The 288,358-nt window shown below is 39.8% G+C and overlaps 6 protein-coding genes across 11 annotated transcripts; 2 read left to right on the top strand and 4 right to left on the bottom strand.

Annotated features, from left to right (window-relative positions):
• The first annotated feature begins 6,084 nt into the window (after window positions 1–6,084).
• On the top strand, window positions 6,085–6,787 carry LOC124269264. The gene is made up of 2 exons (XM_046704273.1): window positions 6,085–6,300; window positions 6,365–6,787. Exons 1-2 carry the CDS (start codon window positions 6,085–6,087, stop codon window positions 6,785–6,787), a joined length of 639 nt encoding a protein of 212 aa, XP_046560229.1.
• A 43,658-nt stretch (window positions 6,788–50,445) lies between these two features.
• Window positions 50,446–65,667, bottom strand: LOC124269235. Its single transcript, XM_046704253.1, has 5 exons — window positions 65,540–65,667; window positions 58,161–58,305; window positions 53,794–53,942; window positions 52,555–52,687; window positions 50,446–51,695 (listed from the first exon to the last, which is right to left on the bottom strand). Exons 1-5 carry the CDS (start codon window positions 65,589–65,591, stop codon window positions 51,464–51,466), a joined length of 711 nt encoding a protein of 236 aa, XP_046560209.1. The 5' UTR covers window positions 65,592–65,667; the 3' UTR covers window positions 50,446–51,463.
• Window positions 65,668–76,727: 11,060 nt separating this feature from the next.
• LOC124269231 (myogenesis-regulating glycosidase-like) lies at window positions 76,728–198,568 on the top strand. Of its 3 annotated transcripts, XM_046704247.1 has the most exons (6): window positions 76,728–76,833; window positions 161,736–162,179; window positions 162,812–163,144; window positions 167,239–167,265; window positions 189,515–191,585; window positions 198,558–198,568. In XM_046704247.1, exons 2-5 carry the CDS (start codon window positions 161,751–161,753, stop codon window positions 191,534–191,536), a joined length of 2,811 nt encoding a protein of 936 aa, XP_046560203.1. In that variant the 5' UTR covers window positions 76,728–76,833; window positions 161,736–161,750; the 3' UTR covers window positions 191,537–191,585; window positions 198,558–198,568. The 3 variants fall into 3 exon arrangements, with proteins under 3 accessions (XP_046560203.1, XP_046560202.1, XP_046560204.1); XM_046704246.1 differs by lacking the exon at window positions 198,558–198,568 and having other exon boundaries at window positions 189,515–192,024; XM_046704248.1 differs by lacking the exons at window positions 167,239–167,265; window positions 198,558–198,568 and having other exon boundaries at window positions 189,515–192,024.
• Window positions 88,781–118,994, bottom strand: LOC124269233. 4 transcript variants are annotated; one of them, XR_006896465.1, is made up of 4 exons: window positions 99,025–99,614; window positions 93,247–93,342; window positions 92,175–92,915; window positions 88,781–90,271 (listed from the first exon to the last, which is right to left on the bottom strand). XR_006896465.1 is itself a non-coding variant. In XM_046704251.1 (3 exons), exons 1-3 carry the CDS (start codon window positions 118,548–118,550, stop codon window positions 92,737–92,739), a joined length of 315 nt encoding a protein of 104 aa, XP_046560207.1. In that variant the 5' UTR covers window positions 118,551–118,994; the 3' UTR covers window positions 88,781–92,736. The 4 variants fall into 4 exon arrangements, 3 of the variants coding, with proteins under 3 accessions (XP_046560207.1, XP_046560206.1, XP_046560208.1); XM_046704251.1 differs by lacking the exon at window positions 99,025–99,614 and adding an exon at window positions 118,511–118,994 and having other exon boundaries at window positions 88,781–92,915; XM_046704250.1 differs by having other exon boundaries at window positions 88,781–92,915.
• LOC124269232 lies at window positions 127,354–146,065 on the bottom strand. Its single transcript, XM_046704249.1, has 3 exons — window positions 145,600–146,065; window positions 130,290–130,376; window positions 127,354–130,001 (listed from the first exon to the last, which is right to left on the bottom strand). Exons 1-3 carry the CDS (start codon window positions 145,694–145,696, stop codon window positions 129,802–129,804), a joined length of 384 nt encoding a protein of 127 aa, XP_046560205.1. The 5' UTR covers window positions 145,697–146,065; the 3' UTR covers window positions 127,354–129,801.
• Window positions 198,569–200,664: 2,096 nt separating the features above from the next.
• LOC124269262 lies at window positions 200,665–209,439 on the bottom strand. The gene is made up of 4 exons (XM_046704272.1): window positions 209,381–209,439; window positions 208,427–208,575; window positions 202,723–202,858; window positions 200,665–201,496 (listed from the first exon to the last, which is right to left on the bottom strand). The coding sequence occupies exons 1-4, from the start codon at window positions 209,437–209,439 to the stop codon at window positions 201,295–201,297; spliced, it is 546 nt and encodes a 181-aa protein (XP_046560228.1). The 3' UTR covers window positions 200,665–201,294.
• Window positions 209,440–288,358: the final 78,919 nt, after the last annotated feature.

Genomic DNA, 288,358 nt, shown 5'->3' with positions numbered 1-288,358 from the left:
GGGACTGTATGACAGACTATGAATCTTTATGCACAGATCTTAATGTGGCGCAGATAACTGATTCTGTATCAAACAATTCTTTGGAAGAGTCGTACCTTGAAATATGCCTTGTGAAAAGTTGTGAAAGGTAAGCTGCATTTGTATTGCTCGAGAGCTTGGAGAGCTTTAAGGTGTTTCATTGCATCATCCTCATTCCTTGTGTTTTCGTTGAGGATTTTTCTGTTATATTTGTTCAGGTGAAAAATTAGCTTTCTTCGTCAGTTTGTGACGACTGTCGTGTAACCTTTTATACACCTTCTATAATTACATTCTCAGTGATTCATCAACACATACATGATATAGTCGGAATCATAGTGAGATACTAGATCGTTCGTCATCCAAAACTTTGGATGCTATCTGATGTAAGGAGTTATTGATGGCTGAAATACTTCTTTGACATTCTGAACTGGAGACACTGACGTGTCTCGTGTAAAGTGATATGAGTTTTATTGTCAACGGTTTTAGTAGTCATGTAACTGTTTTGCCGGTATTAATGTCTCATGTGGAACTTTCCCTGTGTAGTCGTTAACCTGTTAAATAAGGGAACTTCTCATCTGTCACAGATTCATGTCATGGCCGGTTGTTCCCAAGATTTCATTCTTCTTCAGTACTTGACGGCCTTCGTATACAGAACAGCACAGTACAGACGGAACGATAATTATACAAACTTGTGTCTTTCTTTATAAGCAAATGCACGTGCATTAATGAAGCACCACCCTATTTTGAAAAAGATGTATGAAGATACAGAAAAGTTAGGGTATAGCCATCAATTTAATCAACCTATAGTTAAAGAAGCTCTATCCATTGACAGTTTTACAAATTCTATAACCTTTTCTATTCTTTATGAAAGAATATGTTGATGAAATTGTGATGGGACTGAATTTTTACTCAAAATAACTATTCCTTTCCTGCTCAAAGTGCAAAATTAAATTAAAGGTCACATGCAACGTAAAACACAACTTTGCAGATTCTGATACCTTTCGGTATGGACTTACCGAAACAAATCATCAAAAATGCAAATTCAACTTATAAAGTTGAAAAATAACGCGATGAAAAAAACCACGCGAAATCGGAGTTCAAACGATTCACTAATTTTCCCCGACTTTCGGGGAAAACTGGTTTCAACAGCTGGGCTGCGCTCATAGCACGTGCGCAGTGAAATAGGTTCGCGCAACCGTGGAAGCGGGCTGTCCGGTGAATACTCGGTGAAGGCTTTGGTGTGAGCTATTTTCATAATGTTTTGTTGATATCTCACAGGCGCGAGCTTTTATATGTTATGACAGTAAATAAACTGTTTATATAATTTCATTTGTCTATTTCACGACACGTTTTTCTTACGGAGTCACTTTCTCAGTTCGATTCTTAAAAGCAATGTCATTATTTAGCGTTGACACAATTTCTAACTGTGATATAGATATGTCGTTGTTACAGACAAAACTCAATGTCTTGTTTGATTGACACCTGTGTGTCTGCCTGCCTGTCTGCTAATGACAATATTCAATACACAACTGCGATCACTGACCACATGCAATTTGAACTTAACACCTATCAGGCTATACACCATAAACAAAACGCATTGATTTATGGCCCGAGTTCGGTCTCTGTCACATTATGTAATTACACAGACAGGCAGGTGTGATACTTGAACACATGACATGTTATGATGTCTGTTGATTGCAAAATGTCATACACAAAAAATAGCATGTATTTACAAAACCCAACATCTCTATATATACACACACAATCAGCCGTGAGGGCATCTGCAAATGAACCAGCCGTTACACTTGAGTGCACACCCACCCGCTCTGACTGGGTTCGGTATCCCGGCTGCTTCGTTTCTTGGGAAGTAAACCCAAGTACACAATATTGCACTTTTGATTTGCGATTGTACGCTTATAATTTTGTTTATATGTTTTTTCATAACCAGCAATGTATATTATATGTCATGAATAAGTGATAATTGTGTTTTAATTATGTTTGATTTTTTGGTTGCATGTGACCTTTAAGTTTTGACTAAAAATAGCAATTCTGTTATATACCAACACCAAGTAAGCTTTAATTAATTAACATGTCACAATTTAATTCTGGACTCACAAAAGTCCAGAAACTCTCCGCACTGTGGGCACTTTCTGACAATTGATTTGACCAAATTAAACATGCAGTTGTTATGAATATATGCTAAGGATGAAAAAATGATTTTTGTTTTCGAAAACTCAAAATTTAAACTCGCTAAATGTTTAGTTACATGTTTTGGAGGTTATAAATGAATGAGTGTATGTTTTCAAGCACCATGACTAATTTAGAGTGATGCTAAAAATCTCTCGCCCATGGGCGAGAATATTTACTTTACTCAGAATACATGCTTTTCACGTTTTGAAGGTTGTAAATGAATGAATGTATATTTATGAGTACCATTACACAAAAATTCAACTCATTTTGACTTAATTTGGCTAATTTAGAGCGATATTAAAAATCTCGCCTATTGGGGAAAAACATTTTGGCCCATGGGCGAGAATATTTACTTTAACTCAAAATACATGTTTTCCATGTTTTGAAGGATGTACATGAATGAATGTATATTTATGAGTACCATGACACAAAATTCAACTCATTTTGATTTAATTCGGCTAATTTAGAGTGATGTTAAAAATCTCGCCCCAGGGTGAAAAACATTTTGGCGTCAGCTAACCTTTGAGCGACCTATAACCGTCCAATCAAACGCGAGACGGCCGAACGGATTTAACCAATCAGACAACGACTACTTGTTAGGGTTCGGCGGGACTTACAAACGGTTTTTGGATTTTCTCTTCCCTGGTCGCTGACACTGATCTATCAACAAACGAAAATTCGCATAAAACACAGATATTTGACCTGCAGTATATACGCTTATTGGTTTCTAATGACATGGTTACTATATGCTTATATTTTCGCAAGGTGACATCCTTGAATATTGACAAAAACGCTACTTTCAGCGACTGTTTACTCATTGCGTGTATCACTCGGAAGCGATCGTGCGGAAAATAGCATTCGGAATCGTTCGAGTTTTTTAGGTAAAGGTTCAAATGGTATGTGCGAATGTTAACTTTCGCGATTTGGTAAGCTGTGTTCTGATTGTTCAGTCCAAAAGGTTAGCTGACGCGACCTTCTACTAGGTTTTGTTAGACTCAGTATAGCAGTGTAGCGAACAATACTGAGCCTAAGTTTACTCAGACTGGAGTTCTATCATCTTTATGTGATATGGCTTCATAGAACAACACACAGATACTACCTTGTGTTGGAAACTGTGTATCTGACATACTGCTTCAATGATACATTGATTCATGAAACAGAACAGAAATCACAGCAAGATAAGCCTCAGCACAGGAGCTTATTTATTAATTTGTTAAAATACAACATGCGAAATAACTCAGTGCAATTGTAAATGCGGCTCGGCAATGGTATGCGTGTACTTACAGACAATATCAAAAGATACCCGTCGGAACAGTCAAAATTAAGAAATTGTTGAATATGAAATATTTCTTTTCATTTGTAATTCCAGGGATAATCTACAGCAAGGATAGGTCACTCGCTTGCTTTCTTTACCATATATGTACTAATTAGTGTGTGCCTCGTCATGCTTTAACGCACGCAGTGACTTGGTTCCTATCTAGCGCAACTTCGGTTGCGTTTAACAGTACTTCAGCCAGTTTATTATATCAGTTGGAAACTATCGGCACTTTTTGCAAGCATAAGCTATACTGTCAATATGATCATGCACGTTTCCTTAAATATTTACACAGATGTGTACAGTGCTATTATGATATATGTTTGAATTGATCTGTTACGCAATTAAAATGTCTCACTGTGTTTCAATGGTTTTCTGTTTAAAAAATAAGAATAATTATAGGCATAATCAGGAAGAACCTGAATGTCAAAGATTCAGACCTTTTTCCAACAATTCAAATTGCTAATGGACAAAAACTGGAAAATAAGATAATAAGATTTTGGAATAAATCTTTTATGATTTTGAGTTTATTATACTGAATATACTGTTCTACTTGCCGAATACTGGTGTTGAGCTTCTTGTCATCTCTCTGGACCAGGACATCTAGGAAGGGAAGCTGGTTGTCTGTTGTCTGCATGCGGGGGTGTTGGGAGTTCAGGTGTTGGAGAAGGAAGTTGGGGTCGTCAGATGGAGGAAGGATGACAAAAGTATCATCTACTTTACGGAACCAGCAGGTGGGTTGGTTTAAACATATTTTTATTCCGTCAATGCGGAAACCTGGATAGGCGAACAAGCCTAGTGGCTTATATAAACGCCACTCCAGTACACGGTTCCAATATAGCTGGATACATATTTGAAATAGACGGACAAGAAAAGAATAATATTGAGACAAAATTACACTCAGAAAAAATGATTGAATAATAAATATTTGGTTATGGTGTTGATTGTGCCTAGTAACGAAAAGAGCTGCCGCAGAAAATCAAGTTATATAAATCTTGTCTTGCATTGAATATACATGTATATGTAGAGATGATAATCACTGGAAGCGCTTACTTTTAGAAATGAACTGGTGTAATGAGTTGAGAATGTCACAATTTGTTGAGTTATCCAATGCGCCGTTACCGTATAAGGTAGTTTTCACATCGTATCCTTGAATATAAAAATACACCGTTGTTCTTAAATTTTGATAGTTCCGACATGTAAAAAGGTAGTGAATGACGTCTTCGTTATAATGACCACATGAACACTTAGCTGTTTCTGATATATGTCGATTATATCTGTCTGCGTTCAGATCACTACAGCCGAGCTTGAGGCGACAATGGATGATTTGACAAAATCTAGTCCCAAAATTTAAATCAAAGTAGTTGTCAGTTTCTGTTGGATTTATCATGGTTTTAAACTGCCTCACGGAAATAGCGTTAACAGCTCCATCGGGCAATGAATTCCACGACATAATCGCGCTCGGTAAGAATGATTGAGAATATCTTTGTGTTCTACAGTTAATAGTTTGAATGGAAGTACTATCTCTAAGATTATAGTTGCTTTGTTGAAATACTCTACCTGGTACAAGATCATTCAGATGATCAGGAGTCAGACGATGATACATTTTATAGAAAGTTATAAGTTTAGAGCGATATCGTCTTTGTTTCAGTGTGCTATAATTGGTTTCCTTGTATATTTTATCATGACTGGTGCCACGAACCGCACCGCATATAGTTCTTAATGCGTCTAAGTGTAAATTTTCCAGTAAAATCGCCTGTTCAATCGTACAATTATCCCATATATGACAGCAATAATCAAAAAGTGGTAAGATAAAGGAGTTATATAAAGTATTTAGCGTTTTCCGAGATAAACGATATTTCAAACTTCTCAGACAATTGATCATTGGACTAATTTTCTTTACCATGTCACCTATATGAACTTTCCAAGAACAATCGCTTTGAAGTGTTATACCTAAGTGTTTATGGTTATCAACTTCTTTAATAGTTTCGCCATTCATTAGTAAGTTCGGCCTGGCATTATTTTTCCTTTTACGAGTGAATGTTATACTCTCAGTCTTAGTAGGATTAAAACTTACCTGCCACTTTCTGGCCCAGTCTGAAATTTTGCCAAATCATTGTTTATAATTGCGGCTGCTGTAATATGATCATCTATTATAGCATATATTGATGTATCATCAGCAAAAGGCGAATGTTACTGTCTATACCATCTACAATGTCATTAATATAAATGAGGAACAGAAGTCTTAATACGGAACCCTGGGGGTACACCAGCTTCCACAGATTTGATACCTGAACTATATCCATTTATTACCACTTTCTGCATTCTACTATCTAAATAACTTTCAAACCACTCCAAAAGCAGGTGGGTTGGATTGGGGACGTTTCAAGAGCGGTTTCTTCTAGGTGGATCATGTAGATCTTGGTGATGAGGGGGGGATAGTGGGGAACCCATAGGGCGGCCATGGTTCTGTTGCACTATTTTATCTCTCCATGTGAAGTAGGTGGAACTGATGCATCCGTTGATGAGTTCTATGATGCTGTCAGGGGATGCACTTTACCATGGAATTAGAGACAGACAACCAGCTTCCCTTCCTAGATGTCCCAGTCCAAAGAGATGGCAATAGGCTCAACACCAGCGTCTACCGCAAACCAACACATAAGGACCAGTACCTCCATTTCCCCCAGTCACCCTTTCCAAGTCAAGAGAGGGATAATTTCAACCCTGACCAGACGAGCCAAGAACATCTGCTCCACAACCGCATCACTAGACACCGAGTTGGACCACCTGAGAGACGTCTTCATCAACTACAACAAATAGCCTGCATCGTTTGTTGACCAGACCATCAACAACACCCTCAACCCTGACACTAAACCTCCCCGACAGCAAGCAGCCCCCTTCACCATCAGCCTCCCTTTCATTGGACCAACTAGCCATCACATCCGACGACTCCTCAAACAGCAAGCCACCATTGATGTCATCTTCCAAAGAGGCAACACTACACAGAACCTCCTGCAGGCCACAGGCAGACCCACCCCGGCAAAGATGCCAGATCCCGCAGGTGTCGACTACCAGATAGATTGCGACTGCGGCGAATCCTATATTGATGAAACATCAAGAGCAGTCACCATTAGGATCAAAGAACACCAGGCCACAGTAAGAAACAAAGACTCTAAATCCGCGATAACCGACCACCTTAAAGCCAACCCAAACCACAACATTAGTTGGAACACCACCAAAGTCATCGAGAGGGAACCAGCCTGATTTCAAAACCCGAAAACTACTTGAAGCTGTCCACATAAAGACGATTTGCCGAGCCATCAACAGAGATGAAGGATATTTCATCCCCAAGGCCTATCACCACTTGCTCAATTAATTTCATGTAACCCTACTCAACCATTGTACATTATCCATTGTGTAACACTGTACATTATCCATTGTGTAAACATCACTTCAACACTGGCTTCCCAACATTCTCTTTATCACCTATGTAAACAACCTATGTACATCATTCCCTACTGACCGCCCATCAACATCCTTAATCTCTTATGTATATAATCATGTACATGTTCTTTACTGGCTTCCTATCAACCTACTTAATCCTGTGTTATCAACCTCTTCTATTATATAAACAACTCAGTTTCGCCTCATCCCTCATCTATTGCACAAACATCTCATGTATATATATAACCAAAATTACTTCCCATGTACCACTTGCTTGACAACGATATCAGAATCTATGTCGAAACGTCGCCTATATAGAATAAAGAAGTTGTATATCCATGAAAATAGTCCTCATTCTTCATCTACCCAACTTCTAGAATGCCAATCAAAGAAGTCAACTGATGTATATTAGTGTGTTTGTCGATGACATAAACATATTAAACTTGTGAATGTGTGGGTTAATATTATACTTTTGTGTTAATATATTTTTCTCTTATCTGAATAAAGCTGGAGATACAAGAAAATGATAATTTGTTTTAACAAATCTTAATGTATAAAGTTTCAAATTCTCAGATGTTTTGACCCGTTACAATACATTTGCAATTTTGACAATCGAATAGAAAACGAGAAAGGGTAGTTCTTCAATGAGCTGACGTTACGATTTACAGGTAATATTGACATTAAATCAATGTTTTGCTTTGCAAAGTTTACACTTGCGGTTAATTCACTTTGCCAGAGAAATGTTTAAAACAAATCCAAGATGGGTCCAAAATGTACTGTCACAAGATAAACTCATAAGTTGTGCTGGAATTGCCTCTAAACACTTGTTGAAATTTAAATAATATAGTTTTGGTTTCGTACATTTGAAATGAAGTCTCCAAATCCTAATCCACAAAGGCAGGTCCTGAATTTTGTAACCGAATTAAAACATCCCTGTTCATCATACAAACATGTCCTTGCCAATATTTCTTGGTCATCTTCAACATTTTCAACCACTATTTTGCAAACTTTTTACGAGACATAAAGAGCGATGCTTTTCACATGCTTGGGTCTTTACAATAGTCTTTTCCATGTGCAAGATGGGAGCTGTTGGCTCTACGTTTTTTTAGATCCACAAGATTCATTGTATAAGATAGAACGTTAACCAGACTGGATTACCCACCTAAACAAATTGCATTGGCGTAAAATACACAGCGATGAAAATTGAATGAATAGATCACTGAAAGTCGGTGCTGACACCAGGTATTTAAGAAAAGGTTCTCTGTGCGGTTGACGATTCACTGCGCCAGTAAAGTTGACACAGATAACGTATCGAACCACGAACGTTAGAGGGTGAGATACATGTAAGGAATAGTCTATACTCAAAGGCAGATGTTATTGTAACACACATACAACAAACAGAATCAGTGATGTGTTACTACATGACAGACAAATATTTCAAGGTAACAATCAGCAGTCCATAAGAACGGCGCACATGGCAATGAGCCACAATGCTATGGGGTGTTCACAAGCTAGCTCACAAGTGTGTCCACCTTGTGCATTGATGCATGCCTGGCACATTCGCCTCAATGAGGCCATGAAACTTCAATCAAAATTCTGGGAATGATTATTCCATATCCATATAACTTTGGCGGAGTTCATGTAGCGTTGTTAGAGAATTCGGATAACGTTGTAAACATTGCTATATTTCATCCCAGACCTGTTCAATGGATGACCAAATCATGGGATCCTGTTGGCCAGGGTAACACACTGACATTGTACTGATACTGCTGTACAACTCCAACAACGTATGGTCACGTGATACCGTGTTGGAAAATCGCTCCAGATGCAGACGCCGCATGTAAAAAGAGTTTAAGTTTAAGACAATATCACAAACATCTTTCAGTCTGGTGTTTATCACTGAAATGTGCAAGAACACACTGATACGTTTCACAGCAAATTTTACCCCTACTATGTTCACGTGCACATCATGACAAACACTTGTACAAACTTGCTGATTTTGCACGAAATATATCACACGTTATGAGTGCAATGATCATGTTCTAAATCCATATGCGATCATACAACTTGGTTTCAAATACTATGACCTCCACATGGAATATCCCTACTTTTCAAACAGTATATATTGACAAGCCGTTATGTGAGCACAGTCTGAGTATATCCTATAACAATGCGTTTTGGCCTCGACTTGGATTTGTTCCAAACAGTACAGTTTACTTATTTAAAGACTTGGAAACTATTACTTAGGAAAACGGTGGTGCACTTACCTCACCACTATTAGTACCAAATAGCGGAAGGTGTCTCGCCGACAGTCCAGCAGATTGCAGCGAAGGTGATCATTGACACGAGGTGTGGGTAATTGTCTGCATGGTAGTAAGACCACTGCCAAAACACAAGGTTCACTTGGAGCAATGTCTGTTGTCAGTGTCGTGCTGACTAAACCGCTGACCCATCAGCAATATATTCACCGCACATTAAAAGCCCTGTCATGTTCAGGAACCATATGTGACGAGAGAATGTATTATAACATTATGTGAGAAAGAGGTTATAACACACATATTAGACCTCGACAGTTGGAATCCATCGACGACTAATCTTTTTCAAATGAGTTAAACTCCTTCTACTCCCGATTTGTTACTGGAATTTTTTCAGAAGAAAGGAAACTTGCATAATTGGAATCGTTTCCACCTTGTCAAATGTTAAATATATCGACAGATGATGTGATTACTTCATTCGCTAAGATAATTCCACATAAATGTTGTGGGCCTGATAACTTGCTTGGGATTGTTCTTAAGGAATGTAGAGTGCAACTGGCTGTTATTTTTCAAAGCTATTTCAGATATCAATTAATTCTCATAATGTTCCCATTCTTTGGAAAACCTCTAAAATGGTTCCATTGCCAAAAAGAAAAACCCTCTGCTAATAATGACTTCAGACCAGTGGCCCTAGCCTCTATTGCCATGAGATGTTTAGAACGCATTGTTAAGACCTTATTGTTGAATAATGCCATGTTCTTGACCCGTTACAATTTGCATACAGAGCAAGGCGTGGGATAGAAGGTGCAACAATCACTCTGTTATGCAATATCTATAAGCATTTAGAAAACTATGGTACTTATGTGAGAATAATGTTTGTTGATTTTTCATCTGCCTTTAATACTATTCAACCTCATTTGTTAATTGATAAACGTTTCAGAATGAATGTTAGTTCTAACATCATCAAATGGATTAATTCCTTTTTAGTTAACAGACAACAATTTGTACAGGTTAATAATGTGAAATCATCAATTGTAAACACATGAACTGGCGCTCCACAAGGTTGCGTTATTTCACCAGTTTGGTTTATATTGTACACCAATGACTGTGTATCCAACGCAGAAACATGTTTTACAGTTAAATTCGCTGATGCTGCTGCATTGGTAGGCTTTGTTAGGGAATCAGAACTTAGTTACAGAGCTGAAATTTCAAAATTTGTAAAATGGTATAAATCAACCTTTTTATTTTCGAATGTGCAAAAAAACAAGGAAATGATCATAGATTTTTAGAAAAGTCAACAATAAATGCTGTTAGTATTGAAGATAATGAAATAGAAAGAGTAACTGAATACAAATATTTGGGTACTGTCTTAGATTCAAAACTCTCCTGGAACGAGAAAATATATAAGAAAGGTCAACAACGCTTGCATTTTTGTGGAAGTTGAAACATTTTATAATCGACCAAACTATCATGATATATATTTTACAAAACCTTTATTCAAAATGTCATAACCTCTAATTTCTTGAGTTGGTTCGGGAACCTGTCTGTCCAGAATAAAATCAAACTCTCAAAATCGTAAACACTGCGTCTAAAATTGTTGGGCTTCCTATCGAGAGTATCGGCAGTATTTATGAGCAGCAAATTTCAAAAAGGCAAACTAAAATTTTAAGTGATCCTACTCACATACTTTTTCGGAATATTCATCATTACCTTCTGGACGCAGGCTGTGTATGCCGACTTTTAGAACAAACAAGGTTCCCACTCATTTGTTCCAACTAGTATTAGATGTAATAACAACAAACTCGATGAATAACTTGTCTTCCAACTGTCCAAATTCTAGTCAATATCAATGTTTGTGTACTAAATTGATGTAGTTATATCCTGATTATTTTAAACAATAGTTTTATGATTATCACTTGCAATGTTATATATGGCTGCTTTATGAAAGAAAAACTGGAGAACTGCATATGATGCAAAACAAATTTCCCTTGGGGATAATAAAGAAATTATCTTATCTTATCTTATGAGTTAGAAGATGATGGGGTCCTGCAGTAGAAATATACACTTAATACAATGTCTATTCATAATACTTGCACTCCGATATCATGTAACCTAAGTATATGATGCGGAAATGTTTTAGGACACATCTGGCAAAATCTTGATTAATCCAGCTTTCTCTGTACCTCTCAAGTAGGATCCCTGTACACATGCTGATGGGTTACTTTATCGACTATTAATGAAACAAAATATCATTATTGGAAACAAACGATACAAGATCGGTTAATCTGTTACATTAACTGTAGATCCTCTATCAGAAATTATGATGGAGCTACGCGAGTACATACATGTATTTAAAAATATTAATATTGTTGTCAAGAATGTCTATGGAATACATGTGTTGCTATAAAGATGCTCCTTTATACAAGCATGCATGTTTTACACTCTAGAACATCTTAGAGGAAGATAGAATTCCTGATAAAAACATCCCTACGTTCTGTGCCGCCCAGATCACCCATCTGAACCTTCACCAAGTCGATGTTCAGAAAGCCAATCACGTGAATTGTTGATCTTTAGTTGCTGCCGCCGAAGAGAAGGGTTATTGTTGACTACAGAGGTAAAACAAACAAACAAACAAACAAACAAACAAACAAAAGTATTTTATTCCACTGTGAAGTCAGTGTGGTTTTCAATGAAATGAGGACATCGCGCTGCACCAAATACACTTTATTATATAGTCATGATCACACTTTCATATTCTTAGTCGGAGAGCGCCGTTCCAACATATACAAAATAAGCGTGGGAAGCTTGACCGACGCAAAACATGAATTGTACAAATATTATCATACACAAATACTTATGGCTATGTTACTGAAACATTGAACAGTAATTAAAATCCGTTAAACCCTTCACTGTCATCGTCTCGCGATAATAAATGTCAAAACAGGAATTTAGAGTTACTTCCCTTTAAACTCAGCCCGCTTATTTGAAATTAATATAATAAGAAATCAAATTGCATATACAAAATGCATTCTCACAACATAATACCGTGAAATCTAGCTTGGTAGTGATCACACGAGCGCGCGTCAAAAATAAACCATATGCTTACCTCATGAAAGAAGTTGTATGTCCGAAATTTATCTCCCTTGTTAAAGGAAAATTATTGTAAATGCCCCTAGTGAGTGCTTTCCTAGTATCACACAGGGCAAATGCTTTGGGATTGCTGTTTAAATGTTTATTCTAGATAAGAAAAAGACATGTACATGTGGTTTTGACGTGATTGGTTTGCGGATGTCCCTGATGTTCATGTTTAACTGTTCAAAACATATTGATGTAGTTTAGATTTGATGGCATTTTGAAGCTGATGTTTTACAAAATTTCATTTCAGTTGCTATGCTTAAGTTATAAAATGTTCGTCTTTAGTGCTCTGTCAAATGTCATGTGCCATATTCAGTTTCAAAAGTTTGAATTCAGCCTTAGAAAACAACTCTTTTTAGATATCGTATCCATGTTTTATGTATCACGCAATCAGTTCTGTATTACTCTGCGATAGTGGACGCCCGCAGATTGAACTATTAGTAACATTTATAACAACGACATAGCTTATGTTTCCTGTGATAAGTACCATTGGTTGCTTTATCTTTAAGCTATAAAACAGCTATTGGAACACGTATCTCTTTCGAAAATTGAGTATGTTGGTTTATTCAAATTACAATAATTATTCATTTTCCATGCCTTTGGGTTCTTAAAGACTAAAAGTAAGCATAAAATCGTCGGATGTCTTTATGTTTCTGTTTTCGAATTCGAAAGAAATGGTTGCCTCAGGAAACTTAAAACATTTATAGTGTATTAAGAGAACTAATTTCTTTCAGTTCCAACAAATAACTCTTGCGAAAGTTTGATTATTCTGTTGACGCCAAAAACAAAACAAAAGTAGAAAAGCTTTATTCTTTATCACGATAACCCGTATAATCTCAAATATTAGCATATACTTACTCTGTTTGAATTTTCAAACTTACACTTAGCATATGGTTACTACGAGCTTAACAGGTTTGAGCCTAACACCCGGTGACTTCGCTGTTTGAACGTGACTCAAAAGCACATGCTTAAATGATATACTTGAGTCGTTACATGCATTTCCAATCAGCACACATTTCTAAGCACATTTTCTAACTATGTATTAAACATTACATGTACCATGTTCACCTTAGTGGCTTTAACTGGAATCTAATTTGAATTCCTATAGCGATGTAACTTTACAGCAAATGATTTAACGTGCTATAATGTGTGAGAAACCCTATTTCCTTGACTCAGAAATAATACTGTGTCTTGCAGGCCTGATCTCTTCAGTGTGGAGATAAAGACTGATAAAGATCATGAGATACTACTTGAGAAGAGATTTATTTGCTTAACGTTGTTTCATCTCACCACAGAAACACTATAAGATCAAAGCAATTATATATGCCTGCATGTTTTTCCCAATAACTGAAGGAGTGGTGGTTAAGTTGCGGTCTCTAATCCGCATTAGGCCTATCTAGAGATGACATGTGAAGAAATATATTTACTTGTGGCTTATGTACATGGTATACTGGACGAGACACACTGAGGGAATCCCACGGAACACCATTAAGCTTTGATGTGTTAATTCCAAGTCGCAATGAAAGGCTTTTATCCAGATCAGATGAGATGATTTCTTCTGCAGAACACCGTAGATTGCATCACAGGAAAGTGATTGAATATTCTTGTGATTGTGTTATATTCTACATCATAACAAATATGCCTCAACGCATCTTAACATTAAAGATCAGTCGGTGCAAGGAGCACACACAGTACGACCAGTAAATAATATGTATACAGGCATATTTTCAGTGGTCATTGAGAGATGGAAACCCTCTGTAGCTTGTTGTAGGAGGCGAGTACCGAGACAGGGGATCAGGTCGATGCTGATGATTCAGTCACTGGATTGTTTGGCCCAAACACAATCATTTACATACCATCGCCACAAAGGCGGAATATGGGTGAGTGTTAAACGGGATATAAACAAAATATTCACGTTTAGGATTCGGGTTGGAATTCGTGTTCAAGGCACTTTTATAATAGTGATTACGTGTTACAATTTGTATACAGGGCACATTCACATTAGTGATTCTGGGTTACACTATTTACACAGGGCACATTCACATTAGTGATTCCGGTTACGCTATTTATACAGGGTACATTCACATTAGTGATTCCGGGTTACAATCTTTACCCAGGGCACATTCACATTAGTGATTCCGGGTTACAATCTTTACCTAGGGCACATTCACATTAGTGATTCCGGGTTACAATTTTACCCAGGGCACATTCACATTAGTGATACCGGGCTACAATCTTGGTGTTTCCCAGAGCACCCAGGGCACATTCACATTGGTGATTCCGGGTTACAATCTTTACCCAGAGCACATTCACATTGGTGATTCCGGGTTACAATCTTTACCCAGAGCACATTCACATTGGTGATTCCGGGTTACAATCTTTACCGAGGGCACATTCACATTGGTGATTCCGGGTTACAATCTTTACCGAGGGCACATTCACATTGGTGATTCCGGGTTACAATCTTTACCCAGGGCACATTCACATTGGTGATTCCGTATTTACATCTACCTTTACCTCTGCATCTAAAACATCCAACTGTCTCAAGCAGATTTCTTTGACGACTTTCCCTGTAAACTCACAAAAACACATCATTTTCATTGGGGATTTTAATTTTCATTCAAGCTAACAAGACCGCAGTATAGAAAGTAATCACTATTAGGTTTGCATTCCATGAAACAACTTGTTGCTGTATCTATCCATATGTCTGGACATATCCTGGACTGGGTCCAGGGAAGACGACCTTGTTAGGAGGTATCTGTATAAGATAGGATTATGTGAGATTATTCCATATTTTAATGACGTTAGATTTCCGAAGACTACCTAAAAAATCAGCACCGAACCTTGTCGCAACATTAAAGGAATTGCCAAGAAAAAGTTCAGGGCTGACATCGCTACCTCTAATCTCCTCTAAGAACTCGCTTCTGACAAATCGAAATAATGACACTCTCCGAAATATGGACATTCATGATCCAATTAAGGTGAGGACTTTCATTCAAAAGCCTGCATGTCCGTGGTCTAATGAGGCTGTACATCAGGCAACGAGACAAGACGTCGCGCTGAATGGAAATAGATGACATCTAAACTGGACGTTGATCGTCAGATATCTAAATTTTTTAGGGATATATGCAGTAAAGTCATTCGGGAGTCAAAACGTACATAATGCGGACGACAGATCGTGGAATTTCGGGACAGACTTCATTAGCTACATTAATCTATGAGGACAGAGGTAGTTCTCCCTTACTCAGACCGTGCCTCTGATTTGGCGGATCAATTCAACATATTCTTTGAATCTGAAATCAATGACATCAGGAACTGTTTCCAATGCTATCAGCGGATCACTCCCTCTGAGGAGCCTTGTTTCATGGGACCAGGTCTACTTGAATTTCAACCCATTGCTCATTCTGACGTCAATGCCCTGGTCAAGTCTACACTAAACGCCAAAAGAAACGTTACCCTCCTACCTTTATGAATTACTTAAAAACTATCTAAAATACCAGAAACCCTAACAACACAGCCTTATGCAAATCACGTAAAATGTTCTCAAATGCATTCGTATTTATGTGAAATGCATCTTTTTCAGGAGAGTTAAATTGTCCTATTTTCGTCCATGCGGAAATAAACCAAAAACAGTGATTTAGATGTCCAAAAGAAAGGTTGAAATAAAATTCTGCTTTGGGACAAAGATAAACCATTTAAAATCACCAATTTTCAACTATTAAAACAAGAAACAACTGTTGTAGAGAGTGTAAAATATTAAATAATCATTCCTGTGATTTAATTTTTTCAAACATTTTCTGCTGATATGCATTGGTGAAAACAAGTAAAACGTGTCTTTGATATTGTGAAAAAATGTTTAGGAACATCTATATTGATCTTTGTTAACATTTTTGATTGCAAAGTAAAATATTCCATTTTCTGTTTACACAAAGCAATATCAATCGCCAAAACGCAGCAATATTCAAGCAGTATTTGCATCCATTTCACATGTCGAATGATTCTACGGGATATGAAGAGAGCCTAGAAAAGATGATATGATACACAAGTACGAGAAATATGCCACGAGTAACAGCTGAAGAAAGAGAAAGAGCCATTGGGATGGTGCAGATGGGGTCGACATACAATGCTGTTGCCAACGACCTCGGATGCCACCGTATCACGGTTATAAGACTTATTCAACGCTTCAGACATACTGGGGTCAGTCAGACCAAGAATTGGACGTCTACGCATCACAACGCCAGTTGAAGTTAGGCACCTCCGTCATTAAGGAAGGAGGGTAACGTTTCTTTTGGCGTTTAGTGTACTTAAATAACAACGAGCCACCTTGAAGTGGACCATCTCGACACCTCACTTCAAGCTATCACTGACATCATTAACAAGAGTCTTTTTTGTGTGGCATCTTTCCAAATCTTTAGCAGGATGCACGAACATCAATCATCAAAAATGGAAAGTTGGATTCTAACATCATGAATAATTATAAACCAGTTTCAAATCTATCATAACTGTCAAATTTGACTGAGCGAGCTGTTAGGAAGCTGTTATGGATTATCAGTCAGTGAGCATTATTTTGGATGACTTTCAGTCGGTTTACCACCCGTGGAGATCCGGGTTGGAAATGGTCTTCAGTAACCCATGCCTATCGTAAGAGGCGCCCAACGGGATCGGGTGGTCAGGCTCGCTGACTTGGTTGACACGATTCGATGCGCACGTTGTTGATCTGTTGATCACTGGATTGTCTGGTCCAGAATCGATTATTTATATAGCTGGAATATACTGAGTGCAGCGTTCAACAAGAACCCAACCAACCAAATCAGTCGGCATACCGCCAGCATCATTCCACTGAGACACTTCTTCTCAGAGTTATTACATACCTCTGATGCATTGTTGGAGAAATGGTAACGTTGGTGCTCTTGGATCTGAATGCTGCTTTCGACACAGTCGGCCACGAGAAGCTCCTTCACACACTTGAACACCAGGTTGGAATCGGTGGTACCTGGTTTGAGTGTAAGTACTTTCAACATTCATTCGCCTTCCCGCCAAGTTGCAACGTATCGCTTGATTTACAATTATACTACTGACAATAAAGAAATAGAAAGTCTGAATAAAACAAATTAATCCATATCATCAAACTAAAAAACGGACACAGCACCGGAAACCTCCTACCATAAAAAAACGTCGCCTCGAGGCAAGCTGTTCACATGGTGTCCACCCGGACTGTCGAAAATAGAAATTTTATAAATTCGATGTTTCGGGCATTACGTAAGGAGGTAATTAGGCGTTAACACTATAGCGTTCGACGCTCCGGGCATTAAGGAAAACAAAATACGTTATACAGTACATTCTTTATTGTGGCCACTTTGCTACAATATACAGCGTGCAGTGCTAATAGCCTCTTGATTCACATAATAGTGATCCCAAGTGAGCCCAGTCTGATCAGCATAGTTCATTATGGAAATCTCTTGTCTCTGAAGCTGGTCCTTGAGACGCTGAAGCCTTCTGTCAAGCTCGCGGTAGCAGCGCAGCCTTGCTGGTGCACGTCTGTGGCAACATAATTGCGCAAGTCGGACCTCCACAAAGGACTGCTCTCTCTTCAACACACGGACATGCTCATAGATGTTGGGATGACATTTCTTACGGATATTGTTCAAACAGGGACCCAAACATCCTCAACGTGATCAACAGGCACCAAAGGTAGTGAAACGGCACGTCGTACAGGTCGTCGCAAGTCATCACACTCTTTGTACTCAGTCACAAGGTCAAGTTTCTCTGACTTCAGTCTGGCACCACTCTCCCTCAAGTTGGACGGTGGCTCTACTCTTGGGTAGATGGTTGTTGTCTCTGTCTTGGAGCGGTGGATGAGCGTAGACTTGAATTGGTCGACGTCAAGCAGGAAGACATGTGAGGCATTTTTTGTGAAGATGGTTTCCGAAACTGGATAGGACGTCATCTCTAGTCTGAAAGGTAGCCTTGCAAGTTTTCTCCACACAGCGCCAGTATGTGACGTCATTCTTTTCCTTGTTCTTCTTGATGTAAATGTCTGTACTCATGTCTTTTCCCTCGTTAATTAGAGGGGCGGTGGGGTTGCCTAGTGGTTACAGCGTTGGCTCGTCACGCTGAAGACCCGGGTTTGAATCCCACCAAGGGTACACTGTGTGAATCCCATTTCTGGTGTTCCCCGCCGTGATGTTGCTGGAATATTGCTGAAAGCGGCGTAAAACCAAACTCAGTCAGTCAGTCAGTCGTTCATTAGAGTAAAGTAGTAGTCTTTCTGCTATTCGCAGGTTCATGCTCTCCAAAGCAGTCGACACTCCGGATATTATTAGGGAAGTGTTGAGCACTGCCACGCTCCACTGCTTTTCGACAGTCAGGGTGTGAACGGTTCACATATCATACTTCAGGGTATTAACTCAGTATATCATCATGTGAGAAATAATTCGATTTAACCACTCGTCTGAACAACTTTTGAATCAATTGCTTGTAGGGATATGCAGCACACTGAACAAAGGAAAGCTATTTTTTTGTGGGGGTGGGGGTTCCAGGATCTCAGTGTCCATGGTTGCCATGGCCCGAAGAAATTATATAATAATCACAGACGGATGATATTGCTGGGGTTAATTAGGCAACGGGACCCTAAAGGGCCAGGCTTTTTCTCTCTCCCTCCCCCCCCCCCCCCCCCCCCACACACACACACCGAAATGCAAATATGAAAAATCAATATAAGGGGTGCTGTTACACGAAGACAGTGCACATGACTTTCTTGACATTATATGGTCAACAATCCCACAGTTGAATGTTGTTTGAGGTAAAGAAAACAACAACTCTGAAACAAAATTTAAACAAATTGTTGTAATGTAATGCTGTGGCTTTGATTGCCATGTTGATAAGAAAATTGTATATATGAAATGTACTATAGGCCTGAGGCCTCCTCAGTACTGAAGTAAAGATTGATTGATTGCCTCGAAGAATCGGCATAATGGTCATATTAGGCATCGTGACATTTCAACCTCTTCAAATTGGAGGAAAGATCTGCCCACTTACCTGTCGACGAGAACGTTATTTTTTCAGTGACGGAAGCTTAACACAACCAGGGAGGTGAGTGGAATGAAGGCAGTGCATCATCGCACTCCACCATCACTGGCAGAATCACAGTTTTCAGTCGTGTTGTGAGTCTTCAAAGTGAGGGCTATACTGATAGATAGATAGATAGATAGATAGATAGATAGATAGATAGATGGATAGATGGATAGATAGATAGATAGATAGATAGATAGATAGATAGATACTGTCTGGATGTAGTTTCCTCTTCCTATGGTAATAAAGAAGTTGTTCATTTATATATTGTTATCCTTCTTTCGTGCACCAACTTCTAATTCGCTCTTATCTATGTTAAAATAATCATGTCATACTTAAAACGCGGAAGTACCAACTTGATAAACAACTCTTCATTTGTGTTTTTAAGAAATAAAAGAACTATAAATGACTGGGTAGGTGTATATGAAAAACACAAGTTTGAAAGTCTACAAAGAATGAAAATAGAACCTGTGATATTAAAGCTACTACTCGAACGTTCTCACTTTCGCCAATCGATAATCAGAAAAAAGATAAAGGGGATGATAGCCATGTAACAATTACAACAGCCTTAGTTGCCGTATGTTGAGACAACAAAGGGGATCTGTAAGAAATATTAGATTAACTTTTCCTTTGTTTTGTTTTTATACTGAAGGCGTGAAGAGGATTAAGGATTTGTTCTGTGCATTTCCAATACACTCTTCGAACGCAAACTTCAAATGGATTTCTTAAAATTCAATGAAGAACTTTTCTTTCAGCATCATTAGTGTATAACTGACAGATCTACCGTCTTCAGATGTATTCTGTGTAACGACGAATTCTGGATCAACGAATAATTGGCAAGAAGCATTGTCCTTGCAATATAGCTAAATTATAACATTTCCTTTTGTTATGTCCTCATTATAAGACAAGTAGAGAACTGTTTATGCCACCATATCATTGTAACAATCCATCACATGATAAATGTGTCTCACTAAAGTCAACAACGAATCCTGTTCTTATAAAGAAGATATCACTGTTAACCATGTTAATTAGTCTTGCATTGTATATCAATATATCATGCAGACTGTATGATTTTTATATCTTAGCACCATGGGCCATGAGGCCCTCAAATACCACAAAATGAACTTGTCACTAAACTTGTCATTAAACTTGTCACTGTACTTGTCACTAAATGATGACATACCAGAGATGGAGATTCAAAGAGATTTTGGCTAACGAGGTAGAATTATTTTATTTGGGAAACTACGTTGCCTTACATTTCATATAGTACAAGTAACGGTTTAATAGACACCTGGTGTCTTCAATACATCATGATTCGAGAGTGTTTCATTTTCTTTACGTTCCGACATTCTTTACACGATGTAATACACGGACCAGGACGAAACATTAACTTGTTACTAACAGATACCGATATTATATTTTCTATTGGACGCATATATAATTGTACACAAATATGTAAGTTGGTGGGGTATTTTTCTTTTGGCATCTTATCAACTGATAACTACTTGAATGGCTACAAGTTATGGACCTCTGTGATTTAGTTTGCCTACTGAGCTTTTACAGTTAAAAAGTTATCAAAGTTAACACCTGGTTTCATCGCTATTCGATAATGATTCATAAATATATGTTTGTGATATACCTGACATATTTACGTTGATTTGTTTTCAGCGTATACTGCCTTAGTCAGTGGAAATTAACAATAGAAAGACATTGAGTTTGCAAGGTGTATATGAAATCTTTCTCTGATATGTAATGTATAAACAGAAGCGTATAAGTATCCTTTTTTACATTCATTATGTTTATCCATCTAATCATCAATGAACAAGTATGTATCAAACATTGCCTTGTCCATCTCAGTGGCCTTAACTTGAATCCATCGCGTGAAGATCCCGGGTATTGGTCTTCAGTAACCCATACTTGTCGTTAGAGGCAACTAATGCAATCGGGTGGTCAAGCTCGCTGATTTGGTTGACAGATGCCATCTTATCCCAGATGCGTAGAGAGCACTGCTCATGATGTCAATCACTGGATTGTCTGATCCAGACTCGATTATTTACAGACACCGTTCCATAGCAGAAATAACACGGTTTACTATAGGGCTTTGACATCTGCATCTTCAGTGCAGAGATAAAGACGGATACAGCTATCAAAGATGCTGCTTGAGAAGTGATTTGTTTGCATTAATGTGAACGCAACAAGAACATAAACATCAAACTATAAAGTATAAGCTGACGTGTTCATCCTATTAACTGAAGGTTTTGTCATGTCTCGGTTTTCTCATACGCTTATTGTTTGAGATGACATTTGAAGAAATATATTCACTTGTGACTTATCATTCTCTTCCCACAGAGGTTACTCCTGTCATATCTTCCTACGTAACCTCTGTTCTAATACGGCCCTTTCATGGTGTGAGCGTTCAAGACTCGTGATTGGAGACAATCAGATTTAGTTGTGCAATCAGCGACGTTGTTTCAAAAGTGATCATTCGCAAGGCCTCGGTAATTTCCGTATGCTTCGAGAAAACTAAACTTCTTCCCCTGCGCGATGCGCAAACGTTTCTTCTAGACAGAACTCAGTCATGTTATGGCGGATCAGTGGCGTCTCCATCGCCCTCGTTGACAACGGACAAGCTAGCCATTAAACGTTTTGTGTGTAACATCAACACAAGTCCCCGGCAGATGGGGGATATTTGTGGCCCCACATTTGCTTGGGTTAGTCAAGTTGAATCTAAGTCGATGTAACACGTGTTCTGATTGGATGGAAAGAAGGGAGATAATTCGTGTTGCGATGTTTTGCCGCTAGGGGATTTTACGAGAACCGGGAAATATGGCCGTATTAGAACAGAGCTTACGTAGGAAGATATGACAGGAGTAACCTCTGTGGGAAGAGAATGGTGACTTATGTACAATGTATATTTTGTACATGATGCCTTCACACTCTGAGGGAATCCCACTTGGACAGCATTGGGCTTTGATGTGATAATTCCGAACCGCACTGAAAGGCTTTCTTCGTGATCAGCGAGTAGACAGCCGTACATAAACATCACAAGAGAGTGTTATTTTCTACATCAAGACATGGATACCTCGGGGCATCCTGACATTAAAGGGGAGTTAGTACATGAGGCCCACACAATACGATCAACAGATACATAACACATTCACAGTGAAGATATCAGTGCTCTGTAGTTTGTTGCAGGAGTAAGTAACCGGAAGGGAGTCGTTATCAGGATCAATGTTCATAATTGAATAACTTTTTTGTTTGGTTCAATCACGATTATTTGCAGACCGTCGTCACAACGGTGGAACATTACTCAGTGAGGCCTTAAACAAAAACAAAACCCAGATACTTGACCTGTTTGACGTTCCCAAAGTTATTGATTGTTATACACAGGTTACATCAATGACATTCACAGAACGTGTTTGTTTGTACAAGTTTGTAATGCATTTTGATTGTTGTGAGAAGGCTTTGGTGGAAACACCAGGATAGACGTATATGTTATATGATACTGATGGCATCTCATCAAAGTACTGACATCTAACAACATCACTGCTGGAATACCTTCCTCTGTTTTCTGGTAACTGAGATTGGAAAATCAAATGAGTTTGTTTTCATGGTTTACTTATACTGATATTTCGGCGATGTCGCGGCTGGAGACACCAAACTGGGCTGAACCTATGTGAGGAATCGATCCAGGACTTGTGCTTAACCATCCAAGAAAATGAAAGAAACAATGCAAGTAATTTGTGTTCATGAAGCTGCGAGATATCAGTTTAAATTATATTTACAGGTGTAACGTACTTATTCAAAGAAAATTCAGTATGTTTAACTCAATAGTGCCTTAATCTGTAAGTGCCAATTTGAGGAGTGGGAGGAGGGGGACATATCCAATTAGTCAATGGAATATATCATTTTAATAAAGAGTTGAATATAATTAAAATCTATATTGACCAATTATTTACTGAAGTTTTTTTTTCAAGTTTCGTCATCATCCTCAGCACGAAAGTATACGTTTAAATCCATGCATCTGCACGGCTTATCCAGCAAATCCAACAGTAAGCCACATGTAGATGTTGATCCTCGTAGCACATGCACATCTACAATCAATAACTATGGCTTTCATAACTCTATAAACATGTCTCTGAAGTATGCTTCAGCTATGAAAAGAAACACTAAGACGACAACTGTCAACATCATCTAACCAGAGTGTTTTATAACATAATCAGTTGTGCCATTTGGGTCAGTAATTAAGTCCCTTAAGCTTGGTCTAGGAAACAATAACAAGTATGGTTGTTCATAATTACTTCCTTATTAGCGTCCCGCCAGTTTAACACGAGACAAAAACAACTGAATGAAGAAAATTAATCCACACCATCAAACTTTAAAACGGAGACAGCACCGGTAACACCCTACCATTAAGAAAATGTTGCCCTGGGCAGGTTGTTCCCGTGTCCAACTACAAGGCATTAACTCATATAATATCACCACGTGGGGACAATTTGATTGAATCAGTCATCTGAAAAACTTTGGAATCAATTGCCTGTAGGAATATGAAGCGTGCTGATTACGGGAAAGCTGTTACTGTGGGAGGGTGTTTTCTGGGTGTCAGTGGTTGTGTTTCCCTGGTTGTAATCTCGGACAGAAGCCAGGTAATGCTCTCAGACTGATCATATTGCTGAGAATACGGCGGTAACTGGGCCCCCGAAGGACGGTCTATATTTTGTTCTGAAATGGAAAAATAATTTAAAAAACATTAGTTTCTTGTTGCTATGGCTCCATCAACGAGGTAGTGTGTGCGGTCAATCCTACTGTTAAATGTGTGGAAAATGGGGAAACGGAAGAAAACACAAAAACAAAATTAAAACAGATTGATGCAATGTAATACTGTGGCTTTGATCGCCTTGAACACACTGCGTAATGGGCAGATTAGGCATCGTCAGATTTCATCCTCTTCAAAACTAGAAGAAAGATATGTGCAGCTAACGTTATTGAAATGATGGTGACATCACAGTTTCTGCTCTTGAAGAACACTTTCCAGAACCACGGAGATGAGTGAGGTTCAGACAGTGATCCAGATCACTGGGAGCAGTGTGTGGCCTTCGTAGGAAATACCAAATTAGGCTCAACCATCCCTTGTACTTAAGGTAATACATAAAAACAAGTGAATGTCAGAAATAAAGGCAGGCCCAACGAAACATTTGACCCCATTTCAATATTCTACATTTGACTAGACATTGCTACAGCTTCACTCTTGCTACAGCATCACTCTGGCAATCGCCATGTGAGGAAGAGAACAACAGGCCATAATCATCCACTGTCACGATTCTTCCTTAAATACATTGTTTTGGCGATATATCAACTATTAGCATGCAATCCTGGCATGACTCGTCAGTACGAAAATGTTCTCTGATGCTTTTTCTTATTTTGACTTGAACCGAATGTCCCCGTGTCTTTTCAGATGTGCAATCAACTTGTTTGTCATCTTAGATCTCCACATGTCATGCGTTGTCCCATATTTAAAGCTTCCTTGATGCCTAAAGTACTTCACTGATATTTCTGAATTGGAGCGATAATAACGTGACTCCTGAGATGAGATATGTCATTTCTTATGAAAATTGTTATTGGTTATGTCTTGTCTTATGAATCTGTTTGAGATGCTCATCTTCGCAGATGAAAACTAATTGCCATTAAAAGATAAATATAGATGGACAGCGAAAACAAAACCCCAAAACTAATAACAATATCCCAAATAACAGATTCTGTTTGGTGTAAAGTGAAACAGCTGTAAAAACTATATGACAGAAACGCGGAAAAATAGTGATGACATCAGGTGTTAGCGCAAAGGCATGTTCTGCTGCGGTGCCATACTGGTAGCACCCGACATTCACAGAATAATTCCAGAGTCGCTTGTGCCAAAGACACGAGGCATGATAATATCCTGCTCTATAACTTCTTTGAGTGGCATTTTAGAAGCTGGGAAGTACAATATAGAGAAATTTATGGTAGAAACAACTTCCTACTCTATAACCTTTATATTATCATTTACGTTTCAGGTAAAAGGTGTCAACAGTTTCTGGTAGAGGTGGAATCCTAAGGGTTATGGTGTAAATATATACTCTCCCAAAATGAAACGCATATAGGAATTTCAACTGTATTTTTATGTGTATTTTGAAACATCTTGTAGGCTTTATGAGTCAATGAAATATAGCAAAATTGCACACTGGGAATGCAGACGTATCCGTCTTTGACACCAACTCGAGGAAAGTCAGTTTGAGTGTCACATGGAGACGTGTGGTGGCGCTGAAGTCAATACCTCGTGTGACCACCGTGGGCATCCAGAACTGCACGGCATCGCCTCGGCATCGAACGAATAAGTCTCAGAATCTCGTGTTACCCAATCGCAGCCCACTCTGCCTGTAGTGCCTGTGCGAGTTGCTGAAGTGTCTGGGGCTGAGGGTTACGGCGTCGCACCCGTCTGTCCAGGGCATCCCACAGATGTTCGATCGGGTTTAAGTCCGGTGATCTTGAGGGCCAGGGGAGCACATTGATGTTGTGGTTCTGGAGGAAGTGTGTGACGTGCTGTGTGGGGCCTGGCATTGTCCTGTTGAAACAACTCCCTCTGGCGATCAATGATTGGAAGGAGGTGTGGGCGTAGGATTTCGTCACAGTACCGTTGAGCTGTCAGGTTGCCCTGGATCATCACCAAATCACTTCTCCTACGGCAGGTGATCGCTCCCCACATCATAACACTGCCCGGCCGAATCTGTCCACCTGGGGAACGCAAGCGTCGGCGAAACGTTCACGTCGACGTCTGTACACCCGCATTCTTCCATCGCGTCGTTCCAATAAAAATCGTGATTCATCACTGAACCAGATTCTACGCCAATTCGGTAGGTTCCAGGCCTGAACGTTGGTGCACCATTGAACTCGATGTCGACGATGTTGTTGTCGAAGCACAGGACCAAAATAAGGTCTTCTGGCACGTAAACCAGCCTCTCTCAACCTGTTCCTGACGGTCTGTGCAGAAAGCCTCCTCAATCCGGGTATTTGTCGAGCGGTACTGGTCGCCGTAGCTGTTCGATGACGCAGGTGATGTACCCGGATGTAGCCACTACGAGGGGCATCTGCTACCGCATTCTGCCGGCGATATCTCTCCCAGAGCCGTGAAATGGTGCTTTGGTGAACATTCATGCGACGGGCAACTGCACGTTGAGACTGGCCAGCTTCAAGCAAACCAATGGCGATATGACGGTTGGCTTCACTTAGACGTGGCATTTTGCGTTCGTCAACAATATTCCAAATACAGTGAATAATCGACAGACCGCAATCAACCTTTTATACCCATCATTGAGACTATCTGATCCCCAACTTTCACGTGCATTACATGTGAATTGTGTTTTCTGTGACACTAATTGAAAATATGAAATTGAAAAATCATACTGTTAAATACGGGTATTTTACGGATGGTGCGTTTTGTTGTGATGTTTCAAAACATAAACAACATAGGACTCATAAACAGAGCAAAACCTTTTGTAAAATGAATCACGTTTTAATTCATTGCTTCATGAAATTGCTATTTTCATGATGGGTTTCTGGGAGAGTATATAATATCAAATCCAGAGAATACCAAGTCTGGTTTAACAAACGAAACAAATTCCACTGGCAGTAACAGAGAAAATAGCGAGCAAAATAAATGAATGGATCACATAATTAGTGGAAGATGTCAGGATGTTCGCAAAAAAGCACTGAGCACTTAACGTGTAAGATAGAGCCGACATGGAGTCTGTTGACGGTTCTGACTACATCTCGAGCATGCGTTTATGAATCACTGTCGAGTAGATATACCAGCTATTCACGAGCAGGTGGGCGTATCCTGTTCCACCTGTCGTGAACACATACAAAGGCTGGTCAATTATTCCTCCGAAACATGGAACGTATGATTCAAGTACAAATTGCACTTTGACAACGTCATGGACACGTGTTTTTTGAATCACAATCAATCAGCGAAGACACCAGTGTTCGTAAGAAGGTGATGGAGACAACCGTCCGATACACAATACAAAGGCCAGTTAGTTAGTTGCACGGGAAAACACAGTCCAAATAGGGAACCGCATCGGACACAGACTTTGTCATTGATGTGCTAAATGTGGACATGTCTTCCATATATCTGCTACAAAACCCTTTGAAATGATACCAGAGGCCCTGAGTAACCCCGATCAAACAACATCTGAGCAAGAATCGTATGACACCCATTGAAATCCTGCTGAAGAGGGCATGCACGATTGAGCTTCAAAAGTTGTAAAATGTAAATACCGGAAGCTGGATCTGCAGGATTATTATTGGACATAAAAGGAACATTGACTATCTGATAGTTGAAGTCATCCCTCTTGTCAAAAGTTTTGCTGAGAGTTTGTCTTTATGCAGAACTCTTGATATGAATGTTCCCAGCTGTGACGTGAGGAAGGTCTTTACCGCTGCTGACAGACAATCAAGCTACACCAAGACCTGTGTCATTAATCGACTAAGCAAACGATTATCGCTAGGAGGCAAATGGCCCATCAGGAGCCAATGTAATCTCTTTTTTATAATCAAAATCTGAGCCTGGTGCATTTTGTGAACATTAAGGGATCCAAGGTATATTCTTATGACCATTAAAGAACATTATTTGTTCAGAAAGGACATTGTCGTTAGAATGGTGAGCATGTTTGTTCGTGTGTTATGTTCAAGGCAGACACAAATACTTATGGTTTCATTCGTAATACATTGGACAGTGTCACCCAGTTGTATTTCAGTGTTATAATGTTTGTTATGGACTTTCTGCCCATGTGCAACATTTTCTGTGTCTGTTTATTTCAGGTCATTTATTTCAACACTAAACGTTCTCATTTCAGTATTACATCTCTTCCACTTCAAATGATATGGCCGACTTAAGCTTGTAGCAAGAAAATTGCTGAGTCCACAACAAACAAACGAGACCAATTGATAAGGGACGAATGGTATCTCACATCTGTGAATGTGATCAAACCGTGACTTATAATTACCCATTGTTACGGAACCCAAATAGTGCACTGCATACAAATACAATAGAACTATTTCCATGGCAACTAAATCGATCAGGTTCCGTGGCTGACTGCGTGTCATCGATGTCCTGCTGTGTCAGACGTTGGTCATGCTATCAATCACTGGTTTAAATGGAAGGATAAGGATGTTCCTCTTCCCCGACAGATCCCCACAGAAAACAAGTCAAGTCATCCATCAGAGGCGAACAGGGAGCTTTTCTCTCCAGTGCATGTGTTATCTGATTAATAATGATTTCACAATCGACTGATCAACTAATTCAATCTACTGTATGAGCACTGGTATGATCCTTTGTATGTACAGAACGTACCCACCCATTCTCCTATGTATACTGTCATGTCAATTAAAAATTCGGTCTTTAATCTGATCATGACCACAACTGGCTTCACTAATATGTATGTAAACTGGCTTTATATATGTCCTTTCCTGTACGATTGCGTGTCTATTATTCCTGCTTGCAGCAATGTCTCTGATGTACGTTTTCAAGTGCACTAATTATCTTCACGTATACAGACCACGTTTGTCTCATTCGTGCAGCCTTTGTGCCGTTATCGTAATATAATAGTAACGCTTTGCTGAACAATATGTAACAACTCTCACTATGCCTTGTTACAGGCTCATTATCACTCCAGACATCTCTGACCGATCACAGCTGGTATTTCCTACTGGACTTGCAGTCCAATTGTGTTCTAGATACTAACTAAAACTACCCATGTTACATTTACAGAAGTTACAAAGCAGCGGAAGAGTGAGTGAGTGAGTGAGTTTAGTTTTACGCCGCACTCAGTAATATTCCAGCTATATCGCGTCGGTCTGTAAATAATCGAGTCTGGACCAGACAATCCAGTGATCAACATCAAGAGCATCGATCTATGCAATGTGAGATATGATGACATATGTCAAACAAATCAGCGAGCATGACCACCCAGTCCCGTTAGTCGCCTCATACGACAAGCATGGGTTGCTGAAGATCAATTCTAAAACGGATCTTCTCTGGCATCTGAAGGATTTTGTTGACGTCAGGGTACATTCTACATGAGCAGGAGGCATGTGTTTAATATCATATTCGGTTTTAGTTTGAATTAAGTGTTTTTTGTTTTAAAATGATTTGGGTTAAATTTTAAACCAGAGGCAATTCAGACGAACATGTCATTTGCTGATGTTTAATCTGGTTCACTTTAACAGATATCAGATGCCATGCCATAAACACGTAAAAATGTCATTCTTCTGAATTCAGCCTTTGAAGACAAAATTATGCTCCAATATGACAAAGACTTTTTTAGAGGCTGTATCCATGTTTTATGCATCATACAGTCAGTATTGTATTAATTCCGATTACAGACGCCCACAAACTCAATTACACTTATAACTTCACTTTCTCTTTTTTTTAAGTTTTAAGTTAATCCAATTCTAACCCGGATCTCCGAAGTTAACGATTATTAAGCAAAATCCGATAAACTCTGATCCTAATGAAATGTCATTCGATAGTCTATCTCTTGTGAAAGACTGATTATGCCTTCAGATTACAAGCTGCTTGTCTGCAATACAAGCCTTCCAATTTAAGCGCCTCGCGATTAGTTTCCCATTTCCCACAGGTTCAAATAGCAGAAGTGAGCAAAGGGCTTACAGTATTAGTTATGTGCCAGTACCTGTTGTGTTGGATGTCTCTGACTGCTCTGGCCTTGGGCTGGTTGGTTGGTTTGTTGTTTAACGCCGCACTCTGTAGAGCAATATTCCAGCTATATGGGGGCGGTTTGTACATAGTGAGTGAGTTAACATTTAAAGTCACTTTGGCAATATTTCAGCCATATCGTGAAGAAATTAAATTAAAGTTGAAAAAAATTGAAGCTAATTTATAAAAACCTGTCAACGAAGTACAGTAAAACAACTAGAAAATCACAGTTGTAAATGTACAACTAGTAATTAAATCTAAATCATTTTAACTATTATACAATATAAAAAATACAATATAAAAACAGGCTATAGATTGCCAACAACTGAAGGTAGATCACCATACTAGGGACCAAGGGGACTTACAGTACATTTGCTTCTGCATGAACCCTAGCTGGATTTACACCATCCCTTCAGCTATTGGCAATTTTGGACAGTCTAACCATAAATTAAAATAACATATATGCTGCGGTTAAAATAGTAGTACGTTTAAATTTACTTTAATAGTTTTGGGACTTACGTACCCTTTCAGGAGGACGGTCTGTAAATAATCGAGTCTGGACCAAACAATGCAGTGATCAGCACCATGAACATCGATCTACGCAATAGGGATACGTTGACATGTGTCAACCAAGTCAGCGAGCCTGACCACCCGATCCCGTTAGTCGCCTCTTACGACAAGCATGGGTTACTGAAGATCATCAGTGCTAACACGGATCTTCACGGGTTTGCATATGTAGCCACGTCTAAGCAGACAGGTGAGACGGCGTCTAACGCACTGAGGGCATAGCCACCTATGGACAGGAAGTGTTAGTCGGGAATCTTGTGAATCTCCACCTCCTGGGCGACTCAAGAATTTTCCAAGTATATGACGGCAATCTGTAATTCAATAGAGTTTTGACCATACAATCCGGCGGTGAGCCTCTTACGGGAGGCGCTGGCTGCTGATGTCCAATTCTTACCCTTATCTTCACGGATGTTTTTTATTTTAATTTCACATACTTTAAGTTGACTGTCAAACATATCCATTCAATTATAGTTCCTGGATCTTTGAACAACAATGAGTTACAGCAAATGAAATATAGTTTATGAATCAAAATGTTTTTGTCTGTTTCTATTCGACGATTTAGTGAGTGAGTGAGTGAGTGAGTATGGTTTAACGCCGCTTTTAGCAATATTCCAGCAATATCACGGCAGGGGACACCAGAAATAGGCTTCACACATTGTACCCATGTGGGGAATTGAACCTGGGACTGCGGCGTGACAAGCGAACACTTTAACCCCAAGGCTACCCCACCGCCCGAGAAATCAAGTGAGCGCAGTGACTAGTTTACAATATTCCAGCTACATCAGGTAGCGGACATCGGAAATAAGCTTCACATTTCGTTTCCATTTTGGAAATCAAACCCGGACTTCGGCGTGACGAGCGAACACTTTGACCACTAGGCCAGTTCTTTGTCAGAGGCGTGGGGCCTGGGAAGTAATTATGATGACTTCTTAAACACAAAACCCATCAACACAGTCCACCATGGTTTGGACAAGACCTGTTCACCCATCACTAGTGCATCTGTACATTGCGAAATCTTTCTTCTCTGAATAGAAATGCGATAATTGGCCGACAGCTGACGTTATCTAACAGGAACGGTGTTTCTAAAAAATAATTGTCAGTACCATTGTGTCAAGCAAAGAGGCAAATGAGCTCTGAAAATAGGACGTGTATGGCTTTATTATAAGAACTGTCAAATTTAATTTGTCTTCTCATCACTTTCGAACCCGACTTGGATTTACAATTTAACTCGGGAGATAAAGCGAATGACATGAATTAATCCAGACCTTCCAACTATGAAACGGAGACAGCGACGGAAAAATCGAACCGTAAAAAACGTCGCCCGTTGGCGAGATGTTTGAATAACCCACTTCAAGGAAGTGAAATCACTATAATGCCATGGGAGAGTAATTAGATATAACCATTCATCTGAAAACCTTTGGAATTAATTGTGCCAGTAGGAATATGAAACGTATCAACTGTAATGAAAGCTTTGTGTTTTGTCCCGAGGGGACAGAGGTTTTCGGGATCTCAATGATTGTGACCCCAGTTGAAACCTGGGTCACAAAAAGTGGAGTAATCGTAGACTGATCACGTTGATGAAGATAAGGTGAACAAAAAATGACGCCGGATCAGATTGTTGCTTATTCTTTGCATTGAAAAATGAAAACTCACTGAAGGTTTGTTACACCACCAATACAAAACACATGCACTTATTCACTGTGGCAAATTTGCCAAGCGACTAAGTTGTGTCCCGCGCGATGATATTGGGACACAACTTATAACCGCGCTATTGGGCCACTGCATTCCAACTGGTAACGCAATAGTCTAAAATGTGCGACAAAAGTCAAAAGGGCATCCATTAAACTTCAAACACGAACGCTTTCAACCGTTCATGTTTCAGCGTGTACACGGTTCTCACCTGCAAACCGTTCGTACTTCAGTACACCACCACAACGTGAAATTCATTTCTTCAATAGACATTCGATGTGGGCATTAATCCCCTGATCATTTGGTGTTACTACAGGAGCTTCGTCTGTTCTCTGGAGCGAGAGAAGGTATCTGGCGACCGTTGCCATGGACTCTTCAAAGGTCACATTTCACATTTATATTTCTGATTCAGAATATTACCTAAACAGCTTTAATTTCTGTGTTTTTCCAAGAATGGAAAAATATGCCCAAATTTGTAAAAAAATGTTGGTATAACGTTCAATTTTACTTCCAATTGTCATTGGTGGATTTGTTCCCCTGTTTAGCGAGGACATTTAACGTAATGGGCATTTATTACTTTCCTGTCGTCAATTTTCCCTTGCCGTCGAGCGATGCACCTGCAGCGTCAGTCAACGGTGTTTACATCTCGCAACTTGTGAAGTCCAGTCGTGCATGCTCTTTTACCAAGATTTAACAGATCATTCACGGTGTTCCTCAGAAGTTCAATGAGCAAGTTCATAACATTCATTGTTGCAACCAATGCCTCGGAAAATCTTTCACAACGTTTAATGTTACTTTTGTTGTAGACATGTGGAGGACATCTGACGCACTAGTGTCAGGGTGGTGCCTATTTCCCTGTTTTGACTGGTCTCGTACCATATATCCTTGTAGCTCTAGTCTTTTTGGTCGTTACATTTACCATTTAAGGTGTAATCGAGCATGCTCCTTTTACCAAGATTTCAAAGGACAACTTCTTACTCAGTTGTTTAATCAAAGTTAACAACATTCAAAGCCTCTATGAAGCATTAGAAAAGTAGACAGGTGGATGACATCTCAAGGCCCTTCACTAAGGAAGCGTATGTCTGATGTTGAATTTGACTTGTAGAATATGTTACCATGTTCCCTTACAGCGAGGTTTTGAAGTAAACATCTCAGTTGATTTAATCATATTTCCTTTTTACCGATGAAACAATCTGAAGTTCTGAATATTAGACAAAAACGTTGAACTGAAATAGGGCCTTATCAGCACTCTAAGAATATGTCTACATGGTTTTACATTTTAAATTTATTATTTAAATCTTTTTACAATTAAAAAAAGAACAAATTCGATAGCATAATACGCAACTGCCAATGGGCATCTTACACATACATGTACTTTCTCTTAAAATCAATAAATTGTTGTTTTTTCAGCAGAACTACACAGCAATGACTGGAGATATATGAGTGCAACTGTTTTCTTTCCTCGGTCTTCATTGCACCAATTTGTTTTGGTCAGAATTATCCATCATTTGTTGCCAACTATTGCAGGAATGCGCAATGGTTATGTAGATACAATCAACTTCAACGCTTTTTTAATTTCTGTCTGAACAAAAACTTACGTGTGCTTCCTTTCGCCCTTAACATTTGAAAGCTATAATGTTTTCACTTTTCAGTGTGTCCCCGTCCGTTTTGTCGAAAACTTTTAATTGCCCATCCAGACGTTTCATATTCTTTCTGTCAACTATTCACAGACACTTTAACTTGCTTCCAAGATATTTTGCAACTAATAATTGTTTGGTAATTGTCTACCACGGAAAACAAACATAGAGTATTCAAGCTAAACCCACTTTAAATTGAATTAGCCATACCAGTGGTTACACACCACCATAAAGGTTACATCGATTATAATTACGATGCACACATTTTGAATCAGTCTCTTGTGGTCAACATGGTTTACTTTGTTTGGTCCATTGTGAATCTGGCGGGGTTTAATCATTGCGATGTAAACGCATGTCATGATATAGTGTGATTCCTACAATTGGTCTTCAGGTACCCATGCTTGTCGTAAGAGATGACTTACAGGATCGGGTGGTCAGGCTAGCTGACTTGGTTGACACATGTCATCGTATCCAGTTGCGTAGATCGATGCACTGGAAAAAAAGTCCATGTTTACAAGACATTTCCAATTTTGGAAAGATGATGTTTCCAAAGATTTACAATTTTGGAAATGTCCACAAGGGGAGATAACTGGTGGGTGATGGTAAATCATTGTTATTTGCACGCCTCGGGACCTAATCCCTTGTTGATTAATGAGTGAGTCACGGCAGTTAATAGTCACCTGCCTACTGCCTTGTTAATTAACAAGTTTTTATGCCTCTAAAGAAGCCTCTGGAAGTAAGTTAAATCTTTGATGGACATTAAGAAGTGGAATGCATTACTGTGACCTGATTTTCATCTGATGAAGGAGCAAGCATATGCTCCGAAACTTCGTGTTATTCACAATAAAGAAGTTGACGTCCATAAATCTTGCTTTTCTTATTAAAAAGGTAAGTTATTAAAATCTGCTGAGCTGTAGGCTTGTTAATCATGTCGCGGTGTGATTATCGCTCTAACACACCTGAGAGATTCGTCAACAGTGTGGTATGCACAGGCGGTGAAATTTGTATTGTATTACATTGGGTTGGTTGCATATTGTTTTGTGTTATGCTGTCAACTTAACATTTATGAGCGGATGAGCATCCACCCTTCCTAATGTCCCGTTGTTTGGGTTGAAGTCTCCCGTATCCACTCGTGGCTTACTACGCCTTCTATGTTTTTTATGTGTTTTATATTTCAATGTATATATGCTAAGTATATATGCTAAATGAGACTGAAATAAAACACTATCTTTAAACATATATTTGGCTCGTTTTCTCATTAGGCGTGCTCTCATTCGCATAATCCGGAATATCCTCTTCTATCAACACGTAAGACCTATCGTTGTCTCTATAATCCAATGTTAATTTGCTAACAGACGGGCATCAACATTTCTGTTAACTCATCCGTTGGGATCAAAGGTCGATAGAGGGGAGTTTCCATGTATATTCTCACGCCGTTATCAAGATAAAAGTTACTACAACCAGGTGAATAGAGGTATATATGCATAGTGACAAGCAGCAAATTAACAACAGGTAATTCAGCAAGTAGCACGTCGTTGGGGCCAACAGGAGAGTAAGATCAACAAGTCTAAATCCACTCCATTCTCCAAGTGATGGAATCAATCAACATTCAATCAGCTTGTTTATCCTGAACGTTGTACATCGAAATGCCGCTCTATGCAATAAACAGGGAGTTGTTATCACGTAAGTGGTATGTTTCGTTGTGTATCCCCATACTGTTTACTGCAGTATAAGTAAGATCTGCTTCACTTTGCGAATGACCAATCTTTTGAAGTTGATTCACTAGTAAGTTCTACTTTAGTAAACTGCTACCTAACAGATTGATCTCAGATTAAAACATCTCATTCTAAATTTGTGTTTTCTATTTCAAGTACTAAGAAATACTGAATTTTTACGTATTAGATATACATCTATCGGTACCAGTTTGACGTGTCTGGTCATGAGTTAACTAACATAGTGATTATATATTTTTGACCATTACATGTGTCATTCACACGTCATTTATGCCATGATAATGTTCTCTGATCCATTTCATCATACAGCATTTATTTCATTCAATGTTTTGAAGCTCATATGAAAACATGAAAAATGTTACTGTTCCAGTTCCTTTTGAAGAGTGAAAGTATTTTTGTTCCTCAAGTCTTCCAACCAATAGAGCCATTATGGTTACAAACGACCTGATTTTAATACCTATCAAGATAGATGTTATACACGCGTGCATGCACACACCCACACCCACACAAAACATCCGTAATTTGTGAATTCTGTTCGGACGATAAAGAAATATCTAATTTGATCAGAATCAGTATATGAATTATCTTCCCTTACTCTGAGAGAAGCATGGCATTATTCGTTCATTTTTTAATAATTTTGTCTGCATAAAAGAAGGTATTATCAAAACTGTGAAACAAACTTGCGTATACTACCATATCACTAACATTGCGATATTGACCATGGAATAAATGTTATGTTTAGTCTGTTTTCAATGTCATAATATGTGAGGTTCCTCATTCACACATACATACAAACTGACAGCATAACACAAAACAATATGCAACCAATCCAATGTAATACAATACAAGCTTCACCGCCTGTGCATACCACACTGTTGACGAATCTCTGAGGTGTGTTAGAGCGATAATCACACCGCGACATGATTAACAAGCCTACAGCTCAGCAGATTTTAATAACTTACCTTTTTAATAAGAAAAGCAAGATTTATGGACGTCAACTTCTTTATTGTGAATAACACGAAGTTTCGGAGCATATGCTTGCTCCTTCATCAGGTGAAAATCAGGTCACAGTAATGCATTCCACTTCTTAATGCCCATCAAAGGTTTAACTTACTTCCAGAGGCTTCTTTAAAGGTCACATGCAACGTAAAACACAACTTTGCAGATTCTGATACCTTTCGGTATGGACTTACAGTAACAAATCATCAAAAATGCAAATTCAAGTTATAAAGTTGAAAAATAGCGCGATGAAAAAAACCGCGCGAAATCGGAGTTCAACGATTCACTAATTAAACGGGTTTCAACAGCTGGGCTGCGCTCATAGCATGTGCACAGTGAAATAGATAATGTGATGTATATTTTATTGTTATAGATTTTTAAGTAATGGAATTGTCCTGTCCTTTGTTAATGTACCTTGTGGATCTGCTGAATATACTCCTCACTATTTCCATTGGAGAACATTTCATATCTTCACTACAGAATCCAAAGTACGCCAGTGCCCGAAGATGGCCATGGTATTTCATGCTGTGACCTTTACACTACAGACATTTCAATAATGGACTTCATGTGAGTGGAGGTTGGAATCGGTAATGGTAGAACTCTTTCAAGTGTTTCACAAGGATCTTAATGCTTACCTACTGTCCTGTATATGATAACCGTGATTCATAACAAGTCAAGGGCGGAAATAGGTCACCAAACGATTCTTCATTCATCTCACTAAACAGAACACTAAAGGTAACCGTTGGATGATATTTACATTCGGAGAACAAACTGAAATCGACTTTCTTAACAATTTACACTATCCACGTTCGAGGCCGCAAAGTGTACGAGGATCTAGGGGGATCCGTGGGCATGCTCCCCATTTATTCTTTTTAAATTAGATGCTCTCAGATGCAATTCCTGCTTTCTGAAGGTAAAATGACTCCATTTGTGTAGTCTCCAATTTCGTGTAATATATGTAAAAATCCGTAAACTGCCATATATAGAAGATGAATATCACTTCTTACTTATTTGTAATAAATATCAAACATTGTGGCCTCTGTACATCCGTTTAAAAAAATTTAATATCCAACAATCAAAAAGTTTAATACGCTTCTGCAATCATCAATTGCAAGCACCTTAAAACATTTATCAGTGTGTGTGTGTGTGTGTGTGTGTGTGTGTGTTATATTGAGACAGTGTTCATTATGTTACGGTTAATATATTGCCGTGACAAAAGGTCTAAGAGTCCCCTTTGAACCAGCAAAATAGAACTCAGACAAGTCTAAAATATTGAACAAACAATGAGCAAGCTACAATAAATGACAATACAGATATCTAAATGCAATTGAGTCACAAATCTAAAATATTGTGTCACAAATATAAAATGTTAACTCACCAGAGTCTTGACATTCAAGGTGAAAACAGATATATAGATTGAAGGTTGTTGACAGTAGTTGAATAGTCAAGCACGGTCTTGAAATGTTGACAGACAGACTTGACGAGGGTGGGCAGATGTATCAGCTCGATGACGGATGTGTATAACTCCAGTATAAAAAGTAAGTCCATCGCAAAACACAACAACCAGCCTTTATATAGCTCTTACACAGTTCTCGAGCATTCTAGCAAAGCTAGGCTGTTTGATTATCCACTCAGACCTTTATAGAAGTTCGTCAAAATCGGTGGAAAACTCCACGGCATGATGAAAGCCGTAAATAAACAAGATTGTTAAAAATACTATTGCCATTGAACATATATGATGCGAGATGTGTCCGACAACCCACACTCAAAACTTTAAACATTGTGACCAACAGCAACTATCACTTAATCAATGTGATATTACAAATTACAAAAAACAAACTCTCATAACAATTATTACATACTTTCTCAATGTGTAACCTGGGAGGGAGGAAGGAAGTTCATGTTTAATACCGTCGTCTTTTAAATCATTTGAGGAAAATTGTATAGCACATACTGCAATTAAGGCATTTGTACCCAAAAGTGCTTAGCGCCGTCGCAGCTCGTGGACATGCGACCCACATCTTTTGAGGTATTATGTGCAGCACGTGCTTTACATGTTCATTCCACTGTGCTATGGTATGATTGCCTGTTTGGTCCAAATTTTATAACACAATGCCTTTGGATTCAATTGATGCTTTATTAATGTTCATGTGTATATTCATAAAAGGGGACTTCGTTATAACGCGGGGCCATGTATAATCGGGTTCTCAGTTCAAAGTCGTTGTCATAATTAATGAAAAAGGCCTGTCTTTATAGTAGGATTGACCTTAAAAATTCCTCAGGCTGTTGAGAGTAATAAACATGGTATCAAACTACATTTCTAGAACAATTGTCTCTGGTTTACCGTTCCTTTCGTGCACGGTTTGGTATTTGGTTGCAATATGTCAACTTGTGGTATTCACTTACTTGTGTTTTTATTGCGTTTCTCCTAACGTTTTATATTTATTTCAACATAATACAGACTCCAGATTTGACAGTATTAACTATTCCCTTGTAACTGTTTTGTTTTTAACCTGAAATGACACGATTTATATAATGCGGTATTAATGTTTTTAACACAAGACCCAAGATAAGTTCAATCAGGAAAATGCCAGGAGTATTCTCTCTTCTCGAAGAACGCGATTTTCTTCAGCCAATCACATTTCAGAAAGGAATTCATGTTTTCTATAGGCGTCTCAGTGAAGTGGTCAATTGGTCAACTCAGTTGTTACTTATTTGCCACTGCGGCGTCATCCAACTTTCCTTTTTGCAGCAAATTGTGAAAATGATTAGTGTACCGGACAGCACTAACACCTGCTCTTCTCATAACTTTCACCACATCTTCGCCACATCTGTCTGCCTGTCTATCTATCTACATGTATCTATCCATCACGATATATATGTACAAGAGTATATATCCATCCATCCGTCCATCCATCAGTCCATCACGGAGTCAAGTGGTTTGAAGCCCAATGACGGACATGAAACCACTGCATTTGAGATTGATGGTGTCGATGTCTCGATGGCTGAATATTCAGGTCCCGACTCATACCGCTGCCATAAAGCTGCGGAAATGAATTTTACATGTGTCCTCTGACGTTAAGTGAAATCCCCAATGCTGACGTGCTGCATGTTGTATTGTTAAAAACGGTACACACTTTTGATTAGTTTTCTAACCAGGAACATTTCAGGTGTGCATTTCTCATGTTGATGAGTTTTGAAAGTTTCATATTACTCACTCTAACAAATATCAAATGTCGCATTTAATGCCACTATTTTGAAAAGTAATCAACATTCGAAGGTTTGTTTCGCAATTCCTTTCCCGTTAAAGGTTAAGTGAATACGTTGTTAAATCAACTGATAATTGTCTTGCAAAATGAATTCGACTCCTCACAAAATATATTCTTCCAATTGTAAGTTAAGAGACAGTTACTGTTATAGTGTCTTTCACCATCAAGGGCGTAAGGCTAGCTGTGTGTGTGTGTGTGGGGGGATTTTAGAATACTTACAGCCAAATCCATACTTGTCTAATTCATTGTGCAGGTTTGCATGCCTTTAGCTAGTCAAAACATATGTATTTCTATGGGTTATTTTAGGTTTACCCTATCATACCTGTGCATGTGTGTTTCATTAAAGTGAGCGTCTACGATCTCGATCTTCGCCTGGTCTCAGTGATTCTTAAGTACATTCTACCTGCTTATGAAATAGTTTGAAACGTACAGTGGATTCTGATTGAAGCAGACATTTCTTTTCTTAGTGGACCTTGGGCGTTTTTATCATATTTACAAGAAATCGACCGGACGAACAGAAGAAGTTAATGAAAAATAATTCCTTCGCCGTTAAAGATACAATGATATTGGTAGGTGTTAATGTAAGATGTCGTCTACTACGTGATGTACATGCAGAAGAGAAGAGACAGAGAATCGTTTTTCTTGTTTGTCAATCATGTGCATCATTAGGAAACATCTTTATATCATATTTTAACTATATATTCATATACAGATATAATCTCAGTGGCTTCAACGTGAAGCTGTGCTGAATTCTTCTAGCAGTGTAACTTTGCAACAACTGATTTATCATTCTATAATGAAAAAGAAAACTACACTTGTGTTATAAACGTCAACAAATGTGTATGTTGGCTTGTGGCGTCCTCAGTGTACAACTAAGTTGTTAAAGGTAATATAACCTGAAACTGATTTGTATTCATTATGTTTTTTTTATCTTATCATAAACCTGAGAACACAGTCAGATAGCGAAGATCACATAAAAGGTATATCCCAACAATGTTTATCTCAATTACTTAAGATTGGTGATGTCTTCGTTTTGTAAACCGCTTAAGGGTTATTAAGAGATTGCACGTGAAGAAAGATCCTTGTGATTAATGTACAGGGATATGTAGTGTATAATTCCTTAACACCCTCTCAAGGAAACCCTCTTTGGGCCATTAGACTTTGATGTGTCATTTCCGAGCTGCTGCACAGATTGGGTTTCTTCATTATTTTCAGGAAGTTCACCAGAGAGTTGACTATAGTGTTCTTTCCTTGATCTGGACGAGGATACCTTAGTCATCCTTAAATGAAAGACGGAGAAATGTTGCAATATCTGAGTGTTGTCCAGTATGTGTGTCTCATAAACTAGATTACGACACCATTGAACATATTGTCCTGGTTGTTTGTACAGGATGTAAAGAGATACTGACCGCATTCACCGCGGTTAGTATCGGTCCCAGTGACTCTGTCATCTGATGGACGTGACACAAAGCGTGGATGATCATCCATAGCCTATACTGATATGACATTCACAGGATATCATATCGGTGTTCAAGTCTTTAATGCATCTCCATATATGTACTTCGGTTTTAGAAATGGCGTATGTGCTGTAGCGACCAGAACTGGGATAAACAGTTTACAATTTCGTAAAACCCTTTTTACTGCAGTACTGCTCCCGGTTAACTCTAAAACTTAAGGCGATCTATGCGCGGAATATGATTTAGTTAATGTTTTTGTGAGGAGACACTGAAAATTATCAGTTACATATTTCCATATTCCTCTGCAAATATGTAGCTCACATTTAATTTTCCAATATAGGTTGGAAGAACCTTAAGAGTTCCTAATTATTTTTTGTACTCGTCAGTTATTCAATCGTTTATGTCGTGTGGCAATTCCAACTCAAGCAAACCTCTCATGGTGTACGACGTTTCATTTTCATTAACTGTGTTGTTTTATAATGCAAGCATCATGTAATTTACATCGCGTAATAAATATCATATAATCGGCCACGTTAATGGAAATAGTTCAAACACCCCATTGTGTTCTGAAATAATTCTGATTTTTGTCGTAATAAGCTATGTAACTATGAAAACATTTCCGTATTCAGGTGTTTGTGACCGAATTTGCTGCATTTTAAATGATCATTTACTTTAAATTTGTTCTGGGGAGGTAGAAGGGACAGTGTCCTTCTCTCCGTGTTGAGAATCCAAGTTAAAAGGACTATTTATCAAGAGAGAGAGAGAGAGAGAGAGAGAGAGAGAGAGAGAGAGAGAGAGAGAGAGAGAGAGAGAGAGAGAGAGAGAGAGAGAGAGAGAGAGAGAGAGAGAGAGAGAGAGAGAGAGAGAGAGAGAGAGAGAGAGAGAGAGAGAGAGAGTTTTGTACATGACAACATTTAAAAACGGTGCTTAAACATTATGGGAATAATGAGGGCCGGGGAGGGCGGTCATTGATTTTGTTCTTTACATGCTGCATGGGGGGTGTCACATACTTTGTACATAAATTGTAAGGGGAACGGGTCATTCACGTTGCACATGCTTCTCCATAAAGATCAGCATCACACCCCATCAGTTATGAACTATCCCGTAGATAAGAGTGTTGAAAACAAAATATTGTAATATCATTCAGGCTGAAAGGCAAGGGGGGGTATGTGTCGGATATATAACTTCCATCACAGAGAATGAAAGGAGGGAAGGGCGTATATCGGATATATTAATAGAAGAGGCCAAACCTGTTCCACGTCCATAAGTAATCTCTACTAAAAGCAGAGTCGAATGTACAATTCTGACTATATCATGAGCATGTATTTGTTTCAGCAGTATTACAGGTGTGCGATGTTGTTGGTAAACAGTCATTGAATGTCATCATACGACATCACACAGAATGAAAGTCGGGAAGGGTATATCGAATATATAACTTACACCTCACAGAAAGAAAGTCGGCAAGGGTATATCGGATCTATAACTTACACCTCACAGAATAAAAGGCGGGAAGGGTATATCGGATATATAACTTACACCACACAGAATGAAAAACGGGAAGGGTCTATCGGATAAATAACTTACACATCACAGAATAAAATGCGGGAAGGGTATATCGGGTATATAACTTACACCACACAGAATGAAAAAACGGGAAGGGTATATCGGATATATAACTTACACATCACAGAATGAAAGGCGGGAAGGGTATATCGGATTCATAACTAACACCTCACAGAATGAAAGTCGAAAAGGGTATATATCGGATATATAACTTACACCTCACAGAATGAAAGGCGGGAATGGTATATCGGATATATAACTTACACCTCACAGAATAAAGACGGGAAGGGTATATCGGATATATAACTTACACCTTACAGAATGAAAGGCGGGAAGGGTATATATCGGATATATAACTTACTTCACATTGAATGAAAGGCGGGAAGAGTAAATCGGATATAAAACTAACCCACACAGAATGAGAGACGGGAAGGGTATATCGGATATATAACTTACACCTCACAGAATAAAAGGTGGGAATGGTATATCGGATATATAACATACACCTCGCAGAACGAAAGGCGGGAAAGGTTTATCGGATATATAACTTACACCTCACAGGATGAAAAGCGGGAAGGGTCAGTCGGATATATAACTTACACATCACAAAATGAAAGTCGGGAAGGGTATATCGGATATATAACTTACACCTCACAGAATGAAAGGCGGGAAGGGTATATCGGACATATAACTTACAAATGTTTAGAGATTTTTATAACTATTTTATACTATTCATATGCCCTTAATTAGATAAAGGAAAACAACTTTAAAATCTGATGATAGTAGATCATATTTAAGACATGTACAAAGCAGACTATGAAAGCAAATAGGCCATTAATTAGTACAACTTTAAGAGAGTTAACTTGATTTAATCCTGGTATGCCTTTGACCAGGAGAGGGATAATGTCTCCTAAGTCTAATACTAACAGAATAATCTGACATTTAAAAATCGTGGGCTGAATCTTGAACAGGACAATATCTCTTATTTTCAGAGAATCTGTACAATATTAGTATAATATATACATATTCAACCAGAAGAGGGATAACACCATAAAATTACAATCAATGGAATCTTCTGATTTCATTTTGGCTGCTCATAGCAAATCACACTTCATATTTATGAGCACACTGGGCTGATCTACAGTAGTAATTTTAAGAGATTTGTTTAATAGTATTACTTATATTCCCTCAACCAAATGTGTTTGAAGTGGAACAAGTTTAAAATCTATATTTTAATGGAATTTATTATTTTCTTTTGGGTTCTTATACTTCATACTTATGGGCAAAATCTAAAAGCAGTGGGGCAATATTGCATGTTTTAATTTCCTTGACTACATTTATCACACAAATTCCCTAATCCAAAGCTGGCATGAATTGTTTTTGCTTGTTTGTTGTTTGTTGCTACACAATATTCTAGCTACATGATATCTGTAAATAACTGAGTTTGTACCAGACAATCCAGTTATTGAGATCATAAGCAGCCACACATGCAATCATTGAGACTTGATTCTAAACAATGACTAAGTCATTGAGCCTGACAACCATATCCACATCAGGTAGCATTGGTTTCTGGGGAAAATTACACACACAAAAGTAAATATGAAGGCATCATTTACCTTGACAGTTTCATCTCAGTAACAATATGTCATCAAAGAAGCTTCAGCTGCTTGGCCTTCTAACACAATGAGCAGATGACCCTTTCAAGCAAATTGTGAAGGGGGGACAACTCTAACCGCTAATTAGTTCAGCAAATATAATGTCATTGATGACAATGCATGGAATAACAACTTCAAGCTGCTATGAAGGGCTCAGTGAATTTCCCATTTATATCAAGCTGACCAGGAAGGGGATTTTCAAAGGAACATTAAAGAAACATGTTTGGATAATTTCTACACCATCATTTTTCTTCAAAGTTATAACTATAGCCTTCTGAGATGGGGCACAAATTCTCCCACTTTTTTCATTCTGAAGTAATTATGCCTTGTATGTCTGGTGTCTGTTACAAACAGCTTCCATGTACACAATAATGATGAAAGCTATAAATGATCATTACTGGCAAATCTTATATGCTAATAGCAGTAATATTAACACAACATTACTTTGAGGCTAAACATGTTATAAAAATAGGGAGCCACTAACTGCTTAGGGGGCCATGTGAACATTTGGGGATGAGAACTTTAACTGGACCTTTCACTCAGCATTATCAGCATAGTATTATGTGTGATGGCGTGTTACTGAATACACCCTACCATTATAAATAATAGATCACCACTCTTTTTACAGTGTCATGAATGTGTACATGAACCTGTATATTTTTCGAGTATTTCATAAGAAATATTCTCTGAAAAGTATGACCAAGCAACATACCAATCTCTTATATACTCTCACAAATGGCATAACACAAATAACTTAAATCCCCAAAACAAACTTGAATTGTTATACATACATACCCATCAAGAATGGGTGTAACATCATTAAAAAAATAATTATAACATAATTTAATTTTCTTTTATTCCCCGTTCTTTTTTAAAAAAAACTATTTACTGTATTATTACATAAAACACTGTGCAAAAATTGGCCAGGCTTGCCGATATTTAGATACAACTTACTATATTTTTACACATATTAGCATAATTATTAAACTATAAAATCAAAATCCAATACCATTCACATTATAAATTTTCTGGTTCTATTTGTGGGCATAAACATATATTGTTAAAAGGAATAATTAGCTATATTTTAAAATATCATTAGATATTGCAAGAAAGTCATATTTCAAGTTGAGCAGTAACCATTTCTGGGAATGAATGAATCATTATGAATAAAAAATGAATGAAAAACACCTGACACCTAAATTCAGCATCCACAACCAGGAACATTAATTGGTCGCTCACTTATTTTTAAGCTAGTAGTGTAATTACAGTAAAGCGTATGAAAATGAATTCTATTTCGTTTCAGTTTCACGTTTCTACATTTTCTGCGCTGCTATATTTAGCTATTATGGCGGACATCGACTATGGAGCGCTGCCATTGGCATTTTTTGCAATCAGTAGTTAAAATAAAGGACACGAGTTGTGCAGCTGATTTTGATCTTAATAATTGTTTGTCGATTAAATACATAGTTGACAGTAAGACGTATAATTCTCCGTATTAGTTATCCCAGTTCTGGTCGTATCCCAGTTCTGGTCGCAACAGGCGTATACGGTATGGCACTGAAATAAACACTGAGTTTCTTATTAACTGACACACATTTGCGGAACATCAAGTAGGTGAAGGAGTGTGTGGCTGAGATGGTATGGTGTACGCTGCTTTTGTCAATATTCCAGCAGTAAGATGGCGTATGACACCAGAACCTGGCAACACATACATGTACTGTGCTCATGTAGGGAACTGAACCCAGGGCGTCGGTTGACAAATGAATGCTTGAACCATTATGATCAGACCCAGAAAATCAAGCAAGCAATACAAGTACACTACCGAACCACAAGCTGTTACTGAAATGAAATACAAATAGAATATATCATTTTTGTTTAATAAGTGTTCTTTTATTTCAAATGAAATTTAATAATGGTCGCACTTTATTAGGGGGTCACAATTATCCTGTCACAATTATCCATCATGTACTTCTTCTAAAGTGATCTTTTTTATGATGCAGTGCTACGACGCAACCTTCTGAGGATATGTATTGGCTATCGGGCAATGGTAGCGTGAAATTAGCCGCATCTAAGTGTTGGTCAGTCAGCTGGACAATGCATGTCCGTAATGGATAACTATGACCGTGAGACATCCTCTTTATTTCGCAGACGTGCGACTGTCGGATGTAGACCTTCTGACCAAATATGAATACAGAACTGTCTTTCAAACAGTTTGCAAATGATGATGGCTTCATTTTCTTGTCTGACATAACTAGGAGGAAGACGCCAGAGGTAGCCAGACACTCCAGCCTCGGTGCCAGAAGTGTGTGGACATCGGAAGTGGTCATAAGTAGCAAACCGCTCCGTCAATGTTGTACATGACAGTTATACTCAGACCCGCTCTGTCACCCCTAGTACATGTGTACAGACTGGGGAATGTTTCACCTACCACAGAACACGATCGGACGAATTATTTCATTATCACACATATTTCTTTTAAAATTCAACACTTCTTATGATCATTGCTTCAGTCACTGCGTGGTCTCGGGAAGAAAGCATATATATAAGTAAGTAATCATACAAATTGTCTTGGCCCTTTGACCCCTACAAGAGTCAGTCACCGCAGTGAACTTGAGCCATGTGCTTTAGTAGACTTGAGTCGATCAGATAATATTTACCGACAGGGACCAATCAAAATCCGGATCATTTTACCTGCAGGGTCCAAACAAAACCCGGATCGGTATACCGGCAAAATCTAACTTTAATATTTTCATCAACAGTGATGTTCCTGAGAAGATTATGGTCCACTTGACTTTATTCTTTTCATTTCGCGCGATGACCCATCCATCAATATGATCCTAGATCCTTCCCAGGGTACAACTCTGTGTAGAAGGCTGTTGGAAGTGGTGTTTTGCCAGATCAGCAGTGATTATGTCGCATGACTGCAGCTTACCAGAACCCTGTGGCCCGCGCTTTAGCTTTCATCCCCAAACTTTCCGCTTCTATTCCGAGCTAGCTAAAAGGATGTATTGAAGAAAGACCATGGGCAGTAACGCTCCTATGTCGTCAAATCCAGATTTCCAGGTTGTGCTTGCTTGTCATAGGTCGGCTCATGAGCGGCCAGGTGCACCTTGGACGCTCAACCAAAATCCGCAAATCGAGGGTTCGAATCCAAGATTGGATCCCATTGATCAACCTTAATCTGGATTCATTATACTGGGTTTCTTTACCGTCGTTGTCAGGCGACCTAAGACGACGATTGCAAAGTGGTCTTGAGGCAGCTCACCTTTCTGTGCATTGTCAGGTGTTTGAAAAGTGGGAGGAACTCATGTGGTGGATATTTTGTTTGTCATATTGTTGTAATTTAATGCTGCACTCAGACATTATATGATGTCGAGCTCACGTCTGCTAGACTATCCAGTGAGTGTCAGTATGGGCATTGATTTACACAGTTACCATGCCATGTATCAACCACGCCATTGAACAAGACGACCATAAGCAGTACCTGTATGTTCTTGTTGCCAAGTGATATCTCAACAATGAACACAAACACAATAATTTCCACAAATAAAACATTTGTTTTCAAAATTAAATTTTATTGAGCATTTCTACATGAAAGTACAACGCAGATGTGAATGACGAACGAATACCGTCAGTAATCGATAAAGCTTTACTTGTTTTCTTAGAGGTCGAAAATGATGACTTTGATACTTTGAAAGTTGTCCAGATCCAAACATCTTTTCTCATTATATTTAATGCATAATGATGTCATATCGTTTAGTCACATCAGACTTAAACACATTGAAAAACCGGATTTGTGAGGGAAAAGTCCAATCCACCAGACGAAGCAATAGAAAAGCAATGTTACACAAAGAGATTCTTGCAAACGAAACGTTTTTGCAGAAGCGTCTCATAATTATGGAAAAGGTGATATCACCTTTATCAAACAAAATATGCTTCACTCACGTGGATTTACCACACATTATCAAACGAGACACAGATTGAAACCGGATTAAGAATGTTTTATGTTTTGCGAATGTGACTCTCCTGAGATTTGTGTCAACAAACCTTATACGGGAGTTTTTGTTTGGCTGGTTTGTTCATCACAGAAATGTCACAGTTGTCAAACTTAAGATTTGAGACATGTGTTAGTGAACAGGCATTGACAGCACAAACCTAATCATCACAAATATACCGGTTCGCCCCGATCAAGTATAAAACTGATACATGCTTTTCCTTGCCATTGTGTTGTAGATTCCTTGACAGTGGTTCAATAGCTGGCTCAATTCTCAGACAGTGCTCACCTTCTTCACTGGCTCCATAATTGCATGTGAGTATGTTATGCTTAGAAATATGGAAAAAGACAGAAAAGATAAGATATTGTTTAATAATGTATTGGCGACTCATCCTGCATTGTACATATTTACATTGATGCGTGTATACATGGAACACGAAATGAAGATTTAATGATGAACATTTTGTTGACAAAGGTTAATATGGACATATTCATTGTTAGTTTTTTATATCAAATGTTTGTGATGAAATAAAATTAATATACGCCACACACGACAATAACCATAATAGACTACATCGGGTTTAAAAGAGAAAACAGCGGTGACAACTGTATGAATGATCACCGACAACCTGTGAGGGCACCAGGAAGACACGCAGCAAATGCGTCAAGTCGATTCATAAAGTCACATTCACCGGTAAATTACAGTAGTTACAGGTACAGTATCACTCAACAATTCGATGTGTTAAAACGTGTCCCAACTACTTTCTGTTACATATACTGAGCATTATTGAGCAAACCTTTCTGCCGCACATTCTACCAACCAAATGATAAACAAATAAAGGAAAGAGGGAACTTCAAACCCATCAAATCCATTAAGCTGTGCGTAATACAATATGAAATATAATCTATGAAATATATATCATTATCATTATCTCGTACACATGACGAAACAAATTCCATTAATTTTGGGTGTTAAAGGCAAATAAGACATGCATGATACTGGTCTGTATCAGTTTCATCAAATCATGATATCAGATTGAATTATTCAATTTGTTTAGATAAATACACAGACATTAATACAAATGAAACCGACAAAACCCTGTCAGTGTAGGTAAGAAATCTCTGCGTTTAGAGACCATGAATGTATGGATTACTGTGAAATTAGCGATGGTACCAGGCGTTCACGAATGACAAGAGTATCCAGTTCTTCGCCTGATGAAAGGGACCACATGGCAAAGTAGAAACTAGAGAATTGTATATAATATCACTTTCGTCAATCAATTGTGTTGTGCATATCAACAATCTCTGAACAAGAGGCGTGTAACACTGTTTACACTGTTTTAAAAGCTTGCTCGATTTAACCTAAGCAAAAATGAAATGTTGACATCAAAGGCTGGTGCTGCTGGAGTATTTTTAGACAGAGAGTTGACGATTGAAACTTTCATATGGTCTTGCAGAGAGTTTGTTGTCACTCCCAATACTGAAGCATAGATATACATGGGAAACTGATTCACTGGTCTTAAAAAACCTACACTGCAACAAAATAGTTCACCAACCAAGAAATGTTGCAGCTTGTTCGAATCCTACTGACGCAAACATACGTTTTTGGTTTATGGAAAGGTTGGATAGCTTTTGTTTGTGTGATCTAGTCTGTGCTCAATAACTGTGAGAGAGGGAACTTTGGTTAAGGGGAGATATATATTCTTGGTTCTATATGGGATGCTGTTATTTGGAGTGGTTACCTTGTTTCTTGACTTCTTTGAGTGAAGATGAGATGTTGGTGTGATGGACAAGGGAGATAGTTATATGTATATACGAAACTTTACCCACAGGACTGTAATCACTTGCTTGATAACAATCTTAACATCTACACCGAAACGTTCTCATCGTATATGGCTGCATATTACCAATGCTATGTAAAACATGAACTCACTCACTAGACCGAGATGTAGCATACATTGCAATATATTCGTTGCATGTCCATAGAAGCATCTCCCTTGTTTACCTTGTTCATTGACAAAATATGGCTGGAATATCGTTAGGAGTACGTAGACAAAAAGCCTCGGTGGAACTATCGTTCATTATGTTTATATCAAACATATTGTGTTCAACCACATACACAGTGTCACAGGAAATTTATGTAAATCTGTCATACATCATGCATCTTGAAAGATAAATCATCAACACTCAACGAAGGTTCACGTCAACTTTCCATGTGAGGAATGACTTCAAATGCAAAATTATAGAACTCACTTTCCAAGCAGTTCTAGAAGACGTTTGCTTTGGATTTCTCCAAATTGATTTGAATTGTGCAGAACTGGTTTCACTATGAAGGACAAAAAGATATTATATAAAATATGTACAGATATTTTCTCAAAATACTTTTGGATGTGCGGAAATATTTGGAATTAACGTTCGTTTGCCCAGCTGATGTACACACAAAACTTTGTCGTGAAATTAGCCAAAGGTTGTCCATGAAATGGCATTGATACAATTACCGTTATGCGTATGCGTGTCGGTTTTCTTGCAATAAGCGATAAGGCAAGAAAGGTTCATATTACGATTCAAATGTCATGTACATTTAATACGATCTGCAAATAATTGCTATCGTCTCGTATGCTGTTACTTATCTTACAGTAATGAAATAGCAGCCCACGTGGCATATAGCAAAACGTGCAGATAATGAATCACCTGCGACAGACATGTCTCGCAAAGGCCAAAATAGTTATGTCCACGAATGCAAAAATAGACTATATAATACCATCGTTGATACGACATATTTTGTGTTCATTTTATCTGCCGTATTCGACATTGTCAAGGACATTGGTGTGTATTGTTGGGGCGAACAAGATGGCGGCTTGTGGGTTTCCAACATGGCGGTCATGTAGTTCGTTATGACGTCAGAACATCCTCCTCGCAAATGTTTCTCGTAGCATACCTTCACCTGATCCAGCCAGCTGCAAAGGGAAACAGCAGTAGGTCATAAATATTATAACAAAGTGCACTACAATGAACATATATTAAATGAAGATCTTTACTGACTAAAATTTCCAAAAATATGAAACTGTTCAGGAGTTAGTAAGATGAATAGTTGGTCCGACGTGACCTGAACATATTCAAACAAGACAAATCGGTGTGGATATGCCAAGGGTTAACAAATATTTTACCCATGTTTGCAGGACTTTTGACGTAGAATGCGAACGTTCTGAGTACTTGGTTTCCATATCATATCATCAGGAATTTAAATGGTGTTATTTTGTCGTAATTATCGTATTCATTTCATATTCGAACGTTCAGTTCAACGTAATGTATTTGAGTCAAAATCTCACCAACAGGTGGAGGAAACAGTCAGCGAGAAAGGGATTTTCTCTACCACTATGGGACAGAGCACAGCTATGTGTAGCGAGAAATCAAAGGCAAGCAGGAACGAGATCCGGTTCTTGTAGCTGGGATGATAGCATATCATCGTTTTGAGAACTTTCAACTCAATCACACCGATCATCTTCAATAATGCGCACAAGTAATCGAAATATTGCATCGTCCTTTCAACTGCCGAAAACTAGATAAATATGGCCTACAGGGAGACAGTTTTATACGTACATAAAGAGGCGGATTTATTTCAAGAGAAGTTTGATTAATCTATTTATAGCGGACCGCGTGTTGGGATTACCCTGTTTCACAAAGCGGTGTATTTGGTTTAACATTATGGAAAGCACATTAGACAAGTAAATGTCAAAATAATCAACGATGCAAGTGTTACATATGACCGGAAACTCCATAGCTGCCTGAAAGCGATAAATAAAATGGTTTGCTTACTTGCAACCGCTTCCTTTCCGTGGTGGGCTCAATATAGCAAATGTCATGACGTCAGACTGTTGAGGGATTGTGGTCAGGCATCTCTTCACTGCGCATGTCTTTTCGTTTACACAATCCATCTCCTTCTTGATAACTAAAAGAAAATTGATTGCGAAAGAAGTTAAAACGGAAGGTAGTGTTCAGACTGCTATAACAATCTTTTTTTTAAAAACATATTAATTAAGAATATGTTCATATTAATAATAAAGACACATGTCTCGGATGGACAAAATCAAGCACAGGAATGTGGTCAAGAACCCATGACTGGATACCGTTCAGTAATGATGAAATATCCTATTCCCTTCCACAAATGTATAACCCTGAGCTGGAAATGACAGCGACCAGCGAACGCGCCTCGTATGATCCACATTTGCTGAGAAAACTACCATCCACATGCCAGTATGACAAAAGGGATTATATCAACTTCAGGTTATTATTCACGTCGGATTATATCAACAACCGTTAACTGTCCCTGAAGTCGAGCCACGTTCCATTATCTCCAGACATCAGGGTCCCCGTGGCACTGTTACAACGAGGACAGAATAAGTGTGTATTTCAGTGATATTCTCAGCTCCCTGCGGAGTACACAGTTGGTCTGTTCTGTCTTTGATTAAAATTTAGACTTTTGGGGAAGTGACTTCTGGGAATGCGCCTCAAGGCTACTTCTTGCTTATTATACTAGCAGTATGTATAGAAAACAGTGACGCCTAATGGAATAATGTGTTTTGTGTCTGAATGCGTTTAACTATATTAAAGACAGATGGGTGGCAAGTACATATTTCATTAAATAGTGCTCAATATAAATACAAGGTGAAAGTCACTTTCAACCTTTGTGAGAAAAAAGGAGAGGCTTTTAACAGCTCAATGTAAGCGGAGTCTGATGTCAGTACACACTTTGTCGACATAATATAAACACCAATCAATGAATTATGGCCAATGTTGTGTTATTGTATATGTCATAAACAGTGATCTTAAGTTGGAAGAACTGCATCAACAATCTTTTCATGCTTCTATTTTCAAAACTTTGCATTTTACATGTTGCATTGTGGGGGGCAACAAAACCTCTTTATACACGGCCTTTGCTGTTACATCACAGCCTTCACATTGAACACATTCAGGGAATCGAACCCTGGTATTCGGCATGTTAAGGACGCATTGTTAGCACCAAAGATCATCTATCCCGACTTGAGGTTTACTTACCATCCAAGAGCCGACATGTGAGGTCCATTCTCCGGGCCAGTATCTCGGGGTGCAGAGAAGCCAGGTCACACCGATCCCTGGTGGCAACATGCTCCGGACACTCATACAGCTGACTGAAGCACTGGGCCACGAAGGCACTGGCGTTGCGTCTGCAATTATAACATGACGTTTGTAAAGGAAATAAACAAACTGAATTCTCAAAGCTGAAATGCTATAGGGTTTACGTGACATTATTTCGGGGGTGTTTTCACCAGTGGACTCAGAACACAACAACCTGGTTAATTATACACACAATACGTTCAGCATTTGCTGGTGATGATGGTAGAGTATGGTCGTGATAGTGGTACCTAGTGATAGTGGTTGAGAGTGGTAGAGGGTGGTAATAGTTGTAGTGATAGTGGTACCTAGTGATAGTGGTTGAGAGTGGTAGAGGGTGGTAATAGTTGTAGTGATAGTGGTACCTAGTGATAGTGGTTGAGAGTGGTAGAGGGTGGTAATAGTTGTAGTGATAGTGGTACCTAGTGATAGTGGTTGAGAGTGGTAGAGGGTGGTAATAGTTGTAGTGATAGTGGTACCTAGTGATAGTGGTTGAGAGTGGTAGAGGGTGGTAATAGTTGTAGTGATAGTGGTACCTAGTGATAGTGGTTGAGAGTGGTAGAGGGTGGTAATAGTTGTAGTGATAGTGGTACCTAGTGATAGTGGTTGAGAGTGGTAGAGGTGGTAATAGTTGTAGTGATAGTGGTACCTAGTGATAGTGGTTGAGAGTGGTAGAGGGTGGTAATAGTTGTAGTTATAGTGGTACCCTAGTGATAGTGGTTGAGAGTGGTAGAGGGTGGTAATAGTTGTAGTGATAGTGGTACCTAGTGATAGTGGTTGAGAGTGGTAGAGGGTGGTAATAGTTGTAGTGATAGTGGTACCTAGTGATAGTGGTTGAGAGTGGTAGAGGGTGGTAATAGTTGTAGTGATAGTGGTACCTAGTGATAGTGGTTGAGAGTGGTAGAGGGTGGTAATAGTTGTAGTGATAGTGGTACCTAGTGATAGTGGTTGAGAGTGGTAGAGGGTGGTAATAGTTGTAGTGATAGTGGTACCTAGTGATAGTGGTTGAGAGTGGTAGAGGGTGGTAATAGTTGTAGTGATAGTGGTACCTAGTGATAGTGGTTGAGAGTGGTAGAGGGTGGTAATAGTTGTAGTGATAGTTACAGGGATCAGGTAGAGCAGTATGACACCGAGCCTATTATTACCCCAACCGTGATTTCATCGTTTCGATGTTTTCACTTGATGTTGTTAAATATATTGCCATTTACCTTGATATGTTCCTCATGACAAAACATTTGAAAACAACAAATCGTTGATTTTGCATATTAAGTCTTTAAATACATGCGTCGAACTTACACTCAGCAGTAAACACGTGCTAAATTATCCCAAATAATTTGACGAATCGTCAGCATACCATATAGAGCTGATATATGTTTGCAAAAATGACATGTTTTCTACCCCAATACCCAATACCTTGATCCACACGGCATCACATTACATTACAATCGGCGATGCTAGGAGAAAAAGAGAATGTTTCGGCAGAGCTTTTAGGACGTTTACCGTTTAACAAACACTGACCACCCCAGGAGGCACGTACAATAAGAGATAGATCACAAAGATAGCCCTACGATGTCCTGGGAATAACACGTAGTAGGTAAAGCACACTTCGATCATTCGGATAAAACATGGATGTCCTCAAGAGCCAATACTCAAACAAACAACCCAAAATCGATCCCGCTCAGTCTATTAATTGATAAAAGATCACATAACCATAACTGACGACACACAAAAGAACACATTGAAGCACATTTGCCATGAATACATTTTTATTTCTTCTTGTAAGAATCTCTCAGTGTGAGCACTTGCCAACTTCGACATTAATGTTGGAGTGTGGATATATAACACATATTGTACGGACGCTTCATTTGTAACTGGGGTCGTTGTTTATTAAATTTAATTAAGGACAGAAGAGTTATTTCCCATCTACTACATTTAATGAATTTATGTAAAAGAACATTGCTGAAAGCGGTATAAAGGCACACTGATTCACTCACTAAATACAACAGCTTGATCGACATGTGATTACCGCCACGCAGACAGCACAGCAGCGATACTCAACACAATATGTCGACTGGGTACATCGGCATGTGTCTTCACCAAATGGAAATAGTTAAGTAAAAGTTAAAACAAACCAAAGGGTTAAAAATAACAAGGTCAAGGTTTTGAATGAATCGCGATTTCAAATCCTATTTTCAAGGGTATACGTTTTTGCCGTTACTTTTCCATCACCCTTTGTTAATCTGTGTTCTGTTAGGACACTGTTGGAAAGTATTGGTCCGATAAAATAGATGGTTCTAATGACTATGAATAACTGTATGTTTGTTTTGTTTGTATATTATTTATATTCTAGCTATACGACGATGGATTGTAATAATCGAGTCTGTACTGTATGAGAGGCATTCTGGATGTTGTAAGCAATAGGAAAGACAAGTTTTATGGAAGATCAACTTCTTTATTGTACAATGGCGACGTTTCAGTAAAGATACTTATAGCGTTGAAGCATGTGTCAGACTATCCAGTGATTAAACTTTTGAGCATGGATACGATGAGATACGATGACATGCATCAACCAAATCAGCAAGTCTGACCACTCATTGTTCTGAGTGTTGATAACGCTGTCTTCATATCAAACCTGTTTGCATATTTGTATACCGTGTATATCATGTGCAGTGTTTATGTGCATCTCGAGTGCACCTGCTTGTACTTCAGGTACTATCAGGTGCTAGTCGATATAGACTGATGTAGAAAAGAAATTCACACCTGGTGTTTGGGGATTATTTTTAAGTGTCATGATCAAAAGTCACAAGCATTGTGTACATGTTGCCAAAACACACACGCCAACAGTATGAAACACAGTGTCGACTGAGATTGTTAGGAGTGTACCTGTTAAGGCAAACATCAAAATGCCAAGATCACCAGCAGCGGAGCGAGAACAAGACTGACTGACTGACTGAGTTTGGTTTTACGCCGCTTTTAGCAATATTCCAGCAACATCACGGCGGGGGACACCAGAAATGGGCTTCATATATTGTACCCATGTGGGGATTCGAACCCGCGTCTTCGGCGTGACGAGCCAACGCTTTAACCACTAGGCTACCCCACTGCCCCCGAGAACAAGACGTTAGACTGTGGCAGCTGATGAGGGCTTCGAACACCCATATTGCCGGAATATTCGGCTGTATACGGTCGACCATCATCAGACCAATGAGACGCGTCAACCAGACTGGCCAGGCATCTGACAGTCCCAGAACTGGAAGACAAGATGACCATCACCTGCTCTTTGTCCATCTACGGAACCGGATGCTCAGTTTCATCATCAGCATAAGCAAGAACACAGTAATGAGACGACTGCCTTCTGTAGGCATCTGGTCCTATCGACCATTTCGGAGTAATTCATAACCCGTTAAAGGTCACATGCAACGTAAAACACAACTTTGCAGATTCTGATACCTTTCGGTATGGACTTACCGAAACAAAGCGTCAAAAAATGCAAATTCAACTTATAAAGTTGAAAAATAACGCGATGAAAAAAAACGCGCGAAATCAGAGTTCAAACGTTTCACTAATTTTCCCCAGACTTTTCTGGGGAATACGGGTTTCAACAGCTGGGCTGCGCTCATAGCACGTGCGCAGTGAAATAGGTTCGCGCAACTTGGAAGCGGGCTGTCTGGTGAATACTCGGTGAAGGCTTTGGTGTGAGCTATTTTCATAATGTTTTGTTGATATCTCACAGGCGCGAGCTTTTTTATATGTTATGACAGTAAATAAACTGTTTATATAATTTCATTTGTCTATTTCACCACACGTTCTTCTTACCGAGTCACTTTCTCAGTTCGATACTTAAAAGCAATGTCATTATTTAGCGTTGACACAATTTCTAACTGTGATATAGATATGTCGCTGTCACAGACAAAACTCAATGTCTTGTTTTATTGACACCTGTGTGTCTGCCTGCCTGTCTGCTAATGACAATATTCAATACACAACTGCGATCACTGACCACATGCAATTTGAACTTAACACCAATCAGGCTATACACCATAAACAAAACGCATTGATTTATGGCCCGAGTTCGCTCTCTGTCACATTATGTAATTACACAGACAGGCAGGTGTAATACTTAAACACATCTGTCTGATTCGTCTCTGAACCTGAAGCGCTGAAAATGCTGCATTTGAACACGATATGTGGGCTGTTTTTGCATCACGCACACGATGCTGTTCGTGCTGTTTTGGAAAAAGCCCCAGATCAGTTCATGCTATAGTACAAACCTGCAATGAGCTGTAATCTTCTCAAAATTGTCCACCGCCAGGAGGGTGTCGTGCAGGAGACGTGGCAGGCCGTCCAGCTCGTCGTGGCACACCTGCACCTTGTCCAGAAACTCCTTGGAACAGCCTTGACCTTGTGCCAGGGATGCTTCACATGAAACATGAGACGGCATACATATAAATGTTGCTTCGGATGTTTGGAACGTATGATGGTAACTTGGAATTCCATATTCGCGCTAATAACAAGAGGAAAATATACCTACTGTATGTGAATATATCCCAAGAATATGTGCAGAATATATAATTTATTAATATTAAGAGTGATCTGGGTGGAGTGAATATTCAACATTAGGGTACCTGAACTACATTCGGTTAGATAAGTGCTACAGTTTCAATGATATTCTCGTGGAAATGGCATCACTTGGGTACCACCATGAATATGATAAAAAGGGGTAGTGGATCCCTATAGTTACATTGTTAATATTCTATATTATTTCCAGGACGTCCTGGGGCTTCAGACAAAAATCAGTTTTGGTGAGGGATGGGGAGGTGCAGGGTGGACCTCAGTAGGTCATGGTCTATCACGGGGAGCTTTATGGTTTGAATTTGGTGCATTCCTCACAGAACATGGCACAACATAACCGACATCCTTTAAGTTTTCATTGTGCAAACAAAGGTACACAGCTTTCACTCACTCACTCACTCACTCACTGACTCACTGTTCTTCACAAATCAGTTGTTACTTTTTCGGTTTAACACAACTAATTTCACATACGTAACTGGTTTTTTTGGTGGGGGCGGGGGGTATTTTAATTTTTAATTTTTATTTTTTTCGTCTCTGTAGAACGTGTGAGTGGGTAGGTGTGGTGTCGCTTTAGCATTATCTTCAGATTGTTTACTGAGGTTTAGTTGTACGCCACTTTTAGCAATATTCCAGCAATATCACGGCGGGTGACACCAGAAATGGGCTTCACACAGTGTACCCATGTTGGGAATCGAACCCAGGTCAACGGCGTGACGAGCGAATGCTTTAACCACTTGGCTACCCTATCACAAATAGGCTTTACACTTCGTACTTAATAGGCCTGGAACACGGGCCTTTAGCGTGGCGAGAGAACGCTTTGTCCACTATGCTACCCCCTGGTCGGATTAATCAAGGCATATAATCCTTATGAGAAATTAGAAGTGGCGTCTTTTAAATAGTCTAATCTTTCAAAGATGAAGCAGACAGAAAACTACAAAGAAACTTAAACTTTTTCAGAAAGAAAAAGAGACGCAAATTAGTTAAAATTTTATTACTGTGGCTCCAAAGAAGCTGAAACCAAGACCTAAAACCGCCGCAGTTTGCGTGTTGTGTTTTGTGGGCCTGTTGTGTAATCTATGGTGTGTTGAGTCAGTCTATTAACGCGGAGATAACCACTCGCTCTAATGTTTCGGCTTACAACAGACAAGTACATCCATCACGTCCACCCAATTAACTGAGCCGTATCTCGTCAAGGAGGTCATGCAAACACGGCTGAAGTTGAGCGATACATTCATCAAGTCGTGTATCACCACTACCGTCATCACTAAAAGATGTTTCGTCGCGAATGTTTTTCGAAGTCATACATACACGTAGTCGTGTGGAAGCTGTTTAAACATTAATTGTATTAACTGGAAGATTATTACGTGCTGCTTATCTATACTGAACTTCATAAGAAACGTTACACATTACACAAGTATAACTAGTATAATGTCAGCACGTGTATAAAGAACGGGCCAAACACATCACTTCAACTCAATCAACTGTTCGCATACTCCTTACACTTATGCAGCCATCAAATCGGTAGAATCACGCGTGCTTTGCTTATAAACGTTTACCAAAACCAGAAGAGCATGCACATCAGGAGAAAACCACCAACAGAACTGCATGACTGCAGATCGAGCAACTGGAACGATACACATGGGGGCATCCCATATCGAAAGAACAGATGGCTTTTCCAGAGCTACAACAGGTATTTTGATGACTCGATTTATTCAGATAGACAAAAGCGATGTTTCGAACTTTGCTCTTACGCAAACGTTTCTGACGGTAACTTCATCCACGGACACGGCATTAGCGAATCAGTCGACAGAAAATAACAAGCAGATTGCGTGTTCATGGTGTGAGAGAGACCGTACAGAGCGGCGACATTCTCCAACAGACTTTGTGCTTAAGCCAGATTACACACATCGTGAAGCTAGATTACAGACATCATGAAGCTAGAATACAGACATCGTGAAGCCATATTCGGCATCGTGAAACCAGATAACAGACATCGTGAAGCTAGAATACAAAAATCGTGAAGCCAGATTACAAACATCGTGAAGCCAGATTACAGACGTCGTGAAGCTTGAGGACAAGCATCCTGAAGCTAGATTACAAACATCGTGAAGCCAGATTACGGACATCGTGAAGCCAGATTACAGATATCGTGAAGCTTGAAGACAAGCATCGTGAAGCCAGATTACAAACATCGTGAAGCAAGATTACAAACATCGTGAAGCCAGATTACAGACGTCGTGAAGCTAGATTACAGACATCGTGAAGCTAGATTACAGACATCGTGTACCCAGATTGCAGATATCGTGAAGCCAGATTACAGACGTCGTGAAGCTAGAATACAGACATCGTGAAGCTAGATTACAGACATCGTGTACCCAGATTGCAGATATCGTGGGCCAGGTTAGATTAGTCCCGGCGCGTGAGGCGTTGCAGCTACTTGACTGGCTAAGGGTCCCCTTGGACGAGGACAAGAACACACACACCGTGGTTTCACTCGTGAAATGGAGCGCTACGGAGGAGGCAGCAACCTGCCATAGCGTGGCTTGTCATCCTTAATTGTAATCTGACTGTTGTAAGATACATGGATGACGTGTAGGGTCAGTTGTACTCTCATTAATACAACAGAACAGGAACCCTTTCACAACGGGATAGCACCAAACTCCACAGTTTATATTCGTGGTAGTGAAGAAACTTTATTATTCATTAATCAAAATAGCAACATTTCCTTTATACTGTTTATTTTGGCCTGATGCTACTAATATATGCACATGTCTTTTATTACAAGTCTTTTTTATTTGTCATGAGTTATACGATACTGAGGGTGGACATCTGAACTAGTAGTGAACTGGGAGTGAGACAATACTGAGGGTGGACAACTGAGCTAGGAGTGAACTGGGAGTGAGACGATACTGAGGGTGGACAACTGAACTAGTAGTGAACTGGGAGTGAGACAATACTGAGGGTGGACAACTGAACTAGTAGTGAACTGGGAGTGAGACGATACTGAGGGTGGACAACTGAACTAGTAGTGAACTGGGAGTGAGACAATACTGAGGGTGGACAACTGAACTAGCAGTGAACTGGGAGTGAGACGATACTGAGGGTGGACAACTGAACTAGTAGTGAACTGGGAGTGAGACGATACTGAGGGTGGACAACTGAGCTAGGAGTGAACTGGGAGTGAGACGATAGTGAGGGTGGACAACTGAGCTAGGAGTGAACTGGGAGTGAGACGATACTGAGGGTGGACAACTGAACTAGTAGTGAACTGGGAGTGAGACAATACTGAGGGTGGACAACTGAACTAGTAGTGAACTGGGAGTGAGACGATACTGAGGGTGGACAACTGAACTAGTAGTGAACTGGGAGTGAGACAATACTGAGGGTGGACAACTGAACTAGCAGTGAACTGGGAGTGAGACGATACTGAGGGTGGACAACTGAACTAGTAGTGAACTGGGAGTGAGACGATACTGAGGGTGGACAACTGAACTAGTAGTGAACTGGGAGTGAGACAATACTGAGGGTGGACAACTGAGCTAGGAGTGAACTGGGAGTGAGACGATACTGAGGGTGGACAACTGAACTAGTAGTGAACTGGGAGTGAGACGATACTGAGGGTGGACAACTGACCTAGTAGTGAACTGGGAGTGAGACGATACTGAGGGTGGACAACTGAACTAGTAGTGAACTGGGAGTGAGACAATACTGAGGGTGGACAACTGAACTAGCAGTGAACTGGGAGTGAGACGATACTGAGGGTGGACAACTGAACTAGTAGTGAACTGGGAGTGAGACGATACTGAGGGTGGACAACTGAACTAGTAGTGAACTGGGAGTGAGACGATACTGAGGGTGGACAACTGAACTAGCAGTGAACTGGGAGTGAGACGATACTGAGGGTGGACAACTGAACTAGTAGTGAACTGGGAGTGAGACGATACTGAGGGTGGACAACTGAACTAGTAGTGAACTGGGAGTGAGACGATACTGAGGGTGGACAACTGAACTAGTAGTGAACTGGGAGTGAGACGATACTGAGGGTGGACAACTGAACTAGTAGTGAACTGGGAGTGAGACGATGCTCCGAAATGGGTTGAGAAATACGGAAGTTGACATCAGAACATTTCCCCGCTTACAGATATTCCGTCTCATGAATTAAGATTGGCTTGCGTGAAACTGTTCGGAAGCTGTTTCGTCGAATCAAGCATGTGTTACATATAGCATGCCAATTTCATAAAAATACCACAAGATAAGAGAGACTGAATTCGGGATAACGTACGTATATATTTAGATACAGCTCATTAGATAATATAGCACCTACATATATGTCGAATAACTGGTATCTATTAAAAAAATCATATAGGTTAGAGTTTGCAAGTGATGCATTATAGTACATTAAACATCGATAACTCGAAGTACCTAGAAATAAATATGTGAAGTACGTCATCCATAATTCAACACAAACGGATTGAGAAAAACTATAGTGCCGATTAGAAGTGATTCGAGTATGATAATTTCGAAATTAACGCTGTTTACTGATGATAATGGAAAATTGATCTTTGTGGAATAAATTCGGTTTGTTGTTTAACTCTAGTGATTGACATCAAGAGCATCTATACATTTTGGAAACGACACGCATCACCCATGACAACTAGCGTGAACACCAGATCGAGTTAGTTTCTCACCACAAATATTGGAAGCTGAAATCCTGTGGTAAGCCGGTTCTATATATAAACGAGTCGATGGGATAGTGTAGTGGTTAAGGGATCGGTCGAAATGACGTTGAATACTGGGTTCTATTCCCCACACGGGTACAATGTGTGAAGCCCGTTTCTGGTGTCCTCCGCCGTGATATTGCTGGAATATTGCTACAAATGGCGTTAAACTAGAAACTCACTCACTCACTGACTCACTCATTCGTAGTGACGCTGAATACCGGGTTCGATTCCTAATGTGGGGCCACTGGGTGTCTCCGCTCCTGGTGATTAGCTATTGATTCCACTACGTTAAAACGTCTTCTGTTAAGAATATAGACCAGATTGGAAGCATGAAGTCCCTTGACAAATCTATATAAGTCTCTTGGTGTTTTTGAACTTCACGGACAGCACTTGAGAGCAGATTAACCAACTCCCCAGTCTATCCTTTCAACATTGCCCAGAATGAATATGAACATATTCTCCCACAGAGGCAGCGTGCGAGCTCTGAACAGTCTGGTCTTCAATTAAAAGCTCCCTTAAACGTTTTCGAGTTCAATTCCATTTAACTGAAATAGCGTCTTGTCGGCAGATAGTCGATGTAATTGTTTGATGTTCGGCGAAAAAAACAGAAGCCTTGATCAGTTGGTAACGAGACGGAATGGAGTCAAATTCGTGAAAGCCAAATCTATTTGGTATGCTTAACAAAAACCTTTACTTCTTAAACTGTTGTTTTCACCCTTCGTCTTCAAGTCCCAGGAGCCAAGCTGTAGATTCTGATAACGGTAAAGGCAAACCTAGAAAGAGGCTGCATCTAGAATTCAACCACTCGACCAGCGAACCCGGAAGTCTGGTGTGGTATAAACAAGAGTCTCTTTGTGAAAACCGGTTCAGTAGTTCCTATATAAGCAGCCTAAAATGTCAGTAGTTGAGGAGATATTTGACAACATTTGAAACGTCAGATTACAGTATGCGCGAACACTCGCCTCAATACAACCGAGTCGGTGCATAGACTGCTTTTTTTCTAATTGGCTTGTTTTCCTTGTCGCTGCCGCTGCTACAGACATCTGTGTTTTCCACTCGCCACAAGGATATGTATAGCCTCGTTATAAGGACTTTTAGCCCCAGGTCACGTTAAACAAGGAAATAGACAACCCCACTGCGCAAATAGTTGAATCCAATAATACACACACAACAATTATAAAAAAACAGAGGAAATTTTAATGTTTAATGAATATGTAAGCAATAATTAATGTAAAGGTTTCATGCATCATTAATTATGACGGTCACAGGGTCAATATGTCACAATGGTCCGTGGGTTGGTCAGCTGGCTCTTGTTGGCCCGGAAATCGGCTTATACGAAGTTCGATATAGACATGGCATGTAAGATGAAGTTATAACAGACGTGGTGTATCGATATCACGATATAACTCTATTCAAAAACAATAACTCAAAGTATCTGGTCAGATTTATGAGACATTTATATTTTTAGCTTTTCCCTAGCTTTAAATAACACCAATTTAGTTTTTAACGTATTCGTGTTCGAGACCACGATAAAAGCCTCGGTGTTGTCAGGATATGTAGATGGCTCCATGTCTCAAATGTCGTAAATGTCTGCATCATCTTCATCATTGTCTTCATCTTAACAATGACGTGAGACAAATTGTAGATGCCCACATACTCCAGAAAATAATCCTGGTTTTATTATAATGAGTAACGAGTGCTTGTGGTTTTACAGAACATTACACGTCCAGCACTTGCAGTACTTTTGGAATCTCTCAAATAACAGGCTGCCATGGCAGATATAACTAAAATACGCCTCAAAGTGACAACAGAGCCAAGCCACTTACTCCTTCGACAAAGACCGACAATTAAGCGGCAACACCCGTGAATATCCGGGTCAGAATGTTCCGGGCTGGGATTGACAACCTGCTCTTATTAATAGAACCCTGCCAATGCAGTCAATGTTAGAAAGGTATACACCACCAGTTTGTGTATAAAATATTTAATTATTTTACTTCAGAAGATCCAACCCATGAAGATCTGGTTTAGAGGGAGATCCGGTTTAGGATCTTCAGTAACCCATGCTTGTCGTAAAAGGCGACTTAACGGGACCGACTACAGAGTGCCGACACATATCTGGAATATTGCTGAGTGAGGCGTTAAAGGACACACAATCCAACACACATCGCAATAGTTATTGAAACCGCATATTAAACAAAATCTGGCGTACAGGAACATTGTAAACAATTATTGCTATCCATAAGCGAAAGATAAAATATAGATACACGAAAAGTAGACCTAATACAGTGACATGATCAGTTGAAACGAAACGTCCGTTACATATTGATAACATGAAGATATAAATGAAGAATACTCACCCACACTGAGACACACAAGCCAGAGAAGACCCAACGAGCGCGTCGCAGTCATAGCGGGGATGTTACTACCGTTCACGGAAGGTCCTGCGTTAGAACTCTCTGGTCCGGAAGCTAGCCTTGCACTAACGATAATGAAATTAACATCAAGGCTAGCTATGCTATCTCGAAATTCAAATTTCCTTCCTAGTCAATCGCGACGCAAACAGATTCGCTGGCGATAGACTAGGACTGCGTTCCGAGCGTGACCTTGTACTTTTTCCTCATACATTTTCATAACTGTTGATTTAGGAGCGATGGCTGGTCTGTGTGATTCCATGCCCCGTCTTTTACCATTGCGACACGATTAGGCAGGAATAAATATGTTTCTGCATTTCCCCAGGGCAGACTATTTCACTCAGAGTAAAGTTTTATCGCCAGCGTTTCATGACTGACCCTTAGTTTTCGATATGGATCTTGAATCAGAATTGGAGAAGGATTTGCATTAACATGTATGCCCCCTTGTTAACTCTTGTGATCCTGACAGACGGAGACGGTCAGACGAACCATGAAAATATGCAAATGTGAAATGTTTCAAATCACCTTTTTTATGGGAGTAGATTTAACATCCTCTTTGCGACTAGAGGAGTGGTTAGTTAGTTACAATGGCCACATGCAGTCATTCACTCACTTACTCTAAAACTTACTCAATTATTCACACACTCGTTCCGTCTTTTAGTCCTTCAATGATTCCAAAATTTACTCAATTACTCACTTTCTTTCACTCACTCACTCAGTCACTCTTTCACTAACTCACTCAGTCACTCTTTCTTTCACTCACTCTGCCACTCCTTCTTTCATCCACTCAGTCACTCTTTCTTTCACTCACTCTGCCACTCCTTCTTTCATCCGCTCAGTCACTCTTTCTTTCACTCACTCTGCCACACCTTCTTTCATCCACTCAGTCACTCTTTCTTTCATCCACTCAGTCAGTCTGCCTCTCCTTCTTTCACTCACTCAGTCACTCTGCTGCTCTTTCCTTTACTCACTCAGTCACTTTCTTTCACTCAGTCACTCTGCCACTCCTTTCATTCACTCAGTCACTTTCTTTCATCCAGGCACTCTGCTACTCCTTCTTTCACTCACTCAGTCACTCTGCCGCTCCTTCTTTCGTCCACTCAGGCACTCTGCCACTCCTTTCATCCCCTCAGTCATTCTGCCACTCCTTCTTTCATCCCCTCACTCACTCAGTCACACTGCCACTCCTTTCATCCGCTCACTCACTCTGCCACTCCTTTCATCCCCTCAGTCATTCTGCCACTCCTTCTTTCATCCACTCACTCACTCAGTCACTCATTTCATGCACTCAGTCACACTGCCACTCCTTCTTTCATCCACTCAGTCACACTGCCACTCCTTCTTTCACTCACTCACTCAGTCACTCCTCCTTTCATCCACTCACTCACTCAGTCACTCATTTCATGCACTCAGTCACACTGCCGCTCCTTCTTTCATCCGCTCAGTCACTCTGCCGCTCTTTCTTTCACTCACTCACTCAGTCACTCATTTCATGCACTCACTCACTCAGTCACTCCTCCTTTCATCCACTCAGTCACTCTGTCGCTCTTTCTTTCACTCACTCAATCACTTAGTCTCTCGTGGGTTTATGTCATTGTCCTAGCAAAACAAGTGAAGGGATATCCGGTTTTGTTATATGTTCAGCAACACAAGGAACTTTATCCAATTTAACCTTTAACCTCAATCAAAAATCCTATCACTGGACGCGTAAACACATCACAGGGAAGATTTCCAACCAACCCACTGACAAATACAGAACATGCTAGAACCAAGGTTCTGTTATATACGGTTGCCCAGTGACATCACAAGAGTCGTCTCCCTTGGTTGCTAAGATCTGCAGGTCTTGAGGTTTAGATCCACCCGATTGTGATCAGCGCCCTACCATGCAGTTGAACTGTTACAAGGCTTCATAAAGCACAATATTTGCACTCACAAAAAACATTATGTTCAGGAGGTCCCACCATATAGTATCTTAACACCAGCGTCAGTAAAAACGAACCGCCGCCATATTGGAATATTGCCGGGTGCGGCGTTAAACAGCAACCAACCAACCAGTCAAAACGAAAGCCAATATGTATGAAATTGTGTGAATACCTGCATGCTAGGCTACAGACGCTTTGTTGTCCATGCCATACATTTTGATTCCCCACATGGGCACACTGTGTGAAGCCCATTTCTGGTGTCCCTCGCCATGATTTTACTATATGCTAAAACCATACTCACTCACTCACTCACATGCTTGAAAGCATATGTGGTTTCAGTCTGAATAGGTCATCACAGTAGACACGATAGCAATAAATTATCACTGGATGGGTGTAAATATAAACACAGAAATTATAATGACTATGTAAAGAATATGACGCTTATATTTGTTGTTGAAATGGTAACAAGTGGAATCACTTCGGAATTCAATCCTACATCAGCTGACATTTCATGTCTCACACACACATGCGCGCACACACAAACACACACACACACATACAAATGACTTTCCAAACCCTACCCCCACATAGTCATCCGCCTAACCAAAACCCCTCACGGTATCACTCACTCACCCACCGACTCACCGACTGTGGACGTTTGGATTTATAGAATGGAAGTTAGTTCGTGGAATAGATTGGGCCAGACTGAAGTTATTGGCGAGACGCGCTCATACTTGATTCTTTAAGAGGCGACAGACACAAGGACCTTCTGTCACTCGCCAGTAACACTCGTGGAGGAAACAAAGCTAATACTGTAGAGTTTCCCCCTGATGGTAACGACTGTCCTATATGTAGCGTTGTCAGAGCAATCAATGCTGATTGCTATCTGACATCTCCCAGAGTGATACAGATTGGCATAAAGCAGTGATGATGATGATGATGTGTTTTCTGTCTGAGTCTTTATTTTAGAATATGTGAGAGTGTGTCACAGTCTATCACCCGGCCAAATTACATGCATAGGCGAGAGTGTTTCACTGTTTTAAGTCGTAAAACCAGTAAAAACAAGTTGATACTGTATAACATTCTCCAACCTAAGGCTGTAACCTACCCTCCAAAATACAACCCCTCAAAGAAGTGATCTACAAGATTACCTGTGAGTGGGGTGACTCCAATAGAGGTGAAACCTTCCGTTTTAATGAGCATAAAACGCCAACAATGGATATAGTGGTGGCAAGTTCCTCCTTTATTGAGACAAATTACATGGTGGTTGCTAGGTTACATGAAGACAATGATATCGCGAGAAACAAGATATTTCACAGATAAACTCTGACGACATAGGTTAGGGGAGTAGTTGAGGTATCCGCTTCACACTAACGCCAGGTTTGATCCTCAGTACAGCTGCAACATGTTGAGTTCATTATTGATGACCTCAAGAAACCAATATGGCAGCAACATGGCTTGACGCGGAGTCAAACACAGCTCACTCACTTACTCTCCTGACTTTTATTTAGTTGATGATTTCTTTCAGTGGCATTTAGAAGCTTGTATGATGAATATTGGATCAATCTTCATGACTTGCTTCATAACAACGCTAGCATCTACATCGAAACATCGTAGGGGCGGTGGGGTAGCCTAGTGGTTAAAGCGTTGACTCGTCACGCCGAGGATCCGGGTTCGATTCCCAACATGGGCACACTGTGTTAAGCTCATTTCTGGTGTCCCCCGCCGTGATATTGCTGGAATATTGCTAAAAGCGGCGTAAAACTAAACTCAGTCAGTCAGTCAGTCGAAACATCGTATCTATTGCAGTAAAGAAGTTGTCTATCCATAAATTGTTCCTCCTTTAATAAGTCAACATAAAACGACATGAGGAAAATATAGGAAAACCACGGACATTGCACGTCCTCGTTTCCAGTGGGATCCCCAGGACAGAAAGAGTTAAAACGGCGACATTTCACTGGGTTATCAAAAACAGATCTCAACAAAACATATTCCCATGGATAATTATCTCTTCTGTCAGGCCAGGGCAAAGTGTAACATTCTCCTTGCGCACATTTTTCTTCATTGATCCAGAAATGATCCATCATTTATACAGTGAAGGCAATGTTTGAACAACTCAAATCGATCACACCGAGGTGCTGCTTGTGTTAATCGCAATTCTATAAACGCTAACATATCTCTTTCGATCACTCAGTTCTGCCAAATTGCATTTGGTGACTGTAACTGATCGAGATTATGCACCCAGAATAACTTTGCCCTGCTCACTTAGCGACAATCTACGAGGCACACAATACAGTTTCCAGTATGGATGTTCTAAAGTTTCTTTGTTTCATTGTTGTTTTACGCCGCACTCGGCAATATTCCAGCTATATGGCGGCGGTTTGTAAATAATTGAGTCTGGACCAGACAATCCAGCCATTATCTTCATGAGCATCGATCTACGCAGTTGGGACACGATGATATGTGTCAACGAAGTCAGCGAGCCTGACCACCCGACCCCCTTAATCTCCTCTTACAATAATCATGGATCGCGGAAGATCAATTTTAATCCGGGTCTTCACAGAGGTACATAAAATTCAATTCAATTAAATGCAGATTTTAATATTTAGGAGATTTCCTTCCTTCGTGTCTAGTTGTTAGCCCTCATACATAAGTGGTGATATAATAACCAAAATACTGATACTCAATATATTTATCGAATCCATTACAATGAACGGCAACGTCAATTGAAAATATTTTTTTACTTTATTACACCATAACTTTTATTAAATCACATTCGTATAGACCTTTCTGATTCTTTATTGATTTATACTGTTAGTGTAATTTTGATTTTTATCCGGTTTATCAATATGAAAACAACAACAGCAACAACATGAAAGGCGTGACGTAGATATCATCCCCTGTTCATGTGGCAATCCCTGGGTGGTAGTGAGCAGTATAGTGGCATGTAAAGCACAGCTATCACCGAGACAGATCATACTGACAGACCCGTGTAACAAGTCGCATTGTTATGTGACCATGCATGTCCGGGTCGCCCTGCGGCAACGCCGTTTCCGTCCACGTCGGACAGATAAGCCACACACCGACACGAGTTTGACGACTGCGGGAAGCGCGGGGGGAGAGGTAGCGTGACAAAGACGTAGTGTGCAACGTTAGACGTAGTGTGTTGACTACCTTCTTCTAGTTGAGCTGGCGAGTGAGTGAGTGAGTGAGTGAGAAGTTTATCTCCGCTGGCAATATGACAGCGAAGGATATGGTTTCCCGCATTGTACCTATTTTTGGAATCGAATCCATACACTTTAACCATTAGGCTACTCCATCGACCCTGCGATGTCGGCAACGCGTGCTGGGTAGGGGGGTCTCGTGAGCAGGGCGTGTGGTGAGCAGGGCGTGTGGTGAGCAGGGGGCGCGGTGGACAGGGGCGTGGTGAGCAGGGCGCGCGGTTGGCAGGGGGCGTGGTTGGCAGGGGGCGTGGTGGACAGGGGCGTGGTGAGCAGGGCGCGCGGTGAGCAGGGGACAGGGGCGCGGTGGACAGGGGCGTGGTGAGCAGGGCGCGCGGTAGGCAGGGGGCGTGGTGAGCAGGGCGCGCGGTTGGCAGGGGGCGTGGGGGACAGGGGGCGTGGTGAGCAAGGCGCGCGGTGGGCAGGGGGGCGTGGTGGACAAAGGGTGTGATGGATATGAGGTGTGGTTAGCAAGGAGTGTGGTATGCAGGGTGTTTCGTGTGAACGGATTGTGATATGCAGGGGATGTACTTATAATCCTGGTACTCATGCAGCGAAGTTAAACCAAACCTCGTCACACAGCCGCACAGTTATAAACACTGACAAGGTAATCTTCATTATCATTACTCATCACGTTGCCAACACATCATCAATTTGTCTTGTGTCAGTGCATTTCAATTTCAGCGGGTCTTTAATACCGTGATTACAAATTCTCCAAAAATATCAATTCCGAAAATGGGAAGAAAGGCATTCGTCAAATTACGTGTCGGAGCAGCCCCGCCTCGCTGTGTTGTTTGTTAACGCGGTATTCAGCGATATTCTAGATAAACTGACGTCTGAAAGAAACTACACCAAGAAGCTTTTCGTTTAATTGTTTTAAGGGCTCAAACACAGAACTTAAATCATGGTGTAAAATTTCGCACAAATACACTTAAATGTATTCGATAAAACAAAGTGCGAGAACATGTCCATCTCAATGAAAAACGTGCATTTTGCTAACACGCTGTCAACAAAATGCACATTAGAGCTGCTGAAATACACTCGGAGCACAGTGAAAAAAACACATATTTATTTGCCTCATTCATCAACAGTTCAGAGAGGGCCGCTGGTCCCCAGAATGAATTGACGCATGCGCATATGGAAAAGACATTCGTTTGCAATTCAATGTTGATTCTACGTTTATGGATGAAAAATCAGACGACGCACAGGCACTAGGAGGCACTGTCACAACGCCCACTGAAGACCGTTACAGTAGCAGATCTAGACGTCATCCTCGAAACCGCTCATCCGCGCGACAACAACGGAATCAACGGCAATGACATCGACGACAACGGCATCGTCGGCAATCGGACGTGTGTCACGGGTGGATGAGGGGAACATGGTATGTTGACTCCTCAACACCGACGTAACAGATAAACACTGGCTCGTGTGTTTGGTGTTAGAAGGTGCGAGGTTCGAGTCCTGTTGTCTAAGGAAAGCAGGTGCTAACTGTCTCCTGCAGTTGGAGAGGCAGTGGGGTAGCCTAGTGGTTAAAGCGTCCGCTCGTCACGCCGAAGACCCGGGTTCGATTCCCCACATGGGCACAATGTGTGAAGCCCATTTCTGGTGTCCAACGCCGTGATATTGCAGGAATATTGCTATAAGCGGCGTATTACCATACTCACTCACTCACTCCAGCTGATCGACATCAGCGTGTGCACAGACGTCAGGTGAACGTGGAGTCCTGGACATCAATACGTGAAGGTGGGGGTGAGGCCATGATCTGGGGACTGGTTATCTGTCAAGGCAACCTTATTACACAGAGGTATCGGGATGAAGGTTTGCCTTCTGTCGTTCTGTCATTTATCCAACAACAGCCACGCTGTAAATCTTCCAGCATGGCAACGCCGCACTACAGGGCTGACAAAGGACATCCTCAACAGCATGGACCAGCGTCTCCTGACACGAACACTAGCAGGTCTCGCACCGCAATGCTGTCACGGGACTCGACCATATGAAATGTTCTCCAGTGACCACCGTGTTCTGGCAGGAACCTAATCGGACATTCGTGTGATTATCTTGCTTGTCAAGTCCGAAGGCGACCAGTACCACCACTAATCATCAGGTGTTTGACACCATTGGCGACATGCTGTGGCCTGCATGGACATTCGAGGTGGACATTCGTAATATAAATCCTGTGATTGATGACATTCGGCGGGCTGTGAGACTGCTGTCAAACATTTTTTGCCAATGACAAATTGGATGTGTGAATCTTTGAATCTTTGTTTCGTTATTACTTGGAAGGTTTCTGCTAAATCATAGCTCATACACTACAAAAACGCCGCTCTCAATATTATTTATGTTTTACCTTCAAGTAAGCATTCGCTTCGCTTTGCTGAAAAAACCCCACCTAATGGGATTCTACTAAATTATTTAGTAGCATCGTCAGTGTGATTAGTAAACAGCGAATCTACTTTCCTGTCTGGTAGTCTCGAATTGACAGGGGCAACCTATCTCAGTTTCGACGCCAAGACAATATGACATTGCTCAATTCTGCCTTGATCAGAATCAACTTGCCATTTTGGTACATCGATTACGAGTCACTTTGTTACGTATATATTGAGTAGTATATACAATGATGGTACGGGACCAGGTCCCCCCAAGGGCTCAATTTTTTAAATTTTGTTTTAAAAAGGTTAGCAAAATTCTAGCAACTTTTTTAAAGCAAAATTTCAAAAATTGAGCCCTTGGGGGTACCTGGTCCCGTACTATCATGTATATATATACTACTTATTGGCATGGTGACAACTGTTTTCTTTGTTTATGACTGACACAATTTTGTACTTGTTTGCATCTACATGGACTTAAACTGGTGATTGAGTTTGCTGATGTAAAACCAGATTCTTTTGTTATTATCTGTCAATTACTTTTATAGCATTGTTTCAATAAACCTAAAATGCCACTGAAAATAACGATATGTTATTTTAAACTCATATTATTTGTGTCATTTTTAATTGCTTCATTTGTTTCTGTTTCTGTTTAGGTTTTTAGGGGTTTGTACTGTTTTGGTTTTTGTCTTTTCAAATGGTATGCAGCAATTGTCAAGAGGCGACACACACTGATCAAGAAACGAGCGTATATTGATGTGAAGTAAAAATACTACGCGCTTAGTAATTAGCAGTTATGAGAGAAAGGTAGGAAAAGTTTGATTTAATTTGTTAGTAATTCAACCAGTAGTTCTTTAAAAGGTGGTGTGTAATCTCTACTACCTTTACGCATGTACGAACGGCCCCTTACAGGTCTAATTAATACAATTTTTCAGGTTCCAAACTCATTAAAGAGACTCGTGCAAATTCGATGGCCTGGCTTGTTGATTCCTAAGCCTCACTTTGTTTCTCTGCTCAGTTTAACCTGTATGTTGCACATCTTTGTTGCACCTGTATGTTGCACATCTTTGTAAGTGTTACAGCAATTAAACAGAAAGTATCTCAGTTTTCACCATGGCTCTTACAACGTCTTGGCTGAGACGAAATAGCCTCGAGCTCCGGATGCTTGTCGTCCGACACAAAATCTGTTATGTCGATACTTCGCTGAAAGCGAAGTGGGTTCATGGTGCCTGCAAAATGGCCAGCTTGTATCGAATAATGGTTACCTCGAAAATGATGATCCCTTTGATAAATACATTCTCCATTATAGGATGAGGTCATATTATCACGCGGACGTTACTTTTTTAAAGTATGAGAAGCTATGTGTTTTATCCATTTTGTATTATGGTATATTTTGCTGACCAATACTGGTCTTTAATATATATTGCAGATTGGTGAATAAATTGTTTAGATCATTTCATTATTGTTTTTATCGGCTCGATATTTGTGATCTCTCCATATGTTTCATAAACATAAGTGAGATGTAAATAAAGCATCCGTCTTGCATCTAAGCACCTTAGTTACAAGATCAAACACCTTAGTTACAAGATCAAACACCTTAGTTACAAGGTCAAACACCTTAGCGATGCTTTCAAAACGTTTAATGTTAGGAGCGTGGATGGCATTTCCAAGCTTGACGCATCAGTGATAAATATTAGATTATGGACTTGACCTGCAGGAGCAATTTGTTGCGTTCAGCAAACACCTCGGATCATCAAAATCTGATGGCGATTCATAAACACATGTTCACAATGTTGTCGGAATCCTAGGTTCGACTCTGCTTTTAGTCACGAGTTCCTAAGATAATCGATAGAATTTTATGTTTTATTAATTTAGCACAAGCCACCATATTTCGACTCGGAAAGATATGGCACTTTACAATGGTCAAGTAATGTTACACGCAGCACTAATACAGCTACATTGCGCCAAGAAATATTCAGAATGGACTTTGTTACATTATACGCAAACAGAAAGTTAAACCAGGACCTCTCTCTGACGAGCAAACGCATTAACCACAAGGCTACCCACTTCTCCGGAACCGGCTCCGTCGTCCGTAGGTTAAGCGTCTGCCTGTAGAGTGGAAGTTCCGACGTTGGATCCCATTGTTGACAAGCAAACACATTAACGACAAGGCTACCCTAATGCTTTGAGATCGGCTACGGGGTACAGTGGATAGAGCATCTGCCTATCGAGTGGAATGTCCGACATTCCATTTCCGTCTAAATCATGCTAAAAGATGTTACAAAGTGGCACTTAATATGTTCCTTGCCTGGTGCTTGACATTCAGTGGATAAAAAACACTGGTCAGCTGGGAATCTCCTGTGTCTGAATGGAGTATCCATTAATGTCTTTAAGTGGCATTTAGAAGCTGAGATGATGAAGGGAACAATTTTTATTGATAGGCAACTATTAAACTGGGAGAGGGTTTCCTAGTGGGCTAGCACAATATAACCTGCATAAATCCGGATTAGTATAAGCCTCAACATACATATATACATGCGTATTAGTTCAAAAAACATTTTCCTAATTTTATTGATTAAAACATAAAATTTTGCTTTTGTTTGTGATAGGGTTAAACTTGACATTTAAGGATATTGTAACATGAGCAAGAGGACCCATTTTGAATATTTTACAGTGGAACAAGATTAGAGACTGTATCCGACAGGATCACGAAGAAATGTCACATATGAAATCGTACTATCCATTGTCAGAAATACGACAAACCTGACCATGCTGTATCTATACTTTCATCAACCCTAGCCCTTTCTGAAAACCGTGACATTTGACACAACAATGACCTATTGAATGATACATAGCTCAAGCTAAAAAAACAGCGCAAAAGACAATAATGTATGTTTCTGCCGGGGTCAAGGTGGGCTCCACAGTAAAAATGTACATTGTAACACGAGCATGCAAGTTGTCTTGTTTTGTATGTTTCACAGAAATGTGTTTTGGGTTTTACGCCGCTTTTAGCAATATTCCATCTATATCACGGCGGGGAACACCAGACATGGGCTTCACACATTGTACCTACGTACACGTGGAATCGAACCCGGGCCTTCAGCGTGACGAACGAACTCTTTAACCACTAGGCTACCCCAACATGCAACCCCATATGTATACATTTTACGAAATCATAATAATTTCCGGGAATAGGATCACACGCCATGCTGCATCTAAACTTGTATTAACAAAAGTACTTGCCCTTTCACGAACCTCTGACATTCCACAGGAAAATGGCCACATGAAAAACTACAGAACCAACAATAATGTCGGTGTAGGGGTCATTGTGACCGCTACTGTTACAATGTCAAATCATTCCACACAAATGAAAATAGTGCTAATTACCCCTGAAATGATGAACATTAAAGATAATATCCGAACTACAACTAAAACGAGCTCTACAAGAGACTCCAAGTACAACAGCACAGCTTTGTGAATTATTGTGCTTGAATAAGACATCAAAATATGCCCCGAGGCTTGTCGTCAACGTATGCGATGTATCACAGCAAAGACAGCCCCGGGCGCCCATGACACCCCGAGTCTTCTAAACCATATTTAGTTGTCAGTGTACAGGGGGAAGAGAGTTTTAGTTGAACAGCCGTCGGCTGGCAGTGCATGTCGTCTCTTCAAGCTCCACACACGGATACTGAAAAAGTTCCAGATTCTGAAGACCTTGTTCTTGGCTCAAGGTAGGAAGATTTTTATGTTATATCTGTATATGTGCTTGAAAACTGAGAATCGTGTTTGACGTTATCTTAACTTTTCAGCTACGTACCGTGTCAGTTTGACAATGTTTATGTCTGGCTATGGGATAACCACTGATTACAAACCTTCTTGAAGCTGTTTATCACCCCTAAGTTCAGAGATTTCGAATTTACGCCATGATATGTCCCTGTGCCATATGTTGACATATGAATTACTCTACAGTATTTATATAGACTGGCAGAGGTCGAGATATTTCTCATTTCTTAAAGGAAGAAATAAAATTTAAAATATTAAACTTTCAGTGGGATACGAACACTGAAATTCGACAAGCACACATCCCAAAGATCCTTCTGTCCCATCCACCATCATGTCCTACACATAAGGTAGAAACACACAGTATATAATTATAAATATATGTTCTTATATAGGCTTGATGTATGCATGATAAGTGCATGGTAGTGAGAACCCATGTTCATACTACAGTGTTAGTATAAGCTTACCGTGTGTGTTTCAAACTTCTGCATCCGTCCAAGGTCATGATGACATCGAGCCAGAAAAAATATCCACAAAACATATTTGTCCGAGAAGGAAAGGTGTGATGAATATGTATTTCCTGGAGGACACAGGGGCACGTCTGGCGTCATGTTAACGTAGTTTTTACCTCTAACGTGTTCCACTTACATGGACAGTATAACAAAAATACTGCAAAAGCCTTTTTTTAATTTCTTAAAATTTCACGAGTATGGTCACGCTATTGTTCAAATCCGGCATGCAAAGATTCACTTCAAATCTCTTATGCATGTATAATAGCGTTTAAACATGCTCAATTAGTTTCTGTTCAATTTGATAGTTGTGTGTTGATTTGATCGTTTCATTTCAAGGATTCTCGCAGCTATATGAAAACAATGGCGTAAGTCAGAATTCGCTTGGATAAATTAACGGTTAAAAGACAAAATATTATGGATGTCAACTTCTTTATTCTTTAATTAACAATTAGCTCTGAAATTAATGTATTTATCGAAATATTGTAGGAGCTGACTTTAATATTATTTTTAAATGATCATATTGGAAGCAAAAACGTATAATTATGTTTTGTTGTTTTGATCACATGTGTAGAGCATGTGTAACGGTTTCTGTAGAATATGTTGTAGAACATGCTCATGTACATGAGCCAAACAGGCCGCGTTATGTCAGAACAGAAATACATCAAGCGTACAACTGCCCAATAACCCTACATCCGAGAAATAATGGCTAAATACATGTCACTCATGTCGACATGAACACCAAAGCCTTATCCCTGGACAGATGAAACGACTTGAGCTTACGTACATGGGAAGTCGTCGTGTCACGTGATTGATGACGACGTTAGGTCACCCATGTCACGTGACTGCTCCAGTGATATTCCGTCTGTTTTCTTGTGGTTATATATGTTTTATTGCTGCTATTTTGGGGTCTGACACTGGTGACGCTATTGTCGAAAGACAGCTCCACTGTAATACATCAAGTCTGCTTTCTCGAGAAATACGCCAATTTACTTTTGTGGAAACAGACGAAATGTGATATTTTGTTTGCTTCTTTCATTTCATGATGCTATTTATGCATTAAAATTGTCGGGGAGTGTTGGGATTGTTTAAGTTTTTGGATATAATTTAAAGTTTGAATACACGTGAAGTATTTAATGACCATCGGAAATCCAGTTAATGTCACAACGAGAGACGAGCCATGGGGACTGATTTCAAAACTGTCGTCATCTCATGGAACCAAACAAATAAATCATAAACACCAATTGCTTGATACTTACGTTTATCATGTAACGTCAAAAAATATAAACTCCAGATTTGTGGTTGTTCTATTTCTGTGATCTTATCTGAAGTGATTAGAAGTGATTTCACTTAAAGCGACCAACTGTTTAAGTATGCTTCGTCGCGAGCCCGGATGTTCTTCTTGAAGTCGTAGCATGTTATTACTCTGCAACAAACTTAGATTGTATTTTCAAGATTGGGATAGCTATTGCCCGAGGACCTTAACCAGACGTATATTTAAACACAAGTATGCCGATGTATGTTCCAGGAATTCTGTTTGCTCTGCCCAGAATGGTTCACTCTAATTTTGACTCTTCCCATACTGATCACTGAGAAAGAAGGGGGCGGGAGGCTCCCTATAGTTCGCCGGTTTGTTGTTTAAGACCGCTCTCAGCAATATCCCAGTTAAAATCGAGTCTGGACCCGACAATCCACTGATCAACAACATGAGCATCGATCTACAGCACAATCATCCAAACCTATTCCGGTTCATCTGGTTGATCCAGAAAGTTGAAATCAGCGAGAGAGCCAAGCTGACTGAGATAGACTTTGGTGCAGCAGCACCCACCTGAAAAGCTGTCTACAAAGAGAAGGAGAATCGGCTAAGTGTGAGTGAGTGAGTTTAGTTGTATGCTGCACTCAGCAACATTCCAGCTATAGGGGTGTGTGTGTGTGTGTGTGTGTGTGTGTGTCTGTACATATTCGAGTCTGGACCAGACAATCCAGTGATCAACAGCATGAGCATCGATCTACGCAATTTGGATACGATGACATGTGTCAACCAAATCAGCGTGCCTGACCCCCCGAACCTGTTGATCGAATTTTACGGAAAGCATGGGTTGCTGAAGACCATTTCTAACCCGGATGTCCAAGTGTTTTCTCCCTGTACTCTGCAGATATAGGCATGAACACGTGTTTAATGGGTAATGTTATTATGTTCCATGTACTATTGTCACATTCGTATTTTCACAACAATCACAAAGAACACCTGACCAGGAAACCCGTTAGAGTAGTCAGAATTGCAATAGAAATAGAACAAAAGCTGTGTGTTATTAAACATACCATGAAATATAAACTTGCCTCTAGATTATGTCAGTTAATAATGAAGTTGACACATCATTGCTGATCAGCTCCCATGGATATGTTTTGTCAAACAACTTCACGATTGTGCTTGATAACCCGTATTTGTGTACTGCACAATGACTTGCTACAAATATAGAAGATATATATTCCAAGATCAATGAATTGGACCCGCTTCATTATGGAATGTTCAAAACATATGCGTTAGTTTCCGTAGCAGTGTGTACGGGGCATTGCTAATTATGATCATGACAATTAATTAAAGAAAGGGTTTATTTTTTTAAAATAGGAAGGTTTGAGGAAGATGAAAGTTTTGACTGTTCTGTAACTATACACATAGTACCTATATTCTTCGGGGGCAAATGTGTCTTGAGTGTTCAACCTGAACCCATGATCCACCATTATCCCTACAAAACTCCATTTTATCAACCTTTTCAAAAACAGCTGATGTACTGTTAGTATTTAGACAAACCTGACGAACGACGAATGTTTGAAGCGCCCCTCCAATGTGTGGCGGTATAGAGAGTCGTTACATTGGACACTACACACGTTACATTGGACACTACTGACGTTACATTGGACACTACAGACGTTACATTGGACATTACTGACGTTACATTGGACACTACAGACGTTACATTGGACACTACAGACGTTACATTGGATACTACGTTACATTGGACACTACAGACGTTACATTGGACACTACATACGTTACATTGGACACTACAGACGTTACATTGCACACTACAGACGTTACATTGGACATTACTGACGTTACATGGGACACTACAGACGTAACATTGGACACTACATACGTTACATTGGATACTACAGACGTTACATTGGACACTACATACGTTACATTGGACACTACAGACGTTACATGGCACACTACAGACGTTACATTGGACATTACTGACGTTACATTGGACATTACTGACGTTACATTGGACATTACTGACGTTACATTGGATACTACAGACGTTACATTGGACACTACAGACGTTACATTGGACACTACAGACGTTACATTGGACACTACAGACGTTACATTGGACACTACAGACGTTACATTGGACATTACTGACGTTACATTGGACACTACAGACGTTACATGGGACACTACAGACGTAACATTGGACACTACAGACGTTACATTGGACATTACTGACGTTACATTGGACATTACTGATGTTACATGGGACACTACAGACGTAACATTGGATACTACAGACGTTACATTGGACATTACTGACGTTGCATTGGATACTACAGACGTTACATTGGACACTACAGACGTTACATTGGACACTACAGACGTTACATTGGACACTACAGACGTTACATTGGACACTACAGACGTTACATTGGACACTGCAGACGTTACATTGACACTACAGACGTTACATTGTTACATTGGACACTACAGACGTTACATTGGACACTACAGACGTTACATTGGACACTACAGACGTTACATTGGACACTACAGACGTTACATTGGACACTACAGACGTTACATTGGACACTACAGACGTTACATTGGACACTACACTACACACGTTGGACACTTGGACATTGGACACTACACGTTACATTGGACACTACAGACGTTACATTGGACACTACACACGTTACATTGACATTGGACACTACACACGCTACATGGGACACTACAGACGTAACATTGGACACTACAGACGTTACATTGGACACTACATACGTTACATTGGACACTACAGACGTTACATTGGACACTACATACGTTACATTGGACACTACAGACGTTACATGGCACACTACAGACGTTACATTGGACATTACTGACGTTACATTGGACACTACAGACGTAACGTTACATTGGACACTACATACGTTACATTGGATACTACAGACGTTACATTGGACACTACATACGTTACATTGGACACTACAGACGTTACATGGCACAGTACAGACGTTAAATTGGACATTACTGACGTTACATTGGACATTACTGACGTTACATTGGACATTACTGACGTTACATTGGATACTACAGACGTTACATTGGACACTACATACGTTACATGGGACACTACAGACGTTACATTGGATATTACTGACGTTACATTGGACATTACTGACGTTACATGGGACACTACAAACGTAACATTGGATACTACAGACGTTACATTGGACATTACTGACGTTACATTGGATACTACAGACGTTACATTGGACACTACAGACGTTACATTGGACACTACAGACGTTACATTGGACACTACTGACGTTACATTGGACATTACTGACGTTACATTGGACACTACAGACGTTACATTGGATACTACAGACGTTACATTGGACACTACAGACGTTACATTGGACACTACTGACGTTACATTGGACACTACACACGTGACATTGGATACTACAGACGTTACATTGGACACTACACACGTTACATTGGACACTACAGACGTTACATTGGACACTACAGACGTTACATTGGACACTACAGACGTTACATTGGACACTACAGACGTTACATTGGACACTACAGACGTTACATTGGACACTACAGACGTAACATTGGACACTACAGACGTTACAGACGTTACATTGGACACTACAGACGTTACATTGGACACTACAGACGTTACATTGGACACTACATACGTTACATTGGACACTGCAGACGTGACATTGGACACTGCAGACGTGACATTGGACACTACAGACGTTACATTGGACACTACAGACGTTACATGGGACACTACAGACGTTACATTGGACACTACAGACGTTACATTGGATACTACAGACGTTACATTGGACACTACAGACGTTACATTGGACACTACAGACGTAACATTGGATACTACAGACGTTACATTCGACGCTACAGACGTTACATTGGACACTACAAACAGTAAACTGGACACTACGTTAAAATGGATATTTCATTTTAAAGCGTGAGCCAAACAATGTCTACAATCTTAAGGTGTTCCATCTTGACCTTGCTGTGACGGGACTGGCCACTGCTTCGAGCTGACCACTAAATACCCTTGCCCTTGGCGAGCCATAACGTTGTCAGTAGATAATACGACACACATTAACCTCATCGGTGTCGCTTTCACTATACCTATATTACAGCATAAGGGCGGTTATGGACTTAATGTATTGTCTGGAGACCAGAATGCAATGTCTTTGTAAAGGTCACTGATACAGACAGTGTGTTCTGGGAGATGAAATCGAGCTGAGAGCGGTGGAACAGCCTTACCTGAAGCCAGCCTGTGTTTCAGGAACTGTATCTCTAATATTTACCCACATGGTCAGTCTTTTGTTGCGGATAGAAGTAATCATGTTATAATATGTTTTACAGATTAAAGATGAAAATGTAGCAGAGAGGGTTGGGGTGATCCTGGCACAGTCAGGCTGGTAAGGCGCATCAGCTCAGGGCCCTCGCCCCCCTCTACGCGTAGCCCAGACAGCGAATGGGACTTCTCCCAGGAAACACTGCCTAGTCGAACCCACCAAGAACTTTCCGGAGAATATGAAGGCTCCCCAACACTGCAGCCTTCTGCATTACCCAGAGTGTCAGAAGGACTGTGCTCCCGGTGGAGAACCCGGGCACTCTCCTGATCTGCGCCAAGAGATAAGGAGGTACCAAACCATGGGCACCGAGAACAATGGGGAGCCTGGTGACAGTGTACTTGGGATGCAAGCGAGACATTTCAAAGGCGAGGTCCGCATATTTATCATGCTTTTCCTGAATCTTGCCAATCACATTGGTGTCAAAAGGGACAGAAAATTCAATGATATAAATAAATTCATTGGCTTTATCAAAAAGGACAAGATCAGGTTTGTTGGCAGGAATTCTTCTGAGGCTGTATATGGGCCTATTCCACAGAAGTTTGAAAGCATCATTTTCCATGACGCCCTGGACATGTTCAGGGTCGTACCATGGATGGGCCTCGGAGTCAAAGCCACAGACATGGCGGAGACGGTAGTAAAAGCAGCAAGCCATGCCATCATGTCGTTTAAGATATGCTGTTTGTGCCAAAGAAGGGCATCCACTGACAAGGTGTTAGACAGTCTCTGTAAATTTATTACATAGTCGACATTTCATATTGATATTTTCTTTAAGAATCACATTTTAGCGATTACGAGTGGGAAGTGACTAGTCCTGAGCAGCAAAGAGGAAGCCCTCAGTTTCACATTTAAGACCAGCCGACTTCATCCAGGCGAAGGAGTCGGTGGAATTGCTCTTCTGTTCCACACACTGCATGCAATGGTTTCTCAGATAGCTTGTCCACAAATGACCGACTCTGGGCAGACTTGGTGGAGGACTTCACCTGGTGTACTCCCATCGTTGTACCGTCCAGCAGTACATCGCCATCAACAAAATCAACATCAGATTTCAGATTCTGTCCAACAACCTTAGCACGCTTAAAATAGCTGTCGAATTCCTTGCTTTCATCATGAGTCTTCACATGCATCACCAGAGGATCATCCGATACATAAATATGTGCAAAAGTACACAATAAAATTCTATCATGAAGAGCCTCCACATTAATCAAACCCCGACCTCCAGAATTGATTGGCATATATAAACGGTTAAGAGAGGAACGGGGGTGGTGGGCTCTGTTATCAGACAAGATCCTTCTGGTCAGACGGTCAAGACTCTGGATGTCTTGTTTTGTCCAATCAACTACTCCAAAGGAATAGGAAAGGACTGGCACAGCAAAAGTATTGGTGGCTTTGACCTTGTTTCGAGCATTTAGCTCTGAGCTCCAGATTTTCTTTAAGCGAGATTTGTTTTTCTTGAATTTGGGCATTCTGGAGCTTGTCGCGAACTTGCATTCCAAGATAGGTGAAGGTCTGATCTTCCACAAGATGCTCAACCGATTCTCGAACTTGACCGATCCACCATTAACTACCTTGCCACGTTTCAAATGAAGAGTATTACATTTGTCGAGCCCAAACGTCATGCCAATATCATTAGAAAAGGACTCGACAAGGAGAACCTGTTTTTTTCAAATTGGTATCTCCTTTGGCAAGGATCTTGATGTCATCCATGTAAAGGAGATGAGTAAGCGGTGTTGGGGATCTGTGCTGAGGAGGTCCGGGATGGTAACCCTCCTCTCTGTTGAGTAGAAAGCTCAAAGGATTTAGAGACAAACAAAAGAGCAAAGAACTAAAGGAGTCCCCCTGGAATATTCCCCTTCTGATTGGAATAGATTCCTTGCGAGTACATCTCAAGTCGAGTCGACCAGCAACTCATTAAAGACTTGAGTAAATCAAGTAGTCGCTCCGGGAGGTCAACACAACAAAGAAACTTCAGAATCCATTCATGAGGGACAGAGTCGTATGCTGTTTTGTAGTCAATCCAGCACATGGAGAGGTTGCGGTGATATTATTATCAGGATTATTGATGTCATCCTTCTTAATAATGAAACTACAAATAGACTGTGCTAAGGTTCTACGAAAAAATTCAGTACCAGCAAACATAGATAAAACATGTATAAAAGATTGGTAATATGCAGTCTTTGGAAGTTTTCATCATCTCTACAAAATATTGTCCAGGCCAGGTGATTTGCCACTATCAAAAGTTCCAACGGCGTCGAGAATTTCGCTTTCTGTTATTGCCCAGTCAAGCATTTCCACATCACATTCTGTAAAGTCACTGGTCTCTAGACTATCCATAGTTTCTAGCAACTGAGTTGTACTATCACAATCAGAATCGTCATCAGAAGACAGAACAGAAATGTGACATTCACTGGTCGATTGTTCTATTACAAGCCACGTAACCTATACTTTTCAAGTAACGAGTTTCACGATACACTTTACCAGAATGTTCTTTCAACTGAAGATATCTTGGTTCCTTCTTGTATAATCTACATGATTCCTTATATGTATTCCTTAAAGTACAAAAAGTCTGTCTTGCAATCAGTTCGTCTAAACCTCCCAAGCGCCTTCCTCGTCTCACGCTTGCAGAAATACACCCATCGTAACGTTAGCGTCTTGACACCTTCATTTAACTGAAGGCCTTTCCTTGATTTGGTTGCATCCAGTATTTGACTTACAAACTATTTGACGGCAGCATCTAGATCTATGTCAATATATTCGGTTAAATATTGGAAAAGGGCATAAATTTTATCTGTCAAACAGACTTTAAAGTGATTAAATAAATATCCACCTATACGTTTCCGGGAGATTAGGTGTAATTCCCCATAGATTATCTGGCAGCCAATTAGGAAAGTAACAAGAGAGGGCCAAAGGCTGGTGGTCAGCCTCAAGACGTTGACCCATTTTTAACATTGCTATATAATATCAAAAAATTCAAGTGAAGAAATAAAGTAATCCGTTACACTACCTCCTTGTGTGCTTATGTAGGCATGCTCACCATTGGCATCGCCAGATACCTTTCCGTTTACCATGAAAAAGTCCATATGTGTAGCATGTATTTAACAGTTTTCTGCCAAACGCGGTTATTACATTTATCTTTGGATGTCCTTTCGCTGACAGAATGATAATCTCCACCAATACAGGGAGAACCAATAATATCATCAGCAACAGAATCAGCCTCGTGCGTTCAGGATTACTCTTAGTTGTTGTGTATCATCAATAAGCAGGTTCCAACAATTACTAAAGGGGGAAATGTTGTCAAATAGGAATTCCTACAGCGTATCGAGCGCACATGTCAAGTTAGCAGTGTAGTAATAACTTAAACCAGTGGGAGGGATATACACAGATATGTACAATATAGTAAAGCCAAAAACATGTTTGCACAACTTTATACAAATAAGGTTATCCATACCCGTTGTGATTCTCCGAAAATGTTCACTGAACATTTCTTTCCGCATACCCATAAAACACGGCATATGCGACCGTAACAGTTGTCCCTCTTGGATAAGATCCGTTATCGACATGGACGGTACTATTAGATTATCTCCCTTTGACCATATACAGTTTACGATCGTTGCAGCATAATCTGAAGATGACGAGCTGTAACCTTTTGACTGACAGGTTTACACAGACAGGTCTCTGTAATGGTACTACAGAAATTCATGAACAGGGTTTAAACACTATATACGTGGGGGTGTAAAAGTAAATAATTTTTATAAAAATTGTGTGAGTATATGTAGAACAGGCTATGTTCGCCCTTTTGTATGGTGTCATCACCGAATTCCTGTGTCATATTATTTTCAACACTATTTTGCCTCTCCAGACAATGTACAATCGAGATCCGGTATGCTTTCGTGTTGAATTAACAGTTTGTGAACTATGGATTGATTTACAGATAAAGAACATATTTCAGTTATAATTAATTATGTCATTGTATTGTTGACAATGGTGAATTACGTAACATACTAACAAACCCCTTAGGCTTAAGTGCATATTGTGAATGCTAAGTTTGAAAGAAGGATTATCCTAATAAATATACGAGCGTCCGGCGTCATAAAGCTGGAATACTGCAGAGTGTGGCGTTAAACATCCAACAAACTAAAGCATTTAACATGAACAAAATAGTGAACACCCCGCACAGCTGAGATTTGTTTATACATGAACACAATAGTGAACACCCCGCACAGCTGAGATTTGTTTATACATGAACACAATAGTGAACACCCTGCACAGCTGAGATTTGTTTATACATGAACACAATAGTGAACACCCTGCACAGCTGAGATTTGTTTATACATGAACACAACAGTGAACACCCCGCACAGCTGAGATTTGTTTATACATGAACACAATAGTGAACACCCCGCACATCTGAGACTTGTGTATTCATGAACAAAATAGTGAACACCCCGCACATCTGAAACTTGTGTATTCATGAACACAATAGTGAACACCCCGCACAGCTGAGATTTGTTTATATATGAACACAATAGTGAACACCCCGCACAGCTGAGATTTGTTTATACATGAACACAATAGTGAACACCCCGCACATCTGAGATTTGTTTATACATGAACACAATAGTGAACACCCCGCACATCTGAAATTTGTGTATTCATGAACACAATAGTGAACACCCCGCACAGCTGAGACCTGTGTATTCATGAACACAATAGTGAACACCCCGCACAGCTGAGACTTGTGTAGTCATGAACACAATAGTGACACCCCGCACAGCTGTGATTTGTGTAGTCATGAACACAATAGTGAACACCCCGCACAGCTGAGATTTGTTTATACATGAACACAATAGTGAACACCCCGCACAGCTGAGACTTGTGTAGTCATGAACACAATAGTGAACACCCCGCACATCTGAAATTTGTGTATTCATGAACACAAAAGTGAACACCCCGCACAGCTGAGACCTGTGTATTCATGAACACAATAGTGAACACCCCGCACAGCTGAGACTTGTGTAGTCATGAACACAATAGTGAACACCCCGCACAGCTGTGATTTGTGTAGTCATGAACACAATAGTGAACACCCCGCACAGCTGAGATTTGTTTATACATGAACACAATAGTGAACACCCCGCACATCTGAGACTTGTGTAGTCATGAACACAATAGTGAACACCCCGCACATCTGAAATTTGTGTATTCATGAACACAAAAGTGAACACCCCGCACAGCCGAGACCTGTGTATTCATGAACACAATAGTGAACACCCCGCACAGCTGAGACTTGTGTAGTCATGAACACAATAGTGAACACCCCGCACAGCTGAGATTTGTGTAGTCATGAACACAATAGTGAACACCCCGCACAGCTGAGATTTGTGTAGTCATGAACACAATAGTGAACACCCCGCACAGCTGAGACTTGTGTAGTCATGAACACAATAGTGAACACCCCGCACATCTGAAATTTGTGTATTCATGAACACAAAAGTGAACACCCCGCACAGCTGAGATTTGTGTAGTCATGAACACAATAGTGAACACCCCGCACAGTTGAGATTTGTTTATACATGAACACAATAGTGAACACCCCGCACAGTTGAGATTTGTTTATACATGAACACAATAGTGAACACCCCGCACAGCTGAGATTTATTTATACATGAACACAATAGTGAACACCCCGCACAGTTGAGATTTGTTTATTCATGAACATGAGATGATGGCCACGTCTTTATAACACGGACACCTTGAGTAAACGACTGAGACAATAAACAACATGAGCAAATCATCGCATCCGACAAAACTACATCAATTTTATCTGTCGACCGAGGAACGTAATCACTGGTTCTCTCGTTTGAACACAACATGGCCGACTGCCACACAGTTTCAGAGAGCCCGTGAATATTTATTTAATTAACACATATCGTTATTTGATGAGTTCGTTCAGACAACAATGCTACAACTCTCACAACGTGGTCTGCGACACCATCAGCTGCAACATGAGCTGCAATATGAACTACACTGAACAAAAACACATAAGTTATACAGTTTGTTCATATCCACGACGTATGAAAATATATATTCCGCTGTCGTATTTGAATCATGTCAGTTATGAACACGTATAAAACATATAAAACTCACAAGAAACATACCCTTCATCCGTTTATAAATGTCTTTAACTGGCTGTCTATATGTAGAAACCCTCGACCATCACAGTATCAGTATGTTTGTACATGTGGTAATGCTGAATGTCACGTGCCCCGTCATACAATATATCTACATCAAACATCAATCAGATCTCATCATTCAAATGAGACCCGCAATAAATTAAAATTTATTGACAATACATCTAAAAATAATTAATTAATGCTATGAATAAAAATATTGTTTCGAAAATTAATACAATGTTGACTTCTTTCATTCTAATGTATTTAATGATGGGCGTGTTACTGTTAAGTATTATACCCCTGTTGTCATTCTGGGTATGCTAACGAACCTCAAAACCTTGTGCATAACAAAACTTTTATGTTTGATCATTGTTGGCCTACATCTATATTACAACAAACTGTCAGGCGAAATATCAGCCATGAAATTAGTCCAGGTACAATTAAAATGCGCTTATGCCGAAATGACGGATGTAACGAACAGTGTTTTGTCCCGACCACCCGAGGTATGTTATATTCGAAATGCGTATAACGAACTACGGTTACGAAGAAATAAAACTAGTTCGTAGTTTACGGTCTATTTGTTTAAAAAGAAAATATTCCATTAATTAAACTAGAACTGTCATGAACTCAATTTCATTCTTAGAGCAACATGTATATAACCAGGGTTTTTCCAAGTTGGTGAACACTTGCATGCTGAGGCACCATCACTGCGCCAAAACATTGCATTGAAAGAATATAAATATTGAATGAAGAAACGAATGTTTCCTATCAGTCATACCGAGGTGTCTCAAAGCTGCCTAAAGATGAAAAGTATGCTTGTCAATAATCAGTAACCATGGAAACAGAGGGCAAGGGGCAGTTATATACATGCGTATATTACTTTTGTTTTTTTACTTGCTGGTACGTTGATCTGAAGAATGGTACGTCCTTGAGGTTCAATAGACAACACTGAAAACGTAGTCCAACCTTCCACATTCCACACTTAATACAAACAAAAGTAACATTACCTGACGACTGACACTTTTACATGCGACGTACAATGTCAAATATAAGCATTACCCTCTGATCAAAATAACTAGTTCCCATACTTGCGTGACAAACCCCCATCTCTCGGCTTGACATTGGTTTATTGAGAGAACGTATAAAAGACCAATATATCCTTGAGGAACCGTTCGGGAACAACAATATCCGGATTTATCTGAGCGGATCGCTACAAGATGATTATATCTTATTCAAGATGCTTATGTGTAACTTTGGATTTAAAGCTTCAATTTGTTTAAATATAACACTAGATCAAACATTTAAGATGCTTGAGTTAACACTAGATCAAACATTTCGAGATTCGTAACAATAACAATAGTCCCAGGGATTTAAGATGTTTTAGTATGAAATGCTTGAGTATATAACAAGATAAAAATTATTCAAGGTGCTTGAGCATAAACGTTGATCGAGAGATTCAAAACACTTGAGTATAAAACTAAATCAAAACATTCAAGAAGCTTTTCGTAACATTATATCCAAAGATTCAAAACACTTGAGTATAAAACTAGATCCAAAGATTCAAGATACTTTTTATAACACCATGTCCAAAGATTCGAAACACTTGCGTAAAAAACTAGATCGGAAGATTCATGATGCTGGAGTAACACTACCTCCAATGAAAGAGAATGGGTTAATATAGGCCAATACAACAGACGTATGTTTGAGCAATATGTCGGGTAATGTCGAGGTACAAGTCGGGTTACAATCGACTCCCATCATCCCGAAGTGAAAATTAAAAAATAATAATTATAGTTTAACCCACAACACGCTGATCACTGGTGTGACTACGTGGCTGGCATGTTTCTTTCAAATCTTTGGTTCCGACAATAATATCCCTAGCAAGAAATGGCCATATTCACCACGGTTCATTATCCCAACATCTCACTTACATAGGTGAACATGATCGGGTTGGCCTCGTATGCTGTCATTAAGTATTGTAATGTATCTGATATTGGATACATGTACACATGAAGCGATATTTATACCTGATTTGGTCACCGAATTGAATGAGGATTGAATCCAAATGCCACATTGATCCCACCGAAACAGTGCCTCACTAGTGTGTTTTACTGGTAATGCCTTTTTTGTCTGTGACATCAAGATTAATAAACTGATATTCAGGATGTTTTCTAAATGTACTTCAATATCCACACAATCTGTAAACATTCTTTGGTTTCTTACGTATAAAATAATTAAATCAAAGAAAAGATCCTGTTTTGACCTATACAGGTGTAGTAATTTCAAATACATCTCAAATGCTGTAAGTATCTCGAGCGTGAATAGCGTGTTCCCACAGATCATTATGTCCGAGATGACGGGAGTCGCTGTGGGTGGCCCGGGCACTGACCCCTTGTGACACCACAACCTTACATTACAACTGTCACGTGGTTGTGCACTCTGTCTGACCACTAGGGCAGTCAACTAATGTCTTTGTCACCGAACCCTTTCATACACGTCACCAATGTTCGTTTGCCGATACCCATATGTACACAACTTTAAATACTGATTGCTTTTTTAACACTTTGCACATTCGTTGCTAAATTCAACAGCTTGTAGATGAGTATTGTCCAGTCATAAACAAACTTGCGGGTTGTGGCCTTGTCTTTGTGAGAGGCTTAAAAAGCCTCCTCACAAGCCTTGTGGAGATGTTCCTCAACAGTCATCCAGGTCTCGACAGCAGGTGTCCCTACATGTCCCTTCAGTGGTTGACTGGTCGTTGACTGTTTGATTGGACATGTGTACAGTGTCTTATATCACTATCCCGTCCTTTTGATGTTCCTTCATTGTACACACGAGTTCAAATCCACTTTATCCACGAACTCCAATACTCCACATTCTACAGGAAACACTATACAAACAATACATTACTTGACGACTGAAGTTTTGTTTCCACGACGACACTTGAACCACGTCCACATCATGTCAAACATTCATAAGTATCCCCTCTGATCTAAGAGACAAGCTCCCTCACAACACTTGAATGGCAAAACCGCATCCTTTACATGTCGGCTTGTCGTTGGTTCATTGAGAGAACTTATATAAGGTCAATATAGCCTTGAGGATCTGCTTCGGAACTTCATATTAACAATATCTTTGACTGTTTGACGCACTGTGTCATATTCCTATGACTATTCTGTCCTTTTGGTGTTCCACGATTTCAACTCCACTTCATCCGAAGGATATGCCATCCCTGTGTTGACCCTGTGTTGCCATCCCTGATGTGACCCACGCGACCACGATGAAGTGACAAAAGGCCGGTATTCGCTGATATACAGTGTCCAGTGGCCGCCTTGTCTTCTTTCCTTGTAGCATCCACAGTAATAAGGTCAGAAAGTCCAGAACTGATGTCTCATCCTCAGCATCAGTTCAGTCATGCATGTCCTCACAGAGACAGTCGCATCAGCACCATTCACACCTTACATACTAACTCTCACACCGGGTCTGTGGTAGTCACAGTATTCTGGGCTCGTAACTTTTGCATTCTTCTCCTCCCAAAGAAGGCAGCTAATAAGCATATTGTCGCCAGCACTGGGAGACAGACAAGAACGATACCTCCCGCTAGTGTGCCCTTCCGTCTCGCCTTCCCACCATGCACTATCAACATCACACCTGAAAAAATAGGAAAGAGGTACACTATAGGCGTCACCTCGAGATCTGGACATTCGGTTATCTAATTTATATTACAAAGGTAAGTTGTGCAGATGTACCGAAGAACCCTCAGGTAATATGGAGCTACTTCAATAAATCCAGTGAAAAAAATGTATGTACACTGAATATACGTCAATACTATGCAATACGACACTGCATGCGATTTCTATCGCCATGAATCAGGATGAAGATGTCAATTCCTGTGGCCTTTAGAGAAAGAACAACACGGCTACCAAATACATAGTATAGAGCCCGGCTGTCGAATATCGCTGGGATGCTGCACGTGACTCACCTCCAGGAAGGGCGATGAAGGTCAGGAAGAGGAACAAACACACCAACGACACCACGCAGCATTTCTTGCCCAGACAGCGACTCTTCTGGCGGACGTCTGAAAGCAAATTCCATCATATTACAATCAGCTCTGGGGTTTATGAATATTATGTTGAATCGTTAGACAGTTTGGTCGTGGGGGCAATAATTCTGTCACTGATTTGCCAATGTCAAAAATAAATGACAAATTCATGAAGGTCCCTAGGTCTTTTGTCACTGAATTCGTCAACGTAAAAAATTGATGATAAATTGATGATGATCTCGAGATCTTTTAGGCTTACTGCTATAGAATTTGAAACTGGGGACCCTCCAAACATGGAGAACTGCTCCTGCTTCAATCACTGCTTCTGTACTGTACAAACCCAACAGGTCGTCGGTAGTGGCGACCCGGCCGTGGGTTTGAGACAAGGTACATAAATACACTGATTTCATTCAGTCCCTCATATGCAAGTATCCATCGATCAGTGAAGAGATAATATCTTCACACAGCTGCCTGGTTCGTCAAGAACGCCCAAAACTGTGATCCACCATTTCCTGCTTCACTTCTTTATACCTGTTTTTGTCACAGTGACATGTAACTCACTGCAATTTGTTTATCTATTGGTGCCTAACACCGCACTCAGAAGTATTCCAGCTATATGTCACATGTGGACATACGTGTGTACGCATCTGCACACGTTACTCCAGTGAGTAACGGTCTACGTCATGGACAAGGGTGACACGCAATCATTTGAGACATAGTGTGTGATAACCGATACATTTTTTTAATTTGCTTACGACAGCAACTCATGCGACAACCCCTTTTACGACAACGCTTCTTACGACAACCTCTTTTACGTCAACGCTTCTTACTACAACCTCTTTCACGACAACGCTTCTTACGACAACCTCTTTCACGACAACGCTTCTTACGACAACCTCTTACACGACAACGCTTCTTACGACAACTCCTTTTACGACAACGCTTCTTACGACAACCTCTTATACGACAACGCTTCTTACGACAATCTCTTTTACGACAACGCTTCTTACGAAAGCGTCTCGAACGGCAATGCCTCTTACGGAAATACAACTATGCGGTAGTAATGAGTCGTTCATGGGTGAGTAAATGAAACTGATTTTACGCCGCCTGTTCAATATTCCAGCCTCTTACATTCAAGGCGGTAGACACCTGAAATGACCTTCAGACATTGTACACATCGTGACATGGCGGGACTTGAACACGTGTCATCGGTATGAGTAGCACCTTCGGAGGTAGGAGGGGTATTTTGGCCTGTTGTATTAATAATAATGATAACAAAAATGCGCATACAATGTATTATTATTCACCGGAAGTACACTTTGACCCATAGAAGCGGGATTACGATAGTACCGGCTTCGTCGGATTACAAGTTAAGTGATATATATATTTTAAAGGCGCACAGTGTGAGATGGCTTAGAGGGATTAGAAAACTAACGTGACTGAACATGTCATACATCACATGGTCATCTTGCCTTGTAAGGACACGGAGATTATAACATAGTTAGTCTCATTGAAAACACACCACTATTAGAAACGATACATCCTAACAGCATCGTGGATATGGTGTATTCTCAATTATACACGTCGCTACAAAGTGTTCCTCCTCTTCACGTACTGGTTCACTCTTGTGTCTTTTACCGCTTCGAGTCGCATGGCATAAATGATAAAAAGTGCTAGTTTATCAATTCAAGGCTGTCGGATTTGACGCAAATGTGGGAATATACGAAGGGAAATCGCTAACAGTACGAGAAAACACAATGTATAGCGCCAATACTGCTTCATAGAACAGTTACAAGAATATCCCGTGTGATACCTCAAGTACAGGTGACCGCTTCGAGTCCAGAATGCTCTGTATAACTATACTGACGTACAAAAGAAAGTATACACCTGGTGTTTTGGGACTATTCCCAGTAAAACCATAAATATTTTGCTAGCAATGTTGTAATTGGGTACAGTATCTGTGGTGTTTTGGAAACACTTGCATAATGTTTGTGACAAGGCAGAATCAAAACACTTTTTAAAATATCAATGCTGTTTTAAAGAAAATGTTTTACCAAAGAATTAGGTGTGTACTTTGTTTTGAACGTCAGTTTATATATCTGACCGCTTCTGGGTCAAGTAGATAGAGTGTCAGCCTATCAAGTGGAAGGTCGATGGTTCGATCCCCGTCATACATTCACCAGACGTTAAAAGGTGGCACTTATTGTTACCCTGCCTCGTGATCGACGTTTCGGGACGAATCAAGAAGTGGTCGGCTCGTATCCAGTATCCAGATGGTACCTCAGTGTGCTAGCGCCACAAAATCCCCTGGCTAATACAAACACACTTCAAATCCCATCCCGTCAAGACCAATCACATCACATCACATCACATCACATCACATCACATCACACATGGAACGATGACAAGAAACAAGGCACGCCATCATCCACAACGTCCCTACCTCTTCCCGACATCGTCACGACGTTATGGCGACTGTGTGCCAGATCTCCTAGGCTTTTCTGGCACTGTCCGACCCTGGGTCAACAACATGGTTGCCGATCGTAATGGCACATTATCCGCCCGAGTCTCCCGTAGCCACACATCCGCCCCGTCAACCCAGGAGAAATGGGTCACATACCATGCACAACATTACTACTTCATCGTCACAAAGTCCTTCACAATCGCCTTTCGTCTAATCGCCTTACAAGAATTGGGTAATTATGAAAACATTTCACAACAAACATGGATGAAAAGTCGCCTGCAACAATTACGCTAAATAGGAACGCGAGTAGGGTAGCAATGGTCACATTCCAATAGCCCTTTGTTGTATAATCTTGTACGTCCAATAATATAAGTGTAATACAATGCATAATGGCTTCAATTAGCTGATGCCCCGCCCATGTGATGCCTATTGCCAGTGTAAACTCGTGACCATGACTTGCTTGTTCACAGTTAAATACGTATGTCCCGTAATTGACTAGGTACGACAAACAGATAGTCGAGCTTTGGGTAGTTTTGTTAAATTCGCATGCCTGTTTACATTTTAGTTTATGGTTGCAGTACATTTAGAGCTATCAAAACTGGTGAGTGAGTGTGTTTAGTTTTACGCCGCACTCAGCAATAGTCAAGCTATATGGTGGCGGTCTGTAAATAATCGACTCTGGACCAGACAATCCAGTGATTAACAGCAGGAACATCGATCTACGCAACTGGGAACCGATGACATGTGTCAACCAAGTCAGCGAGCTGACCTTCCGATCCCGTTAGTCGCTTCTTACGACAAGCATGGGTTACTGAAGACCAATATTCTAACCCGGATCTTCATGGGTCGCAGGACATTGTAAGTTAGACGCATCATTGACAAGAATTATGCCTTATGCAATTCCCTATTTTGACTTGCACCAGCAGTCCTGGCGTTTATATGTGAACAATTGACTTCCCTGTGCATGTGTTTGTGCCGGGGGCCACCGATGGGGCAGGACGTGCTAACGTTTTCGCGAACACCTGGTAGCATCTATACAATATAACCAGGGTGCACTGTATATTTGATAATGATTCAGAAACATGTTCATGATATAATCGCAATAGCACAAATATTCAATTTTCACATGAGATGTCGTATGATCATGGAAAGAGCTTTTCCCCTTATATTGACACATATAATTTACATTCACTGTTTCCCGCTTTAGCGCTAGTGTTTCCCAGCACTGTGAACAGCTGGTTGAGCGGATCGAAGCCCAAAACACGGATCAGCCTATTTGATTGACGTGAACTCCAGTTAGGTCCCGGGACAAATATTGAGTAATCAATTCGATAACGATCCAAACTAAATCCGGTTTTTTACTGAAACTGATTATTGTTATGTGTTTACAGGTGAATAGTTAATGTTGATCGTTACTCAGCTTCCACGGTGTATTGTCAATATTCTGACAACACGTCGCCTTTTTAGTTGAGTACGACATTACGCAAATATTTCACCACATTGCCAACGTGGTGGGACGCTGTAAGGGGTTTACGTAAACATTAGTCTCTCGTACAGACCCTGAAGCAAATATATCCACGAAAGCCCACACAAGTCTAGAAAATGTGGCAAGTCTAGATTTCCTCAGCTTCAGATGACTTATAAAATCTGAGTATTTTCTTTAACTGTTTCATTTTACACTGGCGAGGAGAGGGGATCATTTCGAAAGGTTTTCCATCTCAGGGTAAAAATGAATTGGAACTTTGATGATTTGCATGATGAAGAGACAAACAGAGAAATATAAATCATTTGTATCAAAGCAGTGAACCTCAACGATGTAGGCATTTGTGACTTTATCCATAAATTTTGAAAAGACATTGTCATGGGGATCTGATGGCATATTGTTATCCCGCGTAACAACGAAGTTGCGGGGAAATATGGAAACGAGTTCCGTCCGTCCGTGCTTCCATCACGCTTTGTCCGAAGCATATGTCCTAAACTATTTGTGATAGCTTAACCAAACTTGGTACACATGTCAAGCATGATCCCTAGATGTGCCTTTTGGGGGTTAGACCCAGATTCTATTATTTACAGACAGCTGGAATATTGCTGAGTGTGGCATAAAACTAAACTCACTCACTCACTGCTATATACACACCAAAACATTTGACATAATCATAACTAACTGACATATACATGAAGAGTATTTTGCCATTGCGGGGGATATTGATGACTTTTTCTGCTTGTTACATTATATATATGCGACATCAATTAAACTTCCACATATAGTGCAGACACAACCTTTGGATTTTGGAGAATATAAATAACTTTGGATTTTGTTTGGTGACATCCAGTTGTCCAGCCATAGGATTATCAAGAGATGCTACCCTTAGCTGGTATCCCTGCTTGCTCTCAAAATAGATTTGGCGACACTTGATACTCATTACCCCAAATCGGCCCACACCACTGGCAGTAGGACCGGGAGGCGGTGGGGGCAGTAAATATTCCTGTCACACACAATTAAAGCAGTAATAGGTGATAAGCATCTTTGCATGTGTTGTGAAATTCCAAAAAAATAATCCCTCTGCAGATTTGTTTAGTCTCTGAAAATGAAGAAAGTCTCAGGGCTCCTTTTCATTATATATAATTTTTTTTTACTATGAACTTTTTTCAGTAAAATATGTTCATTTCAGAGACTAGTTGTTAGTCTACGTAAACATATACCTGTCATAACGCATCTGTGTAATAACACGGCATAACGTATATCTGTGTAATTAAAAGGCATAACGCATATCTGTGTAATTACACGGAAATCTTACCACGGTAATAGTTCCAATGACTAAACTTCAAGGAATGTGAACCAGCGATGTTTCGGTAGGCAGTATATGAATATTAACACACATGCAGTGACTATAAGTGATAAAACGAACTGCTTATCTATCAGGGCGATGACCTGAATTAAAGACACTCCACGTGACGGGTACATAGATATCAACATTATGAACATCATTTATACACTACTGAAGTAAAACTGTTTAAGAGAGAGAGAGGTGTGTTTATTAATATACACCTCTCTCTCACTAAGAATTAAAGACAATTTCGCCACCAGACAGCACAACGGTACATTGAGTGTGGAAACTCCATACACTGTACTAAATGCCACGCGGTGCGTGACGTGAACATGCTTGTTTACACGAGGGTCACAATGACCCACAGTATATCCTGTCTCCCCGTCACCATGCCCACCCCACACATCTCTCCCCAACCCTGCTCACCTCTCCTCGTCTCGCCCGTCATGGGCTCTGTCTCACTCGTCGTGCCCGCCATTTGGAGCTGTGCGTGAGCGCCCACACTAGATCCCACTGAACACTACACACTGACACGTATGGTGAATCTGCTGTAAAGACTCTTGTCCCTGTCTCAACAATGAAATCACGTCCTCTCCTCTAGATATAAGTCTCGCTCGGTTGGTCAAGGCTATTTATAACTGCATCGGATCATCTCTGACAATAATTTCTTGACTGTTATCGGGATTTCTAAAGCGACACATGACGTCACATTGACCTCTTTAAACTGCAGTGCGTATGACCTCTGTATTGATTTTTCGACGCGCGATCTGAAAGTCCTTGCTGATAGACGAAAACGATGTATTTGCTTCGACGGTGCCAAAACCCCCAGAGCAGTTCCAGATTAGGGTCTGTTTTGATTCGAGATCCCTTGTGATATTTCTCGGAATCTGTTAGCAGCCAGGTGGATCATGATAATCTCCGGACACGACACAAATATTTGTCCCACAAGAACCTAACAGATGGACTTTGGGTCGATCGCTACCAATGATCCAGGTAACCGGGAAATGTAATTCGGAGAGACTGGGCCCCTAGCTGTCCATCTCGCCAGTGCTGCAATCTAGTCCTGACGTGTAAACAATACAATTACCCCCTAATGTCACGAGGACACCCATCTGATGAGGAAATGCCAGGGGCAACACCGAGTGTCTGATATACAAATGTCAGCCGTTGGTCGCAGACAGGATGTAAACTGCTCAAGAGGGTTATTTTCGGTGTAGCTATTTTCTGGGGGGAGGGGATGTTTTAGAGTGACTGTAACACGAATCTCCAACCTGCTACTTGATACAGTAATAGGTACCAGTATTATATACAGGTGATTATAGCAATAAAGACATTGGTGATAATCACCTCGCTGCCACAGTGGCTAAGCTTCCAAAACAGGCTGGATATTCAGGGTGAAAAGTGATCGTCACACACAACTGCCGGACTTCTTGAAACATGGCATACACTGTTAGATGCTTGAAGCAACGGCACACCCATTTATATATAAACAAAAGCTTCCTAAACTTTATCAAACACTCTAAGTATATATACTTTGATAGAGATAATCAAATATGTCATTATCCAGGTTTGATGTCGGCACAAAACATGGAACTAACGACAAAACGATATCCGATGGTGATTAATATAATCCATTAGGAATATACCACACTCCTCGTTTCTCAAATTTATTATCAAACTGGTTAGTCAGATCGTCAAACTAATGTAACTGTGCTTTGTTACTGAGCACAGAGAGAAAATTTTGTTACTGACCACAGAGAGATAACTATTGAAAATCTTAATTTCCACCGCTATTTGGTCTTCTGTGGCAATTAGAATTCCTTTCGGCAGATAATCGGCACTTGTTCTGATGATAAACCACTCTATATATGTGAAGCTATGTAGTCGACAGTGAAGTCAGGGCAGGACTTGCCATCACTTGTAAACCTGTCTCTCGGACATACATGTAGGCTGCATGCATGTCGCTGGTCGAGGTGACATATCTAGAGCGTGTCCTGCACCAGCCCGTTAATAACATCCCTGGTTGGGCGAAGGTCTACATTCCAGCCTGCATTCTCATCCGTACACACGTCTCGTATCTCGGGTTAGCATAAACTTAATTCATCCCTCCCCCCTCCCCGTAATTCCTCCCACGGCAATCTTCTTCTGATGAGGAGACGTAAACTCTCAATGTTGGCACCCCACGCCAATTTAAACAGTCTATTGGCAGCTGGGCCAGGGTCAGCGTCAGAATACTGATGGTTGATACATGCAAACGTTCAAAAACTAAAACTGGAATTTTGCCAATTTTTCATTCAAGATCATATTCTCTTAAATGTTTTGTAAGCTTATTTAACAGAAGGAAATTCCTAAACACATCGAATTCATCCAATCGCGAATAGAAATAGATATGGTTAAGAGTGGAAACAGTGATATTTTGCTGAGGGTGTCCATTGAGTCGCAGCGCCATCTTGAATTTTTCGGAAAGTGTGCCCCAAAAATCGGACCCCCCCAAATATATGTTTTATCATGATATTCCCCAGCACTATGCAAAGTTTCATGCTTTAGTCCGCCAAGTATCTATTTTCACCCTGAGCCACTGCACTATAGGGTATCCTTTAGTGTGTCATATACAGACGGGACGGTGGGGTAGCCTAGTGGTTAAAGTCTCCGCTCGTCACGCCGCAGACCCGGGTTCGATTCCCCACATGGGTACAATGTGTGAAGCTCATTTCTGGTGTCCCCCGCTGTGATATTACTGGAATATTGCTAAAAGCGGCGTAAAACGATACTCACTTACTCATCCATGTACAGACCCTGAAACAAATATATCCAAGAAAGCCCATGCAAGTCCAGAATATGTGGCAAGTCTAGAATATGTGGCAAGTCTAGATTACCACAGTTTGAGTTTCTGAAAATGAAGAAAGTCTCTGGACTCCATTCCATTATGTTTTATGATTATAATTTAGGAACCGTTTTTTTCTGTAAATGTTTTTTTCACAGACTAGATCTTAGTCCATATACCCATGTAAACTGCATATGCCTGGAATCATCTCGAACTGAACATCTGAAACCAATCTCGCCTCACCTCACCCTGCTGTAACACAAAGCTCACGCACATGCCAACCCAAAGACAAAAATAACCAGCCCATGTTCAGGTCTAAATCCAATGCGTCCGGTGGATCATTTGAACAGACACTGTAAATCTTTCTTCTTGTCGAATATCATTAACAGAATCTAACCGCATCGACGAATAATCAGCCTCAATATCCCCGTGAGGAACCTCACGTACATAGAACCACTATTGATTAAACAAAAGTCAAACCTCATCCAACATGATAGAATTGTTCGTCAATATGTTTGAATCTCCTGAGACGAGGACATACGATTGCCTTTAATTTAACCCTAAAAGTAACAAGAGACTTTCGTGATAATATCACACCCCCTGGCTCATTTAAACAGAAGAGACAATACAGATAGATTGTAGGCATAGTGGTTTTAGGGATCCAGTTACGTTTGCCCATTTCATTATACGTACAATACCTCCTAAGTCTCCGTATCACTAACGACCGCGAGACTATGCTCAGTCGTGTTCATTCCAAGTTGATTTCATGTCGAATTCGGGAAATCACTCTGACCTCGAGCAAATTACCAGATTCGTTTTTAGCTGAGATAGTCTCGCAAATGATAGCCTGTTATCGCGCATGTCCTCTAACCAGCCGCAAAAAATCCTGTGTCGTTTCAGGTTATGTGAAATGACAGACAGATATTCCAGGGATTTCCTTTTCTGATTTCATTAAGGCCCAAGAAATCGAACTCAGATTTCGGAGGAGTATGATTTATTGGCTGACTAGATTAATATCATCTCGGATTATATCCTGACTTGGACGTTTCATAAATTGTTGTAAACAGTTTTCGCTGTTTCTCCAAAACCGTTTTATCATACAATAGGAACACGACTAGCTATTAGAGTCCTACCTACATTGTGCAATACTGCGATGTATGGGAGAGTTATTGATCATGCTCTAAAACACACACCAACAACACTACACACTGGGAGTACTTAAACATGACTATTGACACTAATGTTAGTACTGGTGTCCCCCGCCGTGATATTGCTGGAATATTGCTAAAAGCGGCGTAAAACTAAACTCAGTCAGTCAGTAGTACTGCCGTCCACCATTCTGTCCTCCGATTTCACCGGGAGACGCCCTTGTCTCTGTATAACATAGATCTGATACACTCACACGTTTTCTATTCAATGATAAATGAGACACGTTGGAAACATTTAGAACTGAGCCCATCGCTCTTAACAAAGCGTCTGTAATTGGACACCAGCTTGCCTCCATGTGTTTTGTACAGCTTCAGTTGACGTTTTCCGGATTTAAGTGTACAGAGAAGGGTGTCCTCTGTACGTAGTCGGAACCGGACTAATGACTTTGATTATATGCAGATACGTTACCATTCTGTGAAGGAGTTAAAGGAGCCTGTCGGTTATCTCTGTAAACATGCAGCGGTCAGCGAAGCAGGGTCACGGACTAACTACGTCCCCTGCTACTTGTAATCGTCCATCGAGTCAGTTTTTACCTATTTTGATTTATGTAGATTTCATTTGAATATTGTGGTGCCGAGAATGTAAACGATCATTCTTGACAAATTTTCTTGGGATAAAATTCTTAATCATTTCATGACATACGTCAAGAAGCGTCTGTAAAATATCAAATCAAAGCGTAAAATTAGATGCGAATGATCTCGGAGAAATGACAAAAATAAAACGGCAATGGACCATTCGTGTCATTCTGGGACATGCCAGATGGTTACGGAAATGAGCGAATGGGGATGAATGGTGATTGTGCACATGTTTCATTTCAATTTATATCATCCGATAGATCACAGTTTTAAGTTTTGGAGAAATAATTGTAGCTCTTTGTCCAGTATAAAAATGAAATGATGATTAATATGTAAGCTTCGTTATTACTGATTTATCCTTACTGTACACGATAACATATAAATAAAGCGCAATGCACTGGTGGTTGTCAACCCAAACACATATTAAAACAGTTGTCGGGGTTTGAGGTATTTTTTTCATTCCGCATTTAAAACTATTCACGCTGTAGGATAGAGGCCTAAAATTTGTCTGGACCAGACAATCCAGTGACCTGCCGAGGTTCGATGGCACACAGTCAACCGAGTCACCGCCCCTGACCACCCGATCTGTTTGGCCTCCTCTTACGACCAGTACATATAACAGGAACCAGGGGGCGGTGGTGCAACCTAGTGGCTAAAACGTTTGTTTGATATTTTGGTGCCCCGCAGTGATATTGCTGGAGTATAGCTAAAAGCGGCGTAAAACTAGTCTCACTCAATATAACAGGAACCAATTCTCGGAGTCTCCGTGGGGACAGCTCATGGGTGGGCTACCAATGCAATACTCCATTACGTCCAGTTTATTCTGTACTTACGACAGCTCATCAGAACAACGTACACACCGCATCGTCACACAGCGTGACAACCGTGGGTCCATTACACACTAACATCCACACAGTTAACACAGACCAATGTCAATATTATCACAAACTTATCATGTCGAGGCTTCAACATGATAACACACTACCAACGAATATTTGTCCTGACGGGCATTCTAATATACACACATATATACCTGGCAAACAATAGTCTATCTGGCTCAAGCCACTCCAGGCAGACTACGGACGCAGGGATTATCGAGGCGTTAAGGTTTGAGTAATCACGGTTTTTACTCTACTTAATGTCATCCATTGTCCTTTGTGAACATTTGTTCAGAAACAAAAGCAGCTTTCAGTTTTGTGGGACAATTCAGTACATGTACGTGCAGGTACTTCGTTTATTGGGGAGAGTATCGATTTCCACGGGATTTGCCGTTATGTGTTTATATTGACGATTTGCAAATGGCTATGTGGATATCAACATGTGTGATACAGATTTCATTAGTGCATTCCTCGTGAATATACATTCGCATGGGTTTGAAAACTGTTGCTAAAAGTGCATAAGATCACTAACAATCTCATGCGTGGTGGACAGATAATGTTCCGTAGACACGTCCCATTGTCCACTGTGTCGAGGTGCTTTATCTTGCCTTAGGCGTCTTTGCTGGGTTCGAATCTCAGCGTCGCCTATATTATGTCCCTATACCTTTAACTAGAATCCTATGGGCCTTCACTTATGTCTACAATGTTCTTCTCTTTCCACCAACTGTTAAGTCGGTACACAACAGTGATTCTGGTCCCAGTGATAGCCGGTGGTGGATAACTGTTCTCCTGGACTAAGTCCACTGGTACCCCGTGGAATAACTGTAATACTATTGCGATAGCGATAGTCTATTGCGACCAGCTATTGCAATACTATTGCAATAGTTTTTGCTCTCCTTGAATTGTCTCATCTGAAGTCATTTCCCAAATAATGTATAGTTTATATGAAATAGAAACAAGTTGAAATAGTTTTAGTCTCTGTTAATAACTGACAAGAAACTTGAAATCCAGATCAAGTAAACAGTTAAAACATAAACTCAAAGAAGCTGCAAGTCTGCACCAAAACAATAAAAAATACAAAACAACATACGTATTTAATAAAAAAAATTGTGCTGCGCCTTTATCAACGAAAGTCAGTTACTAAACTATCGGTAGTCACACATACATCCCAGAAAACTAATCAGGTAAATTTGAAATTCAAACCCACAATCAAAGTATTCTGGCTCTCCTTATGGGTGTTACATTCTACAGCTGGTCGTCAGTATCTTCATCACATACTTTGTGAGAATAGTAGAGCAGCATATGACGGAACCTTGTAAAGCAACCGTCTGTGTGTGGGTATATCCCAGACAAACCGGGCGATATACTCCTGTATCAATCCACTGACGGTGATACGCTCACATGTACCTGCAGAATAGGTCGGTCAGTACTGGTTAAACAGGATAATGCTGGATACGAACAAACCAGTGCTGAATTAGTGGGACCGTAAGGAATCTGAGCGGCCCAATAAGGTCTTTGTTGAGCCAATACGTTTCTGTAGCACGATTTGCTTATGTATAACATGCCATTAAATGGGTGTTTTCATATTGGCTTTGTTATCGGTCCTCGGACAGTCATAGTGGCCTTGATATCGGTCCTCCAAGAATCGTATTGACCTTGTTATCGGTCCTCGGACAGTCATACTGGCTTTGCTAGAGGTCCTCCGAGAATCGCATTGACCTTGTTATCGGTTCTCGGACAGTAGTATTTGAATTGTGTTTGTTGCTCGGAGAATCATATTGGCCTTGAATGGTCATGTTGGCCTTGATAACGGTCCTTGAATAGTCGTATTTTCCTTGATATAGGTCCTCGGACAGTCACATTGGCCTTGATATCGGTCCCAGGAGAATCGTATTGACCTTGTTATGGGTCCTCGGACAGTCATATTGGCCTTGACATCGGTCCTCGGAGAGTCATATTGGCCTTGATATCGGTCTCAGGAGAATCGTATTGACCTTGTTATGGGTCCTCGGACAGTCGTAGAGTTGTGGTTGGTCCTCGGAGAGTCATATTGGTCTAGCTGGCGGTCCTTGGACAGACATATTGCAACGATGCAGACTGCATCGGCCATCGGGGTTATCTGAGGTCAGTGGACTGACCACATAATAAGGTAACTGGATAACCGGGTCACAGCTCATATTTACACGCGGAGCCTAAAATACCATCCCATGTTTCCCCAAGTCACGGATTCAATAAGTGCCATGGTTGGCCATGTGTGTCATCGTATTAAACCTGACTGGCGTGTAGAAATGAATGTGTACAACAAACATACCCCGTGGGGAGATCCTTTTATCGAACCATCACGATCGTGTCAATCCAGCACTGGATCGTTTGTACAACTGTTGTTTCATGTTGCTTCAGGAATGCTAATGCACTAATTAAACCACGATAATCTCCAAACACAAATCAATAATCTTACAACTTCGTATGCCATGCGTCTCTTACCCAGGCCGCGATCATCATCGACCAGGCATCATTTTGATCCGAGATGCTTGGTGACTTACAGAAGTGGCGAGTACTAAAAAACCCTTAAGCTCTGACACACAGGAAGATGCTGAGACATACTGACAATGTCACAGAGGTAACTCTCAGACCGATGTGTGATGTATGAAGGCGTCAGTTGGTGAAACAACTTCAATCAGACATAAATCCAAGATTGGACCGGGGCTGATTCAGAAGCGAACTGACGAACGGTGTCTTGGCGATGATGACGTCATAGAAGACTTCACTTCCTTGCGTGTGTGGATGTATGAAAATAAACCAACGTGCACAGAATTTAAAATCTAAGTAGCAACTGTCTAATTTTTCATATACTGTCTACTTTGACATCAACAAAGGCAAGATAAAATTCAAACCTTTACCAAGCCATCTCATGACACATTGCAAGAATCATCAAGACAGTGCTTAAAATGGCGACGTTATTGATCATTTCCCACACTATCAAAACCAATACACACCATATTTCTCAGAATGGATTCTCCGACCCTAGATTTCAGGCATATTGGGGGCTACGGGGTATCTTAATGATTCTCCAGGCATGTTCAAGGATTCCATTTCCTCAATGGGTACAATGTTTGAAGCACATTTCTGGCGACCCACCCGTGATATTGTTGGACTACTGCTAACAGTAAAACTATACTCACTCGTCCAACACCAGCTCTATACTGACCATCATTGTCGAAGTCTTTTGATTGGAGACCTGTAAACGTTCATATCTATCTTTAAAGATGTCCAATATTATTTGTTCAAACACGGTTAAGTTATGTTTGATGAATAAACATGTGGCGCTAAATAATTTACTCTGAAGCGCAGTCAAGAAGCAGTTACCATCGGAAACCGATTTGCAAATACCAAAACACTTCACAAAACACTGAGGGTACAAGCATCACGTTGCTATAGCGCTCAGAGAGACCAACAGAATCATATTAGCCAGGGAAGTTACAAACAACAGAAGGTATTCGTGTGGAACAACAGTATTGAAAAACACATTTATTATTGATAGCATTCATTAATATTAAATGCATGATTTATGGTTTATTGAGTCTTTGTACTGTTTCGTTGTTGAAAACGGCACATGGTATATTATGCGTGTAACTCAAAAACATTCAGACTTTTTTTCTCAAAACTTTGGATCTGAGGTCGGACTAAACACCCTGTTGACAGTTAACGCTGGAGCTGAATTATATCTGTGATCGGGTATCTGTGATAACTAATCAGCTTCAAGTCGACTTTTTTATGTGAATTCACATTGCCATTTAGAAAGTAGTCAAATGTAACCTATGGTGTATTAAAGATTACACTTTCTCAGTAAAGTACAGATGATAGTACTTTAGTTGGGCGAGGTCCATCCGGGATTCGAACCCACATCCTCAGAGTCAGGCACATTATCGCCAGCACAGTGTGGGTTCGAATCCCGGATGGGACCCAACCCAACAATAGAATCTGTACTTTACCGAGAAAAACGTAATCCCAAATATAACATGTGTTAGACCCTCTTAAGGGTTACCGACAATTAAATCAGCTAGGAAAGAAATATGTCACCACCGTAAGACCTGGCGCTGTCTGGACGGGTTCTGTGACGATGCGTAGCGAGAATTAATAGCATAATCTCATAAGACAGGGTCCAGTTTTTGCTCTAGGCTTAATTAGAAGGGGACAAAATTCGAGTAGCGTTAATGAGTGTTGGGTTACCTATTAGCTGTGATATTTCTAGAGCTGAAGGTAAGAGAGCTGGGTGTGGACACTTGTTTGTGGTGCTTTAATAACAAGGACAATGGACTATTGTTTTCGGATTGCCAGATAATAGGAAGGCCGGGGTTTGTGCCACATCCTTGTCGATGATTGCGGTCTGCAGTCACGTGGTTCCAATCATTAAACAGACAGTGTATGAAATGATTATTTTTGAGGTATTTTCAACAAATATCATCAGTATATTTGCGTTTTGGGGGGTATAAACGTAACAAACGGTTTCCACACTTTGCGTGAATTCCACAAGCGTGTGTGCGCAACGCTTCTCACGTTTATACCTGAATAAACGTTAAAAGAGTATATGAATGTCATAAACGTCTTCATAACACACGAAAATATTACTTGCGTCTTGATTCCATCAAAAGGGAGAAAATTGCAACATTTACACTTTATGTCCATTGAAAGCCTGATCTTTTATAGGCATGATTCAAATTGCGATAATCTTCGGCCGAATCGTTGCAGATTAACATGTCTGAGCAGAGGAAGTTTCATGTCAAGCCGTCGTCTATTTGAACTTCAAATCTCAGTTATCAGGAACATGATCGCAATATTTTCCGTGTTTCTTCCTATCAGCATGAGGGACTAAAGAATATTTCACACACAGCGTCCTTGACATGACGATATCAACATCCACCACATGACAAGAACCAATTACGAAGCCACATGCTGTCGCAGTTCGCATGCTGGAGCCTGTCCCCACTGATTACCGTTATTAGGGGCAAGGAAGCTGTGTGATCCCAAACAATCACGGCGACCATAGATTTGTTCTCTTGGTCACTGATTACATGCAATTTCAGATCCAGCAACAGACGCTGCTCAGAGAGGGCCAGCTGAGGCCTCATCCCAGTCTGTCTCACAGTCCCTGAACCACATTATTTTCCCTACAGCTAAACCCTCCCCAAGTCTGTCTCACAGTCCCTGAACCACATCATTTTCCCTACTGCTAAACCCTCCCCTAGTCTGTCTCACAGTCCCTGAACCACATTATTTTCCCTACTGCTAAACCCTCCCCTAGTCTGTCTCACAGTCCCTGAACCACATTATTTTCCCTACTGCTAAACCCTCCCCTAGTCTGTCTCACAGTCCCTGAACCACATTATTTTCCCTACAGCTAAACCCTCCCCTAGTCTGTCTCACAGTCCCTGAACCACATTATTTTCCCTACAGCTAAACCCTCCCCTAGTCTGTCTCACAGTCCCTGAACCACATTATTTTCCCTATTTCTAAACCCTCCCCTAGTCTGTCTCACAGTCCCTGAACCACATTATTTTCCTAAACCCTACTGCTAAACCCTCCCCTCCCTAGTCTGTCTCACAGTCCCTGAACCACATTATTTTCCCTACTTCTAAACCCTCCCCTAGTCTGTCTCACAGTCCCTGAACCACATTATTTTCCCTACTGCTAAACCCTCCCCTAGTCTGTCTCACAGTCCCTGAACCACATTATTTTCCCTACTGCTAAGCCCCCCCTCCCCACCCCCGCAATGCTAAAGTCCTAAATGAAGCAAGTCTAGATTTCCCCAGCTTCTCCCTACTCACGGCTCCTTTTCAATTTAAATGGGTTCCTTTGTTACAATCAAAACCATATATATTCAGGGGCTCGCCTCATCCCTTCTTCGCCTCCACAACATCCTCATATGATCGCGTCATCATCTTGACAGTGACGCAAGGGCTTGTAACGCAATACAATTAGCATCAATACAAATCGTGTCGCTGTTGGGGTCTTCACTTTATATAGAAAGAGAGCTAAGACACCGGCAGTGACAATATGTACCTTGATGGTGGGGATATTTTGCGTTACTTGTGGATAGTGATTCATGGATGACCGTGTTTGGCAGCTTGACTCCTCAGAGTTTCTGGGACTTCAGTCCTGCCCACAACGAAGCACATGTGACACATGTGGTCTCACATTAGGCACGTGATTGCTTGCCTGTGTTCAACCAGCAGTAAAAGGGTACCCGGTGGGATAAGATAGTCATATGACTGTTAACCGGGATAAAAATGTCTACGCTTTGCACCTAATTTGCCGTTAACGCGACTGAGCATCTTGTTGATATTGGGCACTCTACAAATGTATTACTCATGATGATGATGACGATGATGTTGACTGAATCGGTTCGTATGGTTCAGAGGTGACGAAGATATTAGCCTTGCAGTCTAAGCCCGATAGTTAAGGAAATTATATCGGATATTGCGTTGGAGCACAAGATGATAAGCGTCCTATATGTAATCATCAAGAGAAACTTTGCGTGCCAGAAATGTATCACCGTGGGTTCGAGTTATAGATTTACCATGATTATGTTATAGGTTTGTCTGCAGAATATCCGCATGAATCCCCCCACTGGTCAAGATGACACATCTTTATACAACGGACATTCTTTCGAGACAAGGTCGGTCAAAAAGGGAGAATAGGTGATTGTGTGTAGAGTCGAACCTTGCTAATGCGGACACGTATATACCGTCCTGAACGGGAGGTTTCCGGATATTGGGGTTCCACTGGAGTTGACAGAACCGCAGAAATGTCTCTCACTGAAAGTTGAAGTTAACATGCTACAGTAGACTCCCATTTATCCGGAAACCCCGCAAACCGGACGATATTTATCTGAAACGAAATTACGATTCTGCCTCAATTCAACAACCAGAACTTCCCTAAACCCGTCCCTAGCATAGCATATTTTGGTAAGTGACGTCACAATCTCAATGTCCCACATCATTGACGTCAAACAATACCTCGCCACCCCCAACCGCACGGGAATGAAATTCGAATCAGTGGCTAATTTTAGTGACGGGTTTAAAGTTTAAAGCATAATGATGGCTCTGACAAAAAGGTATTACAGCTCATCGGCTGTCGTAAGTCCTTGTTCAAGACGGAGTTACGAGGCAGTACCGTGTTTAGAAAGGGGTCCGGGCTGTATCTTTGCGGGGTAGGTTGATCGAGCACCAAGGGCGCTCTCACCGTTATTAAGGCTAAAGGGGTCGTTGTCAGCACGGGTACTACTGATATGTACCCCGGGTATAATGAATACAGAAACGTACCCAGGGACGGGTCCATTCTGAAGTGTGACGTATTCATGAACTCTCATACTGTTGTATTAGATACATTTGATTGCGTTATATAAGAAACGAGCTTACACAGTAACAAATATTTCGCGGTGCACAATACCACCCGCAATCAGCTGAACGGGATTAGTGAGTGAGTTTAGTTTTATGCCACTTTTATCAATATTCCAGCAATATCACGTGGACACAATATCACGTGGACACCAGAAATGGGCTTCACACATTGTACCCATATGGGGAATCGCACCTGGCCTGGGACACCAGAGTGGGCTTCAACATTGTAAGTGAAGGTTTAACCACTAAGCTACCCGACCGCCCCTGAACGGGAATAACTATATAGTAGTGGAATATGTATTTTGCGGTACACATCTGTAGTACCTGTGCCGACAACCACCCCATCAGCGTATTCATGCTGGAATACTGCTGACCGAGGGGATGAAAATCAAAGAAACACCGAGTCGCCATGACTTCCGGAATAAAAACATGTGGCCCACAGGCTGTCTTGAGAAACCCGTGAAGGCCCGGGTTAGAATTGATCTTCAGTAACCCATGCTTGTAAAGCAATGAGCTACAACAGGGCTATTAGTCTGTCTCACAGTCCCTGAACCACATTATTTTCCCCACTGCCAAGCCTTCTCTGCAGTGCTAAAGCCCTAAATAAAGCAAGTCTAGGTTTCCTCAGGTCTGAATCTCTGGTCTCCCTAGGGCTCCTTTTCAATATAAATGGGCTTGTTTGTTACTATCAAAATTATACATATTCAGAGACTAAGCCTTAGTCTACAGGGCTATAATCACTTGGCTGAATGATGGTATAACGTAACGTGTCGTCGGTTTACACAAGAAGTGTTTCATTGTCCCATATTACGTCACTGGTCATGGTGACCCAACACACACTGGCCCTTCTCTCTGCCCGACACCGCCATTGTTAAGTTAAAAGAAATCATGATCACTCGGGGATTTATCCCTGACACAGGTGCTCTCTCTTCGCTGCACCCTGTGAAATATTACCCGGGTATCAAATGATACAAGCAAGACAAAATGTCTATCTTATGTTCAGTATAAAACCTATCACAAACATCTAGCTGAAATCAGTAATCGTCTTGTATATGACGAGGTGCCACTCATCAATAACTGCTAATCGCTTCAGCTTGCTTGGTAGAGGGCCAAACAGGGACCTGTTGCTGACCTGTCTGTTTCAAGACCAGACACGTTTTTATTGAATATATAAAAGTCGTACCCACGATCGTCGTGGATTTGTGTGTCTTGATGTTCAACGTTGCTCTCATTTAGTACATCAGATTAAGTTGTTTAGAAAGTAATCGGGTCAAGTTAACCACTATAGCATAAGCAACATTTGATTTCAGCATTGTGCCCAACCAATACTCATATTACTCAATTCAAAGAATGTTTTTAACCCTTTCAGTTTTGTTCTTTACTAGTCTAATTTCTCAGTTATTTAGTTTCATTATCAAAACTTAATACACAAGTCATCGCGACTATTTACGACTTCTAGTATTTACCTAACGACGATACTGAACCAGAATACGTCAAAAGTTAAATCCAACGAATATACTTTTCGACGCTGTTCTTTAGCTGGCCATTATAAAGACTGATGGCAATGAGGATGAAAACAAGTTTGGAATGGTGCGTTCGTCTAAAGTGGTTGAAACAGACTGCCCGACAGTCATTAGCGTAAATTAAGTGTTGAAGAAAATATTACAATCAGAAACAGCCGATTCCATTCCAACATACTATCACGTCATTACTGTAATATGGGGAAACGTTACCCCTCCCTAACCCCAGCTGAGTGAATGAGTTTCATGGACGTGTATGTTTTATCACGTCCCAATTATCGCCATAACAGGCTGCAACAGCATGCTCCATCCCAACCTCAACTACCTGCTTCGTAATGGGGGAAGCATCTGAACAATGAGGACGCGGGGGTTCATGGAGACCGGGAGGAGCCCGTCTACAGATGGCTGCATACCTGTATGAAAGGTGCAGCGGCAGGTTTGCTGTCTCATATATAATGTCACTGTGCACTGTACAATGTCAGGGTAACCCGTTGTTGCTAGTACATTCAGTGACTGGACAGACAGAAATCAGAAACCATTCCCTGCAATTGACTGTGCTGAAGTCGTCTCGTATCCCAGTAAACATAACGATATTTTTACAACACTGTAATGAGTGAGTGAGTGAGTTCAGTTTTGCGTCGCATTTAGCAATATTCCAGCTATATGGCGGCGGTCTGAAAATAATCGAGTCTTGACCAGACAATCCGGTGATCAACAGCATGAGCATCGATCTACGTAATTGTGATACGATGACGTGTCAACCAAGTCAGCGAGCCTGACAACCCGATCCCGTTAGTCGCCTCTTACGATAAGCACGGTTTGCTGAAGCTGTAAGTAATCGAGTCAAGCGAAACACAGGATGGTAGCACGAGCAAGAATTGATAGCAACATTGTGCCCAACCTATACCCATATTGCTCGACTAACGGAACTCCCAGGACATATTTTAACCCGGAATTCTATCCCCCAGGATGAGTGAGTGAATGATTTTAGATTTACGCTGCTTTTAGCAATATTCGAGCAATATCACGGCAGGGGCTATCAGGAACGCCCACAGTTGACCTAGATAAAGACGGTGCGTGGAGAAAGTTTCTACTCCCTGCGTGTTAGGCATGTGAGTAATAATGGAAATGAGTGCATGTGGTTTTACGCCGCTTTGATGTTAATTAAGTTGTATCCCGTTGTGTCAGTTAATGTGTGTGTATTTTAGCCCAGTAAAATATACAGATTATTACGGTATGTATTTTCGACATTATAAAACTATCATCTGTTGCCGAGTCATCAGACCAAAACGTTCATCGTGACAAACATATTTCATTTATCAAACACATTTCATCAGCATATGCTTTCTTTGTACGATGTTTATATACCATATGTTAACTGAATCACATGGTGTACGTGGCATTAAGGTCACACACTGGTGAGATTATTAAACTTTTAATAAAGAGACGCATTTTACAGTAAAGTAGCCACAATGGTCTTCGGCTCGCAATTAAACGTTCACATCAAACACCAAACGTTTTGGATTGAGCTAGTACAAAACTATCAATGGAAACAATATACGACTACTTTTTCTCACAATGCAACACGCATCATACATTAGAATCTCATTGATATAAATGAAGATATCAGAACATTATTGTATACTAGGCACATAAAGAAACTGTGCATACAAAAATTTAAAATCTAAATTTATCGAACCTGTGTAGACACATAAGGATTGAAACTCAGAGATTAGTGACATGTATCCAACATGCATGCACGTGCCACGTTCCGTGACGTCAGTGGGTTCGTCCTCGAGACGTGCAATACGTTGTTGACATTTATCAACTGGGATAATATTTTGACAATGCACAGTTTCTTTATGTGGCTAGTATATATTGAGTGACTGAGCATGGATTTACGCTATTTTCAGCGTCATATCCCAACAATATAAGGCCGGTGATACCAGACCCGGGCTTACAGAGTATAGCCTTGCGGGGAATCGAACCCGGGATCTCGGCGTCACGAGCGAACGCTTTAACCATTAGCCTACCTTAAAGCATGTAGAAGTCAACCCTAACAAGGTTCGAAGCTTCTCATTGACTGCTGTTTATCATGGCCTCATAAATTATATGTCTACTGCTTATTAATGTGATCCAGAATGGATATCAGCAGCACTCAAATACTTCAAATACTTCCGAAATGAGAAAGTCAGATGTCATCTGAGATATACAACATCAAATATTTTTTATCAGATCTATTTCAACATGGTTGTATAAATATCAGCTAGTGCCAATGTAATCACAAATCATGTTGGCAACCACATAAGTGACGCTGTTGGCAACCACATAAGTGACGCTGAACACCAGACACATAGAACTAACACTTCCACCAGAGTTCTCACCGTGGTTCAGTTGAATGGGTATTGTCTTTAGCGGTTGTTGGTAATATTCCATCAATATCGCGTCAGTGCCTGGGAGAACCAGAAATACAGAGTTGTGCCCCCTGGCTACCAGGATCCGCTGGTCATGAATTTTCCCCATTCACCATAGTAACTGCGCCAGCCAAAGTGACGAGAGAAATACTTGATCATCCTGTACACTACCGTGCATGGAGTGTTAGAATCGGTGGTCTATTTAGGGCTTAATAATTGTGTTAAATATGTAATAACTAGAATAATTTGTTTAAAGTTAATCTAACATTTCTAAAAGCCGTGGGGATTCCGGGTAGTGCTTTAGATCACCAGCAGCCTGTGAGTTTGTGCTGATTTGATCGGCAGGTTTGGGTCGGTGACTCGGTAACTGGTAGACTGGTTACATGGATCGGCGACTCGGTAACTGGTAGACTGGTTACATGGATCGGTGACTCGGTAACTGGTAGACTGGTTACATGGATCGGCGACTCGGTAACTGGTAGACTGGTTACATGGATCGGTGACTCGGTGACTGGTAGACTGGTTACATGGATCGGTGACTCGGTAACTGGAAGACTGGTTACATGGATCGGTGACTCGGTAACTGGTAGACTGGTTACATGAATCGATATTCATGCTATCAATCACTGGAATGTCTGGTCCAGATCTGGTAATTTGCAGACTGAGGTGGTATAGCTGTAATATTTGCTAAAAGCGGCGTTAAAAACAAATACCCCACGGAGATAACTAGCCAGACCCCCAGAGGCTGAAGCCGCGAGTAGCTGCAATGCCGCTGATGATGCGGCTTAACGCAACATTTACTCACTCACCCACCTCAGAGTTTAGTTAGTTTAGTTTTACGCCGTTTTTAGCAATATTCCAGCAATATCAGCAATATCACCAGAACTGGGCTTCACATATTGTACCCATGTGGGGAATCGAACACGGGTCTTCGGCTTGACGAGCGAACGCATTAACCACTTGGCTACAGCACAGCCCCTTTCACCTCAGAGGCTAGCGGACTATAACGAATGTTAACATGTGTCATTTGGGATTACACTTTCTCAGTGCCATACATCAATCATCCGTCACAGAAATATACATTTCGCTCTGAAATCGTGGCTCACAATAGCACCAACAAACAAACCAATTCCTCGTTGGTTAATACCAAGGTTATCCCGAACCAGGACATGTGAGCCCTGTCATTTAGACGTTCAATTTGTCTTCATACTGCACACTGAAACTCCCCATCAATAACAAGGTGGGAACAACACTATTAAATCACACGTTGACAGGTAGACAATATCAGGCACTCGCAGTAGGGGGTTCACATGACAACACGGATGCTTTGGTATCGTATTGCCATTAATTTCCAATGCGGCGGACTTAGGCCTCGACCCGTGCCCAAGGACATATACCGCCTAATTATGACACGGGCAATGAATATAGCCGATAATATTAACAGCTGACACTTGCTCGGATTTGAATAACTGGTAATTGTGAAGTTTATTGCCGATGAACAATAGTGTACATGGTGCCGTTTTACTAATACAATTATGTGATGATTTAGCCATTGTGTTGTTGGTCTAATGCAGACTGTTCATGTACATGTGTTTTCCAATCAGGATTCAAACCAGTCTATACCTCCCCCAACTGTCCCTCCCATGCCTGTATCAGTGTTTAAAGGTGATGCTTCGACCTGTGGTATATATGGATAAAATCAGGATAAAATATATGAACATATAAAATAAATGGATAAAATACGTTGTGATTTACAAATGCTATAGCCAGATATTTAGGTCAGTTATATTTCATCCTAGAACAACTGCTGTGTTATCACAGGGAACTACATAATGGACGAGAGCTGTTAAACAAAATCAAAGTAAGTTGCACAAGTAACTACAGAGTAGCGTCCCTTAGCCCTTTAGGACACTATGATCGTGGGTTCGAACCCCGGTATCTAGTCCGCGGTTTGTCAGCACCATTCCAAGCTCGTTCATTTCACCAAAGTAGTAAAAGTCTAAGACATACTTCACTTTTTTTATTTCACATCGAACTGACACACCAAGATATAACTGATATACTGTACCGAGAGGCATTAACTCAAGACGTTGACTGCATGCAGAAAGTGCATGCTATGTGTAGTTACAGTGTAAGGTACTGGAAGACGTGACTTGTGTGTGAAGGTATTGCATGTCACGCATGAAGGTAAGACGATACCTATAAGCTCTATAGAATGACATGAGTCATGCAAGATGTAAGTCACTGGGATAAAACATGGACGGAGACTCGCCACAGAACTCTCCAAAAGAAGGCGTGACTCATATACGATCGTGTTTTCAAGTTGGATTTATACAAGAGATGTTGCTATTTCTGTCAATAAAGCGCCGTATTGTATGTGAAATAACAAGCTTTTAAAACTGTCTCCACTGCATATGTGAAATGTATAAGAAATCATATATATTGTACAACAATTCATTATATAGGGGTGATAAATGTCCCCGACGTTATTGAATGTCTGTGACAAACCATCTATCACCTGATACAATCACATATACCTGACTCATTCAAGAACAGAAACAACAGGAGCAAGTGACAAAAAGTACCATGTTCGAAACTAATGTTTCATTTCACCATCATGACTGCCCTCATTCATTATCGGTGATCTGCCCGTTCATACATACAAACTTGTGTAAACTGTGACATCATAGACGAAAAAAAGGTTTCGATAAAAATACTTTCACTGATAGCATTTTTGCGGTTTGTCAACACAAACTGTGTAGGGTCTGATGACCGCCTGTGTTTAATTGTTCTTCCATGAGTCGTTGAGGTTGGCTGGACTCCCCACCATGTCCTAACCCCACTGGAAGTGCAAACTTCACGCTTGACTGCCCACATACACCATTCTTCTCATTTCATACACACACGATTGTACGTCCAGTAGGTATATAGCAGATCAATACATGCACTCGGTATAAACTTAAACTGGATTTGGTAACTCTCATTAAGATCATCTTTCTGTAGTGATTCAGTACAAGTGTTGACCATTTGGTTGACAGTATGTGTGTTGTACACATCCTGAATGAGGAACAAGATATAAATTCAGTTCTCACCTTCTTGTAAATCAGAAGTGCTCTCTGATCTTCGCTTCATCTCAAAGCCTCAAGTGACCACCTGGCTGGTCTTTGTTGATGGTGTTTGCTGAAGTCGTCCAGTATCACATCCCCACCACGGCACTGTATTCCACAACTGTGACGACATGTAACTGCAACACCGGTCACGATGATGTTTGTAACTCACTGTCATACAACTATTTGTAACCCTCACTTGTCTGAGCTCTTAACAACAGTTAGACAGCATGTTGTTAGTTCCACACACAACTCTCGTTTGCAACCTCCCAGTGACACTGCTGCCTGCTTCCGTCGCCAATCATGTCGTCTGCTTTTAAGTCTGTCGGCGCGTGCGCGGTCTTAAACACTGTCGTCTGCTAACACCGAGAGAGCATCATGTAGATAATAATATACGTCCGTTATCTGATGCTTCGAGTCTCGATAAGACCGTGTTCACCTGTGTAAAACTACAGGTGACTGCTTGCTACACACATCGCTCGTCTTTGTTGGACGAACCGTAACACCGGCTCGAAGGGGATTACGCGTGAACTCTCCCTCCTTGTACAGCGGCCAATGAACTTTACTCAAAGCAGCGCTATAACGGGGACATGAACGCAATTATGGGTATTACCCCATTGAACCAACAGTGGCGGGACGTTGTTGTGGCGGCACTAGAACCTATTTTGACTAGAATGTGATGTTTGGTTGTTGTCGACGATGGATTTAGATATCTGTAATACCAGAATGGTTATTGTATAGATGACACTCGAGGTAAATATTTCACGGGGACTGATATTGTCATTGCAACGTGCTGATTACCTGGTGTATGAACAACGGGGGAAGTTTGATGGTTATACAACCTCTTTATTATGAATGTAAGCGACACCTAGTGTATGTTTATACACACAAATATACTCATGCCAATAATGGTTGTCACCCCCTTCAATTTTTTTAATTGGAGAGGGCGTGGGGGTGTGGTATGTGGGGGTTGGGTGGGGAGGGGGACAACCATTATTGGCATGAGTATACATGCATCACGCAGTTGTTTTCTTCATCGCCATTTTGCCTGTTTTCACCTTCCTAACTAAAGCAGAAAATTACAATTGCCTCTCCCAAGCGAATTATTGTAACGCATCTAAAATTCGTAAATAGAAGGAACAGGGGTAAGATCGATAAAATGACAGAATTTAATACCAAATCTTATTCATTTTTATGGTCTCTGCGGTTAATCATTATAAGTTTATGTGCAGATCCATTAGAAAAGACGTTCTCAGTACGGGTGCAGTATGCATGAGGCGGTAGATAGCAGGGCAAATTGATTGTGTCTTTTGTGTGTGATAACAATAAGGTTTTTTGTATGCTACTGAATAGCTTGTTGACAACACAGTGAAGATCCGTTCTAAGAGTAAACGCTTCCCAAAAAAATGTGCATGTTTGGTGCATTGATGGTTTAGTGGCCTTTTGACTTATCAGTTCTTTTCACGTTCAGTTTCCAGTGCAGCCGAGAGTTACCTCGAGTGTCAGATGCTGTGAGCAATATTGAACTGCAAATGGTAGAATTTGTTGACTTGAGTCCTCGTTTTGGCGAACATCAACATGTACACAGTCATGCTTTGTTTCCAGTGTCTTTCCTCCGTATATCCCACACCTAATTCAATCATACCATAACAGATGTAAACGCTGTGAGGTCGGAATATGGTGGCCTTGCTCTAAAGCTGTACTGAATGCTTAGCCTGTATGTAAAGTAATTCTATCCTTTAAAGAGGCAAATCTAGATAAGCGCACAGTTATTGATGTTTGTTAGAAATTATCATTTAAACTACATGTATTAACTTTTATCTCAGAGACTTGTGCAAGTCTAAGAATATTGTTGCTCTAGGCTATGCTCCCATGTTTAACAGAACGTCATAAGTGATGGAATACGCTACCAACAGCGTCGGAATCTATCGATCTTGCTTGTGTACTGGACGGCCTCAATGTCTGACCTCTAAAGCTCCGCTATACGTAAGTGTGCTCGTGACTTTGTGGAGAAGTCCCCCCTTTCAGGGGTAGCTTGTCTCATCACCACTTGTGTATATCGTGATAGAAGGGGGTCAGTGTCACCTCCCCCACCCAGTATACTCCCCCGGGGGTCACGGCAGATCTACAATTACCTACATATATAAAGACATCGCTCCCGGAGGGTTTAAGTAATATAAGTGTCATTCCCACTGCCAGATCGCTTCTAGGAATGACTACAGTGGGTCGACTGACGACAGGGTGTGAAGTGACTGGGCTTGACAGATGGTTGACGATTGTCAATGTAAAAGTGGGATAATCTTATTTATCTATATATTCTTTGTTTTAATATACCGTCGTCATTTCTCACTCTATTACTGCCTATTTATTCATTCTCTCATTCCTTTCTCCCTTATTTATTTTCTCATTCCTTCCTTCCTTCGTTGATCCATTCATCCTTTCATTCATTCACTCTGTCGTCTAGTCATTTATCCACCTTTTCATTTATTCATTCGTTCCCAGATTAATCATGATTTATTTATCTGTTGTTTTCACCTTAGATATTAACGCCATCAGCAACGGATAGCTTAGCAACGTCCAACTGGTTAAATTCCTGTACCATAATGTCGGGACATTGTTTACACTCCTCTAAGACCAATATTTGGGCAAGTTGTGTGTATCTGTCTTGTAACGCGGCCAATGATTTAATACAGCGAGGTAGTGTGTGAAAACAATTACGGAAGACACAACATAGTAAATATATACACTCAACACGCCTCGTACAACAGCGCTTGTCGAGGCCCAAGGTGAACTTTAATTTCAAGAACAGTGAATACATGCGCTGAATCTAAACGCGTGTTTTATGGATACAGAGGCCATTGTATGGTGTCCGTGAATTGTCAATTTACATGCACGTATGTGGAGACATTACAGCCTGGTTATTACCAACAGAAAATTGTTTAAATTTGAAAAGGAACATCACGCCTATAACATCATAATCAACACACGTGTATCCATGTTGGGAATCGAACCCGATACTGCGATTTCTGAAAAATGAGTTGTTTATAACTTCTTGGCTATAGAAAAATTATCGACCATTATTATTACAGAGCGTTCCTACACTGTTATTATAGAAATGGTAATGTGTATTATATATTCTAAACTCACGCATACAAAGAGCGTAAAACGGTCACGCACAAAGCCCTGGTTCAGCGATATAATTATCCATGTTAGTGAAGAATGCCTGTAACATGTTTCTTGTAATAAAGGGGGCGGTGGTGTAGCCTAGTGGTTAAAGCGTTCCCTTGTCACGCCGAAGACCCGGGTTCGATTCCCCACATAGATACAATGTGTGAAGCCCATTTCTGGTGTCCTCCGCCGTGATATTGCTAGAATATTGCTAAAAGCGGCGTAAAAGTAAACTCACTCACTCACTTGTACTAAAAGCGGCGTAAAACTAAACTCATTCACTCACTTGTACTAAAAGCGGCGTAAAACTAAACTCACTCAGTTGTACTAAAAGCGGCGTAAAACTAAACTCACTCACTCACTTGTACTAAAAGCGGCGTAAAACAAAACTCACTCACTTGTACTAAAAGCGGCGTAAAACTAAACTCACTCACTCACTTGTACTAAAAGCGGCGTAAACCCTTATTCGCTCGCATATGTCAACAAACACTTCCTGTAGCACGTTTGATGCTACTCTTAACAACAGTCGACACAGTTCCACGTTGTATTGACGACCATTAGATTAACGCAGCTCTCAGTGACTGAAACATCCCCACCGACAGTAACAACGTTGACTACTCAGCACCGACACAAAGTATAGCTAAAACATGAGTACAGGAAGTCAATTTTCTGTTGCCGTAGGGCGATACCTGGTTGCCTAGCAACACGACAACTTTAAGTGATAAATGGAGTGGTCTAAGAAAGCTCTCTACCAGCTAGCAGACTGAAGAAGACAAGGTGCTATTGTGCTCACAGTTGTGAACATGTCCAACATGTAAAATAAAATTTGTATTTATAACAACTTTCGGTACTGAGCAGATTTGTCCACCGCCACCTGACTGTAGTCATGAGGGGTATACCACTTACTGTGCACTACGTCATACAGCGTCTGTAAACACGACACCAAATCAATGTGACAATACTCATTTAGAACGAGCACCGAGCAGTTATTTATAGTTAAATCTTGTGTTTCAGTTTAATAACGACACACATTTACTGATGTGACTGAATTATTTGTCTCGCCATCAAGACTCCACGTGGCGGCTTGTTTTCCTGACTCCAGACGGAGAGGGAAATGTATTGGGAACAGTTGTCTGCCTGACGGTCCCAGAACCATATTATCTCCCCTTCGACCCAGAGCAGACTGTAATGCAAACGCTCTCAATTAATCAAGTCTAGATTTCCCAGGTTCTGAATAACCCTTCTCACTGGGGCTCCTTTTCAATTTAAATAGAGCTCTTTGCTTCTCTCAGAGTTTGTCTTTGCATCTCTCAGAGTTTGTCTTTGCTTGTCTCAGAGTTTGTCTTTACTTCTCTCAGCGTTTGTCTTTACTTCTCTCAGAGTTTGTCTTTGCTTCTCTCAGAGTTTGTCTTTGTCAGAGACTAAGTGTTAGGCTTTTTCGACAGGACAGAGACTCAGTTCAATGATTCTAAAACGTCAGTGAAAGAGAATACCCAATTTTAACTATCCTTGGACATAGGTTCTATTTGACATAGGACAAAACAACTCATAAAATTTTATGTCCGGACCTTTGAATATCAGTAATAACACTGGGTGTTTGCAAAAAGGTTTAAGCTTGTCCGGGTTAGAGTTCGTCTTCAGCAACCCATGCTTATCGTAAGAGGCGACTAACGGGATCGGGTGGTCAGCTCGCTGACTTGGTTGACACATGTCATCGTATCTCAATTGCGTACTTCGATGCTCATGATGTTGATCACTGGATTGTCTGATCCAGACTCGATTATTTACAGACCGCACTCACCAATAGTCCAGCTACATGGCGGCAGTTTGTAAATACTCGAGTCTGGATCAGACAATCCAGTGATCAACATCATGACCATCGATCTGCGCAATTGGGAACCGATGACATGTGTCAACCAAGTCAGCGAGCCTGACCACCCGACCACAAGTATAGTTGCCTTTTGTGGCAAGCATGGTTGTTGAAGACCTATTCTACTCCGGATCTTCACAGGTCTACAAGTAAAGAACAAAAAATGGAAATAGATCTTTTTTACAAGGTTGGGATCAGTTTAACCAACTAATTAATTATTATTATAATTAATACAAATACAGTATGAAACTCAACAATGTCAAATACTTTCCAATTAACTTGATGACATTATTTCAACTGACCCAATGTTGACTATGATAAAATACTTTTAAAAACAAACATATATTGATGCATACAGAAATCAATGCGGTTTCTAAAATAATCCAAAAATCGACAAAAAATAACATAGGCATAAACTATGTTAATATATCGCCCTCTTTACGTTCATGCAATTCACCTTTGCGGTTCGTATACAATTACTGTTTCTAAAATTGCATTCATCGTATCCATATATGAAAGTGTTTCACTGTAATTACAGTTTCTATATACACCCGCACTAGACGCGACACGGGTCGAACAACGCAGTGCCTCCGATAATGAGCAGATGTAACGAAGCGGAAGAAAACAATTCCGATTTAATAATTACCAGCGTACTATTTTGAGGAACATGAGGAATATGAAATATTTTGATTGATATCAATATAGATTGGTTCTCCAGGGCATTGAAGAATCTGTGCTAGGCCCTGAATTGTCATTCATAATGTCATTAATACTTATAATATTGTAGGGATTGAAATAGCAATAACGTACGTGTTTGAAATATGAGTTTGTTTGCTGAAAACAAGACCCCCTGGGCCTTCCAAGTACAGTTGTACTTAGGTAACATGTAATGTATATCTGGTTGTTCGAGACAAACAGAGTACTGATGTAAGTGTCGATTAATTATTTTGTTCTAATCATTAAGTAAGTTCATAAAAATTACACAAGAACAATACAATGGTCAAACAGTTACACACTTAGGCTAATTAAACTTATTAAACTTACCCAATCCTGCACACGTTTAATTTTAGAAATATGAAACGTGTTATTTATGAAATGTCCTGATATTAAAATACCACGATGTTGCATTAATTTCCTGACTATTTTGGAGCAATATTCACGGAAAGAACTGATCGTTATCACCGTATAGAGACAATAAGGAAATAGCCCTGCCGATAACCGGGCGAATAAATACACCTACAGTTGTGTGTACACGTTCACTGTCTTGTCGTGATGATACACTTCCGTGACGGTTGGGGTTCGCCAGGTGAGCTTAGTAAGAGTACATGAGCGGACTAATACAGATTAAGAGCAGAACACTATATAATCATCATTCTCACGAACACTAGATGTTTTACGTATGTTTAACATGAATGATTTCGAAATATCTTTTCTTGGTAGAAATGACTGAACAAAGGTTTCAGTTCTTTTTCTATTTCAAGCTACAAATCATGACATTTGCTGAGATTGAAATATTTGTTTTCATTCGAGAAAGTGTAGCATGTTGCCACAGACAACACTATTACCAGCTTAAACTATGTAATGGTAAATATTCACCTACAAATCAGAACCAGGAAAACCACGAATCACCGTAACCATACATAGCAATGGCATGGAAACATGTATAGTCTATCCTGCCACCTACCCAAATATGCTACCCGTGAAGATCCGGGTTAGAATTGATCTTCATCAACCCATGCTTGACGTAAGAGGCGACTAAAGGGGTCGGGTGGTCAGATTCGCATCGTATCCCAATTGCGTAGATCGATGCTCATGCTGTTGATCACTGGACTGTCTGGTCCAGACTCGATTATTTACCGACCGCAGCCATATAGCTAGAATATTGCTTAAAACTTAACTCACTCACTCACTCCACTATGCATGTACTCATTCAGATACGAGGAGTGAGTGAGTGCGGTTATAAAACGCTTTTAGCAGTACGCATTCCACAGTGTAGAAGATTCAGGGACACCCATTCGGATCAGCGATGAATGATACTAAGAATTGAGCTGGTGATGATGATGATGATGATGATGTTGACGACGACGACGATGAGGATGATGATGAAGATGGTGATGGTAATACCAATTGCAAAGGTGATGGTGATATCAAATACGATGATGACGACGACGATGAGGATGATGATGAAGATGGTGATGGTAATAACAATTGCAAAGGTGATGATGATATCAAATACGATGATGATGACGACGATGATGGTGACAACTATGATGGCGATGATTGTGACGACGATGACAACGACGACGACGACGGCGACGAGGATGATGGTGATGATGATGTACCAGTGAGGACGTAGTAAAAGACCTTCCGTTTACCGTTAGATAGCGGGAATAGTTCCACCTCCCATAAACCATGATGTCAGTTTTTGTCCTGATCAACATGTTATAATGATATATCATCTCAGATCCATCACAACACCACGGGAGAGGAGGAGACTGTTGTCATGGTAACACCGACCATTCTTATTGCTTCATCTTTTTATGACTTCACGAGAGACAGATATTGGAACGAACAACCGTGTCTGCAATCACTATATATATGCATGTAAATATAACGATGCCGGTGTCAGTGTCAGCCAGTCAGTTTGCCTATACTCGGTTGTGTTTTGATTTCCTTGCAGAACAAAAACGTTATAGTGAATAAGGAAATGTCGTCTATATTTAGGCATGTGATAAATAACAGATCTGACTGCAACCGAACCGTTATTGTAAACAGATTCATTTCCGTACGTCAGAGTACAAGATCGCACTGACGGAGATATTGATCATCTAGTTTAACTCGGATAGTGGTAATCTTATAACAGACAGATATAAACACAAACTATTTATATCTGTATGTTCATATAATGGATTTTTTCGTCCAAGTCATTATCCAAACGTTATGTGACGAACCAAGCATTCTTGCTAATTTGTTTCCGTATGTTGCTTACGTTAACAAGCGAATCGAATAATTAGTTATACAATGACATGTGTCTACCAAACTAGCGAACCTGACCACCCGATCCCGTTAGTCGCTTCTTAGAACCATCATGACTGTCTGAAGATCAATACTAACCCGGATCTTCACGTGTGAAACCATGATTTCGGCTGTAGATATATTACAGCTTTATTTTCAATGTTTTGAAGAAGAGAGTATAACCGACTATCCCACTTCCTTGTGAAGACGGTTACCATGGTGACAGTATAGTACCTGTATAAGCAGTCAGTTGATTCAGCTGTGGTTAAGTGTTATTTCTATCACTTAAATCTCAAATACATCCGCACAAGCGTAGAAAGGGCTGATTCATTATATTACGGGCGCTTCTTTTGATGACCCGCGGTGGAGACATTTTCGATAGCGTCGTAGGAGTAGCGCCCCTTGGTGAAAATGGCATTCTCGGTTGACCGCTGATGTTCAGTAAATGCACAAAATATGACGAACTGGTTAAATTGCCATTCTGCTCTTCTGACGATCACTAGACTTGCCTATGATATATGGGGATCATGTTTGTTGTCGAAGTTAATGAATGAATGAATGAATGAATGAATGCTGTATTCAGAGTACCAATTGTCTATACTCTCCTCGCTGTAGTGTCACCACCCCCAACCCCCGTGATACTGCGGGAGTATTGCTAAAAGTGGCGTAAAGCTAAACTCACTCACTTACTCACTCATCGCTCTAAAATCAGTAATACCATGTTCTTGTTACTTGGTTTCGGATCAACTGATTCCACAAATAAAAACAAACCACATTTTATACGAATCAATTTTATTTGCATAATTATAACATATTTCATAATCTGACTTCATAAATAAAATATTTGCATTTTCAACAATGTAAACAAAATAAAATAACAAATTGACCTTCATTTGCTATTTATGCCTACGTTAATAGGAAAATAACAGTAAGCATATGGCATTATGCAGTGGATGTAAACAAACCGGCAGTAACCTAAAATACATAAAAAGACACGAGCCTGAATCAAACACTAGCAACATCAACAAATGTTTGCATACGTTCACCTACAGGACAGTAACTGCTTAGAGTTCAATAACATGTGGACATGAAATATTACATGCTTATTTCCACAACCATTGTAATCCTACAGGTGTTTAAAGGGGTATCACAATATGTACTTTTCATGATGGCAAATGAATTAAAAACTCTGTAACCGATAACTTAAAAAGTTTAAAACTATTTCAATTTACGACAGGGTTTATCTTTAACAGCACCGAAACTTAACGAACAGGTTATTGAGATGTTAGCCAACACCAGACAATATTACGTCATTTCAATTACACCTTAATCAATTGGAGTTACCTTGTCATGTTAATAGTGTGTCCGAAACCAAGTAGTGTACACAATTGGAGATTACCTTGGTGTAGTTATATATATAGCTTTTTGGGGAAACCCCAGTCAGTTATGGCCATGTCCCGTCGGAAAACAAAGCCGGGATTTCTACGTTGACATGAAGGCACAATATCCATTATACCTCATTAATAATTCCACACCTGTAAACAATGACCTGTTTCCAGTCTCAAGGCACAACGGCACTATGTACACATTTGAGAACCATCGGGACTGAGCAATTATTGAAATTACAATATTGCTACTTCATATTTTTTTTATAAAGGCAAGTGCATCGTGTTTACAGTAAGCAGAAGAAACCTTTATCGCGAGACCACCGTGTAATAAAATATACATGATAACATTGACTAGCTTTCAAAGAGTCACGTTCCCTGGTCGGGTTTACCAAGACGCTTAATTACACAGAGCACTGATCCATTTACCGACATCTAGTGGGCTTTTGTCTCGAAGCAGAATATCCTGAGGATGTCGCGATACGATATGTCACACTAGAATGTACATAGCAGGCAACGTCCGGACTGGGATCCAGTTTTGTCTGTTAATGGTTGTACATCTCAGCAGCTATCGGAAAGTACAGGATTACAATGTCTGTTCCATGAGCCAGTAGAGGTCAATCACGGTAGGGTGGTGTGCATTTCAATAGACATTTAATTAAATATATCATTCACTGGATTTCAAACAACACCGTAACCGATTTCACATGATCAATGAACTCAATGGTTCGTAACAACCTTTGTCCTTCCCATTTGTGCATATATTTATTGCTTATTATCTTTGCATAACACAACCTCGACTATTTCCCACTTCAACGCTCCGTTGCAGCTACACACACGTCATCGTGCGAAATACTGAAATATTCCACAGATTAAATAACGTTTGAAGGAAAAAAGAATTTAGTTTGACTTTACTCTCATCTTTGAAAACACATTTGCTGTTTTAAATTATCTCCCTTTGACCACAGCCTTCAAAGCTAGACGTACCTGAGGCAAAATATACAATTATCTCTCCCAATCGAAGTATATTTTAAGGACCTCACAGATAAGAAAATACATATGTATTTGGCACATATTGTTGTCCGTTACTAAACGTGTTTTTCACGGACGATGACCAACATGCGAAAACTACCCACGAAAACATGCATAGCATATGCCCCACATAAATATTGTACAAAATGGATCTCTCAAAGAAACTATTAATCACAGAGGCGCTGCTTACTTCGAGACATCATTCGAGTTCTTTGTAACCTCGCTGTCCTAGTTTGACTCAGACGTTCACAAGCTTACAGAAACTTCCACTGTGACGTATTTCAGTCACGTTACTGTAGATCTGCAAGCCTTTGGCTATAGCTCCATGACTGCCTCTAAGTATCGTGTAATGTAACACTATGGCACTATTTAGTTCAGGTAAGAGGTGAACAGAACATTTTAAATCAGCTATTTCATGTTACTGACAAAAAGATTGCACCAATAATTGGAATCGTATTGTCAAAGCCGGCTAAAGACTAAGGCATTTTCTAGTGTGAATTAAGAGACCTTTCTGACTGCCGGGGTCTCAAAGATATGGTTCGTGGCATTATGTTGTCACAACCAAACCAAACAAGGAATGTTCCGTGGCACACTTGGACTGGACTTGGTATGCATAGATGTTCCTCCTTTGAAAGACATGGTAACACCTCATACTATAGATTGTATTGGATTTCCGTATATGTACGAAGGAATGGGTATTACTTGCAGTCGCTTGAACAATTATGCAGCTTTCAGCGACGAAATCTTACAATGTTTAAAGGGAAGTAACACCTCTCAGCCATATAACTGTAACCGGAAGTACGCCCTCAATATCTAGAGTTATCTTCTCCTGGATCTTTGTGGACGGGACAGTTGTTGCGTTTGTTTACCCTCTTCAATCTGTGTTTAAACAGACAGATTATGACGAAAATGATCAGGGTCAAGACCGGAAGTGCCACCAAGACCCCCCCTACCGCAAGCAGAGTGGGGTCATTGTTCTTGGAGGCGTAGAACACGAGGAGGATACCTGAATGACAGAGAACAGAAGAATTAGTCCTGAAATGTTGTTTCAGACCGCACCAGCAATATTCCAGCTAGTTCATGACCTCCTTTAAACATCAAAGTCTGTACCAGGCAAAACAGTGGCTGACAGCATGAACACCTGGCAGGGTATGATGGTCTAATCCAACCATCAGAAATGGGCATTCGGTATTGGCCGATTAAAGTAACGTTATGTTTCAAATCAACCACATTTTGAAGTTACGATAAGCACTAAAACTGCAACATGGTAGAGTTTTACGACAGGACAACATACCCGACGGGAGCCCTACAAAGAAGGCGAAACCCACAGCTGAGGCAGCTAAACACCCCTGTAGACAGCACAGACTTGACTGGACGGTCTCTGAAACAGTAAGGCAAAGTCTGGTTAGTTTAGGTGAAATGAGGTTACACGCCGGATTCAGTAATACTGGTCGTATATAGCGAATCTACGTGCGTGAGTGCGTTCGTGTCTGCGCACACTTGTACAGACATATGCAGGTTTTATAGAGCAATCCTCCTCAGATATCAGGCCGCGAGATTAACATGGATTCCCAACTGAGAGACAGTACACTGACTCCGTACCGACCAGTCCTTGTTTTATACGCTTCACTCAAATACTCCGACACTTCCTATACTGCACCAACACATATTTCGCATCGACTTCCGTGATCAATATCGCAGAAATCATTAGCGACAAACAAAGCATATCTGAACATCAGGTACACACATCTTGCCGAACATCTACAAATGGTTCAATATCAATACAGCTGAATTGGCAAACCTTTGTCCCAAACCTTGACGTACACAATTCGGGTCAAAACAACGCCCAGCCAAAATCCAATAGCGCCTGTTCTGCAAGTGCGCCATATTGGCCCAATACAAAGCTACCCCAGACACACTCTGCCATCATGTGGTCTTGTTTGTTCTGAATAAGCTGATAATCAGCCTTATCGTCCTTCATAGGAGTTCAGGCCAGCTAAACCCGTGGCCTTGACGTCATATGATCAATGTACCCTACACAGGAAGCTTGTTTAGGTGCACTATTTTATTCACACAAACAACAGCAGCCCAGTAGGAATTAGGGTCTCTTAAGGACATGCCTGGGGTATTGTATTGAGACCAAATATTTATCACCTTCATCCTCAAAACGAAATTTTCTTAATTACAACTATTAGAGTAAATGTTACTTTTTCACAAATACTCAAAAGAATGCAACAATTTAATCTACCTGAAACAAAATTATTTTTTCAAGAGTTATCTAGGTCAATTTATGTGATAAATTCACCAGCTCCCCCACCCTACCACCACCCAAAGCCCCCAATCGAAAATGAAAAAAACCACTGTACATTCCAGATGGAATTAGCATAGCTGCATCATAGACGGATTCATGAACGTGACACACCTTTGAGCACACCCCCAGCTCAAAACAGAGTCTTAAAGGTAACCCTGGAGACGTGGGTTACATGTTATGATTTCTTGAACAATAACACTCATCTTTTTTAACCGGTAAACAACCGCCATTGTCTTACGGTGTCTGTTCGTCAGGTGTTGCTTGACATTTCAATAAGCACGTGAGTTGTCATGGCAACCGCCATGTTTGGACGTACACATCATTGTCATAGTTGAGTGCCAATTTAGTTGTCCGTTTTACAGCTGATCATGCTGTGATAGATGGTCGCGCAGTAGGTTGAAACAGGTTTGAGTGGTATGAGCTTGAAGATCCACTGTTGGTAAAGGATAGGAAGGGACTATTGTTGAAAGGACAAATGACTGAATTGTCTCTCAAGTGTAGGAATCTGTGTTGTCGCCGGGTATTGGTTCCGATATAATATGGAGACGATATGTTGCCGAATAATTGTTTCAAAGATTGCTATTCATTCAATATTCATAACTCAGTCACGCAACGGCACTGTTTGTCCTGTAGCCTCGGATGTCGTACAGAGTTGCCTCCCCTAGACCTGCCACGATTCGATGATCGTTCATTTAAATTCTGATTCGGGATGATCATGTCCTTGGTATGTTCTCGCTCGCTCGCACTCACTCACTCATTCACGCACCTAGTTACTCACTAACATTCTCGTCAGCTTCCGGTTCAGAAATGACCTAACTGCCTATGACTCAAAGACAAGTGATAGTCAAACCAAACCAAACACCCATTATTCCTACATGTGCCAGACCTAAAATCACATTGACAACGGTATTTAGAGTTTTTTCAACTTACAACATTGCTATTTCTTTACCATCTAATATTTAGAAGGACTGTGATTTAGATTCCGGTAAACGAGCCCAGCCAGAAGTCAATAGAATCGTCCTGGTGATTCAGGTTCTGTGTACACGTGCTGGCAAGGTTTGTCTTGTGCAAATACGCAGCTGCTTGGTAATGCCGACAGGAGCAGCGCATCAATAAATCATACTGAATTACACATTTATGAATATTCAAAATGGAATGGCGGTCATTTTTTTAATTAGACAAACATGCGATGTGCACATCTGTGGTGATACAAGTGAGTCCCGAACAGTATTGTGTTACAACGTGGGGTGGAGAGCCCTTAGTCGTGGACGCTTGTTGTCACCCTGGCGGACGGGCATGAGCTGACTGACTGGGGTCATATACGATTGTGAGGACTCCGTTTGATTTAACAATTATCTTGAATATCATTTCAGTTATTGATGAAATTCATGCTTAATAAAATCAAATTTATTAAAATTGTCATCAATGAGGAAACTAACTACGTGAGTGAGTGAGTGAGTGAGTGAGTGAGTGACATGTGTTTAACGCCGCACAGTTGGGGGCGGGGGACCAGTCCTCTGAAGTTTACCACCTCGGTGAAACCCTTGAGCACTCGTATATAGCTGACTAGTCTTGAGACATAAAAATCAGGACAAAATGGGATTCGAACTAAAGATCCGGGTTTCTGGCGGTCTTTTGAGACAAAAGCGGTAACTTTGGATCGTCTGTCAAATTCCCTTTTTGTAATGATCACGTCACAGTGTTGTTTGCGAGACGGACGTCACCGACGTTGTTGGACAGACGGGCGTCACAATGTTGTTGACAGACGGGCGTCACAGCGTTTTTGGACAGACGGGCGTCACAGACGTTGTTGGACAGACTGGCGCCACAGACATTGTTGGACAGACGGGCGTCACAGTCTTGTATTTAGGGTGTGATGTACCTGGGGTGTCATGCGTGGATCTCGGGCGTCCTGTATCTAGGGTGTGATGTACCTGAGGTGTCATGCGTGGATCTCGGGCGTCCTGTATCTAGGGTGTGATGTACCTGAGGTGTCATGCGTGGATTTCGGGCGTCCTGTATCTAGGGTGTGATTTACCTGAGGTGTCATGCGTGGATCTCGGGCGTCCTGTATCTAGGGTGTGATGTACCTGAGGTGTCATGCGCGGATTTCGGGCGTCCTGTATCTAGGGTGTGATTTACCTGAGGTGTCATGCGTGGATCTCGGGCGTCCTGTATCTAGGGTGTGATGTACCTGAGGTGTCATGCGTGGATCTCGGGTGTCCTGTATCTAGGGCGTGATGTACCTGATGTGTCATGCGTGGATCTCGGGTGTCCTGTATCTAGGGTGTGATGTACCTGATGTGTCATGCGTGGATCTCGGGTGTCCTGTATCTAGGGTGTGATGTACCTTTAGGTGTCATGCGTGGATCTCGGGCGTCCTGTATCTAGGGTGTGATGTACCTGAGGTGTCATGCGTGGTTTTCGGGCGTCCTGTATCTAGGGTGTGATTTACCTGAGGTGTCATGCGTGGATTTCGGGCGTCCTGTATCTAGGGTGTGATTTACCTGAGATGTCATGCGTGGATCTCGGGCGTCCTGTATCTAGGGTGTGATGTACCTGAGGTGTCATGCGTGGATTTCGGGTGTCCTGTATCTAGGGTGTGATGTACCTGAGGTGTCATGCGTGGATTTCGGGCGTCCTGTATCTAGGGTGTGATTTACCTGAGATGTCATGCGTGGATCTCGGGCGTCCTGTATCTAGGGTGTGATGTACCTGATGTGTCATGCGTGGATCTCGGGTGTCCTGTATCTAGGGCATGATGTACCTGATGTGTCATGCGTGGATCTCGGGTGTCCTGTATCTAGGGTGTGATGTACCTGAGGTGTCATGCGTGGATCTCGGGCGTCCTGTATCTAGGGTGTGATGTACCTGAGGTGTCATGCGTGGATTTCGGGTGTCCTGTATCTAGGGTGTGATTTACCTGAGGTGTCATGCGTGGATTTCGGGCGTCCTGTATCTAGGGTGTGATATACCTGAGGTGTTGATCTATGCCACACTGGGTCTAGGGTGTGAGTGAGTGAGTAGGGGTTTACGCAGCATTTAGCAATATTCCAGCAACATCACGGCGGGGAACACCAGAAATGGGCATCACACACTGTACGCATGTGGGGAGCGAACCCTTTGACCACTAGGCTACCCCACCGCCCCGTCTAGGGTGTGTCATGTACCTGATGTGTCATGCATGGATGTCGGGTGTCCATGCCTCATTGAACTATGACACACTGGGTCTAGGGCGTCGTGATCAATGGCTGCCGTCAGTTACAACATGAGAAGCTTTGTAGATAACAATTTCTTTGAAGATTATTGTGGCTACTGCTTGTCCCTTCATCAAATGAACCTCTGACGTCAGCGAAGTTTGTGGTATCTCCTCCCTTTGGTAACCCCAGAGGGAGACACACCATGTGTGACTTCGACAGACTTCAACTACCCATGCCATATAGCTGACAGAGTAACTAAATACTATGATGAACAGCCCGGGATCTGCCAGTGGCCACTTCCATACAACTGACAGAGTAACTAAATACTAGGATGAACAGCCCGGGATCTGCCAATGACCACTTCCATACAGCTGACAGAGTAACTAAATACTAGGATGAACAGCCCGGGATCTGCCAATGACCACTTCCATACAGCTGACAGATAGAGTAACTAAATACTAGGATGAACAGCCCGGGATCTGCTATGGCCACTTCCATATAGCTGACAGAGTAACTAAATACTAGGATGAACAGCCCGGGATCTGCCAATGACCACATCCATACAGCTGACAGAGTAACTAAATACTAGGATGAACAGCCCGTTCTCTGCCAATGACCACTTCCATATAGCTGACAGAGTAACTAAATACTAGGATTAACAGCCCGGGATCTGCCAATGACCACTTCAAAGTGTTCCACTAATACCCACAGCCCCCTTCAAAAGGGTATTGATTGATACAGCTATCTTTGCCAAGGGTGTATATCACTTCCGTATTATGTGTAAACCTTCCACTCAATAATTGACGATCCAGCGGACCATGACACTTCAGCAGCGGATGGAAAGCTTCATGACGCCCTACATGATCACTGATACGGTGGTAATGCTGCAGGTTGAGTCAGTTACAGGTAGAAGGAAAGAATATCGATAACTCTCTGGCTGGATCATTGATTGTTCCGCATTGTTTATTCAGTTCCCGGGTTATAAAGGCGAGGTGAGGTAAAGGGTGCCTCAACACGTTCTTCTACATCAACTGTTGTTGCTGATGTTTATGCTGTTGCGTAAATTTTTTATGTTGTGTAACTGTCGTCATGGCAATGAGAATGGCGGGACACTCGCCAGTTCATACACTGGAAGCTGTTTTTACGAATGTCCGTGCATTTCCAGCTTGGGGCAATGACGTTTGTCAGACAAATGAGCGCGCCATTTTGGTATTTTACGGCTTTCAGCGAATGAAGCCATAAATCACAGCTGAGATAGTTTTTGGCAAAAACAAACGGGTATGGTGATCGTCCGCGTAATTTTAAACCCATGACAGGTGCAAATGTATACAACGAACTGCACTATGTGAGACCGATGCATTGCCATAGATCCTTGGTTACTTGGGATGCATTGCCATCGATCCATGGTTACTTGGGATGCATTGCCATCGATCAATGGTTACATGTGATGCATTGCCATCGATCCATGGTTACTTGCGATGCATTGCCATCGATCCATGGTTACTTGGGATGCATTGCCATCGATCCATGGTTACTTGGGGTACATTGTCATCGATCCATGGTTACTTGCGACGCATGGTCATTGATCCATGGTTACTTGGGATGCATTGCCATCGATCCATGGTTACTTGCGACGCATTGCCATTGATCCATGGTTACTTGGGATGCATTGTCATCGATCCATGGTTACTTGCGACGCATGGTCATTGATCCATGGTTACTTGCGACGCATTGCCATTGATCCATGGTTACTTGCGACGCATTGCCATCGATCCATGGTTACTTGGGATGCATTGCCATCGATCAATGGTTACATGTGATGCATTGCCATCGATCCATGGTTACTTGGGGTACATTGTCATCGATCCATGGTTACTTGCGACGCATGGTCATTGATCCATGGTTACTTGCGACGCATTGCCATCGATCCATGGTTACTTGGGATGCATTGTCATCGATCCATGGTTACTTGCGACGCATGGTCATTGATCCATGGTTACTTGCGACGCATTGCCATCGATCCATGGTTACTTGCGACGCATTGCCATCGATCCATGGTTACTTGGGATGCGTTGCCATCGATCCATGGTTACTTGGGGTGCATTGTCATCGATCCATGGTTACTTGCGATGCATTGCCATCGATCCATGGTTACTTGCGACGCATTGCCATCGATCCATGGTTACTTGCGACGCATTGCCATCGATCCATGGTTACATGACGCATTGCCATTTGCGACGCATTGCCATCGATCCATGGTTACATGTGATGCATTGCCATCGATCCATGGTTATTTCGGGTGCAATGTCATCCCTCCTCCAGTACTTGCGATGCATCGACAGCTGGTTCAATTCTAACGACCTGAATCGATCCTGATAATCCTATATAAATCGGTTTGAGATTATATGTGAGTTTAGTGTTATTTGACGTATTCGATTATATAAAAAATTCGGACATGACGGACGATGGGTTTCTGACCCACCTGATTGGACTGGCCTACCTGTTGCCATGGGTTACAGGTATGTTACTCACTCTCATTGTATGTGTAGAATGCCCGCGTTTCTTTAACGGGATTTACGTGCAGAGCAAAGATATATATACCTATTGCAGATCCCTTTCGAGTAAATCAACATAGAAAAAACATTCTGAAAATGTAAGCTGTGTCACTCGACCTCTGACAATGGACAGTTCCAGTGAGACAGTCACGCACACACCTATAAGTGTCACGCTCTGAATTTCGTGCACGTCTAATGCGTGCAAACTGCCCGTCAAATCGCCATCAAAGCAAGTGATCCGGTTACAGTTCCGTTAAGGAGTAGTGGATTCCGATTCCGGAAACAACAGTATCGAGTGACTTAAACCCCATTATAGTTGATATAAACTTTCTATATCTCTGCATTATGACCACGAGTTGTCACATTTGCTAGTTAAAGCGCACGTTCAGAATGACAAGTGAATTCCTAGCTCTGAATCTTCCGCAGCAACAATAGCATGACGTCATCATGGCCTCTTATACCTGTCGTTTCATTATCCACATTTATGAGTCTACCTGATATTTGTCACCTGTTGGCTGTTGAATATTCATGAAGTGTTTAGGGCCTCATAACCACGACCGGCTGAATTTAATAGTGAAATAAACACGGTACGTGTAATTCCATCTTCTCTGGCACTCGCTGTGCAGTCGGGAAATATCGTCCCAATCAGCTGTGTATATATCCGACACCTGAACAGGTAGCTCTTCTACGCATGTGGCGTACTGCCGTTTTTTCTTGGACAGACTGTAGAGTATATCACATTTGTTATAATCAGCCAACATACACGCCAAGATTGGTTTGAACATACACGTGATAGATTCAGAATATATGAAAGACATGTGATCCTGTACCTTCAGTAGCTGACCTGCTGCCATCAGTCAGATTGTAACACATGTTCATGATACATTAGGAATCCTGCAATCAGTTTGTTTTCACAGATATTTTTGGGATTACGCTGTCATTTACTGTGTGATTCACAACAGTGTTATGAGACATTATCTGTCCTATGTTTTATAACAGTAGTAGTGAATTTAGTTTTATGCCGACCTCAGCAATATTCCAGCTATATGGCGGAGTCTGCACCAGACAATCTAGTGATCGACAGCATGAGCATCGATCTACGCACTTAGGATACGATGATATGTGTCAACCACGTCAGCGAGCGTGACGGTAGTGTCCATAGTGTTTCAATGGATGTCACTTTCAAGATCTGTCCCAAAATATTTTATCAAGTATATATCATCCACTCCCATGATAAGTTATATGGTACTTTGCCTGAGCTGTTCTGTCTCCTTCCTGATAAGACCAGTGCCACATACCGTCCGGTAAGCTCACTGTCAAAATTGGGACAACTGGCTAGATCAATTACAGAAGTGTGAAATTTCACTGTCAAAATTGGGACAACTGGCTTGATCAATTACAAAAGTGTTAAATTTCACTGTCAAAATTGGGACAACTGGCTTGATCAATTACAGAAGTGTGGAATATCACTGTCAAAATTGGGACTGCCAAAATCGGGACTAAACCAGCCTGACCACCCGATCCCGTTAGTCGCCTCTTACAACAAGCATGAGTTACTGAAGATCAATTCTAACCCGGATCTTCATGGGTCCTATAATTTACAGAGATCATTGTATAGAGATCAGAGTGTATGTGTGTGTGTGTGTGTGTGTGTGTGCGCGCGCGCGTGTGTGCGTGCGTGCTTGCGTGCGTGTGGATTTCACCCGGAGTATTGATTGCTATCGATCAGTGCCATTATTCTACGAGAAAAACTACAGCGGGAGGCAAACAATGTTTTCCGTCTTTGCATTTTATATAGACATTACATTTATTTTTTAAGTAAACGTTTTATCAAATAAATTTACACTTCGAATAGAACCTGTTCTTATACATATGTATTGATTCTTGATAACAAAATGTATAGTGTTAAGTATTGATGATGATGATGATGATGATGATGATATCAAGGATCGTCGTTCAAGTAGTGCAAATATTTAATGAGCATACATCTAAAGAGCACAAATATTGATCGGGGACATCAAATCTATGTATATGTTCTCGTCACGATATGGCTGAAATATTGTCGATGTGACGTTAAATAATAACTCACTCACTCACTCAAATCTATGTCTTTCAGCGTTTAGTGCAACACAACAAGTTTAAAATTACACAAAATAAATGCGATGTTTCAAAATGTTGAAGCAATGTGAACAAAGTCCTAAAAACTACCATATACAAATAAAAAAATTTGACATTTATTGCTTTCAGTTTATACTGCTCAAAAGAAATTTTAAGGAGTATAATTCCTGCATAATACTAATGTTAATTTTTCAGATTAAATATGCAAGAATCGGCTATTGTTAACTTAGTTTGGCGAGTATTTGTTACTCTCACAACGACGCATGTCTACGTGCCTCAATAAAGGTTTTCAGGTAGTTAATGACACATGAAATCAGGTCGCCCAGCTCTTGGACAAACAGTAAGGAGATTTACAACCCTTTAACAGCTGTGAGCAACTGACGGTCGGGCAAGCAATGGCTCACAATTTCCTTGCCATTAGATTGCCCTAACGACAGCCATTATTGAATACCCATTATTCGCACAAGCCTATAGGTTAACGGTATTTTACATAGGCAATATTCCATATGTGGATAACAGTATCATAGTGATGTCCTGGTGAGCACGATGACGTCACACACCAGGTTGTTACGAAATGGACCATGCTTTTCTGGTGGCATCATTGGGGTTTTTTTCAAATTTTCAGCCACAATTTTATGCCCACTGGACTGTTTTTGTTGAAAATCTAGACAATTTGTACTTTCGAAAGATTGTTTTATGCTTAAAAATTAATGTTTATGATTGTAGAATTTTACAGAAATATTCCTTACAATACATCACGTCATGTTTCAATTTAGCTTTTAATTTATCTATTCTTTAGACTTTGGAAGTAAACGGTCAGTTTATCTATACTTAGACCCATATACATTCACTGATAACCGCAACACCCTGGGTCTGGGGTACACTTAATAAAAAGAACACCTTATGCCTTCAAAACCAGGAATTACTTGTCATGTTTTTTCTACAACTGATGAAGTGCTACATCAGACAGTTTAACTTAAAACAGATTGCAGTACATGTAAGTGAGTGAGTGAGTTGAATTTTATGCAAAATTCCACCAATATCACGGGATGGGGGCGAGGGGCATCAGAAATGGGCTTCACACATTGTACGAATATGTGAATCGAACACGGGCCTTCGGCGTGACTAGCGAACGCTTTAACCACTAGGCTACCCCACCGCCCCTGAAGTACATGTAAACAGCGAAAACTGAACAAACGACATACTATATTCTCATACATTCATAAAATATTCAAGACATCGTTGATTGTTCCTTGTACGTCTTCCAGCATGAAGCAAACGGACGATCCATTCATACATCCTTTTGTTTATTCATGTTATATATGAGTGATCCTTATACCTGTAATTCACTTACATACCTGATATCCGACGGTGTAATTCACTTACCCCATTAAGTATTCATTAACGGTAGTAATTATAACGCTAGTGTGTATCATCCGTTGTACTCCATACAACATATTATGAACGGGATCCCCCTCGGAAGTGCACCCTGTTGTACCCCACACTGCGTTTTCAAAGACGAATGAAGCAGTGTATTGCTCTATCGATTCCAGATCACTCACGGTTCAAAGTAACGTCACGAATAACAAAGACACATCTTAAAGATATTTTATTGTAGATGCGTAGGTCTTAACCACAGTTTAGAATCGCTGTACCTCGATTGGAGTATTAATCCATTACGTATCACAAAGGAAAACAGCGATGGCATCTGTTGTCTGTGGTAACTTAGCAACCATCAATATGGATGAAGGTTCATTAGAGGAAGGGTGAACTGAAGCTAATTACACCGTCGCGTAGAGGCAGACCAAATACACTGGAAAGTATGAACGCCGTAGGGCGGTTTGCTGATGCAGCTGTGCAAGCAGCATCGTCATTTAACTATTTTCAGAAAGTGATAACAGTATTGTATTCAACGGGTAGCTAAATATATTTTCCGTCAGTGATTCGTAAATATTAGGTCACATTTTCCATCATTTGATTTCTCGCTATACAGATTCCAGGACATTAGTTGAAAGTGACGACACATGTGTTTGAAATCAATTTTCTGACTGCGCAGTCTATTTTATTCATGTGACAGCTGTTGGGATATACATAACGGGCACATTCAATATAACCTCCAGACATATTTATGTATTTTCATGTACATACTCAGTCAATGTAGACTTAAGCAGTCCTTGTTGTCGAAAAGCAATCATTACGATTTATGGCTGGTGACAAAACTGTTCTTTCTTACGAATAACAGCTAACAAATATTTTACCACCTGTCACCCAAAATGTAAGCGTCTTCGTATGAGTTTAGTCGACAGGCATAAGGGGCGGTTTACTTAGTAAGTCTGTATATAGGACTGTGTTGACATCACACAGCATGAACGGGGCAGTCCGTCAATATATCAATATATGAGTCGGGGGATTTCACAATTTCGTCTCATTATTATGGATGCTTGTCTGGAACTAGTATATGATGTTCGACGGTTCACGATGATATTTATTTTGAGTTGCTAAATCAACACCTTACACTAACAGGGATCGAAATAGCGCTAAATTTGCACGGTAAATATTGAAACGGCATGGATAAAATGTTTTCAATTTGGCGTGTTGGCACAGCTAAAATTATGAATATAATACCATGATTCATTTAATAGAAAATGCGATCAATTTGACCAACTCAAATTATTCAAACTGTCAATCGGTGGCACTCACCACATAACATGGGCGTGGCTGTTTGTCACTGCACATAACGGGAAATCTGGTTTTGGATGACAACATAGTTTATGTGTTAGTTTATGGATCCAGGACAAATGAAGCTTACCTGTTCTTGCACAATGGTAGTGTTCAGGTAAATACAGTTCTCAAATTTACAGGAAGTTTACTGATTATTAAACAATAAACTGAAATGACACAGTAGTGATGTTTTAAGTTTAATTGGATCTTCAAAATGTATGGGCACACGTATTTTTACAAAAGCACACCTAAATTATCTGTCTGATGCCCTATGGCACCTTCCGACAAAAAATGGATTTCTATCTTTTCACTCCTACAGTTTTCTGCGTACGATTCTCTGTCCCACAGGATTATTGTGGCGATGCTAAAATGTGTCCTCTTGATGACCTTATGGGGGAGACTGGCCATGGGGTCATTAGGTACGTTTGTCAAATGTTCTCCGAATTACGCCCTTGACGCTACCCAGTGACCTTTACAGTAGGCGGTGGTTGGGAGGAAACTTGTGACGATTGTGAGGAAATGTGCTCCATGGCCGATAGAGGGGAGAGCAACTGTACTGGTCGTGATTTTCCGGATCTATTTAGATCCTTCTCCTTTTTAGGTAACAAGGAGAAAGGAAGGAAAACAATACATGGCAAAGACGTTATCAGGAGAAAGTCGTTGTGAAAACTTAAATAACTCACACAAATAACTTATGGGACAAGACACTACTGTCTCTGTTACTGATTGCAGAATTCTGACATTGATAAAGGCCTCCGAAAGGAAACATTCTCGAATTTAAGGAAAACCAAACTCTCAACAAATACTAGTTGGCGGTGTGTCCAAAAAATTGAATTCATAGGTTTGATTATGTTCACGAGTTGCAGATGTTACACATTAACAATGAGCCTTGAGAAACACTTGGGGGTTCACGCCAGTGGTGTGGTCGTCGTATTACAGAAAACACATGTTTTGCCAAACGAACAAACGCTATTTCAACCAAACTGCATGGTTAGAAGCTGGCTCAGTCTTGCACCAACACAATGACGGAAACTAAACACATGTATTCCCAGAGACCTGCACTTGAAGCTCCCGGTGACTGAGACGTAGTCTACATGGTCGGCTGGGAAAACACAGTTGGTCAAACATGCCCACATCATCACTGACAATGACGCAGTTATGTTCATTTAGAATTATTAATACTCATGATATCATGTGGGCCAGTTTTTATATACTTTACTGTGTCCAAACTCCAATGTCATAATCCTGGATGCGCTGCCTGGGCTAATTAGGCAAGTTTGTGGCTCTTCGTATTTAAATAGCCTTGCTTTTAACAACGTTAGCCTTGCTCCAAGGTTGCACTGAATGCTAAGCCCATGGATGTATAGTAATCCTATCCTTTAAAGAGGCAAGTCCAGATAAGGGGATAGTAACAGTATGGTGGAGGTACATCTATATTTTATCATTTAAACTATTAATTATTACCTTACAGACTTGTGCAAGTCTAGAATCACGTGTTCAGTCCCTTTAACGCTTCACCTGGCGATGTACACCCACGGATTGTTTACACTGGTATAGAAACCCAAGGTGGCCTCACGGGACTGCACATCGAACGAGAACTCCGGCCATTCGTTATTTCCAATACCGAGGACTCGAAACTCAAAACAGTGTATTGTTTCAATGATTTGCACGTGTTGTAATACACTGTACTTTCTGGATCAGATTTCAGTTATATATTTATTTAAATACATATCTGTTAAGGGTGTTAGTTGAACATATGGTTTTCAGAAAAGTGACACCATTTGGATTTCAGGTTTGAATTGGTCCACAGCATGCTGGTCATGAGAGGCGAATTAGAGGATTGGATGGCCATGCTCTATGACTTAGGGGATAGGGTGGTCAGGCTCCATGACAGGGGATTGGGTGGTCAGGCTACATGAATTATATGACTCAGGGGATTGGGTGGCAAGGCTCTATAAATCAGGTGTTTGGGTGGTCAGGCTCCATACCTCAGGGGATTGGGTGGTCAGGTTCCAGCACTTACATGACTCAGGGGATTGGGTGGCCAGGCTCTATAACTCAGGTGATTGGGTGGTCAGGTACCATGAATTACATGACTTAAGGTATTGGTTGTCTGTTTCCGAGACTTATATCAAATAACAACACAAAATATTAAATATGTGTAAATAGAAGTAAGAGCATTATGTGCAATTCACGCTTTGGTTTATTCGTCAGCTTTTTTCACCATCGCTGACATTTCTTTCCGGTGTTGTCGTACTGATCGAAGAAGACTAGCTGTAATAACTCCAGATGCGCGACTGCCGTGTCGTGCACGCCCTCGTAGGCTATACTGACCTCAATAACAAACGCACGACCTTCTAATACATTCGGGAATGAAATCGTGCCTGAATCATTTTCACAAGTAAATATAAACGAATCGACACCTCAGAGCGAGAATGCGTTGTTACTATATATTCCCTTGTTGGTGTTATCAGATCGCAGCTCAGTGTAATGAATACGTCATACCATCTGTGTTATCTCCGTTTGAAGTGAATAGCTTAATCGCCTTAATTTGATGTAACATACCCGTTTGAAACATGAGATGTATGTTGGGAAAAGCCTTTGTCGATGATAGAGTGAATTCAATCAACATTAACGGATGTGAAGCAAGTCATAGGCTTTAAATGTAACTCGTGAGACTACCCTCTGAAATTTTGTTGTTCTAAGTTTACGTTGATGAGGAGGTGAGTACATTAGTCGGGGGGAAAGCCTGGTGGTTTAAGTGTTCACTAGTCACCCCAGACCGGGTTCGAGTCCCGACATGAACACGGGAATCCCAAATTTACCCAGCCGAGATATCGCAAATGGTGTGTAACACACTGAGTTTTCTTCACTCCATGAAACAGCGTTTTTAAGTTACTGCTTGAATATAAACAGTACATGTCAACATAGTTTTAACACTTTGGAGATAAGGCACCTCACTATGATTTGCATGTGAATGAATGAAAACAGAGTGAATGTATTTTTTAAAAGGTGACTGAGCTCTAGCCATGCGCACGTTGTAAACAGCTTGACCTGACACACCCTCTAATCAACATGACCTGTACACACGGAAGTGTTGCGCAAGAACGTGTGGCATGATATCTTTGCGATCAAACTGGTCAAGAATATAATACCACTTGTAACATTTTCCTTAGCATAATGCGACCGGATACTTGTTCTATGGTGCAACATATTTCGCCTGTGCAAATAGCGTCACCTTGGTAGACTCTCATCAATGTTTGTCCTCAGGGCAAAGCAATGTGCTAATCTGCCGTGGTTTTGCTAGAGTGATTTCTCGGCTAATCTATGTAGCTCATCTAGTGACGACACACGAAAGGAATACCAATTAAAATACTTGAATATAACACAATTATATTTGCGAGGGACATTATGAATCACGTATTTGCAGGTTTTATTATCACTAAAACACAACCATCGTTGAGGTAAAACAGTCACTCATAGTGAATTGACCCAGAGGTTTGATCTTATCGTAAAGTTTGAAATGTCTTGTTTAACGACCTGAGATTACTTTTTAGTCTTTGATGAAGCGTTGCCTATATCTGAGTATGTTCTCCAAATTCTATCACAAACTGTATTACTCATAACTGCACGTACAGTGTCAGTACTGTTTATCAGCGTCTAGTTGTACATCTGGCGGCTAAAATATGAACTACTCACCCACTTCCGTGCATGTTGAGTCTGTGTCGTTGGAGCTCTGGCTGTCGTCGGGAGTTTTGTAAATGGAAATATTCGTACCAAGACCTTTCAGCGTCATGTCTCAGTCTCCCCCTCCGCTGTCATTCCACGACATCTCCCTCACTGCGACATCATCAACACGTGTGTTCAGTTCTGCTTGGGTGGGGCGAGTTGACTTCACCTCGCAGGCGGGCGAAACGTGGCGTTTATCTCAACTCGAGCAGACGATAATCCAAGCAGGCGGTCACAAGCAGACGACAGGGAAAAGGCGCGAAATCGTTACTTCCTTGAATGAAGTTTCTTTGACAATGTCTTGAAAGGCTTTGTAAACATCGATATGTGTGAACTGAATTGAAAAAACACTGAAACTGAACAGATTTCACAGAACTCCGTGTGACCTGTTTGTTCCTCGTGCGAGCTCTGTCAAGCTTTATCCTGGTCGGTCAGACTGTAGTTCTACCTGGATATCCAACCATCGAGAGCCTATCGATTCGCTTCACTGCCTGGCTTTCACAACACTCACCGACTGTGACGATTATGTCACGTGACCACTTTACATCCGGATTTGTTTCTAGGAAACAACACCACACATTGATATCAATCTTACTTTAATCGTTTTCGGTTTTACCATTGTTTTCAACATCCCATTTAAAGACGCGGTTACGGTCTACAGGAAACATCCGCTTTCTGTTGTAAAACAGAGTTATAGCTGTATCTCAGTTGTTATCGGTTCGTCTTTACGAGTTAATTAGACCAGCGTTGTTCGAAGTCGACAGTAAATATGGATTCTAGGGATGTAGACAATACAAAGTTAAGTTAATTATTTACATATTGCTCCATCCGTCGAACTGTCACAGCAACATCAATATATTTTAAGTGGATTGCGCGAGGCTACCCGGGCGAAGCAGGTGCATTGATAGCTTGTGTGAAACAAGACGTACGACTGAAGACCCCATGTTCCGTTGTTTGTTGGCCAGTTTCGGGAATTTATATTTCACGACTGTTATGTAAATTAATCGTTTGTTCTCTTTACAGTGAATTCTTATGAATATACACAGTAGCTTTTTAGGTAATCGTCCTGTAGTTATGTCTGACTGACTGACTGAGTTTGGTTTTACGCCGCTTTTAGCAATATTCCAGCAACATCACGGCGGGGGACACCAGCAATGGCCGGTAGTTATGTAAAAAACCCTTGTTCTCTTTAACCTTATTAATCCAGACGGTTGTTTTTCAGGCAATCGTTCGTGCAGCGTGTTTTCTGGATAAAAGGACACGTAGTACTTACTGATGTTCCGTCTTGTAACAAGAGTGTCTTGTAGGTGAGGTTAGCATAATGGATAACGGACTGAACAGGTTTTAGAACAGATTTTCACAAAAGCGAACGGATACAAACTAATATCAAACACTCAAAGCAACTATTTCTAGACACAGGGGCTTGTATTGCTGAAAATAATACATCCTAGGTCCAACACTCGTTCACTGATAATCCTCTACTTATACTAGCCCCTGTGTTGCTAGACAACTGTTTTTTCGCTGTCCTCAGCAATATCCCAGCAATATCAGCGAGGGCGGCACCAGAAAGAGGCATCTCAGTTTGTTTGGTGGGATCGAAGCCGATCCGAAATGTTGATGAGAAAGGCATTACTTACAAGGTAGCAAGGTTACCTAGCAACAACAGTAGAACCAATTCAAATTCAACACACGGTGTTGATTAAAGATCATCACTTTTCTTGTATGTAACTAATCGATTACACTCAGGTATCAATTGGAGGCGTACGCGTGTTATTGACTGTAATAAGTAAACAAGTGACTAAGTACTTTACAAATAGCCTGTACTTTACTGCATGTGTGTACTTTTCCTTTCTTACAATTCGTCGCTGACATACACCGCAACAACAGCTGGTCGTATATTTTCACCGAGGCTGAACGTCAACAAATTGTAATAGGTTGTGCGTATCTTTATGAAGATTATATCGTTGTGAGATATGATTGGCCAAATAACTCTAGCTTATAAACAAAGCCATACCAAAAGGGAAAATATGAATAACCCCGAGAAATCTAGCATGGCACGTAATTAATGAAATAATTTAAATGGAATATTCATTATAAAAGTTCCTGTTTAGAAACCGTTTAAAATACTGTTTTTAAGTGGAATATGTCTTTGTGATGTCAGTGATAAGAGTCCCCTAAGGCATTGCTTTGTTTATTTTTTAGTAATCTGTACACATTATAAGGTGTTACGAGTTATCTGTACTTCGAGACAATGTATGTATGTATGTATGTATGTATGTATGTATGTATGTATGTATGTATGTATGTATGTATGTATGTATGTATGTGTGTGTGTATGTATGAATGTATGTGTGTATGTATGTCTGTATGAATGTGTGTGTATGTATGTGTGTGAGTGTGTGTTTGTATGTATGTATGTGTGTCTGTGTGTCTGTATGTGTGAATGTGTGTGTATGTATGTATGTGTGTGTATACATGAATGTATGTGTGTGTGTATGTATGTATGTATGTATGTATGTCTGTCTGTCTGTCTGTATGTGTGTATGTATGTATGTGTGTGTGTATGTATGTATGTGTGTATGTATGTGTGTGTATGTATGTATGTATATGTGTGTCTGTTTGTCTGTCTGTATGCATGTATGTGTGTGTATGTATGTGTGTGTATGTATGTATGTGTGTGTCTGTCTGTCTGTATGTGTGTGTATGTATGTATGTATGTATGCATGTATGTGTATGTATGTATGTATGTGTATGTATGTATGTATGTGTGTATGTATGTGTGTGTATGTATGTATGTATGTATATGTGTGTCTGTCTGTCTGTATGTGTGTGTATGTATGTATGTATGTGTGTGTTTGTATGTATGTCTGTATGTGTGTGTATACATGAATGTATGTGTGTGTGTATGTATGTCTGTCTGTCTGTATGTATGTATGTGTGTATGTATGTATGTGTGTGTATGTATGTATGTGTATGTATGTGTGTGTATGTATGTATATGTGTGTCTGTTTGTCTGTCTGTATGCATGTATGTGTGTGTATGTGTATGTATGTCTGTATGTATGTCTGTATGTATGTGTGTGTATGTGTATGTATGTCTGTATGTGTGTGTGTGTGTGTGTATGCATGTATGTATGTTCTCTTTAGTAATATCGTTTTATGACAACATGCTAGCTAGTTTTACTATAATATCTGTGATGCACTAATAGTTTTACTGCTCTTCGTCAACTGGCTTTTAATTTCTAATTTTATTGATCTATAATATAATAATTAATTGTTTTCGTCACGATATGTCTGAAATATTGCCGATGTGACGATAAATATTAACTCTCGCACTCACACTGTATGTATGTCTGTCTGTGCGTGCGTGCGTGCGTGCGTGCGCATGTATACACCTTCACCTGATGTAGGAGTCGGGAGGTCACGTGACAAATTATGATTAAAACGGATTTTTTTGTGTTGTATGTTTAAAGGACTAGGATCGAGATAAATACCGTAACGATAATCATATATTTAAATACGATATTGTGCATTTGATGTGTGTGGGTGTGTATGTACGTGTATTGTAAGTAGGACACAGCACATTCTTCTTGAATGTAAATGCTCACGTTTCGTGATGGACAATACACAAACTACAACGACACACGTCCATCTATCATATGTTCGCAATACCGTGATGCATTATGCATATTTTCTACATTTATGAAGTACGAGCTCTTTAATACCGGCGTAGCGCTGACTTGACACTACCTGACAACGCACACCGCCACCGTTGGCGTGGTAGTTGTATAGCAGTTGAAGGCTAAAGTGTTATCAACAGATATTATTCACTCTGCAGCACCACTATGAAAAAAATAATGCAAGTTACAACATCGTTGCAGAAGTCGGAATTCGTTAAGATCGATATCTTTCAACAGATGTCGACGCACAGTAACACTATTCACTCCATGACGTTAAAGTTGTCGTTGTCGCCGGCCCAAGTTTCAATAGTAGGCGTGGACCATGTTTAGCCTTTCAGAACCATCACAATGCCACAAATATGTGTATATTATAATGTCTCCGTCGAGGCAGGTTCACGAAGTACCTGTACAATAGCTACCACCTTTCACTTGAAACACACTTTAAGCATGAAGATTCCGGGTGAGAATGTACAGCATCCCATGCCTGCTACAGTATGTCTCGAGTGGTCACTTGTTTGCTTTGATCGATGCTCATGATATTAATCACTGGAATGTGCGACACAGACTGCCGTCATATATCTGGAATAATGCACAATGGGTGCAGTGTTATAAGCACACAAACGTAACTCAGAAGTTAGCACTGTGCACAGAGTGTTGATTAACTCCGAGATTCGCGTAGGTTCGATTAATATCATGACTTTAATAACTTACAATAACGGCTTCTTTCTGGATACGGGGTGGTGGGTTAGCCAAGTGGTTAAAGCGTTCACGCCGAAGACCCGGGTTCGATTCCCCAAATAGGTACAATTTGTGAAGCCCATTCTGGTGTCCCCGCCGTAATATTGCTGGAATATTGCTAAAAAAGGCGTAAAACTAAACTCAATCACTCACTCTTTCTGGATACACATCTGTTTGCCATTTTGTTGAAGACATTGTACCCATGTGGATAATCGAACCCGGGCCTTCGGCGTGACGAGCGAACGCTTTAACCATTAGGCTGCCCCACCGCCCAAGTAGAGCATGAAGTGAGAAGATCGATCAATTTTACAAAGACATCCAGAGCCACCATTTTAGTTGCAGATGTGTGTATTGTGTTACGCCGCACCCGGCAACATTCCAGGAACATGGCGACAAACAATCCGGTGATTGATGTCATGAACAAAGCTTCGCGAGGTCAAGTAATGTACTCCGCCCCCGAGTCTGTCCAACCAAACCAATGCTAAACCTGAATCCCCTGCCACTGTGTCTAGACACGTCAACCATTGTGGCCATCCGATCACCATTACAGTCGTACCTGACGATAAGCACCGAGCACGGGAGACACTCGAACCCGGAAACCAGCTTGGCCTGTACGGCATATGGGCCCATTTCTGGTGCCCCCCGCCGTGATATTGCTGGAATATTGCTAAAAAAAAAGGCGTAAAACCATACTCAGTCAGTCAGTCAGTCAGTCGTCATACGGACTGATGGACATTTTAGATAACTGTAATTATTTTACGGCTCTTCTCATAATTTGTGTGTGTGTCTGTGAGAGAGAGAGAAAGAGAGAGAGAGAGAGAGAGAGAGAGAGAGAGAGAGAGAGAGAGAGAGAGAGAGAGAGAGAGAGAGAGAGAGAGAGAGAGAGAGAGAGAGAGAGAGAGAGAGAGGTCATCCAGTTGACTTGCCAGCGTTTACTTGTGTACATATTGTCAGACACATTTACAAGCAAGTTTATTCACCATAAGCCAACAGGTCACTGCATCTAGTCATGTATGCATTACATCTGGGGCATTACCTCAGCAAAGGTCTACATAGAACTTTATCTTACCTCACACATGAATGTCGCCTTCTGATTGGCTTAGCGCTCTTCTATTTTTTTCAATGTACCCCGCTTACAAGCAGTAACATTTCAATGTACCCTGCTGTCAATGACAACTCATTTGGTACTTCGTGGTAGTAATTCTTTATCTCGAATAACATTGAATCACGTATGATGTACGGAAATTACCGATGTTTTGCGAATGCAAATCGATGGAAGGGAGATAACTCTAAATCTGATTTTCTTGTCAGCAAAATCTGGCGATGGCTACAAAAGTATTTGTACCCGTGCTTCAAACAATTCAAAATTAACATTAAGGTGTTCGGTAAGATAAATAGGTGTTGTTCACTGGTCCCTTAGGGCCCATGGGTTGATGTACCCTCGATGTTTGTTTAGGTTCCCTGAGCCCGAAGGATACATCAACCCATGCCCCCCTCGTGACCAGTGAACAACTTACATTAATATACACCTGTCATGTACTCTGTGCCACGTGAACGGCCCAGCTTTGGAGACCGTTCATAAGTTATGGCAAGGGGGGTGATGATGATTTTTATGCATATCATGTACAATGTGAATGACTCCCGTCCCCTTTCCCATAATTTTAAGCATAATATTTTAATATTTTAATGTACATAATTGCTGCCCTCGCCCCCCACCACACACACACCTTCCCAGAACAAAATGGGTCACACACACTCACTCACTCACACACACGGACGCACGCACACACACACACACACACTCACACCTTAAAATCATCATCACCCCCCAAGCCATAAATTATGAATGGTCCTTCAGTTTATGGGTGTCGAGTGAGTGTACACTTGTCTATCATGGTTCAGCGCCAGTGCCAAAAGATAGATAGCTGCTGCCGCTCAAATGTGACATCTAGAAAGAATATATCTTTGATACACGTTTTGCACATGTCACGCATATTGCACATATTCCGAATGCATAGGATTAACACCTTTACATACATATGGAAATTTACCCCACATAAGATATTAATAACAAGACATATTTAAAGCGCCATTGATTCATACGTAAACACGTTAATAAGGCTACTTTGTAATTTGCACGGTACAGAAACTCGAGTATACAGATGATACAGAAGTAAAAGAGCTGCGTACTTTACATATTTACATACACTCTTGGCAGCCTCGTAAATTATCTCTGGTATCCCCCGCCGTGATGTTGCTGGAATATTGCTAAAAGCGGCGTAAAACCAAAACTCAGTCAGTCAGTCAGTCGTAAATTATGCTTCCCTGAAAACTGCTCTCGCTCTGACAGATATTCCGTTAAGAGTTGCCTCCCCTAGACTATAGACTTGCAGTCCGGGCAGGCAGCTGTGTTCAGGCAGCTGAACAGAGAAATTTCAGTCATCATGTTCCACACAAAACGCCACCAAGTTGAAAATATATGAGGTCGCATCCGGCATTAGTCATCATGTTGCACAATGCAGCACTAAATACGAACAATTAAACATGAATTTAATTACTGGATGTACATACAAAAGCACATAAATTAGACACAACCTATTATAAATCCAATCACAACTGCCAGGCATTCTACTACTTGACAAACGACTGATTCTGATGCGGTGCAGTAGAACCTGTACACATCAATTCTGGACGTTTGTCAGTGTCAAGCAATACGCCCTCAGGGAAAGTAGTACGCAATTCACAGCGACTAACGAGAGTTTCCTGCATACGAAATGCATAGTAAGAAAAGAATCGGATTTATTTTACTTCAGGCGACACACGGCGCCGGGACGTGTAAGATGTTGTTAACTCAAGATTGCAGCAAACCTCATTCCCAGTGTTGAATTTTCAAATTTGTGTCTCGCGGGATCATCTTACCGAGTTTTTAAACCGCAGCCTTTGTTGCCCATCTCCATCAACAATAATTGTGTCACTTTTTGCACCTCGGCGCTACTTTCAGATGTCTTATAATGTCTAATAGACTGCGTTCAGATCAAATCTACGACAGATGGAGATCTCCGTGTTCCTTGCTTTGATACATCTGTCATATAAACTCGAGAATGATACTATTCCACCTGATCAGTGCTTGTTGTAAATCTAGACTGAAATGAGAATCGTGTGATTACAATGAGTGACGTTCTCACCGGTTAGGGGTCAGTGCTCATGGTATTAACCCCAGGTTTGTCAGGGTCAAAATCGGACCCAAAAAAATGATGCATTGTTGCCGCATAACCCAACACAATTTCACACAACACTATCGCTTGTGTGACAAAAGCATGAAATACAAAAAGGGGGCACGGGTGTCTGTTGTGTTGAGCTGGGCCCCTTGGGCTTGCTAGAAATGTATGATTTGGGGTTCGCATCTCGTTCGTTTTGTTTCTTAGTTTGTCGGTATAAAACCTGTGGTCATGGGTTTCACTACATCGCACTACATCACTGCACTCACTCACTCACTCACTCACTCACGCACGCACTCACGCTCCCACCCACCCACCCATGCTCTCCCACCCACCCACGCACCCACTCACTCACTCTCAAGACGCTGTGTCAACATAGTCTTATTAGTCATCAGTTAAACTGAATTTTTTAAAAATTGACAGGATGATAAATGTCGTCTTCGATGCCTATTTCAATTTCTTGTATCTCATTGGGCATTCTAATTACAGTCACAAACATACAGATAATAAAAATGTTTAACTTAGGTTTTGTTTGAATCAAAATGACCTGAAGCATCTTGTCTTTCTTTTCTAAACTTCACAATACTGTTCCAATCAAGCACACAGCAGTTCGGTGTTACCTACCACTAGAGAATCAGCGCGAGTGGTAAACATGCGAAACAAAGCTGAAGTTGCAGTTAGTCCCATATACATAGACCAGAAAACTTCTACTTCAAACTTCGGTTTTACAGAATTTCATTCTTATAAACTGGCGTAAAAATACTCCTCTGTCCTTTGGGGATTATTTTCCCCGAAACAATGGAAATGTTTGGAAAAGTGTTTTCCTTGTCACCTACAAGTCACAAACGTGTTGCCAAAACACCACATATATACTTTACAGTACGTGGGATATCAGAGTGTGTAACAATATAGTAAGTAACCTTAATGTTTCTACACTCTGTAAAAATACTGACAGTGACGTTAATGTCATTACACATTGTAACAATACTGACAATGACGTTAATGTCATTACACATTGTAACAATATAATCAGTGACGTTAATGGCATTACACATTGTAACAATATAATCAGTGACGTCAATGTCATTACACATTGTAACAATACTGACAATGATGTTAATGTCATTACACATTGTAACAATATAATCAGTGACGTTAATGGCATTACACATTGTAACAATATAATCAGTGACGTTAATGACATTACACATTATAACAATATAATCAGTGACGTTAATGGCATTACACATTGTAACAATATAATCAGTGACGTTAATGGCATTACACATTGTAACAATACTGACAATGACGTTAATGGCATTACAAATTGTAACAATATAATCAGTGACGTTAATGACATTACACATTGTAACAATATAATCAGTGACGTTAATGACATTACACATTATAACAATATAATCAGTGACGTTAATGACATTACACATTGTAACAATATAATCAGTGACGTTAATGGCATTACACATTGTAACAATATAATCAGTGACGTTAATGACATTACACATTATAACAATATAATCAGTGACGTTAATGGCATTACACATTGTAACAATATAATCAGTGACGTTAATGGCATTACACATTTTAACAATATAATCAGTGACGTTAATGGCATCATTGTAACAATATAATCAGTCACGTTAATGCCATTACACATTGTAACAATATTGTCAGTGAGGTATGTGTTGCTACACCGTGTAAGAATAATAATGTCTTGTATGTCATTTTCAGAATGACAGAAAAGACAGTGAGAATAACTGTATTGTCCCTTGGCCCCACAATCTCTGTTGTAATGCCACGTTGAGGGTTTAAATAGTATTGATTTTTAAGTTCTAACGTCAGTCTTGTTATAAATATAAATGTTTAAAATGTTCACGTAAATACAACTCGTGACATGTACGTGTGATTAGTAAAGAGCCAAACATGCTGCAAATTCGACATAAAACAACAATACCATTGTGTAATTAGACATAGTTTATGTTGGTCCCGGTGTAGCAGCCCGGAATAACCCCCTACCAGATCATACCCCGGGGTAAACTAAAGACTCAGAGATGAACTGGAGTCAGGCGACCATACAGACCTTACTACCAAACAAATCAAGTCCACCCGTTTGTTCAACCCTATCCCCAAAAATGCTCGAAGGAATTTGGCTGCTGCATTAGGCCTGAACTCTTCAAAGGACATTTATTACGGAAGATCAACAGACTTGACAGCACCCCGACGGACATACAGAACCAAAGGCGACGGCAACTGCTACTTCCGCTGCATCATGTACCCTGCCAGCTTCAGTTTGAAAACTCACACTGATTATGCTTTGTATCTGGAAAATGTATCGGACCATTTCAATGTTGTAACCAGTGTTTAATTGTGTGAGAAGTACAATAAAATAATAGTAGTATCCTTAATCTCTTGTTTTCTGTAGGGGTATAATCTGGGCTAGGGGGGTATACTATGGCCTAGTTCAGAATATACCCCGGGGTATAAACTAGGCTAGCCCAGATTATACCTGGGGTATAGTCTGGGCTAGCCCAGTTTAACCCCGGGTATAGTCTGGGACAGGGGTATACTCTGGCCTGTTACACCGGGTACTACCGGCTGGACACATCTACGTTGTCCGGAAATACTCATTTTTAGTGATCCATGTATATAACTGACACTGCTATTTTCATATACCTTTCAATATCAATAAAATCTGGACTGTGGCTTATCTAGTTTATTCCCTAACTTTGGTGTGATATATCTGTTCTTACGAGTGGAATTTAGTGCTTGTTTAACACAGTCCATGGCTCTAGATATTACCTCTGGTTCATAGCTTCCTCACGTTGCCAGGTAACCAGGGTATTACTTTCGCTGGAAATACGACAGCTCACGGCGAAGGAAATAACAGTGAAAAAATATATGATTCTTTCCAAAATAAGTATGGGGAACGGCAATAGCTACTACCAAAGTCAATCTCCAAACAAAAATGGCCGCCAAACACCTCAAGAGCGCACTTTTGATAGCTGATGGCTAGCAAAAACACGCGGATAGATACAAAAACATCTTTCCAAACAGTTTGAGAACATAGCTATAAGAAATACACAATATACATCTCTTAAAATCTCTTAAAATCATTTTGTAACCATTATATTCTCGTGCTAACATAAATAAAAACAGCTCTTCCCGAAAAACCCGCAAGGCTTCTTCACGAAAGAAAGGGCACTGTGCACTTGCCCATGTGACGAGTGTTTGTCGGAGTTTAACCATTCGTAAAATGCTTGGATTAAAATCGTGTATTGAGCTGAAATACTTTAACGGGTTGTCGGATGGCATTTCCGATTGATCAGGAGTGACCTGTACCGTGAAAGTATATTTCGCAGTCGCGTCGTTTCATGAACAGCTTTCAAGCAAGGGACGTGAGCTCTTCCAGCGAAATCAACAACCACCAATATGTAAATGTAGATACATGTCTGAAGAAAGGCTGAGATATTAGAATAGAAATATTATTGAGGTGCCGAATGTGATTAAAGAAATCTACTCCAGTTAAATCTTAAAAACGATATAGAAATATGATTTAATTAATTTGAAATATGAACATGATTTGCCTCAGAAAAATCAGAGCCATGATAGATAGATATAATTCATGAAGAATATAGACCTTCGGCCCATATTCATACAGGCAGTCAGTCAGCATATAATAGAAAAAATATGATCATCGTCAAAATGTATAGAGAAATATGATTGTGTTGACTTAAAAAAACAAAGTGTTGAGCAAAATTTAGTATTTACATACAGACGAGGTCAGTTCAGTCACATGTACACATGTTAAAATAGCAGTTCTAGAATGACGTTGGCTCGTCACGCCGAAGACCCGGGTTCGATTCCCCACAGGGGTACAAGATGTGAAGCCCATTTCTGGTGTCCCCCGCCGTGATGTTGCTGGAATATTGCTAAAAGTGGCGTAAAACCATACTCAGTCAGTCAGTCAGTCAGTTTAAAATGAACATACAGATGTTATCCAGTTATATTCACATAACATTGTTGACTTGATATGAAGTCGGACGGTGCTATGTAGAAGGCCATACAGACATGTATTACTTGAAGTACGTGGTGAATGAATAAGTGACTGCACGTGACGGTACAGTTGCTTTTGTTTGTTTGTTGTCTAACCCTAAACAATATTCCAGATATATGGAGGCGGTCTGTAAATAATCGAGTCTGGACCAGACAAGCCTTTGCTTAACTGCATGAACATCGATCTACGTAATTGGGATATGATGACATGTGTCAATCATGGTACAAAACCGCAAAATGATAAAAATCTACAATCTGCAACTGTGAACTACGATGTAGTAGATGTCACTTCCAGTCAGGAATTGGCGTTGCAATCAAATTGAAACATTGTATCTGTTTATTGGAGTTGTCTGACAGCCTACTTCGAATCAGCGGCTTGTTTATGTTACGCAGGAGTAATATTCATCTTCCTGATCAGCATGGTGTTATCCGGTACTTGATTATTGTCGACACAGGGCTGTTTCAGCTGAATAAAAACCAAAGCTATCAATGTCTAGACATTGTCACATGACACGTCACATTAACGGGTAACTTAGGAAAAGGGGGTCTTGTTGCTATATATCGTGAAACTAATGGTGCAAACGGCGTTGAAGAGGAGCAAAACAAGAACATAAAACATATGTATTGTCCTCTGCCATGAATACATAACACTTCTTATCATCGTCAAAAATCCCAGGTATCTAATTGGCCAGCTGAAGTTTTAGAACACGATACAAGTTGAATGACAAATCTTTATGCTTAAGCGGCGTTTCGGTATAGATATACCGTTTTCAAGTTGAGTGGACGGGTATCACTGATGTTACGTGACTGTTGACGGGTATCACTGATGTTACGTGACTGTTGACGGGTATCACTGATGTTACGTGACTGTTGACGGGTATCACTGATGTCACGTGACTGTTGACGGATATCACTGATGTTACGTGACTGTTGACGGATATCACTGATGTTACGTGACTGTTGACGGATATCACTGATGTTACGTGACTGTTGACGGATATCACTGATGTTACGTGACTGTTGACGGATATCACTGCTGTTACGTGACTGTTGACGGATATCACTGCTGTTACGTGACTGTTGACGGATATCACTGATGTTACGTGACTGTTGACGGATATAACTGATGTTACGTGACTGTTGACGGGTATCACTGATGTTACGTGACTGTTGACGGGTATCACTGATGTTACGTGACTGTTGACGGGTATCACTGATGTTACGTGACTGTTGACGGGTATCACTGATGTTACGTGACTGATGACGGGTATCACTGATGTCACGTGACTGTTGACGGATATCACTGATGTTACGTGACTGATGACGGGTATCACTGATGTCACGTGACTGTTGACGGGTATAACTGATGTCACGTGACTGTTGAGGTCTCAGCTGAAACTGCACTTACAGTGAGCTTGCTGATCGTCGGACTGACTGACTGACTGAGTTTGGTTTTACGCCGCTTTAAGTAATATTCCAGCAATATAACGGCGGGGGGACACCAGAAATGGGCTCCACTCATTGTACCCATGTGGAGATTGGAACCCGGGTCTTCGGCGTGACGAGCCAACGCTTTAACCACTAGACTACCCCACCGCCCCTTGATCGTCGGACACAACATTTAACTGGCACACAAAAATACTTCACTTAACTCAATTCTGTTAAGATCTGATGATGACACAGACGGTACACGTACATACGTCGGTGGCTGGTGGAATTCAGGGTTCTAACGCTAGTATCTCGACCTCCATGGCAGAGTACAAATACTGATGGCTGGGGCTAACACTGGAGACTTCGATACGGGAAGTATCCTTTTAATCCTATAAAGTATCACAAGGGTAGAGACACTGAGGTACACATGATTATCGTTTCTTCAAGTGTGGCTACAAGCGATAGCATTTATTCACGGCAAAGGACAATAAATGTTTTTTATGTTCTTGGTTTGTTACTCTTTAGCGTCGTTTGCTCCATTAGTTTCACGATATTGAGCACATACTGACAGACATAAACATTTTCCGTTTTTTTCTCAGTGAAATAAGTACATACTATTTGGATCAGTGCAGTTTTGCACCAATCATCCAATAACATATTGGACCCGTGAAGATCCGCTCTAGAATTGGTCTTCAGTAACCTATTGGGTGGTCAGGCTCGCTGACTTGGTTGACACATGTCATCGTATCCCAACAGCGTAGATCGGTGCTCACGCTGTTGATCACTGGATTGTCTGGAGAGCGATGTTAAACAACAAACAAACGAATAGTAAATATGAAAAAACCAGTGGACCTATAACAGTTGACGTTGGCTCATGATCAAGGCTACCAGCCTCGATTTCGTTTTTGTGCACTTGAGATAAATGGTGGATACGCATAAACTGATTGAACTAGATAACCTGAGTGATGATCGTAATACTTCATGGGACTGGTAATTGGTTCGAACGTAGTTCCCCTTTAAGGTGGAGCTTGCAGGGTTATTCTTGTACACCTCATGGGTAATCGTATCGAGCGTAGTTCCCCTTTAAGGTGGAGCTTGCAGGGTCATTCTTGTACACCTCATGGGTAATCCTATCGAGCGTAGCTCTCCTTTAAGGTGGAGCTTGCGGGGTCATTCTTGTACATCTCATGGGTAATCGTATCGAGCGTAGTTCCCCTTTAAGGTGGAGCTTGCAGGGTCATTCTTGTACACCTCATGGGTAATCGTATCGAGCGTAGTTCCCCTTTAAGGTGGAGCTTGCGGGGTCATTCTTGTACACATCATGGGTAATCGTATCGAGCGTAGTTCCCCTTTAAGGTGGAGCTTGCGGGGTCATTCTTGTACACCTCATGGGTAATCGTGTGAATGAAACACTAGATCAAGGAGGGTACTCCTACCCGTAAGGCAGGTTTGAGAAACAGGTACTTCTAAGCCAGACCTAAGAATGTTGTTAACTGTTGTGTGTTGTATAAACATGGACTTAGGAGGTCAAATTGAGTTGACCGTTCTTTCCAAAAGTAAAATGACATTTTCATAATGTGGTATGAAGACCTTCAGCATTACACACGCTGAAACGATTTCATTGTGCCGTGACACTCTTTAGTACGTATATTTGTATTTTTTTATCCAATATTGTTTACGTCAGTGTCTGACTATTATTATAAACATTATGTTTTTTTCGATAGGATGTTTTCTCTGTATTGTTCGGTCCTCTTCTTTAATATGTCAAACGTTTCTGAAAGTATGCTATTCAAATTTAAATAAACCTATGTATGTCCTGCGGAAAAAAGCGGCGTCATCGTCCTTGAACGTATTTGTTTACTTTTTAACAATGTACAGTGAATTTCTATATTCATATAAAATTTAAATATAATCAGTTATTACTTTTAGTTTGCCGACAAATGTCTAATAATGGCAATTATTATTATTGTTTGGTAAGTCCATGTGTAAAAGCAAACAATATAGATTAGTTGATGATAACGGGGCATTGTCCAGGTCAGCTATTACTTCACGTCAACTGTTACTGTCGTATCATATACAGTCTAGGCGAGGACGGTCTTACCAAAACGGCGTAAAACAGAATCAGATGACATCAGACTAAAAAAGGATTGGGTTAGCGAGAAAAAGCTTAATTTCATTTCACACTTGCTTCAAATTCCGTGGTTGTCACGTGATCAGGGATTTCACTGAAGTAGTAAAAATAACTTGACGCCATGATTTCACTGGACTACTATAAGTATTTGCCAAATGCACTTACTGGAAAACCACTCGCCTCTATAAAGAAACGTACCACAGCCCTTCTTTGAACGCGGAGGTGAAACAATTGATTCAATAATAATAAAACATGTCCAGTATAAACTCAATCAACCATCGGCCTTGAATCTCATCAATTGCTGTGTCACCATTGTGTTTTGCTTCGGAAATATTAGTGTGTTGAACCCTTCGAGTTTCTTACCTCAAATATCTCACATAGTTCTGAAGTCCAACGCGTGAATCCATCTGAAAGCGACTTAAAAAGGGACACTGTTAAAATGTTACAAGTTGACATTAATACGAAAACTAAATATCCTCAGAAGATGTTTTCTGGTTATGCGCTGACAGACTTTGTTTGTTCTACTTATGCACAAGTGTTCTGTGACAGGGTACAAGGAATGACGGTGTTCTACTTGAGAGTCTAGGAGCATACATATCAACTCTTTGGGATTGTTCTCGCATATTGAAAAACGGAAATCACTTTCATTATCTTGGAAACTTCTTTTTGCACCTTTTTAAATTTTGTATCGTTGGAATATCGTATTTTAAATTTCGACATTTATTCTGACAAAGCCAATTTTAGTGATAGAGCATTTCTTCTTTCTAGTTTGAGGAATGAGGAAATTTAAATTCAACTTTTGATCATTCTAAATGAAAGGTTACTTTCTTTATTTCAGGGCAGAAACGGAGCGATGACCAACGACAAGACTGCATCCCAGGGTGCATCACTTCCGGAACTCCCATCAACCCCCACCGGAAGTTCCACGTCCGACCTCCAGCTTACAGTCGAAGTTGACATTGAACAGTATGGCGACCATCGGTCGTACCCATCCTCTCCACTGTCCGACCTGCCTCCCTCCCCTCCCCTCTCAGACCTGCCCCCATCACCCCCTCTGTCAGAGTCCCCGGAAAAGGAAAGACGCCAGTCTACATCTTCCATCGCCGGCATCAGCGCAGACATCAGCGACACCCCGCGGCTGTACGAGTGCCTCTCCGACGAGGAGATCGAAGAGAACTACCTCGGTAACATCGCACCACATCATCGCCGTCGGCACGGGGTTGTCAATTGTCCAAGTCCTATTTCATCTGATGGAGCTGACAGTGGCCAAACCTCCCCCGAGGTACCTTCTTTAGAATCCCCGTAGTTCGAATTTATTATGCAATTATACAAGTCAACGCTACAGAATAATCAAATTTCTTTGGGTTTAAAATGGAAATCTGTTTTCTTCTGATCCTTGTCAGTACTTATATAATGTCAATCACTACTGCATCTTTGTCACATACAATCAAGTGACCATCTGGAGCACCATAGTGTCCCTTTATCAAACCTTCATATATTACCGGCTGCATCTTATAAATGTCAGATGAACATATTAACAAAAGGTACATAGAATGCGGTAATACATGTAAATATAGGCACAGAGGTGCTTCACGTCTTTTCAGTTGATGCATTATGAGATATACACATATATTAACAAGAGTATTTTAAGCACGCCGAAGATTTATTTTGATTACACAGAGATATGTACAAATACACCATGATAGATCATTATCACGTCAAACATACAAAGTCAAGGTTACGATATCAATTATACACCCCTTATACAAATAGAAGCCCAATAAAATGTGTTAGCTAAGCAATATATGTATCCCATCTACATAAACATCTGTTCACACAGAAACGCTTAACAGACAGTGCGTAAAGTAAGATAATTGGCGAACGTTGTCATCCAGTGGTTCTGTGTTTTCCCAGGAGCATGTTGAGGATGAAGGACCCGAGTTTGGGCTGAGACGGAGCAAGCTAGCCAAGCCGAATACTAAACGATCCCGAGGGGAGAACGGGGTGTACCCTAAAAGGGTGAGGATGTCTGTGGAGGAGCCACGCCCTGAGGAAATACGGGGAGGAAGGGAAGGGAGAAGAGGGTCCACGGAATCTAACGACACTGGGGCATCGTACAGCAATAGCCTCGCTGCGCATGTCAGGAAGGACTCGATCGCCATTGGTTTAGATAAACTGAATGGCTTCCCATTCCGGAAGAAGTCCCTTTTGGGTTTCATGAATCTTCCTCTGCCATCTAAAGCCAAGGTGAGTTTCAGCCGCTCCTACGATTAACAATAATTCAACGAGTTCCGAAAACAGAATCCGAAACACTTTAGTGTTTAGTGTAATGTTCAATGTGATGTTCAGTGTGCAGTTCAGTGTGGTGTGTGATGTATTGTGTGATGTGTGATGTTTAGTGTGGTGTGTGATGTTCAGTGTGATGTGTCATGTATAGTGTGATGTGTGATGTGTGATGTATAGTGTGATGTGTGATGTTTAGTGTGATGTGTGATGTTTAGTGTTTAGTGTGATGTGTGATGTGTGATGTTCAGTGTGATGTGTGATGTTCAGTGTGATGTTTAGAGTGATGTTCAGTGTGATGTTCAGTGATGTGTTCAGTGTGATGTGTGATGTTTAGTGTGATGTATAGTGTGATGTGTGATGTTCAGTGTGATGTTCAGTGTGATGTTTAGTGTGATGTGTGATGTTTAGTGTGATGTGTGATGTTTAGTGTGATGTGTCATGTATAGTGTGATGTGTGATGTTTAGTGTGATGTTTAGTGTGATGTGTGATGTTTAGTGTGATGTGTCATGTATAGTGTGATGTGTGATGTTTAGTGTGATGTTTAGTGTGATGTGTGATGTTTGGTGTGATGTGTGATGTTTAGTTTGATGTGTCATGTATAGTGTGATGTGTGATGTTAAGTGTGATGTGTGATGTTCCCGTGTGATGTTTAGTGTGATGTGTCATGTATAGTGTGATGTGTGATGTTTAGTGTGATGTGTGATGTTCAGTGTGATGTTCAGTGTGATGTGTCATGTATAGTGTGATGTGTGATGTGTGATGTATAGTGTGATGTGTGATGTTTAGTGTGATGTGTGATGTTTAGTGTGATGTGTGATGTTTAGTGTGATGTTTAGTGTGATGTGTGATGTTTAGTGTGATGTGTGATGTTTAGTGTGATGTGTGATGTTTAGTGTGATGTGTGATGTTTAGTGTGATGTGTGATGTTTAGTGTGATGTTCAGTGTGATGTGTGATGTTTAGTGTGATGTGTGATGTGTGATGTGTGATGTTTAGTGTGATGTGTGAGGTTCAGTGTGATGTATAGTATGATGTGTGATGTTGAGTGTGATGTTAAGTGTGATGTGTGATGTGTGATGTTCAGTGTGATGTGTCATGTATAGTGTGATGTGTGATGCTTAGTGTGATGCTTAGTGTGATGTGTGATGTTTAGTGTGATGTGTTATGTTCAGTGTGATGTGTGATGTGTAGTGTGATGTTCAGTGTGATGTGTGATGTTTAGTGCGATGTTCAGTGTGATGTGTGATGTTTAGTGTGATGTTTAGTGTGATGTGTGATGTTTAGTGTGATGTGTGATGTTTAGTGTGATGTGTGAGGTCCAGTGTAATGTTTAGTGTGATGTTCAGTGTGATGTTGAGTGTGATGTGTGATGTTTAGTGTGATGTATAGTATGATGTGTGATGTTGAGTGTGATGTTGAGTGTGATGTTAAGTGTGATGTGTGATGTTTAGTGTGATGTGTGATGTTTAGTGTGATGTGTGATGTTGAGTGTGATGTGTCATGTATAGTGTGATGTTTAGTGTGATGTTTAGTGTGATGTGTGATGTTGAGTGTGATGTGTGATGTTCAGTGTGATGTGTGATGTTTAGTGTGATGTGTGATGTTTAGTGTGATGTTCAGTGTGATGTGTGATGTTCAGTGTGATGTGTCATATATAGTGTGATGTGTGATGTTTAGTGTGATGTGTGATGTTTAGTGTGATGTGTGATGTTTAGTGTGATGTGTGATGTTCAGTGTGATGTGTGATGTATAGTGTGATGTGTGATGTTTAGTGTGATGTGTGATGTTCAGTGTGATGTGTGATGTTTAGTGTGATGTATAGTGTGATGTGTGATGTTTAGTGTGATGTGTGATGTTTAGTGTGATGTGTGATGTTTAGTGTGATGTGTGATGTTCAGTGTGATGTGTGATGTATAGTGTGATGTGTGATGTTTAGGGTGATGTGTGATGTTCAGTGTGATGTTTAGTGTGATGTTCAGTGTGATGTGTGATGTTTAGTGTGATGTATAGTGTGATGTGTGATGTTTAGTGTGATGTGTGATGTTCAGTGTGATGTTTAGTGTAATGTTCAGTGTGATGTTCAGTGTGATGTGTGATGTTTAGTGTGATGTTCAGTGTGATGTTTAGTGTGATGTTCAGTGTGATGTTCAGTGTGATGTGTGATGTTCAGTGTGATGTGTGATGTTTAGTGTGATGTGTGATGTTTGGTGTGATGTGTGATGTTTAGTGTGATGTATAGTGTGATGTGTGATGTGATGTGTGATGTTCAGTGTGATGTTTAGTGTGATGTGTGATGTTCAGTGTGATGTTTAGTGTGATGTTCAGTGTGATGTTCAGTGTGATGTGTGATGTTTAGTGTGATGTGTGATGTTTATTGTGATGTGTGATGTTTAGTGTGATGTTTATTGTGATGTGTGATGTTCAGTGTGATGTTTAGTGTGATGTTCAGTGTGATGTGTGATGTTTAGTGTGATGTATAGTGTGATGTGTGATGTGATGTGTGATGTTCAGTGTGATGTGTGATGTTTATTGTGATATGTGATGTTTAGTGTGATGTTCAGTGTGATGTTTATTGTGATGTTTGATGTGTGATGTTTAATGTGATGTGTGATGTTTAATGTGATGTTTAGTGTGATGTGTGATGTTTAGTGTGATGTGTGATGTTTAATGTAATGTGTGATGTTTAGTGTGATGTGTGATGTTTAATGTGATGTGTGATGTTCAGTGTGATGTGTGATGTTCAGTGTGATGTTCAGTGTGATGTGTGTTTTGTCATCGTTGTGACTTTTCATTTTTATGTCTGTCTAAATATTTTCATTTTCATCAGCGCCTTTATCAATTCTTTCTTGACATTAACAGTAACAATGAAATGTTCGTGTCAGGTTAACTCTGGTTAGCGTCATCAGTGCCTTCATGGATACCGCCTAAGATTTTATGATGAAAATGAAATGTCAAAATCACTAACATATATCTATATGAGCTGACATTTCTGGGATTACCTTTTTCAAAACATTGTACTTTAAAATATTGCTTAGTGTTTCTGTTTCTAGTCTCAATGCAAAACATTGCCAGTAGTATCTGTTGACAGAGTCCTTCTTGAAGTGGTGGTGTTGTTGTCGTACCAGACAGCTGTTCTCTGCTTCAAGCACGTCAGCTTCATACCAGTATAGCCAACCTTTTACACGCCTTCCTCTGCTATATATTAACAACAGCAGATCTTAATCAGGATTTGATCATACTCGATACCATGAAAGCTCGTCCATTCTGTAATACAGTGAAAATGTAACTAGTGAGCGATTGTTCGAGACAAGAGGAGTTCGAGTGTGAATAATAGACAATAGTACCGACGCAGTTACGCGTAAGGTAGCTATGTAGAAATTAAATAATCCTTCATTCTGTTGTTACATTTCAGGAAGTGAAGCCATATTTAGTAATGGTTCTTTTGGTGTTAAGATAATAATACCAGATTGACATTGATTTCACTCTACAGGATCATGCTTGGTTTTGAAAGTACAATTCCGTGTTCGAACCTTATTTGCTACGTCGTATCCGCTCTCACGAAAAACTTGATATGGCATCTGTAGATAAGCATAATATTGATTTGTGCCACTAGAATGATATTCCAAATCTTCTATACAGTTTCAACCTACAATTTTCTCGCTTTGTTGGTGTTACTCTTTGTTGTATGTGTCATGGTATCTTGAGAAGAAGCTGTGTTCGAGGTCGCGCACATTAAAAGTGCGTGGATACGTTTTTGTTTCAAACTAATTTAAAACAACACTTCAACTTGGTCAGTCTGTAAAAATGTCCAGTCCAACCGCCACAATTACTTGTGGTTTTCTTACAACATGTACTGGACACGGAACTCTTTTATATTTTATGAAACGATGACTCTACTCGGACTATATTGTTGTTCCACAGCCAATATCGTCACACATAGCAGGTGAAAATGTGTTATTGGAAGGATTTGTATAGCACCAAGATAGGTATCATAAAACTATTATTGTTGTACAAACTCATATATTTGATTTCTTAAATCTCACTGTTTCCAACAGTTCCAATCAAAGAACGGCGTTCTCCCAGTAAGTGTTCATCTTCCTCTCTGGCTTATATCTGTTTTCCCTCCCAGCTGCTTTGAATTTAGAATGTGTTTAGTCTATGCTTCCGTCAAACGCGTAGTCCAATTTATATTTGCTGATGTTTGATAAAATATTATAATCTCAGTGCTTTTGGTAAACTGGTCTTTTAATTCCATCACTGAAATAACATTCCTCCCTTTGTCTACATGTATTTTCTCACTGAAACTCATTAGAGAGGGACGCTTTGGGGTAGCCTAGTGGTGAAAGCGCTCAATCGTCACGCCTATGGACCGGGTTTGATTCGCAAATAAGTAACGTGTGCTAAGCCCATTTACGGAGTCTATATTTTACTCGACTATTGTTAAAAACGGCAGAAAATCAAACTCACTCACTCAAAAAGATATTGTCTGGATGTTGTCCAATGTGCTACAATGCTTTGGTCCAGGGTCTGCTGGTCGTGCATTCTAACCTAATGTTTTACCAGACTCCCATCTACCACCCGCTTTCGAGGGTGTTCAGACCCCTTGAAACAGCTGAAATAATGCTTAACGGAGTGACACGGAAATTTGGATTCTTTATATTCCTTAATACGTTTGTTACTGTACCTGGGAATGTTTTCATTGTCAGTAGCCCAGCTATAGCTTACTAACACAGCCTGTAATTTGACCTGAAAGTTCCCTGACCGTTTTGAGCTATTTTATTGGGGACTTTTTTCTATTTTTCAAATTAAAAACAATTTATTTTTCACACGCGGCATGTACTAAGTCGGGAACGTGCCATTACTGTTGTTGGAGACGCTGCTTAAATACTAATGTAAAGCTTCTCTAGTGATATACAGAGGGAGAAGAAGCCGTGGAATCTCCTGCAGTGTAAAGAGTTAACCACGACCACGATCCACCGGGAAGCCGCTTCAAAGGGCTTTCGCATGTTTCAAAATATTTTTGTAGCAGACTATCATGATGAAGGACATTGGGCAAGATCTTCTAGGGTTGCACCTGTAATCAATCAGAAAATAGTCAGGCGAACTAAATCCGGCCTCGTGAAGTAGGTTCCATTCCCAACAGGAAACAACAAGTGAGAAATAGTCCAGGACTCCGGAAATAGGCTTGACCACGTGTTGTAGACATTTTGAGATTCAAACAAGGACTTTCGGAGTGAACACTTTAACCACTAGGCTACCCCACTAACACCAAGATTTCCATGTAACACTTGCAGTACCTTACCGAAGCGGTGACACGTTAACGTGTGTCGTTATAGAACCCCGTGCTTGTCTCTGGTGTACACCCTTGTGTCCTCTGGCTGTGGCCCTTCAAGCATCAACAAAATGGCAAGCTTGCGTCACTTTTGGGCTTATTTCCCACAATCAGCTGACACGTCATCAGTCCTTGAAACGCTGTACACAAACTCAGCTAGAATATTGGTGATGGTGGCCTTAAACAACCGTCAAATGTCAATGTCAAGCCGAGATTGTTCCATGTTGTGGTGAATCATGTTACACGGTTGAAGTCGGTTGTCTGACGACTGTTGTAGAGGTCACTAGCACAAGTACAACCAGGGAACAACACAACGGACCTGTGAGAGGAAGTGTGTGCGTGCGTGTGTGTGTGTGTGTGTGTGTGTGTGTGTCTTCGTATGTGTGTGCGTGTGTGTGAATATATGTCTTCTCGTGTGTGTGTGTGTGTGTGAATACTAGTATATGTCTTCGTGTGTGTGTGTGTGTGTGTGTGTGTGCGTGCGTGCGTGCGTGCGTGTGTGTGGTATCTGTGGAACTTCGAGTACCATGTTTATCGTGATGTTGCGTTTAAAGTAACATCACTGCGTATAAGAAAATCGTCAGGAGACGCCATTTCACAGTTATCATTGGTATAGCATTTTCATGGCCATGATAGTTGTGTGACATTCATATTAGTTACTGAATGTTACCGGTCACGATATCATCTTACTGCTATCTATTAAATTAGTATTTATTCAATGCTATCTTTAATGTGCTATAATTCTATCCACGTTATCAACCAATGACAACGATAACAAATTCCTTCAACTTTGGCTTTAAGAGTTTTGACAGGGCCCTGCCAGTATCACTAAGAATACATTGAATGGTATAACCAATTATATACTTTGTGTAAAAGGTCTCGTAAAAGGATGCATTAATTTTCACATCATAAGGAATAATCTTAACTGAAACTGAATGATGTCATTGAAGAAAATACAATCGTAAAAAAACACGTACCGTTGTAGGTATCGTTGTTGAACCGCAGCACGGTATATCTCTCCGTGGACTACCACTGTAAGGGACGGTGGGGTAGCCTAGTGGTTAAAGCGTTCGCTCGTCACGCCGCAGACCTGGGTTCGATTCCCAACATTGTTATAATGCGTGAAGTCCATTTCTGGTGTCCCTCGCCGTGATATTGCTGGAATATTGCTTAAAAACTAAACTCACTGACCACTGTAAAACGGGTTTTCCGGGCCGGGCCAAGACCGCCAACGATATCAGTGGCTACTCCATAGTGGACAACCATGGCTACATGTTATTGATGCTGTAAACCGACACTAGTCCCGACTTGCAGCAGCGGGTACACACTCATCCTTGTACATGGCTGTACGTAAGTGCAATAACCCTGAACGCGACGTTTAAAGGTCAAATGCAACGTAAAACACAACTTTGCAGATTCTGATACCTTTCGGTATGGACTTACAGATACAAATCATCAAAATGCAAATTGAACTGATCAAGTTGAAAAAAAACGCGATGAAAAAAACGATTCACTAAATTCACCCCAGCGCTTCGGGTGAAAAGTAGTTTCAACAGCTGTGCTGCGCTCATAGCACATGCGCAGTGAAATAGGTTCGCGCAGCGGGATGTCCGGCTTATAAGGTCGTGAGTAGGAGTAGTCTAATCAAAACGAATAGTAGATAATCTACTCATTACATAAAAGAACCTTGTTAGGATCTAGATCTACTCAGCTATGTGTCAACCAGTGAGGCGTTCGACATTTCAAGACGGAAAACCTTCGCTGGCGGTGAATACTCGGTGAAGGCTTTGATGTGAGCTATTTTTCTAATGTTTTGTTGATATTTCACAGGCGCGAGCTTTTTATATGTTATGACAGTAGATTACCGATTTAACTGTTTGTATAATTTCATTTGTCTATTTCACCACACGTTCTTCTTACCGAGTCACTTTCTCAGTTCGATACTTAAAAGCAATGTCATTATTTAGCGTTGACAGAATTTCTAACTTTGATATAGATATGTCGTTGTCACAGACAAAACTCAATGTCTTGTTTTATTGACACCTGTGTGTCTGTCTGTCTGTCTGTCTGCTAATGGCAATATTCAATACACAACTGCGATCACTGACCACATGTAATTGGAACTAACACCAATCAGGCTATACACTAGAAACAAAACGCATTGATTTATGGTCCGAGTTCGGTCTCTGTCACATTATGTAATTACACAGACAGGCAGGTGTGATACTTGTACACATGACATGTTATGATGTCTGTTGATTGCAAAATGTTATATGCAAAAAATGAGCATGTGTTTACAAAACCCAACATCTCTGTATACACACACACAATGAGTCGTGAGGGCATCTGCAAATGAACCATCCATTACACTCGAGTGCTCACCCACCCGCTCTGACTGGGTTCGGTATCCTGGCTGCTTCGTTTCGAGGGAAGTAATCCCAAGTACAAAATATTGCACTTTTGATTTGCGATTGTACGCTTATAATTTTGTTTATATGTATTTTCATAATCAGCAATGTATATTATATGTCATGAATAAGTGATAATTGTGTTTTAATTATGTTTGATTTTTTTGTTGCATGTGACCTTTAACCTCATTTGAAATGTAACATATGTTATATTTGGGATTTCACTTTCTTAGTAAAGTACAAATTCTAGTACTTTTGTTGGGTTGAATCAGCCACCGCAACTTCCACAGAAATGGAAGTCGGACAACTGGTAGTCTAGGTTGCAGACTTTGTGTACCCCTCTGATAAGTGTAAATTAGCACGGCTCCCATGGCCGAAAGCTATGATTACACAGTGACATTTAGAAAGTGGTCAAATGTAACATATGTTATATTTGGGATAACACTTTCTTAGTAAAATTTGAAATCACCTCAAGAATAGTACCGCATGCTGATATGACAATGCAGCACCATAAAACACCCTCATTGTATCTACACGACAGCCATCACAGATGTCTGCTTAGGTAATATCGATGTTATACAGTTACTGTGTATTAATACTTTGAACAGACTAATTTGCAAAGTAGTTGAGCCAGTACTAATCGATAAGGAACGTTACAATAGAAATGTTCTTATCTCTGAATACAACGGGCACTCTTTGTCCGGAAACCTGCCTTCCGGACGAGTACACAAATAGAAAGTAACATTATTCATAGTTGGTAATCGGGACACTTGATAACCCGAACATTGGGTAGTTTGGGCGATCTCTCTGGGAACAGCGCCAGTTCGTTTCATTGTATTCGTCTGTCGGGCACGGGTGGCCCAATCGCGATGAAGAGATTACTCCCTCAGACAAGCCAGGATCCTATGACACATAGTTCAGTTCCCAAATGATGATGATTGTGTACCTTGGCCTGCATCACCCACAAAGCTGTGTTTACAATTCTCCAACCGCTTCTTCCGATTTTACATTAATCTGTCACCTGACTAACTAAATCCTTTTCAAAGTGGCGATAATCCCGAAAAATCAGGACATACCTTTTTCTCCAACACCTGGTATCATTGCTAATTTTCATTTAAATAATGTACTCTGCTGTTTTACCATTTACATCACATGGAATCTGTTTCTGGGGATAGTCAAGGCTGGGTATTCTTCCGCACTGAAGTTTTCATTTTACTCATTTTTCTGTCTCTCCCCCTCAAAAGAATCAGTACTCATTTCCTTGACTCTTCTCCCTTAAAAGACATCAGTACATTTTTTCTAGACGTATATGACTCAAGGTTTGAAGTTAGCCCATCCCGACACTTAATACAATGAGACCCGGAGTCTGCGCGCGCCGACTTCGCCCAACTCTTTGTTGGCCGAATGTGTGTCGGCGTCACCAGCTGTCACCTGATAGCTGTGGACTGTGAGCAGACGACAAACACGACAAATCACTGACGTAACCGCTACCCAGTCATTAACACACACCCTCCTCCGTTATAACACCCCTTCCCAGCCCTCGTTATTACGTGATGCGCGGTAGTAATTCGAAACAATACCAAACAGTTTTTATACTACAATCTCATTTCAATTATTCCACCGAAATTATTCATGTCGAAAGCAGTTATCTCCCGTGGATATATGTGAAACTGGGCTGATGAATCAGATCGACTTGAAGCAGGAAACGAATCCTGCCGCAACTCGACAAAAGACCATGCTGTGATGCTTATTTAATGTGGACAATCCCTGGTCGGTGATGGCGTGAAGGTTGGGTTAAGATGGTTAAATGGGGTGACCCCAGACCAGCGTCAAGATGAGGGGGGAATATCAAGAGGTTCATGTGCCGGACCGGAGGGTAAATATTACCGTTTCTTTGTTACTAGGCTAGCGGTCACGCTGTTGTGACCATGAACGCGTGACCGAATCCATGTTTGTTTGGGATAGGGAATACCCTAGTAACGGTCTTTACACTGTGTCTTGCTATAGATACGACTGGTCGTAATAGTATGTCGAGGAATATCGACAGGGACCATTCTTAGTGATCGTGTGATGAGGAAATAGGAACATCAGACATATATTGTACAGCGTAGACACACCGATTGTTTCTCCTGATGAAAATTATACATCATGTACATATTTTGCACGGAAGTGTACTTGATGCAGAAGTAGTTTAAACTTAGATATCCCTGGAAGTTAAGTATGATTCTGAGTTGTTGTACTGTACTGTACATATTACTCACCATATTATAATACACTGTTATCGTACTGTACATATTACTCACCATATTATAATACACTGTTATCGTACTGTACACCTTACTCACCATATTATAATACACTGTTATGGTACTGTACATATTACTCACCATATTATAATACACTGTTATCGCTCTGTACATATTACTCACCATATATAACACACTGTTATCGTACCGTACAGTACATATTACTCACCATATTATAATACACTGTTATCGTACTGTACATAATACTCACCATATTACAATACACTGTTATCGTACTGTGCATATTACTCACCATATTATAATACACTGTTATCGTACTGTACATAATACTCACCATATGACAATACACTGTTATCGTACTGTGCATATTACTAACCATATTATAATACACTGCTATCGTCCTGAACATATTACTCACCATTTTACAATACACTGTTATCGTACTGTACATATTACTCACCATATAATAATACACTGTTATCGTACTGTACATATTACTCACCATATTATAATACACTGTTATCGTACTGTACAGATTTGTCACCATATAATAATACACTGTCATCGTACTGTACATAATACTCATCATATTATAATACACTGTTATCGTACTGTACATATTACTCACCATATAATAATACACTGTTATCGTACTGTACATATTACTCACCATATTATAATACACTGTTATCGTACTGTACATATTTGTCACCATATAATAATACACTGTTATCGTACTGTACATAATACTCATCATATTACAATACACTGTTATCGTACTGTACATATTACTCACCATATTATAATACACTGTTATCGCACTGTACATATTACTCACCATATTATAATACACGGTTATCGTACTGTACATATTACTCACCATATTATAATACACTGTTATCGTACTAAAAAATATTACTCACCATATTATAATACACTATTATCGTACTGTACATATTACTCACCATATTACAATACACTGTTATCGTACTGTACATATTACTCACCATATAATAATACACTGTTATCGTACTGTACATAATACTCATCATATTATAATACACTGTTATCGTACTGTACACCTTACTCACCATATAATAATACACTGTTATCGTACTGTACATATTACTCACCATATCATAATACAGTGTTATCGTACTGTACATATTTGTCACCATATAATAATACACTGTTATCGTCCTGAACATATTACTCACCATATTACAATACACTGTTATCGTACTGTACATTTTACTCACCATATAATAATACACTGTTATCGTACTGTACATATTTGTCACCATATTATACTACACCGTTATCGTACTGTACATATTACTCACCATATTACAATACACTGTTATCGTACTGTACATATTACTCACCATATGACAATACACTGTTATCGTACTGTATACATTACTCACCATATTATAATACACTGTTATCGTACTGTACATATTACTCACCATATAATAATACACTGTTATCGTACTGTACATATTACTCACCATATTATACTACACCGTTATCGTACTGTACATATTACTCACCATATTACAATACACTGTTATCGTACTGTATACATTACTCACCATATTACAATACACTGTTATCGTACTGTGCATATTACTCACCATATTATAATACACTGTTATCGTCCTGAACATATTACTCACCATATTACAATACACTGTTATCGTACTGTACATATTACTCACCATATAATAATACACTGTTATCGTACTGTACATATTACTCACCATATTATAATACACTGTTATCGTACTGTACATATTTGTCACCATATAATAATACACTGTTATCGTACTGTACATGATACTCATCATATTATAATACACTGTTATCGTACTGCACATATTACTCACCATATAATAATACACTGTTATCGTACTGTACATATTACTCACCATATTATAATACACTGTTATCGTACTGTACATATTTGTCACCATATAATAATACACTGTTATCGCACTGTACATATTACTCACCATATGACAATACACTGTTATCGTACTGTATACTTTACTCACCATATTATAATACACTGTTATCGTACTGTACATATTACTCACCATATTACAATACACTGTTATCGTACTGTACATATTACTCACCATATTATAATGCACTGTTATCGTACTGCATACATTACTCACCATATTATAATACACTGTTATCGTACTGTATACATTACTCATCATATATGATACACTGTTATCGTACTGTACACCTTACTCACCATATTACAATACACTGTTATCGTACTGTACATATTACTCACCATATGACAATACACTGTTATCGTACTGTATACATTACTCACCATATGACAATACACTGCTATCGTACTGTATACATTACTCACCATATTACAATACACTGTTATCGTACTGTACATATTACTCACCATATTATAATGCACTGTTATCGTACTGCATACATTACTCACCATATGACAATACACTGTTATCGTACTGTATACATTACTCACCATATATGATACACTGTTATCGTACTGTACACCTTACTCACCATATTACAATACACTGTTATCGTACTGTACATATTACTCACCATATGACAATACACTGTTATCGTACTGTATACATTACTCACCATATATGATACACTGTTATCGTACTGTACACCTTACTCACCATATTACAATACACTGTTATCGTACTGTACATATTACTCACCATATGACAATACACTGTTATCGTACTGTATACATTACTCACCATATGACAATGCACTGTTATCGTACTGTATACATTACTCACCATATTATAATACACTGTTATCGTACTGTATACATTACTCACCATATATAATACACTGTTATCGTACTGTACATAGTTGTCACCTGAGCACACTGTACTATCAAGGTACATACTTTACACTTTACTGCACTGTACTGTACAAGACCTAGACTGTACACTCAAGATGCTATAACGCACTGTCATGGCGTTGTCAACGTACTGTACAGTTATGTCTGTCTACCGTACTATCACCTCACCAGAGTGTATTGAGAACATCCTCTGCTGCACCGTCAGTATAATACACTGTGTACCGCGGGAACACACATTGTGAACGTTCAGCTCATAGGTCAGCACACAGCATGGATAGTGCACACATAAGATTAGGGGCAATTCAAATTTGTGACTGTAAACCCACACCGGGGTAGCCTCGTGCTTCAAACGTGGGCACATCCCACTTGAGACGTGTACACGGCAACAGTGTGACGCCCAGCGGAACCTGACGCAACAACCTGCACTGGGAAGTCCGACGCATTGGACGACGGGATTACCTTGGTTACGATATGAGGGGTATTGAATGTCATCTACAACAGCTGCTACTCTAAGGGGCGGTGGGGTAGCCTAGTGGTTGAGTCGTTCGCTCGTCACGCCGAAGACCCGGGTTCGATTCCCCACATGAGCACTATGTGTGTATCCCATTTCTGGTAACCCCGCCGTGATATTGCTGGAATATTGCTCAAAGCGGTGTAAAAATAAACTCACTCACTCACTCTTTGTCAGGGCTGCGTCTTCTCCTTACAGCAGGCGATTGACGGGACGGAGGAAACATCAATTACAAAGACACACACAAACACACACGCACACGCACACGCACACGCACACACTCACACTCTCTCACACACATTCTCTCTCTCTTTCTCTGTCTCAGCGACTGACTGGTGCATTTGATTAAATGGAAAATGTCTCGTGGATTCCGTAAAGGTTATGGTATTGAATACTGACAGACAGACAGACAGACAGACAGAATTCCGTGGATGCCAGTTTTGGATGATAAGGGCGCTTTCAATATAAACATTTATTGTGATAAATTAACCCTTCGTGGTTTCACTTTGAGTATCAGATTATCGAGCAAGTCTAAGTAGGATGTGGATGGTTACATACAGCGAGAGTAAGTATTGTTTATATTGAGTACGGTCTATGAAGTACTGTGAAGGGGAAACCGACACTCCGGTGGATGAGTAACGCGAACCTGTTTCCTTTGGATGGTAGATTTGGAGGAAATGACTTATTTATTAGTTTGAAAGGGGCGTTGGGATAGCCTGGTGGTTGAAGCGTTCGCTCGTCACGCCGAAGACTTGGGTTCAGTTCCCAACCTGGGAAGCCCATTTCTGGTGTCCCCCGCCGTGATGTTGCTGGAATATTGCTAAAAGCGGCGTAAAACCATACAATATCACGGCGGGGGACACCAGAAATGGGCTTCACACATTGTACCCATGTGGGGAATCAAACCCGGTTCTTCAGCGTGTCGAGTGAACGCTATAACCACGAGGCTACCCCCCGCCCCTGATATACTGGAAATTGTCCTGTCGCCTCGGATCCTGGCACAGATTCCTTGTCGATGTGGAATGGGATTTGTCGCTTTTATTGACAAAATGTCATTTGTTATTATGAACAATTGAAACAATATCAGGGGCGGTGGGGTAGCCTAGTGGTTAAAGCATTCGCTCGTCACGCCGAAACCTCGGGTTCGATTCCCCACATGGGTACAAGCCCATTTCTGCTGTCCCTCGCCGTGATATTGCTGGAATATTGCTAAAAAGGCGTAAAACCATACTCACTCAGTCAGTAAAACAATATCATTTTAGGCATCGTTTCAACTCTTTTCTCTATGAACCTTGTGCACTGTGCAACCAAGAACTACTCCGAATACAGTGTATATTTTCTAAACGAAAATAGAATAAGTAGGTCGTCTTTTTATAGACTTCGCATTGAACATGTTACAGTGTAATCACGACAATGAACTAACGAACTTTAGTTGTGTCAATGCGTGGTTTGTATTGATTTACGACTGCATGCTGGCACATACTTTTAAATGCTCTTTAAGTTTTGATAGAGGTAAGGTGAATCTTAATATTCATCTCTGACAGCGAGGGTAGACATTTTACGACATTTGTGGTCATATGTGTGCAACCCGCTGTTATATGTTGTGTCCCTTTTTCTAAGCAGGATCCGCTCGATTAAGATGGTAAACATGTCTGACTTTGTTACTTCACCCTTGAATAAAGCCGACACTTTCGTTTGTCTAGGTTACACTTTTTTTCACGTGTATTTCTAAACACGTGCACGTACTCTTGCATAAAACTAACATCCATTTATCCTACCACTTCTAAAGTCCTCCTATACCTCCCACTAACATCTATATACACACATGCACGTGCACACACACGCACACACGTTTAGACGGGTAGGATGGTTAAGATCGGTGACTTGGCTAAAGGAATTCGTAGTACCTTGAAGACATGTTGCGTAGCTAAGATATATACTGTATTACTCGCTGGTTGGTTATATGCGCTTTATAACCTGAGTAATTATACGTGTCTATGTACATACATCTACCCCTTTCTCTCTATCACGTATGTTATCATATCTCTTTCAGTGTTATATTTGTCCTTCACTCCTCGACTACAATTCATTCTCATCTACAGCGTCTGACCTCTCTTTGTCCTCTCCTAAATATCCCTCCTCCCATTTCGTCCCTCCTTCCTTCTGTTCTCCACACATCAAATACACAGCTGCTAGTACCGCCGTGACACCCCCTCTGACGGCACTCGACACGTTCTGTCCGGACTGACCAAATACAGCCATTGTCCACCTAGTGTCCATTGTCAACTCAAGTCACGTGGGGCACCTGCACATTGTATGGTCCTTCATTACACAGTCTCGAACACCCCCCGCAGGTCGTGACGCTGTGCGGTGCGGTGCGGTGCGGTGCGGTGCGGTGCGGTGCGGTGTACAATTGTGCTACAGTGTGGCGTGGCGTGGCGTGGCGTGGCGTGGCGTGGCGTGGCGTGGCGTGGCGTGGCGTGGCGTGGCGTGGCGTGGCGTGGCTTGGCTTGGCGTGGCATTGTGTAGTGCGACATCGCGCATTGTAAACGTAATGGTAATGTTAGCAGCTTGCTTTACCCAAAGGAAGTGTGATATTGCCTAAATCCGTAGACAGAGTTAATACACCTTCCGTCCGCTCGTCACACAGAAGACCCGGGTTCGATTCCCAACATTGGTACAATTTGTGAAGCCCATCTCTGGTGTCCCCCGCCGTGCTATTGCTTGAATATTGCTAAAGGCGGTGTAAAACCGTACTCACTCTCTCACTCACTTTAATATACACCATCCACTGCACCATACCTGCCCTTGTACAACAGGTCTCATTGTAATTAGAGATGCCTAATGGAAGCTGGTGGTCGTTGCTCACCGACTGCTGGGTTGTTTCTGTGAAAGGTGACCTTGAAATATCTACCTATTACGTGTACTGACCGAAATCTTTTCGCGGAAGATTCGTGTTGTTAGAATAAATCGAAACCAATATTCAGAGTGACCTCTAACAGATTATTGTAATTTTGGTTGTGTCGAAGCACAAAGTCGTAAGGAAACTCGATCATTTCAATTAAATAATTTGTACAAAATGAACTGATTTGATTAAATACATAAATAAATATTTCCTCAACATCATCATGAAATTTAAAGAGGAATTGTTGATCGATGCTTTATGACCTCTCACTTTTAGACCCATTTCTTTTAAACTAATTATAATCCTTTACCGGGAATTAAAACTACATTTGTAATCGTTTAACCGTTGTTGATCTTTGTCGATCCAGGCATTGTACTGGTGTACGGCCCGATTATGACGTCATTGTATTGTTTGACAAACAAGCATACTCAAATATCCCACTGTAATTAATACACCAGGCGCACTGATTCCCATTGTATACGTTTGGAGTAGATATAACCTGGAACATAGTTTTAACACATTATAGTAAAGATTGTTTCGACTTTACGCGGCTCAATGGTTCTTATGTAACGCCACACGCAGAATGCAACAGGTGATTACTTTGCTCATAAGCGGGCGTAGATTTAATTAGCTGTGTTAGATTGTTATTTAAATTAATTCAAAGTCACAGTGCAGATCGTGCGGAGCATACCCGGTTGAGTGTGCTGTTATTCTGGTCACGTGGTGTTTGCTGAACGTTTAATGACGTATACCGCACGGCTTGGTGATGGAAATTATGTCACTTGATGTCAAATCTGCCGATAAACAAGTGACATATTTATTGTATTTGTTTGATAAGATACATACTTCACTCTTATAGTTCCTCCACTTGAGATCCAAGCTGTAGATGTGCGGATATACTGAGATCACATGACTGGATCTAACTGTTGTGGTGATGCAAGTTCAAGTCAGCTCTTTTGTGTAGGAGTATACAAACTTTTGTGGATAGAGTTCACAGAATACGCCGCTATGCGTACCCGGTTTACATCCACGTTGTACAGTCACCAGGAAGCTCTAATGAACTGACGTTTCAAGTTCCTCGTTTGTTGGAGTTTTGCCGTCTAGAGTTGTTTTCACCTTGAATAATGTCGGCCCGTCACAAAACTGTTAAATACAAGCATGCTCGATATGCAAGGTCATACAGCTGTCCGGGAAATTATGCTACTTTCGAATTTCCAAACCCGAATGCATGGAAGAATACCTTCCGTGGTATGTACCAGACTTTGGTAAGTACCCTAGAGTGAGTGAGTGAGTGAGTGAGTGAGTGAGTGAGTCCTTACCCATATCACTGGTGATCTCAGAGAAAGCATCCGCGTCTTGTACACTTTAAACGTAAATTGCAACAGTGAGCTCTTATATATACTGTGCACCCTCTTTAACCCGAACACCTTAATCTCGAATTTACGTCTAAATCGACGTATCTATAATTCTGAACAACTGTTATTAATGCTGACTGTGTTTCTCCATTCCTCTAACGTTTAGTGTTCGATAGCCCGAGACTTCGAGATTTCTGTTTGGAGAATGCATTGACTATTATTTAGAAGGAACATATAAATGTTACATTTGTTAGTGGAATGGACATAAATCATATCGTGGTTGTAATGCAGAACATATTTCGTCAGGTGACGACAAATGCAACAGCGACGTGACTGGTATATTTCATTGAATAGAGAGTTTCTCCTGGACTCCATTAAGGTTATTGTATTGAAGGCCGAAGGCATACATACATGCAGGTAGGCACACACGCACACACGCACACACGCACGCACGCACGCACAGACATCGATCAATGGACATGTACAGTATGTATGACGTTAACAAGGGTTTTGGGTTCAAAACAACTCTTTTACAAAAAAATAACAAATAACGTGTGAGTGAATTAATGTACAACAACTTAGTATTTATCATCATCACCATCATCATCATAATCGCCCTTGTAGCTGTTCGTTCTCGGGTAAGGCAACACCCGATAATGTGCCTTGTGGAAATGTACGGTTTTCAACGTGTGCCCAACATATTTGTTTATACAATACTCCTGCAATGGGGACTGGAAGCTATTACTTTAATTTCTCGCCCAGGAGTTCGGATAACACTGGTTACACGACATAATATTCAACACAGAAAACTCATAATTCAGATAATTTACCTTAAAACGCACCTGTATTAATCACAGTGGACGAAATGGATGAAGATTATTCACCCCCTAGAGGTATTAACATTCCATTAGACATATATACTCATGCCAATAAAGGTTGTCACCCCTTCCCACCCCAACCCCACACACACCCTCACACCCCCACCCCACACCCCTCTCCCATTATATAAATTGAAGGGGGTGACAACCATTATTGGCATGAGTATATATAGTCTCTGGCAATATATCAGGAATATATGACTGCTATTACAGGTTACATAAAGTAGACTAGTCATTTAACGACACCCCCACTGTGTGACCTTCATACTTGTCTGTCACGCTGTTGACTAAATTCGAAGGTCATGGTCAGCCTACGAAGAACGCAAAAATAGACATTAAATCATTTCAGCCATTGGCTATTTAAAATAGCTACGTGAAAGAGAGCGTTACCTTATTTGACACAATCACTAGCTGTGGTTGTATTTATTAGAATATATTTTTAGATACAAGAGTGTCACGTTTACCAGACAGACTGCCGAACGGCAGGACGGCATTTCGCAATTTCACTCCTTCTGAACCAAACCTGATACTCGCTATCATGTGTGCTAGTCATGTTGCTGGAAGTGGGCACGGGGAGCGTGGTTGCCAGGACGTCTCATGTCGTGCAGACATGCCAGACGTCGTGGGTTCGAATCCCAGGTTCGCATTGATTATGTTTCTAGGTTTGTCGGCGCCATGTCCGTGTTTGCTGGTTCGACCAGAGCAGATGGTGTCCTTGAGCACGTCTTGTCGGCACCATGTCCGTGTTTGTAGGTTCGACCAGAGCAGATGGTGTCCTTGAGCACGTCTTGTCGGCACCATGTCCGTGTTTGTAGGTTCGACCAGAGCAGATGGTGTCCTTGAGCACGTCTTGTCGGCACCATGTCCGTGTTTGTAGGTTCGACCAGAGCAGATGGTGTCCTTGAGCACGTCTTGTCGGCGCCATGTCCGTGTTTGTTGGTTCGACCAGAGCAGATGGTGTCCTTGAGCACGTCTTGTCGGCACCATGTCCGTGTTTGTTGGTTCGACCAGAGCAGATGGTGTCCTTGAGCACGTCTTGTCGGCGCCATGTCCGTGTTTGTTGGTTCGACCAGAGCAGATGGTGTCCTTGAGCACGTCCTGGCTCCATTCCCATATTATGCTGACGCACATTGACACAACGGAAATGCTGTTCGCATCCCAATTGCCTGACCGATGCTCATGATGTCAATCATTGGATTGTATTGACTCGTTAATTAACAGACCGCCATATAGCTGGGTGCAGCGTTAACCAACCACCAAACGAATCAAGGTGGCGTTTAACCATACTCACTAACCTACCCATTTTTCTGGGATGACTCGACCGCCTCCGTGGTGTAGTGGTTAGAGCGTCCGCCCGGAGAGCGGAAGGTCGCGGGTTCGATCCCCGACCGCGTCATACTAAAAGACGTTAAAATATGGTACTTGTTGGTTCCTGCCTGGCGCTCGGCATTAATGGGTACAACAAGGACTGGTCGGCTCGGAGTCAGTATAATATGTCTGAGTGGGGTATTCATGCTTCACTGCGGCATGGTATCTCAGTGGGCTAGCACTATAAAACCAGCTTCAGTCTGGGCTAGTACAAGCAGCCACACATACACACACATGCACGTCGTCATATGAGCGAAATATTCTCAAACACGACGTAAAACCCAATTTCACCTCACCTCACCTCTGGGATGACTCAGGAAAAATGTTATAATTCAGCATAAATACTGATCAGTATGACTAATACTGAATACTGGGACACTCACACGCGTGTTATGTTCTGAATATTGTCTGGTTACATGCGTCTAGGGCGTTGTGTATTAACTTACAACCACAGGGGGATGGGTAAGGCAAATAGTAGAAATAGATTTTGAAAAGCATGAGTCTGCATTTTCCAGTCAAGCCTTAAGGTAAAATGTCAACAGAGTATTTTATAGACATAAAGTGGGTTGGGGTGACTTCTTCTGATTTCATCCCAACGATTCACACTCTCACACAGACACACACACACACACACACACCCTTCCCCTTTCCCCCATCGTTGGGATTGCGGGCAGAGCATAGGTAACCAGGGTCTCCATCCACAAGACGTTCGTAGGGCTACGATATTATTTAGCCTATGATAATTTTAAGCATTATTATATGGAAATGAACTGCACTGGTGCTTAGTCAGCATTCCATGGTTATAATAAACAGTTTTAAGTGAAAAATAAAAATATATCGCATAATGCACAATTGTCGATGGGCATCTTATGAAATAGACAAGATGGGCATCTTAGCTATGTGTGAATAGCAAACTTTCATTAGACTTGCCTTTCCCCATACTTACAATGTAAATATTGTCCATGTGGTTTGAAATTCATTTTAATACCCCAGTTGTCATTGAACTAGTAGTTTTATACATTATTACCAATCACAGATTTCCTTATATCAAACTGTTGCAGGAACTGATAATGCTTAAACAGATATAATCTGATTTACAATTCTTTCAATCTTCTGTTGCATGAAAAACCAGCTCAGTACACTCTCTTTTGTTCCCCAGTTTATGTTGGTTTAACAGTGAATAGTTGCTCATAATGTTCGTCACTGGATTGTCTAGCCCAGTCTCGTTGTTTTACAGACAGCTGATCCACAGCGGCACTATTGCTGTTCAGCGTAAAGCAAACAAGCATGCGCATGCCATTTCCTGCATTTGCTTGAAAAGCTTGTAAAATATGTAGTCAATCTTTTTTATTGCATCTGGTCCAAACCTTTTACACCGCCTCCGTGGTGTAGTGGTTAGAGCGTCCGCCCGGAGAGCGGATGGTCGCGGGTTCGATCCCCGACCGCGTCATACTAAAAGACGTTAAAATATGGTACTTGTTGGTCCCTGCCTGGCGCTCGGCATTAATGGGTACAACAAGGACTGGTCGGCTCGGAGTCAGTATAATATGTCTGAGTGGGGTATTCATGCTTCACTGCGGCATGGTATCTCAGTGGGCTAGCACTATAAAACCAGCTTCAGTCTGGGCTAGTACAAGCAGCCGCACATACACATACACACGCATGCACGTCGTCATATGAGCGAAATATTCTCAAGCACGACGTTAAACCCAATTTCACCTCACCTCACCTCACCAAACCTTTTACCAGACCTTCAGCGTTCGTGGCATTTGTAGAGGTTAGTAGGGCGATGAATTGCGAAAACTGAGTATTGCCATGTCTTCCGCAATCAGTGATTGGTATCAAAAGAGTGTCGAACAGATTTGATATTGAGACAAGTCAGCGATGTACATACGTGCTTCCCCACCTACAGATCACTACACAATTATAAAGAGTCGTCTCACTATTTATCCGAACAGAAATGAGTCGTGAATGATGGGTCTCTAATTTTGTCTCTAACGATGACTCGTATAAATGTCAAATAGCATTTGGTCTTAAATCATTAACGCCCCTGTAGGTATTCCGGGGACAGATGGTCTCCAGTTCATATCTTTGGTCTCCAGACCAGCTGCAGAGGACTGGTTCGTTGTCCGGCTCTTTGTGTGTCTTTGTGGCACCGTGGATCGTGGGTGGAAACCAACTCTAGGGGACTGGTTTGATGCCCGGTTCATAGTGTGTCTTTGTGGCACCGTGGATCGTTGGTGGAAACCAACTATAGGGGACTGGTTTGATGCCCGGTTCATAGTGTGTCTTTGTGGCACCGTGGATCGTGGGTGGAAACCAACTATAGAGGACTGGTTTGATGCCCGGTTCATAGTGTGTCTTTGTGGCACCGTGGATCGTGGGTGGAAACCAACTATAGAGGACTGGTTTGATGCCCGGTTCATAGTGTGTCTTTGTGGCACCGTGGATCGTGGGTGGAAACCAGTAATAGAGGACTGGTTTGATGCCCGGTTCATAGTGTGTCTTTGTGGTCACCGTGGATCGTGGGTGGAAACCAACTATAGAGGACTGGTTTGATGCCCGGTTCATAGTGTGTCTTTGTGGTCACCGTGGATCGTGGGTAGAAACCAACTATAGAGAACTGGTTTGATGCCCGGTTCATAGTGTGTCTTTGTGGTCACCGTGGATCGTGGGTAGAAACCAACTATAGAGAACTGGTTTGATGCCCGGTTCATAGTGTGTCTTTGTGGCACCGTGGATCGTTGGTGGAAACCAGTAATAGAGGACTGGTTCGATGCCCGGTTCATAGTGTGTCTTTGTGGTCACCATGGATAGTGGGTGGAAACCAACTATAGAGGACTGGTTCGATGCCCGGTTCATAGCGTGTCTTTGTGGTCACCGTGGATCGTGGGTAGAAACCAGCTATAGAGAACTGGTTTGATGCCCGGTTCATAGTGTGTCTTTGTGGTCACCGTGGATCGTGGGTGGAAACCAACTATAGGGGACTGGTTTGATGCCCGGTTCATAGTGTGTCTTTGTGGCACCGTGGATCGTGGGTAGAAACCAACTATAGAGGACTGGTTTGATGCCCGGTTCATAGTGTGTCTTTGTGGCACCGTGGATCGTGGGTGGAAACCAGCTATAGAGGACTGGTTCGATGCCCGGTTCATAGTGTGTCTTTGTGGTCACCGTGGATCGTGGGTGGAAACCAACTATAGGGGACTGGTTTGATGCCCGGTTCATAGTGTGTCTTTGTGGCACCGTGGATCGTTGGTGGAAACCAACTATAGAGAACTGGTTCGATGCCCGGTTCATAGTGTGTCTTTGTGGTCACCGTGGATCGTGGGTGGAAACCAACTATAGGGGACTGGTTCGATGCCCGGTTCATAGTGTGTCTTTGTGGCACCGTGGATCGTGGGTGGAAACCAACTATAGAGAACTGGTTCGATGCCCGGTTCATAGTGTGTCTTTGTGGCACCGTGGATCGTGGGTGGAAACCAACTATAGAGGACTGGTTTGATGCCCGGTTCATAGTGTGTCTTTGTAGCACCGTGGATCGTGGGTGGAAACCAACTATAGAGGACTGGTTTGATGCCCGGTTCATAGTGTGTCTTTGTGGCACCGTGGATCGTGGGTGGAAACCAACCATAGAGAACTGGTTCGATGCCCGGTTCATAGTGTGTCTTTGTGGCACCGTGGATCGTGGGTGGAAACCAGCTATATAGAACTGGTTCGATGCCCGGCTCATAGTGTGACTCTGTGGCACAGTGGATTTTAGCTCTTGAATTCTGGAACATGTTTGTGTCATAAAGTTGTTTTATTGTTTATAGAATTGTTTGTTCCAATATTGCTTGGAGCGTCGTAAAACCCAACTCTCTCATTAAGTCGTCTTGAAAGTATCACATGTAAAACAATCACCTTTCTGTGGATAAACACGTCCTGAATCTGCCTAGCCGATGGCTACGATGTCACCAAAACAGAATCTTTGTATCTATCACACTCATCAGGACTCTATGATGTGATATCTTTGAAGGAAACCCTGCCCGAGGCTTCAGTGATCGTTGTGTTCACGTGATAAGGAGTATGCGGATCACCGCCCCAAGGTGTTGGTTATGTCCTCTTGAGCACAAGGTGACGCACGACCTGCTGTAAAGCTTCTGCAGTTGTGTCGTTGTAGTCTGGTTGGTGTAGATGTGTGGGTGTAGGTGTGTTGGTGTAGATGTCACTGAGCGTTACTGGAGTTTGATTACCAGTTTGTTGTTTCTCAATGGCCTCAACGGTTTCTGACGGGGTAAGTTATTCGCCCCGCCTTGTATTCATTCATTGTGTGTTTTTGAATCCATGAAAACCTCTTCACGCTGACACAAGTCTCCCCACCCCCAACCCCAGCCCCAACCCCAACCTCAGCCCCACCCCCAACCCCAGCCCCAACCCCAACCCCAACCCCACACCCAACACCCCAGCCCCACCCCCAACCCCAGCCCCACACCCCAACCTCAGCCCCACCCCCCCCAACCCCAGCCCCAACCCCAACCCCAGCCCCACCCCCAACCCCAGCCCCAACCCCAACCCCACACCCAACACCCCAGCCCCACCCCCACAACTCCACACCCTCACACTCATCCCCCGGGCATACTCATTGGGTGTCATATTTCGCATTACCTGGTCACAGGTGTTATCTGCATATATTATACTTTCTTCCTTTATTCATTTTTTATATCTAACCATTTAGCAGTTTTATATTTTTAGGTGATATTTTCTTTGTACTTTGATGGGTAGAGATGTATTCAAATAGATAACAGTGGCCAAAAGCATTAGTTCTTCATAATCATTTGAATGTTCTCTCAATGTAGAGTTCACAATGCGATTTCATCTATATCTTGAGCAAATAGGCGAACGTATCCTGTCCCACCGGTGGCACCATCACAAACACATGCCAGGTCACGGAATAATGTGCAGAAAGTCAAAACAGGGAATTGCTGTTTGTACTCTCATGCGTCCAGTGGGCAGCCCATGTATACCATAAAACCTCAAAAGATCTAATCGTAATCAAACAAGGGAAGTATCGTATTTTGTAAATGCTCGAAGATGAAGGATGAACAGAGCATTGATCACGTGAAATTATAACTTCCACCCTTATCAAATGTGCATGAAGCATTGTTGCCAACCACGGGTTATTGTGTCCTAACCACGGTGAGACGTACAGATCGGTGCACACAGATGTATGCGCCTCGAGGGATTGCCTGTTGATCTGAAACCAGCCCTCACCTTTAACAATCGATGACACCTGCATTTCTCACAAAAGACATAGTCCAAATATCACATACGTGTTTTACCATAGAGGCTTTGCTTCAATAGTATCCCCGTCCTGGCAGACTTGACAGGGGCCCTACTGAACATCTTTACAAGACAAGGGTCGTATCTTGTCGAACATGTCCAATGCCTTTATGTTGTTTGTTAAAGTGCCTGCAGACATCACTCAAGGCTGATTGCCTGTCCTCACAGCATGTTCTGAAGGCATACCAACGAAGGGAATTCGTTTTCTATTGTTACAACAATACATAAACACCATACTTATGTGGCCATTACAACCATTAGCACACGTGATTATAACGACGATGTCGCAACGAATCTCATACAATATTGCCGTACGCATCTGCGTCGGTAAATACGGGTATAATTAGCGTGTGAATGCAGTTTCCTTTGATTGTTTATGAATGAGGAAGACTTGATGTGTGTGTGTCAGTTGAGTCTTATCTATAGTGCGCAATGTGGAATCTGAATCACTATGTACCCTGTGTACGGCCCATTCCTGGTACAACACACACACACACACACACACACGCACACACACACACACACACACATAGAGCCTCACACTCGCATCTTGTACTATCAAATATATCGAATGCAAAACCCATCATCAAGACTTGAAACGGGAATAGTGGTTGGGGTTTGGTGCGGGAGTTGGGGGAAGTGAATGTAGGTTGATGGCTTTTATTACTTTTATACTATTACTTCAAAGTACATGTGTTATCTTATTTAATAAGAACCCGATTGGCTGATGTGGAACGTCAAAACCTGAATACGTTTTGGGATGAGGCAGATAATGCTTGAAATCCGAGACTTTGAATACACAATGCTGTTTAGAATGTAGCGTGTTGTAACACATGTTATATTTGGGATTACACTTTTTCAGTAAAGTACAGATTCTAGTAACTTTGGGGATGACTCCTGTCCGGGATTCCAATCCACACTCTCAGAGTTTACCATTTGTCAGACTTCCATTTTTGTGGAATATTTAGCGCTTTGCGAATGCTTTATCTGGCGTATACAAGACAACGCATTACCATATAATTTTCGAGGATTTGTTGATATGATGTCACAGGTTTCATGTTTTAGGATTGTTCCTGTCGCTGTTATCTGACACACGCTCATTTGTTACAGGAGCACCAGACCAAGAAGGAGCTGCTCATGCACTACCGGGTTCACATCTTCGTGGCTGTCATCTTCGTCATCACAGTGTCGTTCGTTAGTGCAGCGTGGTATTTCCACGACAAGCAAGTGGAAGAACTAGCAACAACCCAGAAGATCTTCTTTGATCCACGGAGTCGTGTTCTGACCTTGAGAGACCAAGTGACCGGTGACGACCTTACGGGTCATCTGGCTAAAGACCTACCAAAATGGCAGCTTCCCCTCCACTGCCCCATCTCAGAGAAGGGCGACCCAAATGCAAAGGAATGCAAGTGGAAGAACAACGCCATCTTAAGGATTGGCTACTTCAAAGAAGGATTGATTCAATGTTATAATATTTCCTGGGAGTACAGAACTAAGAATCACGTTCCGTTTGATTGTTTTGACCTGGGAAGTGCATTTTGGTATGGATCGTCGAACATGACGAATGATATGTTACCAATAACAGGCAAGTTTTCATTTGACCCGAACGTGTACCGCTTGAAAGGAAATGGTGTACTGAGCAGTGTTTTGGAATATTATTGGCTATCGTCTCAAGCTGAAGCCATCGTTGTCGACTCCAATGACCCACTTCATATATCGTGGAACGATACGGTTCCAGGGAAAGTGTGTCTTATATCCAACTACACAGAACCGTTTTACAGCTACACCCAGTCATTGCTTCCACATCTCAACTACACCGTCTGTAATGGCGTCAACATGGTGGAAACCCACGCCTTCATGAGGAAATATTTTCTCTCCCCTACAGGGCCTCCTCTGCCTAGTGGCAACGTCCTTACGTACCCTCACTACTCTGTCAAAGCACGTGACTATGATCGCGACGTCTCTGAAACTGAAGTCATGGCGATGACGTCAGCAATAGCGGAGAAAGATTTGAATTGCAGCACGCTGGAAATTGATGGCAACTGGCAAAAGACACTTGGGGATCTGGATTTAGATAAAGGAAAATTCGCCAATATCACAGCCATGTTGGATTCTATTTCTGCCTCAAAGTGCCGAATGTCACTTGAAATTACGCCGTTCTTTCACTTCAGTTCTGTTAATTTTAAAGAGGGTGTAGAAAAGGAGTTATTCGTAATGGATGCCGGAGGTGTAGTTCCCGGTCTCACGACCCTCGGAGAAGACTTTGCTGGAGTCTTGGATGTTTCTAACCCTGCAGCCAAGGCCTGGTTTACTGGAAAAGTCAATAATCTGGTCTCAAATTACCAAACCAGTGCCTTCCGATTCAGCTATGGCACCAAAGCGTGGATGCCGTACAAACCACACTTCGAAACCAACGATTTGACACCAAATAAAATCCGGAGGCTGTACACAGAGATGGTTACCTCCATTAGTCAGAACGTCGTCTTGGAACAGACGTCACAATCACAACATGTCGGAGAACTGATCAGTGTGAGGACCTCCATCAAGACCTCTGGCGACAAAACCTGTCTCACCAACACTCTGGCCAGAGCACTAACACTTGGACTCTTGGGATACCCATATGTTCTTTCAGATGGCTTCGACCTGTACGATGCGAGTAAGCATACCACAGGGGGAATGCCAAGCATGGACCTGTACATCAGATGGATGCAGCTGTCGGCCTTCTTCCCAGCTATGAAGTATTCCATCCCGCCCTGGTCGTACGGTAGTGTGTGTGTCCAGGTGGCCAAGGATATGAGTCATATCCATCAGACTCACGTGGTGCCTATCATAACCAGTCTAGGCGATGACATCAAGAAAGGCTTGCCTATCATGAGACCTGTCTGGTGGATGGATCCCAAGAACGCAACTGCCCATAAGGTTCAGGATGAGTTCCTGGTGGGCAACCGGCTTCTTGTAGCTCCAGTCGTATGCGAGGGCGCCACCACGAGAGGAATCTTCTTCCCCAAAGGGATATGGTCTGATCACAATAATGGTGGAAAGGTTTTGGTGGGTCCGATATATATTGAGAATTACACTGTTAGTCAGTTCCAGATTCCATACTTTACTCGACTACAGCAGCAGTATCCATGATCACCACAGACATTGCTGAGGACAAGATGGTGAAGATTGGTACAACATAGTGAACATACTAAGTGGTAATACTATTAATCCAGTTGACAGGATGTACACAAACTATGGGTTTGGCGACGATTACAAACAGTTACAAACGTCAGGATACAACTGGATATTCTTGAAATGAGTTCTTCGGTTGCCAGTGTCAACCGTATTTATACTATTCCCAAGCGACTGTTAGATACTCAGAATGTCATATCAAACACCTATGTGGTATAATATATTTCTCATTATTGTATTTCGTCATTATGTTCAATTTACTTACAACAGCAACACGCTCGTGTCAAATGTAAGTAGATCTTCAATGCACAGATATGTACGTGTTGATCTGGTGTGTTTGGATGGTTCTTGAAAGTGAATACTCTGACATCGAAGTTCACAGTGCAATAATTGCCCTACCTTTCTCGTTTATTATGTAATAATGGATTTTTTATATGTTTTAAAAACCAAAAAACAAAACACGTTGCCATTTTAAGACATTTTAATTGTATAATAGCAACAAGCTTCTGTGTGGAGTCATACAGAAAGTTTTAACCATTCGTGTAATACCCTTAGTCTAGAATCATCTCCGGGTTGGTTTACTAAGTTGGAGAGTATTGTTATATTTCACAGCCTATACAGAGGGTATTAGGTTACTTCCACAGTTGTTGGTTAATTATGACGCACGTCTATGATTCAGTTTGTTACACAACCTGGCATTGTCTACAACTTATGTTGCACCTGCGAGCTTGTAGTTCATGTGTATTGTCACATTTGTCAAGGAATGATATGCATGTGTAAGTGAACCCCAAACTCTGCTGAATTAGGTATATTCCTCAAATAATGTTAAAACGTCTTATACATCAGGGTCCTAGAAAAGCTTTCACGAAGGTTTGGAATATTTCAGAATTTAACGCGTTGATAATCAAAATGATGCCTTATACAATTCCTTATTTCACGTCCACCATATTTCCGGGTGATTGATTTGCCTTTGCGTGTGTTTGCCCCGAATGCCACCAGTAGGGCAGGATGCGTCATCTTTCAATGAACACCTTGTATCATCACTTTTGAATAGTGGTTCCTACACACAGGCCTTAGGTGTAGTTGGTACCTTGGATAGTGGTTCCTACACACAGGCCTATGGTGTACTGGTACCTTGGATAGTGATTCCTACACACAGGCCTATGGTGTACTGGTACCTTGGATAGTGATTCCTACACACAGGCCTAAAGTGTACTGGTACCTTGGATAGTGATTCCTACACATAGGCCTAAGGTGTACTGGTACCTTGGATACGGATTCCTACACACAGGCCTAAAGTGTACTTGTACCTTGGATAGTGATTCCTACACACAGGCCTATGGTGTACTGGTACCTTGGATAGTGATTCCTACACACAGGCCTAAAGTGTACTGGTACCTTGGATAGTGATTCCTACACACAGGCCTAAGGTGTACTGGTACCTGGGATAGTGATTCCTACACACAGGCCTAAGGTGCACTGGTACCTTGGATAGTGATTCCTAAACACAGGCCTAAGGTGTACTGGTACCTTGGATAGTGATTCCTACACACAGGCCTAAGGTGTACTGGTACCTTGGATAGTGATTCCTACACACAGGCCTAAGGTGTACTGGTACCTTGGATAGTGATTCCCACACACAGGCCTATGGTGTACTTGGTATCGTTCTTTGGACTTGGATCTGTGCCTGCGGACAGCATATTGTCGTAGGATAGGGTGACTTGAAGAGTACGGCCGTCTAACGTCGATTTGATTCCACCAGTGTGATGAAACCATTTCCCCAGCAGTCATGAGTTGCAGCTTAGGTTAAACCATTGTAGTTATAATACAAGTGTGTTTTGCGACAGATCAAGGACAGCAAATGAGTTTTAATGCGATGTTACCGGAAGCAAAGGTTTAAATATTTGTTTGCTGAACGGCAATATGTGTATGTCTGATCGCATTGTAGCGAGACAGCGTGATATTTGTGTTTGTTTTCTAGTTAGTCAGATAACGTTACAGTCCGGGGATCCGATCCAGCTCTTCGTAGCGCTACGCCATTCGTAATCCTATAATAAACTATATGCTTACGATTGTTCGTAACGCTACGAACGATTTGTGGATCGGCGCCCTGACAAGTATATCCTGAACGTTCACGTGTATAATGTTGTAGTTCAGAGATTCAATGATTGCCTGTTTAAGTCACATAGGAATCATTTTCAAACTGAATTTACTACTGTTGTTGTTTGTTTAAATCTTGTTTTGTTATATCAAATGTTTCGCAACATATCATCATCATTGTGATATTCGGTAAATAAATATCTTCATACAAAAATGTTTCGTTCCATTGTGTTTTTCATTTCAATACGTTCTGTACGGCACTGGTACTGCTACTTATGTAACGACCTGTGTGTGATTGAGCTAAGAGACCTTTACAGCGTCATCAATAACGGCTGTGGCACGACAGATCAAGGATCAGAGGCTTGACGAATCTAGGATGTAAGGAGTCGTTTATATTTTGTCCACGGCTGATTTCGGTTTCATAAGACTTTGTTGATAGTCCTTTATATACAGACGTACTATATATATCGATCCGAGGATCGCTTGGTATGGAGGAATAAGATACAAATACAACGATTGTATGTATTTACATAACATTTATTAAAAGTATCCAAAACATATGTTTCACATTCGCTTAAATTACAAATAATAACACCAACAGAAACTTATTTCACGCCAAATATCACACAAATGCAATTTAAACAAACCTAAAACCAAACTTTCGCAACACACAGCGAAAAATAACAACGGACGCTGATATCGAACATATGATCAATAAATAATGGGCGGCATACTTCCTGGAATCATAGGCGACGTTTGTGGCCTGCAGCAGGTATGATGTAGCATAACGAAAGCCAGTGTAAAAGTAATGTAATTTCTGGGTCTTCTTGCAATTCTTGCCATGGACAACCCCACGGTATGTCTACATGCAGCGAATCAGTATATTCACGGAGAGCAGAAATACATCAAATTAAAGTTCGTAAGTGGTGGGAAATGTGTGGGTATGTGTGTATCCTTTCATTTATTTCATATAGTAAGATGATCATGGGACCCAACCCCAAAAGTACTAGATTCCCCAAAATGACCAAAGTTATGTTCATGTCATCGTTCAAGCATGGATATCACGACAGTGAACTCGTCGTTGTCGGTATAACAATGCCCCGGCTTCACCATGCCATCATGTGGGGAAGATATAGTCAACGATATATCATGTACACAACTTCATTATGTAGTCAACATAATAATATTAAAACTGGACTACTAGATTACTCTGTGAGCAATATACAAGCTACACTATAAGATCAGGTAGTAAGTACTAAATGAGCTACACTATAAGATCAGGTAGTAAGTACTAAATGAGCTACACTATAAGATCAGGTAGTAAGTACTAAATGAGCTACACTATATGGTTATTAAGTCAGTAATATATAAGCTATATCATATGATCATTTAGTCAGTTGAATACAAGTTATATCATATGGTCATTTAGTCATTAATATAATAATGACGATAACCTACACCATAAGATCATACGGTCGTATCAAATACCCGGCTTTTTGGTTCTTATTGATTTTGAAAAAGCCTTTGACTCTATAGATAGAAATTTCATACTAAATGTACTGGATCTTTTTAATTTTGGTCCAAGTATACTGAGATGGATTAATACCTTTTTCAACGACATGCAGTCAAACGTAGTCTTTAATGGTTTTGCTTCCCCGTATGCAGAGGCTGTCGTCAAGGAGATCCAGTATCCCCATACATTTTATTTTTTGCGCTGAAATTTCGGCAATACTTATTAGAAATATTAAAATTATTTAAGGCATAAAGACCCGAAATGTAGAATTTGTTCTAGCACAGTTTGCAGATGACACTACTCTGTCTTTAGACGGTACTGAGAGCAGCTTATACGCACTACTAAAATACTCTTTCCATTTTTGCAAGATTTTCCGGACTAAAAGTTAATACAGACAAAACAAGGTTGTTATGGATAGGCTTAAAGAAAAGGAATCGATACAAGCTATGTACAGATTGGAATTTGAATTGGTCTCAAAACAATTTCAGACTGCTAGGAATACAATTTGATGTGGATATGGAAAACATGATTGATCTGAATTACTATGAAAAATTGAAAATGGTAGAATGCGAAATGAATCTATGGTCAATTCGTACTCTAACTCCAATTGGAAGAAATACAATCTTGAAATCACTGTTACTTTCTAAACTTAACCATCTTTTTTCATCCATACCATCACCTGATACGATACTCAAATCTTTCCAGGCAAAATGTTTTAAATTTATATGGAGAGATAAACCGGATAGAATCAAAAGAGATGCTCTAAGCATGCCACCAAAGTATGGAGGACTAACTGTACCTATTATAAAGGAAATAATTTGTGCTAAAAAATATCTTCGATAAAACGACTACGAGAAGGAAATGCTAAATGGAAAATATTGGTTGATAATTGTATACCAGAAAACTATAGAATATGGCTAGCCCATTCTCAATATACCACACAAAAAATCGTCCCTACAATTAGAAACACTTTTTGGAAAGATGTCGTAGAAACAGAGGGAAAATATTTAGTTTAAAAATATATACAGCTGGAAAATAAGGATTTACTGAATCAATCGTTATGCTTCAACAACCTTTACAAAATTGGAGACCAGAGTTTTTTATTCAAATTGGTACGATTGAGGAATACACTATGTATACGATTTGCTTGATCCTGCGAGTCTGGGCTTTTATTCACATGAAGAATTACAAAGGATATTTGATATTAAAATGAACTTTTTAAGATACCAGAGTATAATATCCTCTGTGAGGAAGTTTCTTAAAAGGAACAATTTCTCCTTCATAAGGTCTAGGCATTTTAATATGATCCCCTTTAATGTGTCTCAACTACAAGTACAGTGCAAGGAACCAAAGTATTTTACGCCTCACTGCTTGATGCAGGTTACAACAAATCATATGCACATAAAAGGTGGGAAAGAATATTTCAGAAACAATATAATTCCAAAATGTTGGAACATATTTATCTAATGGCACACAGATGTACCAACAGTAGCGATCTAATATGGTTGCATTACAAAATAATTTATGGAATAATACCAACAAGCGTATTCTTATACAAGATTTGGCGTAAGGATTCCCCTCTATGTACTTTTTGGGGAAGAGAACCTGAAACTGTCATGCATTTGTTTTACGAATGTAGCCATGTAAAAGAGCTTTGGAGACGTCTGACTAGCTGGTAGAAAATTACATTAAACGCAGAAAATATACTATTAGGATTTCAAGGAAAACATAATGACCCACTAAATGCTGTGTGTCTGGTAGTAAACAAGTGATTGTAAACCAACGTATGAAAAATAAAAGCATTCACTTTAAGCATGCCCAAAGAGAAATTATTACTTAAGTAAGACTGACAGAACTTATTGTCCTCCTGTAAACATACCTTCCAAGTGAAAGGAAACACATGTACATCTTTATATATGAATGCGTATTTATGTGCACGTTTAAACAAACTTAGAATACCTATCTGTAAACTATACTTTCCAATTGAGACTAAAATTATGTACACTCTCATACATACAACTGTGGTAGCTATGTGCACGATGGCCGGAACTAAGAATGCCTATCTGTAAATCCACCCATATTTTTCAGTTGAGGGGAAAAACTTGTACATCTATCGATCTATATATGTATGTGCATATGTATGTATGTATATGTATATGTGTGTATATGAGAGTATATGCATATTACTGTATTATATGTGTTGTAGGGTGGGAATAAAAAATGGAAATTAAAAAAAAAAATAATAAGATCATACGGTCAGTAATACATAAGCTACACATATGTTCATGTAGTCATTAGTATACACGCTATACATCATGAGTCAGGAATATTTAGCTACATCTTGACACCATATTGTCACAGCAATATATAAGCTACACCACAAGATCTTGCAGTCACAATTATATCAGCTAATTCATGAGATCGCGTATGTAATATTTTAGCGTTATCACGAGATCGTGTGCTTCTACGGTGTTGTTGAAGATTTCCCGAGTTCGCCCACAGATGGTTTTTTGTCAGACTGACACTGAAATAATTACTGATCAACGGAACATGCACATAACTAGAGATTGTCTTACCGTGGCTGATACGACATGGATTGTCAACAATGTCAGTCTGTCGGAATTCTGAGGCGTTTTCAACAACTAATTTCTGCTTGCACTCATTTTACAAACCGCTCGTTATGTGATTCAACATTGAACATCACATGACACTTAGATGCAAACAAGAAAACAAAGTCATCAATATCCCTCGCAATGGTCAAATAATCTTCATTAATATGTCAACTAGCCATACATTAACATCATCTACAATCCTGTAATCAAGACCCTACTTCATTCGGACAGCAGGAGCTAGTCAGTTGCTGCAGGTGAAGTGCCCTTCTTTTCCTGAAGTTGCTGACCCTATGATTCAATAAATCTCTGCCTCAGAACTAGTTTGTCCAACTCAGCTTTCACTGCTGTTATATATAACACTACTTTGTGGAAATTGAGTCAGGCAGTTATGTGTGTACATATCAATACACCTCATGGTGTGCGTCATGTCACATAGGGCAACATGTAATTATTTGTCAGAAAAAAAAAAAATTGCAGAATATAGCCCAAAAGGTTCATAGGTCGTTCAGAGTTATTTCATAAGAATAAAGTACAACAATGATTTTGATTTTTCTGATTCTTCAAGTGTTCTATCTCAGTATGTATTGAAATCACCATTACCTAGTCCGAAAGCCACGCCATCATGTAAATATGGCATTATTTTACACATCACAGAAGCAGCACTGAGAGTTGTTGCTGTGTTACCCTAGTAGTTTGGGCCTGTTTATTATAAAAGCGCTATAAAATTTACAAGACTTTGTGTTATTTTCCTAAGTATAAATGTAAACAAAAACAAACTAACCGAATCTGAAGCTTGACTTGACAAGAGATCGCCCTTGTCGACACCATACTCCGGAACTACTGAAGAATACCAAATACTAATGTTTGTAACAATTCTGTAACAATGTTGTTTGTAACAATAATGAAAGTGCTATGTGTGTATGTAGCAAACGAAGATCATGTACCTGTGCCCTAGGACTGTAACTAAACTATTGTATTTTCTTCATCTTCTTACATATGTGTGAAATACTAGTTTTAGCCTTTTGACTTCTCATGTAGATCTGGCACAACGTAACCTTTCGTGAACTCAGGTTATTTACATCTTAAAGTACATTGTGATGCAAACAAAACGTTGTTGGAACATACCTCCATTAAGGACTCATTTGTAAATTACGAAACTAGTTTCATGTGAATATCAAACACTGCAAACGCATAGCAACACAAACTTTCATTGTCACTAACGCAAGATACTGTGTCAGAAATAGAAACATATGAGAGTGAGTGAGTTTAGTTTTACGCCGCACTCAGCAATATTCCAGCTATATGGCGGCGGTCTGTAAATAATCGAGTCTGGACCAGATAATCCAGTGATCAACAGCATGAGCATCGATCTGTGCAATTGGGACCCGATGACATGTGTCAACCAAGCCAGTGAGCCTGACCACCCGATCCCGTTAGTCGCCTCTTACGACAAGCATGTGTTACTGAAGGTTCATTCTAACCCGAACCTTCACGGCTCAGAAACACATGAGCTCAACCCATATGCGTTCAGTTGTTACAGAATAAGTCACCCCGCTTCATCTCGATATACAATTTCTTTAAAAATTATATCTGTTATACTTTGAACTTGAAACATACTTGATTAAAGTTAAAAAATATGAACCGAAATGCTCTTGAAAATCGTTAAATGCTCATCAAAGGAAAAACGGATCACGTGGTATAAGATAAGATATATGATTGGTTGGGAAAAGAACAGTTTAAGACTAAATCTCAATTTAATGATAACAATAATAAGTGTATAAATTGTGCCTTTTCTATTAAGCAACTGAGAAAAAATGTTGTCGATAGAACATTCTGATGCCGCAAAGTGAAGTCCCTAATTACAAAATGAGCTCATTACAAGAAGAGCAAACGGCTTTACATCGACACGGAAATGTTTGCGATCGGTGGGAAATACAAATAAAGATCATATACTGCACAACTGACCGATATTCACTCACACATATACACTGCATCCTCTATAGTCACCTACAGCACAAGGCCTACACAAAGGTTTAGATACACACAACATTTTCATGCTATCATATACTGCATCTTTTATAGTTACCTACAGCACAAGGCCTACACAAAGGTTTAGATACACACAACATATCCATGCTATCATATACTGCATCTTTTATAGTTACCTACAGCACAAGGCCTACACAAAGGTTTAGATACACACAACACTTTCATGCTATCATATACTGCATCTTCTATAGTCACCTACAGCACAAGGCCTACACAAAGGTTTAGATACACACAACATATCCATGCTATCATATACTGCATCCTTCATAGAGTTGACATCTATAGTAAAGGCCTACATTGTACCTTTGCCAATACAAAATATACATTCACATCATACTTTAGCATCTACATCAAAGTCATCAATTCATCATTTAACACCCAGCTCAAGGCTTTGTTAAACATCATTGAATATATACAATACAACACTTAAATTAACGTTATTTACAATCAAATCATTTGATGCATACTTCAACAACACATACCCCATTCACAGCACTGAATGCATCCTTTAACAAATACAACACATATATTCATATCACACACTCCGTCATGCAAAACAATGCCCACATTCACGTCATTCAGTTCATCTTTTAACAATACAATAAATTCGTTGACACCAATCAATTCACCCTCCAACAAATCAATACCCACGTCACCATCACACACTCCATCCTCCAACTAGTCAAGGACAGATCAATACCCACGTCACCATCACACACTCCATCCTTCAATTAGTCAAGGACAAATCAATACCCACGTCACCATCACACTCCATCTTCAACTAGTCAAGGACAAATCAATACCCACGTCACCATCACACACTCCATCCTTCAATTAGTCAAGGACAAATCAATACCCACGTCACCATCACACACTCCATCCTTCAATTAGTCAAGGACAAATCAATACCCACATCACCATCACACACTCCATCCTTCAATTAGTCAAGGACAAATCAATACCCACGTCACCATCACACACTCCATCCTTCAATTAGTCAAGGACAAATCAATACCCACGTCACCATCACACACTCCATCCTTCAACTAGTCAAGGACAGATCAAAACGGCTGGTGCTGAGGGACGCTAATAGCTGTTGAGTTTTGTGACTTAAGTAAACACGGGTAAGAACATATTCCCAATATCTCTCTCTCTATCTATCACTCTCTCTCTCTCTCTCTTTCTCTGTCTTTCTCTCTCTGTCTCTCTCTCTATCTCTCTCTCTCTCTGTCTCTCTCTCTCTCTGCGAAGAAAAAGTCAGTGTGACCTTCAACCTGTACTTAACGACCTCTCCAACATGACTCGTGGCTAACGTCCTTTCGAAAGAAATGGAAAAGTGGTATATTTCTTCCGCTGTCACTCCAGGTGACTTGAAAATGGTTTGACACCTTTCGAACTACACCAAGCTAAATAATAAGGCACTGAAGCATCTGAAAGAAACGCTACGCCTGGAACAAAATTAATATATAACTTGACAGGAGAATGAGAGAGGCTAAAGGCTTGAGGCGGAAACCTTCGCTGGCACGTTCGTTGCAAACAGGGGAGGTAACTCCTTTCATAAAAGTGTTCAGGAGGTCCACTATGGCCTGTCCGCAGTACACATGTACCGGTTCTATGATACATCCCCGTATCCCATTCTGGAAGCTGGAATAGAAAAAAAAGATGTTCAGCTGTAGTCAGTTAGTAGTTTGTTAGTGCAGGGATGTGTGTGTGGGGGGGTGGGGGGGGGGGGGGGAGATTATGTCTATGTGCCTCTGTGTGTGTGTGTGAGAGAGAGAGAGAGTGAGAGATTATGTCTGTATGTGCCTGTGTGTGTCTGCGTGTGTGCGTGTCTTTTCGTGCGACTGTTTGTATAATTATGTCTGTATGTCTCCATGTGGGTCTGCGCGTGTTTTTTCGTGTGTAAGTGTGTGTGTCTCTTTGTGATGTGTGTCTGCAAGTGTGAGAGTGCGTGCGTGAGTGTGTGTTTGTCTTTGTGTGTGTTTCTCTGTTTGTGTGACTGTGTCTGTATGTGTTTGTGTGTGAGAGAGAGATTTATTTTTCACCTCTGCATGACATACATTTTCATCTGGCAAGAGAAACGAACAATTATTTTTCCTTTAAGATAAACCTCTAAGTTTCTGGTTATCCACAGAACGTTTGTGAAAACAAACTCAAATCCAGAACGTGAACAAATGGACGACCGCTGAGTGAAGTGGAGGCAGAGGTTTGGGCATAGTGGAATCAATACTGAGAAATAAGACACAGGCTAGCCCAAGTACAACTAACGCCTATAACAGATGGACTGGCTTGACTGGCCTTTTTGGAAGTTGGTTGGTTTCAGCAATATTTAAAGGGTGACAGCTTCTTCATTCTATTACGGTGCGACGTTTCGTTATAGACCCTTGAACGTTCCCAAGCAGGAGTGACGTAGGACAGTACAGACTTACATTCAGTTGGAACGAAATCTAGTCCAGACAAGGTTTTACTTCCGACTGAGGTTCCTTATACCGGTATGCATATATCACAGATGAGCCAATTCACTCATGGAAATCGACTGTTTCAATTTATAGTCAGTTACATAAAACAGTGAGGTTTATTTGTAAAATAGTGTTTGACATGAGACAATAGTTGTAGAGTTTGTTTGTTGTTTAACGCCACATTAAGCAATATTCCAGCTACATAACGACAGTCTGTCAAAACCGTGTCTGGGTCAGACAATCAAGTGATTGACATCACGAGTATCGATCGACGCAATCTAGATACAATACCATGCATCACCAAAGTCAGCGAGCCTGATCTCTCGTTATAGTCGCCTCTTACGACAAGCATTGGGTTTCTAAAGACCAATTCTGACCGGTTCCAACTTCACCGGTTGTTCTTGTACAGACCCACAGAAGCTGTTTATTTCTTCGTTGACTGTTTTGGACAGATAGATGCTGACGTTGAAGGTCTCCTCGATCTGCTTGTAGCATGGCGTGATTCTACTGTCTTGTTTCATCATACAGCTGCTCGAGTTGATGTATACTGCACAACAAAACAAAGGGAACAGAGTGAGTGAGTGAGTGAGTGAGTGAGTAATGGCGTTTGGCAACACACAATTCCAGCAACGTCACGGCCGGGGGACACCGGTAACCAGCGTTTACAATGTACCCACGTGAGATATTAAGCTGCAAACATTATAATGACCTCCCACGAAGTGTAATAAGTGTATTACACGAAGTGTAATAAAGAAGTTAAGACCACATAAACTAGTGATTGATATAAAGAGCCATATCTCGTATCAGCATCATACTGTAAGATCATCTATTATTTAGCCTGAGTGAGTGATCATAGTTTTAAGTTGTTTTTAACAATATCCCAGCAATATCATGACGGGGGACACCAGAAATGGGCTTCACACATTGTACCCATGTGGGGATTCGAACCGGGTCTTCAGCTTGACTCATCTATTTAAGAGTAGTTTGAATGAATAAAAAGGAAATAAAATATTACTATCTCATTCATGAACATCGAAATACATACACGTCATCTATGTAGGGATACACGTCATATCTATATGTGTACACGTCATCGCTATACGTGTACACGTTATCTCTCTTTGTGTACACGTCATCTCTATATGTGTACACGTCAAAGATTTTAGTTCAGTCTCAGTGCTCAACAGTATCAATGGCATGTGGCAGCATGTGGGAGGAACTCCGAAAGACATACACTCCATCTAAACCAACGACTGCACGTGATAGCATGTCAGTACCTAGGTACCGAAGTATATCTATTTCTAAGATGCATTACAGACATTCAACAGGAACACTTCAGAATCAATAACTCAACTTTGACGAGGTCTCTGTCATGTACAGCGTGTTATTTTTAACCTCGTCTCGTTTTACCTTGATTAAATAGAAAATATACGATGAAGTCTCTGTCAAGCATGAAACAAATGTTAACCAACTGCTGTAGTCTGTTATAACATGGCTGTTTTCGTTCTCCATCTGGCAGCCATTTTGTATTTTATCTGAGAATGCGGGGGTTAACACTGCTTGTTTGTTGTCAGTTTCTTTATCTGTTAAACGCCGCACTCAGCACATTTTCGAGCTCTATAACGGATGTTTGTAAATATTCGAGACTGAGCCAGACAATTCAGTGACTGACAACATAAACATTGATCTACGCAATTTGGACACGATGACGTTCACCAACCAAGATGGCGAGCCTGACCACCTGATCCCGTTACTTGGCTCTCACGACAAACATTGGTTGCTGAAGACCAATTGTAACCCGGATCTTGGTTGGATTTACACTGGTTAATCCATCTTTGATCTATTGACAAAAGAGATGTAACTTCTACAGTTACTCAATCTTTAATAAATGAACGCTCCTACACGATACAATCTTCTCGTCATCACGGGAACGCTTTCATCGTGAGGCCTCGACCTGAAGGTTTGTGATCCACATAATACCTCACTCCATCGGATTAGGACCAAAGAAGCTCTATTCACTCAGTCATGTACTCGCCACTTCTTTTGGTGCATGAGTCATTTCGCTACAGAGGAACAATTTGACAAAAAAGAGAATCCAATCAAATCAACACTTTGCGGATTAAAGTACTTTAAATACTTAAACCAAAAGTAAATTTGAAAAACGAAACGATCCGACCCACTCATGATCAGCCACCGAAGTTTCCCCAAAAACAGAAGTCCGAAAACTGGTCGCCTAGATCAGGGACTCTGTGTACCAATTTAATAAATGGAATTAGTCACAACCCCTACGACCGAAAGCTATAAATACATAATGCCTTTTAGAAAGTTGTAAAATGTAACATGTGTTATGTTTTGGTTTACATTTCCTGCAGCTGTCCAGAATTGCAATGACCATCAGGTAGTTTTATCCTTATCTATATCTTCAAGATAGCCATGACCCTGGAAATGCTCCGACTGCCATGTGTAACTCAGTTCGTCAACTTAAACACATAACATGCAACAGAAGAAGCATATTGTCAGAACTCCCAAGGGAAGTGGACAGTCATTGTGCTTTCTCTTTTTCGTGCTTTTAAAACAAGAAAGTTTAAAATATGGCGCCAATCACCTCGACAGCCGTTTCTACTTACAATTACCGCAATAAAATTATGACAGATGCGTGTATCTATAGCAATTTTGTTAGGGAGTACATCGTAAAAACGTTTCAGAGGCATGCTCATGGAAGTTAGGTTTAATCAAGGACAACATATACACAAAACACACAACTTAAATATAATTAAATATGGCTGCCTGAATAGTCATAAACACAAGTGTCATCATATTGTCAGAACTCCCAACAGGGGAAGTGAACACCCATTTAATTGTTTACTGAGCGGCCATTGCGGATCGTTATCGTGCATTTAAAACAAGAAAATTTTAAATATGGCGTAGAACATCAGGGATGAAAATCATCAAAAGTTGCACTCTGTGTGCATGAGGCAGTGTTTTACTTCCCCCTGGTGTATGTCAACTGCTATATATTGCACCTACAGATTCAAGTAAAGGCAATGTTGTGTTATATTTATACCTGAGTTCTAGAGACTTCCACCATGTGACCCGTGAAGATCCGTGTTAGAATTGATCTTCAGTAATCCATGCTTGTCGTAAGAGGCGACTAATGGGATCGGATGGTCAGGCTCGCTGACTTGGTTGACACACATGTCATCGCTTTCTAATTGCGCAGATCAATGCTCATGTTGTTGATCACTGGATTGTCTGGTCCAGAATCGATTATTTACAGACCGCCGCCATATAGCTGGGATATTTATGAGTGCGGCGTAAAAGTAAACTCACTCACTCCACCATGTTCCGACCCAGAATACTACAGTAACATCTGCCTTAGAGTAGAATTGTACATCATTGTGCGTGATAACCAGGTGCTGCCTAGCCCTGCTGCTGAGGTTTGAATATCATTATCATTGTCTTATGGTATTGCTAAAATCACTTCTCTTGTACGATATTTCCTTGGAATTTGTACTGCCACAACATGTTTCACTGCCACAGCGATACCTTTGTACTGATTTGGTTAGATTTGTGGACTTAGTCAATTTTAAAGTACAATTATTAATAATAGCACATTTCTTTGTCGTTTATTGGTTTCACACCTAGTCCTCTACCAGACTGATTCCCGGTTAACGTCGGATCACGTATCATGTGATATACACCATCGGCAGTACTCCAAGACAGTGCCAACAAATTAAGCTAATTCAGTTTAAGAATGGCGTCACTTCGAGGCTGCTTACTGGAGTCAGCTGACGTTCGACAACCACAGTTATCTTGGATTACACGCTGGTCAAAACGGGTTTCAAATGGGGCGTTTAGGGTGCTCAAATCGAACGCAAACACACACAGACGCGACTGTATCATCTCGGAACTGAACTGTCAGATGCATTTTCGCGAACTTATCCGAGAATGTCTGATTGTAATGCAAGGGCGATAACTCTGGGCGCATTTTACGTGGTCTGCTTCCTGTCAAAATGTCCGTGTCGATGAAGCCGTTCAAGATAAACAGATTAAAAAGACGCCATTCAGGTACATTTGTTGTCAACCTGTCATCCCCTTTAGATAGTTGTTGTGATGTAACATATGTATGTGACAATGTACAGTCGCCAGTCGTTTCTACTTACATTTGTTGTCAACCTGTCATCCCCTTAATATAGTTGTTGTGATGTAACATATTTATTTGTCAATGTACAGTCGCCAGTCGTTTCTCCTTACATTGGTTGTCAACCTGTCATCCCCTTAATATAGTTGTTGTGATGTAACATATGTATGTGACAATGTACAGTCGCCAGTCGTTTCTACTTACATTTGTTGTCAACCTGTCATCCCCTTAATATAGTTGTTGTGATGTAACATATGTATGTGTCAATGTACAGTCGCCAGTCGTTTCTACTTACATTTGCTGTCAACCTGTCATCCCCTTAATATAGTTGTTGTGATGTAACATATGTATGTGTCAATGTACAGTCGCCAGTCGTTTCTACTTACATTTGATGTCAACCTGTCATCCCCTTAATATAGTTGTTGTGATGTAACATATTTATTTGTCAATGTACAGTCGCCAGTCGTTTCTCCTTACATTGGTTGTCAACCTGTCATCCCCTTAATATAGTTGTTGTGATGTAACATATGTATGTGACAATGTACAGTCGCCAGTCGTTTCTACTTACATTTGCTGTCAACCTGTCATCCCCTTAATATAGTTGTTGTGATGTAACATATGTATGTGTCAATGTACAGTCGCCAGTCGTTTCTACTTACATTTGATGTCAACCTGTCATCCCCTTAATATAGTTGTTGTGATGTAACATATGTATGTGTCAATGTACAGTCGCCAGTCGTTTCTACTTACATTTGATGTCAACCTGTCATCCCCTTAATATAGTTGTTGTGATGTAACATATGTATGTGACAATGTACAGTCGCCAGTCGTTTCTCCTTACATTGGTTGTCAACCTGTCATCCCCTTAATATAGTTGTTGTGATGTAACATATGTATGTGACAATGTACAGTCGCCAGTCGTTTCTACTTACATTTGATGTCAACCTGTCATCCCCTTAATATAGTTGTTGTGATGTAACATGTGTATGTGTCAATGTACAGTCGCCAGTCGTTTCTCCTTACATTGGTTGTCAACCTGTCATCCCCTTAATATAGTTGTTGTGATGTAACATATGTATGTGTCAATGTACAGTCGCCAGTCGTTTCTACTTACATTTGATGTCAACCTGTCATCCCCTTAATATAGTTGTTGTGATGTAACATATGTATGTGTCAATGTACAGTCGCCAGTCGTTTCTCCTTACATTTGATGTCAAGCTGTCATCCCCTTAATATAGTTGTTGTGATGTAACATATGTATGTGTCAATGTACAGTCGCCAGTCGTTTCTACTTACATTTGATGTCAACCTGTCATCCCCTTAATATAGTTGTTGTGATGTAACATATGTATGTGTCAATGTACAGTCGCCAGTCGTTTCTACTTACATTTGATGTCAACCTGTCATCCCCTTAATATAGTAGTTGTGATGTAACATTTGTATATGTCAATGTACAGTCGCCAGTCGTTTCTACTTACATTTGATGTCAACCTGTCATCCCCTTAATATAGTTGTTGTGATGTAACATTTGTATGTGACAATGTACAGTCGCCAGTCGTTTCTACTTACATTTGAGGCAATAGACTGACTCACTGAGTTTGGTTTTACGCCGCTTTTAACAATATTCCAGCAACATTACGGCGGGGGACAGCAGAAATGGGCTTCGTGTATCGATAGCAAAGTGAGTGTTTAGTTGAAACGTTTCAGTTACTCACAGAAGTTGTTTTTTTAAACTGTCACAAAAAGGAAATCCGTCACAAGAGGAAATCCGTCAAAACAATCAGGTTGTGATTTTTAAAGGCGATGTCCTCGGCTGTGGCGTTTGGTCATGTCGTCACACTCCCGGACATCGCTCTCGGTTATGTACAAGGTGACAGTGTATGTCTATTCGAGGGGCGGTCGACAGCTTACATCACAACACATGTTTCTCGTATCAGGCATTAGTAATGGTTGGTATGTCACTGTGGTACGTACGGTCAAGGTTGGCACACAGCTCGCGGAACGCCTTCCTGATGCTGTCTGGATCCGCCAGCTTCTTCAGCAGGAACAGGAGATCCTTTCGATGGCGACAGTCATGGAAGATTCGCTCAACACACACGATAGCCGACTTAAACTCGCCTGTCCTGAAACAGATGGTAGACTGGTTAGATGCAGGGGTGGGAAATATATTTTTAAGAGAATGGTAGTGATTTGAGACAGCCATACCATTGCTGGGTATAAATAGTCACATAGACTGAAGTCCAGACGTGGCAGACCTGGGATGAAGACACATCAACAAAACACGCATACGTCACGTGATATTCGGAAAGTGAATTCTTTGTCCCGGTCATCTTCTCAGTCCGTTCGTCTTGGCCCTAATCCCAATGTCGTTACTAACCCAAAATGGAGGTTCTTTCGGATTCAAAGGCTAGTCTAATAGATTTAAAAGTGTCCTATTTCATGCAGGGAATTGCAAGCAAGCAACCAGTCAGTTAGAAGTATAACGCCACACTCAGCAACAGTCCAGCTATATGACGCGGTCTGCTAATGATCGAATCTGGACCAGATGATCCAATGATGTAAGCAATCATCTTGTCAGAAAGTGTGTCATGTGTCTGTGTCGTTCATCACACGTGCACTTGGTGGGGTAGCCTGGTTTTCAAAGTGTTATCTTGTCACGCCGAAGACTCGGGTTTCATTCCCAACATTCCATTCCACAGCGTGTGGCGCCCTTTCCATGAATTCCCCGCTTGGATGTTCATGGATGATTTTATAGGGACGGAAGGGTAGCCTAGTGATTAGAGCGTTCGCTCATCACGCCAAATGTCCGGGTTCGTTTCGCCACATGGCTACAATGTGTAAAGCCCATTTCTGGTGTCCCCCGCCGTGATATTTCTGGAATATTGCTAGAAGCGGCGTAAAACCAAACTCACTCACTCACTCACTCACTCATAAAGAAAAACGATGTTTCCTGGTTCTCGTAAAAAGCTGACGTGAGTGACAACCATTTCGCAATCCCTGAATCTCTAAGTCTCAGCTACAGGATTACGGACACAACCTCACTCTATCACCGACTGTTCGATGAAGATCGCATGTCCATCGCTTCCCGTTCATCACGATTTACCATAAAACGATTGTTGTCGGTGTCGTTGTGACGTTAATCAAGTAGAATCAAGTATCTGCTGTTGGGGTTGCCGCAACTTCGCGCTGACATATGGGTGCTTGCGCAACTTGTAAGGCCAGACATTTTCAAATTTGGTTTACGAATCGATCGACTCAAAGATATTGAAATGTTAACAGTTGATACAAAATGAACTTGATTCAAGGTCAACGCCAGAGTATAAACAGTCTTGATTCTCCGCCAAACCAGGTTGAAAACGCAAATTACAAATTAGAGATGGAAACAGCATTAGTGGATCAGTGTTGACACCAGGTGTTCGTGAAAAGGATAAAGTTTCCTGCCTTTCCGGAAGAACCTGCCATCCACACAGGAACCCCTGCTGGTGATCAAATTAACTTTGTCAAATACAAAGCTTAAATTTCACATTTTTTTCGTAATTAAATCTCTGTGGAAAGAGAGTTATTTGTTCCAATTATGATCAATTCGAAAGTTTCAAGACAAAATGATAACTATTCAAGTGGGATTTAACTGATAGGAGTCATTTTCCGGACCACACCGAGAAAGATCTTCTTTTGATGCTCTGCAGTTGCCTCAATCCACCATGCCGTGTCTTGTACATTTACACTGCATTGAACTCAGAACCATGGGTAAGCTCAGTTGTGTCTTAAATATTCACATTTTCACTTTCGTAAACCTCTTAGTAATTAAACTGGACCCTAAAGACGGAAGCGGTCACCTACTTGCAGTGGTGTTTGATGATGTGGGGAGTCCTCTCCAACCTTCTTTCCTTCTTCATGGATGCCGCTGGTTAAGTTTGCCAGACAGATCAACACGTCATTTACAGCCTTTGTTGGACACGCCCATCCTCCTATCACGTGTGTCATAAGGGCCACGCCCACTGCAATACAAACATAAGTTGATTATCAACATAGGTGTAACCCAACCAACATTCGTCTGTAAACCTAGGACACTGATGACCAGGCGCACTGAGGCCATGTAGAGTTATCTCCCTTAGTGCAGAGGGCAGAGTTATCTCCCTAAGTTTCAACGATCTGATTGTCGCGGGTTCAAACACAAATTATGTGTCGCATCATTTGGGGGGATTGGAGTGAAGGAGGGAAATTGGGGAGGGGGTGTTGAGATGAATGGCCCCCGTCGACTAGGGTATAGAGTTGCGTCCCTTGAGCACGCAAGAAGCCGGCCCTCCCTATGTTTTACGTTCGTTAAATACGGGTTCGTGGGCTTCTGAGACATGCTTCACTTCGGGCTTTCCTCCCACATTAAGCAGACCCGCCGTGATATAACTGGAATACTGGTCACAGCGGCGTTACACTCAGCTCACTCACCATTGTAGGTAGGTTTCTAAGAATTTGAATTGTTCTGTTACATTAAACCAATGTAAGTAAGTATATGTAAGTAACATATTTTATCATAGTCATCAACATTATCATAATAATAATCATTGTTGCAACGTGTGGTAACATCATTATTTCATTAAAACATGCTCTTTGATCGTATTGCATGGTGACAATCACTGGATTGTCTGGTTCAGACCCGATTTGTTTACAAACAACATCATACAGCTGTAATGCTGCTGAAACAAATATCTGCTCATGATATAGACACAATTGTACGACCGACTACGCTTGTGGCATTTCTTATGAATGTGGAAAGGGTTTTGTCGCTTCTATTAGCTAAATGTATATTTAACTTGATAACTGCAAATGTTCCTCCGAACCGTTGATAGAAAGTCACAATGTCAGATGTAACACTGACTATGTGCAACAGGATATTTCTGACGTTAGTTCATTGGAACTTCGTGTGCTACAAGGACGTTCTGTATGTATATAAGCTGTTTCTCCAATTCAAATACAACCTGTTCAGTGATATGTAGTCTCGTGTTGCCAGACGTATTTAACCTGAATTGATGCTATAAAATACCATACCTCAAATATATACTCATAGGCAAGACTACCTGTGATATTGAAAATATTTAACGTTTTCATTGGTTATCTAGTAAACGAATTTTGGGATCTGAACTAGAGAAAGTGTAACCAAGCAGTTGCTGTTCGAATTGCACAGGATTAACAAAACGTATGACATGTTCGAGAACAATGGCAACCAATGTTCGCTTTAAAGGTCAGGCAACCAGACTCTCATTTCCACTCAAGGTCGAAGCCTTCGTTCAGGGAGAAGTTCAACAAGTCCATCCCCCCGAGGGAAATGACAGATGGAGAGTAATAGGTATGATTCAGTCTGGTACCTCGCATTGCAACGTTGCTCGTCGCTTCAACGTCCACAGAAACTTCATTTGGTAATCATGGTGATGTTTTCAGCCAACAGCCAATGTATTTACCGTCCCCGTAATGGCCGCCCACAAGTAACGACCCCACTTCAGGACGATGGAGTTGAACCACACACCTACAGCCTGTACCATACCTGGCAACAGAAGTGTATCTGCGAGAAGAGTTCGACGACGCACACAAGACGCCCAACCCGACGGCCAGTTCTGACGCCAGAACATCGACTCCGACGTCTCCAAAGAAGCAGACAGCACTTGCGAGCAGATGAATGCAGAGGAGTTCTCTTCAGTTAGTCACGTTTCCTTCTTCTCCGAGCTGATGGCAGGACACGTGTCTACAGGCGCACATGTGGAAGTTACATCAGGCCATGTGTTCAGGAAGGGAATCGTTTTGAGGGTGGGGGTGTTATGAACTGGGTTGGGATAACAGCATCAAGGACGCCAGTGATTGTGTTTGAGGTCAACTTGAATACTGTGAGGCACCGAGACGAAATTTTGCATATGACCGCTCCACCGTCATAGCAACAGTACGGCCCTTGAGTGACGTTTGAACACGAACAAGCCAGAAAAATTGCACTCGAGTTGTGCACGATATTCTTCTCCGGATATGGAATGATCTTCCCCAGGATATACATCGACATGTAGTGGCCTCAATTGGGCGACGGTGCCAGGCTTACATACATGCACAAGGTGGAGACACTCGCTCCTAATCGTGAGAACTTCCTTGTGAACCCCATCTTGTGTTGTGACCCATTTGCATATGCCAAGTTCTCTGTTCTTATGAACTGTTGCTCGTTACCATAACTTGAGACATTGTTTTTTTCCGTGTAATACCATTTCATGCTAAAGTTGGACACTGATTCTAATTGGTGTGACATCTTCGGCGTAAAAGTAGTCTTGATGAGTACAGCCTAATAACTGGCTGACTGCGTCTGTTAATTGAGCTGCTCTACTGATTATGTAAATTACGTATTAATAAATGATTGGTTTATTGATGGGCCCTGATTTGTGACGTCACATGAAAGACAGCGGACACTAATCATATCGAAACAGTAGAAGGGAACATGGGAATTGGATCCGGACATGGTAAAGGGACCCAACTCTGTACAACTAATTGTGGTGCCTGTTGCTTGGAGGAAGTATTCGGGATGTTATGATAACAATGAAATACACAATGCCATTTAGAAAGTGGTCAAATGTAACACCAAATGTCAAATGTGTAATCCCAAATATAACATATGTTACTTATGATAACAAGGTTAATAGGACAGATTCCTGTATTTGTCTTCCCAGACAAGTCCGTGATGCCGACTACTTTAAGTGTCATAGTTGTATTTATCCTTAAAATTAAAGTGTGTGAGTTAAGTTATTCTAGCAACATCACGGCGGGTGACACCAGAAATTGGCTCCAAACATTGTACCCATGTGGGGAATGGAACCCGGATATTCGGCGTGACGAGCGAACGCTTTAACTACTAGGCTACCCCACCACCCAGCTGAACATTTAACAAGACTTGCCATCTGCAAATATTCGATGTATACGCGACCACCCGTTTGTCTAGTGGATCAAGAACGTATGGTTGGTGGTTTGAACCTTGGTTTTGTCGTACCGAAAGACGTCAAAAGATGCTGGTTTATGATAACGGCATTAATGTCTGTCTTTATACTTCATTTCATATGACCACAGGCATATAACGGTGATGGAATATCTCCAGGTTGAGTTTCGATGCGCCATTGTGGAGATATGATAAATTGCACACTGCAGACAAATCATATAATCGTTAAGGATAATTAATATGTCAAGGGGAAGATTTGGGAGGCACGTGTCAGATAAGTTGGTCTGGACCGGTCTAAATCACATCAGCTGTCTTCCTGCCTCGGACCACGCCCTCTCTTTGCCAGCACCAGACACGACATGACGTCAGACCCGATATAACTGAGACATATCACGCAATCGTAATGGCGGATAATGTTGGAATCAATAGGAATTGGGGAATGAGTTATATTTCTGCGAGTTGGCAAAGGCGGGTATAAATCTCTGTTCATCTTGCCTTGTCATCTGCTGGATGGTATTGACAAACCGAGGTCAGTGGCAACTGACTTTCATGGACTGAAACAAACGACCATGCGTGCTCGAGACGATTCATGGACGCAGCCACGACAAGGATGCACGTGTCCTCCTTTTTTAGATGAAACACAGCCATGGTTTAATATATGTGGATCTATATATATAATTAATGCTTTATACGTTCAGAATGTTTCATTATGTTTTGACTGACTAATTCCGTAATTCATTAAAAAAAACTCTATTGCCATGGCCCCATTTAAAAGGTATCTGGTGGTGGAATTGGGTTTAGCGTCGTGCTTGAGAATATTTCGCTCATATGACGACGTGCATGCGTGTGTATGTGTATGTGCGTCTGCTTGTACTAGTCCAGACTGAAGCTGGTTTTATAGTGCTAGCCCACTGAGATACCATGCCGCAGTGAAGCATGAATACCCCACTCAGACACATTATACTGACTCCGAGCCGACCAGTCCTTGTTGTACCCATTAATGCCGAGCGCCAGGCAGGGACCAACAAGTACCATATTTTAACGTCTTTTGGTATGACGCGGTCGGGGATCGAACCCGCGACCTTCCGCTCTCTGGGCGGATTTAAAAGGTATCTTAGCGCTATGGTGTCCGTAATGTCCACATTATAACACAGGCTTACGATAGTGGTTGCCCTGGGCCTAGTCACACAGAGACTCCGTCGTAAGTCGACATGGATGAATATATGCCATATCATCGAGATCCAAGACCTCTTAGCATTGTCACTATGGCGGGGTTTATAATTATAGATGTGTACTTCAGTCAGAGACAAAGAGTACTGCACGTAGTTACAACATTCCTGATTAGAATTAGTATATATTTTGGTCCGGGGTAACGGCAATCGAAGCCCTGAGACCTTCCGTACGTTAACGTTGGCTTTACGGCTCTGAGACCATCGTTACTGCCATACGTTAACGTTGGCTTTACTGCAATCATCGCGCATTGTCTATCGTAACTTCGGTAACGTAACGCACACTTACGGCACACGTAGCACTAGGGGCAAAGACCAACTGCATTATCAAGCAAATACAACCCTAACATTAGAACCATGAATATTAAGGACGAACAACTCAATCTGCATATTCCGTTTTTATAATTTCAATCATCAACCGACATAAATGGGGCTGAATCCGTGTTACAACGGCTCCCGATCATGTGGTGTCGTATATATGACCAGGCAGTGCGCAACCACCATCAAGAGGCAAGTTGCAGAGGCATTGGTTTCAATCAGCAACGTCACCAACTGTTCAAGGGACGTAGCGGTGGAAGAGTGACGACGTGGACAGAGACATCCAACACTGGCAGAAAGCACTAGGAAAACCCAAACTTCAGGGCCGAAATTTATTTAGTTTAAACTGTGCTGACGTCATCACTCAACAGGACAACGCAAGACCGCATACTGACCAGTACCATCCCAACAGAACCACGATGTAAGGTCCTGTCGTGACCCCTTCAGTAGCCAGATTAGAACACGATAAACACCTGCTGAGACGAGTTGGATTAATGTGTGAGACTCAGCGTCACCCTGGACTCTAGACATTGCAACAGCATAATCGAGTGGGCGAACATTCCCTCACTGCTGATCCATACTCTAATTTCGTCCGTGGGCAAAGACGGCATGAAGTGCTTGATGCCAGAGGTGGACACACGAGATTTTCCTGACCTAGACTCTGGTTATTTTCCATGTAATGTCTGTATAATGGACACGCGTCCAACTCCGTCCTGTTTATGTCATCATTATTCAAGAGTGTATAAATTACTACATTCCCACACAAATATTTTATATTATAAACTTATGTGGTGATCTGCCAAACCTACTCGCTGTTGGGTCATGGCAAACATCTTTTGAATACAACATTAAAATCAGAAGTCACATTTTCAAGTGTTTTTTGCCTTTGGTAGGCGACGATGATAACGACCATACTAGCCGAATTTCCTTCAAAGTTAACACACTGTGTTGCTATCATGGTACTAGTTTCCTCAGTGCTAAAGACTGTTTGGTATTCTTCAGCACTGAAGTGTGTAATTGCTTAACTTTTCGTGAACCTATTGCCTAGCGTGTGCACATTAAAGATAATTGCATAGTGGTACCGCCAGTACAGTGGGTTTGAGGAGAGCTCTTACAAAGTCATGCGTTTGCAATCAGAGGAGTAACTTGAACACAGTTAGAGAGTAAGGTTTTACATTACTTTTTGCAATATTCCAGCAATATCACACACTGTACCCATTCAGGAAATCGAACCCGAGTGTTCAGCGTGACGCGCGAATGCTTTAACCATTAGGCTACCCCACCGCCCCTAGAACACAGAATGCTGAGTGCCAGTTCCGTACCCTGATTTGAGAAATCCTAATTCGAGTACAAGTAGAGACCGGTAAATAACAAACCAAAACGTCCATAACATGAAGTTGCAGTCCAGCATACCACGCTACATATATGTTTCTATCGTGCAGTAGTTACATAGTTGCACCGTTCATCTTAATGGTTAACCTGTCAAACCTAATAGGAACGTTTTTCCCTAAAGCCAAAAACATTGACAATATGAACAGTCATCTGTTCATTTCAGAAGCGACTGTTATCCTGAAAATGATATGAATGTATCCCGATGACTGCAGATGAAAACATCTCCTTCCCTACCAGCACAAGACCAATTTACATAAACAATTAATGGACGCAAAACTCTTTTACAGATTTATGTTTTTAGTTGTTATTTTTTCATTTACTTTTGTTATTTCATTTTTAAATATTTTTTTATCTTTATTTATCTGAGAGCTTTAAGTGAATCTAAACTTTGGATTGGGAGTATATGTTCCTGTTCACCAGAAACCTGGTCTTAAATCTTTTAAAGTTTCATAAACATAAGAACTTACTTTCGGTAAACAAGTAAAGTTTTGAAACATCCCTGAATCTTTGAAACAGATCACCAATAGAGGATTTATCACAATGGTTACTCAAAAAAGACAAAATATATGGTTTGAAAACGGCGGCTTTGACGTGACCTCAGTTATAATGATGATTTAACAGTGTTGTGTATTTTAACACAAACAGCTTCATCTTTATGTTGTTTTTGTACGACAGTAGTTTCCTACATGTATTTCCTATCTCAGTCATATGGAAATACATATGTATTTACCGCTCTCAGCGCGGCGACCATGTGTAGGATGCCTTTACAGTGTTAGTTGGGAATAACAAGTGGCGTATAAACTGAATATCACATTCCTTCTCAAAATATCTTTGTAAAGATGTCGGTGACAAAATACATACTGACGACAAAAACTAAAGGAACTAATTATTTGAATGGAGCTATCATTGAGGTATCCATTTACAATGCGACGGCATCTCTGGGGGAAGGAGTGGCGTCAGTATCATGCGTTGTCTGGGTGAACCGTTTGGACTGCAAAGAGTACGAACAAGATTAAGATCTGCGTCATTGAAAGAAATGAAACGACTCCAGCAACACATGGGCGAGTCTATAGACAGTAAGACCCTACAGTATTGACTAGAGAGTATTGCTTGACATTGCATTGCTTCGAAACGACTCCAGCAACACATTGGCGAGTTTATAGACAGTAAGACCCTGCAGTATTGACTAGAGAGTATGTCTTGACATTGCAATGTTCGAAACGTTTGGCCAAACAGAAAAAGCGTCAATGAAATCAGCAGAAAAAAACCCGCATGTTCCTGAACTTCCTTGCATTTAAGTAACATTCTCAGAAAAAGGTACTTTTCACTAAACGTCCCAAAATATTTCAACTTTCAGGAACTACCAACAATTTCCTTTTCTCTTACATACAAAATTGCACCCAGGTTCTTCAATTATAGGACCTAGTCGGAGAACGTGGACTCACAAGTGACTTCTCTATTAAAGACATTGGTCAATTATTCAAATGTGGACCGTAATGCCATAAGCAACCTCCTACCAAATCAGGTGACAGTTTTTAGAATCAGTTTAATGTTGAAACACATGATACAGGATACAGAATTGTAAATAGAAGCGACAAATCCCATTACACATCCACATGGTTTAATGGGGTGTGAGATCTACACTTAGACAACACATCTATACATGAAGTAGTTGGTTACACACTGCTGATGGTTTAATGGGGTGTGAGATCTACACTTAGACAACACATCTATACATAACGTAGTTGCTTCCACTATTGATGGTTTAATGGGGGGTGTGATATACACTCAGACAACACATCTGTACATGAAGTAGTTGGTTACACACTGTTGATGGTTTAATGGGGTGTGAGATCTACACTTAGACAACACATCTATACATAACGTAGTTGCTTCCACTATTGATGGTTTAATGGGGGGTGTGATATACACTCAGACAACACATCTGTACATGAAGTAGTTGGTTACACACTGTTGATGGTTTAATGGGGTGTGAGATCTACACTTAGACAACACATCTATACATAACGTAGTTGCTTCCACTATTGATGGTTTAATGGGGTGGGTGATATACACTCAGACAACACATCTATACATGCAGTAGTTGGTTACACACTGTTGATGGTTTAATGGGGTGGGTGATATACACTCAGACAACACATCTATACATGCAGTAGTTGGTTACACACTGTTGATGGTTTAATGGGGTGTGAGAACTACACACATCTATACATAACACATCTATACATAACGTAGTTGCTTCCACTATTGATGGTTTAATGGGGTGGGTGATATACACTCAGACAACACAACTGTACATGAAGTAGTTGGTTACACACTGTTGATGGTTTAATGGGGTGTGAGATCTACACTTAGACAACACATCTATACATAACGTAGTTGCTTCCACTGTTGATGGTTTAATGGGGTGTGTGATATACACTCAGACAACACATCTATACATGAAGTAGTTGGTTACACACTGTTGATGGTTTAATGGGCTGTGTGATATACACTCAGACAACACATCTATACATAACGTAGTTGGTTACACACTGTTGATGGTTTAATGGGGTGTGATATACACTCAGACAACACATCTATACATGCAGTAGTTGGTTACACACTGTTGATGGTTTAATGGGGTGTGTGATATACACTCAGACAACACATCTATACATGCAGTAGTTGGTTACACACTGTTGATGGTTTAATGGGGTGTGTGATATACACTCAGACAACACATCTATACATAACGTAGTTGGTTACACACTGTTGATGGTTTAATGGGCTGTGTGATATACACTCAGACAACACATCTATACATAACGTAGTTGGTTACACACTGTTGATGGTTTAATGGGGTGTGATATACACTCAGACAACACATCTATACATGCAGTAGTTGGTTACACACTGTTGATGGTTTAATGGGGTGTGTGATATACACTCAGACAACACATCTATACATGCAGTAGTTGGTTACACACTGTTGATGGTTTAATGGGGTGTGTGATATACACTTAGACAACACATCTATACATGCAGTAGTTGGTTACACACTGTTGATGGTTTAATGGGGTGTGTGATATACACTCAGACAACACATCTATACATGCAGTAGTTGGTTACACACTGTTGATGGTTTAATGGGGTGTGTGATATACACTCAGACAACACATCTATACATGCAGTAGTTGGGAATAGCATTTGTTCGAAACTATTGTACCTAAACATTCGATATGTTCCCTTAAAGATCACATATACTCTAGGGGGGTACAAATACATAAATCACTAATTGGCATCGTTATAAATGAAACCCCGTCATTAAAAATACTCATTTCGATCTTTAATTAACATAAATCGACCTTTTTGACAACGGTGCACAAGTCTCACCCGCGAACGAAATTTCAACCAATCAGAGCGGCGCGTCTCTGTGACGTCATATGAGGAACAGCTATGAGGGCCGATGCAGAATTCATGTACATTTCAGGGGGTAAATTATCTTGTTTACAGGTTTGTGAAAAATGAAAGCTATATGTTCTCACAATCTACTGTCATTTATTTTTGTCTCCTGCTTTGCCTAGTTTCCGAGCTACAACTTGTTTTCATAGACGATTCTGTCAAAATTGCTTGGTGTCGCTAGGCCTTATTTGTTCGAGCCAGACGCTAGTGATGGCGAAAACGATGATCATTCTCGCTCATCACGGTTACGGTTAATTTCTTCAACCTAAACAGTGCGACATTAAGAAGGGTGGATGCCCATCAGATGCAGTTATTTGAAAATATCCCCGGTGGTTCTTGTCTGAATGTAATAAAGTATCAAAGCAGTGTGGGCTTTTTCAGGCTTTCTAATGCCTGGATGGTATAATGACTGATCCAAATTGATCCCCTTTCTGTGTTTTTTACCTCGATATGTAATCATGTCATGTAAACATATGACGTCTATTACGTATGATATTAAAAATTGACATTTGATTTATTTGAATCCGTAAACTAAACAACCCTCCCTTGCCATTGCTAGAAGAATCTGAAAATTTACTTAGGTAAATAGGTACGTACAGTTTTAGCACACAGCAAATGCTTATATGTATTTCTTATGCAACAATGAAGTTCTGTTCGGTGTCGGCCCATAAGTTTTCACATACAGCAATTAATACTCCCTTGTCGTAGCCCGTGTTAGGTGGTATAAACCTACACATGTTATTAGTCATCATTCACTTGATGGTCAGTTAATGAATTTATAACAGGTATAATTAGTGGTAGTATAAGTAGTGGTATAATTAGATTATCCGACAAAGGTTCCCATTTGGCATTTCTTGTGTCTGGAGTAAATACTCAACATTATAAACATCGGTCAAAGGATTAACCGATAACACGCTGATTGATTAATTACTTTTATCTTGCACAGCGGAATTGTCAAAAGGTAGTGTTAATGTATGTAGCTTTACTAATCTATACTGAAAAGACTCTGTCGTGTCTGTGTCTGCGTAAAAACAACGTCCTTCTTTCAAAGGATTAACCGCCAATACATTGATTGATTGATCATTATTGGCTAACTAAATTAATTTTTTTAAAGGATGGCGGATATTATGCAATTAGTTGCCAGGTGTGCTATCTTGGGTGACCAATGAGACTATACGTCAATGTGAAATACCTGAAACGATATATCACTTTTTCGTATATTAGACTGTTAAAAGACACATCACTTGGCAGAGCTGCAGATGAATGGCATATCACTCGTTTTTGTGGAAATTGATGGACACATTCTTCGAACAAGGTAATAGCCTGACATTGTTCCTATAACTTTAATCTGTTTTAATTTTAATGTTTGCATTTTGTTTTTATTCATTTGTCGTAGCATTCAACAGAATCATTGTTTTCGCCGTGAAGTGAAATGAGACAGACAACATACACTAGGGCGTGTGTGCGAATTATGATTCACATCGGCAAACTATAAAATGGCTAGATATTACAGTCCTGTTAAGTATAAGCAGATAGTCTGCTTTTTATTTAGTTTCAAAATGCATACAAGTATGATAATAAACTAATTAGGATTATAAGACCAAATATAAGACGTGCATTGACTAGTATCTACATACTGGTGAGTGGACATTAACCATGTGAATGTAGCAAGAAATTTATCGCGCAGTATTGTGACTTCGACCCCCACCTCGCTTCCGTGGAAGAAATCGTTATGTTACAAGTTGTGTCATGCAAAAGCCGTTTGGTCATGATTCAAATACATATTTAACTACGAGTAGAAAGTAGTTTTGATTTTCTAACTTGATGAAAACAAACCATAATCTCATTATTTCTAACAGACTTTAGCCCGTGACTTTACGATTTTCCAAAATGGCGGCGCCCTGTCGCGAACACCCGCCAGTCTGAGGATAAACGCTTTTTAGGTTTGTTTTCACCCAGTTACAAAATCGAAACTACTTTCTACTGGTAGTAAATTATGTATTGGATTGATGGCCAATAGGATTTTGCATAACATAGCTTATAACATAACAATTTCTCTCGTGGAAGCGAGGTGGAAGCGCTGTAATACTACTTACAATATTATTGTTACTTCGACCACAACCTCGCTTCCGAGGAAGAAAACGTTATGTTACAAGTTGTGACATGGAATATCTTTATGGTCCTCAATCATATACATATTCTACTACAACTAGTAAGTAGTTTTGATTCTTTAACTTCCGTGAAGCGATCTGAACACAAGTAAGATATCGTTTCAGACTTCACAACGCTCGCTTCGCACTCACAAACATAACCCATTTAGCACGAACTGCGGGGTCCTGTGGAAATCTGTGCATGGTGACACCATCACCCGACCCCTAGGAGCAATTGACGACAACGCAACGATTCGGCATGTCGTCGTTGATGTCGAGAAATCATCAGAATGATGAGCGTGCTACACATTTTCTATACAACTAACTGAAAATCGTTCTTCATATGATGTCACTGCAGTGCTCTGGCGACAGAGTTACGTAACCTGTCTGTGGTTTCGTTGGCGGGCGAGAGTGAAGCAGGCGACTTTTTGGCAACTTTTAATCGCACGGTATTAATTAACACAAGTTTTGTAAGAACGAATTTGGTGTTCCGCATAAGACTAACCACAAATCTTTCATATGTAATAGTTAAAAGAGTACAAAAAAACAAAGTTTATTTGTTCTTTATCATAAACAATGTTATCTTAACAGACGAAGATCGCATCGTTATTTGCTCTCAGAACCCACACAAGACAAGGCCGTTTGAAAAAAACAATACAATCGATGTGTATCACATTTTGGTCGTTCGAAGTCTTGTGTTTTGTGTGAAGTTTGACTACAAGTACACATTCCTGTTTTATTTCAGTGTCATATATTTAAACCCATGTTTTGAAAGTAGGCAGGATGAACTTTTTATTTACATAAAGAATAATTTAAGACAAGTGGCATTAGTGCCATGCATATAGATTATCAAAACCTGAAAAGATGTATTTTAAGTAGATCTCAAAAACTGAAAAGATGTACTTTACGTTTAACAATCTCTAAGCAATCTTTCTTAAGCAAGAAGTCACATTCTCACAATGCTTTTGTCTTTCTGCAGCGATGGACACGATTATCCCACATGACAAATTCCATGTAAAACTTCATTCGTTGACGCACTGGTTTTGCTACGAAGCGTAACGATAGACCCAGTTACATATCTATCTTCAGAATATTCATATATGCAACGAAAGAGACCGCAATCTCATTTCTGTTATGATATGATATGTTAATCTATGGTCTTGTAGACAGAGCGCCTGCCCGGAGAACGGAAGAGAGATTGTTCGATTCTTGGCTGTGATATCAAAATACATTCAAAGAAGATGCTTGTTGTTGCAATAGTCTTGATGCCGATGTATAACCCCTTTTCACATCGCATTGTATTTGTATGTAACAGCCATCCATTATTATGATACCAACCACTACCCACTTTAGACGTGAATGATTTAGTTTAACTACTGCACTTGTTCGGTATGTAAGTGACACTGAGCCATAGCGATTTCTCTTGTTGTGTGTCGAAGAGCAATCCTTTTTTCAATCGTTAATGATACTTTATTCTTTTTAGCCGAAACACTTAATCGTTGTCTTTACAGATCTCCAATACATACACTTGTGCATGTCACAACGTCATTACTGAATGAGCATGTTCCCATTCAGTTGAACCATTTCATCCCTAATAATTAGTTCCTCGCCCAGAGAACTTAACGTTAATGCTTCGGTTGGTATGAGCGCGCACCTTCTAACATGAACGGACACGATCAATTACGTTTTTTAACGATTCCCCTGCTCCAAAAACACATGGACAGGAAACATCAAGTTACCATTCTGGGATAACACACGAATGTCTCTTTTGTCTTCAAAAACGGAAAGCAAATTAACTGTATTTTTTCCAAATGCTCTTTCTAATAGTAATCTCAACTGTAATAATATGATAGAAGATTAATGGTCAGTCTAAATAAGACCTATCATCCGTGTTAGAAAATTATATGTACTTTCCAGGCAGCCGATAAAGGATAAAATCTTATAGTTTCGGGGAAGAAATGGCCAAAATGTTTAATTCCATCTGCAAATGTTTCAAATCTTTGCCGCCTAAATTGAATGCCCTCAAAAAGCATTGTCACTGACAAACACACGTGAACTGATCTCATGAAGATCCCCTGCAACATATGTTCCATTTGACCACTTTTTAAATAGCTTTGTGGATTCAAAGATCCCCTGCAACATATAATCCATTTGACCACATTATAAATGGCTTTGTTGATTCAAAGACCCCCTGCACATTTGATCACAACGAGACATGGCAGAACACAGAAGCAAAGGATCAAGGACAAATTCAGACCTTGTTCAAGCAGAAGGAATGCAGTTCCGTGGTTTTGTTCTTATATGTTGTGGTAAGGTGGTCGGCTTATCAGGCCAAAAGATCGATTGTCTATGCCTTGAGTAGGTGGCGTCTCTAGCCACGGTTCACCTTTCAGCAATACCTGTTGAAATGAACCAACGCACACGCCGTCCCTAATTGCATGCATACGCTTGGAATTCATGCTCGTACAAGTAGTAATTCACAGGTATACAACTTGCAGTTCAAACGCCAACATGTATCACATTATATAAGTCGTTCATTTCACACGCAGCTACCTGGGAATTAAATTCATTAAACCCTTGAAGTCACACGCATACTTCTCTCAATTAGTACTTTGATTTCCTGCAATTCACATACAAACATCAACACTCCTAATAATATGCTTCTCTCAGTTAATGCAATTTAATGGCTAGCCTCTTTCAATGCACATCCATGTAAATAAAACATTCCTGTCTTGGTAATTTCCTTAAATTCGAAGCTTCATTGAAACAAACCTTTCTCCATTGCAATTCCCAAGTTTGAAAGATGTGATACATTTCCGTAATGGTTCATGTGAATACCATGTGAATAACTTGTCTTTGTAAGTGTTTATGATAGTTGCTACGTGGGGCAGGATACGCCCAGCTTTTAGGCAACACATATTTCATGGTGAAGAGACTTCATATTGCTGTCAACTTCTTTATTATGATGAAAACAAAGTTTCGGAGGATATGCTTACTCACATGAAGGAGTAAGGATATACTCCGAAACGTTAAAATAGAGATTTACCCCTTCATCTGAGTAAGCATATACTCCGAAACGTTGTGTTCCTCATAATAAAGAAGTTGACATCCATAAAAACTCTCTTCCTTATGTGTATCACTTCTAAATGCCATTCAAAGACCTAGTTCATGGTGATTCAAATGCAATTGTCTTAGCTTTTTAGCAGATATTCTGTCTGAGTACGAAAAGGGTTTTTTCGTTTTTATTACTAATAGCAAGCGTACATGTTACAGTCCCTGACATGGCTCGTTCATTGGCACAATCAGGACAACCAGGATAGAACCACTGCTGTGGCACCACCGCTCTGTGAGGCATCCAAATGACCGCGTCAATTTACAAACATGTGAGTGGAACTAATACCGTAGATATTTCATGTCCATGACAAGAAACGTGACTCGGGGAAGCGCGGTTGAAGTAAGAGGTAATTGTTTCTCTCGTGAAGCCCAACAATACTCTCAACGGGCCCAGGGTGGAACAGTAATCATCATTATCCATGGGCTTCTGTCAGGTTCTGTCAACTGGATGCCCTGGCTCGGCATCAGGACCCTTGATCAATGAGAAACTAGCAGCTGACGGTACACATTTAGCAGATTCCCAGTTAGGTCTTGGAGTACAAAGGACACGTTTAGAGTGTATCAAAAAGACTTAATTACGTTGAGCTTTGTAAGTAGGTGGAAACCAATTATATGCCACCTTCTCGTATACAGGTACACATCACTAATGCATTAGCGAGAACACCTTTTGTTTTATACATTGGCACAAAACATCTCCTCAGAATATGCGTCGCCCATTGTTGTTGTTGCCCTGTTCAATACTGCTGGAGGGGCGGTGGGGTAGTCTAGTGGTTAAAGCGTTGGCTCGTCACGCCGAAGACCCGGGTTCGAATCCCCACATGGGTACAACGTGTGAAGCCCATTTCTGGTGTCCCCCGCCGTGATGTTGCTGGAATATTGCTAAAAGCGGCGTAAAACTAAACTCAGTCAGTAAATACTGCTGGAACGCTGCTGAAGACGACGTGAAGCCAAAAGCTCATTAGCCAAACTATATCGTACTGTATATTACGGGTGCCACCGGTAGGGAATGGGTGAAAGAGTGAGTGAGTATGGTTTTACGCCACTTTTAGCAATATTCCAGCAATATCACGGCGGGGGACACCAGAAATGGGCTTCACACATTGTACCCATGTGGGGATTCGAACCCGGGTCTAGGCCACCCCACCGCCCCCTTTCCACAAAAACCTGGTATGGACACTATTTGATTGTAGTTCAAAACACGATATAGTCACATTTCAACAACTGACAGTGTTTAGCATACATTGTTTAGCATAGGCTTCTGTCGCTTATAGTCAGATGAAGCACTAAACAACTGAAGTACAAGTATCGTTCATACTTGCAAACTCTATGTGAAATCTACATAAGGAGAAAAAGTAAATTGATCATCTTTTTACTTATCAAATAAACACGAAATATACTCAAGCATTTATTTCATGTGAGTAACAATATCATGTTTGTCAAATCACCCGATGAGATATCTGTCTCTAGACCAGATAATACAACTACCCTCTGTATATCTTTGTGATGTGCCAGCCATTGTCTCTGTAGGTGTTGATGTTCGTCCCAAAGTGCTGTGTATGCTCCATGAATTTCTGAGGCTAAAATAATATGATTTTATTCCTAATCTGCTATTATGGGGCAGGAACACTGAACCTTTCGCGAATACCTTGTATCATCACAATTTGACAGTGATTCAAACATAAAACCGACAAAACCTTTCTCCACATCGAAAACAAATGTCCGTTTTAAGCAGAGTCGATTGTACAAGTCAGGTAACATCATGCACATGCGAATGGCTATCAAATAGAGATGATACCAGGTGTTCGCGAAAAGGTGGCAAAATGCAAAGACTAGTCACTTATCCACCTGGGTCCCGTTTCAGAAAGCTCTTGTAGCTCTGCGACTATTGTAAGTCAATGTTACAGTATAGGAAGTACGAATGCTACGAGGAAAGTAACGAGATCTTAGGCTTACGAGAGCTTTGTGAAACGGGGCCCAACGGACACGGAAACGTTGGGTACAAAACCAGATGGGAGCAGCATCTGGCATGACCGGACACCTGCCTACTAATCGTCGGAATGGTTTTATCGATTAGATTTTGGCCTTGTGAGAGTCAATCCCTTGTTTAAAAGAACATATGTACTGAAAATAAGGATTTAATACCATTGTGTAATATATCTTAACTTTATCACACTACTAGTCCTGGTGGTTGGTCGACCAGACTACAAAGTCTTCAACCCATTCCACTCCCTGTCCCTCAGCCCCACACTTCAACGTTTAATTGTGACACATAGTGGGTCAGCTCCCAGTTAAGAGCTTGAAACGGTTTTTCTGTAGTCTTTTGTGATTAACCTACTTGGGTAAAATAAGATTAAGACTGCTCCACATTCAGTTTTGTTCATTTGGGGCTGAGGAATAGTGCACCTCAGAGGCGAAGTCAATAAGAAGCCAACCAACCTGAGACGATGACTCCAACTAACACAGATCAATACTGACATATGTTACATGTATGTATATCAGTAGAGTTACATGCGAGGATCATAACCGGCTGATATCCCCTTGCATGTTTCGTTTGACTGAATCATTACATTTCGACATCCACATTCGACTTCTTTACCTCTGTAAACACGATATCATTAAACATATCTTCCGAATTTTGACAACCATTTCTACACATCATTTTCGTTAGTGTTGTTTGTAACAAATAATAAAAGTATACATGTCAAAAAAGTCCAAGATTTTACTCTCATGGCCAAATCAAATTTGAAAGTTGGACCTTGTGTGAATGTCAGTGAACGTAAGAACATGCTCGGGATCTTGACAAGCATTTACACTCGTTAGACATCTATCATGCTGCAAAAACAATTCTTTCTTTAGCCGAATAACCAGTAGAACCAATTTTCCTTAAATGTAGGATATATGTTTGTTCCCATAGCAAGATTAATCTGATATAAAAGAAAAAATACACAAATACGTAATCTTTCTTAAATACAGAAAATAGTTCAAGGTTAAAAATCAGAAATTAAGTTTTTGTATCAAGTTAAATGAATGTGTTGTGGGTTTGTTGAAATTTATTTGCTACAATTCTGTAAAAACATTTGAATTTCCCACTTTATGCACCACAGTCCCACGTGATAAATTATAGGAAAAACTCACTTCACCGTCTTACCAGCTCAGGGACAAAATGAATGTAAATGCCTACGAAATGTAGAAAATAATATATGAAGTGCTGGAGTTCATCAGAGATAACATCTACGTGAAATGTGGAGATATGACATATCAACCAGGAGTAGGCACTGATAAGGTTCCTCCTGCTAATCCTCCTCTTACAAGTCAGAAGTACTATCGTAAAGGACAAAATCACATGGAATTTGGCCAAGAAGTGTGACTTCAGGTTTATCAAGTATATCATGGTTTGATGTCTTTGAAAACAGCTTGTACATGTTATTTATGGTGAATATTTTTTATCAGTTGCTATGCAATTGCAGCATGTATATGAAAAGTTACATTTGGACAATGCGTAGTAAGTTAACTCCGTTGCAGGGAGACCAAAATTCAGACAACTGATAAACTGATCTAGCCGTAAAAAATTATTGTTGAAACTTTTGTTTATCAGGAAATATCGGCAAATAGTTCCCAACTTGAAGAACCGGAAAGCCAAAGCTAATCAGCCCTCTCAATCTACTAGTAAATATTCCGTTTGACAAAGCCGTTTCAGCCAAATAGCAGGACTTCATTGACAGGAACATCTCAAAATCTCCAGACATTCGCTCTAACGAGCCTTTGAATATTAAGAATCATGCATTTTTGTTGGAATTCTTTACTATGCTAAACTCGAGAATTTGACAGAAATGAAATGGACGCCTAAAGGCTGAAAGGAAGATAGTGTGTCTACCGACAGTAGTTACATTACAATCACACCAGATGGACAAGAGGCTCTCACATTTTCTAAGCTTATCGCTAAAATTAACTTCAATCATCTAAGTATTACTCACAGTAATTCAGATCGCGGCTAAGTTTCAATTTGCTAAACTGTTCTCGGCTATCTAATGTGCATTTTTAGCCATCTGCAAACTTGTGCAGGAGATGCTCAGTATAAAGGATATCGATTCCCTTGATGTTGGTATTACAGTTTGTACATGTAATAAACATGTAAGGCGATAGGGGCTCTCCATGGCAAAATACCCTAGGCATAGAACCTCGAGAATAGATCCCTTTGTGATATACATGTATCCGCATTTTCAAAAATCTGTATGTTCGATTACGTCGTCTATTGGTCTTGTTATTCAGTCGATATATCTTCCAATCACGAAGACCTTCTTATCTTCATTTATGAGCATCTCGGAAACTGATCTTCGGCAGTTGCATAAAGACACGACGTTATAGAAGGAGAACACTGACAGCAATGAAATACGACGTCTTTTGAAATCATAGTTTATTTAGATGCCAAATTTCCAAGTTTTTGAGATATTGGTAATTCTCATTTCACATTAGCTTTATGTATAATACGAATCACATCCGTTCCTATGATATGAATACACAATGTCTATGCCACATAAGAAACTCGGCTGTGAATTAATCACATTTTTTACTTTTCAAGGATTACGGAGCAGTCAGCACTTCATCGTAAGGTAATTCGTCTTCAATTCGAGCGCCTTCTCATTAATTTATGGCGGAATATCAGAATCTTTCAAAAGTAAATTTAACGTAACATTAAAAACAGCTTCTGAATGTCACATGGTTCGCCGATTATGTGTCAGCTGCAGTGTTTACGTACATCATATTACTCAAGGAGAGTTCCAGATTCCAGACCCAGAAAGAACAACTTTGGTTTCTCATCTTTTCAAATCATTGTGCTTTAGATCTCAGGAGTAAGCCTTAAGTCCTGTGTTATTCATATTCTCAATTTCATGTTCCAAAAGTTATATCTTGTTGATAACCTTTTGGTTTGTCTTTTTCGTCATCCGTTCTCAATTACATTCCCCGAAATTAATCATCCTTATTTCCCTTTTTGTCACGTTATTTTTTAACGAAAGTATTTATCGTTTTCCATGTTATTATCAAGGCTAGGATTTCAGAAAACATATGGTCGTCCGATTAAATTGGTTAGCTGCCTCATTTATGCATTGACATAACCCCGCTGCTTCCCAAATAATATTTTATCTTCTTGAGACGACTATATCTTTTAGAAAAGAACTATGAGACTTCAAGAATTTTTTCTAGGCCATAAATGTTGCCAGCTTGATCGAACAACCTCTAAGCAGGATCCATGTGCCGCTCCTTGTAAGGTTGGTGAAACGAGCATGCTCAGTTAGCCCTCAAAAGCTGGGAAATGTAAACAGAGATTTTTCATGAATGTGAAATGGATTTTGTCGGGTTTTTACATTGGACTTTGTTGATTAATTAAAGAAAGGGTTTGTTGCTTTTCACCAGCAGGTTGCGTCAGCTCTGGTCACGTAAACAACTGCAGCATGTGCAATACAGTTTTCCTAACTGACTGAAAAGACAACAGTACTAAAATTTAACCTTTCTTGACATAGCAAGACATACACAGAGAAATACACGATGTCACGTTGTATGCGTGCATGACGCAGGGATGTCCTGTCGCAACACCGGTGCTAACTTTAACAACACGGCCATTAGTCGACTTGTGAGGGTGTACATAGCCACAGGTGAAATAAATTATCATCCAATACCTGGAAGACCGAGCAAGGCCAGTAACCGTGATAACCGAAAAATATTTCGTCTGGTAAGGGTAATCCCAAGACCCATGCCGAAGAACCCCCATCAGTACCATCAGAAACAGATGGCGGGCGGCTGGTCTGAAGGAACGTCATCCAATCTGACGTCCCTTCCTCACAGTTGGTTTGTACTGCATACTATCGTCTCCGTTCTAGGTGAACTCTTGACAAGCCTTTGATGTGTTTGATATCATCACCTTTTGCTTCAGAACCACTTGCTTATGTTGTCGTAACCCTACACCCGTCTGGCAGAGATGTTTTATGGTTTGTTTACGCTTATATTATTTGATTAAATAAATAGATGAATGTCCTTTTTTAATTTATTTTATTCAATTCTGTTACAATAATGCACTAATATTTCATATAATGCAATTTATTACATAAGTATAATTCAGGTTCTAATTTTGGGGCATTTAATAACTTTCAATGTAACTTCAAATAGTGAAGGGTTTTGAAATCCTTTTCATTACATTTTATAACGTTTTCAAAAACGCTTTGACAGAATGTAGTCGTTGTTTGTCATGGTATATATGTTGGTGCTACAATGTGGTGTTATTGTTAAGGAAACGATCTTGGCAATAAATATATATCGTAAGGAACGTTTTCAAAGTTTGACCCTTGTTTTCATTGAAATGACATTTCAGAATCAACATTAACGGACTGCTGTTGCCAGACAGATGAGAGTGGTGATTGTGTTATTATTGATTTGTTGTCTGACGCCGCTCTCAGAATCATTCCAGCTTTATGACGGTAGTCTTTGAAGTATCAAGTCTGGACCAATAAAGTTATTGACATAATGATTCAACATTGCCATACGATTACATTTAACCAAATATTTTCCAGACCAATATTACCAGAAACATCTAGTTACCTGGGACAAACTAAGGTTCCCGGAAACGCATTTTCTTACCAGCACATTTTGAATGGATACAGTTCATGATTGGATACATAGATGAATCGTCAAATGCATCCCAGCGATGCACCCACACTCCCATCCACCTTCTTTCCGCCCCTAATCTATAACATATTTAGTTGTTTTCACATATCAACACTTGTATGTAGTTAATTATTCAACAGTGTGTCTTTTGGTATATGTCTATCAAAAGATTCTCTAACTGTTACAACACTGGCTGGGCACGGTGTAGAAAACATCAACTACAATTGATACCCCGCCCGCCATGAACGTCCATCATAAATGTATATGCCTGCCTTATTACCTCCTGATGTGTCTTCTGTTACTCACAATAATATGCAATAATTACAACAGTCATATCTAATGCATACCGTTTGCTGACACAACAGATTTCAAGAACTGAGAAGTGACCTATATCAATGTAATTGTATTGGTTGCAAAATGTCACAAATATATACTTTGCCACGGCAAAATGTAATGGATTTGAAACTAGTAAAATTGGCTACTTTGACTCGGGTAAAAAAGCAGTGAATATCCTGCAGTCAAGTCTCAGACACAACTGTATGTCGCATTGCTGATTTATACCGAGTAAAACCATATATACATTACATTGATGCCATTGCCTTGATATTCCAGTAAGTAGAGGATCTCGTAAGTGGATCCATTTCATTCAAACCTATTGTGTTTTCTTAATAAAATACTTTAAACTAAATGTTTGTTTATACTACTAGTATTAACCCTATGAAGCAAATAAACGTTTTAAGGTATTTTATCACTCTAACTGATACTCTTAAACATGTACCACCAAATCTCTGTCTCAGAGATTAACCATAATCCTTAATACTACCAAGGAAGGACTTTCTACGATGTGGATTCACAGGAAATTTTAGAATCTCAGAGACAAGCGGAATTAATATACCAAGTGGATTCTCCTTAATTCATGGCCCTTTGCAAATTTGGTTTTAGAATCTCAGAAATGGAAGCAGATGTCATTTAAAGTTTACCGACAAAACAATCATTGATAACATCTTTCAGAAATTTTGGGGTAAAACATTTCGCCAAGAAAAGGTGAGCGTACCCTGCTCCACCGGTAGCACCCGTCATAAAGATATGCAAAGTCTAGTCAATTGTTCACCTGAAATAATGGTACAAGTCAAGAAAGGGAATCTTTGTCACCGATGCATCAAATTTTGCATCAAATCTGTCCTCCACATATCTACCATAAAACTTCTTGAATGCTTTACTGAGGCCTTAAATGGTGTAATCTTGATCAAACAACTTCAGAACAAGAGTGGTACCTTGTTCTTGATTTTTCCTACCCACACAGAAATTCTGATTCATATGCATGAAGAAACTGATTTCCAAGGAGCGATGCACAATTGATGCCCATGGGGATGCCTCCTTTTTGTCGGAATGTTTTACCCAAACATTTGACAAAGACGTTGTTAATGTTATCCAGCATTTCCTATATAGTTTTCTTTCAAATGACATTTGCTTTCATTTCAGACAAATTGTCCTAAACCTCCGCAGAAAGATTATGTTTTCCAAAACCTGTTTTAATTAATAACAAATATAACACCAATATGACACGTGGCCTGTTCAAAATATATAGTTGAGAGAAATGGGGTTTGACTGCCTGTTGGAAGGTAATACCAGCCCACATCCAACTCCGACACTGTGTTCACAATATGGCTGAAATAATGCCACTCAACAGTCTATACGCCCAGTTGGTAACCACTAAGTCTTTGAAAAGGATGTAAACAATGAAAAATACGTAATGATAATGTTATTAGAATCAGCAGGAAGAGTATAGGCAATATACTTTAAAATATATTTTATCGAACACAGTATAGTCAAATATAATATCATACTCACACGTCATGACATGTAGAAATACTAATTATTGAGCAGGCACTAAATAACTGTGATTAATATTTCACAGAATGAATAAATTTATTTGAATGATGGTCAATGGTCGGATTTTTGTCGTCGTTGGATTGCTTAATGCTAGACGCCAAGAGGACGAGAATGCATCCTTATGCTGAAAACAAGTTAGGAAATTGCAATAATTTTTAAATGCAGTATTACTGTACAGACAAATATGATATGATGACACCAATTTGTAGAAGGTTTTCTATGTTAATACAGACAAGAACCAGACGACGGAACCTAGCCTTGTTTACATCCTGTGCAGCCATTTTGTAATGCAACCGGAAGAGAGCTGAGAATAGAACTAAGATAGCCAAAAGATATGTTCTGACCAGTGCAGAGGTCAACAGTGGCCAGTGAGCGCGCTGCCTGTAATTGCTTCAAGATGACAGGATACTTTCACTTAGTGCGTTGTTAAGAGACGGGCACAAGGATACAACCACGTTTTTAATTTAGAAAGAAACGGAGTCCTGTTGCTAACAGCAACAAGTGTTAAATGAGTGGAATTTTGAATGCTATGAGCTAAAAGCAGATCAAATTTGGAAGCAATTTCCAAACACAATGAGTACTTTACGAAAATTAATTTCCAGCAAGCATATATATAGCATTATATGCCATATATGCTTACCACTGAGTGGACGTTTGGATAATCACGGATGCAAAGCAAGAATGCCTGAAAACAGTGACTTAACACTTGTGAGTTTTTATTCACTTAATCAATCAATATAGTCATTCAATATCAGCACACAATTACTCCTCATGTTAATGGAATATCCATGCATTGGGAATTACTTCAATTGCATCCATAAGGACCAGATGTAATGTGGACAAAACTGGTGCTCTCACAATCAACAGATTGAATGGGGATGTCGTCACCTCGAAAGTTTTAAGTTTAAAGGTTTGAGGATCCCACGCTTGGGAAACAAACCCCAAAGTGCAGGTCCATTATTTTTTCATGTCCTCTTGTAGCCGCGGTAATGAATTGTTATCTGAGGGACGAGTCAGACCCTGAAGAGGGTGCAGAGTGTCTCAACAACCCAAAAGGCATCTCAACTCTCATGTGGCTTGAAAAAGCCGTGGGACACTATCCAGAATTCCTGATACCTCCAGAAGCACAGAAGAGCAGCGCTGCTGGTTAGATGTCGAACTGATCTCAGACATTACCACGTTTCATAGGGTCCGATTCTGTCCCGCGAATGATAGGTCAAGATTTCTATCCAGGAATTAATCCTGACATCAAGTATTTTGGTGGGATAACAACCCATGATCTGACCCCTATCTGATCAAGGCAGCTGTGCATAGTATAAAAGTAGAAACATTGCCCTGTGTGCAAAGAGACTGCTCTGAGGTCATACGACACGACATCCAGAAACTCATTGCCCTAACCTAATGTCGTCACTGATCACGAAGCGGGTTTGCGAGGACATCCATCGAACAAGAGATCTGCCTTTGAAGAGCGTCTCAAGTTCAGCTGCGACTTCTTGTGCCTACAAGTTCTCAGACAAAGTTCTTCTTGAACAAGGAAGATCGGAAATCATCTGGCTGGTATTGGAAGGATACGATCCATCCACCATTGAACGGCACCACCTCAATAGAGATTTGTCTGTCTCAACTGCTATGAAGACACACAATCATGCAACCAGGAGCATCCGTGGCTCCTTCAATTCAGACCAGATTCAGAGATGCACATTGAGGTAAACCGCAGCAAGGAACTGCACCAGCACAACCGCCCAACAATACAGGCTCAAGGGTCAGGTGCGTCCTGCTGAACACAGTGATCAACCCGGCTACTTATAGAAGATGCTTTGGGTGCTCAAGGCACCGGTTAAAAATATCTTTTGAATGTCTTTACATAATGCCAGAGTGTTATCTTTTGATGATGGATATTGACATTCGTGGAACGTATTGTTGACACTGGCTGATACATGCCCGCTTAAGGCAATGGTTATGAGCTATCTGAAATTTTTCAAAAGCTGCACCTTCATCTTGTAGTCTGAAAATACCCCATTTACTGCTGACACATTTGTAAATATGCCCCTACCATAATCATAGATACACATATAAACAAATGCTACCCGTGAGCAAGATGCACTCACATTTCCGTGACCACCTGATATCTTCCCTCTTTCATATTTTTTCATACCCTTTCTGGGGAATTTCTGGAGGTTAAAATAATATAAATAATGATATAAATATTTATTATAAAAATTTATTTTTCAAAATGACAGAAAACTCTCTTATTGCTGTAATCGATGAAACATTATATAGTCAAAGAATATGATCCGCTATATGCTTGTGCCTGGTTACATCTAGAAACATCTGTCTGCTCCAAATTATTTGTGCTGTAAAAATGGAATTATATATTGCTGGAATTTTCTTTTAGATATACTCCTAGGTTTACTGGATGCTTATATCCTATGTGGCGGAGGCTCCAAGGCATGAACCGGCGATCAATGCTACTTTGATGAAGATGATGCACATTGAAACCAAAACCCTTCACGGTCAGATTGTATACTCGATTATATTAATCTTGAGCATTTTCCTGCCGATGAGATCGTAAACAGCTTTTGTAAATGTTATCTCGACTCATGTTCAGCGGTGAATATACATATTGTGACCGAAGGACGTGGTTCTAACTCACAATCCAGATAGTTTACTTTTATAGGCACAAACAGTGAAAGTGTTGTAGTTTGCATAATTTCTTCTGCAACAATATTTGTAAATGACTTTTCTATACCTTCTCGAACCGAGTCAGTCCGTCTACCTCTCACAATCAAAATTAATTAGGGGGGCGGGTGGTCAAACAAGAAAGTAGATGTTTAAAATGTGTTTGGTTGCGACGTGAAAGTCACAAACATTTTGAACTTTATAAAAGCATTTACATAAAGATTAATATGTGATAGATAAATAAAAACAGAATGCCTCTTTCTCCAACATGTTACTCTTCAGGGAGATTGTAGGTAGAGTAAAGAACGAAACAGGTTCGAGAAAAAGGCATTCTGTTTTTATTTATCTATGTGATATTTATGACTGAACACCTGTACTATTTTGGACATTTTGTGCGTATATATATATATCTTTATCACATAGATAAATAAAAACAGAATGCCTTTTTCTCCAAAATGTTTCGTTCTTTACTCTTCAGGGAGATTGTAGCAGTTACAGTTTGACGTCATTACATATATATTGTGACGTCACAATAGGGACAACATTCTAGAGCGACAGGGTCAAAGCTTGCAATGGTTTAGCATTGGTTTGAACATATCTATGAAGTAGTGTTCTTTTAAAATTCGTTTTACTTTGTCCGAATTTTGAACTTGATAAAATGGAAATATTGTAAATTTAATATGGTTTCCTTTCGCACAGACATCTAGATGTTTACTCAGTGGGATATATCGGGTTTCAGGACACTTTATGTTTTGTTTGTGGACACGAACCCGGGCTCTTAAATTTTTTGATTGACCAATATACTGTTCATTACAGCCTGTGCATGTTATGACATATATTATGATTTTGGAAGAACAGTCAAAATTCTGTTTTACATAGAATTCTCCGTGTCTTTTGAAAGTTACAGAGTGTCCTTCAACAATATGTCGACACGTTCCACAGTTACCTCTGTTACATCTGGACACAGTAGGATTTGATAAATTCTGTTTCTTTAAAATAAATTTGGCTTTTCTTAGTATCTTTTTAAGATTCTGATTTTGTCTTTTGCTATTTATTATTTTTCTAGATTTCAGCATTGATTTCAGTTTTTCATCATGTTCTAAGATGCACATTTTTGTTTTTATGTTCTGGAACACATTTGGGTTCAACGGATTATAAGTAGATACAAAAGCAATTACTTTTTCCTCATTGGTTTGTTTCATCATTCCTGTCAAAAGATCTTCTCTATTAAGCTGTAACGCTTTATTTATTCCGTCTTAAAAAGATTTTGGATATTCCCGTAATAGTAAAAACATCCTAAGTTCATTCATTCTTGGAAGTACGAACAAGAATTTTCTTCCAAAATCTACGCTGATAATCCGTGCCTGAAATCTAAATCAAACAAACATGAAGAGAAATCTAAACTTCGTGAGTCAGTTCACCACAATTCGAAAACCAGATCAGTTACATTTATCGGATGCAAGACCAAGAATGGAAGGATAATGACAAATAGCAATAATGTTCACTTCCGGTCTGGAGTTCCATACCAGCAGAAAAAAACATCAGGAGGAATACACAAAACAGAATCCAGTACCGCGAAATCAAGGTAAAACTGATGTATTCCCCTCACAAAGCCACAGAAACAACAACACTGAAAATCCTTGTTTATTCAACACTTGGAATGTGAAGAAAAGAAGGAAAATGAAGAACCAAAGGCGGTAGACATAAAGATAATTAACTTGTTCAGGCGCCCTTTAACGGAAGATGAAATTACAATATTAAATAAGGGACTCAAATTTACACCTACCCCAAAATCAAGTAAGTGAAATGAAGTGAAAGAAGACTTAACTGAATTCTGCAGAAAACTCCGAAATGGGGAATACTTTTTCGAGTGTGAAAATGGGGAGGAATCCCTAGTTAGAAATAAAAGTTTTTGGTGCGCCAAAAAGGGACAAAACAAACATTTGGATAATTTTGTGGATCAAATAAACAGTTATCCAATAATTCCTAACACAAGCAAGAAACATTCTAATATAACCAGCAAACAGAGATATTCTTTAAACTCTTTGGCCAAATGATCCGAACATCATTATAAAAGAGGCTGACAAAGGCGGAGCAACAGTGATAATGGATTCAACAAACTATAAACACATGGCAATGGACTTACTCCTGGACAAAGGTACTTATGTCCCGTGCAGTGAAAAACAGTGTACTTCGGAAATTAAAGAACCTAACCAGTCAGTACTCAGAAGAGCTGACATCAAAGGAATTAAATTATATAACACATTTTGACTGCAAATCAACCAATTTCTATGGCTTACCCAAAATTCATAAAAGTAAGGAGATCATAAGACATTGTGAAAGTGCTAAAAGCAGCTATGTTGAGATGGAACACCCGGGAGATTTGAAACTCCGACCTATAATTGCAGGTCTAGCGTATGTTACACATAGACTCAGTAATTTCATTGATATTTTATTGAAACCAATCTCATCAAATGTTCAAAGTTTTACTCGTGACACCATGCATTTCCTTTCCTCTTTACCACAAAACGTTAATGTAACAAGCAAACTTGTGGCATTTGATGTAAAATATTTTTATTCAAATACCACACATAGCCTAGACAAAGTAAAACGAATTTTAAAAGAACACTACTTCATAGATATGTTCAAACCAATGCTAAACCATTGCAAGCTTAGACCTTGTCGCTCGAGAATGTTGTCCCTATATATATATATATATACACACATACAAAATTGTCAGAAAAACATCCGCATCCAGTAAACACTATGCTACGTTTGAAAGTTTTATATAAACAGAACTATGTTGAACTGAGATGAACATAAGGAAATTTAGTATAAGCAAAGCACGTTTTCGTTGACCTATTAATTAAAATAGAAGGTATATAGATGGTAAAGAGAACTTACAATTTCTGAAATTTGGCAATGTTCAAACTTTCAAAGTGCCAAACAACATCATTTCTGTTTGCAAGCAAAATTATATTTCCTGTGTATACAAAGACCTTGCTGGGATATCTACTACTTCAAAATATTACGTCAGAATTGTAAGACAATGCCATACTTACAAATGTCATAGTTATTATGGAATTGTCTTACTTTCACCTGCTTTACAAAATAAGCATGAAGTTATGTAAAAGGAACGAGCTTTTGGATCACTATCAAATAGTGGTGACACCAGCTGCTCGAGAAAAGTTGTCTGCATCTTGCCCCACCGGTGGCACCCGTCATAAACATACATTGACAAGCAAACTGCTCACCCAGAACGCTAGCTCGGACAACTGATAATAAGTAATCCACATATTAGTCATTTCAGCCCTAGACATGTACATGTATGCTATAAGACAACGTGTCTTCCCATTGGTAGTTTAAGATGAAACGCCTATAGGTAGTTATATTCTACTTATCATTTTATATTATATACCATCTAAGTATTCGTCCTGTTCCACATTTTACACATTCTGTATACTAATGTCAACCGAAAATGTACAGCTACTTCAGTATATTGCCATGTTCATACACCAGACACTGTTAAAACGCAAACGCGCCCATTATAACTGTTTTTACGTGTACTACGGGCCTCTGGCCTACAGTTCAGAAATACAGAAGAGGAAGATGATACTTATTATTTTATTGCCAGCTTGAAACACCAACGCTGATGTAGATTGTGAGGTGATAGGGGTTTAACGCTGTGTTTAACAGTACTGCGCTCATACAGTGCGCTCATGCACGTGTGCGCCTGTGCGCGTGTGGGGAGGTCAGACTGATGACGGCGCCATTGTGCTAGACCACTAAGTCATCATGACACAGGTTCACATGAATACTCCGCTCAGACACAGGACACTGACTCCCAGTCGTTCGCTGTATTGAGTCAGGGAAACGAGTACCAGTGTTAACTTGTTTTAGGAACTGAACACCGACATTCAGCACCCCGGGCTGACGTTCAACCTATTGATCCAAGGAGGTTGTCCAATGAAGATGGAAAGAAGGAAGAACGCCTGCATAAATGATGTGTGAGGAAGGAATAATACAAAATGTAATATACTGACATTCGACAAAACTGAGAACGGTAGTTTATGTAATTTGTTAATGTAATTACATTCAGCTCCAAGCGATAGACAATGCAATTACATTAGTGATGGCTTTGTGGTGCATTTGTGGCAAGGGGAGTGCTCATTAGCAACATAAAAAACAACAAAAAACCTAGCTATAAAGAATCCTTGCTACTCCGACTGTACTGAAATAGGAGAACAACAACAACAACAACAACAACAACGATAGTGATAACGAGCTGATGTAGTGCGCCGAAACCTCACACTGATGTTTGCTGAACCATACGTTCATTTGTGCACTGGACAATGGGTCAGCGTCCGCTAGAATTTCATCATTGCAGTTTGGCAGCCTAGTGGTCACGCCGAAGACCCGTTTTCGATTCTACACATGGGTAAAATGTGTGAAGCTCATTTTTGGTGTCCCCCCGCCATGATATTGCGGGAATATCGCTAAAAGCGGCGTAAAACCATATTCACTCCCTCACAAGAATTTCATTATCAGTTCCCTGAGGAGTATACAACTAAAGCTTCTTAATATGGTTTCATTTGAAGTATCATCCTACCGGGTACCCATTCATGACTAAGCGTACAGAGTCCCTTACCTAAGGTGAGGTGAGGTGAAATGGGATTTAACGTCTAACTTGAGAATATATTCGCTCGACGTGTATGCGTGCATGCGTGAACATGCTTGTACTTGCTCAGACTTAAGCTGGTTTTATAGTGCTAGCTCACTGTGATACTATGCCGCCGTTAAGCATGAATACCCCACTCAGAAACATTCTACTGTCTCCGAGCCGACCAGTCCTTGTTGTACCCATTAACGCTGAGCGCCAAGCAGGAACCAACAAGTAACATATTGTAACGTCTTTTTGGTATGATTCGGCCGGGATAGAACCTGCGAACTTACGCTCTCCGGGCTGATGCTCTAACAACTACACCACGGAGGCGGTACCTTACCCAAGGACACGCCACGTCTGCAAATATAACTTTCTATTGTAACCGCTGGAACTAAAGACAGCATCATTGTATTTCATCAAGTAGCATACAGTACATCTATCATATGACACAGTCCACTTTGCCCCGGTCGCCCGAAATCTACTGTTAACGTTATGCTGGTTAACACGGATTAAATTAGGAGACATTTCTCCGTTACCATCAGGTTACCGAGCAAAATTGATTTTGGAACCGACCAGAATATTGAGTTTTTTAGAGTAAGCGGTATTATCAAAGTCATATATTCAGGTTTTTATAGAAGAGGTAATGATCTTTTCTTCAGTATCAACATTCAAATCGATTGCATTTGTATCAGCCATGTGCGCAACGTAAAGGTCCCAACGTCTTCTAGCTAGATATGTGTGCAGATAACGTTCTAAAAAAAACCACAGATAGCAGTGTTATCACTACTCCCACAGATAACAGTGTTATCATTACTCCCACAGATAACATTGGTATCACTACTCCCACAGATAACATTGGTATCACTACTCCCACAGATAACATTGGTATCACTACTCCCACAGATAACAGTGTTATCACTACTCCCACAGATAACATTGGTATCACTACTCCCACAGATAACAGTGTTATCACTACTCCCACAGATAACATTGGTATCACTACTCCCACAGATAACATTGGTATCACTACTCCCACAGATAACAGTGGTATCACTGCTCCCACAGATAACATTGGTATCACTACCCCCACAGATAACATTGGTATCACTACTCCCACAGATAACATTGGTATCACTACTCCCACAGATAACATTGGTATCACTACTCCCAAAGATAACATTGGTATCACTACTCCACAGATAACATTGGTATCACTACTCCCACAGATAACATTGGTATCACTACTCCCACAGATAACAGTGTTATCACTACTCCCACAGATAACAGTGTTATCACTACTCCCACAGATAACAGTGGTATCACTACTCACAGATAACAGTGTTATCACTACTCCCACAGATAACAGTGGTATCACTACTCCCACAGATAACATTGGTATCACTACTCCCACAGATAACAGTGTTATCACTACTCCCACAGATAACAGTGTTATCACTACTCCCACAGAAAACATTGGTATCACTACTCCCACAGATAACATTGGTATCACTACTCCCACAGATAACAGTGGTATCACTACTCCCACAGATAACATTGGTATCACTACTCCCACAGATAACATTGGTATCACTACTCCCACAGATAACATTGGTATCACTACTCCCACAGATATTATTGGTATCACTACTCCCACAGATAACATTGGTATCACTACTCCACAGATAACATTGGTATCACTACTCCCACAGATAACATTGGTATCACTACTCCCACAGATAACTGTGTTATCACTACTCCCACAGATAACAGTGGTATCACTACTCCCACAGATAACAGTGGTATCACTACTCCCACAGATAACATTGGTATCACTACTCCCACAGATAACATTGGTATCACTACTCCCACAGATAACATTGGTATCACTTCTCCCACAGATAACATTGGTATCACTACTCCACAGATAACATTGGTATCACTACTCCCACAGATAACATTGGGATCACTACTCCCACAGATAACAGTGGTATCACTACTCCCACAGATAACTGTGTTATCACTACTCCCACAGATAACATTGGTATCACTACTCCCATAGATAACAGTGGTATCACTACTCCCACAGATAACATTGGTATACATTTCCCACAATGCGATTGTGAGGTTCTTGCCTCAACGATGATTTTATAAAAGAAAGCACAAATCGTCAGCGCGGAGAAAAGGAGGATATCTCACGAATGTACCATAGACGCCCAAATGGCAAAATTGTCTTCAATAAGCATGCAATGTTTCTTTCACGTAACGTAAGTAGTTTCTAAAGAAACTAATAGGTTGGATCAAGGCCTTTCCTCTATAGAAAATACAATATAATCGACCAATTTCAGCTCAATCGTGGCAAGTAAATCTTATGATCATGCACATGTCCATGACGTTTATCCTGAAGTTTGTCCCTTTGAAGCCAGGAGTCACTAAGTGTAGCAAGTGACCTGACGATGATAGGAACATTATGTATCAGTTACAGAAGGCATTGCAAATACGAACCAAGGATGGTACATATCTCTCTAAAAATATTTTACTGCACCAATATTCGAACTCACTTTTGAAAACACTGGCAAAATACAGACTAAAACAAAATTGATAGAAGAAATTAATACAAATAAAGATCAGCAACTTGAATTAAATAAACACAACACAGAAGGAATTATAGTGAGGTCAAAAGCAAAATGCTATGAAAAGGAGAAAAAACACAAAATTCTTCTTACCTATGTAATAACATAATTTCTTTAACAAAGCAATAGCTAAATTAGAAACTGATGACGGACAAATAAGCGAAACAAAGGATATTATCAACCATGCAAATATTATCAAACATTAAATACCAGTAAACATGATAAAGATGTCGATCTAGAATCTTTACTCGAAGGCAGTGAAATACCCAGATTATCTGACAAAGACGCGCATTCTCTTGAAGGAAAATGCAATACCATTAGTGAGTGAGTGAGTTTAGTTTTACGCCGCATTCAGCAATATTCCAGCTATATGGCGGCGGTCTGTACATAATCGAGTCTGGACCAGACAATCCAGTGATCAACAGCATGAGCATCGATCTGCGCAATTGGGAACCGATGACATGTGTCAACCAAGTCAGCGAGTCTGACCACCCGATCCCGTTAGTCGCCTCTTACGACAAGCATAGTCGCCTTTTGTGATAAGCAGCAATACCATGAATTGCTTTCAGCATTGAAACATATGAAACATGACAAAAGCCGTGGTAGATTTTGGTTTTACAGCTGAATTCTATAAATTCTTTTGGAAGGACATCAATAAATACCTAATCAATTCATTAAATGAAGCATACAGGAGGAGTGAGCTATTTATTAGTCAAAAACAAAGGCTTCGTAACATGCATCCCGAAAAGAGATAAATCTAAGAACATATCAAACGTTTCAGACCCATTTCACTATTGAACATATCATATAAACTTGCTTCAGCACGTATTAAAAACATACTTCCCAATATAATAAGTGAAGATCAACAGGGATTTATGAAAGGCTAACGACATTATGGATTACACAGAATATATGAATAAACCAAAACTTTTGATACTTATTGACTTCGAAAATGCTTGTAATTCTGTGGAATGGTCCTTAATCGATACATGTTTTGACGTCCTTAATTTCGAACCATCTATCAAAATTTGGTTAAAAACATTCTATAATAATAAAAACTCTCGTGTTCTTGTAAATGGGTTTCCATCAGAATTCTTCCAAATTACGCTAGGGTGTAGACAAGGTAATCCCGTCTCGTCGCATATATTCCTCATAGTATCAGAATCCTGACCCACATGTTACGGCAAACTAAGATAACAGGTAAAACAATGATGGATTTAGAATATCTACTGACTCAATTTGCCGATGATACAACTTTAACTTTAGACGGGTCTGAACGCTCATTTAGGGAAACATTACAAGTACTTGAAACATACGCATCCTTCTCTGGACTATAGTATTGACAAAACTAAAGTTATTTAGATACGTTCGAAACAATATTCAAGTTTGCAATACTGCAGAGAATACAACTGGACTCAAAACCCCGTTGTACTCTTGGGCATTCTATATCAGCATAATAGAGCAGAAATGGTAGAAAAGAATTGTGAAGATAAACTACAAAAGTTGACAAAGTATTGAAAATGTGGACTCTGAGAGACCTTACACCTTTTGGAAGAATAGCTATTTTAAATAGTTTGATTTTACCAACACTTAATCTTTTCATCTCGCCGGCAAACCCAAAAATATAAACGATAGTGAACCTTCAAAGAAAATGTTTCTCCTTTATTTGGAAAGGCAAACCTGATAGAATAAAATGATGTCTGATAACAAAAGCATACCAAGAAGGTGGTCAAAAAGTACCAGCTATATTTGAAACAATTATGTCCCCCCAAATATTATGAATAAGAAGATTATTCGTACATGACTCTAAATTAAATAACATTTTATATACTTCATATATACCAGTAGCAAACTAAACCCAATAGAAATGGGACCATTGTATCTGAAGACACACTATATTCCAAAACTCATCATCCCATTCTGGAAAGACGTAGTTGAAGCCTGGTTCAGCTGTTCAAAGCAATGCCGGTATAACTATGAATGTATTTACTGTTTATGGTCTGAATTACAAGGACAAAGTAAATATGATAATGACCATCTCGGCAGACAGTACATATGGGCAAATGATAAGATAACAATAGGGAGACAACCAGTAGTATATAGCCACTACCTACAATCAAATGTAAAATTTATAAATGACTTCCTAAAATATGACAATACATTTCTTTTTTATAAAGAATTCGTAGAACTGTGTGGGGTTAAAACAAATTTTCTTGAATATTCAGAATTATTATCTTCATTGAAAATATATTCAAAACAGGGTTCGTTCAATATTAATAATCAGAAAGATTTCCTCTTATTCCTCCTAACTTGGAAATACTATTTAAAGCTAAGAAAAGATGTAGCGTATTTTATAACCGGATTCTTCAAAACGAGGTTACAAACCAAAAACTAAAGTAAATCGGAAAAAGAATTGAATATATATATCACACTTAATCTATGGAAAACATAAATTGTTATACCATTTCGAGCATCTTATATTGCTAAGCACAGATGGCCTCAATATCGTATTCTCCATAGAATCATCATAACAAATAAAGATTTATACAAATACAAACTAATAGAATCACCACTTTGTACATTTTCTGATGTTGAAATAGAATCGATCATTCATCGTCTATATGAATGCAAATTTGTCTAAAGGCTATGGCAAGATCTACTAGAATGGATTGAAATGAAACAGACACCCATTTGAAATTAAAGGCAGAAACGAATATTCTTGGATTGAAAGAGAGAAGAAATGATGTCCGGAATTTCATTCTTATTTTGACGAAAGAATACATCTATTCTAGAAATAGTTGCAAACATTTTACCTTCTCTAGCTGGTCTGAAACCAAAATTGAATACAAATACCAATTACATAATTTAAATGCTTACTCTCCCTGCAAATATGACACTTTTGTTTCATTTTGGTCGTCTTGCCACAATCTATGTATAAGTACATCCGTGCATAAAATGAGCACCACCCTGTATTTTAACCAATTAATTTTGTCGGAAATGAAAGTCTAAACTCTTTCCAAAAAATAACCTTTATAGTTTGATAGAGCAAGCATTTAACATTTCAAAAACGAAAACATCATTGAAATGACCATGTATTTTAATCAGGATAATTGCCTATATTTAAAACAGGTGTTTTTCTGTCCTAAAACAAGTTACCTTATTTTGAAAAGTGAAAGTAATAATTGATTGTTATCACTACTCCCACAGATAACAGTGGTCTCACTACTCCCACAGATAACATTGGTATCACTACTCCCACAGATAACATTGGTATCACTACTCCCACAGATAACATTGGTATCACTACTCCCACAGATAACATTGGTATCACTACTCCCACAGATAACATTGGTATCACTACTCCCACAGATATTATTGGTATCACTACTCCACAGATAACATTGGTATCACTACTCCCACAGATAACATTGGTATCACTACTCCCACAGATAACTGTGTTATCACTACTCCCACAGATAACAGTGGTATCACTACTCCCACAGATAACAGTGGTATCACTACTCCCACAGATAACATTGGTATCACTACCCCCACAGATAACATTGGTATCACTACTCCCATAGATAACATTGGTATCACTACTCCCACAGATAACATTGGTATCACTTCTCCCACAGATAACATTGGTATCACTACTCCACAGATAACATTGGTATCACTACTCCCACAGATAACATTGGGATCACTACTCCCACAGATAACAGTGGTATCACTACTCCCACAGATAACATTGGTATCACTACTCCCACAGATAACATTGGTATCACTACCCCCACAGATAACATTGGTATCACTACTCCCACAGATATTATTGGTATCACTACTCCCACAGATAACATTGGTATCACTACTCCACAGATAACATTGGTATCACTACTCCCACAGATAACATTGGTATCACTACTCCCACAGATAACTGTGTTATCACTACTCCCACAGATAACATTGGTATCACTACTCCCATAGATAACAGTGGTATCACTACTCCCACAGATAACATAGGTATACATTTCCCACAATGCGATTGTGAGGTTCTTGCCTCAACGATGATTTTATAAAAGAAAGCACAAATCGTCAGCGCGGAGAAAAGGAGGATATCTCACGAATGTACCATAGACGCCCAAATGGCAAAATTGTCTTCAATAAGCATGCAATGTTTCTTTCATGTAACGTAAGTAGTTTCTAAAGAAACTAATAGGTTGGATCAAGGCCTTTCCTCTATAGAAAATACAATATAATCGACCAATTTCAGCTCAATCGTGGCAAGTAAATCTTATGATCATGCACATGTCCATGACGTTTATCCTGAAGTTTGTCCCTTTGAAGCCAGGAGTCACTAAGTGTAGCAAGTGACCTGACGATGATAGGAACATTATGTATCAGTTACAGAAGGCATTGCAAATACGAACCAAGGATGGTACATATCTCTCTAAAAATATTTTACTGCACCAATATTCGAACTCACTTTTGAAAACACCAATGGCAAAATACAGACTAAAACAAAATTGATAGAAGAAATTAATACAAATAAAGATCAGCAACTTGAATTAAATAAACACAACACAGAAGGAATTATAGTGAGGTCAAAAAGCAAAATGCTATGAAAAAGGGGAAAAAAACACAAAATTCTTCTTACCTATGTAATAACATAATTTCTTCAACAAAGCAATAGCTAAATTAGAAACTGATGACGGACAAATAAGCGAAACAAAGGATATTATCAACCATGCCAATATTATCAAACATTAAATACCAGTAAACATGATAAAGATGTCGATCTAGAATCTTTACTCGAAGGCAGTGAAATACCCAGATTATCTGACAAAGACGCGCATTCTCTTGAAGGAGAAATGCAATACCATTAGTGAGTGAGTGAGTTTAGTTTTACGCCGCATTCAGCAATATTCCAGCTATATGGCGGCGGTCTGTACATAATCGAGTCTGGACCAGACAATCCAGTGATCAACAGCATGAGCATCGATCTGCGCAATTGGGAACCGATGACATGTGTCAACCAAGTCAGCGAGTCTGACCACCCGATCCCGTTAGTCGCCTCTTACGACAAGCATAGTCGCCTTTTGTGATAAGCAGCAATACCATGAATTGCTTTCAGCATTGAAACATATGAAACATGACAAAAGCCGTGGTAGATTTTGGTTTTACAGCTGAATTCTATAAATTCTTTTGGAAGGACATCAATAAATACCTAATCAATTCATTAATTGAAGCATACAGGAGAAGTGAGCTATTTATTAGTCAAAAACAAGGCTTCGTAACATGCATCCCGAAAAGAGATAAATCTAAGGAACATATCAAACGTTTCAGACCCATTTCACTATTGAACATATCATATAAACTTGCTTCAGCACGTATTAAAAACATACTTCCCAATATAATAAGTGAAGATCAACAGGGATTTATGAAAGGCTAACGACATTATGGATTACACAGAATATATGAATAAACCAAAACTTTTGATACTTATTGACTTCGAAAAAGCTTGTAATTCTGTGGAATGGTCCTTAATCGATAAATGTTTTGACGTCCTTAATTTCGAACCATCTATCAAAATTTGGTTAAAAACATTCTATAATAATAAAAACTCTCGTGTTCTTGTAAATGGGTTTCCATCAGAATTCTTCCAAATTACGCTAGGGTGTAGACAAGGTAATCCCGTCTCGTCGCATATATTCCTCATAGTATCAGAATCCTGACCCACATGTTACGGCAAACTAAGATAACAGGTAAAACAATGATGGATTAAGAATATCTACTGACTCAATTTGCCGATGATACAACTTTAACTTTAGACGGGTCTGAATGCTCATTTAGGGAAACATTACAAGTACTTGAAACATACGCATCCTTCTCTGGATTCAAAATAAGTATTGACAAAACTAAAGTTATTTGGATACGTTCGAAACAATATTCAAATTTTCAATACTGCAGAGAATACAACTGGACTCAAAAGCCCGTTGTACTCTTGGGCATTCTATATCAGCATAATAAAGCAGAAATGGTAGAAAAGAATTGTGAAGATAAACTACAAAAGTTGACAAAGTATTGAAAATGTGGACTCTGAGAGACCTTACACCTTTTGGAAGAATAGCTATTTTAACGAGTTTGATTTTACCAACACTTAATCTTTTCATCTCGCCGGCAAACCCAAAAATATATACGATAGTGAACCTTCAAAGAAAATGTTTCTTCTTTATTTGGAAAGGCAAACCTGATAGAATAAAATGATGTCTGATAACAAAAGCATACCAAGAAGGTGGTCAAAAAGTACCAGCTATATTTGAAACAATTATGTCCCCCAAAATATCATGAATAAGAAGATTATTCGTACATGACTCTAAATTAAATAATATTTTATATACTTCATATATACCAGTAGCAAACTAAACCCCATAGAAAAGGGACCATTGTATCTGAAGACACACTATATTCCAAAACTCATCATCCCATTCTGGAAAGACGTATTTGAAGCCTGGTTCAGCCGTTCAAAGCAATGCCTGTATAACTATGAATGTATTTACTGTTTATGGTCTGAATTACAAGGACAAAGTAAATATGATAATGACCATCTCGGCAGACAGTACATATGGGCAAATGATAAGATAACAATAGGGAGACAACCAGTAGTATATAGCCACTACCTACAATCAAATGTAAAATTTATAAATGACTTCCTAAAATATGACAATACATTTCTTTCTTGTAAAGAATTCGTAGAACTGTGTGGGGTTAAAACAAATTTTCTTGAATATTCAGAATTATTATCTTCATTGAAAACATATTCAAAACAGGGTTCGTTCAATATTAATAATCAGAAAGATTTCCTCTTATTCCTCCTAACTTGGAAATACTATTTAAAGCTAAGAAAAGATGTAGCGTATTTTATAACCGGATTCTTCAAAACGAGGTTACAAACCAAAAACTAAAGTAAATCGGAAAAAGAATTGAATATATATATCACACTTAATCTATGGAAAACATAAATTGTTATACCATTTCGAGCATCTTATATTGCTAAGCACAGATGGCCTCAATATCGTATTCTCCATAGAATCATCATAACAAATAAAGATTTATACAAATACAAACTAATAGAATCACCACTTTGTACATTTTCTGATGTTGAAATAGAATCGATCATTCATCGTCTATATGAATGCAAATTTGTCTAAAGGCTATGGCAAGATCTACTAGAATGGATTGAAATGAAACAGACACCCATTTGAAATTAAACGCAGAAACGAATATTCTTGGATTGAAAGAGAGAAGAAATGATGTCCGGAATTTCATTCTTATTTTGACGAAAGAATACATCTATTCTAGAAATAGTTGCAAACATTTTACCTTCTCTAGCTGGTCTGAAACCAAAATTGAATACAAATACCAATTACATAATTTAAATGCTTACTCTCCCTGCAAATATGACACTTTTGTTTCATTTTGGTCGTCTTGCCACAATCTATGTATAAGTACATCCGTGCATAAAATGAGCACCACCCTGTATTTTAACCAATTAATTTTGTCGGAAATGAAAGCCTAAACTCTTTCCAAAAAATAACCTTTATAGTTTGATAGAGCAAGCATTTAACATTTCAAAAACGAAAACATCATTGAAATGACCATGTATTTTAATCAGGATTTTAATTGCCTATATTTAAAACAGGTGTTTTTCTGTCCTTAAACAAGTTACCTTATTTTGAAAAGTGAAAGTAATAATTGATTGTATTGTGGCCTATAAATTCGTTATTTATTGTGAATGGATGAAAGTTTGTAAACTAAGATTTAGGAAAAGTTACAGTCAAGCTAGAAAAATTAAAATTTTAAAATGCAGTAAAAGCTGCTTTACAAACAAAACAAACAGATTTTAGCTGTAATTATCAGTATCCGGCATGGAGAAGTGTTTATTCAATACAATAAACTCAAAATTCTAAAACAATTATTCCAAAATCTTATCAATGTGGCCTTTTTCAGTTTTTGTCAATTAGCAATCTGAATTGTTGGAAAAAGGTCTGAATCTTTGATATTCGGGTTCTTCCTGATTATGCATAATTAAAGCTTGCTTGATGTGTAAATGTCATTTTGGTATATAGCAGAATTGTTATTTTTAGTCAAAGCTTAATTTAATTGTGTAGTTTGGGCAGGAGAGGAATAGTTATTTTGGGTAAAAATTCAGTCCCATCACGTTTTCATCAACATATTCTTTGGCCCGCTAGTCCGTGGCTAGTAAAATCCAGTCGGGCCAGTAAATAAATCACCACAGTCACCCGACTGGCTAGTGAATTCTCATGGGGTCATTTGTTTTCTTATGGTATTTTACCTTTTTGTAATCTTTTGCTTAGTTTCTACATTCAAAGTTCGGGCTAGTGAATTATTTTGTGGGCTATTAACTTTCAGGCATAGATAGCCCAACTGACACCCGGTGTTTTGCACGGGTAAGCATGCCCTGCTATACAGGTACCACCAGAGACTTACACAGAATGAAATGCAGCCGGAATTTATTTTCAACCTGTATTGACACTGACAAACACGCTGTGCCATTACCCCTTCAAAACCATACAATGTCAATAGTACGTAGACACATGAGGTAATCTTACATACTGATAGTAGATAACACAAGCGAGGAAGTGACTATATGGGGTTGTATATAGTCGATTATACACCAGTAAGAATAATACGCAGTCACATGAGGTTAAATAACATACAAGTAAAACTGATAGTAGATAACAGAAGCAAGGAAGTGACGTATTTATTGTTGTATCTAGCAGAAAATACATCAGTAAGAATACGTGAATCTGTAATTGCGAACACTGCATGTACTTTGAATATTCTGATTTAAGAATATATGTTATAGATCTACGTGTTATTTTAGTTTCCTATCTTAGTTTCTTTTTATCGATTAATTGTGGCCAGTTCGGTTAATTTTGCACATTCTATACTAATTAAAGTACCACGAGAAAATAGCCATTTGTGACACCCCGTGTTTCCGAAATGGGTGATATCTGCTTATTATGAATGTTAGTTACAAAATAAAATGAATAACCACATTATTATTTACAGTGATATGAATTATACGTGATGTTGGTTTATTTTACACGAAATGTCATCTATAAAAATATAGCTGTGACGTCAATCGGTCATTGCAACTGTAGATTATCTGTAAAGAGTTTACCTATTTTCAGCCATGTATAATCTTAAACATTAATTCAAACTAGACGCATCACAAATATACTGGTGACAACGATCAAATTGCACAAAACACAAGAAAAATTATAAACGGCTTGCTTAAATGTCGATTGTATGTCGAGTCTCGAAGTGACAGGCACCGTGTTACGAATGTACTGAGTGACATACAGCATATTTTTAGTACCCATTTTCATATGTTTATTGATTTATTTGAACTTTCAGTCTGTATTTCAATTCTGATTAGGTAGTGTCTTCTTACTCGTGTGCTATCAGATACAACTCGGTATATGTCCCAAATAATGATACCAGCCATTTCCTCAGACCGGTCACTTGTACCTCATGACCACTTACTTGCGTGTCATTCTTATCAGCCTATCATAAAACACAACGCAACATGACATGGATAGTGTAGCCATGGTTGGTCTTGGTCGCGTGTGAAACAGACAGTTTCAGTAAAATTACAAACCCACCTTTATTTACCCAATAATCAATCAATCATAATGCATATGAATTAAATTTTTCAAACATCAAATTATAATTCGTCATTTGAAAATCAAATTGGTATGTTCCTAGAATATTGAACAGAGAACGCTGACCGAAGTGCTGCTCGGACGTCACACGTATGACATTGACACCACACAACTGCTGCTACTGGTCGGACAGTTTGCATCTCGGATCGACTGGTCCAGTTTCACTTTCTAAAGACTCTAATTAATCTATCATAAAAATTCAACACTTGTGGCTAAAAATTTAAGCTTTTAATATTCAATTAATTTTGTATCTCCAAACCTGGAGGAATTAAATAAACCTACCTACCTACCATCCATAATAATGGAAACACTGAAACAATGAAACAAAACGCTTGTGCAAAACTGAGTGAGCTGGAAGAGCTCAAATCCAGGGCGGGGCCTTGGCTTGATATTAGTGGTGTTCCGATTAATTAAAATAATCGAACATTGGTCACAGTGGCCAAACGACCAAGCAATCGATCACATTTTCTCATAATCGAACACAAACGATTTTGGAACCGCTGTAAGAGAGTTTGAAATACTTGATGATGGAACATATCTAGGATGTTGTCAGGGCCTGAAAACGTGTTTCTTTCTAAGAAAACTCACTTCACTTTCTGAAAAGTCATGATTCTTGAAGAATCTGGGAAGTTTAAGTTACACTGGAACTGAATCATTTTACACTGGATGTGAAATTTGCAAATGTAATTTGTGCAGTTTCAAAAAACAACAGAGAACCAAATGTTTTTTTCTTTATACTTATCTGCAACTACAACCTGAATAGGAAAATCTAAAAAATGACGTTAACCAATTTTTTTCGATGATTCGTCGTTGGTATTGAATCAATCATCAATTGTGAGATTTTAACCAATTCCCAACACTACTTGATAACCGTGTTATAAACATGGCCAGCTGAGATTGGGGGTAAGGCACAAGTAAACGCACATGTCTCAACAATAAAGAACGAATAATTACCTGACTTAAAATACAATATTAATGTAAGAACATGCTGAGTACTCGGATGTTAATACAAAGTTAAAACAGATTAAAAAAATAGATAACAATACCTGTGGCACAAATAAATGTGGTATGCATTACATTAGAAATACAGAGCCTTCAAATTCGACATCATCGTTACATTTGAATTAATCTGTATATTCGTACTGCATATGCATTTTTTTCATTCGATCGTTGTACTCAATATATTCGTAATGTAGCAGGCAAATAGCACGTACGGATATTTCTGAGCGTGACTCTTAGGATAATAGTGGGACTAAACGTGCCAGTCAACCCCCGACCGGTAGACCAACACGTCTGAGGGACAGACATGCTTCTCTAGTAGACAGACAGACATGCATAGATTTAGAGGAAAGGAGAAAGTATAGTCCTATGTCTTTGTAAATGATCTCTTCAGGTGCACCACACACATCCAATGGTTAACAGAGCCGTGTGGCATAATACTGTATAGTCGCCGTAATTGGCTGTGCTGAGCTGCAGTGTTTTATACGTTTTTATTCTATTCATTTCCCCGAAAACAAAACAGAGCAGAACCGTTTCGCAAAAGTCATTGCTATTTACAAAGACAATCAGAAAAACGTTAAACCGGTAGACACGCACACATAAATGTACATTAATACCCAAAACAGTGTTCTAATTGCTCTACATTGTTTCTGTTAAGATTCAGCGAAGGGCTGTGATTTACTGTTTAGTATTTTTAGACTGGGAGTCAAGGATAACCTGGAAGCTTCTGGAACAGCTAGACTAATCCAGTATGGACAGAATCTTCCAGTATGTATTTAGTGGTTCATAAGGGGAACAAACAAATCTTTCTTTCCTGATGACTAGCAGTCTGTGAAGATTTCCACCCTGGAAATCTAGTTATCTATGTTATTACTCTTTTTAAAAACATTAAGCTGCCAGTTCAAGCATAAGCATTGACTTTAGTCAATACCACTGCTATAACATACTGATGTACAAAAGAAAGTACACACATGGTGTTTCGAGACTATTAAAACAGCGTAAATATTTTGCTGGCAATGTTCCAATTGGGTACGATATCTATGGTGTTATTGCAACACGTTCACAATGTTTGTGACTTGTGAGTCGCAATCAAAACACTTTTCTAAATATTTCGCTCTTTTCTGGAAAACATTTTACTAAAGCATCAGGTGTGTACTATCTTTTGTACGTCAGTATATTTTGGACTAGTATTTGTCAACGTTGTAAAGTCATGTGTACTGCCATTCATACTGCCACTTTATTTTGTATTGCCATTTATGCTGCCACTTTATTTTGTATTGCCATTTATCCTGCCACTTTATTTTGTATTGCCATTCATACTGTCCCTCTATTTTGTACTGCCATTTATACTGCCACTCTATTTCGTACTGTCATTTATACTGCCCCTCTATTTGGTACTGTCATTTATACTGCACCTCTATTTTGTACTGTCATTTATACTACCCCTCTATTTGGAACTGCCATTTATACTGCCCCTTCATTTGGTACTGTCATTTATACTACCCCTCTATTTACTACTGTCATTTAAACTGCCCCTCAATTTTGTACGGTCATTTATACTGCAACTCTTTTTTGTGCTCTCATACATACTGCCACTCTATTTCCTACTGTCTCCTACTGTCTTTTATACTGCCACTCTATTTTGTATTGCCATTTATACTGCAACTCTATTTTGTACTGCCATTTGTACTGCCACTCTATTTGGTACTGCCATTCATACTGCCCCTCTATTTTGTACTGCAATTTATACTGCAAATCTATTTTATACTGTCATTTATACTGCCCCTCTATTTTGTACTGCCATTTATACTGCAAATCTATTTTATACTGTCATTTATACTGCACCTCTATTTTGTACTGCCATTTATAAAGCACCTCTATTTTATACTGTCATTTATACTGCCCCCCTATTTTTGCTGTCATTTGTACTGCCTCTCTATTTTGTATTGTAATTTATACTGCCCCTCTGTCTTGTACTGTCTTAAATACTGCTACTCTATTTTGTATTGCCATTTATTGTGCCGCTCTATTTCGTACTGCCATTATACTGCCCCTCTATTTGGTACTGTCATTTATACTGCAAATCTATTTTATACTGTCATTTATACTGCACCTCTATTTTGTACTGCCATTTATAAAGCACCTCTATTTTATACTGTCATTTATACTGCCCCTCTATTTTTACTGTCATTTGTACTGCCTCTCTATTTTGTATTGTAATTTATACTGCCCCTCTGTCTTGTACTGTCTTAAATACTGCTACTCTATTTTGTGCTGTCATTTATGGTGCCGCTTTATTTCGTACTGCCATTATACTGCCCCTCTATTTGGTACTGTCATTTATACTGCCCCTCTATTTTGTACTGTCATTTATACTGCAAATCTATTTTATACTGCATTTATACTGCCCCTCTATTTTGTACTGCCATTTATACTGCAAATATATTTTATACTGTCATTTATACTGCACCTCTATTTTGTTCTGCCATTTATACTGCCCCTCTATTTTTACTGTCATTTGTACTGCCTCTCTATTTTGTATTGTAATTTATACTGCCCCTCTGTCTTGTACTGTCTTAAATACTGCTACTCTATTTTGTGCTGTCATTTATGGTGCCGCTCTATTTCGTACTGCCATTATACTGCCCCTCTATTTGGTACTGTCATTTATACTGCCCCTCTATTTTGTACTGTCATTTATACTGCAAATCTATTTTATACTGCATTTATACTACCCCTCTATTTGGTACTGCCATTTATACTGCCCCTTTATTTGGTACTATCATTTATACTACCCCTTTATTTGGTACTATCATTTATACTGCACATCTATTTTGTACTGTCATTTATACTGCACCTCTATTTGGTACTACCATTTATACTGCCCCTTTATTTTGTACTATCATTTATACTACCCCTCAATTTTGTTCTGTCATTTATACTACCCCTCAATTTCCTTTTGTCATTTATAATGCACCTCTATTTTGTCATTTATACCTCCGCTCTATTTACTATTGTCATTTGCACTGCACCTCTATTTTGTACTGTCGTTTATAGTACCCCTCTATTTTCTACTGTCATTTATACTGCCCCTCTATTTTGTGCTGTCAGTAATACTACCCCTCCATTTTATACTTTCATTTATAATCCACCTCTATTTGGTACTGTCATTTATACTACCCCTCTTTTTGGTATTGTCATTTATACTAACCCTCTATTTTCTACTTTCATTTATAATGCATCTCTATTTTGTACTGCCATTGATACTGGACCTCTATTTTGTACTGTGTCATTTAAACTGCCCCTCTATTTGGTACTGCCATTTATTCTGCCACTCTACTTGGCACTGTCATTTATACTGCCCTTCTATTTTGTACAGTCATTTATAGTGCCCTTCTATTATGTACTGCCATTTATACTGCAAATCTATTTTATACTGTCATTTATACTGCACCTCTATTTTGTACTGCCATTTATAAAGCACCTCTATTTTATACTGTCATTTATACTGCCCCCCTATTTTTACTGTCATTTGTACTGCCTCTCTATTTTGTATTGTAATTAAACTGCCCCTCTGTCTTGTACTGTCTTAAATACTGCTACTCTATTTTGTATTGCCATTTATTGTGCCGCTCTATTTCGTACTGCCATTATACTGCCCCTCTATTTGGTACTGTCATTTATACTGCAAATCTATTTTATACTGTCATTTATACTGCACCTCTATTTTGTACTGCCATTTATAAAGCACCTCTATTTTATACTGTCATTTATACTGCCCCTCTATTTTTACTGTCATTTGTACTGCCTCTCTATTTTGTATTGTAATTTATACTGCCCCTCTGTCTTGTACTGTCTTAAATACTGCTACTCTATTTTGTGCTGTCATTTATGGTGCCGCTTTATTTCGTGTACTGCCATTATACTGCCCCTCTATTTGGTACTGTCATTTATACTGCCCCTCTATTTTGTACTGTCATTTATACTGCAAATCTATTTTATACTGCATTTATACTGCCCCTCTATTTTGTACTGCCATTTATACTGCAAATATATTTTATACTGTCATTTATACTGCACCTCTATTTTGTTCTGCCATTTATACTGCCCCTCTATTTTACTGTCATTTGTACTGCCTCTCTATTTTGTATTGTAATTTATACTGCCCCTCTGTCTTGTACTGTCTTAAATACTGCTACTCTATTTTGTGCTGTCATTTATGGTGCCGCTCTATTTCGTACTGCCATTATACTGCCCCTCTATTTGGTACTGTCATTTATACTGCCCCTCTTTTTTGTACTGTCATTTATACTGCAAATCTATTTTATACTGCATTTATACTACCCCCCTATTTGGTACTGCCATTTATACTGCCCCTTTATTTGGTACTATCATTTATACTACCCCTTTATTTGGTACTATCATTTATACTGCACATCTATTTTGTACTGTCATTTATACTGCACCTCTATTTTGTCATTTATACCTCCGCTCTATTTACTATTGTCATTTGCACTGCACCTCTATTTTGTACTGTCGTTTATAGTACCCCTCTATTTTGTGCTGTCAGTAATACTACCCCTCCATTTTATACTTTCATTTATAATCCACCTCTATTTGGTACTGTCATTTATACTACCCCTCTTTTTGGTATTGTCATTTATACTAACCCTCTATCTTCTACTTTCATTTATAATGCATCTCTATTTTGTACTGCCATTGATACTGCACCTCTATTTTGTACTGTGTCATTTAAACTGCCCCTCTATTTGGTACTGCCATTTATTCTGCCTCTCTACTTGGCACTGTCATTTATACTGCCCTTCTATTTTGTACAGTCATTTATAGTGCCCTTCTATTATGTACTGCCATTTATACTGCAAATCTATTTTATACTGTCATTTATACTGCACCTCTATTTTGTACTGCCATTTATAAAGCACCTCTATTTTATACTGTCATTTATACTGCCCCCCTATTTTTGCTGTCATTTGTACTGCCCCTCTATTTTTACTGTCATTTGTACTGCCTCTCTATTTTGTATTGTAATTTATACTGCCCCTCTGTCTTGTACTGTCTTAAATACTGCTACTCTATTTTGTGCTGTCATTTATGGTGCCCCTCTATTTCGTACTGCCATTATACTGCCCCTCTATTTGGTACTGTCATTTATACTGCCCCTCTTTTTTGTACTGTCATTTATACTGCAAATCTATTTTATACTTGCATTTATACTACCCCCTCTATTTGGTACTGCCATTTATACTGCCCCTTTATTTGGTAATATCATTTATACTCACCCCTTTATTTGGCACTATCATTTATACTGCACATCTATTTTGTAATTGTCATTTATACTGCACCTCTATTTGGTACTCACCATTTATACTGCCCCTTTTATTTTGTACTCATCATTTATACTCACCCCTCAATTTTGTTCTGTCATTTATACTACCCCTCAATTTCCTTTTTGTCATTTATAATGCACCTCTATTTTGTCATTTATACCTCCGCTCTATTTACTATTGTCATTTGCACTGCACCTCTATTTTGTACTGTCGTTTATAGTACCCTCTATTTTCTACTGTCATTTATACTGCCCCCTATTTTGTGCTGTCAGTAATACTACCCCTCCATTTTATACTTTCATTTATAATCCACCTCTATTTGGTACTGTCATTTATACTACCCCTCTTTTTGGTATTGTCATTTATACTAACCCTCTATTTTCTACTTTCATTTATAATGCATCTCTATTTTGTACTGCCATTGATACTGCACCTCTATTTTGTACTGTGTCATTTAAACTGCCCCTCTATTTGGTACTGCCATTTATTCTGCCACTCTACTTGGCACTGTCATTTATACTGCCCTTCTATTTTGTACAGTCATTTATAGTGCCCTTCTATTATGTACTGCCATTTATACTGCTCCTCTATTTTGTACAGTCATTTATAGTGCCCCTCTATTTGGTACTGTCATGTATAGTGTCCCTCTATTTTGTACTGTCATTTATAGTTCCCTTCTATTATGTACTGCCATTTATACTGCACATCTATTTTGTACAGTCATTTATGGTGCCGCTCTATTTCGTACTGCCATTATACTGCCCCTCTATTTGGTACTGTCATTTATACTGCCCCTCTTTTTTGTACTGTCATTTATACTGCAAATCTATTTTATACTGCATTTATACTACCCCTCTATTTGGTACTGCCATTTATACTGCCCCTTTATTTGGTACTATCATTTATACTACCCCTTTATTTGGTACTATCATTTATACTGCACATCTATTTTGTACTGTCATTTATACTGCACCTCTATTTGGTACTACCATTTATACTGCCCCTTTATTTTGTACTATCATTTATACTACCCCTCAATTTTGTTCTGTCATTTATACTACCCCTCAATTTCCTTTTGTCATTTATAATGCACCTCTATTTTGTCATTTATACCTCCGCTCTATTTACTATTGTCATTTGCACTGCACCTCTATTTTGTACTGTCGTTTATAGTACCCCTCTATTTTGTGCTGTCAGTAATACTACCCCTCCATTTTATACTTTCATTTATAATCCACCTCTATTTGGTACTGTCATTTATACTACCCCTCTTTTTGGTATTGTCATTTATACTAACCCTCTATCTTCTACTTTCATTTATAATGCATCTCTATTTTGTACTGCCATTGATACTGCACCTCTATTTTGTACTGTGTCATTTAAACTGCCCCTCTATTTGGTACTGCCATTTATTCTGCCTCTCTACTTGGCACTGTCATTTATACTGCCCTTCTATTTTGTACAGTCATTTATAGTGCCCTTCTATTATGTACTGCCATTTATACTGCAAATCTATTTTATACTGTCATTTATACTGCACCTCTATTTTGTAATCTCGCCATTTATAAAGCACCCTATTTTATACTGTCATTTATACTGCCTCCTATTTTTGCTGTCATTTGTACTTGCCCCTCTATTTTTACTGTCATTTGTACTGCCCCTCTATTTTGTATTGTAATTTATACTGCCCCCTCTGTCTTGTACTTGTCTTAAATACTGCTACTCTATTTTGTGCTGTCATTTATGGTGCCCCTCTATTTCGTACTGCCATTATACTGCCCCCTTATTTGCACTGTCATTTATACTGCCCCTCTTTTTGTACTGTCATTTATACTGCAAATCTATTTTATACTGCATTTATACTACCCCTCTATTTGGTACTGCACATTTATACTGCCCCTTTATTTGGTACTATCATTTATACTCACCCCTTTATTTGGTACTATCATTTATACTGCACATCTATTTTGTACTGTCATTTATACTGCACCTCTATTTGGTACTACCATTTATACTGCCCCTTTTATTTTGTACTATCATTTATACTCACCCTCAATTTTGTTCTGTCATTTATACTACCCCTCAATTTCCTTTTGTCATTTATAATGCACCTCTATTTTGTCATTTATACCTCCGCTCCCATTTACTATTGTCATTTGCACTGCACCTCTATTTTGTACTGTCGTTTATAGTACCCTCATTTTCTACTGTCATTTATACTGCCCCTCTATTTTGTGCTGTCAGTAATACTTCCCCTCCATTTTATACTTTCATTTATAATCCACCTCTTATTTGGTACTGTCATTTATACTCACCCCTCTTTGTATTGTCATTTATACTAACCCTCTATTTTCTACTTTCATTTATAATGCATCTCTATTTTGTAAATGCCATTGATACTCGCACCTCTATTTTGTACTGTGTCATTTAAACTGCCCTCTATTTGGTACTGCCATTTATTCTGCCACTCTACTTGGCACTGTCATTTATACTGCCCTTCTATTTTGTACAGTCATTTATAGTGCCCTTCTATTATGTACTGCCATTTATACTGCTCCTCTATCTTGTACAGTCATTTATAGTGCCCCTCTATTTGGTACTGTCATGTATAGTGTCCCTCTATTTTGTACTGTCATTTATAGTTCCCTTCTATTATGTACTGCCATTTATACTGCACATCTATTTTGTACAGTCATTTAAACTGCCCCTCTATTTGGTACTGCCATTGATACTGCTACTCTATTATGTACTAACATTTATACTGCCACTCTATTTTATACTGTCATTGATACAGCCTCTCTATTTTGTACTGTGATTTATACTACGCCTCTATTTTACACTGCTATTCATACTGCCACTCTATTTTTATACTGTCATTTATACTGCACCTTTATTTTGTACTGTCATATATACTGCCACTCTGTTTTCTACTGTCATTTATATTGCCCCACTATTTTGTATTGTCATTTGTACTGCACCTTTATTTTCTACTGTCATTTATACTGCCACTCTATTTTCTACTGTCATTTATATTGCCCCACTATTTTGTATTATCATTTGTACTGCACCTTATTTTGTACTGTCATTTATATTGCCCCTCTATTTTCTACTCTCATTTATACTGCCGCTCTATTTGGTACTGTCATTGATACTGCACCTCAATTTTGTAATTTTTCATTTATACTACCCCTCTGTTTGGTGCTGCCATTTATACTGGCACTCTATTTTGTACTGTCATTTATACTACCCCTCTATTTGGTACTGCCATTTATACTGCCGCTTTATTTGGTACTATCATTTATACTACCCCTCAATTTTGTACTGTCATTTATACTACCCCTCTATTTGGTACTGCCATTTATACTGCCCCTTTATTTGGTACTATCATTTATACTACCCCTTTATTTGGTACTATCATTTATACTGCACCTCTTTTTTGTACTGTCATTTATACAACCCCTCTATTTGGTACTACCATTTATACTGCCCCTTTATTTTGTACTATCATTTATACTACCCCTCAATTTTGTTCTGTCATTTATACTACCCCTCAATTTCCTTTTGTCATTGATAATGCACCTCTATTTTGTGCTGTCATTTATACCTCCGCTCTATTTACTATTGACATTTGCACTGCACCTCTATTTTGTACTGTCGTTTATAGTACCCCTCTATTTTATACTTTCATTTATACTGCCCCTCTATTTTGTACAGTCATTTATAGTGCCCTTCTCTTATGTACTGCCATTTATACTGCACCTCTATTTTGTACAGTCATTTATAGTGCCCCTCTATTTGGTACTGTCATTTATAGTGCCCCCCTATTTTGTACTGTCATTTATAGTTCCCTTCTATTATGTACTGCCATTTGTACTGCACATCTATTTTGTACAGTCATTTATACTGCCCCTCTATTTGGTACTGCCATTGATACTGCCCTTCTATTATGTACTAACATTTATACTGCCACTCTATTTTATACTGCCATTGATACAGCCTCTCTATTTTGTACTGTGATTTATACTACGCCTCTATTTTACACTGCTATTCATACTGCCACTCTGTTTTCTACTGTCATTTATATTGCCCCACTATTTTGTATTGTCATTTCTACTGTACCTTTATTTTCTACTGTCATTTATACTGCCACTCTATTTTCTACTGTCATTTATATTGCCCCACTATTTTGTATTATCATTTGTACTGCACCTTATTTTGTACTGTCATTTATATTGCCACTCTATTTTCTACTCTCATTTATACTGCCGCTCTATTCGGTACTGTCATTGATACTGCACCTCAATTTTGTAATTTTTCATTTATACTGCCCCTCTGTTTGGTACTGTCATTTATACTGCCCCTCTATTCTGTACTGTTATTTATAGTGCCCCTCTATTTGGTACTGTCATTTATACTGCCCCTCTATTTTGTACAGTCATTTATAGTGCCCTTCTCTTATGTACTGCCATTTATACTGCACCTCTATTTTGTACAGTCATTTATAGTGCCCCCCTATTTGGTACTGTCATTTATAGTGCCCCTCTATTTTGTACTGCGATTTATACTGCCCTTCTATTATGTACTGCCGTTTATATTGCACCTCTATTTTGTACAGTCATTGATAGTGCCCCTCTATTTGGTACTGTCATTTATAGTGCCCTTCTATTATGTACTGCTATTTATACTGCCCCTCTATTTTGTACTGCAATTGATACTGCCCCTCTATTTTGTACAGCGATTTATACTGCCCTTCTATTATGTACTGCCATTTATATTGCACCTCTATTTTGTACAGTCATTGATAGTGCCCCTCTATTTGGTACTGTCATTTATACTGCCCTTCTATTATGTACTGCTATTTATACTGCCCCTCTATTTTGTACTGCCATTTATACTGCATCTCTATTTTGTAATGCCATTTATACTGCCCTTCTATTATGTACTGCTATTTATACTACCCCTCTTTTTTTACTGCAATTGATACTGCATCTCTATTTTGTACTGCCATTTATACTGCCTTTCTATTATGTACTGCCATTTATACTACCCCTCTTTTTTTTACTGCAATTGATACTGCATTTCTATTTTGTACTGCCATTTATACTGCACCTCTATTTGGTACTGTCATTTATAGTGCCCCTCTATTTGCTACTGTCATTTATAGTGCCCCTCTATTTTGTACTGTCATTTATAGTTCTCTTCTATTATGTACTGCCATTTATACTGCACATCTATTTTGTACAGTCATTTATAGTGCCCCTCTATTTGGTACTGCCATTGATACTGCCCTTCTATTATGTACTAACATTTATACTGCCACTCTATTTTATACTGCCATTGATACAGCCTCTCTATTTTGTACTGTGATATATACTACGCCTCTATTTTACACTGCTATTCATACTGCCACTCTATTTTTATACTGTCATTTATACTGCACCTTTATTTTGTACTGTCATATATACTGCCACTCTGTTTTCTACTGTCATTTATATTGCCCCACTATTTTGTATTGTCATTTGCACTGTACCTTTATTTTCTACTGTCATTTATACTGCCACTCTATTTTCTACTGTCATTTATATTGCCCCACTATTTTGTATTATCATTTGTACTGCACCTTATTTTGTACTGTCATTTATATTGCCACTCTATTTTTTACTCTCATTTATACTGCCGCTCTATTCGGTACTGTCATTGATACTGCACCTCAATTTTGTAATTTTTCATTTATACTGCCCCTCTGTTTGGTACTGCCATTTATACTGGCCGTCTATTTTGTACTGTCATTTATAGTGCCCCTGTATTTTGTGCAGTCATTTATAGTGCCCTTCTCTTATGTACTGCCATTTATACTGCACCTCTATTTTGTACAGTCATTTATAGTGCCCCTCTATTTGGTACTGTCATTTATACTGCCCCTCTATTTTGTGCAGTCATTTATAGTGCCCTTCTCTTATGTACTGCCATTTATACTGCACCTCTATTTTGTACAGTCATTGATAGTGCCCCTCTATTTGGTACTGTCATTTATACTGCCCCTCTATTTTGTAATGCCATTTATACTGCCCTTCTATTATGTACTGCTATTTATACTACCCCTCTTTTTTTTACTGCAATTGATACTGCATCTCTATTTTGTACTGCCATTTAAACTGCCCTTCTATTATGTACTGCTATTTATACTACCCCTCTTTTTTTTACTGCAATTGATACTGCATTTCTATTTTGTACTGCCATTTATACTGCACCTCTATTTGGTACTGTCATTTATAGTGCCCCTCTATTTGGTACTGTCATTTATACTGCCCCTCTATTTTGTATTGTCGTTTACAGTGCCCTTCTGTTATGTACTGCCATTTGTACTGCACCTCTATTTTCTACTGTCATTTATATTGCCCCACTATTTTGTATTGTCATTTGTTCTGCACCTTATTTTGTACTGTCAGTTATATTGCCACTCTATTTTCTACTCTCATTTATACAGCCTCTCTATTTTGTACTGTGATTTATACTACGCCTCTATTTTACACTGCTATTCATACTGCCACTCTATTTTTATACTGTCATTTATACTGCACCTTTATTTTGTACTGTCATATATACTGCCACTCTGTTTTCTACTGTCATTTATATTGCCCCACTATTTTGTATTGTCATTTGTACTGCACCTTTATTTTCTACTGTCATTTATACTGCCACTCTATTTTCTACTGTCATTTATACTGCACCTCTATTTTGTACAGTCATTTATAGTGCCCCCCTATTTTGTACTGCGATTTATACTGCCCTTCTATTATGTACTGCCATTTATATTGCACCTCTATTTTGTACAGTCATTTATAGTGCCCCCCTATTTTGTACTGCGATTTATACTGCCCTTCTATTATGTACTGCCATTTATATTGCACCTCTATTTTGTACAGTCATTGATACTGCCCCTCTATTTGGTACTGTCATTTATACTGTCCTTCTATTATGTACTGCTATTTATACTGCCCCTCTATTTTGTACTGCCATTTATACTACCCTTCTATTATGTACTGCCAATTATTCTACCCCTCTTTTTTTTACTGCCATTTATACTGCATCTCTATTTTGTACTACCATTTATACTGCACCTCTATTTGGTACTGTCATTTATAGTGCCCCTCTATTTGGTACTGTCATTTATACTGCCACTCTATTTTGTACTGTCATTTACAGTGCCCTTCTGTTATGTACTGCCATTTATACTGCACCTCTATTTTCTACTGTCATTTATATTGCCCCACTATTTTGTATTGTCATTTGTACTGCACCTTATTTTGTACTGTCATTTATATTGCCACTCTATTTTCTACTCTCATTTATACAGCCTCTCTATTTTGTACTGTGATTTATACTACGCCTCTATTTTACACTGCTATTCATACCGCCACTCTATTTTTATACTGTCATTTATACTGCACCTTTATTTTGTACTGCCATATATACTGCCACTCTGTTTTCTACTGTGATTTATATTGCCCCACTATTTTGTATTGTCATTTATACTGCCACTCTATTTTCTACTGTCATTTATATTGCCCCACTCTTTTGTATTGTCATTTGTACTGCACCTTATTTTGTACTGTCATTTATATTGCCACTCTATTTGGTACTGTCATAAATACTGCACCTCAATTTTGTAATGTTTCATTTATACTGCCCCTCTGTTTGGTACTGTCATTTATACTGGCCCTCTATTTGGTACTGTCATTTATACTGCCCCTCTATTTTGTACAGTCATTTATAGTGCCCTTCTCTTATGTACTGTCATTTATACTGCACCTCTATTTTGTACAGTCATTTATAGTGCCCCCCTATTTGGTACTGTCATTTATAGTGCCCCTCTATTTTGTACTGCGATTGATACTGCCCTTCTATTATGTACTGCCATTTATATTGCACCTCTATTTTGTACAGTCATTGATAGTGCCCCCCTATTTGGTACTGTCAATTATACTGCCCTTCTATTATGTACTGCTATTTATACTGCCCCTCTATTTTGTACTGCCATTTATACTGCATCTCTATTTTGTAATGCCATTTATACTGCCCTTCTATTATGTACTGCCATTTATAGTGCCCCTCTTTTTTTACTGCCATTTATACTGCATCTCTATTTTGTACTGCCATTTATACTGCACCTCTATTTGGTACTGTCATTTATAGTGCCCCTCTATTTGGTACTGTCATTTATACTGCCCCTCTATTTTGTACAGTCATTTATAGTGCCCTTCTGTTATGTACTGCCATTTATACTGCACCTCTATTTTGTACAGTCATTTATAGTGCCCCTCTATTTGGTACTGTCTTTTATTCTGCCCTTCTATTATGTACTGCCATTTATACTGCACCTCTATTTTTAATGTCATTTATACTGCAAAGCTATTTTGTACTGTCATTTATACTGATCCTCTATTTTATACTGCCATTTATATTGACCCCCTTTTTTATACTGTCATTTATACTACACCTCTTTTTGTACTGCCATTTATGCTGCCCAACTATTTTGTATTGCCATTTATACTGCCCCTCAATTTTGTTCTGCCATTTATACTGCCACTCTATTTGGTACTGTAATTTATACTGCCCCTCTATGTTGTACTGCCATTTATACTGCACCTCTATTTTGTACTACCACTCTATTTTGTACTGTCATTTATACTGCCCGTAAAACGTTCTTGTGTTATATCACTACTGTCAGTTTAAAAATAAAAATTCTTTGGTGTTTGTTGGTTTCACACTGAATTTATTTGCGAATAAACTCTTTTATTTCATTGTTTCAACTTCACATAGCTATAGGTGAAAATTGTTTTTAGACTGAATATATCGAAACTGCCAGGCAAAAATGTATACATCCGTGTTTGATGGCGGTTAAGAAATATACTACCATGAATTGGTTATTCGATTAGTGCCAATTGTATCAGTGGATCTGGGATAAATCATTTTGTAGAAATACTTTGCGTTCAATTAGCTGTAAAAAAAGTGTGTTGCTTATTCCAATAACGTGATTGCAGGAGTTTTATATACGCAACGCAGGCAATGTAATCACTCTCTGACTTCTGGTGCTAATACTTATCCCAAAACTCATTAACGGCCGACTTCAATCATGTCAAATGCATCATCGACTCAGGAAGAGAAGAATTCACCACGAGCTCAGAGGCTGTAGTCCTTGGATTTTAACACTCCTTACCGTTGAAGTATAAAATATATAAGACCAAGGGCGATATGAGTCCAGTATGAATATATACTACACGCTTTAAGTAAGGGATGCCGAGACTCTAAGCAGTTATATCATTATAATCATGATTTTAGTCTGTGCCCACCGTATCTCGGTGTCTTTATAATTTATGTTTTTATTAGCTACGACGTAAAGGTATGAAATGTTATTGGTTTACATCCACACACACAGACAGTACTCACCTGTCAGTGTTGAGGTAGGTGTAATATCACGATCGAATCAGGACAAATATCGCTGGTTTCAGGTGCCACCAGAGACTACCACGAAAGAATAGCCTCGTTTGGTGGTAACACAACGATCGAATCCTCTGACAAATATCGCTAATTTCAGGTGCGACCTCAGATTACAATGAAATACTTGCATATATTTAGTGATTCATCAGTTACTTTTAGTGCATAATTCTTGCACAATATTAGATGTTCGCAATTATACAGAATGTCTCGATGGGATGATTAAGGTAGTGGGCAGACTATTCAGGTTACAGCCACGTTTAGTTTACGAAATATTTGTACATCAAACGAATTCATGTTCTTGGTACATAACCATTGGTAATCGCCAAGCAACCTAAAAATAACTTTGAGTTTCAGAGCTATGTATCCAGTTTAAGTGTCTCATAATGTGAACGTTACGGCACCATGTTGAATCAGAGCTATATATGCAGTTTAATAGTTTTACAGTGTGAATGTTAAGACACCATGTCGACTACAGGTCCAGTTAATAATTTCAGAGTGATAACGGCATCATGGTGGGACATAGCTACAGTTTAACATTTATGTAAAACCCCATTATGTGTCCTATCTACAGGTACAATTTAGAACTTGTACAGAGAATACATAACGGCATCATGGTGTGACATAGCTACAGGTCAAGTTTAACATTTCTGTAAAACCCCATTATGTGTCCTATCTACAGGTACAATTTAGAACTTTTACAGAGAATACATAACGGCATCATGGTGTGACATAGCTACAGGTCAAGTTTAACATTTCTGTAAAACCCCATTATGTGTCCTATCTACAGGTACAATTTAGAACTTTTACAGAGAATACATAACGGCATCATGGTGTGACATAGCTACAGGTCAAGTTTAACATTTCTGTAAAACCCCATTATGTGTCCTATCTACAGGTACAATTTAGAACTTTTACAGAGAATACATAACGGCATCATGGTGTGACATAGCTACAGGTCAAGTTTAACATTTCTGTAAAACCCCATTATGTGTCCTATCTACAGGTACAATTTAGAACTTTTACAGAGAATACATAACGGCATCATGGTGTGACATAGCTACAGGTCAAGTTTAACATTTCTGTAAAACCCCATTGTGTGTCCTATCTACAGGTATAATTTAGAACTTTTACAGAGAATACATAACGGCATCACGGTGTGACATAGCTACAGGTCAAGTTTAACATTTCTGTAAAACCCCATTATGTGTCCTATCTACAGGTACAATTTAGAACTTTTACAGAGAATACATAACGGCATCATGGTGTGACATAGCTACAGGTCAAGTTTAACATTTCTGTAAAACCCCATTGTGTGTCCCTATCTACAGGTATAATTTAGAACTTTTACAGAGAATACATAACGGCATCACGGTGTGACATAGCTACAGGTCAAGTTTAACATTTCTGTAAAACCCCATTATGTGTCCTATCTACAGGTACAATTTAGAACTTTTACAGAGAATACATAACGGCATCACGGTGTGACATAGCTACAGGTCAAGTTTAACATTTCTGTAAAACCCCATTGTGTGTCCTATCTACAGGTATAATTTAGAACTTTTACAGAGAATACATAACGGCATCACGGTGTGACATAGCTACAGGTCAAGTTTAACATTTCTGTAAAACCCCATTATGTGTCCTATCTACAGGTACAATTTAGAACTTTTACAGAGAATACATAACGGCATCATGGTGTGACATAGCTACAGGTCAAGTTTAACATTTCTGTAAAACCCCATTATGTGTCCTATCTACAGGTACAATTTAGAACTTTTACAGAGAATACATAACGGCATCATGGTGTGACATAGCTACAGGTCAAGTTTAACATTTCTGTAAAACCCCATTATGTGTCCTATCTACAGGTATAATTTAGAACTTTTACAGAGAATACATAACGGCATCATGGTGGGACATAGCTACGGGTCAAGTTTAACATTTCCGTAAAACCCCATTATGTGTCCTATCTACAGGTACAATTTAGAACTTTTACAGAGAATACATAACGGCATCACGGTGTGACATAGCTACAGGTCAAGTTTAACATTTCTGTAAAACCCTATTATGTGTCCTATCTACAGGTACAATTTAGAACTTTTACAGAGAATACATAACGGCATCACGGTGTGACATAGCTACAGGTCAAGTTTAACATTTCTGTAAAACCCTATTATGTGTCCTATCTACAGGTACAATTTAGAACTTTTACAGAGAATACATAACGGCATCATGGTGGGACATAGCTACAGGTCAAGTTTAACATTTCTGTAAAACCCCATTATGTGTCCTATCTACAGGTACAATTTAGAACTTTTACAGAGAATACATAACGGCATCATGGTGTGACATAGCTACAGGTCAAGTTTAACATTTCTGTAAAACCCCATTATGTGTCCTATCTACAGGTACAATTTAGAACTTTTACAGAGAATACATAACGGCATCATGGTGTCACATAGCTACGGGTCAAGTTTAACATTTCTGTAAAACCCCATTATGTGTCCTATCTACAGGTACAATTTAGAACTTTTACAGAGAATACATAACGGCATCACGGTGTGACATAGCTACAGGTCAAGTTTAACATTTCTGTAAAACCCCATTATGTGTCCTATCTACAGGTACAATTTAGAACTTTTACAGAGAATACATAACGGCATCACGGTGTGACATAGCTACAGGTCAAGTTTAACATTTCTGTAAAACCCCATTATGTGTCCTATCTACAGGTACAATTTAGAACTTTTACAGAGAATACATAACGGCATCACGGTGTGACATAGCTACAGGTCAAGTTTAACATTTCTGTAAAACCCCATTATGTGTCCTATCTACAGGTACAATTTAGAACTTTTACAGAGAATACATAACGGCATCATGGTGTGACATAGCTACGGGTCAAGTTTAACATTTCTGTAAAACCCCATTATGTGTCCTATCTACAGGTATAATTTAGAACTTTTACAGAGAATACATAACGGCATCATGGTGTGACATAGCTACAGGTCAAGTTTAACATTTCTGTAAAACCCCATTATGTGTCCTATCTACAGGTACAATTTAGAACTTTTACAGAGAATACATATCGGCATCACGGTGTGACATAGCTACAGGTCAAGTTTAACATTTCTGTAAAACCCCATTATGTGTCCTATCTACAGGTACAATTTAGAACTTTTACAGAGAATACATAACGGCATCATGGTGTGACATAGCTACAGGTCAAGTTTAACATTTCTGTAAAACCCCATTGTGTGTCCTATCTACAGGTATAATTTAGAACTTTTACAGAGAATACATAACGGCATCACGGTGTGACATAGCTACAGGTCAAGTTTAACATTTCTGTAAAACCCCATTATGTGTCCTATCTACAGGTACAATTTAGAACTTTTACAGAGAATACATAACGGCATCATGGTGTGACATAGCTACAGGTCAAGTTTAACATTTCTGTAAAACCCTATTATGTGTCCTATCTGCAGGTACAATTTAGAACTTTTACAGAGAATACATAACGGCATCATGGTGTGACATAGCTACAGGTCAAGTTTAACATTTCTGTAAAACCCCATTGTGTGTCCTATCTACAGGTATAATTTAGAACTTTTACAGAGAATACATAACGGCATCATGGTGTGACATAGCTACAGGTCAAGTTTAACATTTCTGTAAAACCCCATTATGTGTCCTATCTACAGGTACAATTTAGAACTTTTACAGAGAATACATATCGGCATCACGGTTGTGACATAGCTACAGGTCAAGTTTAACATTTCTGTAAAACCCCATTATGTGTCCTATCTACAGGTACAATTTAGAACTTTTACAGAGAATACATAACGGCATCATGGTGTGACATAGCTACGGGTCAAAGTTTAACATTTCTGTAAAACCCCATTATGTGTCCTATCTACAGGTACAATTTAGAACTTTTACAGAGAATACATATCGGCATCACGGTGTGACATAGCTACAGGTCAAGTTTAACATTTCTGTAAAACCCCATTATGTGTCCTATCTACAGGTACAATTTAGAACTTTTACAGAGAATACATATCGGCATCACGGTGTGACATAGCTACAGGTCAAGTTTAACATTTCTGTAAAACCCCATTATGTGTCCTATCTACAGGTACAATTTAGAACTTTTACAGAGAATACATAACGGCATCATGGTGTGACATAGCTACAGGTCAAGTTTAACATTTCTGTAAAACCCCATTGTGTGTCCTATCTACAGGTATAATTTAGAACTTTTACAGAGAATACATAACGGCATCACGGTGTGACATAGCTACGGGTCAAGTTTAACATTTCTGTAAAACCCCATTATGTGTCCTATCTACAGGTACAATTTAGAACTTTTACAGAGAATACATAACGGCATCATGGTGTGACATAGCTACAGGTCAAGTTTAACATTTCTGTAAAACCCTATTATGTGTCCTATCTGCAGGTACAATTTAGAACTTTTACAGAGAATACATAACGGCATCATGGTGTGACATAGCTACAGGTCAAGTTTAACATTTCTGTAAAACCCCATTGTGTGTCCTATCTACAGGTATAATTTAGAACTTTTACAGAGAATACATAACGGCATCATGGTGTGACATAGCTACAGGTCAAGTTTAACATTTCTGTAAAACCCCATTATGTGTCCTATCTACAGGTACAATTTAGAACTTTTACAGAGAATACATATCGGCATCACGGTGTGACATAGCTACAGGTCAAGTTTAACATTTCTGTAAAACCCCATTATGTGTCCTATCTACAGGTACAATTTAGAACTTTTACAGAGAATACATAACGGCATCATGGTGTGACATAGCTACGGGTCAAGTTTAACATTTCTGTAAAACCCCATTATGTGTCCTATCTACAGGTACAATTTAGAACTTTACAGAGAATACATAACGGCATCATGGTGTGACATAGCTACAGGTCAAGTTTAACATTTCTGTAAAACCCTATTATGTGTCCTATCTGCAGGTACAATTTAGAACTTTTACAGAGAATACATAACGGCATCATGGTGTGACATAGCTACAGGTCAAGTTTAACATTTCTGTAAAACCCCATTGTGTGTCCTATCTACAGGTATAATTTAGAACTTTTACAGAGAATACATAACGGCATCATGGTGTGACATAGCTACAGGTCAAGTTTAACATTTCTGTAAAACCCCATTATGTGTCCTATCTACAGGTACAATTTAGAACTTTTACAGAGAATACATATCGGCATCACGGTGTGACATAGCTACAGGTCAAGTTTAACATTTCTGTAAAACCCCATTATGTGTCCTATCTACAGGTACAATTTAGAACTTTTACAGAGAATACATAACGGCATCATGGTGTGACATAGCTACAGGTCAAGTTTAACATTTCCGTAAAACCCCATTATGTGTCCTATCTACAGGTACAATTTAGAACTTTTACAGAGAATACATATCGGCATCACGGTGTGACATAGCTACAGGTCAAGTTTTACAGTTTCACACACTAACCAAGAAGGAAGTATCACACTAGCATGGGTACACATCGTTTTATACTTTGGGTCCATTTCAACAATTTTAAAGAGTAAAACGAGAGAAGTAAAGTTATTATATATATGTTTTTTTGCTTGTTGTTTAACACCACACTCAGCAATATTCCAGCTATATGACAGCGTCTGTAGATAATCGAATCTGGACCAGACAATCTGGCAAGCTTCGATCTGAGCAGTTGGGATGAGGCTACATGCGGTATAGGAGTACAAAGAGTAAAATTAAAGGCACTATGTTGGTTTTATAAGTCCATTAAACCAGCTTCACAACTGACACATAACGAAGGCAACCAATCAAGTTTAACTCATCTACAAACTATACCTACAGCCACCACGCCGTGTTGGCCGTCATCACTCCATTGTCAGGCCGAGTGGAACTATCCCAAAACACCGACAACGTTGTATTTTAACACAAAACAACTTACCTCGTCACATGTTAACCATTGAACAAAAGCCTTGTCCTCGAAATGAAATATATACATTATCTTACAGTAACACTGAGTCACATTTCACTAGCTACATTACAAGATACATCACAAGAGACACTCACCTATGGCTGTGTGGGGATGCATCTTGCTTAGGCGACGTCTGAAATGTAAGATTTCCTCGTGAAGTTGTGTATGTGAATGTCAAGCAACTGCCAGCGAGATATTAATACACATACAGTGTGTGTATACGAGGCGGGCAGTGGTGGGCGGTAAGGTTCAAGTTCAATACCAGCTTGTAAACTGCCACCAAAGAACATCTCCCGCCTCCGGTGGCAGACTTACTACTATGTAGGCGAGGTATAGCTGAGTGTGACTCACGCCGTTCTATCGGGATCAGTTGGTTCTAATCCAAATTGCTAGAATGGCAAAAAGCGAGAACCATAAATCAAAGTGCTAACTCGCCCCTAATGATGCTGTATCCCCTTCACTTACAGACTTCTTCTGAAGCTTCTCGTCAATAAAATCCGAGTGAAAGATAAATGTTAAAAACACGTAAGATATTGTCGCGAAGACGTTTTTACATGTGAAATCAGATAACCTACGTACTAGTGTCATTAGTTAGTTCTAATTAGTTTTCGAAAACAATTCTGTCTTTGAGTGGTATAATCTTTACCAGACAGTGCAGGTGATGATCAGGTGGGCAGGAATCAATTGAATGCATCGATACATAGCATCAGACCATAACGTCAGATTTGATAGGGTGTCCAATTGGGTTTGGCAGCTCTCGGGACCATGGTAACGACTGTGTCCGATCGATGGCACCATCGGTCAACAGACTGACCCATGTACTTGGAGAATCGGTGCATGATGAGAACAATGTACCGTGAGTCAGGGAAAGACGTACATGATGTAGTAACAAGCGATAAAACCATTACCATAATTATACCATAGAATGTCAGGGGAAAAGAATATCCAGTTTTGACTATCCTCAATAACAAATTCCGGTTGTTGTGAACACAATATAGATGCGAAATTACACGAACTTATCACAGAAAATCAGCCATGATGCCAGGTGTTTATTGCACGATTCCAGCAATATCAAAAGAGTGTGCAATTTAATGATACCGGATGAAAATGTGGGCTTATTCTTCCCTTACGGTGTTACCCATCACAAACACATGCAAAGACAAGTCAATTTTTCACCTAACAATGTCTTACACAAACACATGGCAGTTTTGTCTGTGTTATCTACCAACGAAGTCTTACACACACACACATTACATTCTGTCTGTGTTATCTACCAATGAAGTCTTTCACACACACACACACACACACACACATACACACACACACACACACGCACATTACATTCTGTCTGTGTTATCTATATAGGAAGTCTTGCACAATCACATGACATTCTGTCTGTTTTGTCTGTCAAGGAAGCCTCTAAAGCATAAATACCAAGTGCAAGTAAATATGCTGTTATTATGGGTGTGTCCTCGGTATTGCTGCCAGATAAAAGGTTAGTAATGCTTGGACACACGCACACGCACACTCACTCGCACTCTCTCACTCACTCACTCACTCACTCTCACACACGCACAGACAGACATACACAAACATACACATACATACACACACTCACATACACACATACAAACACAGTTACACACATACACAAATCACATATACATTCCACATACACTCACACTCTGTACACACACATACATGTACACATCACTCATACATTACACATACACACACTCAAACTCACACTTACGACATACACATGCATACACATGTTCACACATAAACACTGATCACACACACAGTACACACAATCAGCACACACATTCACACACTTACATACATACATACATAAACATGTACGCTCATAAACACTGACCACACACACTTACACAGACATACACACGTATGTACACACATAAAAGCTGATCAAACACACATTACAACACTCACACACATACACATACATACACATATCCACACATTACACGGATCATACACACATTACACACACAATCAGCACACATTCACACACTTACATGCACATACATACACATAAACACTGACCCCACACACTTACATACACATACACACATGTACGCTCATAAACACTGACCACACACACATTACCAACACACACACTTACACACATGCATACATATGTATATACAATAACGTTGACCACACACACATTACCAACACTCACACACTTACACACACATACATACATATGTACAACACTGATTACACACACATTACACACAATCAGAACACACATGCACACTTACATACACATACACACATTAACACTGACCACACACACATTACACACTCAGCACTGACACTCAACTGTTGTTTTGCAAAACGAACAGATTTCTTACACGTGTCCCTGTGCTTACACCTGTAGAATTTCTGCAATTGAACGCAGCAGACGTAATTCAAAATTGTCATATCGTTTTTAGATTCAATAAAATACGTAAATGTTTTCCTCATTCATCCTGAGAATTAAGAACATCACGCGATCTTCCACGGAGACTTTTCTTGTTTGTGCAAAGACACATCAGAATTGGATCTGATTGTAATTAGATTGCCGTTTGTGCGGCTGGAATATTGCTGAACGAGGTTAGAGTTAATCTAGATCCACAGCCTATATTCAACATCAGCTGATCTGATTTCCGTGTGTGGATTAATGCAGCTCCATATTGCTGAATCGACTCCTCTGACCTTGCATCGTAATAAGGATCATGATAAGAAAACAGTGATTGATCCATGTCTGTATTATTGCTTCTGTTTGCGTCTTGAATTGTTTCCAGGTGTCAGCATTATAAGGAAGGAAAAACAAACCTAAAGCAGGTCTCAGACATTTACCGACCCGGGGACAACCACGATAGGGTGCTGACAAACCAACAATCATACAGAAAGATTCTATAGAGATCTATGCCCTGAATTTTGTGATACATAAGGTACATTTAAGGTATATGGCGGCGGTCTGTAAATAATCAAGTAGGGACCAGACAATCCAGTGATCAACAGCGTGAGCATCAATCTACGTAATTAGGAACCGCTGACATGTATCAACCAAGTCAGAGAGTCTGACCACCCGATCCCGTTAGTCGCCTCTTACGACAAGCATGGATTGCTGAAGATCAATTCTAACCCGTATCTTCACGGGTAGTTCAAGCAAGAAGACAGTATATGTTATATACGTAATGGCATGACCACCTGTGTTGGTCTTCAGACCTGCATCCCAATGATAGCTTGCTGAATTGAAAACAATTCCTGACTGGGATCATATCAGATTGACACACACTCCATCAATCAATTCTGTACATAACCCACCTACAACATTGAAAATCAAAAACAAAAACGACAAACAGAAACTTGGATGTACTCGTAGACCCCACATGAACACTTTCTCAATGACTGACGTTGTCAACTGTTGAGACATGTGTTATTAAAGACTATATTGTACCAGTAATATGTCAGTCTAGAAATAGGAAATGTACGCCTATGACCGATAATATCCAATTAACAAATGTCAGCTTTCTAATATACTCATGCAAATAATGCTTGTCACCCCCTTCAAGTTTTTTAATTGGAGAGGGGTGCGGGGGGGGGTGAGGTGTGTGTGGGGTTGGGGTGGGGAGGGGGGACAACCATTATTGGCATGAGTATATATAATATCAAGAAAAGTGCGCATTTTGTAAGAAACCGTGTGTATTTCAATACCACGTGGGTGAGTATTCTGTTACGGTACACTGAGCACATTTGAAGCTACATCACACCTAAATACAGCCAAACACTGTGTGGTTGTATTTGACAAAGAATCCCGATTTGCCTGTTCAACGAAATAAAACTCACTACGTACCACAAATATATCATCAAAATATATTTGAATCTGAATGGTTCTCATGAATAAACTCATTTTGGACACATCACACAACGTTGTTCTACAATTGGTATCATTAAGTCACAGCACCTTGTGGCGTAGTGTCTGTTGACAGCTGACTGTGGCCACGTGTGATTCAAAACGTGATCTGCTGTCAGCCACGTGGATTGACTCTCAGTCATAGGCATCGTTAACACGGTCAATGTCATATGACACGTTTCGCGTAGGAACCTTCCTCGTTTACCTTATACTGTCATAAACTGGGAGTATTTTCTGAAAGAGCACAACGTCATGATATTAACGACATAGACATTGACTCAGGGGCAGGGTTTGGGGCGACTGTAACTGTGTTCATATTAACTTCCACAAGCACGCACCAACATTGCAATTTTCAAATTCTGGGAAATGTCACAATGTTCAAGTTCCACAAAAGTCCGTAAAAAGAGAGATCTATTTCCGACTCATGTAAATCTTTAACACAAGCAACTAATGTCTAAGGCACAGACGGAATGGTACATATGACACTCCTTTGGGCAGATATCTATTATCATTGCGGTAAGGGTTTTGTCGTTTTCAGATTTATTAACAGAAAGTACTTGAGAAAAATGGAATTAATATACATGATGTAAAAACATTAACTTTTTCAACGTTGTGTACTTCTATCACACATGGCTTCCTCCTGTGATCCAATTTCGGGACAAATTTCAGAATGAAAAGCTAATGTCATCTGAGGTTTGCTGAGACAACAGTTTCCCTTATGGACAATATCTATGTTAAATTCGGGAAATTACATTTCGCCAAGAAGTAGACATCAGCATGGACACCAACTGTACTCCTCACATAGAATCGTTTCTTTACAGAAACAAGAGACAGAATTTCTGCCATTGTTAGCAAAATCAAAACAAGGGAATTTGGCCAAGAAGTTAAACTTAAGCTTATCGTATATGAATATCTATCATCTGGGAATATTTTAATATTGTCAAGTAGGCAAATGCCTTCTGCTGATTTACCCACCCGTACCAAACTGGACAGCTATCTTAGCGCTATCACTGCCGTAAGTCACCTGCTGACAAAGGCTTTGTGATACATGCCCCTGAAGTCGAAATAATAAGCCAGTGCAATCGCCTAAACTCTTCCATCTATGCATCACGATTCATTATCATTAAAACTATCCCTATAGGCAATGACATTTCATCGACACTAACCTTCTGTGTCATCATTTCATACATTTTGAGGTACAATCGAGGAAGCCATTCAAGGGCCCTCATATGAGCCCTGTTCAGAACTTGTGACAAAGGTTACAACTTTCTTGGCCTAAGTTCAGATTTTAACAGAGTTGTTGTTGACATGTAGATGACATTTGGACAGCTGACCGATCGATTACCAAAATTCATTAATTTGACTTTTACCATACATCTCATGTTTTTTTACCAAACAATTGCCTTGTCGTTTCTTGTGTTCGGGACAAGTGCCGCCCTTGAGGCAGGCAGTTTGGGAGTCTCTTTTGATTGTTGAAGTGGGTTTGACTCCATTTCATAAATCAGACGCATGTATTGATTATGTCGGGTGTACGGAAATATGGGGGGAGATCAGAACAGAGTTCTCTCCACTTGACCGTCAACAGCAAATAAATCTGAAACACTAGGACAGACGATGAATTGCAAAACTGACCAGCGTAGGATAATTTGTCGCCTCCTGTGGGGAATTAACACGTTTTAAACGAAGACTTATTGCTGTTCGGTTTAGGATCTGGGTTTTTTTCAGTTTTATTCGAATTGTTTCCAGAGAATGGGTAAACCCCATTTAACCCCACAGGAGGGATCATATCACATCCGATATGGATAATGCATGGATCTAGCATCTACTCAATAAAGGGGCTTAAAATCATATATTCCCTCAGAGCAGGTCCCACAGGGTCACTGAAACATGACTGGCAGTTCATCAGCAGTGTGTTCCTGTCCTGTCTTTTAGGTGTGAGAGACAGTGAAATATTGTCGTGCCTCATGTGTCACTGTTGTTCGCAGGGAACATTTGAAATTCGAAACGTGTAGCCATGTTGGCGAAATTGCATTACACCGCTGCAAAACTGAAGTAATGGCAGTATTTAAGTACATTTTCAGGGAGAATTACGTTATAGTGATGTACTATTAGCGTCAGCGAAAATTGTTAACATCATGGATCCAACTTTGGCATTCTACAATGATATACCACATATTTACTTAATATTATGATGGAACATTCTGCATTGTTTTCATATAGTATGGCGATATACCACATATTTACTTAATATTATGATGGAACATTCTGCATTGTTTTCATATAGTATGGCGATATACCACATATTTACTTAATATTATGATGGAACATTCTGCATTGTTTTCATATAGTATGGCGATATACCACATATTTACTTAATATTATGATGGAACATTCTGCATTGTTTTCATATAGTATGGCGATATACCACATATTTACTTAATATTATGATGGAACATTCTGCATTGTTTTCATATAATATGGCGATATACCACATATTTACTTAATATTATGATGGAACATTCTGCATTGTTTTCATATAGTATGGCGATATAACATATATTTACTTAATATTATGATGGAACATTCTGCATTGTTTTCATATAGTATGGCGATATACCACATATTTACTTAATATTATGATGGAACATTCTGCATTGTTTTCATATAGTATGGCGATATACCACATATTTACTTAATACCAGATGGAACATTCTGCATTGTTTTCATATAGTATGGCGATATACCACATATTTACTTAATATTATGATGGAACATTCTGCATTGTTTTCATATAGTATGGCGATATACCACATATTTACTTAATATTATGATGGAACATTCTGCATTGTTTTCATATAGTATGGCGATATACCACATATTTACTTAATATTATGATGGAACATTCTGCATTGTTTTCATATAGTATGGCGATATACCACATATTTACTTAATATTATGATGGAACATTCTGCATTGTTTTCATATAGTATGGCGATATACCACATATTTACTTAATATTATGATGGAACATTCTGCATTGTTTTCATATAGTATGGCGATATACCACATATTTACTTAATATTATGATGGAACATTCTGCATTGTTTTCATATAGTATGGCGATATACCACATATTTACTTAATATTATGATGGAACATTCTGCATTGTTTTCATATAGTATGGCGATATACCACATATTTACTTAATATTATGATGGAACATTCTGCATTGTTTTCATATAATATGGCGATATACCACATATTTACTTAATATTATGATGGAACATTCTGCATTGTTTTCATATAGTATGGCGATATACCACATATTTACTTAATATTATGATGGAACATTCTGCATTGTTTTCATATAGTATGGCGATATACCACATATTTACTTAATATTATGATGGAACATTCTGCATTGTTTTCATATAGTATGGCGATATACCACATATTTACTTAATACCAGATGGAACATTCTGCATTGTTTTCATATAGTATGGCGATATACCACATATTTACTTAATATTATGATGGAACATTCTGCATTGTTTTCATATAGTATGGCGATATACCACATATTTACTTAATATTATGATGGAACATTCTGCATTGTTTTCATATAGTATGGCGATATACCACATATTTACTTAATATTATGATGGAACATTCTGCATTGTTTTCATATAGTATGGCGATATAACATATATTTACTTAATATTATGATGGAACATTCTGCATTGTTTTCATATAGTATGGCGATATACCACATATTTACTTAATATTATGATGGAACATTCTGCATTGTTTTCATATAGTATGGCGATATAACATATATTTACTTAATATTATGATGGAACATTCTGCATTGTTTTCATATAGTATGGCGATATACCACATATTTACTTAATATTATGATGGAACATTCTGCATTGTTTTCATATAGTATGGCGATATAACATATATTTACTTAATATTATGATGGAACATTCTGCATTGTTTTCATATAGTATGGCGATATAACATATATTTACTTAATATTATGATGGAACATTCTGCATTGTTTTCATATAGTATGGCGATATAACATATATTTACTTAATATTATGATGGAACATTCTGCATTGTTTTCATATAGTACGGCGATATAACATATATTTACTTAATATCTGTCGGCACATTCTACACTGTTTTCATATTGTATGACGATATAACATATACTTACTTCATATCCTTTGGCACATTCTACACAGTTTTCATGTAGTATGACGATATAACATATACCTATTTAATATCTTTCCTTACATATCTTTACCTAATACCTTTCTTTACGTCCTACACTGTTTTCATATAGTATGACGATATAACATATATTAACTTAATATCTGTCGGCACATTCTACACTGTTCTTATATAGTATGACGATATAACATATATTTACCTTATATCTTTCCTTACATTCTACACTGTTTTCATTTAGTGTGGCATAAAGCATAACATTACTTTAAGTTATGATGGAACATGTGTACACTTTATTCATACAGTATAAATGTATAACATATAGTTATTTAAAGTTATTATTTAACATTTACACTGTTTGTAAATAGCATGATAATAAAATATGTTAATGGTATATTCGCACACGTCAGTAGAGTTTAGATAGGGTGACATTATAACTTGTTTGTTGTACCAGTATCAGTCAGGTATATATACTATAAAACCTACCGAGCTACGCATACAAATAAATATACAACGAGTGAAACTACAACAACGAGTTATCTTCTTGACATCTTCCAATCTGCGGTTGTAAAAGAATTATAACCAGCTGAAAACCGATAGAAAAGAGGTGTCCGACTGTGCTGAGATCAGTGGTTGAAATTTAACGCCACATGGGCAATAGAATAATTAGAGGAATTTGTGCTTGGTTAATCTTGGTGGCTCGTAAACAACCAGGTAGCTATAGGATATTTCTAGTGCTAGATCTATTATTTTATAATAAAACCTTAAACAACAAACAAACACATTCATGAAACAATAAAAACTGCGGACTGTAGGGTATTTGATTCAAGGTGACCCAAGATCCGAACATAAGGTTGCTTGACCACCTCCCTGTCCACCTGTATATGATCATGTATGGACAAACTAATGGTTGATGATATGAGACCATAACGGAACATGATGACACACAAATAATCAGCTAGTACTTTGAAACAAGCGTTTTTCGAATGTCACGTCTCCATACAAAGAACCCATGGAATGTTATATTTTTGTGTCCATACAAAACTGAAAATCATTAACAAAAGGGTCAAGTATTCACTTTGCTTGCAGCATATTCTTTGCGAGCTCTGCTTGTGTGACAACAGAAATGCCAACTTCATGACAGGTCGTACGTTCCAGTTAAACACTACTCGTGTTGGCGTCCAGTTGTGACGAGATGTAAGCCGCGCTTACATCGTGTACATCTTCACTGGCGATCAATACATGGACCTCGACAGCAACATCGTCGTGCTGGCACGATATCGTAGCAGCCTTAACATTGACCATGAGCGTGGGAACATTTTTCTATTTTAACCTGGCTCCATCCCTGCCCGCTTGTTCTGGGGTACGTTCACTGTTTTAACCGGAGTAACACAAGATGAGTCTGAGCGAGGCACGTGATATAGTGATATATAATAGCGACACCATATGTCAATTTGGTATTGTCTTTGACCCGGTGGTGTACATCTCAACAACAGCACAAACGTGGGTGTTCATCTTTTTGTTAATTATTTACAGCGGAAAACAGAATCAATCAAAAACGACAGCATGTAATCCTACTGACATTTAAGCCATAACAGTTTACGTTCGTAAGGGTTCAATTATATAAGGAGTTGTTATTCGCTATACAGAGTTGTTTCCCTTGTGCTCGGCGCTGCTTGTTGTTTGTCAGCATCCCCGATTCCTACCGATAATGATCAACAGTAGTTGGCCTTTCTATCATGGTGATATCTGCTTGACCTTCTCACTGGCCTTGTTGTTATTGTTAAACGTTATGTGTTTGTGCGTTTGTGATTGTGCGTGTGTTTGTGTTTGTGTGTTTGTGAGGGTGTTTGTGACTCAGAGGGTGTTTGTGTGTATCTGTGTTTGTGTATATATTTATGTGTGTGTTTGTGTGTGTGTTTATGTGTGTGTTTATGTGTGTGTTTGTGCTTGTTTGTTTGTTAGTTAGTTTGTTTGTTTGTTGTTGTTGTTTTGTTTTTGTTTGTTTTTTGTGTGTTTTCAGATGTAAGCCACCAACCCATGTTTAACACAAGTGTGTGTTTGCTTTTTAACGCGATAAAAATCCAGTTATACAATAGTGGCCTGTGGCTATTCGGACCACCAGGTGATTGATATTGTGATACCCAGAACACCAAGAGGACAGGTGATGAACAGGTCTGAGTGCGACAAAAAACAAAGAACCATATTTTAGTTTTAAGGAGGATGCAGTTGATGTGATGTCCGCATCAACAGTGAGACTAATATTCTCAGTCAGTGTTAGGAAGTATTTTTACATTTTATGCATAATTATTGTTTACTAAAGGTTCTTAGTGTAGTTTCTTGTACATCGATGTTGTAATGGTATAACATCCATAGCAACTCCACAGCATTATGTGTTAACAAGCATTCTAAGATGCCTAGCGGTTAGAACAATCGAAAAAAAAATACATTATCAGACAATAAAGGTATAGTTTTTTGATGACGTAACAATTGAATGACGTTATCTCGTCACTGCGCCATTCTAGTGTGCCCCCTCGTAATCAAACCATTTTACATTACGTCACAATGTAAGCGACGTCACGATGCATGTCAGTTGTCATCGCCTCGTACGGCCTCCTACAGTAAACTACACCGTTGCATCCAGTTTCTTGGTTTGCTGTTGCTTCACGCAGCTAACATCACTGGTGGAAACATTACTTTTCTGTTTTACGACAGTTAAAATGTGTCATTTCGACTCACGAGTTTTCAGCGACACGGTAACGTTCGTAATGTTTACATTCCCACAATGCAATTGTGGAATGTCGCTTGACTACTCAACTTCCTCTGGATGTACTGACCTAAACTTACGCTGGTAGTAGAAATGCAACGTTCATATTTCCCCATATGGTTTACGTTAATGACAGATGTAACTCAAATAATTCAGTCTTAACGTAGGGGGCAGACACATCAATAGAACAGCGCGCCAGTTAGCCCTGTGCGAGGATTCTTAATTTAGGTCACCGTCACCGTCGTTTGTTTTCTGCCTTAAATTAATCGTAATTATCTTTAGAAAGTATTAAATTTGGCATCTTAGAAAAGCGTCCTCGTGCTTTAACTATAATAGTTCAGGGCAAAAGTGTGTTTTATTACACTATACATGGTGGTAGAGCGAAGTGTATTTCTTAATTAGTCGTCAGGAATGTGTTACTATCTAATGTGGAAGGTATAATATTTAGATGTTTGGAGTCAAATATAGCCTGGACTCCTCTAGAGCGGTGTAGACCACTCGAGCATGGTGTAGAACATTCTGGAAGGTATTAAGACTATATAAGGGGGAGGCGAATGCTTCATACTTCTCGCATACAAGGCATCTTTTATGGATAACATCTTGCTCTTTCATCACGTGATGAGCAAGCAGTAAATATAAGAAGCTGTTATTCATAAAAAGGTGCATTTCTTCTAACTTCCATCATCGCATTCCATTCTCGCATTCCATCAAGACCAGCGATTGTTTGAAGATAATTGTTTTCACCTTTGATAGCTGCCAACACCGACTTTATGCTATAACATCTGTTGTAATTGTGCACGTACTGCCACTGACTGTTATACTACCACACTACTGTGTGCTGCCATTATTTGTTAATTGTTATTACGTTTATAGTACACTCATTTTATTGTTGATTGTTGGTTTCACGTGGAAGTCGTTCTTGTATTAACTTCAGGCTAAACGTTTGGCTTCAATGGACAGGTAACAGTACAATGTGATGGCAAATACGTTTTACAATTAATATATTACGGGTATGGTTTACATGCACATAATAATTATTCGACATAATCTTCATCTTCTATTAAAATAGTACATACTGGGCAAATATAATAGTGAACTATATATCTGGGGACACAAATGACAAAAACAAAATAAATACTATTTACTTAATCTGAAGAAATCTCTGCTGAAAGCAATGTCCGTTGTATGATTTCGACTTTATCCTAACAATGTATTTATGAATCGCTAGTGGTGATACCAGGTGTTCGGTGTTCGCCAACATGTGACCGTATCCTGCCACATTAGGGTCACCCGATACCTTTAGGCGAGCGGAAATCTGCAATAGATATACATGTATCCATATCGTTGGTTTTATTATGGATAAACATTAAAGAACTGCATGTTTTGGAGGTCCACCCACACGAATCTGACGCGTGGTCATATTACTGAAAAAGTGTTAAACCAGACGTACATACTAACATATATGTATGTATTATTTTTGATGTGTATCCATTTTTGGAAAAAACGGCCATTTTTCATCATTAAGATCGTTGATCTGACATGTATTGATGAGGTTAAACGCATAGAGGACTGCCGATGAAGCTGTTGTTTCATTGTCCATGTTTCCAGCATCTGTCTTACAGGGTAAAAACATCGGCAGTCCCTGAATAACACCGTGTAGTATGTCTGTTAATAGGTTCTGTCGTCCTTGGAGGATTTTTCAACTTTTTTTTCAACTATTGTATCAATGCGTTTATCTCATGTCGAATGTCAATGATATAGGTTCTGTGACTACGGTGGGGGTGAGCGGAGTCTTTGTGGTCGGTAGCATGTAAACACACCGAAAACTCTACACAGTGAAACCTTTTTAGAGCAAACGATTTCTTACAATTATGGAAATAGTTTTTCCCGTATATTTCCCCCCTCTTCAAAAAGATTATTTTTTCAGCATATGAATGTATTCGTCCCTGTGAATATAAACCACGAGTTCATAAAGAATTATCTTCGAGACGGATATTCAGTATGTAACCACAGGTATAACAATACAATCATCGCAGTTTGGCATACACCACAGGTGAATTACACCTCTGTAGTGTGGACAATTATTTGTAGGTACTTTAGTACTGATATTACAGGGCATTATTAATAACCAATGATTCTTTAAACACCACCCGGATTAACTAGACCTCTGTAGTGTGGACCCTTTTAACCCGGAACACCCTTTATACGGG

This window comes from Haliotis rubra, unplaced genomic scaffold, assembly GCF_003918875.1.
Source record: "Haliotis rubra isolate DU_JTF1 unplaced genomic scaffold, ASM391887v1 Scf143, whole genome shotgun sequence".
Lineage (NCBI taxonomy): Eukaryota > Metazoa > Mollusca > Gastropoda > Lepetellida > Haliotidae > Haliotis > Haliotis rubra.
Note: the sequence above shows the minus strand (reverse complement) of the source record. Positions and strands in the feature narration are given on the sequence as shown.

Coding starts and splice junctions, on each gene's coding strand:
- LOC124269233 (XM_046704250.1), bottom strand. CDS start 99,076: ATGGCGGGCACGACGAGTGAGACAGAGCCCATGACGGGCGAGACGAGG. Junction 93,343..99,024: donor GACGGGCGAGACGAGGAGAG/GTGAGCAGGGTT, acceptor ATTTGCTTTCAG/ACGTCCGCCAGAAGAGTCGC. Junction 92,916..93,246: donor CTTCATCGCCCTTCCTGGAG/GTGAGTCACGTG, acceptor CTATTTTTTCAG/GTGTGATGTTGATAGTGCAT.
- LOC124269232 (XM_046704249.1), bottom strand. CDS start 145,696: ATGACGCTGAAAGGTCTTGGTACGAATATTTCCATTTACAAAACTCCC. Junction 130,377..145,599: donor CTCAACATGCACGGAAGTGG/GTGAGTAGTTCA, acceptor TTACTGTTTCAG/AGACCGTCCAGTCAAGTCTG. Junction 130,002..130,289: donor CTTTGTAGGGCTCCCGTCGG/GTATGTTGTCCT, acceptor TCTGTCATTCAG/GTATCCTCCTCGTGTTCTAC.
- LOC124269235 (XM_046704253.1), bottom strand. CDS start 65,591: ATGACTGCGACGCGCTCGTTGGGTCTTCTCTGGCTTGTGTGTCTCAGT. Junction 58,306..65,539: donor GCTTGTGTGTCTCAGTGTGG/GTGAGTATTCTT, acceptor TTTCATGTGAAG/CATCCCTGGCACAAGGTCAA. Junction 53,943..58,160: donor AAGATTACAGCTCATTGCAG/GTTTGTACTATA, acceptor TTATAATTGCAG/ACGCAACGCCAGTGCCTTCG.
- LOC124269231 (XM_046704247.1), top strand. CDS start 161,751: ATGACCAACGACAAGACTGCATCCCAGGGTGCATCACTTCCGGAACTC. Junction 162,180..162,811: donor GTGGCCAAACCTCCCCCGAG/GTACCTTCTTTA, acceptor GTGTTTTCCCAG/GAGCATGTTGAGGATGAAGG. Junction 167,266..189,514: donor CAAAGAACGGCGTTCTCCCA/GTAAGTGTTCAT, acceptor CATTTGTTACAG/GAGCACCAGACCAAGAAGGA.
- LOC124269262 (XM_046704272.1), bottom strand. CDS start 209,439: ATGGTTGTCACTCACGTCAGCTTTTTACGAGAACCAGGAAACATCGTT. Junction 208,576..209,380: donor AACATCGTTTTTCTTTATGA/GTGAGTGAGTGA, acceptor CATCTGTTTCAG/GACAGGCGAGTTTAAGTCGG. Junction 201,497..202,722: donor GAAATAAACAGCTTCTGTGG/GTCTGTACAAGA, acceptor TTTCTATTCCAG/CTTCCAGAATGGGATACGGG.
- LOC124269264 (XM_046704273.1), top strand. CDS start 6,085: ATGGAATTAGAGACAGACAACCAGCTTCCCTTCCTAGATGTCCCAGTC. Junction 6,301..6,364: donor ACCGCATCACTAGACACCGA/GTTGGACCACCT, acceptor TTTGTTGACCAG/ACCATCAACAACACCCTCAA.